The sequence below is a fragment of the Sturnira hondurensis genome, unplaced genomic scaffold, assembly GCF_014824575.4.
Source record: "Sturnira hondurensis isolate 20B ecotype Veracruz unplaced genomic scaffold, ASM1482457v3 Scaffold0007865, whole genome shotgun sequence".
NCBI classification, from domain to species: domain Eukaryota; kingdom Metazoa; phylum Chordata; class Mammalia; order Chiroptera; family Phyllostomidae; genus Sturnira; species Sturnira hondurensis.
The window spans coordinates 3227252-3465890 of NW_028080496.1; the positions used below are offsets into that span (position 1 = coordinate 3227252).

The window sequence follows — 238639 nt, forward strand, 5'->3', positions numbered from 1 at the left end:
GTAGTAATTGTGTTTGCTATTTTGCACCTTGCATTTTTCTTTTAAAGTATGAAGGAGTATTGGCTCACATCACTGAAAAGTCCATGGCATGGCTAACAACGCGGCAGGATCCTGGGCCTCAGTCAGTCATATTAGACCATTTCTTTCCCTTTTCCTCTCTTGCCTGCACTCTCCTCTGTGGTGGCTTCATTCTCAGGCTGGCTTCTGTCACTCCCAGTCCCAGCTGCATGAGGACATCCTAACAGCGTGGGAACCCCAGCAGAAAGGGCATATTCCCAGTAAAGTCTAACAAAAGTCTTAGGGGGAGCTCTCATTGGACCAGCTGGAGTCACAGGCCCATTGCTGAACCAATCACAGAGGCCAAGCTGGTGTGGCCGAGGCCACTCCTGCTTCCTAGCACTGGCCTCTTGGAACATGCCCCGGTGTGGAGAGCAGCTGCCCAAACAGTGTTTTGGTTTTTTGCTTTTGTTTTTTTGATCCTGTATTTGCCCACTTGGCATCTGTTCACCATAGGGCCAAACTAACATTTCCGGTGATGCTGCTTCTGCAGGCATGGAAAGTCTTAACTACAAACCGTCCATACAGCCACCTCCTCTATCACCCCCACACACCACTCCAATATTTCCCCTGCCCTAAATCAGCTCAGGGCCAGGAACCGGACATCTGGGGAGCAACCCTATGCCCTAAATCTTGCTGCAATTATTCAGCCCAGGAGTCTTCAGGTAAACACTCAAAAGAAAAAAAGAAAAGGAAATGGTTGGAGACAGGAAAAGACTTTACCTGCCTACAGATACAGGTGCTTAGCTGTTCTAAAAGACTTTTTTTAAGAGGAAAAAGGGTGTTATGGAAGGAGGGGACGTATTAGGCTGAGGAAGGGAGCAGCTGCTATCTAGAAGTACTGGGCCCTCCTTGCTTCCTCTTTCCTTTTATCAGCCTGAGACAGAAACTAAAAAAAAAAAAAAAAAACCACAGCCTCACTGGCTAAAAGCCATTAACAGATACATTATATATGTATATGTGATCTGTAACTACCTTAAAGCAAAGATCCTTAATTTGGCCCAATTGGAAATCCAAAATTTATCTACTAATGTATAGAACAAGAAGATAAAAAGGGTGGTGATTGGCTTTGGTGCGTCTGCAACCCAGGTTTTAAATTAACTGCAACATGTGCTAAAATGCACCAGTTGACAAAACTTTACGGACTTAATTATTACTGGAGCTCAAATTATAGCTATACCTGGGGATCCCATTAAATGTAAACACTGTGCCCCTCTAATCTTTTTTTAAAAATATCATGTACACTTTATTTATTTTTTTAAAGTTTTTATTTATTTATTTATCTTTAGCGGGGAAGGAGAGAGAAAGAAACATCAATGGATGGTTGCCTTTCGTGCGTCCCCTGCTGGTAGCTGGCCTGCAAGGAACCAGCCTGAAACCCAGGCATGTGCCCCGACTGGGAATCGAACCGCAATCCTCTAGTTCGCAGGCCCGAGCTCAATCCACTGAGCTACACCAGCCAGGGCTGTGCCCCTCTAATCTTAAGAAAGTAACTACCAAAGATGAGAAAATAGGAATGCCTCACTTTGTAGCCTTGCCTAAACTCCCCATACTGACAATACCCATGGCTGGAAAAATACCCCCCCATTGGAGCAACACAATGAGTAATATGGCATCCCAAGAACCCTGCTCTCCAGTTAAAATAGTTAAAATGGTCTAATATAAGTTAAAACAGGGCCTTCGAGGATTAAAACTTATACAAAACCTAATTAATAAAGTGGTGATTGGCCCACTGCTTTTACACTGGAAACTCCCAGGGTTGTCATAACAAAATACCACAGACTGGGTCACTGAAGCAACAGACATTGATTTTTCTTGCAGCTCTGGAGGGTGGGAAGTCCAAGATCAAGGTGCTGACTTGTGCAGCTTCTGTTAGGCCTCTTTTCCTGGCCTGTTGATGGTGGCCTTCTTGCTGGGTCCTCACATGGCCTTCCCTCTGGTAACATAAAGAAATCTCCCTCTCTCTCTCTCTCTTCTTACAATGCCACCAGTCCTATAAAATTAGGGGCCCATCTTTACAACCTCATTTAACTTGAGTTACCCTTCATAAAGGTCTTATCTCCACTACAGTCGCATTGGGAGTTGGGACTTTGGCATGCACATTTTGGGAGGACACAAACGGGTCCATAACGGGAGCCCCATGGTGGTTTACTACAACATGAATGCTTTGGTCCCATCTATCAGGGCCTCCACACCCAATATCCAACATTAAAAGTACTGGCTCATCTCTCAGGTGCGAGGACACCTTCTGAAAGCCGTACCTAACCCTCCAGCTCTGCCTATGTGGCCCTCCTGGGTGCTCCCATGATACCTGTGCTCTTTCTTCGAGCTATGTCATCATTATTAGGGTATGAGTGTCTGCCTCTTTCACAGATGTCCAACACACCGTGTGCTCCACTAGGAAGTTCTCTAGAGCCGAGCACCGCGCCTGACACTAGATAAGGACGCAAACTTGAAGGACAGTGAAGAAACGGGCAAGAAGAGGGTTTTGGTCGTGTGTAGAGCAGGCATTTCAGCTGAATGCCACCCCTCCTTGAGTTGAGAGGGTCCTACTTCATGTTGTAGGCAGTATCCTTTGAAGTCTAAGTGTTAGCCGCTTTTTTGTTTTAGATTATTCATAGCTTGAACCTTGTCTCTATCCTGCCTCCTACTTGGCCATTTTTTTTTTGGTATTAAATATCTGCTTCATTTACTCTGCTTTTGCTTTCTTTCTATAGAGTAATTTCACAAAGTGTTTTGTTTGCCAGCATTTGTTTTTTGCAAAATTTAAAACTTGGCCAGACTTCACACATAAAAAAGGAACAAATTTCGCCTTTTCCTTAAAAAGAGAAATAAATAAAGGACGGAATTTAAAAAAGGAAAGGAAGATGTGGCATCACTGGGCCAGAGTCTCGCGGGGCCGCAAGCAGCTGGAGCCGCAGCTTGGTCCTGCACAGGCCCCGGGAGGAATCTGGGTTTGCGACCCCTCTCCCGGTGAATGACAACCTACTGTTGCTCGAGTGCAGCAGTACGGGTGAGGCCGAGGCCCGCGCTACTAATGGAGTGGAGAAGCTACCGGAACCTCAGGCGGTCAGAGCCCAACAGCTCCGGGCACAGAGCCTCTCCGCCTATGGGTACCGGCAAGTGTCAAGCCCCCCTCAAACCCCGGGGTTTTCAACCTCACTGCAGTCCGCAATCCTGTTGACTGTTTGGTATGAAAAACCTTTACCAACACCAGGAATCACAACAAAAACAGAGCCCCGACTAGCACCGGAAGCCCGGCGTTTAACCATAGTCACCTGACACGACATTGCGAATTATGATTGGGCTTGAGAACACATGCTTCCTTAGTGGCGTATGGTGGCCCCGCCCCGGAAGCCCAAGGGGGAGGGGACAGGCGCCAAGGCCCGACGGTATTGGTCGGTTCCCTCAGGGCTCAGCCAATCGGAATCTGCTGACATCTGGCGCGAAGTGAGGTGGCGCGCGGTGCGCGGAATGTGGAGGCGGCGCGGGGAGTTTGGACCCCGGTTCCGCCGGCTCCGAGCCTAAGGGAGAGGTGAGTGCGGCGCGCGGACTCAGGGCCGGCCCGCCCCGGCGCAGCTCGTCTTCCCGGCCCGGCCGGAGAGGAAAGCTTCGCTGGCTCCTCCGTCGCTCGCCCCGGCTCGGCGCGCTGAGCCCTGTCATTTCACGGGCTGCCTGGGAGAGAGCAAAGAAGGTTCCCCGAAGGAAACAGGCCCGGGGCGGGGGCGCGCTGTCCCGGAGCCACCCAGGGCGTTGGGGCCGAGCCGGCCTAGAGCCATTGACCTGGGTGTCTGCTGCAGAGTAGTCACCGGCCAGGCCCAGTCCAGGGCGCTGCCCCGTCCCCATTTCCCTCCGGAGGGAAAACCAGAACTCTGCTCCGTTCAGTGGCCTTCCACAGCCGGCTGCTCTGTTTTGAGTGTCACTGTGTGCCACATGTTTGGCACTCGTGGACTGACAAGTGTAGCGGCACGAGCCCGCAGCGAAGGGACGTAGGTCAGATGTCCCGGTTCGAATCCCGGCTCTTCCACGTACCCTAGCCCTCTGACTCCACCGTTACTTGACCTAAGTGCCTCGATTTCCTTCCGATATGTAGGCGAAAATGGGTTGTTTTGGAGGGGGGCGGGGGAAGGTGGCGAGGGGTCTGGATTAAACGATTTAGTAAATGCTTCAAGGAGTACTTGACTGCAGAGTAAGGGTTCGGTTTTCTTTACTGGCGAAGTAGGTCAAACTGCCCTCCTGGCGCAGCCGAAGCACAAAGACGCTGTCCTTGCTGAAAGGGCGTTTGCTGATCGAGTGCTGGAGATGGGATTCGAACTAAGGGCTGACTCCAAAGCGTCTTCCTCCATCCACATCAGGCTGTCGTCCATTGCCCTTGGGTGTCTCAGAACGGTGGTCCCCAATGCCCAGAGATGGAGAAGGCAACTGCCCGCCCGCCCCGCCCCCCGCCCCGCCCCCGGTGCTACCAGCTTGGATGGCACCAGTGGCCCTGTCAAGGCTCAGGAGCAGTCGCAGGGGAGACTGAGCCCGGGATCAGAAATCGAAAAGGGTTTCTGTGTGGCGCAGGTCTTCTGTGTGGCGAAGAGCAAATAGAAGGAAACTGAACCCAAGTTTTGTCAGCGGGGGCCGCTGTCAGAAAGCAGCTTAGGGTCTCCTGGGAGGAGACCCTCTGGGGAGGTAGCTGGTGCCTTCGTTGTACTGAGCAGGAAACCCCGAGTTTAAAAATGGGGCAAAGGCCATGCTGTTTGATGTTTATAAAGTAAGAAATCTGCACACACCCACTTTAGGACAGCCAGCACGATCTATGGGAAGGGAAGGGAAGGAGACAGAAGGGGAGTGAGTGGGATTTTAAAATATACTTGGAATGTTTTATGCTTTAAAAGAGAGAAATAGGATAGAAGTTAATTTTTTAAGTTCGGTTGGTGGTTACATGGTTATTATTTTGCTTTTTTTCTGTATGTTTGAAGTATTTAACATTCAAAGAAATAGATCAATATAAATGTATATAGTAAATACAATATTGAGTATATATTTTAGAACCTATGTATTTTTTATTTTAATACATATGTATTCTTTATTTTTTAAATATATTTCTTTTAAGGAAAGAAAGGATAGAACAAAGAGGTCCAAAGTAATTGCAAAATACTCTTGGGAACTAAATGCTGAATGCCCCAGTGGGTCTCCATTGCCCGATAGGAATCATTGCACAAGTCTGTGGCACAAATAGTACATACAATTCCCTTTTTTACAACCTCCACCCTGATTGGAAAGTTCTACTTGTTTCAAGTTTGTCTTTTGTATTTCTTTTTTCAGGGTTTTATGTATTTATTTTTAAAGAGAGGATGAGAAACATCTATGTGTGGTTGCCTTTCGGGCGCCCTCCCCACTGGAGACCCGGCCCGCAACCCAAGCATGTGCCCTGACTGGGAATCAAACCAGTGACCCTTTGCTTCACCCTAGGCCTGCGCTCAATCCACTGAGCTACACCAGCCAGGGCTTAAATATTTCTAAATGTAGTAAGTTTAGTTGCTTTATGCTCTCATGCCTGATGTTTTCATTCTTGTTTGCCTGTGTGCTTGGCTGTTTTTACCTGTGTTTGGTACACACCGTCTTGAAAAATTGTTCGTAGGCATTATTTAAGACCTAAGGTAACTGTGTATCCCTCCAGGGATGTGCTTGCACTTGCTTCTGCCAGGTGCCTTGGAGTTAGAATCACTTTAATCTGAATTCATGGCTTGAGGGGCGTGTGTGTGTGTGTGTGTGTGTGTGTGTGTGTGTAAAATTATGCTTGTATACAAATTGGGTTGAAAAGATTCTTGGGCTTGTGGTTTCCAGGTCTGTCCCATTCAGTCCCTCAGCAATGACTAACTTTACTTGTAGACAAACCCTGGGGATGGAAGTGGGGTTTAATTTTGGTTTATCTTTTTCCAAATGATATAGTCTTCCAAAATGGGGAGGTGCCTTTAGACACGCAAGGATTGTGGTCTTGAAATATTCTCCATTTAATTTAAAAAATCAGGGCTCTTTGCCAGGGCTGGTGTAGCTCAGTGGAAATAGCACAGGCCTGTGAATCAAAGGGTCGCCGGTTCGGTTCCCAGTCAGGGCACATGCCTGGTTTCAGGCCAGGTCCCCAGTAGGGGGCGTGTGAGAGGCAGCCACACACTGATGTTTCTCTTCCACTCTTTCTCCTTCCCTTTCCCTCCCTCTTAAAAAAAAGAAATAAAATATTTTTTAAAAAAATCAGGGCTCTTTGGGGAAATGGCTAATTCTAAGTCTGGGACAAAAAGAGAACACGCCTGAGATATCTTTTCATTCAAGATAGTGAGGAAACTCTCCAAGACTACTAAGGTTATGTCAAATGGAATGATGAACCAGCCTGCAAAGGTTCCTACTGGCTTAACATGAAACAGTTTTGAGAATCAGTAAAAGCAGTAACTATATTGGATGGAACATACAAAAATATGTTCAATCCATTAGTTTATAATGATACTAAGAAAACAGTGATGGCCATTGGAGGTCGTCAGAGTATGAACTCATTATTTTGAAAGTTAACAAATAAAGGAAAGGAATTAAGACATATATCCTGTCTCCTGTGTCAGCTTACTACTGGGTCACAGTACCTTTCTCTTGATAGAAATACACAGTGGGATAAAAGTAGGTTTACAGTTACTTGTATAGAAAATAAACAGTAATACAAAGATAAACTCTATTTTGCATACTTAAAACTGTAAACCTACTTTTGCCCCACCCTGTATTTCAGCTAATGAGGAATGAAGGAATGACAATATCACCATTTGGGGATGGGGGTCAGCTTCCAGAATGGTGAAGTGAGGATCTCAGGATGTGTGCATAGAAGGTAGTTGTGTAGGAGTTCATTGTACCCTTCTGTCTACATTTTCATGTTTATTTTGGGAAAAACTTTATTAAGATGTGGTTAAGGTGGCTTAACCTGCACATTATGTTATACAATAGCTCAGCAATATCAGTTTGTTCTACAAGGGGAAAATACAGTTGGTAAAAGTCTTCTTTCAGGTTGAACTGAGTAATTATGAAGCCTGGTGTCTTGCTGGTAAACCATTGCTTCCACGGGTGGTGCTCTTTCTTCCTTGCCCCTGTGGGCAGAGAACTCAGCGATTCATTTGTTCTTTGGGTTCAGTAGGCCTCGAGTACTTTCTCCCACCTCCCTCCCTGTCCAATTTCTATTTATTCTTCGAGCCCAGGCCAGGTACCATTCTTCTGCAAGCTCTTTCCTACTAATCCTTTCCCTAATGTCTTTTGTGCTTATTTTAGCACTGGGGGAAAACCAGGTCATTTTGGTATTAAAGTGAGCCTTCAGTTGTTTAAAAATTATATATTTCAAATGTTACCGGTTGTATAGGTCAAAACAATCTATTGACTAAAAAAAAAAGCCTCATTACTTTGCACACAGTTGGGAGAGTTCTCCACGCCCTGTGTTCCCCCAGTCCCCTCAAAATATCGTGATTAATGCAAAGCAGTGACTCTTCTGATCTTTTTTTTTTTCCTATCTTTTTAGGATCATGGCTGCTGTTCCTCGAAATAATCTACAGGAGCAACTGGAACGTCATTCAGCCAGAAAACTTGACAATAAATTAAGTCTGTCAAAAACAAAACCTTCGTAAGTATTTTGGTCGTTTTGTTGTTACACAGACACTAACATACGGTGTCATACAAATGAGATATCTGCACTTTGAACCCTTTCGTTGTTTAGATGAGTAAATAAAACTGTGAGGTCAGTGATTTTCCCACTTTGCAAATTAATGGCAGAGCCCTGGCTGGTGTAGCTCAGTGGATTGAGCGCGGGCCTGTGAACCAGACGATCACGGTTCGACTCCCAGTCAAGGCACATGCCTGGGTTGCAGGACAGTTCCCGGCAGGGGACACACCAGAGGCAACCATACATTGATATTTCTCTCCCTCTCTCCTTCCCTTGCCCTCTAAAGATAAATAAATAAAATTTTTAAAAAAATTAATGGCAGAGCATGCGTTTGGGGCACCAGGTAATAAATTGTTTGGCCCATTTGCAGTTTCTGACACATAACACTTGCTCAGTAAATATTCGTTAAATGAATAAATAATGAGTCTTTGTGTAAATTCAGGCAAATGGGTATTTTAAATTTTTTAAAAGATTTTATTTATTTATCTTTAGAAGGGAAGGGAAGGAGAGAGGGAGAGAAATATCCATGTGTGGTTGCCTCTCGTGCGTCCCCTGCTGGGAACTGGCCTGCAACCCAGGCATGTGCCCTGACTGGGAATTGAACCGAGATCCTCTGGTTCGAAGGCCTGTGCTTCACCACTGAGCTTCACCAGCCTGGGCTATTTTTAATATTTTAATATAACTTTATATCCTTTCCAAAAAGAATTTACAAGGAAACTATAGCTCTCTGGTTCTGTTCTTCCCCCCAAGCTATACCCCAAACTCCTAAAGATATCTAACAATAACATATATTCCTTATTGTGCTCTTAACCAGGTTCTAGACTGGGCGCTTGACTTCAAAGTGACCATTGACCTTTATGTCACTAGATCCAGAGATGTCCAGGACTCTTGCTTCCCTCCAGATCTCAGTATAGCGAGCAGTTTTAATTTTTCCCCCGTAAAACTTTTATCAGAGTAGCAATAAGCAGCCACATTTGATTCTCTTCTGTTTTTTGCTTATGCTGCCCCTCCCTCCAGAGGTGCTGTTAATTAAGGACTCCCAGCCTGAGAAATAGAGTTCTGGGAATGGCCTGGATAATTAGCCCCTGAATAGGAAGGGTCAGAGCACACAGTATAATTTAAGTCAATTTTTACATCAGAGAGGGGAATAGAGACTTTGCTCACTGGTGCTACAATGAAGGTAACTTATGTAAATTAATAAAAATCATAGAGTTCTGTGGAGTTGGTGGGTTTCTTAAAATGCTTCTAATTCAGGTTGTCTATTTGTCCAGTGCTTTCACTTTCAAGAAGAAAATACCGTCAGCCAACAGCGTGTGTGTGACCAGTGTGTCAGTAGCAAGGACACCTGTGTTAAGTGATAAAGACGTGAATGTCACTGAGGACCTTTCCTCCATTGAAACTTCCCCCTATAATCAGCTGACAAGGATCTGCGACTTTAAAAATGCTGCCGCAGGACAGCAGACCGAGAGGATCGGTTCAAAACCATTGTTGCCAGACCCGGTGCAGGCTCCGCGGGCAGTTTTACGTACTACCCAGAGCACACCGGTTGTGAAGGAGTCCCATGACGCTACTTTCAAGAAGTTAGAATTTAGTTCTTCATCAGACTCGCTTATTACCATCAACAGTTGGGATGATATGGATGACTTTGATACTTCTGGGAATTCAAAAGCGTTTTTTACCCCGGTCAGAAATCACTTGGTGAGAGTAAGCACTGCTCAGAAATCAAGAAAGCCTAAGAAAAACGTTTTTAAAGCACAGCCTCATAAAGCTGATTTGACTCCTTCCTCCTCCGAATGCAAGCAAGTACGTTTGACTACAGAACAGGAGGCCGACTCCCAACAGTCAAGTAGCGATGTGATTTGTATCGACGATGGCCCCGATTGTGAGTTTATAAGCAAAGATACTCAGGATAGTCCCTCTATAAAGCTTCACTTGGGAGAGGAGAAAGGTAAAAATTACTGTTTTATTTTTATTTCACTGTATTGATTACATTTATTCATTCAGAGCTAGGCATGGGAACAGTAGCGAGGATGAGGTAGCTTTGTTCTCAGGATCATTAGAGGCGCTTATTGAACAGTAGGCAGGGCATACTGATGAAACGACAAATTTTATTCTGCTAATACAATTTTTAGATTAACACCAAAGCTCGTGCTGTGATTTTTATGTGTGAAGAAAATAAGCTCCGTAGAGGTTCAGATGGCCTGTTAGTGGTTTGCTGGCTTGGTGAGTGGTAGAATTGGGAAGTGAAGCTAAGCCTTTCTTTCTTTCTTTTTTTTAAGATTTTATTTCTTTATCTTTAGAGGGGAAGGGAAGGAGAGAGGGAGAGAAATATCAATGTATGGTTGCCTCTCGTGTGTCCCCTGCTGGGAACTGGCCTGCAACCCAGGCATGTGCCCTGACTGGGAATCGAACTGTGATACTCTGGTTCGCAGGCCCGTGCTTAACCCACTGAGCTATGCCAGCCAGGGTGAAGCTAAGCCTTTCTATTATAATTCCTTAATGGCTTGCTGCCACCTCGTATTACTGTATAATATGACCCGATTATGCTATTAAACATTATAAATTACATTCAAATTATGTTCTGTTTAGGTCCCGTAGTTACTAGATGTCCAGAACTGAATAGCTAAGATTAGCCATATGTGGAAGTACCTCCCTTATGAAATAGATGTAAATATGAGGCTAAACTTTTTAAGCCCCTGAATCCCATTAAGGTTACTGTAGGATGAGAGAAGACCAAAAGGTGATTCATAATGAGCAGAACTATATGGTCTAATCAAATGTGCTGCTGTTGATAAAGAGGAAATTTGGTAAAAGGTCAACTAAAGAGGGAGAATTTGACATTGTATTTTTCCTTATATTCAGGAGAGAAACACCATTTGGTAGACTGAAGTCACTAGGAAGCCTTTGTGATAAAGTGAAAGTTGTTTGTACAAACAACCGTGTTTGTACAATTATCAGATTCATTTGTCTCGCTTCACCTTTATTTAAATATGAGCCCAAAACAGCCAAAGAAACATGCTAATGCTGAGTGTGGGCTTCATCATTCACTGGAGACAGCCACCCTGAAGCAGGCCTCCGCCCCATTCGCTGGGCTGCTCCAGCCGACTCAGTCGGTTGTGAAGAGTTAAGCCACCATCACGGTGGGCGAGGAGAGGACTCTCGGGTGGTGTTACTACTGTTCAGGATGTGCCGAGGCGCTCACTTCCAGTGCCCGTGCCCTGTTCTTTGTGTCGTTCATTATTTCAGTGACCTATGTTTATCAACTGTGTGCTATAGAGAATGGTGAAAAGGAAAACAACTTGGAAGAAACTGAGTTACATTCCGTTGAGAACTCTTCGTGTGTTGAACTTGAAGAGGAGGATTACAACATAGATTTTGTTCCGCCTTCTCCAGAAGGGACGACTTCCGCCTCTTCTTCCTCTTTGAAGTGCTTTAGGTAAAACAGCTAACGAATTAATAAGCTTTATTGTTTGTTTCTGGAGTATCTGAAATAATGTAGTTATGTAATGTCATTTTTGTATAATTTCATGTTCTGCACAGTTTATATCCAAATGAAAGCTTCAGAAAGTCCCTGATGACCCATTTTACTTAACTGGTAGTATTCTAAAGCTATAAAGTTCCAGCTTTAGACTACTATCAAAATTGTAATTACATGAGACCTCCAAACAGTTTTGTGTAGTTGGTTTTAACGTGAGGGATGTATTCCTAAAAATACTATGTTTCCCAACTCCTGGACCTGAAATGACACAAAGCTAATTCCTTGTGTGGAAAGTGACTTGGTAAGTGTTTTTAATCCTACAGGATAGAATTAGCTACTGTATTTGACGTTCACTGAATTTTAGCAAACTAGGGACATGGTTGTGGTTAGTTGGTAGTGTTATGGGAAAAAACACATTGTCCACACAGCTCATCAATAGTTTAAAATACTGATAGTCTTTGTTACCTCCGTGCTCACCCCAGCCTAAATCACAGTCCGGTTGGGTGGTGGAGCATATACCATGCTATTAACCGGTATTTTGATGAGATAGATCTCTAAAGTATATCACCTTAATGAGGGGAGGAAGGCGGGAAGGAGGCAGTTGTGTGCGTAGTCTAGTTTCTCCGGTTGGTGTTTTAATAGGTGTGTTGGGATGTTTGAAGAGGCAGGAGAGGTTGGAGCGTGATGACTGTTTGATGACAGAACTAAAAACTGTGAACAGCTGCCCACTCTTCTTCTCCCTTCCGATAGAAATTCAGACAGAATTGCACAAAGCAGAAAACTCAGCAGGCGTTCATGTCGAGTCTGGGTTCTAAGTCAGCATGGTCACTTAACAGGGGAAGCAGCCGAGGCCCGGGCAGGAGCAGGGGATGGCCCGAGATGATACGATTCGTGACAAATGAACTAAGATGCAGCATAGTGCTATTTCCTGGCCTTTTTTGTGTGTTAATTTAAAAAGTGTGCATTGCACAAATAACACTAGCCACTTTAACAGTATTCTTAACTCGTAGTCTCAACATTCCAACAAACCAAACATTTTTCAAGTTTGATTTGGATTTTCTTTACATGTGTAGAATTTTTGCATTGCTATGATAAACATGCAACCATAATTTTTATTCTTATTTTCTCTGAGTATTATTTTAAAAATATTTTCCATATAGTTTTTATTTTTATTCCACTAATGGCTATATAATATTGAGTTGTTATACCATATTTCACTGTACCTAGCTCTCCAGCACTTGGAAAATGGTTATTTCTGAGGTGAAGTCTCTCTGTATATTTTCCATTTCAACCTTGTGTACGTATTTGTACATGTTATAACACAAATAGAATTTTCTAGAATTTTATGTGCAGAGTACACTTGAATTTTATTTTTCATTTTTGTTTTAAAATGCTGGTTGTGACTTCTGAATTGATTTCAGAGGTGTGATGGTCAGGTAATACATAACAGAAAAGAGAAACAAATGTGTTTTTATAGCTGGCCTTCAGAATCTTCCATCTTCTCCAAACTGCCTTTTAGCTTTATCGCTAGTTATGCCCTTTCTATAACCCGAGGCTGCGATGAGCCCAATGGGGCAACTTGGGAAACACTGCCCAAAATGTAAGGCCCTTTCTTTGTTGTAACTCCATATCATTTTATAAAGCATAGTTTTATTCATCACTGTTTGATTTGGTTAGAAGATTGCATCCTAAAATCCTGTTTTAGAAAAGTACAGTTGATTCTTGGGTATTGAGTGAATAGAATTGTCTTTTTATCTCTTCTTCATAGTCTCACTTGTCATATCTGTCCTTCAAGGTTTCTGCCAATTCCAGCCCCTTTGCAAAGCCTTCTCAGGTTCTGGAGAGGGTTATCTTTCTTTGGATTACCACAGTTCCCTCTCTTTAACGATTAGTACTGATTTTATTACTTTCAAAGTATTTGTTTTATCCAGTCAGACTGACCGTGTTTGCATACGTTAATATGTTTTTGTATGATGTATATAAGTTAACTATGTACAGATATACACGTTATACGTGCCGGTATAGGCGGAGCCTGGATAAAATGCTCCTCTTGGAACCTCAGAAGGGAGGGCCATTAACGACCACCTGCTGGAGAAATCAGAAGAGTAACTCTAGGGCAGGTCCGAGGAGGCGGGGGGGGGGGGGGGGGGGGNATCAGAAGAGTAACCCTAGGGCAGGTCGGGGGGGCGGGGGGAGGGGGCTGCGGGTGGAGCCTGGGGTTACTGAAGGGACCTTGTTGGAGGTAAAGTTGAAAAGGTCTCTTGGGCTAGAAGATGAAAGTCTTTGAGGGCCAGCTAAGAGGTTTTAGACTATAGAAGATAACAAAAACATGTTTCTCTTTTATGTTACATGTTGTGGAGAAATATCAGAGGGAAAATGATGCATTTGATGCACTCTACACTTTGATTGGTTGTGTTTGTTCTAATTGGCAGTATGTTAAAGGAGCCTGACACCTGTGACAGGAAGACGGACGATCTCAGCTCGCCCGAGGACTCATCCAAACCGGGGGAAATGCCCGCGCGGCCGTTGCCCCGAGAAACCAGCACGCACTGTGACGGTACAGCCAGTATTTCAGACCTATCACGTATTTTAATCACTTATTTTGATACAAATGAGATTGTATTTTTACCTGTGGCTGTATAGTATAAGACAGCAAAGTCATAGTTCCTTTTACCCTAACGTAGAGCCATCCTTGTTTGTTGGTTAGCCAGCATTTGCTCGAACAACTCGTAAACTTATATTCAGCCCTGGCCGGTGCGGCTCAGCTGGTTGGAGCTTCATCCCATAAACTGAAAGGCTGAGGGTTCAGTTCCCAGTTAGGGCACATGCCTAGGTTGCAGGTTTGGGCCCCAGCAAGGGGTTTGTAGGAGGGGCAAAACCATCGATGTTTCTCTCTCACATTGGTGTTTCTCTCCCTCTCTCCCTACCTACCTTCCCCCTCTCTAAAATCAATAAGCGTGTCCTCGGGTGAGGACCAAAAAATAAATAAATAAATATTTCAAAAAAATAATCGTTTCATGTTCTTGCAAAGTAAGTCATTCATTATTTCAAAAACACTACTTGTTAGAAAATTATTTCTTGTACTGAACCAAAATTTGCCTTTTATAACTCAATTCTTATAAGGTAAGTCTAAAGCTTCCAGAAGCGGTTGGGGATTTTTTGTTAAGTCTACACATTATTAGGTCTTTTAACTCCTCACAGGTAGTGGTTTTTAGACTAGTTCCTCCTAGTTCTCCTTGTGTAGAGTCTAGTATAAATGATCCAATAATGTGATAAGACTGAAAAACAACAGTCTCCTTTCTTTTTTTTTAAAGATTTTATTTATTTATCTTTAGAGGGGAAGGGAAGGAGAGAGGGAGAGAAACATCAATGTATGGTTGCTCCTTGTGCGTCCCCTGCTGGGAACTGGCCTGCAACCCTGGCATGTGCCTTAACTGGGAATCAAACCAGCGACCCTTTGTTTCACAGGCCCTCGCTCAATCCGCTGAGCTACACCAGCCAGAGCAACAATCTCCTTTCTTACTCTTCATTTCTTCTTCCCAGAGGCTCTTTCAGTCTAGAAATTTGTGTCCTGTTCTGGGAGTTTTTCTTGTGTTTCCTTTTATTCTTTTCTCTTTTACTCTTCCTAAAACTTCTATTCTTGTATACTAGGGTTCCATTAATTATCTATTTTCCAGCTCTTGCTTCTCTGCTTTTTGAGAAATTGCCTCAATTTTGTCTTTAACTCTTACATGGAATGTTTCATTTTTATCAGTCAGTTTCCCAGAGCTCCTTTTTCTCTGAATATTTCAGTAATACAGTCTACTCTGGTTTGCTGGGTGCTGTGTATATGAGGGATGGGGAGTGTTGCGCACACTTGCATGGTGGTCTCTGTGTTATTTCTGTTTGTTCCAAATTTTTGTTTACTAAGTGCCTTAACAACATTAACCAATTTAATGCTCACAATGGCCCCGTAAGGGAGCTTCTGTTGTCCCCATTTTACAGTAAGGAAACAGATGCAGGAGAGTCAAGTAATGACACGTGGTCCTGGAATTAGACAGCAGCACAGCTGGGATTCGAACCCAGCCATCCTGGGGCACTGGAGTTTACACTGACGGCCTCTGCCCTGGGACGTTTCTGCATCGCCAAGTTTGAGCTAGGACGGGGGCAAGAACAGAGTCCTACGGGATGTTGGTGGAGGCCTCCCTCTCGGCTAACATCAGTCTGTTCGTCGCCAGTTCCTGTTCAACTAGTCACAGATCTGCTTTCATGCCATAGTTCTCTCCCTTGTGCACGGGATACTGTAGTCTTGGTCATATGACCCCAGAAGTTCAAGGCCTGAGGCAGCGAGAAGGATCCGATGGGGCACTGGCTGCAGAGTGATGCCGGCCTTCAATACAACCCCGTCTCCGCCTCCCCCTGGCCGTGTGGCTGCGGCAAATGAGTTAAGCCTCTCTGGGTTTCCGTTTCTTCTGTAAAACGGGGAGAATAACATTTAACCTGCTGGGTGGTTGTCAGGATTCAAGGTGAAGTGCCTAGTGCACTGCAGGCCTCCGTGCAGGTGGCTGTTGTTGTGCCAGCCTAATCCTTTCAAAGAACGAAGTACATTGGATGGCTGGTTTATTTTCGTGAACTCTCGCTAACTCTATAATTGTTTCCTCTGCTCCTTGGAGTTCACAAAGAAGCCATTTGATAACATGTTCTAGAATTTTGCCTTGAATTAACATCAAGATCGCCAGCTTGTAGCTTTTGGCACTCAATACAATTTTTTTGAAAATTAGAACAATGTTTGCCTGTCTTCACTCTTCCATCAACTCTACTATTCACAAGAGGCCTCGTGTATCCTCGAAATCTGTTTGCAGGTTTCCCCTGTGCTCCAAAGTGTCGTCTGTCTAGACAGGGAGACTTGAGCTCCTTTCCAGTGGCTGTATCTCTCTCTGAGCCTGTGTTGGCTTTCGTTTCCTTCAGACCATTGTTCATTCTCCTCTTTGCCATCTCGAGGCCATTCTCCTTGCAGAGAAGACAGCAGGAAAGGAGGGTTCAGCGTTCCACGTTTCCCTCCCAGACCTCACGGGCCTGTGGACGTCAGTCCCCGGCAGAGCCCGCCGTCTCCGTCTCCCACACATGCTGCTCCCACACGGCTCCGCACACCGCCTAGTCTGTTCCTGTCCCTCTTCTTTCTGCCCGGGATACCCCTCCACTGACTGCGCTTGCTCGTTGCTTTCCCTGCAGCCTCCTTTTCTTCCCTGAACATTTTCTTCCCTTTATTTCTCTCATCGTGGCCTGAGAATACTCTTTCCTCTGTGGCCCACCTTCACGGCTTGTTTCCCCTGTCTGCCTTGGGCCCTAGGGGTGGTGGTGTAGGCATGGTACTGGCTTCCCTGACCGATGTGTTTCCTTTATCTGAAGCCTGTCCTCCTTTGGCATTTTATTTTTCAGTTACACGGGTTGGAGAAATAAATGAGGAGTGGGCTGGCTGGATTCAGACACCCAAACACCGTTATCAGGAACGTCTGTCTCACACCTGCCTCCTCTGTCCTGTTCGGTGTCATCCCTCCATCTCCGTCCTCCATTTCTGTTGGTCTCTGTTTTCTGCTCAGTCTTATTTCCCCAGAGGGAAGCTGTGTTTCCTTCCGTGTCAGCAGAGAGGGTCCCCAGCAGCCCGTCTGGCTCATTGGAAAGGGAGGGCCTTCTTTGCAGCCAGAGAGCTCGACCTCCTCCTCCCCGAGCTCCCTTCCATCAAGAGCCCACGGAGGGAGTGGGGCAGGGGGGCCTGCGAGAGGAAAGTCAGGGCGCTGCGCTGCGACCGCTGAAAGGAAGCCTGGGTGCCCGCAGGCCGGAACAGTGGTGGTCGGAGGGGAGTTCCCGTGTAGCCTGTTGTGATAGACTTGGTGAGATTTATACCTAAAGTGGGTAAAAAAATTGTAGTACATTGATTAGACTATTTTCCAACGACCTTGGTTACCCTTAGAGAAATATTAATAATTAACATAGCACAGCTACAAGCTCTTGTGGTTTAGAATAGAGACGATCTGATTTCAAAGTATTTCATAGGCAGTTAATAAGGACAGTGTGAGATTGTTTATAGTCGTTTTTAAACTCCTTCAGATTTTACATGCATGACTTTGAAAATGTTAAGTCTTTTTTGTTTTCCAGGAAAAATATTAACACCATAATTACTTTATAGCTAGACAGATAAGTTTACAGCAGCAGCTTATTCGAGTGATGGTCCACATCTGTAACTTAGTCGATGCCGTTCCTGACAATGAACTGGAAGCACTGGAGTGTGGGGACGACCTGCTGCAGCAGCGAGACCTGAGGTACGTTGCGTTTTCTCCGTCCAGGGTGCACCTGACTGCATGTCCATCACTCCACGTGGGAAAGGTACAGGGCAAAAGTTTTAGGCATTCTGAACAGGATAAATTGTCACCGTGTTTTACATTTATTTATTGTTTTTTTCAAATTGTTCCTTTAGCATTTGTATCCAGATTTTTTTCATTGGAAAAAAGAGGGTGTATTTTGTCACAGTTTGGGATAAAAACTAAAGCTAAGCTTCTGTGGCCTCCCGTGGTAGCCCACTCACACTCAATAGGGTGTTGTGTCTTTTCCCTTCAGAAGAAAGCTCCTAGCTGAAGCGGGTTTTAACCCAGACGACGCCAGTGTTCTCGGCTCCATGTGGCGGCGCCGGCCTGACGGTGCTGTTGGCCCTGCGGCCAGCATGGCATCTGGTTCCTCACTGTCCACCTTCCCAAAGGGCGATTTCTGCCCTGCAGGGGATTCTGATAAGGGGTTCCAGTTTCTCCCCATTTCCTCAAATTCCATTTTGTCTGGGGAGTGTTCAGCGACCACTACCCCGGGAAAGACAGGATTCTCAGCCACCAAGAAGAATCTCTTCGAAAGGCCATCATTCAGTCCCCGTTTACAGAAGTCCTTTGTGAGTAGCAACTGGGCCGAAACCCCAAGGGCAGAAAAAAGAAGCGAGAGCTGTCGTTTCCCAGGAAATGTTCTCACGAGCACTGCCCTGAAAGAGCAGAACCCACACGCTGCTTCGACAGATGACTTTGAGAGAGAAGTGCAGGCTTCCGATGGGATCGGTCATTTTGACATCGAGGACTTGGAGGACGATGATGATGAGTGGGAAAATATAATGCTTAACTTCGCAGCCAGCAAACCGTCCACAGCTGCCTATCAGCCTATTAGAGAGGGTCGGCCCGTTAAATCAGCGTTAGAAAGAACTGCTCCAGCCACGGCAAACTCGCTTCCAGCGACATTCGCTGCTCAAAATAAAAACTTCTCAGAGTCAATTCACAATTACCCTGGTAAGTTCAAAGTAAATTGAATGCTTATGTTTTGCATGAAAACGAGACTGTCCAGAATTGGAATTGTGGAAGAAAAACCGTAGCAAGTCATCACAGCCTGAAAACTACATTGTTCCTATGCAAATTTCTGCTGATAATATGAATTACAAATCACAATTTCAAAAGCAAGTTGCTCTTTTGTCTGTAGCAGCTGTAGTTTCATAAAATGTGTAATTATAACCTATTGTAGTAAGGCTCTAAAGTCATTACAATGTGCTTTGCCTTTAAATTAATGTTTTCTTTAGTCCCTAAAGCAATAAAGCTCATGAGGACCAAGTTTTTAATATTCTGGGGGATAGACAAAAGCAAAGCTGAATTTGTATGTTAAAAATGTAAGTGTATATTTTTAGAACCCTGGGTTGATGAGAACTGATCAATTTATCAAGTAGAGAAATGTTTTATGGCTTAAAATATTAAAATATAGGGCAGTCTAAGAAAGATATGAAGTCAAATTTCTTAAATCAACCAAATGATGTCTTTTGGCCTGAAATCTTTTGAATTCATTCCGCAGATAGTTCCTGTGTGCATGTTTGGCTCTAGATTCTTGTGCTAGATAAATAATAGTAGGAACTATTAGGAACTTAGAGCTCCCTCGTGGAGCTCACAGTTTGGTCAGGGAAGTTTTGGAGGAGTGACATTAGCTTCTGTAAAGGGTGCAGATAAAAGCCAAAATTAATTTTAAAACCTTACATCAACCCTACAAAACTATCACAAAGTGGTGGGTTTTTTTTTTCTCAGCTGAAACAAGTTCAGATGTGCAAAGTTCTGTAAACTACAGCCCTCCCTATTTTTGCTATTAATGACTTAATACCACAGAGGTTGTTCTTATAGTTACGCTGTTGACCTTTAAAACAGCCATTAATGGATTTATTTTTGTATCATGTTAGAATGTGTCATGCTTGACGTCCGCAATTATCTCGGAGACAGTTGAGTGTCGGGAATGGAGCGACTGCCAAAGCTGGCGTCTGAGCTCTGCTTGTTCCCCATTAACAGAAATAGGGGGGTCAGGAGAGAGGCAGATCTGGAGAAAAGCAGAGGAGGACTGTTTCAATACTTGTGGAGCTCACAGTGTGGAGAAGTCATTCGGGTAGAAACACCTTGCAGGCAGCTGGAGATGCATGTAGGACCGCAATGTAGGAGCAGGCCAGTTGGATCTGAAGAGAGAAACACAGGCCTTCTGTGCACATAGGTGATGCTTAGCACCGCAGGTCTGGGAGAATTCCACCAAGGACGTCCAACGGACCCAGCCCCGAGTTTCAAAGACTACCCAGTTTCAGGGGCAGGTGGAGGAGGTGGAACCAGGAAAGCAAATTTGTCTGAAAGGTCGGTCAAAAGAGAAGAGGAAGGAGGGAATGAGGAGCAGTGGCTTGGTGGGCCGGGCGTTGATCCGCAAAGAGACAGGTTGCTGGTTCAATTCCCGGTCAGGGCATGTGCCTGGATTGTGGGTTCGGTTCCAGTCGCGGCACGGACGAGAAGCAACCAATTGGTGTTTCTCACATCAATTTTCTTTTCCTCTTTCTCCAACCCTTCCCCTTTCTCTAGAAATAAATAAACAAAATACTTTTTAAAACAAAGACTAGTGGTAGTGCTGTAGAAAAATCAAGGAAAGACTTGAATTTGGCCTTTGGGAAGGCCAAATGCATGGGGGGATACTCGTACAGGAGGGTATTCAGGGAATGGTTACAGACGGAGTTTGCTGTGGGGAAAGGTATGTGAATGACCATGCAGGGCACAGGGTATGTGCTGAAACTGACTTGTGACATCTGGTGCTGATTTTTTCCTTACCATTGATTATTTTCTTAGACCAAGTGGTGCAAAATTTAGCATCCAGAAATCCGAAACACGAGCATTTCCGAAGTCTTGATTTTCCTCATACAAAAGAAATGATGAAGATTTTTCATAAAAAATTTGGCCTGCATAATTTTAGAACTAATCAGCTAGAGGCGATCAATGCTGCACTGCTTGGCGAAGACTGTTTTATCTTAATGCCCACTGGTATGTATTTTTAGATATGAATTGGCAGGAATCCATGGCAGATGTGAAACGAGAGCCCTTTAATAGAAATAAAAAGAACGCCGACACAGTATTTCCATCATTTATGGGCCTCTGGGCCCCAGTGCCATAGGAAGAAAGTGTATTACCTCATTGCCTCTATTCTAGTTGTTGACGTGATAACATTTGTAACCCTTTAGGATGTTCACCTCCAAGCTCTTTGTGTTGCACTGATCTAGAATTCTCTTTGGGAATTTTTCTTTTCTTTCTTTCTTCTTTTTTTTTTTTGGTAGTCTACATTAGTCTGATACGTGAGTAAAAATATAGGACTGGAATAAGACATGACCATCTCTAGCCGTGTGTTTGGTACAGTCTAGTGTTGCATAGTGGCTGAAGTCATCAGCTCTGGGGCAATGGCCGGGGCTTAAAGCACAGCCCTGCTGTTTCTTAGTGGTGCAACCCTGAGCAAGGCTCCCTGAACCCCGTGCGTGCAGTGGGGACACTCATAAAGTTCCTGCTACATGGAGTGTCATGGGCTTTAAATGCCAATCACTTCGTGTAGCTCTTTCTTGGCCTGTTTCGAAGGGGCCCAGGACTCCTCATGGTGCTCTACGCGTTTATAACAGCTGTTCGGTGATTTATAGTCAGCCCGGTCAGAATATTAAATAAGCTGTAGGAGAAGCAACTCAGGAGTTTGGGGTTTCAGTACTTCACACCTGTGGTCTTCCTCTGTCCCTCGCTCTCCTTGTTGTCACCGTAAGCAGTTAGTCATTGCCATCGTAAATAGTGTTGCCTGGGCATCTGAATTTTTTCTAACTGATTTTAAAATTTGGTGATGTTGGTTTAATAGTCATTTCATGTTTATGGCATTAACTTGTTACTCTTTGTTGGCTCCAACTTGGTGCGTCAGAACTAAAGCAGGAAGTGACCCTGGCTAGTCCAGTGGTCCTTCCATGCTCCTTCAGGGTTCCCAGGGCGTGTTTTTAACTGTCCTTTTGCACAGTTTCCACCTCTTGACAAATACACATTCCAAATAGTTTCTTTTCGACAAAAAAATCTATAAACCCCAGATCTAGAACATTTTGTCACGGTAAGGTTAAATGGCATGTGTAAGTCACATAACATACTATGTGGCCGAGCAGAAACTAGGATTCAGCTTCCTGCTCTTGCCTTGGCATTTGCACACACACATATACACCAAGTGAAATTTACTTAAACCACGCGTGTGGAAAAGATGGTATGTGTTGTTTTTTAAAAAATCGAAGTCCTAGAAAGTGCCTGGCACGCAATTCTACCCCCAGTAAGACTGATGGAGTTGGAGATGGGGACTTCGTCGTCGCAGTTACCTGTCAGCGTGTGCTGCTTCTCTTGCCATTCTGAGTTAGAGTTACAAGGAGGGAGTCTCCCTGCCCATTCGTCTCCGTCAGTGCGCACAGACACGGGGCCACCTTCCTTTTATTCGAAGGGGGGTTGGGAACATGACCTTGTTAACAGGAGTGTGGGGAGCTAGAGCGCTAGTGTTCATGCCAGAGGGTTAGCGGTGCTGAGCTTCTAGACATGTGCTCTGGGTCATCAGAGAAATGCTAGACCATGTCAGCTTTGGGTCTGTAGTTGATCACCGTTTCTCTCTTTAAAAACAAAATATATAAAATAATCATTTCAGCCCTGGCTGGTGTAGCTCAGTGGATTGAGCGCGGGCCTGCGAACCAGACGATCGCGGTTTGATTCCCAGTCAGGGCACATGCCTGGGTTGCAGGCCAGTTCCCAGCGGGGGACTCACGAGAAGCAACCATACATTGATATTTCTCTCCCTCTCTCCTTCCCTTCCCCTCTAAAGATAAATAAAATATTTTTAAAAATAAATAAAATAATCGTTTCAATCCCGGTGCCATAACTGGAGTGCCCCTTGCACCGCGTGTGGGTTTCCCAAGTCGACTTTCAAACATTGCTGCGTTTCATTTTCCTGCCCCNGTGTGTTGTTTTTAAAAAAATCGAAGTCCTAGAAAGTGCCTGGCACGCAATTCTACCCCCAGTAAGACTGATGGAGTTGGAGATGGGGGCTTCGTCGTCGCAGTTACCTGTCAGCGTGTGCTGCTTCTCTTGCCATTCTGAGTTAGAGTTACAAGGAGGGAGTCTCCCTGCCCATTCGTCTCCGTCAGTGCGCACAGACACGGGGCCACCTTCCTTTTATTCGAAGGGGGGTTGGGAACATGACCTTGTTAACAGGAGTGTGGGGAGCTAGAGCGCTAGTGTTCATGCCAGAGGGTTAGCGGTGCTGAGCTTCTAGACATGTGCTCTGGGTCATCAGAGAAATGCTAGACCATGTCAGCTTTGGGTCTGTAGTTGATCACCGTTTCACTCTTTAAAAACGAAATATTATATAAACTAATCGTTTCAGCCCTGGCTGGTGTAGCTCAGTGGATTGAGCGTGGGCCTGCGAACCAGACAATCGAGATTCGATTCCCAGTCAGGGCACATGCCTGGGTTGCAGGCCAGTTCTCATCAGGGGACTCACGAGAAGCAACCATACATTGATGTTTCTCGTCCTCTCTCCTTCCCTTCCCCTCTAAAGATAAATAAATAAAATATTTTTAAAAATAAATAAAATAATCATTTCAATCCCGGTGCCGTAACTGGAGTGCCCCTTGCACCACGTGTGGGTTTCCCAAGTCGACTTTCGAACATTTCTGCTGCATTTCATTTTCCTGCCCCGACTCCTGCTTTTGCTGTCGTGCGTCCCCATGTGAGGTGCCCTAAAAGGTCATCTCCACACATTTGAATTGCCTCAGTACGGTGTCTTGGCTCGTTCGGATACAGCAGATCGTGGGCACCACGGGGAATATCGCTCGATGTTGCTCAGTTATCTTCAGTATTGCATGTGGTACGCTGTGCAACTTCTGCCTTCGTGCTCTCACACTGGAACCTGACGGCTTTGTTCTTGTCATTTCTCTTTCAGGGGGTGGTAAGAGTCTGTGTTACCAGCTCCCCGCCTGTGTGTCTCCTGGGGTCACTATTGTCATTTCTCCCTTGAGGTCACTTATAGTCGATCAAGTCCAAAAGCTGACTTCATTGGATGTAAGTTGAAAGCAAAACACTACCGACTATAATAAAAATACTAGTAAAAACATAACGTAAAAATAATTATATTTTAATACTCTGGGCTAATTTTTCTATTTGTTTATGAATTGTAAGAATGAAGTTTGCGAGTGGCGTTAGGTTGTATCTTCAGCGCAAGCCTGAAAATTCTGCTACAGATAACCATCTGTAGTTCCATCTGATTTCACTCTAGGAGAATGTATTTTGCTGATAGAAACTTTTATTTACCAATACTAAAGGTTTTCTTTCTGTTGTTACTGCCAGGTCAGCGTAAGTTCCCCTCATCCCTGAAGGCGTGCATGCGTGCACGTGCCCACCCACATGTCCTTTTCCTCCCAGCTGAGGCTGGGAACGTGTCTGAAGGCCTCCCGCTAAATCCTGCGTGTGGTGGTCAAACACAGCTGTTCTCGGCGTGAGGAGCCACCAACGCTCAACAGACCCCTGTTTGATTTTTGTTGCAGAGAATGTCTTAGTGCGGGCAGGGTGGCCATTGCCCAGCCCTGCGTGAGGTTACAGCCCTGTCATCCGTCTTACACAGTAAAACCCCAAACATGCATTTACCTTAAAAACAGTGCAGCTCTATGGTAGGAGTGGCTCTCTGATGCTGGATTCACATTTATCTTACAAATGAGACTAGCAAAGGAAGTAAAGAGCAGAGGAAAAAAGAAAAGGTAGACAATGAGAAGAATATTTTGAATTATAGTTAGTAAGGTTTTTTTAATATGTGTTGATTGTTTCTTTATTACATTGAGATTATCTTTCCTTTGACAGATTTGACTTACAACTCGTAAAATATTTATGAAAGTTAAGGGTAAAATATAAGCTTAAGTCTGATTACTGTATACAATTGTAATTATTTACTGCTTTTATGCTTAGATTCCAGCTACATATCTGACAGGTGACAAGACTGACTCAGAAGCTACAAGTATTTACCTTCAATTATCAAAAAAAGACCCAATTATAAAACTTCTCTATGTTACTCCAGAGAAGGTTTGTATGTTATCATTATTTTCAAATACGATGTTAACTCTGTGTTGGAAAACAATTCAGTTCCCCCACCCAAGTCGGGACAAACCGAGTGTTATCCTCCTGTGTCTCTCCTTTACTGCTCACTTAGAATTCTTCGTTCCAGTCACCAAATGTGTGGAGGTTTTTCCCTTACACCGAGCAGTTCTCATGACGCCAGCCGGGTGTCCTGAATTTGCCTCAATTCTGCGACTGCCTGTGTGTCAGAGACAGTGTCAGACCCCACAGGTTAAGGGCTCTGTCCCACAACATGGTCCCCACCTCACTTCCAGTGCCAGTCACAGGTAGGTCCCCAGGTCACTGGTAACTTCTGCCGGATTTGACTACAAATCAGAAGTTCCTACGACTTCCTTCTCAGGCTTGGTTCGTTTGCCGTGGAATTTAAAGCAGCACTTACGTGCACCGGTTTAGTAAAGAACACGACAAAGGGATACAGATAGGCTGCCAGGTGAAGAGGTGCATCGGGTGAGGCCTGGGAGGGTCCTGAGCACAGGAGCTTCCGTCCCCGTGGAGTTGGGGGGTGCCCCCCTCCCCGGGTGGACGAGGTTGCCAACCTGGAAACGGAGCCCCACACTTTCGGGATTCTCTGGAGGCTTCCTCAGGCAGGCGCGATCAGTTATTAACTCCATTTCCAGCCCCTCTCCCTGTTGGGGGGTGGGGGTGGGGGTGAAGGTTCCCCACCTCCCACCATGGTCCTGACCGGCCCCCAGTAGGAGCCCGCCGGGGTCTCCTGGACACAGTCGCAGGTGCTCCAGGTGCCCTTGGCCCTCAGGAACTTCCCGGGTTCCAGGAGCTCGGTGCCCAGAGCTGGGGGTGGAAACCATTATAGTTTTTCTGTTCTCTTCTAAAAGCTGACTAGAATACATACATTTTTAAATTTTGACACATTTGTGTTTGTACAGTATAATGCAAAAAATTCCTGTATGACTTTTATCCAGAAACTCCAAATGGTAATATTTCACTATAATTGCTTTATCATTCTTTCTCTATATATTTTTCTCTTAAACATTTGAAAGTTGCAGATATGATACCTTTTTAATCCCAAATACTTAGCCATGCATTTCCTAGAAATAAGGAATTCTCTTACCTCAGTAGAATTACCCAAATCAGAAAATGGTCATTGATCCCACACTGTCACTTAGTCTGTATACCTCATTTCAGTTCCACTAGTTGTCCTAATGGTGTCTTTTATAACAAAAGAAAATGCATAATCTAGGGATTATGCAAGGCATTTAGTTGTCATGTGTCTTCAAACAATTTATCTCTATGTCTTTCATGGTTTGGGCAGTTTTGAAGAGAGAAGGCCAGTTATTTTGAGGACTGTCCCTCAGTTTGAGTTTATCTTACGTTTCCTCGTGATTCAAGTCAGCTCAGCAGGACTGTCAGAGTGGCGATAAGTTCTCCATGCAGCCCCATCGGGGGGCATCGATGTCCACTCGTTCTGCTAGGTGGTGTCTGCCGAGTTCTTCACTGTAAAATGAGTTTTTTCTCTTTTTTTAATAATGTAAATTTTTTGTGACTTTTTTCCTTTTGTAATAGGTATTTTGCTTTCTGAGACTAAATATCATATTACTCATCAGACTTTTACCTAACAGTTGCATCACCCATCACTTACTATTACAGTGAACGCCAGAGGACCTTTCTAATTTAGTTGGTATTTTGTTATAACGAAGAGCTTTTCCTTTGACCCACATGTTTATTTGTATTACTATGAAATTGTGGGTTTTTAATTTACCTAGTGAGCTCTGATCGGTTTTTGTTATGTAACTTAATGTTCTAATTGTCCCAGATTTGGCCAGTGGAAGACTTCCATCAAACTGGCCTCTGTGTCCTTTGACATGTCTTTCAAGATGTGGGGGCCAGATGTGGTCATTGATCTTGGGGTGTCACTGCTTCTAGGCCCTGCCACGGACAGAGCTACAAAAATCTACACATACATACAAATATATGTATGTGCACACACATAAATATGTGTGTGAGTGTGTACCCCCCTACCCACCCAAGTATCATGCATGCAAGGAAAATATCTGTAACACGTCCCCAGTGTAAACACGGCCTTCAGGTGTATTATGACCCAGGAAGAAGCGTTAGAACCACTGACCTGGTACATAACTGGTTGCTAACCATTCTGAAGTGTCTCTGCTATTTTCTGTTACTTCTGCTAAAGCTCCGCATAGGTTGGAATAAGAACTTTTCTCTGAAGGTTTTAATGCAGCTGGAGTGGTAGTGGAACTTAAAGACGACAGAATCCTTGGGGTGACGTGGTGTATAAATGTTGAATCCATTTCTGGTCTAGGTCTGTGCGAGCAACAGACTAATTTCTACTCTGGAGAATCTGTACGAGAGGAGGCTCTTGGCGCGGTTTGTTATCGACGAAGCACACTGTGTCAGTCAGGTAAATGCTTTTTATGTCTTGAAATAGTGATAAATATATACTACCGACTGTATGTATATTTTCAGAATAGAAGGGGAAAAAAAACACTGGGTGAGCTGTTGTGCTGTCTCACTGAGGAATAGGTGGTTCGGAGGGCAGTGAGTGGTGTTTGCTTTGTTTGTGTGGAGGGAAGATTCAAACAGTCTGAAAAGCATGTATTTTTCCTCTCCAGTGGGGACATGATTTCCGTCAAGATTACAAAAGGATGAATATGCTGCGCCAGAAGTTCCCCTCTGTTCCGGTGATGGCTCTCACTGCCACAGCTAACCCCAGGGTGCAGAAGGACATCCTCACTCAGCTGAAGATTCTCCGGCCTCAAGTGTAAGTGGTTCAAAGGCATGAACCTAAAGCCCCGGGTGGTGGTTCTCAGAAGGGCATCCGTTATAACCTTGTACGGAGCTTTACACATCCCAGCGCCCAGGTTGTGCCCGGTGCCAGTGAAGTCAGAATTTGGGGGCTGGAAGTCAGTGTGTTTTTGAAAATCCCCTAGTGATTCCAACATGCAGCAAAATTTGGAAACCAGGGCCCTGGGGCTTTGCTTCCCTCACAGAAATGAAAACTCTCTCCCGGTACCTATTTTGTAAGTAGGGGCAAAGTGCGTGCTGTCCCTGTTAGACCAGGGGTCACCCTAGTAAGAAGTTCGCTTTCATTTATCCGACTTTGACTCCCACCCATCTGAGCGTGTATATCACGACGTGAACCCGTGGCCCCGCTCTGTCCTTTCCCTGAGGCCCCAGTGACATCCAGAATGTTGGAAACAGTCCAGAAACTGTGTATAACAGCTTTTCCACTTTGTTTTCATCTCAACAGTGCAGGGCTTCTTGTTGGCACCAAATCCATAATTGTTCAATAATAAAATCTAGCCCTGGCTCGTTTGGCTCCGTGGATTGAGCACAGGCCTGTAAAGCAAAGAGTCGCCCGTTCGATTCCCAGTCAGGGCACATGCCTGGGTTGTGGGCCAGGTCCCCAGTGGGGGACACATGAGGGGCAACCACACATTGATGTTTCTCTCCCCCTCTTTCTCCTTCTCTTTCCTTCTCTCTCAAAATGAATAAATAAAATATTAAACAAAAAATAAAAACTACAGCAGAGAAATAGCCCACATATATAGGTTGTAATGGATCATTTTCTACCTCTGTGTGAGTTTGTAGACACAGGTGCATTCTTTGATAGGTTCGTTCACTCAGCACTTAATAGCTGTTGTGTACAAAGTTTAAAATATTTTTTCCTTCCAGTCTGTTAATGGTGCTTTGAGTTTGAGGAATGCCTGAAGGAATAATGACTAAAATATTGGGGTGATTTTTAAAAGCACACCCTTTTGTTCATCTGGAAGTAAAGAGAATATGCTGGCTCTATAAACACTGCAATTAGTAAAAACAGTAACAGCCTCTCTCAGGGCGTCGCCAGAAGAACTGGAAACAAGGCACGGAGGACACGGGGGGTCACCAGAGGAAGGCGGCTACAGAGAGGCCTCTGCGGATTAAAGTGGCGTCCTTGATTTGTGGTCACTCAAAAGTGTGTGTGTGTGTGTGTGTGTGTGCGATCACAAAACTGAGAATGGAGTGTTTTAATCTTCCTTGCAGAGGGTGGTTCGTATCCAATTGGGGGGGATATACTTTGGTTCTATAATGGATAAACATCACGTATATTTAAGGTGTCAGATTTTAGGTATTTTCACTAATACCTAAAATCTGACCTGCATGCTAGAAATTTGCTTCTGCAAATACTACATCGGTCTATGGAAGCTTTTTTTAAAATAGGCAATGTTTTTAGCTTTTTTCCATCAATTTATGCCAGAAGCAGTCTTCTGTTCTTTTAGATTAGAAAGATTAATTTGCCAAATACCCATAGTTAAAAGAAAATTAGGTAAGTTCGATTCACCTTTTGGATAACTTCTTGTAAGTATAGAATTTGTCCTTGTGGTGGAGTAAACGTTGCACATACGCATTTAGAAGCAGACGCCTTTCCTGTCTTTCCTAGTGGTGTGGGGAGGGGATCCGCTTGCAAAGGCAATAGATTATCCATTTCCTGAGTGTAGCATGTGGCGCCCTGTGCATAATTGGCACTAGGTAAGGATGAATAAATGAAACATATGGAGGAATTTTGGTAAATGTGGGTAAAATGTGAAAATTTGGGCAAGTCTTTAATATATTTGGCACTTCTATATTTAGGGAGGTTTAAATCCCTTAGCGGAAGTAAAAGGTTTTAACGAACACTTTTCTGGTACTATATATATATTTTTTAATCCTCTCTGTTGCACAAGCCCCTGGTTTGGGTGGAATTCGTCCGGGTGCGGTGCGCCGTGGGCCTGGAGAAGCCAGGTGTCCACAGGGTTGGAGCCCTGGCCCCCTGCTCCTCTCCTGATGCTGGTCTGTGATATTATTCTTCCTTTTGGGAGATACAAGATGGATAATAAAATAGACTTTATTCCTTTTCCTTAGCATTTTAAAATATGAACTGGGGAAATGAGACAGACATATAGATAGTTAGCATAACCATAATAAGCCCTGGCTGGTGTGGCTCAGTAGATTAAGTGCTGGCCTGTAAGCAGAAAGGTCGCCAGTTCAGTTCCCGGTCAGGGCACATGCCTGGGTTGCAGGCCAGGTCCCCAGTGGGGGGCGTGCAAGAGGCAGCCAGCCAGTTTGTCTCTCACACATCAGTGTTTCCCTCTCTTTCTCCCTCCCCCTCTCTCTAAAAACAAATAAAATCTTAAGAAAACAAAAGACAACATTAAAAAACATGCGTGTAGGAACAACTCAGAAAAGTAAAGTGAATAGATGGAATCTACTGTATGATAACAAAGCTATAAACATTTAGTTGCCATCAATAGGAAATTAACTTGGTTTTCAAAAATCCAAATACTTGCATTGTCCACAAAAATTTAACAGGCGTATTTATAGTTGTTATAAAGTTGAGCTGCCGAAACTCGTTCACTGAAACGTTTTGACTTGCATTAATGCCCCATGTTCCTGCATTTACACTAAAAAAATCACAAATAAAAGTGGGAAAACCATTAATACCTGATTTCTGTGCCCTGTTTTCCACTTGCAATCATATGCTTAGGTACCTTTTGACCCCATGGCAAAAAAATCTAATGTTCAGAACTACCAGTAACAGAAAGAAGAGAAACCTTTTTGTGAATGAAATGTTTCGCTTCACAGTGGACTCTTGAGCACGTTCTCCACGCACACGGTGTGCCAGCTGGCTGTCTTTTGGCATAATTGTTAGACACTTGGCACGGATAGGTGGGTGTCCTCAAACACGCCAACCTCATAGGCCTGGCTTGCCTCCTGCAGAGTGCCCGTAGCGGCACGCCGGAGCCACGGGTGCGATTGGAAGTCCTGAGCAGTGTCCTGTACCAGACACTGGAAGGCAAGTTTGCACCTCAGAAGTTCAGTGGGCTTCCGGTAAGGTCTGATTTCATGAAGTGCCACAATGTCGGGCCTGTCATGATGAGGTTTCTTTACCCTTCTGACAGAGGGCGCGCTCTCGAGCGTGGCTTTGGTAGCCAGTTCCTTCCAGGGTGCTGTGCTGCCTGTTGGTTTGCAGGCCGTCCGCTCTGTAGGAGCCTGGTGCAGAGAGAGACCCGTCTCCTCACCCGCTGCCCGCCAGCCCAGCCCATCCCCTTCCGCTGGGGCTCAGCAGACTAGCGGCCACACTGGTCGGAGGGCGGCGGCAGCGTGGCAGTGGCCAGGGCCACAATTCATGTATATATTTTTTAATAATTCTTAAGCATAAATTTTTATTGGAAATGTGTAACTTATGGAGATAGGACTTTCTTTAATTCGTTTATATATCTACAAATGAATTCAGTCGGCTCAAATGTCTTTTATAGATGTAAGCATTGAGAAACATTGCTCACTTAAACGTGGAGATGGGAATGGAAGGCATTTTATTGTACTAATAACACTCAATTATTTGAATTCCTTCTGACGTATATGCCAAAATTACATAATGCTCTGTCCTGAAAACTTATTTTTAATGATATTTCAGCTGAAAACTCAATTAGGCCCTCCAAATTTTGTTGAAAGCAAAGAATTATAAACCATCTGACTGGCGTAATAAGTCAGATCATCCGTTACTCACTTTTTCTGGGGAATATACCCTTTAAAAATGCATCACCAATGACTATTAAGTATTAGTGACTATTAAGTATTCTTGTTACACTTCCACAGAAAGGAACCTTGTATCCAATATATTCAGAAGATGTGGGGAATCAAAATACTTTAAGATTCAGTACACTTCTAATGTATTTTTGACATATGTTTTATTGTGACATGCTTTTAAATTACATTTCTGTCCAAACTTTGTGGCTACTGCTCAGCACTTTCAGGTAATGGGACATGACTACTGTATTACCGGATTGGGAAATCCAGTTTTTGTTGCCACAACAGTCAGCCAAATCAGACTTCTTTTCTTACATACAAAAAAGAAAATTCTGACAGTTTTTCAATTCACAGAAACTTGTCACATAGCCTTGTGACAAGTATTTCAGTTCCAAAAGCAACAAGAGCTGAGTACAAATTGATTCCATTTCCTCCCACATCACTTGAAATGACATGAGTTTGACGCCCTGGACCCCACGATAGTTTGATTTTTGGTGGCCACGTCAATACTCCCTTACTGAGATACAGCGGAGTCCAACACTTCTTTTCAAAAACAAAACCTTAAGATGGAATGGACACGCCATAAAATTCATCCATGTAAAGGTTAGTTTCGTGGGTGGGTTTCTTAATTTTTATTTATTACTTTATTTTCACAGAGCTGTGCAGCCATCCCCCAATGTAGGGGCATTTACATCTTAGCTATCCGTTATCAACTGATGGTAAGTGTCTGTGACTGGAACGTGTGGTAGTTCTAAACGTACCACTCTCCAGCCGGCCAAGTGAGATTTGTTCTATGTAATAAACGCCGAGAGCCGTCTCCTTTTCACCCCCACAAACTGTGGGAACGCTGCTTCTAGTCCGTGGCCCATCTGCTGCGCTTTAGCAGTCCATTTGCTGTGCGGAGACTTGTTTTGGTTTTAATTGGATCTGAGATCCACAACTTGATGTCCTAATATCATGTCATTTTATTATTTTTAGTAAAAGTAATTTGCCTGACTAAAGTAGTAAACATTTCAAAGTTTTCCTCAATTATGTCACAAATCAAAAACTGTTCAGATTTTCATGTCAAATGTTTTAACATACCCATTTTTTTTTTGAGATAGAACATACATACCGTACGATCGGCCTATTTGAAGTGTACGAGGCAGTGGTTTGTGGTGCGGTCAGCTGTGCAGCCGTCACAACAGTCCATTTTAGATCGTTTTCCTTGTCCTGCCAAAACACCCACAGCCAAGCCCTGGCCAGTGTAGTTCAGTGGATTGAGCGTGGGCTGCGAACCAGAGGGCCGCTGGTTCGATTCCCAGTCAGGGCACATGCCTGGGTTGCAGGCCAGGTCCCCAGTGGGGCCATGTGAGAGGCAACCACACATTGCTGTTTCTCTCCCTCTCTTTCTCCCTCCCTTCCCCTCTCTCTACAAATAAAAGTAAAATCTTAAAAAAACCCAAAACACCCATATCTGTTGGTAGTGAATCCCCCTCTTCCCTCACACTCGCTGCGGGACACAGGCAACCACTGATCTACCTTCTGTCTTTAGATGCGCCTGTTGGGCAACACCTGTTATAAATAGAATCATCGAACAGGTTGTCTTTTGTGAGTGGCTTCTTTTACTTCACATCCTGTTTTCAAAGCTTACTCTTGAATAGTATCCCATTGCTTGGCTACAGCCCATTTCATTCCTTCCCTGGTGAAATATGGGGGTCGTTGGCCTTTTGGCTGTTATGGGTAAGGCTGCTGTGGACGTTCACCCACAAGCCTTTGCGTGGCCCTTTGCTTCCATTTCTCGTGGGTCCAGGCCCAGGCGTGGAGTTGGCGGGGCGTGTGGCAACGCTGTTTTCGACCTTTCGCAGAACTGCCAGGCTGTTTCCAAAGTCGCCGCGCCATTTTGTGTTCTGCCAGCATTGCTGTTGTCTTTGTCGCTGAGACTGTTTTTATTTCGTTTTTTTAATGTATGAAGCGTTGTTTGGAAATTGAAGCGTGAGGTAAAATGTGGGAAAGGCGTTGAGGCCGTTCTTGTGAGGAGCCATTTCAGCTTCCTGTTGGGAGGGAGACCCCTGCCACCCCCAGCTTACGCCCAGATGGACTCAAATACGTTTTGAGATTATGTACGTACGTCATTGTGGTTCCTGAGCAACCCTTTCCATGCTATAATGGTATCAGGACTGCAGTCCATCCCCGTTGCTGTGGCAGTGATGGTACGTTTCAACGTAAGAAACATTCAGACATGTAGAGAATTGGGGGTGTATTTGAGTCAAACTGACAACAGTCGCTGGGAAGCAGAATCTCCGCAGACTGAGAAATGCTCAGGACAGTGGCACTTTAACACCTTATTTTATGTATTACCGTCAGAGGAGGCGGCATGGGGGTCACAAGAAGCCCGTTGGAAGTAGGTGAGGGAGGCAGGAGAAAAGTGGGGAAATCTCTGGGGCTGGATAAAAGGTAGAGCGGAGAGACACATACTTCTTCTACACTAGGGGGTACACCGCAGTTCACCATGAATGTCCACAGCGCACAGAGGTGGTGTGCAAGTGGTGTGCAGAGAGATGACAGTGGGGGGCACCGGCGGTCCCTGCTCTGAAGGGAGACTGCTCGGAGGGGTCTGGAAAAAGGAGATGATCTCCACTTCCCGGAGGTCTGTTGTCCCAGATGCAAACAAACGACAGTGTCAGGGAGGAGAGGTACCAGCCTAGGACAGGACTGCCCGCCAGGAACTCCTTCCAGTCAGTGAGTTTCAGACCGTCTTTTGGTTACTTTAGGTCTCTGAGTTTGTACGGCCGCCACGCGGGCCTCCCCGAGCTGTCAGGTGAGTCAGTGGCCCCTTTTCTTCCACGGAAGCGACGAGCTGAGAACGATCAAACAGTGCGTGGACTTATCAGTCTTTCACCTGCCGCCTTTTTTGCCCCAATCCGCCGCACCCCCTTCGGCCATTCCAAACGCTGAAAGAAGGTTCCGAGAGTTTTGCGTAAATGATACCAGAGGAGGGGGGTTTTAAAGTGTCGGCATAACTTGGAGCGGTGCGTTCTGTGGCGAAGGAAGCCACGCTGCGCAGTCAAAATCACCTTCTCTCCCAGCACCTCGCTCAGTGTGTCTGAAACCAGAGCATCCCGCTGGAGCCCGAAAGACTTCCTTCCTGATGCTATGCCCTACCCTCGATGGAAATACGTGAGACGCTTAAACACGTGAAGGCCCACCGCGGGTTCCTGGTTCTTGGATTAAAGAAAGTTCCTCCTCCACCCACAGCCGCACTATGCAGTTTTGGGGGGGTTGGTGTTCTCGGGGTTTCTACACCCGGAACAGTGCACAGCAGTGAAGTTCAGCATGGGTCACGAGCAGGGCTTGTTTGTTTTAGAAAGTGGGGGGGGGGCAGCTGTAAAGGGGAAACGGCAGGAGTAACCAGCAGGGTGTCTCGACCAGAAGAGCATTTGAAGATCAGTCTTGTAGCCAAAAAGTGCGTGTAAAAACGGAGGGTCTGCAGACTGGTCCCTTCAACACCGTCTTTGCTCCTGTGCGTTTAGAAAGCCCTTGTGACCCCCGGGGGCGTTCAGACCCGATTGTAAACTCACGCAAATGGAAGTGGTTTAAGGACTAAGCTGGAGGCAAAAGTTGGGACTCCTGGGAGTGGTATGTCGGGACTATTTAAAGACAGGAGTTGAGGAGATCAGAGATAAAGGGAATATAAACTTGTGAGAGCTAGTATGTTTTCGGTAAGGATAGCCAACCATGTGGCCTGGTGGAGAAGTCAGGGAGGATGAGATCTGAAAAAAGACCAAGCCCCTGGGGAGGGTTACTACGGCCTCCACAAGCAAGGCATTCGTTAGTCCAGAAACCAAACACATTTATGGTACAGATGGCTACAAAACCTGGACTAGCCTGGATTTAGATACAAAGAGAGAGAGCCGCGGTTGGTAGTCCCCGAACTTCCCCCTCTGGTCTCCACGCCCTGTAACAGCAGTGGCCTCACCGTCAGCCCAGGCACGGGGAGGTGTCTGTGCTCTGAGTTTAACTGGTTCTTTCTATAGAGATGGTGGGGCCTGGAGCAGTGGAGGGTCCCTCCTGGGCCAAGGACCCAGTCGTAGTTCTGTCACCTTTCGTTTCAAAAGCTTTGAGAAAACAGTTTCGGTAGAATGGTAATGGGGAAAGCAAGGATGGTGGTGCCGAGAACAAATGGAATATGTGGTTAGTCGGCAGGGAGCGTGTCTTCCGAGGAACTTGCCGCTGGAAGGAAAGAATGGAGGGGTCAGCGTTCCATCATGTGAGCTCAGGTGACGACATTCGGTTTTGCATGACCTGATAATTAGGTCTGCACTCTAAAAACACTAGCATTTAATTTTTAAGGGTGGCTAAAATTGTATTTTCTCATAACTAAATCTCATCTTTGGGACTTTTTTTAGGTTTACCATGAGCTTTAACAGGCATAATCTGAAATACTATGTGTTACCCAAAAAGCCTAAAAAGGTGGCGTACGATTGCTTGGAATGGATCAGAAAGCATCACCCATGTGAGTACAGCCATGTGATGAATTGTGTCTGGAAGATAAATGTCTTTCTAGTAGCACAATAGAATATATAAAATTGCACACTAAACGTTTCTCATTATGATAGCACCAACTTGCTATGTATAGAGCAGAATATCACCCCTCTCAGTTCTGGGCATGGTGAAATCTCATTTGGTTTGATAACAATAAACCGTAACAATGAAATGCTAAGTGCTCCCTGCCCCAGCCCTGCGGTGCAGCTGTGGCTTCAGTGTTTCTCCCCTGGCCGCCATCGCTGCGTGGCCGGGACAGGGCCTCGTTTCTGTGCGTTCTTTTAGGCGTCCCTGCCTTTAAGCTGTGTTAATTAGAGCGGGAATCTGAAATTCAATGTTTTCCACATAACTCACTTTTCAAAGGAGAGTTGTGTTATGCGTATTTGTTTAGTTTTTAAAACTTAGTGCACAAATCAGTTTGAACACATCGAACAGCGCGGAGACACACTGTGAGGAAGTCAGCAATCTCCCTCCCCAGACAGCTAGCGGGGGCAGCCCAGTGGGTGTGCAGAGCTCTGCCTCTGGTTCTGCCCCAGAGAGACGGCTTTTTCTTAATACCTTTTATTTCCTGACTTTAAAAACAACATAAACAAGCTCTGGCTCGTGTAGCTCAGTGGATTTACCATGGGCCTGCGAATCACACGATCAAGGTTCGATTCCCAGTCAGGGCACATGCCTGGGTTGCAGGCCAGTTCCCGGCAGGGGCCAGGTTCCCAGCAGGAAACTCACGAGAGGCAACCATACATTGATATTTCTCTCCTTCTCTCCTTCCCTTCTCCTCTAAAGATAAATAAAATCTTTTTAAAAAAGCAACATAAACAAAACAGTAAATATAACTCATGCTCGCCAGCGAACATTTAGAAAGCAGCCAAAGACAGACCTCACCTCAAGGCAAGTCCCTGTTACTGTTTTGGTTTATGTCCTTCCAGTAATTTTTGTATGCATTTTCCTCTTCGTTAGCATACTATATATATATTGTGTTTCTACCCTTCACCTTTTATCTCTTGAGCATTTTCCCATGTCTTTTTAAACACTTAGAAAATACTTGGTAATTGTAGTATATTTCATAATTTCCTATCCTAATTAGGCCCCTGATGTTGGTCATTAAAATTACTCTAATTCTAAAAATTTAAATAAAATTTTCGAATAAGTCCTTGTACTACTTTATTTTCTAGATGAGTCTTCTAGAGGGAAACTGAGTCAGAAGGCAGCGGCGTTGCCATGCGCCCCCCACAGGGTCTGTGTGAGAGCACCCTCCCCTGTTGGAGCCCACGGAAAGGAAGCGCAGAGTCTGTGGGGTTTGCAGGGACAGGACTGGAGGCCAGATCTCACCGTTTCCGGTGCTCACCAGTCAGTTTCTTGCTTCAATTTTTCTGCCCATGTGATCTTCCTCTGCTGTAGGAAAACCACGCAGGTCTACTAACATGTCACACATTTCAAAGAACAAAATGTGAATTGTGTTGTGACTTGTGCCCTCATTCCTTCGCAGATGACTCGGGGATAATTTACTGCCTCTCCCGGCGGGAATGCGACACGATGGCAGACACCTTGCAGAAGCATGGCCTCGCTGCTCTTGCCTATCACGCTGGGCTCAGCGATTCTGCCAGAGACGAGGTGCAGCACAAGTGGATCAACCAGGACGGCTGCCAGGTGACCTCGGTTCAGACAGACAGATGCATGAAGTGACTTTGATAGTATGTAAGCAAACTTGCCTGTGTAGCATGAAAGTTGTTTTCACCGTGAGTAGTAAGCATCAAAATAAGACTGAAATGGAAAAACATGTTTGTTTAAGACTTCTAAAATTGTTTTTTCTCTCTATCAAAAAAAATCTTTAATGGAGTTATAATTCACAGACCACAAAATTCACCCTTTCAAAGTTTTTAAGTCAGTGCCCTGACCAGTGCAGCTCAGTGGGTTGAGTGCTGACCTATGAACAGAAAGGTCAAGGGTTTGATTCCCCGGTCAGAACACATGCCTGGGTTGCGGGCCAGGTACCCAGCTGGGGGCATGTGACAGGCAACCACACGTTGATGTTTCTCTCCCCCCCGCTTCCCCTCTCTCTAAAAATAAATAAATAAAATCTTTAAAAAACACACATACACAATGAAGAGCTTGTAAAAATTTGAAAAGAGAGGCAGGAAACTTAATAGATTACCCTATGGGCTATCAAGAGACTGTTGGGTAGAAAAAAATACAGAAGACTCGATTCAAATGTTTTATTTTAAAGTGCAACTTTGGTAATAATTGTAAGAATTAAAATTGGAAACAGTGAGAAACTATTTCCACCTCTCATATTAGCAAGCTCTTACTAACTGTGGGGGACAGGGCTGTAGGAGGCAGATTCCTCCAGGGAGCCCTCCTGGAAGGCAGTGTGGCGGACTCTGCTGGGCGCCTCGGCCGTGCAGCGTGGGCAAAGAAGTGACAGCAGTGTTGTCTTGAAGAGTAAATACCCTACAGCTGGGTACTGCTAATAGCTGAAGTGCCCTGAGAGAATGACTAGGGACATCACGGTACTGCATTCCTGCCATTAGAAATGGTTTGTGAAGACTTTTTTTTAAGATATGAAAATGTTCCGATGTTAATGACGACGGGTAAAGGTGGTAAAGAATAGAACTCAGAAGTGTATAATCTCAACCATAAAGAAAGAGGATTGGATAGGAACATAGACAAGGAAAAAAGAAGCCGATTTTTTCAACCTCTAAATCTAAATATAGTATAAGTATTCTGCAATATATATGCAATATATACATATATATAAAGAACACTTTGCTAGAAAATACAGTTTTTTAAAATTGGCTTTAAAAATTTTTAATATGCAATAATTGTTTTTGTTCTCAGACCAGCTAATCCTTACAGTCAGGGTATAACAATATACTCAACTACACAGCCTTGATCTTGTTAGATTTGTGAGATAGAATAAAACTTGCTTGTTTTTCTTCACAAAGAAGTGATTGTCCTCTGAAGTTTTAGAAGCAACACAGAAATAAAGAAGGAAGTAACAACTGGACAAAGCCAGTTTTCCCAGTTATAAGAAATAGGGCTTTCAGCCCTGGCTGGTGGGGTTCAGTGGTTTGAGCACCGGCCTGCAGACCAAAGGGCCGCCTGTTCGATTCCCAGAGTACATGCCTGGGTTGTGGGCGAGGTCGGCCCCCGGTAGGGGGCGCGCTCGAGGCAACCACTCAATGATTCTCTCCCTCTTTTTCTCCTCCTCCCCTCTCTAAAAATAAATGAGATAATTAGAAAAAGAAAAAGAAAGAAACAAGGCTTTCAGAAAGAGTTGGTGGCCTGGAGTCCTGAGTCCTGTGCCCGTTTGATCCAGGGTCTCTGGGAACCCCGTGGGCCGCTCCCCGCAGCCTGTGGGCGGTGACGTCTTGCTCCATAGCCCCCGCACCGCCAGAGGCTACAGCAGACTTCCTCTTTCCAAGGAGATTTGCCATGAATGTGGATGGATGGCCGCTCCCGATCCCAGCGTTGGTGGAGGCACCCGTTTGCCGTCCACGTGCTCCAGCGCTTGCAGTTCCTCTCTCTGGTTCTCACAGTTCCCCAGGTCATGTCAGCAGCCCCAGTCTGGCAGCCAGATAGTTCAGCGGCTTTTGAAATACTGTTATTGCAGTGGCAACTTATTTGTTAAGTGCTAAAAAAAGATTTGCAGCTTTATTTGTATGATGTAATTTTGCCTGCAGGTATAATGCTTCGGTCTGGGTTAAATAGGTCCCAAATTTGCAACTGAAATGGATATTCTTAAAAATGACTTTTTACTAAAAACCGATGTATCAGGTTCCTGACGTTTAGCTATCACCGCGCTCCCGTTAAGTAATTTGTATAGGCTAAGGTCAAGGGTCTCCGGCCTTTTTTCCAAGTATAAGCCGCTCTCAGACTTTTACTCACATGAGTTACAATAAGAATTTCATGTTTTGACTTTGAAATTCGCTGACAAACAAAAGGGGCTGGTAAGTGACGAGCTGCTGCCACCAGGAGAACGGGTGGCACTGGAGCAGGTGAGAATGCCACCGTACCTGACTCATCAGACACGCTGGCAGCAGTGGCCCCTGAAAGCCGCGTGTGGGAGCAGCACCCTCGACCACCTCCACCTCAGAAACGTGAGCGGACAAACGGGACGGCACACCGAGTGATGGCGGCTGTTGGCTCTGGCTCCCGAACGTGACACCAGGTCACACAAGAACGTGCCTGCCACCCCGAGCTTTTCTTTACCTTCCTGGATCTAAAGAAAGCTGCAGATTGCCAATATGGACACCTCACGTTGGTCGTGCTAAATAACGGGACCAAGTTAAGCTATGAGGTTGTCGTAGAGAGTACATTTTAAAGCAAAATTGAAGATGAAGTGTTTAGGAGCATCTTATTAGAATGGTTCCTCAATGCATGACAAGTCTGATAGGCCCTTGCTCTCACATCAGGTTATCTGTGCCACAGTTGCGTTTGGAATGGGGATCGACAAGCCCGATGTGCGATTTGTGATCCACGCCTCCCTCCCGAAGTCCGTGGAAGGCTACTACCAGGAGTCTGGCAGAGCTGGGAGGGATGGGGAGGTGTCTCACTGCCTGCTCTTCTACACCTATTACGACGTGACCAGACTGAAGAGACTGATACTGAGTAAGTCCTCTTCAGACTCCTGACGGTGGTGATCCGCTCCTGCTACTGTGGTACTTTTGGTCCAGTTTTCCATAAATAGTCAAAGAAAAATAGGGGTGCATATAGAAATACAGAAAGTATTCATTTTTATGATGAAAGTATTACCTGTTATTATATAAAACTCAAAGGAGCCGTGCTCAGTGGCTGTGAAGCAAAGGGTCGCCGGTTCGATTCCCTGTCGGGACACATGCCTGGGTTGCAGACCAGGTCCCTGGTGGGGGCATGTGAGAGACAACCACACATTGGGGCGGGGAACAGACCTCAAAGGGTACAGACTGTATCTGACGGAAGATTTCCAAACCGTGCCATTTCCTGCCCTAAGAAGTAGCTCCAGTTATGGGTTTCCCCTCTGTTCTTCCGGACCTAGTCTCTGCACACATCCCTGCACATAACACATCTTCTAAACGTGCAGAAGGGTACCAGGGGAAAATAGCGACTCATTGTCAACATCCAGGTTAGAACCCCAAACCTCGTGTGTGTGTGTCTGTGTGTCTGTGTGTCTGTCCATCTCCCATTTCATCCTTCCGCCCCCTCTTTAGGGACAGGCAATATCCTGTGTTTGGTGTCTGCCTTTCCCAAATGCATGCATTGTACCATGCTAATGGGATTGTGTTATGTGTGCATATATTATAAACGTCTATCTGATTTCAATTAACGCTAAGATGTAATTATGACTCCAGTCACTATGCATAGCTTGACTGTATAGAGTTCCGTTGTGTGGTGGTCCCATGGTTATGTAATCCGTCCCCTTTTAGTAGATAGTTTGATTGTTTCTTATTTTTCAGTATTATCAACAGTACAAGGTTGAATATCCTTGTACAGATATCTTCGGGTATGAGTGCAATTATCTATATGGGATAAATTTCTAGAGTTAGACTTGCTGAGTCAAAGTGAATACATATTTTAGAATCTTATTATGTTATTTTGCCCATTTTACTGTTGGGTCAGGATTATTAAGTAAATATATTTCCTAAATAAATTTGCCTACTCTGAGACCACTTTTGAATGAACTTTGATAGACGTACTAAGCCCGAGAAATGGCATTAAGCAAGCACTGTGCTGAGTAATGTATCTCCCTGTTTGCTCCTAACCACCGGCTTTCGGGGTAGAGTTAGTCCCGTGGGAATGAGCTTCAGGGAGGAAGCTTGACTTGCCTCCAGGGGCGCAGGCGCAGCAGGAACAGCAGCAGCGTGGTGGGCGGGTGGCGGTGCTATTTAGGGACACAGCACCCCTTCAGCACTTACCTTGTGCTCTGTCCTAAGTGCTGTACATGTATCACTTCATTTAATCTCCACAGCAACCCGAAAGGATGCCAGCTACTGGTCCTCATTTGTAGAGGAGGGAAACGAGGTATGGAGCTGGGAAGCGGCGTGAAGCCCGGGTTGGTCAGACTCCGTGGTCCGTGACCCCAGCGCTGTGCCAAGATGGTTCTCAGCGTGTCTGAGAGTGTGTCTTAAGTCTCGTGCGTCTGTCTGTGTTTTTAAACAGAACCTATGTTAAGTTAGGTTCAAATAGTTTAATAAGTATTTAAGTCCTAAACACTCAGAGCCATTTGAAAAAAGATAGATTAGAAATGTCTTTTTACTTCATTCTTGACTAACCACACTTCTAACGAATGGAAAATATGTACATGTTCACAAACCTTGGAATCAGATTGGACACTGTCACCCTCGTTCATTTTCTGCTTCTCGGTCATTTTCTGGAGGTACTTGTTTTTGATAGAGCTGCCAGAAATTCACTGTCACAAAAAATGTCACTGAAAGGAACGTAGCCTACCGTGAACTTCCTCCAACTGGTAGCTTGTATGGTGTCAATAGTTGCCAGGCATTGCTGTTTCCTTACAATTGAAACTGCGCTGCCAGTGCCTGGTGAGTTCACCACAGCGTCCTGCACGCCCTGGCACGCGCTTTCAGGGCCCTGGCCTAACCGCTCTGACCCAGGCACTCTGGGGCGCACGGCCCACTGCCAAAGCCCCGTGCTCTGCCTTCTTTGGCCATTCAGTTCGGTGCAGCTTGTCTGATAGATACAGTCAATCTCACGCAGGTCCTCATCATTGGGAATGATGAGGGTCTGCCCAACAATCTGCACGTACACCCGTGAAACTAGTATCTCCTGGGATTAACATAAACATTCAGTTAACTATGTAGAATGATGTCCTGTTGATGTATAATGCTGTTAATAGTTTCATTTCATTTAATGTTTAAAGTTACGTGATTCTATTTTAAATATTTCTGTGACATTCTCCACTATTCTTCAACCCTAATAAGTGTGTTTTGCTGTGTTTTCTTTTCTTTTAGTGGAAAAAGATGGAAACCATCATACGAGAGAGACTCACTTCAATAATTTGTATAGTATGGTACATTACTGTGAAAATATAACAGAATGCAGGCGAATACAGCTTTTGGCTTACTTTGGTGAAGTTGGATTTAATCCTGGCTTTTGTAAGAAGCACCCAGATGTTTCTTGCGATAACTGCTGTAAAACAAAGGTAAAATAAGAAAAAAAAATATTTTTCTTTTCTTATCTTAAAAAAGTTAGATGGAAGATGGATTTGAGAATTTGTTCTCTCATCTCCTGTAGCTAGGCCTTCTCGATCAATAAACCTTTCTTTGCTAAAAAGGAAGAAAAGAAAAGTTAGACGAAAATAACAGGCCTTAAGGAATTAAACGAGGAAGACTGCTTCCTCCCCACAGTAATTTGGAATAGAAACATTTTAATACTAATTCCAAAGCGTATCTTTAGAATTAGATGCCCATAAAAAATATTCTGGGCCTACCCAACATACTATAGGGTATTATACACACATATTATAGGGTATATAACGTGTGTGACGTTATATACACACACTGATAACTATAGGGTATTTTAGAAATATCATAAATCTGTAAATATAAAAAAATCTAACATAAGCAGGTAAAGTATTTTCAATTTAACTCTATATTTAGAGAGCCTGTTCTGAAAAGAGTTGTAATAACTGGACTGNAAAGAAAAGTTAGACGAAAATAACAGGCCTTAAGGAATTAAACGAGGAAGACTGCTTCCTCCCCACAGTAATTTGGAATAGAAACATTTTAATACTAATTCCAAAGCGTATCTTTAGAATTAGACGCCCATAAAAAATATTCTGGGCCTGTCCAACATACTGACGTTATATACACACACTGATAACTATAGGGTATTTTAGAAATATCATAAATCTGTAAATATTAAAAAATCTAACATAAGCAGGTAAAGTATTTTCAATTTAACTCTATATTTAGAGAGCCTGTTCTGAAAAGAGTTGTAATAACTGGACTGCTGTGTGTGTGAATTCAGCTCAGTTAGATTACTCTATAAATTGGGTTTGTCTGCTTTAAACTATGAGAAATAATGGCAATAACTTCTGGATGAGCTTGCTGTCATCTGTCCTAAAAATAACTTTGGGAGGTTGTTAAATTGGACACTTTGTTGTGCCTATTATGGTGATTCTGTTTTAATGTCTACAGTTTACAGAACATTTTCATATTTGATATATTATGTGAAATGTCTGTGTAAGGTGCTGGGGATTCACAAACGGACGTGGTGTGGGCCAGGTCCTAGACTGGGTTGCAGGAGAGGCAGACAGACATATATGTGGTCAGCACATCTACAGGACACGCAGCGCCCTCCAGAGCAGAGGTCACCGAGTGTCTCTTGGGCGGAATCTGTGGGTTTATGGCCATCTCCACCCACCACACCCAGCACACAGGCATTGCTAACCAGGTCACTCACTGAGCACATGTTTGCTGAGCGCCTGCTCAGTGACCCTCAGCTGTTGCAGGAGTTCTGGGTACTTTACAGAACAAAATACGTAGATCCCCCGAGGGTCTAGCAGGGGGAGGCTGGTACAGACAGTATAGACGGTGAGCCCACGTTGCAGGGTAAGAGCTGGTGAAAAACAGAGCAGTGTACGGAGGCGGGACTAATGGATGGGATGCTGGACACAGGTGAGGTGGCCCAGGACAATGTTATTGTACGGATGACGGTGGAGCAAAGCCTTGAAGAAAGAGGTTAACTGAGCAACTCTCTGGCTGTGGGCATCTGGGCAGAAGCCATAGTTTGCTGCCTCCTGTTCTAAGAGACAGAGGATGCATGGAGATTACCCGGCAGTGTCGAGGGCCCCCTTGAGGTCCGTAACCGTGTTTTGAAAGTGCATACAGTGAGTGTGGTTGTGTGTGTTTCTGCAGCCAAGGATAGCCACGAAGGGGCGGGCGTGGGTGCTGGAGAGCCGCGCCTAGTGTGTCTGTCAGGCAGCCTGAGGAAGTGGCCTCTCAGGGCAGGGGGGCTGGGGGCGTATGAAAGGTAGTGTTGTAATGGTCGCCTGTGGAAACGCAGCGGGAGTTAGTGGCCGTCTGAGGATGAGGGCTGCTGGCGGTCCCGGTGGATTGTTGCAGTCAGAGTGCGGGATGGTGTGGGTTAGAAAGGTGGGAAGTGGTGGCCAGGGGGTGAAGGGTCGGGATTAGTTCCACAGAAGTAGTGGGTGTGGCCATGGGAGTGAGTCACCGTGTGCGTGGAGGGCAAGACGCTGGAGCAGAGATGGACGTGCTGACAGCCAAGGGTGGGAGGGCCCTCTGGGAACCGAGTCACCGGGCAGCAGAGCAGGAATGATGTGCGCGAGAGATGGGGAACTTTTTCCTGATGATTCCAGGTAGAGCCTCAGAATCACGACCCATTGTTCGTGAAAGACGAGAACCCTGTTAGTCTTCGGGTTGTTGAAATGTGGCGGGAGAATGGGGATTAGAAGGTGCGGAGCTGCACGTGCAGAATCGCGGGGGCGTGGCGCCACCAGTTTGCACAATGGGGACAGGTGAAAGCAGAGACCACACAATAGTGGGGGCTTAGAAAATAGGCAGTTTGGAGGCAGGCGAGGGGGAGTGAGAGAGGGGAGTGACAGGAGGTAGTAAGAAGGCTAGACTGTGGCACCAAAGACCCGACAGAGATAGGAAACTGGTAAATTTGCATGTTTGTCATCTCCTAAGTCACCAGCCAGTATGTGACAGACCGCCGTCGTAGGAGGTATGGAGGATTTTTTTCCTAACAATATTCTTACCTACAGAGGACCGTCAAGGCATTGAAAGACACGATCCCCGCCTGCGAAACGGCAGTAAAGTAGGTAAAATAGGGTGCTCATTGTTCCAGACACAGGGTTACAGTAAGAACTGAGAAAAGACTGAACGTTGGAAACTCCCTTGGTTTTTGGTTTGGAAACAGTTTATTATGACACAAATAATTAGCAAACCTAGCAATCTAGGTATCATCTTAATTATCACAGAAGGTAATCTCTTTTTATTCATAGGCTTATAAGACACGAGATGTGACTGACGATGTAAAAAGTATTGTAAGATTTGTTCAAGAACATAGTTCATCACAAGGAATGAGAAATACGAAACATGTAGGTCCTTGTGGGAGATTCACTATGAATATGCTGGTCGACATTTTCTTGGGTAAGTCATCTGTTCTACTAATTTGCCTTCAATCAGTTGAAGTTGAACATCTAAAGAATTCTTTTGTCTATTTTCTTACGGAGGTGAAGGGTTTTAGAATAAACCCCTTTATTTTGAGTAACAAGAAAATCAGTTTTTATGAATTATGCCAATTATTTTTATAGAACATACATAAGTCACTAAGATGGGTTTTCACATGCAAAAAATAAAACAAGAAAGCTTACAGTTTCACCTGAGTGAGTGGAATATAACTTGCTTGGAGAATTATCTTTTGACTGACTTTCAGTTCAAGATGGCAGCCTGAGCATTAAGTATCTGTCTCTCTCTCTTTTTTTTTTTTTTGTCTTGACATCCTGTTACAATAATAAAGGAAATAAAATGAGGAGTTAAATCCATAGCAGGCCCTGGCTGGTGCAGCTCAGTGGATTGAGCACGGGCCTGCGAACCACGCGATCGTGGTTCGATTCCCAGTCAGGGCACATGCCTGGGTTGCAGGCCAATTCCCGGCAGGGGACGCATGAGAAGCAACCATACATTGATATTTCTCTCCTTCTCTCCTTCCCTTCCCTTCTAAAGAGAAATAAATAAAATCTTTTTAAAAAATCTATAATGCCATAGAGAACCAGAAAGACACCATCCTCAGACTGAGGAAATGCATAGAAGCAGTCGACAAATCAAATGAAATTCAGTAAACCATGATAGAAAATAAATGTCGGGGAGTTAAAGCGGGGGAATGCCCATCAGCCAGGCAAAAACCTCATTATCATTAGGCTTGAAGCCTAGGAGCCCAGGGAGTGGGAGTGAAAGCAAGGAAGCCCCAAACAGGAGGAGGGCTGTTAAAACAGGCTGCACGCAGAATAACTGCATGGAATACCAGCCTGGCATTGATTCTGGATCAAAAATAAACAAACTGCCTAAGGACTAGAAAGACAGCCGGGTGAGGGGCCAGAGTCCGGAGGTGGCAGCAAGCCCATCTAAAATCTGGTCCTACCTACTTACTCAAAAGCAAGCCTGGTGGCTGGGTGTCCCCACTCAGGGGAGGAGTCTGGGGACGTAGACACAGATTTGATATAACAGCAGTTTCACCTGGTTTCCGAGGGTTAACTATAAATGGGCAACCAAGAAAAAGACCAAATAAGTGGAGTACATGACCCCGGGGACTGAGATCACTTAGAAAAGAGGCAGTAGCTTTGGAGAAAGGAAAAGGGAAACTTCACCAATGTTTTGGGGGAAAAAAGAAATGAATGAGAAAGAATTATTATTAAAAATTTTAAATGAGCCCTGGCTGGTGTGGCTCAGTGGATTGCGTGCCAGCCTGCTAACTGAAAGATCGCCAGTTCGATTCCCAGTCAGGGCACATGCCTGGGTTTCGGGCCAGGTCCCCGGTTGGGGGCGTGTGAGAGGCAACCAATCGATATTCCTCCCACACGTCCATGTTTCTCTCCCCGTCTTTCTCCTTCTCTCCTCTCTCTAAACTTAAATATATAACATCTTTAAAATAAATAAATAAATTTTAACGATCGACAAAGTAAATGTAGTGAAATGGTTGGAAGATAGAATCTAGAAACTCTTCTAAGACCTGAGCAAAGAATATGTGGAAAATATGAGAGAAAAAATGTAGAAGGTCCATTCTTAGGAGATATGAAATCTGACAAATAACATTTTTGAAATGGAAAATAGGAGGGAATTATCAAATCAATAATATAAGAAAATTTCCCAGAAGGGCAGAGAAAAAGGCTTCCGTATTAAAATGCCCACTGAGTGCCAAATCACGTGCTGTATAAGATTTGAGAATACCATACCGAGAATAAGAAATTTAGAAAGAAAGGAAACTAAGAAACAAAAATTTTATTTAAAAAAATGCCAGGACTACTAGGGAGGAAGGAGTTCCTCTATCCTGGTAGGTTTAGTAGGGAGTCTGCAAGTTAAAATGTCAAAAGACAGGTTTAATCGTGTATGTAAGGGAATTTGTAGAAAAATGTAACTCAAAGGGTCCGTTAGATTTGAGGGCCTAACCACCATCTTATGAGAAAGGGAGATGGAAGAGGACACTTCTGGGAAAATACAATTTTTTGGAAAGATAAACGGGCCTTGAGGAGAGAGGATGGGAGGGAGATAGGACTCCCTCTGCGACAATGTCTAGTTAAACCTGACAAAGAGACTGCTTTTCCGATGCAGTCAGTCTCCCTGCCTGCTCCCATGGCAGGGATTTATGACGATAGATTTGAGATTTCAGGAATTCAGGTGCCTTCTGTTCAATACTTTTTATGTCAAGTGGCATATTCTGGACCTCTCCGAGATAGTCCTGAAACCAAAACCAAACTGGTCTGAGGTTAACGTCAGCAGCTGTGGAAGCTAGAATGCAAAGAAAGTGAGTGCACACCTCAGGATACCGTCAACAGAGGGACTGACGGAGGGCTCCCGGGAGGAGAGGGCCTGGAGACCGGCTCTGCAGCTGGTCCCAGAAGCGCGTGTGTGGACTGCAACAATGGCGAGGAAAGTGGGTCCAAGCAATAGAGAGTAAGAAAAGGAAATGAAATATTTCATTGATGACAGTAAAGAACGCGAATGTTACTTCTCAACAAAAAAAAGGAGAAAGCACTTTGAAACTCGAGGGGAAAGAGAGCCAACATCAAAAGTAAAAAGAAACTGCGACATGATTTTGAGTACCTGATAAAACCTACAAAAAAACCCACATTTTTTTGGTTGCAGTAAACACCTCCTTAGGGCTGCGTGAGAGTCCTGGCGTTCCAGTGGGGACGGAAGCTCGTCCTCCGCGCTGTTGGTTAGCGGCAGCGGTTGGAGTCGAGGCAGAGACTTAAACACGGCTAGAGAGCAGGACAGGCTGTGGGTGTTAATTTTTTTTTTAATTAAATATTTTATTTATTTATTTATCTTTAGAGGGGAAGGAGAGAGGGAGAGAAACATCAATGTATGGTTGCCTTTTGTGTGTCCCCTGCTGGGAGTTGGCCTGCAGGGAACTGGCCTGCAACCCAGGCATGTGCCCTGACTGGGAATCGAACCTCGATCGTCTGGTTCGCAGGCCCGCGCTCAATCCACTGAGCTACACCAGCCAGGGCTGTGGGTGTTAATCTTGATGATATAAAAATGAACGTGCAATCAATAAAAGTCAAAGAAGGGAATGCACAGAAGGATTGGGGTGCTAATAATACACCGAGAAGGGAGGGACAGTGGTCAGAAGTTCTATCTAAACGAAGAGATGAGCTGGTATTATAGCAAAATTCAGAGCAGGGCAAAGAGAAGGGGGTGGCAAGGGTTCGGGTTGCTTGTGGAAGTAACCGCAGAGCAGAAAACAAAAGCTGATTAGAAAGCGATTGCCTAGAAAAGGGAAGTGAGACTGGGAGGGGAAAGGGTGGGACAGAGGCACGTGGCCTTCCATTGTACACCCTTCTGAGCTGCCGTCCATCCCCCCCCACCCCCATATGTTACACTAATTAAATATATAAAGCAATAGCAGGTTCATTCATTTTTTAAAAAATAGCCTAGATTGGAGTAGGAAGATGGTTTGCCTGGTTTCCCCACCGTTTCCCCTGAGTCTGCTCCTTTCTCAAGACAAAAGCAGCTTTTAAGTGCTGGGCTGCCCTGGCTGGTTTCTCGCCTTGTCGGTTGGACCTTTTTCAGGGAGAACAAAGGGTTGCAGATACGGTCATTTCTTACGAGAGTGAGACGCGCTCACTCTCCTCCGCAATGCACAGACGACCGAGAGGTCTTGTGTCTGTCTGCTCACAGTCACACGTCTGTCATACTGTGCGTCTGATTTGTGGCGTTTTTGTGTAACAGTATGTAAGCATTTTCTTAATGTTCTTATTCTAAAGTAGTTCTTAATAATTTATGTTTTACTGTGTTGATGAAATGTATTTAAGTGGTCTTGTTTTAGGATGTATTTTTCTATCAAAAATAATGGTGTATTAAATAGCCTTCCAAATATACCTTCAGCTGTATCTCTGCTTTTACCTTTCATTTAAATTCCTTTAAAAATACTAAAATATTTTCTGACGCATTCTTCAGTTTTTCATTAAGTTCTTTTATGTCTTCAAAAACATTATTTCTATTTCATCCAGCTTTCTTAGTGACCCTCAGCACGAGGGTCAGTCTCCAACTCCCAGCTCAGCATTGCCAGAGCAGTTGTCCTGATCCTGTGTGACATTTCCAGGGTACAAATCTCTCAAACAAAGTAAAACGTAAATCATTCAAAATATGTGGTCAGAAGTCATCTGGCATTTATAATAATGTAATTATTTGGAACTATTAAAATAGTGCTAAAGCTTTACGAAGTAACTGTTAATTCTGATTCTAACCAGTGTCACAAGGCTTCCTAAGTAGACTTATAATGATAAAATGGTATTTGCATGGAGGACATGAGTAATGACAGCAGCTGGATGTGAAACCGAGGACCCAGCACGGGGGTGGGGGGGTGCCCTTGGCCAGCGGGGGACGGGGAAGTGTGCGGTCTGGTGGAGTGGGGTGCCTTGGGATTGAAAATCGTAGAGGCTCCATTTGTGAGGGTAACAGAAAGGACAGACTTAAATACTCCTTGATTGTAAAAGACAGTGATTTCAATAGAGTACCCGAGATAGGATTTCTAAGACTGATTATCAAAAATTTCTTGTAACCGGAAAAATAATGCAGTTATCCTAACAGAACACAGTGATGTGAAGCTACTAAAGTTTACAAAGACTCTGTCTTTGATTTCCTTCCTCTGATACAATTTTATAAGCTATGCAACACTCTAAATGATGAACTTTGGTTGCTTTTCTAACAATGCGTGTTAGACAAAGATGAGGAAAGGTACGGAGAACCGGGGAAACTTCAGAGTTCCCAGCATTTCATGGGACCGAGTGCCCGTGCCGTGGTTTTCCTGGGGAGATCCCTCATCCTCCCCAGCAGGCCTGCCCGCGAATGGCCTTCTCTGTCTCTTCTGGCAGCGGGCGTGGCGCACCTGCAAGTCACCGCTGACCTTCTTTTACTTCTCTCCAGGGACCAAGAATGCAAAGATTCAGTCAGGGATGTTTGGAAAGGGGTCCGCGTACTCACGGCACAATGCCGAGAGGCTCTTCAAAAAGCTCATACTTGACAAGGTCCTGGATGAGGACCTGTTTATCAACGCCGTTGACCAGCCGATCGCCTATGTGATGCCCGGCAGTAAGGCCCAAACTGTACTGAACGGGCATTTAAAGGTAGGATGTTCTAAAAGTTTATTTCATTTTATCATTAAACAATGAGTGGACAAACACATATCACTGAAAATTAAGCTGTCTTTTCCAAAACTTAGGGATACTGAATGTATTTATACTCTCCTATATGAACATATTCTTTCCTATTAATTTGCTAAGAGATCTTAAAAATGAACTCAAATAATGTAATACCTATCAAAGTGAATTTAATGGGTTATCATGTCGCTGAATCATCACACGTTTACTAATTAACGCTTACCAAGAAGCAGTTCTGTACTAGGTACTGGGGATACAAAGATGGCGAATGCACAGTTCCTCTTCCCAAGGGGCTTATTATCTACGTGGCATAACAGAAATATCCCCCCAAATGCAATGATATATTAAGTAAATGTGCCACACCCACCCCTATGATCTCTCTCTCTCTCTTTCTCTCTCTCACACACAAAGGTAGACTTTATGGAAACGGAAAATTCCAGCCTTTTGAAAAAACAGAAAGCCTTAGTGACAAAGACATCTCAGAGGGAAGAGGTGGTTAAGAAATGCCTGGGAGAACTTACAGAGGTCTGCAAATCTCTGGGGAAGGTTTTTGGAGTCCATTACTTTAACATCTTTAACACCGCCACTCTGAAGAAGCTTGCAGGTAGGTGCGCGTGAGGCCTCCGTTGTGTGGTGGACACTTAATGGGCCGACAGTTAATCTTGCTAAGGTGCATAAATATATGGCTCAGTCTTTTGTAGTTTTATTTAATCGCTACATTGAAAGCTCAGAGAAACAGTTTAAACTTATTCCTGAGATAAAATAGACTCTATGAGATCTCTGTAGTACTTTGACATAAGTTTAATTTTCTGCTCTCCTCGTGCTGGATGTTAGACATGGGTAATTGCCGTCTCTGGCACCAGATGGTACTTAGTGATTCTTCTGTCCACTCGCTGCCTGCCTGTCGATGTGCAGCTGTGCTCTGTGCGCGGAGAAGCTAAGCTCCTGGTGGAAAGAGTCTTCTGCCTCTTTGAATCTGCGTCTAGCGCTCTTCTGTGTCCTCAGTCTGCACGTGCCTGCCGTCCTGAGTTGCAGCTGGAGCTTCAGGCAGCTCTGCCAGAATTCTAGTAGGAAAGTCCCTGGAAAACAAGTTGTGACAGAGGTGACTGACCAGTAGTGTCCGCTACCTTCCCTGTTCTTCCTTCGTAAATCTGACCGTCGTTACCTTCTCTCTCCTCCACTCCCACTCCCGCCACCGTAGGTCCTTAAAGTACTTCGTCAGTTCTAAGACACCATCTGTTTTATGCCACTGTTATTTCATGAACTATTAAGAAAGAAAAGATTTGGCTGGTGTGGTTCAACAGGTTGAGTGCTGGCCTGTGAGCCGACGGGTCACTGATTTGATTCCTGGTCAGGGCAAAAGCTCGGTCGGGGCTTGCTGGCCAGGTCCCCAGCCGGGGTTGTGGAAGAGGTAATGTTTCTCTCTTCCTCCCTTCCCCTCTCTGAAAATTAATAAATAAATTCTTTAAAAAGAAAACATTTTACTAAACTGTGATTTTGCTGCAGATTATTTTGACTTATTTATACTTTGCATGCATGAAAAAATGCATAAAATTAAAAGGAGTTGCCAAATTTTTCCCCTATCTCTACGTTTCTGCGATTTCCTGTATTCACATGCTAATCAGTCTTTCTGTAGGCATTTATGTGGCCGTTAAGCTCGACCTGTGAGGCCCTGGCACTGCCGTCACGCTGTGGACGTGCCGACAGTGCTAATAGCTGTGGCTGAGTTCTCACGTGCACAGGCAGCCTCAGCCGCAGCTGCCGTCCCAACGTCAGCACTTGTAAGACCCTTTGACCTCTGGGAGGTCAAGCTGTGAGTGAGAGTGTGTCTTAGAGTTGATGAAATACAGTATCTTGTTCCTAGGCTATTAGTGAGGTTTTCTCACTGATCTCTTTAACTCCAGACGTGAACATGGTATACATTTTAATCTTTCAGAACTTCTGCTGAAACTCCAACAGTTCTCCAGATAAAGTACAAAGTCTATCAAGGATTTGCATTTCCACCGCCTTTCCCACTTTATCTTCCACTGACTCCCTCCATAAACCTTCTAGTCTCTCCCAAAGGCTTGTTGCTTTTCCTCTACACACAGAGATGATGTGGAAATCACAGATTGGAAATCCATGCTTTGCGCAAGTCAAATGCGGAGGGATTATCGCTCCCTCACTCCCCATAGACAGTGCATCAGTGGCTCCTCCAGACCAGCCTCCGAGTGCGTCCCAGCCCCTCTCCTTCTCTCCACGACTGTGTCCTGATTCACTGCGTCCTCGCTTGGTTCTCAGTGGCTCCCACTGGGCTCCCAGTTTCTACTCTTTGCCTAGTAATCCATTCTCCATACAGCAGCCAGAACGATCTGTAAAGTGACAGGCTTGTCTAGCTACAAGACTGGTGTGCTATCTGCATGCAGAGGACTCAGCAGCCTAATTGTTAAAGTCAGGTTACCCGCTTCACCCTCCAGGCAGAAAGATCGGAGGAGGAGCAGGTTTAGGTTGGGGGAGTGTAGGAATTCACTTACTGTCTTTTTGGGGGTCCCCGTTCCTGGAAGTACTGCAGTACAGGGTCAATGTGTGCAGTGGATGGAGCAAGCTCCTGTTCCATCTCCAGCTCCAAAAATCCATTTAATCTAATGTCCTCAGATATGTCTTTGTTGTGAGAACAGGGCAAAGTCTAGTTAAACTCTGAGGCACAGTGCACAGGTCCCCCCTCATTTCTCCCACATCCTTTCCCCTCCCCCCGTCCTTTCCTCTCTCGCCGTGTCTGCCCTGACTTAACGCACCTCAGCTGCTGGGACTGGAGGATGGTCCCTACCCTCTGGGCCTGTCTGCTGCCTCCGTTGGCAACAGCCGCCTTGTAGAAAGTTGGCTCGTGTGCCCAGTGCTCTGCAGTTGGTTGGCACTTCGCAGACATGCTGAATGGGTGAACGACCGTGAATGCAGTGGGTTTTCTATTGGTGGTAATTTAAATTCCTGATTTTATGTTTATGCACAGAATCTTTATCTTCTGATCCTGAGGTTTTGCTTCAAATTGATGGTGTCACTGAAGACAAACTGGAAAAATATGGTGCAGAAGTGATTCCAATATTACAGAAATACTCTGAGTGGACGTTGCCAGGTTCAGTATACAGCCAAATATGTGTTTTCTAAAAGCCAGTTTTAATGTTAAGCAATGCACCTCACTAGATTGAAATTCCGGGGTTTCTGGGTTGTGCTCATTCCTCCTCCACCTTGTCACACTGATGCTCCAGTGCTCGGGGCAGCCCTCAGTGATGTGCCAGCCCCTCGTACAAGACAGTGGTGCTTAGGCCCCCTGGGGGTGCCAGCTACTGACCCCGCTAACCTCTGAGCCCAGAAGTTGCTGGTGCTCGTAGGGTAAATGCCCGAGCGAACAGGGGTGCGGGGTACAGTTCGCCGGTCTGCCCCCTCTCGCTCTGTGGTCCTTGGCAGGCCACAAATAACCTCTTTGGGCTTCAGCTTCCTTATCTGAGGAAGGAACATGTTATCTGAAAAGCATTTCTAAAGATAAAATTTAAGAGAGAAGGTTAAGCATTTTGAAAAAAAGGAACATGGAGTTGTAATGCAAGAAAATCTTCCTGTCATTAGCATTGAAAGAATCTGCCCAGCTGAGTGCGTCTTAGCAGATGTTCCCAAAGGTTACCTTAGGCCGGTCACAAAGCACTTCTGATCACGCACGTCCTCACTGAGCTGAGAAAGCACCGACTAAGGGAAAACTGAGAACAAAGATGTGGGAGCCCGGACGGGCGCAGGAGTCTTTAGGGCCGCCTCTAGCGTCCTGCCGCGGGATAAGGCACAAGCCGCAGGCCACATTCAGTGGTTTTCATTTCTGTGAGGAATCGTGGGAGGGGTCTCTTCTCGAGGCTGTTGGAACTGGTAAGCAGGCTGAGAAATGAGTGAGCCTGCATTTTCTATCCTGTCTGTGCATAATTGGTTTTTATCCATTAACAAAACGCCGAAAAGTAGGGTTTTCATCTCGGCCTCTGTGTGGTCACTATCGCACCGAACGCCTTGCTGTGACTGCACGGACAGCCGTGGCGGGAGCTTCGTGTTTGTTCAGCGTGGGAACGTGCTGGGAGGGTTTCCCCACACCAGACGGGGAAACCCCGCTCTGTGGGGATGGCGATCACTGTCCCTGGGAGGGACAGGCGCTGTGCCGAGCCCTCTGCCTCTTTTGTGTCACTCGATTCCCACAGCACCCGTTCCACAGGCGGACGTGGTGAGACCCCTTCGTCTCCCTGACGTCCCACAGCTGGGGTGACAGCACTCTTCACCCTGGCTGCAGTGCCTCCCCGGGAGAGCCAGCGTTGGGGGGACAAGGCCCTTCCTACCAGGCAGCAGGGTGGCCTGAGGTGAACCAGACCAGCCAGGAAACACTGTCCCTCATGAAACGGGGCCACTGTGGGCCTGTGAGGTGGAGACTCCGTGTTCTCTGGGTGGGGGGATGCAGACGCTTGTGGAAATTGCCAGCTTTGCCAACGTGTGCTTTCATACAGGCCCATGGCCTGCGTGGCACCTGAGGTGTTCACAACCGTTATGCACAGAGACCTGGTTGTCTTCGAAGAATGAATTATGGTGTGGAATTTTCTGACACTCATTTACTAAGTAACTGTTGTTCACAAGTGAGGTGTAGAGCATAGTTTGTGTTCTCTTATGTTGGGTCGTTTTTTCAGCATACGTAAAATGATAAATTATCTTTTATATAGCACTTTATACTTTTCCAAGGGCTTAACAGGATTAATTGCCCAAGCAGTAAGGGGTGTAGGCAGTACACAACATAGTAGGAGCGAAACCTGAGGTCTCTAGTTAAGTGAAAGAGTATCACAGATTTTTTAATGAATTCTGATCCTCTTTCTGTAAATAAATGGCCATTGAGCACTCTGGGGCTTTATGAAATTAAAAAAAGAGAAAGAAACAAAAGTTCTGTCCTTGAGGATTTGTCAAACCCGTGTGGCGAGAAGAGACACCGGGAGAGCAGGTGGGTGCCCCCCGAGCCCCCCGTGCTGCGCTTCTCCGCGTCGCAGACCTGCAGCCCCCAGCCGGCAGGGCATCCCCGGCAAACGCCTGCATTGTCTGTTTGCAGCCGAGGACACGTCCGCGAGGCTGAGCCCGCCCAGCGGCAGGGGCACTGGGAGAAATGACTCCGAGGGCTTCGATGAGGAAACACCCGTGTCTTCTCACTACTTTGCAAATAAAACCAAAAATGAAAGAAAGAGGAAAAGGGCACCAGCCTGCCAAAGGAACAAACGGAGGAAAACTGGTGATTTCAAGACAAAAGTGTAAGTTCTGCAGCATGTTCCTCAATGTGGGGTGTGAGGGAGAAAAGTCCGAAAGTATAACAGCTCTGGTGTCCTTTGAGGCATTTTTTTAAATAAGCCATTATTTTTTTTTAGGATTCTATTTATTTATCTTTAGAGAGGAAGGGAAGGTGAGAGGGAGAGAAACATCAATGTATGGTTGCCTCTCATGTGTCCCCTGCTGGGACCTGGCCCGTAACCCAGGCATGTGCCCTGACTGGGAATCGAACGGCGATCATGTGGTTCGCAGGCCCACGCTCAGTCCACTGAGCTACACCAGCCAGGGCTAAAAATAAGCCATTATTAAATGTTATCCCTGTAGTTATTGGGGTGAAGATTAAGGTTGTATCCAAAACAATCTACTCCTAAGCCAACTATCACTAAAATTTTCCAGTTTGCAAAAACTCCAATATTGACCTTAGGGAGAAAAACAATTTTTTATAATTGCTCTTCTTAAGACTTTTCCACCTAAAATACTCTAAATCATATACTAGCTGAATAAATACAGGGTCTTGTTTCCTCATTGCTGTGTGATTCTGTCAGTTCTCGCTACACAGCTTTCATTCAGGCAAAGTCTGTGGGTCTCCACCTGGACACCCCGCACGTTCCCTGTGGTCCATTCATACCTGGGCGGCCACCCCCCAGGGTCCTCGGGGCAGCAGAGGGGAGGCCACAGCAGGGAAAGCGGAAGGCCAAGGAATGCAGGCCTCTGGGTGCTACTGGGCAATGCGTCCCTCCCCACCGTGCCTGGTCCCCTGCAGGGCTTGTCCGCACACCAGAGGGGAACAAAGAACAGCCCTGGCTGGTGTAGCTCAGTGGATTGAGCGCGGGCCTGCGAACTAGAGGATTGCGGTTCGATTCCCAGTCAGGGTACATGCCTGGGTTGCAGGCCAGTTCCCAGCAGGGGACTCACAAGAGGCAAACATACATTGATATTTCTCTCCTTCCCTTCCCCTCTAAAGAGAAATAAATAAAATCTTTAAAAAAATAAAAAAAATTAACAAAAAGGGGAACAAAGATGGTATTGTCAGGTGTGGGCGATGATCCGGGCAGCATCAGCCTTCCGTCAAAACTGCAAAAACTGCACTGCAGCCCCTTTCCCGTCTTCTGCAAGGACGCCCTCCGTCCTCCCTGTGTAGATAGGGCCTGGCAGGGTTGTGACCATCCCATCAGTCTGGGCAGTGCGGACCCCATATAACTGCGTATATTGCCACAGAAATGCTTGCAGAAAAGGGAAGCAAGTCCTCAGTACGTTTCTGCAAGCTGTTGTGTTTTCTTTTGCAGTTCTTATACCTCTTTTCCTTCTGGGTAATGAAAAATTGAGGGGAGGAAGAGAGGGAAAAACACATGTTACCAAATTTCATTTTCTTGCTAATTCCATAAACAAACATCTTGTATGTGCTAATCCTCCTGCCAGGGCACAGGAATTAAAGGCATTGGTAAATGCCAGTTTAATTTTGTGGTTTTTAATGCGCAAGTGACCAGCAGATGTTCTTCAGCGGGGACATTTTATTTTCTTCGTGTATTCCTCCTCCGTTTTGGGAAATACTTATTTCCTCAGGAGCCCACACAGAGTAAGAGTCCGGCCTCTGGGGTTTATGACGAGGAGGCTGAGGCCTAGCCTCGTGCGAGGCTCGTGCCAGCTCATACCCGGCCCGGTGTCAATTTTGCAGATAGGGCTGGACACTGGCTTGTCCACTCCTTCACTAAGCACTTTCCTTTCTCCACGTTGTCCTTAAAAACAATTATTATCTTGTTTCTACTTGTTAGGACAAAGCAAACCATGTTTCAGTGCTCACTGCCAGTTGATCCCTCACTCAGTTTTCACAACTTTTGTTTATGAGTGCAGCACGGCGCCTCCTGGCCCGGAGTCCGGGCTCACGCTGGTCTCAGAGCCAGCCCCGGTTGTGACGCTGGTTTTCAGTTAGCCTGTGCGTCTGAGAGGGGACTCTCCTCTGATCCCTGCCGGCGAAGACCTGTAGTGGTGTCACTTTCTTGTACCTTTGTAACAGCCTCTTGTATCCGTGCTTCATTCTCCTCCTTTCTGCCGAGCCTCTCCGAGAGAGTCCCCGCAGTTTCCCCTCTGCTCACCTGGTTGAGAGGCTCTGCCCAGTGACAGAACAAACGTGGCTCCTTGCCAAGGACCGCAGCGCTCCACCCTACCCCCGGAACTTCCATCTTCAGAATAACACACAATGAAGGAACTGTGTCTGGGCTCTCTAAGTGGGAGCGGGACGGATGGCCGGGGGAGATGGAGGCTACCGTTGGCAGATTCATTCTATAAATCCACACAAACAGCAGGTTTTTGCTCGGGGCTTAGTTTCTCAGCAGGAAATCAGTGGAGGGAAACGCAGGGCTGCTTCTCTGTTCGTCTGGCTTGGCTTTGCCAGTTCTGTGGTAACACTGCCTTGGAGCAAAAGTTTAACAGCGTTGAAAACCATGCTTCCCCTAGCTCCACCAGAATGTCATTACCACACGTTGGTGGCCCCTGAATTCAGACATGAGAGGCCACTGGCTTGCTCTGATGATGCCATGGAACCAGTGTTGGGCACGAATTCAGCCTGGTTACAAAGCAGCAAGAAATACTCGTGTAAGAAAAGTCTTTAGAGAATGCAGCCAGCTGTTATTCTTGTAAACATGCAGCCCTGTGATTTTTTTTTTTTTTTTTTTTTTTTTTTTACTTTGGAGGAAGGAAAAAGAATAGCCATTATCTTAGGCCAGTGAGGGAAGTGAAGTTCTGGAAGGACTTTGTCATACGCTGTGGCGGGGGCTTCTTCCCTAGCTTTAAAGGCAGTGAGTAGGAGGTGCGAGCGCACAGATCTGGGAGTGTAGGCAATCCAGCAAGCTGCCGGTGACGTGGCCGTGACAGGGACGTGCCAGGCCGAGCAGCCACTCGCAGGCCCCCGGGGAACCACATCGGCAGCCGTATCCTGGCTGGGGCTGGGTGGAAAGAGGCTGGGCTCAGCCTCCTCTCTCTGGACTGTGCAAGCACAGTCATTCCAGAGTGTTTGTTGTCTGAGAACCTGGATCTTTAAAACCAGGTTCCCCAGCTCCCTTTACTCAGGGATAGATCTGGGGTGTGGATCAGGGCTGCTGTCTGGAGGGAGGGTGTGATTATCAGCTGTGAAAGGTGTGGGCGGAGAAGAGGCACACGGGTTGGCCTCAAGTCACAGAGCTCAGAAAGAATCCTCGACATCTTAGGGAGACGAATGTGTCTGAAGAACAGCGGTCCTTTCCTCCTTGACTTGTAAAAGGAACTGACCTTACCGAGGGGTCCACAGGCAGAGAGACTCGTAAGACCAAAGGGAATTGTGGGTTGTATAGCTCTTTCAGGTTGAGGGAAAAGACTGCTCATTTGAGGTTTTATTTAACATTCCAATTTTCTTTTTCACATTTTAGGGGCTCCACCACATGCAGAAAGACATCTTCTAAAACGAAATCCTCCGGCATAGTTGGGCCGAGATCAGCTGTGCACGGTTCTCAGACGGCACCAGGAGCCGGTAGAAAATTGGGGATTATGGCCCCACCAAAGCCTGTAAACAGAGCGTTCCTCCGACCTGCATATGCACTCTCGTAACAGCCAGACCTCAGTGCACAGACACCCCCGTTTCTTGTTTTTCGTCATCTGACCATCTGTGAACATAAAGTTGTTAGTTTCATTATTCCATTTGTAATTTTTACCCGTATCTATTAATATTTAAATAAATGCTTGGGGTGACGGTTCTGTTTTTGAAATAACCATTTTCTTTTGAATGAGCAAGATTCGCTGCCTCTGCGAGCCTTGTGGCTGTTGTTTCTGAGAACATCTGAAGTAGCTGCTGAATCATCTCAGCGATAGAAATTCTAAGCACGACATGGAACAGAAGTGGAGGGAAAAGACACGCATGCGACATTGTGGAAGGGTAAAACTTTCTATAGAATTGTAAGCAAAACTGGAAGACAAACAGGAAAGATGCGTGACAAAGGATTTGTATTGGCAATACACAAAGAGTATCCATAAGTCATTAACAGAAGGCAGACCAGTAAAAAAAAGGATGTGAATAGGCTCTTTTCAGAAGAAGTAAAAGTGGCCCACAATACTTGGAAGGTACTCAGTCTGCCTAGTTAAAAATGTAAAATAAAACAACGAAATACCTTTTTTTTTTTTTTTTTGCCTATAGAACTGGCAACACTGATATCCCCAAATCTGTGAACAACAAGAGAACGGCTGCTCTGGTGGTGAGAATAGATTACATGTTGGTGTAGTCCCTCCGTGTGAAGCGCCTTTCTTTTCAAGACCCTTCCTTAATAGGCTGACTTGTCAGAAAGTCTTGCCGTGGGATTTTTGGTACCCCTTTTCAGAACTACAGCAACCCCTCTTTTGGAGACATTTTGTTTGGTAGCTCTAAGTAACTCTGGTGACCTGTTTGGTTCCCCACTTCTTGACCTCAGAGGATAGAGCTGGCATGGCCCGGACTGAGGCAAAGTTATTAAGAGCAGAGTTGGCTGGGAGCCTTGTGGCCTCTGCCTGGAGTTGAGTGCTGAGGTGGGCCCTGCACCCACCCTAAGGGGCCACCCTGGGAGCAACACACCTACTGACTGCCACGTGGGCCCTTAAGCTCTGCATTTGACTGAGTTGGCTGGCTTGGCAGGAGGCTGCTGAGGCTGTGCGCTGTAACCTCCCGTGCCTTCTGGAGCTGACATTTTTCAAGAAACCATCTTTCCAGCAAGTCCTGACTCAAGTGGCCAGAAGCACCTTCTTGGAGTAAGGAGAGGAGGTGGGGGACAAAGTAGCCAAGAGTTGAGGCTGCTGGGATAATGTCCCCAGCAGGAGGTCACCTTTGCAGAGTTGGCAGTGCACAAGGGCATCTTGCAGGAGATCATACTTGCCGCCTACAATGGTCTGGCTTTGAGGGATTGGGGCAGCTTCCGCACAAAGCTGATGCTGCAGATACTGGGTCACTTTCCGGCTCTGACCTCATTCATTTATTCCTTTACTGGGGACCTCATCTGCCCAGACACTGGAGACTGCTGTCCCCTCAGGGGCGTCCGCGCTGCCTCCGGGGCTCCCAGGCAACAGGGAAGACGGATGAAGGGAGTGCGGTGGGAGCCCTACGGATGGAGTGTAGGAGCCGTGAACAGCTACCACTGTGCACGGCACTGCCACCTGTGTCTCGCCACAGCCCTGAGGACAGGGCTGACTCACTTCCACCTCCCAGCAGGAATCTGAGACCTGGAGATGTTTGAGTAGCGAGCAGGATCTAATCGCAGAGCCGAGCCCCACACCCAGCTCTTTTGAACAATCCTGGGTTCAATTCCAGGGGGCCCAGAGCAGGCACAGAAAATGCGAGTGGCCTCATTCAACTCCGCCTCCAGCCTTCCCAGAACACCCGTTCCCCCACCAAGAGCCCTGGAGAATGTGGCTGCATCCACATGGCGCTATCTCAGGAGAACAGAAGGGCGTGGAGTTGCCCTGACCAAACTGGGTACTCCCGCAGCCGCACAGAGCTAGTGACAGCAAAGCTGCTCCAGGCTGGGTCCTGGTTGGGGCCCTCCATGGGCACAGAAGTCACCACCACCTGGGAGGAGGGGAGGGGACCAGTCCACCAGGGACTTCCAGCCTAGGACAGGAAGCTTCACTGGCCCATTATCCCCATCACCCTCTGGAGGTCGCTGAAAGGACTGGAATATGACTCTTCCACTGTATATATGCACCGTCCCACCATGAAAACTCAAGAGCTGAGAGGTTCTTGCTTTTACCTCCTGGGACAGGGAACCCACCACCTCACAGGAAAAGAAGAAACGTGGAGAGCCTGCCCTATGCCAAGGGCTGTTCTAGGAAGTTTCGCAGAATTTACTCCTTTAATCCCCCCCGAACAGCCCTAGGAGGCAGGCACATGATACTAGCCTTTTTTTATGCAGAAACTAGAATTGAGAGCGGTTATGTAATTGCTGGAATCTCTACAGCTAGGAAGTGGTAGTAAGCAGGGTGGCACGCATCCTGGCCTGCCTTGAAGGGGCCCGGTTTACACGTGCTGCCCTGGTGCCATAGTTAAGACAGCACCCTTCCATTCTGGAAAGTGCTCCAGGATGGACAAGACAGTATAAGGAATCCGGGTTTCTGCTCTTTCCCTGGACAATCCAGCCTCCTCTCCCGACCCTGTTTTTCCATCCAGAGCCTCAGGGGCCATCTGCCGCCACCTGCTCAAAACTTTAGGCCCCTGGAGCAGGCTCCAAGGACAGAAGCTCCAGAATTAGCCAACACAGCTGAGCTGCAGTTTTTTTCTCCAGAAGAGGAAGCAGAGGCTGTGGTCCAGGCCCCTTTGCTCTTCCTAAGAAACCGCTGCTTCTCCTCCCACAGTGTGGAGCTGCTCGGGGGCCCACCCGGTCCTTGGGAGGTTCCCAGAGTCCCAGCCGGCCTCGACAGAGGCTTCTGGGCAGGGGGCAGTGGCCTGTGGGCCCTTTATGGAGGCCAAAGCAGAGTCTCCAAGAGGCTTCAGCAGCCACAGCCTCCATGTGGCCTCACAGACAGACTGCAGAGAGGCGGGCTGGCGGGACGTGCTCGGGGAACCAGTCCCTGCCCCCTCCCTGCCAGGGGTCAGCCCTCAGTTGCTATGAGGCAAGGATTCAATTTCTACATCTGTGCAAGGCACCACCAACGCTGCCAGGACAAGCGCCCCTGGCCTTTAGAAAGCTCCAGCTTTCTGCAGCACTCATGTTCCTGTTCTTCTCAGCCCCAGAATGGTTTTTCTCAGCCAGACCCATGTTCTCTGCTGGCCATAGAGGAAGGAAGGAGGGAACAGGTCCCTGTGCTCCTGGTCACTCCAGAGAGGACAGGACAAGGCGGTGGACAGAACCCTCAGGAGACGAGGCACCCCTTCAGGCAGGGATGCGGGCCTGAGGCTGTGTCCCTGTGGCCTCAGGTGTGGAAGATGGGGTCCCGGTGTCACTGCAGCATGACTCACCCCACAGAAGAGGTGGTGACTCGGGGGGCCCCTGGGCCTAGGCCTCCTCAGGATGCACCTTACCCCAGCTGGCTGTCCCTGTGGGCCCCGCGTGCATGCCTCGGGCATCAGTCAAGCTGTCTTGGCCCCGTGTACTCTCCCTGCCAGGAGCCTGGAGGCCCCATGATGATCAATCCCAGGTGGAGCTCACAGGTCCTTGCCTCCCACGGGGACACTGTGCAGCGGAGAACGGAGCCATGAGGCTTGGTGGTGACCTTCACTGCAGTCAGGAAGGGTCTGAAGAACCTCCTCTAACAGACTTCAAACTCTCCATCTGGAAGGAAACGCTTCTGAGAACTAGACCTATGGCTGGAGTCTTGCTCGCACCCAGCACCCTCAGGCCTCCTCCCCAGTGGGAGGCCGTGGGCCTCTCGTGACCTGAGAGGCAGTAACCCCGCTAACCTCAAGACAGAAGCGTGAGTGTCTGTGGCGGCCGTGGTTTAGCAGTTCGTGCCAGATAGAAGGCCACCCACGTGAGCCCCAGTGCAACTCGCCGCCTACACGTCTCCACGTGCATTGTGAACAGAGACCACACTCTGTCTGTCTTCAGTGAACCTGTTCCTTCCAAACGCTGAGTGACCTTTGCACGCTGTGGGGCCTCTCTGAGCCTCGACTTCTCATGGGTGCAGTAAATGCAATGCCAGGTCCCTTCCTCCCAAAGTGGTCATGGGCACCCTTTTGGTCAGATACTCCACAAACATTTGGTGGCCAGGACCTGGAGACCCAGGCACGGCTCCGGTCCTCGGTGAGGTCACAGTCGGTGAGGTCACAGTCAGTGAGGGAAACAGCCAGCACTTTAACACCCCAGGGAAGAACAGAAGCAGTATTGGGGTGTTGAGGGTGCTAAGGGAGCCCCAAGGTGAGCCCTAGTCCAGTCTGGGGGGTCACAAGAAGTGAACTTGGAACCTTGAAGGATGGGGAGGAGTTGAGAACAAGAGGAGGAGACTCCAGGCTAAAGGGAAGCGCAGAGGTAAAGGGCTGGAGGTGGGAGAGCCTGCCGAATGGGTCCTGGCTGAGTGTGGACTAGTCCTCAGGGAACACACCGAAGCAGGAGAGAAACAAGCTCTTTTTGGAGAGGGTAAGGCCGGACGCCTGCAGAGGGGCAGGAGGCTCTTATTCGCCCAGTGAGAAACATAGCAGCTTTCAGGGTAACGGGTGACAGGAGTGGACAGATCCCACTGGCCAGGGAGGGGACGTGGGGCAGGGGCAGGGCTGTCAGCATGCTTTGAAGACATCCCAGAGAGACCCACAGTGCTGGCCCTCCCGGTCAGGAGAATGCTCCGTTGCCTGAAGGGTCACTTGGGGGCCCTAGCCCCATCTCAGCCCCCAGACAGGAGGGTCTCCTGCAGTGTGTGGGGCGTGTGCGTGTGGGTGTTCTCTCCCCCCGTGCTGTCCCCGAGCATGGCAAGTAATCCCTCAAAGGACACACATCCCCCCACACACACAAGATGCTAACTGTAGTACTTTGGTTTTTACTTAAGAGCATGTGGTGAATGTGGACAACCTTGAGAGTCATCCGTGGCATGTCGTTGAGCAGGACGACACGTTACTGGCCCACTGCTGCCATGGTTCCCAGCCTGGGGCCCCGGTTCCCACAGGGGCTGCGGGGCAGGGCCGGGCACACAGTGTGCTCAGCAGTCTGCATGTCTCGTAAAAGACAGCTCTTTTTTTATCTTTTGCTTTTTTTTTTTTAAAGCAGGATACGGACATGACTAGTAAAGATTTTATTTGTAACTTTACCTGTGTGTGTGTGAGAGAGAGAGAGCAAGGTTGCTCACCAAAATAGTAAGAGTGGTGATTTTTACTTTTCTGAATGATTTGTTTTTTTACAACAAGCTCTGTATCATTTGCCATTTTTATAATCAGAATACCGCAAGGGGACATCCCCTTGACTACCTTGAGGACCCCTTTCCTTGAGAAGAAAGCAACGCTTCCCCACCTAGCCACCCTCTTCCCTCTGAGGATAGAAGGGCTCTGGGCTCGGTCACCCGCCTGGTGACAGTAGGGAGCACAGTGGGAATTCTGGCTAAAGGAGGACTGCCCAGAGCCAGGGGCAGCCAGCTTGCAAGGCCCTGACACACAGCAGAGCCCAACAACCTTGCTGGACAGTTGTTGGCCTCTTAGCCCCTCGAATAAGACTTGTACAGTCCTCAGCTTCTGTTTCCAGCTCCCTGGTCTCCACTCCCACGTAGGGAAGGTTGTGTCAGGGACCAGGATGCCTGCTGGGGGTGGAATCCAAATTCTAGTCATCCCTACCTGGGCAGAGTCTGAGGTTCCCGGCTGCAAGGGCAGAGGTCCCAGGCAGTGGTTTTACAGCTTCAGCTTGACAGGAGGGCCCGTAGAATCGGAGTCAGCGGGTCTGGGGTCCAGCGGGTGGGGCCCAAGGGTCAGCGTTTCTAACTGAGCTCCTGGGTGATGCTGCCGCTGCCTGTTTCCTCAGCCCAGGTGTCAGCCCTCCGGTAAGGTATCCTCTCTCATTCTGGGTTTCCCATGAAGGCTAAGCTGCTCCCATCTACAGTCGGATGAGTTGGAACTGTCTGAAAGGCGGTTAAGAATGAGGAATAGCCTTGTTTGGTGGGAGCCATTTGCAGGCAAGGGCCTGGTGTCAAGAGAAAGCCAAGGCTCTAAAGCCACTTCCTGCACCAAAGGGCGTCTGAAAGGGAGACCCAGCCACAGGAAGCAGAAGCAGAACCGCCGTTCCCGGCGGGCGCTCTGCTGAGAGAACTGGAGGCAAAGGAACCTTTAAATCAGCGGGAATGAGTGTAAGCTGACATTTTCCAGGACTGGCCAGCCTGTGCCGTCAAATGAGGTCACATTACCCCCAAATTTGCCTGAGAGTGGAGTTCTGTCTCCCTGCCCGGCCAGGCAAATGCCACTTTGTGATATGATCCTTTGAGGACTCCTCGACAGGGGGCCTGAGCCGCCAGTGTGTTTCAGAGGCTTTCCAGAAAAACACCATTTCTGTGTTTATTTAGAGCCTGCCCTCCACCGAGATCCAATGGGACCCAGCTGCCAAACTGGGAGCAAAGTCCCCGAACAGGCTGGGGCCAGCCTCCCCCGGCTCTGAGCTCCACCAGTTCATAAGCAGACTGTGTCCCTGGAGTCAGAGGATTGAAGTTAAAGGCCAGTGGAGTAGACTTCCTGTGTGACCTTGAGTGAGTGACTTACCTTCTCTGTGCCTCAGAGAGATCCTAATAGCACGATACTATAGAGCTGATTGGTATGAGGATTGGACGACATGACGTGCGGTCAGCAGGTGGCACGGTGCCTGGCACTCACTGGATACGAGCTGCTGCGGTTGGAGCCTAGCCCACGTGTATTTGTTTGTTGCGTACATTTGTGCAGAAGGGGACTACATAGCTCTCCCTCGGTGGGTTCAGCCGTTCTCAAATTCATTTTTTGGTAAGATCTCTCAGAAAAAGAAGCCTCCTTCAGGCCTGGCCATACCCAGCTATCCAATCATTAAGCATCTAGATTCTGGGGTTCTGGAGCTTGGCAGATGGCACCCCATAGTGTAAGAGGTCTACACCCAGACTCCTGGGGGATCAAGGTACAGACATGAGAGGGTGTATAAACCCTTAAATTCCATGGACTGATTTTGTGTGTCTATGCAGGTTTCTGGAAGAGCGGCCACGACTTTCACCAAAGAGGCCTCAGCAGGCTCCCTGGAGGGTGCCGCCGCTCCCAGACACACCGGCGCCTCTCCGAAACCAAGACGCCAGGACAGAGGAGAGCAGCTCCCATCGGCCTCTCCTTTCGTGAGATCCAGGCCTGCTCCAAAGTGAGGCAAGGACTCAATACAATAAAACGGTGAGAGCAAATCAGGAAATGTAAAGCCCCTGGCAAAAATACGATGACAATTAGCCATGACAACAAACTGTCTGCAGTCTTGTCAGGGAGATAGTGTCGTGGAACAGTGGGCAGACCTGCCCCAGCACAGGCCAAGCAGATGGGCTGCTCAGCAGGGCGGCCATGGAGGCCAAGAATCAGCTGCAGAATGGAAGGGTGGGGGGGGGTCCACGGTGTGGCTCCGGCAGAAATGGCCCAAGTTGCTGCCAATCGGGTGAGTCCGGGCTCTGTTGCTTATCGGCCACGTGAGCCCTCAGCTTCTCTTAGCCTCACCTCCTCTCCCGAGAGATGGGATTCTGTGGGTCGTGGTGGCTGCCGGGCCTGTCTTCCCCCAAGGTTGCTGTGAAGCCCGTACGTGCGGGTGGTGTGTGGAGTGTCTGCTGCCGAAGCAGCGGGGCCCGGCTTCCTGAGGGTGTGATCGGAGTTGGCTCTGTAGCCCTGCTCTCCGAGTCGCTGCCTCAAGGTCGCTTTGAATACTTCCCAGAGCATGGTAAGCGCCCCTCGGGCTGTAGCCACTGTCATGATTTACACACTCCCAGGACACACTTGGGGGCCACTGTCAACCTGTCATCAGTTGGGTTATGGGACTGAACAAAAGAAGGGCTCCCAGGGACAGGTAGGGTGGGAGAAGAGGTACAGGGGGGATTTCACAGGGATAGAAATGTCCCAGAGAGAAATTAAATTGCAGCACTATGGCAATAAGTGAGGCTTCCTTTCTCATCTCCTCACAAAAAATCCCCAGTGAACTATTTCTTGGCACCTTGTAGAGTGGATCTATTTTGAGCTCAGTGCCTCTGTCACCGAGTGCGGGTGCCATTTCCCGGCCTTTACAGGATGCGGTCCGCACCGCAACCTGTGGAGGGGCCCCTGCTAGTCGCCTCAGATGGCTGAGGCGTGGAGGGCCCTGAAATCAGTCAGAGGTGGGCCTGTTAGGGAGTTGTTTGGGGCTCCCTGATGAATGTCACCAGACTAGGACACAGCCAGAGGCGGACGATACCTAGGCCACCCCCAGCAGTGTGGCTCAATAGCCCTGAGCGTCCCGACCCAGTTCTCTCCCCACAGGGTCAGGCTGCACTGTCCAGTCACGGCCCAGCCTGTGCTGCAGCCCCTTCCTGGGGGAGATGGGGGCCTTCCCAGAAAGGCCTGCCTGGTGTACCCACTCTGCAGCTAATCCCATGGCCCCCACTTTTCTGATGCTGGTTCCCCAAGTGGACGGCCCCACTTGCCACCTGGCCCAGGGTTGTCCCCAGGCCCTCCTCGTGCTGAGAGCAGGGCTGCCGGGCGGTGGGTGAACAGGGTGAGTCAGGTATGAGGGGACGTGGGGTGACTCTTCCCGGGAAGGCTAAATTGATGGCTGCCTCCCGTCTGACGCCAGCCCCTGGTGAAGCTCAGAGTGCCCAGGGGCAGGGCTAGAGCTGCGTCCTCTCTCCAACGTGGGAGGTCCTCATGCCGTGGGCAGAGGCCTTCCTGCCCTTGGAGGGAGGCTACCCTGATACCCAGTCCCCGCCTCTGGAGTTGGCATTTCTGATTCTTCATGCCTTTCTGTTGCTGCTTTGCTGTGTGGCCTTATGCAAGTCACTTCCCCTCTCTGCGCCTCACCAGTAGAATGAATGGTCTCATTTGCCCACCCACTCCGACATTCCAAAACTGTGAAATGTTCAGAGGTATGACCTTTTACATAATCAGAACAGCATTCCTTTAATTTGACAAAAATGCAAATGGCTCTGGTGGATGACTCAGCGGTCCTCAACCCCAGGCCTGTACACCCACGTTGCTCTGGGCACGGAGGCACAGGTCCTACCCGGAACCACAAAGTCAGAGTCTCCTGGGCCTCTAGGTGGGCAGCACATGGAGATGAGTATTCGTAAGGCTGCCTAGGAGAGGAGTTCAGAATGTGGAAGGCAGAATCTCCCTAGCCCAGTGGGATTATGGGATAATAATCTCTACCCCAATACCTGACATGGTGAGTCACAGTGACAAATTGTTTGTGAAAACAATGTGCCAATAGCCCTGGCTGGGTGGCTTAGTTGACTGGAGCATCGTTCTGATACACCAAGTTTGCGGGTTTATTGCCTGGTCACGGCACATGCTAGAATCCACCCGTGAATGCGTAAATAAGTGGAAAAACAAATCAGTGTTTCTCTCGTTCCCTTCCTGTGTCTCTCTAAAATCAGTCAATAGCCCTGACTGGTGTGGCTCAATGGGTTGGGCGACAGCCCACAAACCAAAAGGTTGATGGTTTGATTCCCACTGGGGCACGCGCCTGGGTCGTCGTGGTCCAGGACCCCAGTGGGGGGGTGCGAGAAGCAACAGATTGGTGTTTTTCTCCCTCTCTTTCTCCCTCCCTTCCCCTTTCTCTAAAAATGAAATAAGTAAACTCTTTTTTAAGAAACCAACCAATAAATAAATGACATGAAAACTTAAAAAAAAAAAGAATGTGCCAGTAAACCAAGAGATGATTTCCACAGCCACGGCCTCCCGGGCTCTCCCTCCTCACAGTCCTGGCCACACTGTGTGTGCGGGCAGGGGCCCCGGGTGCAGAGTGTTTCGGGGGTGGCAGGGAAGAGGAGACCTGTAGGCCCCCGTGAGGGTGGCCTTGGGGGGCGACTCTCCTCTCCCCTCCCCCGTGTACATTCGAGGGGAAGGCAGTGTGGGTTCCGTGTTACAATGAGCAGCATGTCTGCTGGAGTCGCTAAATGAACTGAGCAAAATGGAAAGGACATGCAGGGCCCCCCTGCCGACTGCCAGGAAGGGGAAGGACCTCACACGAGGCCACAGGCCGAAAGGGATCAAAGGCAGCTTCCTCGCAACGAATGGCTTCGGGATAGAGAAAAGTTAATGAGAGTATGAAATCAGATGTAAGAAGAGACAACGAAAACAGAACATCAGAAGGTACAAAGAGACCTTGCAGAGGGGGCGACACACACTGAGGACAGGCACAGGACCATCGCACATCTGATACTGACTCACAATGCCGTGCACGCGTCTGACAAGCAAATGAATGGCACGGAGAGAAACTTGGATGAATCGCGACGAAGGCAGAGGAAAAGGACAGATACAATCAAACAGTGTGAGAGAAGATGGTCATGGAACCCAGACCTTCCAACGTAAAGGGGATTGGAGTCCCCAAAGTGGGTTCTCTAACGGTTAGAGAAACTCCCCCTGGAACGAGGGAAGAACCCAGTGTGCCGACCGAGGCCACAGAGAAGGGTCAACGTCAGGAACAGGCTGAGCCGGGCTGTTACTGAACTTGAAGATAAAGAAAACAACTCTTCAGGCTCCAGGGGGAAATACCACGTCACCAACAAGGAGAGAAAAGTCGGTCTGGCCCCAGGTTTGCCCGCAGCAACAGTCAACACCAGAAGAGAAAGGAGCTGAGTCTTCACAGTCGTGTGGAAAAGGGGAAACCCAGAATATTACACCCAGGGAGCTCGTTCCACTTTACAGACCACGTGGAAAGGGTCAGGGGAAATAGCACCACAAGCCTTTTTGAAAATAAAGTCACTGCCCTGGACGGCGTGACTGTAGCCAAAAGGTCACCGGTTGGATTGTGGGTCAGGTTGCGGGCTCGATCCCCCGTTGGCTCGTGTGCGGGAGGCGGCTGACGGGTGTCTCTCTCCCTGCACTGGTGTCTCTCTCTCACTCTGCCTTCCCCTCGATCTCAAATGAGAATAAAATAAATCCTTAAGAAAATTACTCAGCAGTGAAATCTAGCTGACCACTAAAAGGGTCAATGACTCTTTAAAGGTAAAGTCATGACTCACACAGGAGTCTTTTTTTTTTTGTCCCTTTCAAAGTCATTCCAGTTTTTCCTGATATGAACATGAGATGACTCCAAATGCAAAACTCTGGGATAAAATATGCTTTAAAAATGCAATGGAATCCATTTTACCCACCAATGTCACCCCAATAAACTCAATAAAAAAGTTTTTTTTAAAGCAATGGAATCTGATGAAATACAGGGCTAAGATGAAAAACTGGGAGGACAGAGTGGGAGTGTTCTCAACCCTGACCGGGTGAACACACTGGAATCGAAGTCAGGGCTGGGGGGGGAGGGAAGGGGTGTCTGAGGGCGGCAGTCGCGTCTTTCATCCGGAGAAGTGATGGAACCTGCCCCCAATGAAGCAATTCTTGTCCCCAGGACCCCAGGACGCTTCGTAATGGTTGTTTTTCCCCTTAACATTAGGGAAATTCATGATGAACTCATCTCTCTTGTGGAAAGCAAAACTTTATCTAAGATTCAGCAAGTTTGCAGGTTTTTCTTTCCTGTGAAACTCAAGAAAAATTAAATACTCTTGCAGTGTAGCGTAGAGCAGATGTGTGATACAATCCCGTCTCTCAAAATTATTCGGACCTACTTACCTTTCTCTCTTAGCTACAGCTCTTTATCTCGCCCCCAGAATTTCTGTGTGTGGATGACGTTCCCTGAATGTTCACGCGGTGCGGCAGGTGCTGTGCCGCATGGTCTGTGGGCCAGGGCGGCCTGGGTGCCGGGGCCACACGGAGAGCAGCACCTAAAACTCCTGTCTCAGGAAGCGGCTTTCCTAACGCGGGGCGGAGGGGCCCTGTGGCTTCCTTCTCTGTCCTTTTCTGTACCGCCTGTTTTGTTTTGTTTGAGAATGGACGTGTAGCATATTCATAAAAACAATGGCCTTTCCCTGCACACACACGCCCAGGGCCGAGGCCAGCACATTTGAAGCCTTATGAGTTATTAGCACCTTAGCGTAAGGAAGGTTTTTCGGAAGGACCCAGAGTCTCCTCAGGCCCCAACCCCGGCAGCTGAATGCTGACAAGGACCGAAGAGGGAACTCAGCGCCTCTCAGCTGGGAGAACCATCGGGCTTCCCTTCTGAGACCCCGTGGCCAGAGGCTCCTGTCCCATGAGGCAGATGCCCTTTCCAGCTGGCCCGAGACCCAGGCAGCTGGGGGCCCAGCCCGGCCTTGATAAGCATCTGGGTCGTGCCTGGCAAGGCTCTGCTTCCTGGAGGCTTGGCTCCTGATCCCCGTTTGATTCCATTACCCTTGTCCGCCTCTCCCGCCTCTTGAGCGGAGCCCTCACTCTGGCCCTTCTCTGTGTGCACCCCATTCTAGCCCCACTGACCTAAGCTTTTCTTCCCCTCACCACCTCACCTTGGCACACGCTTTTGCCTCCACCAGAATCTCCTCCCCACCCTCCTTCCTTCACCCCAGACTCCCAGGCTCCTCCTCTAGAAGCCTTCCCTGACCTCCCTCCCAACCCCCTAGGTCAGGCCCCTGCTACTGGCTGGGAGCCCCCACGGGCCAGCCTGGCTCTGCTCATCCCTGTGGCCCAGGGCCCAGCTCAGGCCTGGAAGTCACGTGGGTGCGCCTGGGCCTTGGCCTCGTACCAGTGGGGCTACCTCAGCCAAGTCCCTTGTCCTCCATGACTGTTTCCTCCTCCAAAAAATAGGAGCGTGGTGAACTCTCCCCCGTGGGGTTCTTGAAAGGAATTAAGAAGAGAATGTATATGTTTTTTCTGAAATTGTTATAAAAGAGGGAGTGAGGTATGAGCTTAAGGGAAGGAGCAATGAAAGAGGGAAATCAAGTCAGTTAGGGAAGAAAAGTGATGAAAAGTTTAATTGGAAAAAAGTCTGGATTTTCCGGGAGAGCAGATGCTCCCTCTGGAGCCCGCGGAGGCTGTGGGGGCACCAAGGGGTCAAGGCCACTGATGGTTCTGGGCGCGGCGGGGCCTCCAGCCCCCCCCCCCCCCGTGGAGACTCCCTTCTCGGCCCATCTCCTCCAGCTCAGCCCCACCCACCCCACAGGGCCTCAGGAACTGCTGTCCTACTCAGTGTCCACCAGGAGTTCCCCGCCAAGTTGTGCTATGTTCATGTAGTGACCTTGTGAGTAGAGAGCCAATACAGCTTCCGAGCACGTCCCCAGCCTCAGTGGGTTACCTGAGGTCACCCTCGCCCCTGGTGCTGTTGGGTGATTGCCAGAGCGTGTGTGAGCGAGGGCCTGGGTGTCACCCCTGTGTCTCCTGATGTGACTCCACCTCCCTCAGGAACTGGTGGCGTGAACTCTGGGGGCTGCCTGGAGAGCTGCATTTCAGTGTCCTCTCACGCGCACTCTGGTGACAGCCAGCGCTGCCCCCCCCGCCCCCGCACACCAGGCACAGCTTAAATCGAGGTTACCTTTAATGGACACCCACTCTGTACCAGGTGTGCTTCTTACCGGTGAGGGAGGTCAGTCGTCCCCATCTGACAGATGAGGAAACTGAGGCCCAAAGCAGTGGAGCAGTGAGTGGAAGCTCAAGGCCACACACCTGGAATTGACAAGCCACCTGGGCACTCCTTGCCCCAGCGCCAGGCCAGGAACAGAGCAGGGGCACTGAGTGAGGATTCCGGGGGCCTGGGCGGGGGTTCTGAGGGGCCAGAGCCCCCCCTCCCAGGCACTTGTAGCTGTCTACTCCCCCACGAAGACACCGAGCCCAGAAACCCCATCCCCCACACTTGAACGGGCAAACTGGTTCTAGTCTTTTGCTAAGCCCAGCCGCGTGGTGACCACCCTCGTCCTGCAGCCGTCCGTGTGCAGGTGTGTGTAGGAAAAATCCTTCAAGGGCCGGGCTGTGACAGGCCCCAAGACGGGACGCTGGGCCCCAGGCCAGCAGGGCCCCTCACCTGGGACTGACCCGAGCTCACACTAGAGCACTCAGTCCCCGGGGAGTCTGTGTGAGCTCAGAATCCAGTCTGAACAGGTACTGAGGCGGGGTGGCTGTTTCCTTTCCCTTCGCCAGCTCTGGCCTCCCAGCTGCCCACACAGCTTCCCGCAGGGATGCAGGGCCCTCCTCTGTGCCCACGGCGCCTTGGGTGCCCGTCCCAGCCCTGGCTCCTCCCCGTGGGAGCAGCCCCCTCACCACGAGCTCCATGAAGCACAGCTGGGTCCAGGTCACCCTTACGTTCCTGGCACCCGGCACAGGGCTGGGCACACCGTAGATGCCCCGGGTCGTGCTCCATTGCATGCCCAGCAGTGCCACACGGCACTGAGCTGGGGACAAAGCAGGGCCAGCCTGGCTGAGGCCCCAAGCAGGGCCTGTCCTCGGGGGTAACAAGAATGGGGGCTCCACCATTAGACTCCAGCTAGAGCTTCCAGCAGCAGGAGGGCCAGGACAGGAATGAAGAGATCCCACCCCTGCCCACACCCACCACACCGCCCTTCCAGAGCTTGAGGCTGCCCCGGCCCGCAGGCCACTCCAGGCGAGGCTGGAGGAGCCCCAGCCAGCTTCCCCGAAGTGCCGCGTGCATTACCCCGCATTCCTAGAGAGTTCACTTTCTCTTGCCTCCTTTGCAGGAGTTTTTAGCTAAATTCATGTCTGGTCTCCGGTGCCTAGGAGTAATGATTCTAAAAAGCAGTGATGGAATCCCCCTGGTGTCAGTCACAAGGCTTCACGTATCCCAGGTTACCTCTGCTCTTGGTGAGTTTTGCCTGCATTTGTGCACAGAGTGAGCTCATTGAACAGAGCGGCCCATGCCCAGGGCCCACTCCCTGGCCAGCGAGGAATCCCTGCTTCGAAGGCAGTGCCGGGGAGTCGGGGAGTCGGTGGGTTCCGCCGAGGAAATGCACTCAGCTCCCCTGCAAACACACCGGTCAAGGGAACACCGGGGCTCGCCACCCATGGCCATTCAGGCGCTCGGCCCTGTCACTTGACCACCAGCCTGTGTTCCCTTTGCTCCCCGTGTCCCCTGCACAAGGAAGGGCTGACAACCAGCCCATTTCAGCAGCTCCCGGCGTTCTGCTCTAGCGAGGGTCCGGGCCGGGCCACCTGTTGCTCAGTGGCCACGCCGAGAGCAGGCCTTCCTGGCTCTGCACACGTGCAGTCTGCCTGGGGAGCTTCGCGCTGCCATCCTGGAGGCAGTTCTTGGACTCCGACGTGGGTGAGGGGACCACGCAGAGAGTATCACCAGCTCCAAAGAGAACGTGAAGCACAGACACATTGCTTGATCAGGCATATTGAAATAAATTCGCAAGGCGGGGGCAACACTGGGGAGGGGGAAGTCAGTTGCATTCCACAGGACAGCTCTGAATCTGCAGTCTACAGACGAGAATGATTTAGCATCACTATCAGTTCCCCGCAATCTTCACAGTTCGTAGAATCCACTGAGATAATCCAAGCAGTGTCCTGCAGAGTCCAGATAAGACGTAGTTCTTGCGCAAATGTACGAATATTTTCCTACAGCCCTGGCCACGAGTTCTTCACCTGGCCCGGGTCACGCTCAGCTCATCCAGGAATCCTCCCTGGCTCCAGACGGAGCTGGGGGCCACCCACAGGCTCCCTCCCACCCCGGTCCCTCGAACTTCTGATCACCATTCTGTCTCCCCCACCAGCCTTACGGGATTCTTAAAGCAAGAGGTTGTGTCTGCTCCACCTCTCAGGGTGCCTGTGAGGACTCAAGAGATATATATTTTTTTAAATTTATTGATTTTAGAGAAAGAGGAAGGGAGAGAGAGAAACCTCAATTTGTTGTTCTACTTATTGACCCACTCACTGGTTGGTTCTTATTTGCGTTCTGACCAGGGGTTGAACCCGCAACCTTGGTGTATTGGGACAGCATTCTAACCAACTGAGCTACTCAGCCAGGGCTCAAGAGACATCTGTTGGATGCATTAGGGAACAAAGGGGCAATACAGGGCCCTAAAACCAGGGGGGTCATGGCGGGCCTCCATAAAGCGGCAGAACACCTGCGAGGCAGCCCTGGGCGATCAGTGGCGCCTCCTGAACGTGCGTAGGTTTCGGGCTGGAGCTCATCGGGTCCCCTCAGGAACAGGGCCTCGAGGCCCGGCAAGCTGGGGAGTGCAGGGTGAGGCCCGAGCGAGCTCTTTGTGGTTTTCCTGTTAGCCAGCAGTACATCTGAGAGCCTTTAATGTATCAGACTGACCTACGAATCTCTAAGAAGGAGAATGCAGTGTTCTGGTGATTTCCACGCTTATCTGATGGTGAGACATTTATTTTTTTAATGGAGTAAAGGTGAAGGTTCTGGAGAGTTTACATTGAGAGCCACCAATTCCGTCCAACCTGCCCGATTCCCTTTGTACAGACGTTAGTGTGGCCTGGGTCAGCATGCCGGCGCCCAGCGTCAGTGTTCTGGTGGCCTGGGACAGGTTCCTCAATGTCTGCTCAGCCACATGTCTCCGTCTGTGACAAGGAGCCGGAGAGAGACCTCGCCTCAAAGCTGCTGGGAGGATTTGGGGAGGTGCCACGGGGGGGACACTCAGCGCAGAGCCTGGTACAGCGTGTGCCCAATAAACGTTAACCGTGTCATCGGCACTCATGAAAACACGAGGTACCATTTATGGACTGCGTGCCTGTGCCTCGTCTCGCTTGACCCTCACCCCAGCCCTGAGGCCAGAGGAGGCCAGGACTCTTCAGGAGGTGAAGGCCTTGCAGCCGGCAGGTTCTTGGACTAGGCACAAGGCCCTAAGAACGAGCTAGCCAAGGCCTTGGCACGAAGTAAGGATTTGGTAAGTTAGTAAGGATTGTGGTTGTTGCTTGTTCTGCTCTCCCTCCTTCCCTTCCAGCCGGGAGTCACGCTCGGCCCCAGTCTGAGCCAAGGCCTCCCAGGTGCTCAGGCAGGGTCGGACCTAGGCCGAGCCTGCTTTTCCCCTGAGGTCCTCCTTTCTCTTCTCTTCCTCATCTTCCTCACACCCGCCCCCCTCCACGTACTCCCTCAGTTATGTGGGGGTTTGAGGATCAAGGGTCCCTCCTCTTCAGTCATCCCGGTGACAGGGCTCAGGGCTCCACTCTCAAAACGCAGAAAGGGCTTAAAATCGCGACCAACTGCGGGAGCAAGTGAAGGAAGGAGTGGGCCTGCCAGGCCACCTGAGGCTGTCCGCAGGGTAAACACAGGTTTCGCACGGAGCCCCACCCAGGCCCGACCGAAAACGCTGCCCCAGCGGAAGTCTTGCTCGACAAAGTGACTCAGCTCCGGTGCTCAGAGGCAGTTTCTGTGTTTTATAAACGGAAGGTGTTTCCATAATAGCTGGGGGGATGGGCCAGCACCAGTCTGGAAACAGAGCCATAATCTGCTCGAAAACCCCAGGTCTGAGCCCCCGCCCACAGGCAGGGCCACAAAGGCCATAAGTTCCAGGTGGGGCATCCTTCACACCCAGCTCCTGGCTTCAGCTGACACATAGCACAGCCCCCCCAAGTGACACACAGATCACCCAGGCCACTTCCTTCACTGTGGGAGGAGGTGAGTGACAGAGGCGGCCTTGGGGGCTTAGTTCTGCTCTCCCCAAGCTACTCCCAGCCTGCTGTGCCACTACAGGCCTTCCATGACCCAGGGTCCTGGGACCAAGAACCTGGGGGCCCAGCGCTGAGCCAGCGGGCGGGGCGGGGAGGAACCATGTCACAGGCAGGGAAGATGTCCTCTCCCTAGGCAATGACAGTTGCATTGGGTTCCGTGACACGGATGCAGTAAAACAGCTAAAGGTGAGACAAGGACAGCGGTGCTTAATCCTCCTGGAGGACTCAGCAGGAAGGAGGTAGGGCAGCAGCGCCCGCTCACTCGCCCCCCACTCACTCACCCCCCGCTGACCCTCGCTCTTCATTCATCCTTCCAGCCATTTAGTGGGCACTTTCTAAGGCCCCACCCGTCGGCTTCACCCAGGCTTCCTCGTCTCAGCAAATGGCACCACCACCCTCCCAGCTAACTTGACCCAAACCCAAGGAGTCAGCGTTGGTCCCAGTTTTTCCGGTCCATGAGCACTGATGCTGGTGCGCTTTACCTCCACTCCGCTTCCGACATCGGCCCACTTCCCAGCCACCGCAGCGGCCACCCTGACCCCTGGGCCTTGGCCTCTAAACCCCACGTCCAGCTCACCACGGTGACCTTGTCGCAGCATCATTCTAACTACATTTGCTGTCTTCAAGTCCCCCAGCGAGTCCTGCCAAATAGTAAAACATTTTGCAGACATGAAGCAGACCTGCTTTGGAATCAGGCCATGAAGAGAAGAGAGGAACAGAAGAAGGGCCCAGAGGCAGAACCGAGCGCCGATGGGAACTTCCTCTATGACAGAGAGTCCTCACCTGCCCGTGGGGAGGAGACTGGCTCTTACAGACGGAGCTGAGGCGGGTGGCGATCCATATGGAAAAAGTAAAATTAGATCCCCAACTACCTCCACACACGCATCTCCAGGTGGGTTCAAGGCTTACATGTGAATAGCAAAACGTTAACACATTTGAAAGAAAATCCAGGAGACCAGTTTTATGGCCTCAGAGTACGGAATGATTTTTAAAGAAAATTTTTTTGTGAATTCTAATATGCATAATGAGAAATGCACAGCCTAAGTGTGCAGCTCAGTAAAACCTCGCCATCTGAGAAGAGAATGCAAATGCAATGCCTACAACCCGCAGGAGGTTAGTTTGCAGAATAGGTTAAGAACTTCTGCAAATCAAGAAGAAAGACAAAGGGCCCAGTAGAAAAGTCAGCATATGCTGTGAACAAGTGCCTCGTTGAAGAAGAAACCTGGACAGCCAATAATCATGTCAGAAGAGGGTCTTCCTTACAGGTGTCAGAGAAATGTACATTAACAGGTCAACGCGATATTACGTGTCCCCCACAGAGAGACAAACGTGTCTTTGAAAAGCGGATGCGACCACACTTGGACCCCAGCCTTAAACACAGCAGGCGGAGGAGTAGATTGGTAAGGCCACTTGGCAATGGCAGAAGGTGGCATCTCACCAGGTTGAAGGGGAGCGTGTCCATGACCGACTCTTCCTCCCCCAGAGTCTGCAGAGGCGCTCATGTGAGTGTGGCCGCAGGGAAACCGGAAATGTCACCGATTGATGCTACAGTCGCCGTCATGCAGTGGCGATGGGCTGGCAACAAGTGGAAGTGAGTATCAGTGAGCTCGGCCAGGACCTGTGTGCCAGGCAGGACGTGGAATGGGAAGGGCCTGACTTTGGGAAAGGGGGACACAGGCTGGGCCTCAAGCACCTGGTGGGGGGGGCGGATTTATGATTTATACACAAGGAAGTGGGAGCAGTAACCACCATTCGTTTATTTGTTTTTGCCTCACTCCTTTTATGGGTGATAGAGCTAAGCTCCAAAAAGGAAGCGGCCATATTGGTGCCCGAGCTGAGGTGACCACGGGGCCTCACCTGCAACTCTGTCTCCTTTCTGTTGCCCACCCCCCAAGCCCCCTCTTCCTTGCCCCATGGCCCCTCCTCACAAAGGCCCGCACTGGTGCAGTGGCCCTGTCGGTGGCCTTCCTGCTTTTGTTCCCCTCTCTGTATGTGGTCAGAGAGGCTTTCCTAGCCCAGCGCCATGGCCACCCCACGCCCAAAGCATCCAGCAGCTTCCCACGATGCCCGAAGCAAAGCCCAAACTCCTAGCGCGCTCCCATTCAAGGGAAGAGAACAACCGTTCCTAGGCTCACGGGTTCTGTGGGCCAGGGACGTGGACAGGTCCCAGAAGGAACAGCTTGTGTCTGCCTGGGAGACTTGATAGCTGGGGGCTGGCACCCCGAAGGCTCCTTTACTCACAGGGGATAAATGATCAGCAGAGATCTTAGCCGGGCATTCACTGGCCACCACCTGTACGTGGGGCTCAGCCATGGGTCCTGGCCTTCAGCGTGGTGGATGGACTCAGAGAGAGAGAAAGAGAGACTTTTATTACTTTTCATAGTCTAGGAGTTTTATTCATCAAGGCATCCACAAAGTTCTGCTCCATTTCAAAGAGAGGGAAAGGAACACGGATTGGTTGCCTCTGACATGCCCCAGCCGGGGACCCTGCCCACAACCCACGCAGGTGCCCTGGCCGGGAATCGAGCCAGCAACCCTCTGGTTCGCAGGCGGGCACTCAACCCACTGAGCCACACCAGCCAGGGCAGTGTGCTCTGGTTTTCCTCAGACCTTCTTATTTCTCTTTGAAGTCTTCCCGGTCCTCAGGGGCTGCCCAGTGTGTCCTGCCACTTCCTACCGTGTCGTGCTACTTCCCTCCATCAGTCCCCAAAGGGACCTTGACTCAGCAGACACAGCGGGGCAGGTAAAAGGAAGTGGGGGGAAACGTCACTGTTGCTTGTCACCACGTCCGTCCATCTGGCCTAGTTCCCAGCAGGCAGGAGTCAGTCAGCCCCCCGGTGGGTGTGGACCAAAGCCACAGCTCTGCCAGTGGACTAGCAAGGTGGCTGCCAGGCCTCTGCTGCCTTCAGGACTTGGGGACGGGAGAGGTGTGGATCTGACCTCTGGCCTGACGGAACGGGGCTGTTCCTCAAAGAGAGAGCGCCCTCATCTCTTTTGCCCTTCCCCAAATTCAGGAGAAACAGATTCTCTCCCCTCCAGACTTGCCCGGGATATTTCGGTTCTGGTGACTACCGAGCCAGTAGGAGATGGGTGATTCCCACGGCTGGGCTCCCGGAGCTGGGAAGTGCTCGGGTGATGCCAGCTGCCCTCCACGGGCACCTGCTGCATGCAGGGCGCTGTGCCAAGCGTTTTATAGAATTAGTTCATCCCATGCTTATGACATATGAGCAAGGGAGGTGTTATTATCCACATTTAATGAATGAGGAAACCGAGGCTCAGCAAAGTTAAGTCACAGGTCAGCTTCCTCATTGATGGGTCAGGCATCTGAGGCCAAGTGAGAGGAGATGACCCACCCAGAGTGGGGACCGTCCTAAAACAAGGCTTGTCTCCCTGGGCTGGGCCTGGCCGCTTTGTCAGAGGGTATTTGTTCTGGACACAGGCCAGGGACTAAAGCTCAAATGGACATGTCGGGCCAGCAGCCAGGCTCCAGGCAGCAGGCCTCCCCAACATCTGCCCATTGCTGCCGCACCGACTCACGGAGCCCAGAAAGGCCAAGTTTTACAAGGTCGACCCAAGTGGCCCGGGACCTTACAGTCCGTGCTCGTTGACAGGCAGGACTGGAACAGCCTCTTCAGTTGAATGTGCAGGCTCTCTGTGTCCTGGACTAACATCCAGTGACCGGCAACGGCACCCAGGCCAGGAGCAGGGGGGGCAAGGGCTCCAGACCCTTCTCCCCCATCAACCTCGACCTCTTGGCACCTCACTGTCACATGAGGAATCCTAACCTTCTGGTCCTCAGTGGGCAGGGATGGTGCAGACACCTTCCTTTTGCCCCACCCTCAGAAATGTCTCTCCCACCAGAAAGAGCCATTGCACTCCACCTCCTGTTCGAATTCGGAGAGGTCAGCAGTGACCGCGTGGGCTGCTGCGTGGTGCTGGATGACCAGTCTGCCCTGGGTCGGGGCTAGGACGTGGTGGTGCGTGTGCTGTGTGTTTACCGAAACTGTGATCCCCCCCCCCAAAAGTGCTGCCCCAGGTGACCCCTCAGGGAGTTCCCCACAGGCGCCCCAGAGGTGAGGTGCCCCAATAACCCCATTTCTGTGAAGGCCGATTCCCTGGAGAAATTACGCGGCTGTCGAGAGGGGATTTTGTACTGGTTCGTGCCTCTCTTAGCCACTTCCTGTCCCAGATAACCGGCTCCAGCGCCGGCTCTGGGGTTTATCTCTCAGGTCACAACTGCTGCCTTGAGGCCTTCAAGTCCCCTGTCACGGAGCACAGCGCCGTCAGGCCGCCCGCTTTCCTGGCAGCGCCCCGGCTTTTCAATGCCCCCGTTACCAAAACTCACACCCCCTCACGACCCATTCTCGGCTGACACGCAAATTTAGACCTGGTTTATGTGGCTGAGGTGGCAGCCGCCCAGCCCTCCCAGGAGCGCGTTCTAAAAGCAGAAACTGAACTCTCTCTAATGATGGAATTCCAGACATTGTGGCAGGTCAGTGGGGACGCGTCCGAGAGGGTGGGGCTGGCCTGACCTTCCTCAAATCAGCCAGGCCGGTGAGTGTCCAGATCAGTTCGACCCCACCTATCACTATCTGCGGAGCCCCGAGCAGACCCTGAGAGGGAATCCACCCCACCCTGCTTCCCAAGCTTTCTGGGTGGGAGCGGAGGGCTCCCCACCCAGTGCTGAGGCCTGAGGGAAGAGCCCTGTGCTGGTCACGGGCTCTGCATTGCAGGGAATGGCTTGGGGTGCTGGGGAGTGTTTTGCAGGATCCCAGTATTTTCCTGAGAGGAGCAAGCCCCCACCTCCACCCACCGCTCCCCTCCATTGCCCAACCCCTCACCAAATGGATGCTCAGCTTCCACTTGAATGCCTCCAGAGACAGGGAGCTCAGTTGGAAGGGCTGGAGATTCCAGGCATCTTTTATTTCTTCTGTGTGTCTTTATGTAGACTCAAATTTTCCACAGTGAACTCATTCGTTCAACAAGCATTTGCAGACCACCTACTATGTGCCAGGCACTGTTGAAGCCATTGGGGGTACAGCAGTGAGCAAAGCAGACGGAAACCTTTACCCACCTAGAGCTGACATGCTATGGTGAAGCGTTAAGAGGAAAACTGAAGCGAGGCAGGGGGCCGGGGAGCGCTCTGTTTGCGCTCTGTCTGCTGGCAAAGGCGCCGTGCCAGCAGTCAGCCCTGAGATGGAAGAGTGGGCTGAGGGGCACGCGTGCTCTGGAGGGGGCGTCCGGAGAGCGGGAGCCGCCAGGGCAAAGGCCCTGAGGTAGGAGTGCGGCTGGAGAGAGAGGGGAACAATAGGGAGGCCAGGGCTCAGGTGGGGACTGTGGAAGATGGGACGGTGTCAGGGAGGTGAGAGGGTGGGGTGGACGGCGCCTGCATAAGCCTGGCATTTATGACGCAAGAAGCCACGCTGTTTCCACGGGAAAGGCCTAGAGTCCAGCAGAAGCTCCAACCCAGAACAAGAGGACACCCCAGCTCCGTCATGGGGAGCCTAGAGAAGACCACAGCGGGCACCGCTTGATGAGGTCAGCGTTTCTGGAGCTCTGACAGTGCCCAGCATGTCATGTGGAGCCAATGGGAGGGGGTAGCGTCGTTTTTACTATAAATTCTATTGATCTAGGAAAACGGAAACCAACTTACTTTGTTGGGTAAGAGGCTTAACGGAAAAGGCTGGGTTTCCTGGGGCGCAGTGGGGGCGGGGGAGGGTGTTAGTGTTCTCCGGCCTGGGTCTGAGCAAGGGTGCAGAGGTGGGCTCACTCTGGTGCCCTCCCCTCCTCCCTCGGAGCTGCGCCTCCTGGGGCTCTCCCCTGTCTCCCGCAGGCAGGGGAGTCCCCGGCCATTGCGTGGGTCCAGGCATTTGGCTATGTGACCCTCAGTGTGAGTCAGCCCCAGCAGCCTGGCCTGCCCAGGCATTCAGACCCCTGAGGGCCAAACCCCCACCCTGGGGTGCCCATTCAGGAGGCCAGCTCCCGGAGGACTGCACTGGGTCCTCATTTTCCTCGCCAAACTGCCGGTCGCCCAGGAAGCGTCTGCCGCTCAGGTGCACTCCGTGAGATGGCAGCTAAGCTTGGGCCGAGGGCTTCGGTTTTAGGCCTCCCTGACTGCCTTGTCTCTCCTGGAATTAGCTGGGGCTGTAATCGGGAACAAGGACAAGCCGAGACAAGGAATGAACCAACAGGCAGCAACAGGAGAGCGGGTGGGAGAGGACGGGAGGGGGGGTTTGGAAAGAGGGCGGTGCAAGGCCACGGCCCCACAGGCCGGGACCACGCAGGGACATTCAGAACTCAGCCCTCCACCCGCGCTCACAGAAGTCATTGTTCCAGTCATGGACACAGATCATTATCTCCTAGGTGGTGTCTTTGGCATGTGTGTGTTTGTTCGCCGTGATAGTGGGAGAGCTGGGCAGGGCCACGGGGCCAGGCTTGGCACACTTTCACCCGGGACTCAGGGAAAGACTTCCCGGGGAGTCCAGGCCCCAACGGGGACCTCACCCCCCACACCTGCTTTTCGCCCGCTGCCTTAGGCCCCAACTCACCTGCGCAGCCCAGCCCAGCAGGGCATAGCCACAGTGAGCAGTTGCGGCCAGGACCCGATGGCAAACAGAACAGGAAGTTCCCTGCCCCAGCCACCAGCCCTTCCAGCGGTCACTGGGGTCAGCTGGACAGGCACAGGTTCAAGTTCCGACTGTACCACTTCCTGTACATGTGACCGTGGACAAGTTCTTTAACCCCACTGAGACGGAATGTCCTCACGTGTACAGCGGGGTGTGCTTTGGAGGGTTCTCGGGAGGACTGCAGAAGACCCTGAAGACGAAGCAGCTAGCATGGCTCCGCCCCACAGCAAGTTCCCCGTAAATGTGACCATTGCGATTATTTTCTTTATCATTACTGTCGGCATGGCCACCGGACAACCTCCTGTTGACACGCGATTTCACTGCCCGAGTGTGCGTTTGTGTTGGCGAGTGTGTTGGCACCAGGCAGCCCTTTTTAATTGCTGCTGGCGAACAAGAAAAGAGCAGAGGCGGATTTAATGCGCAAATGATGCGTTGAAGCCAGGAGAAGGCCAAGTGATGTAACAGTCCACTGTGCAAACAGAGTGTGGCAGTGGCTGAGGGAGGGGAAAGTCGTGGGAGAACCCAGTCGCCCCAGCCCATGGCAGCACCCACAGGCACGCCACGCTCAGAAGGGGGCCTGCTCTCTGCTCAGCCCCACGTCTCCGCAGGCGGCGGTTGGGTCTCAGCCAAACGGCATTGTCCTTCCCCTGGGGCCAGCGTTTGGCGAATTGTGTTGGGTTCATATTTATTGTGTAAATTTCTCTAGCTTGTATTGCTAAGTAAAAAGACAAGGTGTACTATGCTACCTTGTGACACAAAAGGGGGGTACTATAACAATAGAGAGATGTATGCGGGTATAGGGTGCTTTTTATTTTTTTTTAATTTATTTATCTTTAGAGGGGAGGGGAAGGAGAGAAATATCAATGTATGGTTGCTTCTCGTGCGTCCCCTGCTGGGGACTGGCCTGCAACCCAGGCATGTGCCCCGACTGGGAATCGAACCGCGATCCTGTGGTTCGCAGGCCCGCGCTCAATCCACTGAGCTACACCAGCCAGGGCGCTTTTTCTTTTTTTGCAGAGAGCACTGGAAAGATCCATCAGATCGAGTAAAAATTGGGACTCAGGTGTGGAGGGGACTGCACAGAAGGAGCAAGGTAGGAGCGGGGTTGCTTTGTGTGTACTTTGTCTACACAGTTTTGACCTTTGGATCGTGTTGGGTGGTGGCTGGTTGCATGAGCGCTAGAGGCGGAATGTGTACCTAACACAAGAGAGACCACGTGCCGCAGTCACTGTGGGGGAAGCTGCGGGGGTCCCTTTCCCTGAAGGGGAACGAACCGGGCTCAGGTCGGAGACCCGCTGCCAGACACAAAGAGGCGTGTTGCTTCCCAGGAGATCATCTTTCTAGAATGTTATCTGGAAAGTGTTTCCTCTCCCTGAAAATGAGAAGGTCGGGAAGGCCAGCCCAGCCCAGACTCTGTGAGAAGAAACTTCGCCAACACAAGGACGCGGCCAGCCCTGGGGGACGAGACATACAGCCAGCGGGGCCCGCATGGCCAGACCGCCAGGCAGCCCTCGGAAAACGTTGCCTGCCAGTGTGTCTGGAATGGGTTCTAGAGAGAACCTCCAGCCCCAAGCAGGCATCAGGGGGTAGGGGTGGCCCCACCTACACCCCTCATCCTGGCTCACCTGGCCCCAGCCGGCTGCCCACATATTCCGCATGTCACCAGGTGAACGGGTTGGGAAACGCTCCCTCAGAAGTCTAGGTGCTGACCCCCGGCCTTAGAAGCAAGAGGTCAAAAGAGCAGCCCGCTTGCAAAATAGGTACAAGGTGCCTCATGCGCCCCACCAAAGGCTGCTCTGGGCACACACTGCGGTGCGGGAGGCTGGCAGCTCCCCTCGCCAGATGTGAACCAGCGCAGAGCCACCCGCCTCATGACGTCTAAGGGAACACGTGGCCGCTTCAGCCCTAGTTCTCCCTCTTCTAGGGGCAGAAAGCTTTCCGTTCTCTCTCCACGGGTTGGATCTTCTTCCAAGTTCCCAGCCAGCGCTCTAGGCCTCAGTTTCTTAATCCATACAATGGGGATAGCAGTAGTGCCTGCCTCCGTGTTGTTAGGAGCCATAGACGAGTATAAGGTGCTCAGCCCAGTGCCTGCGATGGGATGAGCGAGTCAGCTCTCGGAGAGTTTGAACTGTGAACTCAAAGCATCCCTTAGTGCCAACTTCCCTGCGAAAGATGCCCACATAGGTGGGCTTTAGGGAGAAGCCTTGGACAGTGGGACCCCAGGCTTGGCCGGCCAACTCTCAGCCTGAGGAGGCTCCAGCTTGCCAGGGCCCTGTGTGGCACCCCGTCCTTCCCAGGATGGGACCCCATCCTTCCCGGGCCCACTCAGGAGCTCACAGACTCACTCACTGTGTTGTGAGAGTCACACTGGTTCCCCAAACCGGTCCCCCGCCCAGCAGGTAACTTAGGAGGGTCACTAATGGCGACTCCTGCGTTGGGCTGTTGGGGAGCTTCCACTGTCACCCCCTACATGTCTCCTCCCCACGGTAGTCCGAGGGGCCTCTTAAAAGGATAAATTAGAGAAATTCTCCCAAACGGTCCACTGCTCTGAGAATTTAATTCAGCATCCGGACCAGCCTGCCGCACGCTCCACGACCTCCCTGTCGCCTACTCGTCACTCCTCACCCTTCACCCTCCCCGCCCCTCACGCTCCCCAAGTGCATGAGCTCACATACCAGGCGTGTCCTCCTGGTTTCCTGTGCCCTGGGAGCCCGCTCTTCCCACCTCAGACCTGCACACCTTTGCCTCTTTCTGGAGCCCCTGCTCAGATATCGCCTCCTCCCAGAGGCCTTCCTTGACCTTCCCAGGAACTTCCACATCACCCTCTTATGATTTTTTTCCCCTGAGTACTTACGACGGCCTGAACTTCTCTTACACGCTGGCCAGTCTGCGTCTGTGGCCACAACTGGAACACCGAAGGAGGCCGTGCACCCCCCAGGTACTCAGTCAGTGTCTGCGAGCGAGTGAGTGAAATGCCCGGTGTACTGTCAGCCCTCCACACAGAACTTAGCCCCAACACGAGCCCTCTCCTTGCTCCCGAGCCTCTCGGGGGGCTCTCGGGGACCCCGGGGAGGTCTCCTGCAGCTCAGAAGCACTCCTCCCGTCAGGGAGCGGCCGCCACAGGCCTCTCACCTGGCATGTCTGGCATCCTCTGTGCCCGGCGCAGCCCCTTGGGCATGGGTGGCCCGCTCCCCAGGTACAGGTTCCAGGCGCCGCTAAGGGATGGCTCCGCCCCCCCCAAGTACTGACTGACTCTCCCCCACCCCCACCCCCACCCCCGCAATATCTGTCTTAGGGATTAAAGTGAGTGGAGGAGCCTGTAGTTTCCAGAATCATTTGTTCCTCTACTGGCAGCCAGCAGCACATTTGTTATTTTATTTTCCTGAGCCCCCTCGCTACGGGCCCAGACACACTGGTCTGATAGCATCTTCCAGTGGAAAAACTCCCCGGCGCCGCCCCGCGCCTCGGGTAGACTTGCCGCCCTCACGGCGGAGGCCTGGCCCGAGCTGCAGCGCGTCCCCTGCTTTCTCCCGCAGCCCTGGGGCCCGGTCCCTCTCTCCTGTTCGCCTGTGGAGTCCCGCGGCCGTCTCCCCAGTTGCACCTCCTCTCTCTGGCACAGTCCAGAAATGGGCCACCGCACACTCGCAGATTTTCAAAATAATGTCTTTCAGGGGCTACCACTTTGAACAAATACGTTTTAAAACCGCCTTTTTTTTTAGTGTGACCGACACAGCGCATTTAAAGTATACAGCTTGGTCTGTGTCACCGTGCGTTTCCACCCGTGAGACCAGCACCGCTGTCTAGATAATGAGCATACCCATCGCTCCCCAAAGACTCCCCCCTCCCCCGCCCCCAGTCCCCCCTCCCCGGCAGCCACACGTTCAACTCGAAGCTGTCTCACCCACTTCCCCGCCCTGGAAACAGAGCGCAATCGCCTCGATTGTCCCTCTCCTTGGCTCGGCACGGTCCGTAACCCCGCTGAAAGCCATGTCCTCAGATGTCGTGGAGAGACGTAAGACTGCTTGCCCTGAACACTAAATGGCCTCATTGTTGCATTGCCGTGCCCGGCGGTTTGGGGTTTGGGAGTCTCTCCCTCGCTGCCAGCTGTCTCCGCGCAGAGTTCCCAGCAGACCGTCCCGGGGCTCCGCGGGTGGCACACCAGCCGCCTCCACACCGCCGTCATTTCTCTTCCTCGCTGTGGAAGTGGTTCTCAGCTGGGGGCGATCGGCAGCCCGGGGGACATCTGGCAATGTCTAGCGACATTTTTGGTTGTCATAACGGGGGTGGGGAGTGTCACTGGCACCCACCTAACTGGTGTTTAGAGGCTGGGGATGTTCCTAAACACTCCAAGTATCGGACAGCCCCATGAAAACCAGGGATCCAGCCCAGGATGTCGGTGTGCTGAGGCTGAGAAACCCCTTCCCGATGCCAGGACTAATTGGAAAAGTCAACAAGAATTCATGATTGTCTGTTACTTCTCCGGATCAAGAGGGAGAAGGAAAGACAGAGGCGTGTTGGAGCTGCAAGACCACGTTGTAGGACACAGGTTTGGGGAGGTCCTGGCCATCCACCTCAGGCACCTCCTCCCCGTCCCACCAGATGCAGCCGCTGGCTTCCGAGGACCAGCTGTGAGCAACTCAGCTCGAGGCAGCAGGGCCCAGCGCTCAGTAGGTGCTCAATGAACGTCTGCCAGCTTAGATTGCAGCCAACACACCCATTCAGTACCCGGTGGCAGGTAGCGCTGGCTCGACATTGAAGGCAAGGCAGAAGGCACAGAAGGGGGCCCCTACCCCGACCGGTCATTCGGCCGACCCACCCCAATGACTGGGAACATAACAAGGGCTGGCCGTGCTGGGATCCCGTCCCAGCGGGACTAGCCATTTCACCACCACATCACTCCTGGCTCCTCCCCACCACCCACAGACACCCCGCTTGCCTGTCGTATAAAGGAGATTTTCCCCAAAATGGTTTAGCCAGACCTGGCAGGGCCCTGCCCCGCGTTGGGATAGGAGGAGCCTGGCTGTTGCCCAGCAGTGTTCGGGAGCGACCCAGGTGTGGCTGGAGCTGCATGGTGAAGTACGGACATGCTTTATTCTGTTTGTGTGACTTTAAGGCTTTGTTAGTTGATGGAAAGCGTGACTGGAGACATACCTGTAAAACGCGGGGAAGCAAAAAAGAGAACAGAGGACTTGCAAATCCCACCCTTTTAGAGAAGACAATTCAACTCTGTTGTGTGGACTTCTATGTGCGTATGAATGTGGTGTACACATTTTGATGAAAGCCAGGTGTGGGTTTTGCTGCCGGAGGCTTTGTTTGAGGAGCCTGAGAGTGGAGAGGAGGTTCTAAAAGAAGGGGACCCCCCCAAGAGCACCCCACAGGGACACTGGAAGTGCCTGTGATGAGGGTGACCGGGTGGGTTTAACTGGGTGCTGGCTCTGCGGAGCCTCCCGGGTTACCCCCGAGTCCCGGGGCAGAGACCTAGCTAGCTAACTCCTCTCTCCGGGACTCACAGCCCCTTCCTCCCTTACGCCTCGCTCCTCCCCACAGGGTGACACCCTTCCTGTTGCCAGGCTTCTGTCACCTGGTGCCCCACCTATTGAGGGCCGTGTAAAACTGGTCAGTTGTGACCCAGAGGTCGACAGGGCTCCAGCAGCGGTTTAACTCCCTCGGGCCTTGAGGCCTCTTGAGGCCCCTCGTGCGGATGTGGATATCCGTTGGGAGCGACGCAGCGGACAACACCTGCCCACAGGCCTTGTGCCAGTGAGAAAAAGGACCAGGTCGGCTAGCCGTCACCGACCGGACTCTCCCGAGGGGGGACCCCCCCCAGAGAGGTCTCAAGGAGAGTGGCTTTCACATACTTCTCAGCCACAGAGCTGCAGTAAAATACAACTGCGTGTGAAACCCTAAAACAGGACTGGGACGAAGGTGGAGAAGCTCTGGGTGAAGCAGACAGGTGCTCACTTGCTCAGCCCTCTGCTCCCAGTGATGCACCTCTGAGCAACACAGTGTCAAGGTTTCCGCATTCTGCCCAGGGCCAGATTGGAGGGCCGGGCCTGCAGAAACTGGGGAGTTCTCCCCCCAGTGCCTCCTCCTGCTCCGCCTCATACCCACCAAGGCTCCCCTGGGACCCGCTTCCAGGATGGGCGGGGCACCTAGAGGCGGCCAGCATTGCGCTCTGGCTGTCTGGACCTTTCTTCTGGGTCACAGGATAAGTGGGAAGAGACTCCAAGGCTAGACGGGGCCAGCCCTGTCCCAGTTTCCCCTCAGTGGGTTCTCTTGCTCACACACTGAGGAAGAACCGTGACTCACTTCCTGCCTCCCTGGGTCTTACGGCAGAAGTATTGTTCTCCCCGTGGGGGCTGCACCGGTGGGGCTACCCCTGGGGGGCCCCCACGAGTCAACCTCTTGTTGGAGAACGTTCCCGCTCCCAGACTTGTCTCCCAGCTCAGCTCTCAGGCCCCTGTTCTCCCCCAAGTTTCTGGTGTCTGCGGTATGTGTAAGTAAGGGTGTCCAAATGGTACGCCGAGGATTATCTCCATTTTAGAGGGGTAAATAGAGGCTCAGATAATATTAAGCTATGCGTCTAAGGCGGCATAAAGTGGCGCGGCAGGGATTTGAACCCAGGTTTGCCGGTTGACTTGTCACATAGTGAGTCCCCAGGAGTATCCCCTCACACCTGCCTTCATTTCATCCTGTGTAGAACATCGAGTGACACAGGAAAGGTGCCTAAAGGAAAATAAATGGATGACACCCACGTCTTGGGGCTTGGGGTGAGGAAGGAATGAGTTCCCTGGGAAGAGCTTAGAGCAGCACTGGCTCCTAGTAAGCAGTCGGCTGCCTTCGTTTTTGTCACTATCCCGGAGCCTGTGTTGAGAAGGCCACAGGCTAATACAGTGCAGCCAGGTTATCTCCCAGTGAACAGGAAGGGATGGGCAGGGACCGCTCTGCGACCTTCGAATAACCTAGCCCCGGGAGCTCTTGGCCACATTTCCTCTCGTGTCTTTCACAGCTCAGGCTGGGGCATCCTCGCCAAGTAGCACAGACGTTTTCTAGGGCAGGGACCCAGGGAGGGAGCCGAGCTGGTTGGCATGTTGCAAGTACTGGGATCCAGGCTCTGCTGAAGCCCCACGCATGTCTTCCGGGCTCTGAGGCCTGCTAGTTTGAGATCTGGGGCAAATTATTTAAACTTCAGACGCCTCAGTTTCTTTATCTGGAAAATGGGATTAACATCATCTTGAAAGGATTATGTGGATTAAATAATGTACATAAGAAGGAGATAATGTAAAGTGACTGGTCTGCTGCCGTCCGTCAGTTAAATGCAAAGGCGGAGGCTTCTTCTATTTATCCACCTGTCTGCATAGATACACACGCAAATGAGATCTTGGCCCCTCCGACCGTAGGTCTCCAGGTTTGCCCGCTGCTGTGAAGTTCGATCACAGGTGGGGTGCCCCAGATCAGTTATCCACAGCCCTAACCCAGTCGCGCCCAAACCACGGTTTAGGAGTGGGAAGTCGGAGAGAGGACGGAAGTCGTGCCCCAGGATCCAGCCGAGACTGGGCTCCGAGCGGCTCCTCCAGCTCTTCCCAACTCAGGCCGACGGTTACGAGTTCGGGTCCCCGCGCCTCCCGCCGGGGGAGCTCGCGGAGGGAAGAGCCGAGCCCGGGGCGCGGGCAGTGGGGCCTGGGGGACGCGCCCGCGAGGGCTTTGAGATCGCCGGCCCGGCTTCCTGCTGGCCCGGAGCAGGAGCGGCGGGAGCCCCGGAAGGCCATAGGGCCGCGGCTGGGGGCCCTGCGCTCCTCCAACGCGGGCCGGGACGGCATGGGCGGCGCGGCGGCGGCGGCGGCGGGGCGGCGGGACGGAGACGGCGGCCGGGAGCGCGGAGGTGGCGCCGCGCGGGGGAGGGGCGCGGCGGCGGAGGAGGAGGAGCCCGGGCCGCCGCGGCTGACAGCGGCCGGAGTAAACAAGCCGCGCCGCCGCGGCCCGGCCGCTGCCCCCGCCCGCGCCGGAGCCCGAACCCAGGCGGATCCCTGCCCTGGTACCGGGCCGGGCCGAGGCTGCGCCGCCGCGCCGCCCGCCTCCGCGCGGTGACGCTGCTGCCGGGCGCGGGGAGCGCGCGGAGCTCAGGCCCCGCCGCCGGGCTCTCTGCTCGGCCGAGGGGGGCCCGAGCCGCCGCGGCGCTCGCCTGGAAAAGTTTCCCCGCCTGGGCTCCCCAAGGTAAGAGGCGAGGGCGCGTGGCCTGGGGAGCGGGACTTGGGCCCCGGGGAGCCGCCGGACTGGGCCCTCTGCCGGGGGAACCCACCTGAGCGCGCGCCCGCGTCGGCCCCGGCCCTGCCCGCGCCGGTACTTTTCCGCTGGGGACCGGGCGAGCCCTCTGACCTCAGGAAGCGCCGCGGGGCCCCGCAGAGGGCGGGATGGGGAGAGAATTCCAGAGGCATGGGCGCTCCCGCCCCCCCGCCGTCCCCCGAGGGTCGCCGCTGGCTCGCCTCCTCCGCGTCTGGGGAGGGAGGACCTGCAGTTGTAGGGGGCGCGCGGGGTGGTTCCCAGCGGGGGCCTCAGCCTCGCCCGCACACCTGGGCGGTCAGAGACTCAGGTGCGGAACCGGCGGCGATGGGAGGCCGGCTCAGGTAGGTGCTGGGACCGTCTTCCAGGGAGGCCTGGCGGAGGCCCCCGCTGCTCGCGCCGGGTGGCTGGAGTGAGGGGCGGCCTGCTCGCCACACGGGTCTGACAGCAGTCCGTCAGATGAAAACCTGCTTTCTCTCCGTCCCCTGCTTCCTTGACCCTGGGGTGGGGGGGCCAGACCTTCTTTCTCCGGAGAGTGCTGGGGTCTCTGTGGCTTGGGCAGTGCGATAGAAGTGGGCGATGGGGCCTAGTGAGGGCTGGCCAGCTGCCCCGGCCAGGTGTGTACAGGGCACAGCAGAGTAGTCAAGCCTGAGCCTACTCGACCACAGTGGCCCCAGCGTTACTATTTACTATAACCGGGCTTCCATATAAGATTTGATTTCTTTCTCTTTTTTTAAGCATTCTGTGGCTTAAAAAAAAAAGAAAACTTTGAAAACCTCTGGTTAGCAGTTTTCACCACCAAGGAAACTGAGGCTCAGAGAGGAAGTGACTTGTCTAAGATCACTCAGCAGATGTGAGTGGAGTGGGGACTAGAGGTCACAATTTCAGGAGAGCCTGTGAGTGTCTGTAACTGGACCTGGCTTGGTAGGAGAGACCGGAAGGGGAGACCGGATCGGGTTTCCCAGCCAGCCCTGGTCACGCCAGACCCCAGGGCCTGGGAAGCAGCAGCCAGACCTCGGGGTAGGTTTGGTGTGGGTGCCTTGGAAAGGCGGTCTGTGTCCGGAGCTTCCTGGGGCTGGTAAAAGGGAGGACACAGCCATGAGGTGCGCCCACAGCCCTCTCTGGCCACAGCTGGGAGCTGAGTCCCATGTGAGAGGGCATCACGGAAGGCTGGAAATACAGCAAGAACCGGGACTCAGAGGGTGAGTCAGAGTCTGGGATGGGGGTGGGGAGAAGCCCATTCATTCATTGTTCTCAGCATCTGCTCTTTGGGGAAACGGGGGTCCTCGCTCCCTCCAGGCTGCTGAGGCAGGGCTGTCTGGGGGAACATCTCGGCTTTGGGGAAGCCATGTCCTCCCCGCCACAGCTGGGAAGGCAGGCACAGCGAGCACGCCCTTGCTCGGGGGATTGTTCGGTGGTGCCTGAAGCCTGCTTTCTTTCCGGGTGCTGCAAGGTAATTAAATAGTTGGTTAATCACCTTTAACGCCAAGCAGCTGCCGCTCCACCCACAGCCAGCCGGAACCCGGGCCAGACCCAGAGGAACCGAGTCTTAGTTTGGTGGTTCTGTCAGGCGCACAGCCCTGTGGTCGGTGAGGGGGTGACTTTGCATGACATCTGGACCCGAGGCAGCTATCATGGTGGCAAGGAGGGGAGAAGAGGCCTCTCTCCCATCTGTCCCTGCCCCCGCGGCCCCAATATCTTCTGTTAACTGAGGAGCTTTGGGTTCCTTCACCCCCTAAGGCCAGAGGTCTGGCTGCCCAGCTTTCTGGAACTTGGCCGCCCAAGGCATCCTGGGGCTATGGCTTCCCGGCCTGCCCCCAGGAGCCCTGTGGACTCTGCCCCTCAGGGGTGAGGAGCTCTGCCTGTGGATGCCTCCTGCTGTCAGCTGTCAGGTTATTTTGGTGTAAACTGAAAATACTCCAGGAACAGTGTGTTGAGTCCCCCGGCCTGAACGGCAGGGCTGCAGCCAGAGCAGAAGTGCCGCTGGGGAGGCTGGTGGTGCCTGCGGGCAGCCCCAGAGAAGTGAAGGGTTCCTGGGGTGAGCCTCGGGAGGGGGCGTGGGGGCACCCTGGGCACTGTGAGCAGCCCCTGGCACTGGCATGGGGTAGCCTCTGCAGCCCAGCCAGGGTCTCCCTCGGCGTGTCCCCCCCCCACCCCAGGAGCTTGGCTTCTGGCTAGCTAGGGGCACTTTGTGGGGACAGTTATGTGGCCCCTGGTAGAGAGGTCCTGCAGTGTGTTTGCTGAAGGAGGAAAAACAACACGAGGGCTATTGATTCAGCCTCACCTTGGCGCTCCTGGCTCAGCAGCCAGTGTTTGCCCTGGCTTCCCCACTCGCTGGCATTACGCAAGGCTGGTGGGCGTGCAGGGAGCAGGGGGGTGGCTGGGGGAGCTGCTGGGGGCCTCCCGGCCTGGCCAGAGAGGGCCGGGCGGCCCCAGCGTTCCCCAGGAAACTGAAAAAGAACCTGGGCCCCTGACTCTGGTGGTGGCCAAGGGTCTGGGCCATAGAGGGAGGGGAGGCCAACGCGATCCCTGGGCTGAGCCCCCAAAGCCCCCACCCCAGCTAGGGTCACCCCGTTTTTCTTCCCAGGGGCTGTGTGCTACTGCAGATGACTCTGGGGGTAGGTCAGCTTTGCTGAACCAGGAAAACCCTCGTGAGCCGCGTAGAGGCCGCCTACTAAGGAACTTTAAAAACCCAACATTTTATTCCTTTATCAAACATGCCTGGTAATTTGGAAAACACACAATGGCACAAAGAAGCAAATAAAAGCACTCGTAGTTCTCACCATCTTGAGAGAATCATCGTCAGCATTTTAGTGTGTGTCCGTCCAGATCTTGTTTTGCGGTTATGTAGAAACATACGTGTATAAATAGTGTTTGGAAAACAAAACTGGTTTTTGTTTTTGTAACAAAAACCCATCCTTTCACTCTGATTCTGGTGAGCGTTTATTCAGTGAGTCAAGCCTTGATGTCTACTTTTTAAAGATTTTACTTATTCATTTTTAGAGAGAGGGGGAAGGGAGGGGGAAGGAGAGGGAGAGAAGCCTTGATGTGTGAGAGGTACATCGATCGGTTGCCTCTCACACGTCATCTGGGCACCTGGCCTGCATCCCAGGCATGTGCCCTGACTGGGAATGGACCGGTGACCCTTTGGTTCACAGGCTGGCACTCAGTCCACCGAGCCACACCAGCCGGGGCATGCCTTGATATTCTTCGCCCCATCTTCTTGTGTCGGGAGAGGCTTGGGAGCTGCGTGTGTGGAAGGGTCCCCCTGCCCATCTATCCAGCTGACCTTGGGGGGCTGGGCTTTCAGCCCTCTCCTCCAGAGCCCCTTTCTGGCCTATCCGCAGGCACGCATGGGTGGGAAGGCAGCTTTAGCTCGTGACTGAGGGACTGACTCTTCTCTCCGCCTTTTCCTCCCTTGCCCCTCCCAGAGCCGGCGGCCCTCATCCTCCCGCCACAGCCCGGCCCGCCTCAGCCCCATGCCCCCGCCAGTCAGCCCCGGGCCGCAGGCAGTGTGTTGGCACGTGGGAGCCGAGGCCCTGTGACCAGGCCAAGGAGACGCGGGCTCCTCGGTCCCAGCCCCCTCTCCCCCCGATGGAGCTGAGGCCCTGGTTGCTATGGGTGGTAGCAGCAGCAGTGCCCTTGGTCCTGCTGGTGGCCAGTGCCCATGGCCAGCAGGTCTTCACCAACACCTGGGCCGTGCACATCTCCGGAGGCCCGGCTGTGGCTGACCGCCTGGCACGCAAGCATGGCTTCCTCAACCACGGCCAGGTAGGTTCTCTTGCTGCCTGCTGGCCTGGGGCTGGCGCATAACTTGGGGAGGGCGGAGGTTCTGGCACTGGGAACAGGAGCTGTCGGGCTTGTGTCCTCCGGGGCATGTTCTGGGCGGCCAGGGGGTGTGCGCAGTGGCCAGGCCTGTCCTGGGGCTTTTCTGTGGGTTGCTCAGAGGACCAGTGGGACCCCGGAAGGGACAGCCCCCCTCGGTTCCCTGCACCTTCCTGCTACGTCCTGGGGGGGAGCAGGTGCCCACCAGCCCCTGCCATTGTGTGCCTCCCTGCCACCTTGGTCCCCCACCTCCCTGGGGACTGACAGATGGAAAGCCCAGCGTAGCCCTCCTGCTCTGTTACAGATCTTCGGTGACTATTACCACTTCTGGCATCGAGCTGTGACAAAGCGGTCCCTGTCACCTCACCGCCTGCGGCACAGCCAGCTACAGAGAGAGCCTCAGGTGAGTGAGCCCCGGCCCCTCCTGCTCCACCCTTCCCTTCCGGCTCTCAGGAGCGCTGCCCTCCCCCTCTCCCTCCGCCACCCACACCGTCTCGCCCCACCCCCAGGTCCGGTGGCTGCAGCAACAGGTGGCAAAGCGACGGACCAAACGGGACGTGTACCAGGAGCCCACAGACCCCAAGTTTCCCCAGCAGTGGTACCTGGTACGCCGCCTCCTGGGTCCCTGGGTGGTCCTGCTCAGGTCCATCCACTGAGGGGCCCTGTAGGTGGGTGAGGCCGACTTTGAGGCCTCCTCTCGGTCTGCCTGTCCGCGTCTGCGGAGCAGTCACCCCCTAGCCCGGTCTGCTAAGCCTGGGGCAGGGGAGGGGTGCCCGCCCAGAGTTCTCGACACTCCCACGGAGCCCGGAACGCCCGTGGCAGCATGTCAGGAGCAGTGGCGGGCGGAGAAGGAGGCTTGGGGAAGGTGAAGGGATTCTTCCAGGAACCCTAACCTCATACAGCCAAACCCCCTCTCCTGAGTGCCGGGGTGACGGGGGTGGGTGTCTTGCAGTCTGGTGCCGCCCAGCGGGACCTGAATGTGAAGGAGGCCTGGGCCCAGGGCTACACGGGACGCGGCATTGTGGTCTCCATCCTGGACGACGGGATCGAGAAGAACCACCCAGACTTGGCAGGCAATTATGTGAGCAGGCGTGGTGGGCGGCAGGGGTCCCCGGTGAGGACGTCTAGGGGTGGTCCTCTTCCACCAGCACAACTAGGCTGCCCCTGACGATAACCATGTCCCTTCCAGGATCCTGGGGCCAGTTTCGATGTCAATGACCAGGACCCTGACCCACAGCCTCGGTACACACAGATGAATGACAACAGGTCAGAAGCCACAGCCCCTGGCCCCCGCCTCCCTCCAGCTCTTCCCCCGAGGAAGCAGGGCTAAGCCTGGGTGCCGATTCGTGCTGCCTGCGAGGCCAATGTCTGTGCTGCGGTCCTGGCTCCGCTGGGGGCTCTGAGGGAAGGCTCGGCCAGAGCCAAGGGGGCCACACACCGAGTGGAACGTGTGGGAGGGGACGCGTAGGACGCAGGTCACGGGTGAAGGGAATTCGTCCCCCTCCACTCATGTGCTCTCGGCTCTGCAGGCACGGTACCCGGTGTGCAGGGGAAGTGGCCGCGGTGGCCAACAACGGCGTCTGTGGCGTGGGTGTGGCCTACAATGCCCGTATTGGAGGTGGGTATGCGCCTGGGCTGCTGTCTTCGGGAGGGCTCTTTGGGTGGGGTTTTGGTCTGCCCCCTTCTCATACGCCCAGGGCCCGCCACTTTCCCACTCAGCGTGCTTCTGACACACAGGCTGTTCCGCAGAAGGTTCTCAGTGACTTGGAGAGCCGAACCAGCAGCGCTGGTGGCCCTGGGCCGGGGGTGGGCGCGTGTTTCTTAGCGAGAGCCTCTCTCCACCCTCACCACCCATCCCGAGTCCTTGTATGCCAGGCCCTGAGCACCACGCTGCTTGGGGAGCCCGGAGACGTGTTTTGTCTAGAACGTGCGGTTGAGCCCAGCAGTGCCCTGCCCCCTCCCCGCGTCTTGCCTGTGGGAGGAACAGGCAGGCTGGGGAGGTAGGGCTCTGGGTTTCCCAGAGAGCACTGGCCCCTCTCCCCGCCTGCGCATCCTCTGGGTGCCGGGCCAGAGGGTGCCCCTGGCAGCTGGACCCGTGCGGCACCCTTCACCCTGCCCCCCTCCGTGGCCAGGGGTGCGCATGCTGGACGGCGAGGTGACGGACGCGGTAGAGGCACGCTCCTTGGGCCTGAACCCCGACCACATCCACATCTACAGCGCCAGCTGGGGCCCCGAGGACGACGGCAAGACCGTGGACGGGCCAGCCCGCCTCGCCGAGGAGGCCTTCTTCCGGGGGGTCAGCCAGGTGAGGCGGGAGGCCAGGCTGGCCTGTGTGGGCAGACCGGCCGGGCACTCTCTTCTCCGTGGCTTTCTTCCTTGTGTTTTCTGTTCCTGTTATTTACTCTTGTGTTTAATTTTAACTTTACACAAAGTGTGTTCATTAAAATGGTAAGGGGCTAGATGGGTAGAGAAAGAGAAAAGTAAATCGAAGTCGCCCATAATTCCGCCCTCTGGAGTCACCACTCTGACCATCCCCGTGGTGGTCCCAGTCTGGTTTTTCGTGCCTGGGCAGACTTCTGTCGTGTGGGCCTGACCCACCGGGCGCCGGAGGGCGGACAGAGGGTCTGCGAGAGCAAGGCCGAGCCCTCCCAGTTTGCCGTGGTGTCTCTTCCCGTCAGGCCTCCCCCAAGTCCTGTTCTCGAGTGACCCCAGCCCGCTCTGTCCACAGGGCCGCGGGGGGCTGGGCTCCATCTTTGTCTGGGCCTCGGGGAACGGGGGCCGGGAGCACGACAGCTGCAACTGCGACGGCTACACCAACAGCATCTACACGCTGTCCATCAGCAGCGCCACGCAGCTCGGCAACGTGCCCTGGTACAGCGAGGCCTGCTCCTCCACGCTGGCCACGACCTACAGCAGCGGCAACCAGAACGAGAAGCAGATTGTGAGTCCTACCCCGGGTGGGGGCCGGGGGATGGGCTCGCCTGCTGGCTCCGCGCAGCCCCATCTGCGTCCCACATGCACGTGGCCGGGTGATGGGGGCTCCAGCAGCATCGTGGGGTGGGAGCTGGGGGGCGTGGGGTGGTCTGTGGGGCCCCCGGGAAGGGTAGACCCTCCCTAAAAACAGACGTCACTCTTAACGACATCCAACCTCCAGCACAGTTTCTCTTGTTCCTTGGGAACTGAGGCCCAGAAAGGGCCAGACACTGGCCTGTCCCCGGCGAGGCAGCCCTGGGACCTGGTGTCCCGGCCATGGTCCGCCGCCCCACCTGTGGTGCTCAGGGCCTGCAGGGCAGGCCTGTAGGGCCTCTTGGGTCCCCTGCGCTCACCCCAGGCTCCACACCATGTCCTCCCTGCAGGTGACCACGGACTTGCGGCAGAAGTGCACCGAATCTCACACGGGCACCTCCGCCTCCGCCCCCCTGGCAGCTGGCATCATCGCTCTCACCCTGGAGGCCAAGTAAGGGGGGGAGCGCAGGGCCGGCCCTGCCCCCACCAGCGCCCTCTGCAGGGCAGCCGTGGGTCTCCAGGTTCTCTGCGGAGAGACTGAGCCCTGGCTCTCCCTCCCTCCTTCACAGTAAGAACCTCACCTGGCGGGACATGCAGCACCTGGTGGTGCAGACCTCAAAGCCAGCACACCTCAATGCTAACGACTGGTCCACCAATGGTGTGGGCCGGAAAGGTGAGGGCTGGGCGGCCCCGAGGGCTGGGCGGCCCCGTGGGCTGGGTCGGGGCCGGCGGGGAGCTCTCTGTGCTGACCCCGCCTCCCTTGCCCGCAGTGAGCCATTCCTATGGCTATGGGTTGTTGGATGCGGGCGCCATGGTGGCCCTGGCCCAGAACTGGACTACAGTGCCCCCCCAGCGGAAATGCGTGGTTGACATCCTCACTGAGCCCAGGTGAGTGCCGGATCCTGGCTGGGAGGAGCGGGTGGGACCGAACAGTGGCAGCGGGCGTTCTCGGGTCCCCGCGGGCCAGGCTCACAGCCTGACGTGGCGCTGTCTGCACAGGGACATCGGGAAGCGGCTGGAGGTGCGGAAGACGGTGACCGCCTGCCTCGGGGAGGCCAGCCACATCATGCGGCTGGAGCACGTTCAGGCGCGCCTCACCCTGTCCTACAATCGCCGTGGCGACCTGGCCATCCACCTGGTCAGCCCCATGGGCACCCGCTCCACTCTGCTGGCCGCCAGGTGCCTGCCCGGTCCCCTGCGCAGCCCGCCCTCTCCCCTGAGCGTGCGTGCGTGCGTGCGTGCGTGCGTGCGTTTGTTCCTGCACCCATTCGGCCCTGACGGTCGCCGGACGCCCTCAGCGGGGCACCATGGGCACTTCCCCAGGGACGGTTTCGTGCTGTGGGGCTGCCCCGTGTTGCAGGAATCCCCTCACGTGCCACGTCTGTGTGCCTTCCGTGCGCAGTGCCCTTGCATGTTTCCAGAATCTTCAGGTTAAGAATATCTAGCCTAGGAGGAATCAGAGCCAGCAGGCACTTCCAGCCCAGCGTGGGCTTGGTGCCCCCTGGCTCGCGCCCCCTGAGGCCTCAGACAGCTGTGTGCTCCCTGCTCCCTCAGGCCGCACGACTACTCTGCGGATGGGTTCAATGACTGGGCTTTCATGACGACCCATTCCTGGGATGAGGACCCCTCTGGCGAGTGGGTCCTGGAGATCGAAAACACCAGCGAAGCCAACAACTACGGTATGGGGGGCGCGTGAGGGCCGGGGTGGGCGGGGAGAGCCGGTGGGGTCTGGATGCCGGGTCCCAGCGCCGCTCACTCTGCCCCCTCCTCAATCTGGAACAGGGACACTGACCAAGTTCGCCCTCGTGCTGTACGGCACGGCCCCCGAGGGGCTGCCCACCCCTCCCGAGAGCAGCGGCTGCAAGACCCTCACATCCAGCCAGGCCTGTGTGGGTCAGTACCTGGTGCCGTTGGGCTGTGGGGCCAGAGGCAGGGTGGGGGAGGAACGAGGGTGCTTGCCCCAAGGCCGTGCTCTAGGAGGAAAGGGGCCTGAAGCCTCTGGGGTGACCTGGTTCTGGGGCCAGGGGCTCTTGGGGACTGTGGTGACTGGTCCTGGGGCTCCGCGGCCTGCGCGGGGGCAGCATGGCCGACACCTGCCTTCTCTCCCACGCGGACAGTGTGCGAGGAAGGCTTCTCCCTGCACGAGAAGAGCTGCGTCCAGCACTGCCCACCAGGCTTCGCTCCCCAAGTCCTCAACACACACTACAGCACGGAGAACGACGTGGAGACCATCCGTGCCAGCGTCTGTGCCCCCTGCCACTTCTCGTGCGCCACGTGCCGGGGGCCAGCCCCCACCGACTGCCTCACCTGCCCCGGCCACACCTTCCTGGACCCTGTGGAGCAGAAGTGCTCCCGGCAAGGCCAGGCCAGCCGAGAGTCACCGGAGCTGCTGCTGCCCCCGACCGGGCCGCCTCCGGAGGTGGAGGTGGAGCCGCGGCCACGGGCCGGGCTGCTGCCCTCACACCTGCCCGAGGTGGTGGCCGGGCTCAGCTGCGCCTTCATCGTCCTGGTCTTCATCACTGTCTTCCTGGTCCTGCAGCTGCGCTCGGGCTTCAGCTTCCGAGGGGTGAAGGTGTACACCATGGACCGCGGCCTCATCTCCTACAAGGGGCTGCCCCCCGAGGCCTGGCAGGAGTGCCCCTCAGACTCGGAGGAGGACGAGGGCCGGGGCGAGAGGACCACCTTTATCAGAGACCAGAGCATCCTCTGACGAGTGCCCCCCGCTGCCCCTCCGAGCCCGTCTCCCCCTTGGGCACTTTTTAACTCACCAAAGTATTTTTGTATCTTGGGACTGGGTTTGGACCCCAGCTAGGAGGCAAGAGGGGCAGAGATGGCTTCCCACCCTACCCTTGGGCCTCCTGGCTGCCTGGGGTGGGGCCCCAGGACCAGCCAGGGGGGCGGGCGAGGGCCTCCCCCCACCCCCAGCGCGCCCTCTGTGAGGAAAGGAGTGAACCCGTGGGACAGCTCTGCACGGTTGTCCGGGCCTCAGCCAGAGTTCCCTGCGGAGGAAAGAGGGGGAGCCCTTCTCTCTCGGGATTCCTGACCCGGTTGCAGCTCTGGCTTCTACCCCGTCCCTCTAAAGCAATAATGGTCCCCATCCAGGCAGCAGGGAGGCTGACCAAGGGGCAGGTGAGGGAGGAGGCCACCTTCAAGGGCTTGAGCATCCCCCGACGGCGCGCCCACCTCCGAGGCGCCTCAGGCAGAAGCAGTGGTGGAAGGAAGGGACCAAGGCGAGGCAGGTGCTTCCAGGGTGTGTGCGTGTCTCTCTGCTCACCACAGCTGGCGGCCCGCGGAGCGCGGCTGGCCCCGCCCAGCCCCACGCTGGCGTCCTGACCACCCCCCCCTCCCGCCGGGGCCCAAGGCCCTGTTTTCTGAGCCCGGGGCTGCCTGGGCTGCTGGCACTCACGGCCTCGGAGCCCCCGGGTGGGTGGTGGGGAGGGACCGTGGCCCCGCCGGCCGCTCCCGACTCCCACCCGATGCTGCTTTCCCCTGTGGGGATCTCAGGGGCTGTTTGAGGATATATTTTCACTCTGTGATTATTTCACTTTAGATGCTGATTTTTTTTTTTTGTATTTTTAATGGGGGTAGCAGCCGGACCACCCACCTCCCCACACCTACTTTCCACCCTGTTGTGCCCCCGGCTGCCCTGGCCCCGGGGGGGGGTGGGGGCCACCGCACGTTGCGGGGGAGCGAGGTGCAGCTGAGCCCCAAGTCCCCAGGAGGCTGTCCAGGGGCGCCCTCGGAAAGGGAGATGCGGCGGCAGGGGCGGCTGTTGCCCTCGTTCCAGATGGGGCTTGTTGCGCCAAGGGCTCGTGGGTCGCTGGTTCTCCAAGTGCCAGGGGCGGGCGGGCGGGCAGTGGCACCGCGCCCCCTCCATCACTGTGCCCTGGAGGAGAAAGCACTGGCCTGGCCTGCCCCCTCCAAGTTCCGCTCTTCTGACGTGCCTTTCGCACCCCTCCCAGTAGGACAATCAGCCCCCTTCTGTTTGGGAGCCCTCTTCTTCCTCTCCCCGGGCCCCTCCTGGCACCCAGCCACCCGCCCAGGGGTGCCCCCTCCCGCCCCCTTGTGGCCAGCCCGGCTGGTTTTGTAAGATACTGGGTTGGTGCACAGCAATTTTTTTTTTCCTTGTAATTTAAACAGGCCCAGCATTGTTGGTTCTATTTAATGGACACGAGATAATGTTAGAGGTTTTAAAGTGATTAAACGTGCTGACTATGCAAACCAGACCTGTTCTCCGGTGTGGTGGTACCGTTCTTCCCAGGTCCTTGGGGCAGCACCCCGTGGGGCGGGGAGGGGGGCGGCAGGGCGGGGGGGGGGCGAGATGCCCCGTGTGACGTCTGCGTGCCTTGAGAGGGGGCGGAGCCAGGACTGCAGAGTCTGTCTGCTTCGGGGTCCCCTTCAAGGGTGTCCAACCTGCAGCCTGAAGGCTGCACGTGGCGTAGGATTGTTATGAATGCAGCCCAACACAAAATCGTGAATTTACTTAAAACCTTTTTTTGGGGGTGGGGTTCATCAGTTTCCATTAGTGTTTGTGTATTTAATGTGTGGCTGAAGGCAACTCTCCTCCCATTGTGGCCCAGAGACACCAAAAGGTTGGACCCCACTGCTTTAGGGAGCAGATGGGGAGGAGCCCCAGGGGGTGGGACAAGCTGAACACCTCCACCCCCATAGACCTGGTCTACAGCAGGGTGGACAGTAACAGCCTGTGTCCTGGTTGCTCAGGGTCTCCCTGGGCTGAAGGAAGTGTCTGGTCGCCTGGTGCAGGGCTGAGGCCTATGGTGGGGCCAGGCAGGCCAGGGTGCTCTCGCCAGGGAGAGCCCGAGCCGCAGCTGGGCAGCTACCTCTCCACTCCCCAACCCCACCCCTCAGGTCTCCGTGGGACAGAATCCCCGGCCTGAGGTAGGCAGGAATGGTTGGCCCGCCAGGACCAGGCCTCTCACAGGTAGCTGCGCTTGGAAGTTTTACTTCAAGGGAGCCTGGCATTGGAGTGCTCCTTGGAGAGCCCCTGGGGTGCTCACTTTCACTCTTCTGGGGTCACTGGGCTGCTGCTAGGACTGCCTGCCTGCCTGCTGCTGGACCCCCAGGGTCAGAGGCCTAGCGCCAGCTGCAGCCTGTCCCTGCGCTCCCCCCTGCACAAGGCAACCTGGGGCCGTCCCCGTCCCCACCCCAGGCCCTGGGGAGTGCTGGCCCAGGCTGCCCTCTGCAGGGCCATTCTTCCCCGGCCCCTCCTCCCTTCCGTTTCCGTGGTTGTGTAGCTGGGGCTGGGCAGGGGGGGCCGGCAGGCATGGGGGCTACCGCCCGCCCCTTCCCCTCAGCGGCCCGCCCCAGGGCCTGAGCTAACTGAAACCGCGGGAGGAGGAAGCACCGAATCAGGAACTGGCCACTCTGGCTGGGCCTAAGTCAGTCCCCTGCTGGCCCCTGGAGCAGCTGCCGGAGCGGTGAGCCCGAACTCCTGCCCAAGACCCGGGAGGCAGCGGGCAGTGGGTGGTGGCAGGAGAGCAGGGGCCGGGTCCCCACAGGTTCCCGGTAGACACAGAACAGGCCTGGGCAGGGGTGGCCGCAGGAGCAGGGCCCAGGCTGGCGCACCCCTGGGACGGGTACTGAGGGGAAGGGAGGAGACTCTCAGCGGTTCTGTTCCAGGACTGGGAGGGGTCCCCTGGCGCCAGGCCTTGGCCTGAGACACAGGAAACAGTCAGTCCCGGGCGAGGTGGTGGTTGGCACCTGTGGCTGCAGTTCTGCTCGATGAGCCCCCAGCCCCCACCAGTCTGCAGCTTCTCCTGGTCCTCAGCCCGCAGCCTCCTTGCCCTGCGCCTCCGTCTGCAGCAGCAGCAGCAGCAGCAGCTGCCTCCCCCACCTGTGGCCCCTTCTTACTCTGTCCGCAGGACAGCGCCATGGGCTTCTCTTCGGAGCTGTGCAGCCCCCAGGGCCACGGGGCAGTGCAGCAAATGCAGGAGGCCGAGCTCCGGCTGCTGGAGGGCATGAGGAAGTGGATGGCCCAGCGGGTCAAGAGTGACCGGGAGTACGCGGGGCTGCTGCACCACATGTCACTGCAGGACTGCTCGGCCCAGAGCCGGGGCGGCCTCAACAGCCCCATCAGCCAGGTGGGGTTCGGTGGGGCCCTAGGCCTCCTCACCCCCTTCCCACCTTCACCGCGAGAATTCCTGGAGGTTCCAGGGATATCTGTCTGCCCCTTCCATTCCCCAAGATGTCCTGGGGAGGGTTAGCGATTGGGCAGGCCCGGCCCCCCGGAGGCCCCCNAGCCCCCAGGGCCACGGGGCAGTGCAGCAAATGCAGGAGGCCGAGCTCCGGCTGCTGGAGGGCATGAGGAAGTGGATGGCCCAGCGGGTCAAGAGTGACCGGGAGTACGCGGGGCTGCTGCACCACATGTCACTGCAGGACTGCTCGGCCCAGAGCCGGGGCGGCCTCAACAGCCCCATCAGCCAGGTGGGGTTCGGTGGGGCCCTAGGCCTCCTCACCCCCTTCCCACCTTCACCTCGAGAATTCCTGGAGGTTCCAGGGATATCTGTCTGCCCCTTCCATTCCCGAAGATGCCCTGGGGAGGGTTAGCGATTGGGCAGGCCCGGCCCCCCGGAGGCCCCCTCGCTCTGTCTCACCCGTCCCGTCCCGTGCTGCAGTCCTGGGCAGAGATCACCAGCCAGACGGAGGGCCTGAGCCGGTTGCTGAGGCAGCATGCAGAAGATCTGAACTCCGGGCCCCTCAGCAAGCTGAGCCTGCTCATCGGGGTGCGGCAGCAGCTGCGCAAGACCTATGGCGAGCAGTGGCAGCAGCTGCAGCAGGAGCTAACCAAGGTGGGTGGGCGTCCGGGGGCTTCGCCTGGCCACGTCTGCCTACATTTCGCGCTGAAAGGGCTGGTTTTGTACAAGAGCCCCTGGATTCACAGGAAAGTGGAAGTCCTGACCACAGGCCCGTTCCCGGCAGCTTCCTTTCGTACCTGCTTGGGCTGGCGCACAGCAGGACCTCCCTGTGCCTTTTCTGTCACCCTACTGTGTGCCTAGGCACCCTACTGTGGGCATCAGGATGAGTGGTCTGGCCGTTGCCTGGGGAGCACAGACCTAGGACTCACCGCCCGCAGGGTGCCAGCTGGCTCCGGGAGCTGAGACAGAGGAACGAGGGGCGGTCTGCCTGCCCTTGGCCTAGGTGGGCTTTTCCCAGGGTCCCAGAGAAACCACAAGGCCGCAGCGTGGCCCTGACACAGAGGCTGGACCTCGGGCCCGGCTGCGTTTGAATCCCACCCAGCTCCTCAGTTTGGAGCCCGTGGGGTTGGAGGAGCTATTAATCTGGGTGCTCCCAGCCTTCTCCGTCAGCAGTTTGCAACTGGCGCGCCGCAGGAACTTTTGAATGTTCAGTCCGGGGCAGTGATCTCTTTTCCCTTAGACTGTCAGAGAAAAAAACGGCAACAGCCAGCACGACAGTCGCTGTGGGTGTGAGTACCCTGTCCTGAACCATAAGCATATAGGTCCTATAACAGAGTTACATCTGATTGGTCACATCGCATAATAAGACTGCATCTGATTGGTTAGTTCTTGCTACCACAAATTTTTACCTACAAGTATAGGCAACTGATTTTTTAAAAAAGAGCCCTGGAGCAAAAAGGGTAGGTAATTATTTTATTTATTTATTTAGTAAATCAGTCAAAACTACATATTTTTGTTTTGTTGGGGTTTTATTTTTTGGTCTGATCATCCAAAAATATTTTTTGGTGTACTGCAGGACTTTAATAATTAGTGCCAAGAGATGAAAAAGGTTGAACATTGTTCTAATTGAACGTGCTGGTGGCCCTCTTGCAAAACCTGGCCTTGCCGCGGACCTACAGCGGCCCCTGGTGGCCAGTGTGGATCCACTCCTCTCGCTCCCCAGAACGTCGACTCGGCACCGGGTGGGCCCGTCGTTACGGGGGCTTTAACTGGTACACAGCCACACACGTCTGTTCTCAAGTTACCTGCGGCAACTACGGAGCTACAATGGCAGGGCTGAGTAGTTGCCACGGAGACCGCATTGCCAACATGCCTAGCACGTTCACCAGTTGGCCTTTGAAGGAAAAAGCTCATCCGGCCTCTACATTTGGCTCAGTTACAGATGGGGAGACTGACGTTCAGAATAGAGGGACGCAGCCGGCCCACAAGTATCCCAGTACCTACACAGGGGGGCGGGGCTTGGGATGAGAGCGCCAGTCTTGGCTGTCCATGGTTCCTGCCGCCAGGAACGTCACTCACAGAGCTCAGTGAGGGACGAAGATGTGGCGTCCTTGTGAAAGATTCCGTGAGCATTTCAAGGTGGCATCGACAGAGCATTAAACCAAACGCGGGGGGGTGGGGGGGGGCTTCTAAGTGCGGGGCTCTGCGCGTCTGCAGCGGGGCCCCGCCTGCCACCAGACACCACCCTGGGCCTCGGAGGGGCCGTCGCAGCCTCCCCCAGGCCCCAAGGGCTTGTCCTGAGTCCAGCTTCTCTGACCCCAGAGGTCTGCAGGCCCTCCCTGGAGGGTGGGCTTGGACGTGCTGTCCTGGGGACCTGCTGACCCGCACCGCCTGTCCTCTCTCCCCAGACCCACAGCCAGGACATCGAGAAGATGAAGAACCAGTACCGAGCCCTGGCACGGGACAGCGCCCAGGCCAGACGCAAATACCAGGAGTCCAGCAAAGGTGCGTGCCTTCCCTCTGACCTGCCCGCAGGTGCCCGGGGCGTGGGGGCTGCCCGGGCCTCTGTGCCGTCTGTCACTCACCCTGCTCCTCTGATCCCGGCAGACAAGGACCGCGACAGGGCCAAGGATAAGTACGTGCGCAGCCTGTGGAAGCTCTTCGCTCACCATAACCGCTACGTGCTGGGTGTGCGGGCCGCCCAGCTGCACCACCAGCACCACCACCAGCTCATGCTGCCCGGCCTGCTCCAGTCACTGCAGGACCTGCACCAGGAGATGGCGCGCATCCTGTGAGCCCGCGGCCCCGCCCCCCTCACCCTGCCACCCTGCCCCCCTGCCCAGAAAAGTCAGTCTTGTAAAAGTGGTGGTCGTGGAATCCCAGGAGAACAGGCCCTGGGCCCGGGATTGGCACCACTCCATTTACAGCGGAATTACATTATTCCCGGGCCCCTTATTGCAGGGCTTCCTTGTATGTATTGAGCACCGTTCTAGGCGCTAGGATACCGCAGAGAAAAAAACACAGATAAAAATATGTCTTCTAAGATCGTTAGTATCAGGGGAGGACGTCAGTAAGTAAAATTAAAAAAGTAAAATGCTGGACGCGATGAGTGCTATGGGGCAAATGAAAACAGGAAAGGGGGGTGAGGGGGCAGGCTTAGACAGAGCAGTCTGAAAAAGCCTCAGAGTGCGGGACCGAAGCAGGGGATGTTGGGAAAAAGCGGGACCGGCAGGGCAAAGGCCCTGAGGTGAGAGAATGCTGGAAATCAGGCAAAAGCGAGGAGGCCGGTGTAGCCCGAGCTGAGTCAGAGAAGGGCCGAGTCAGCCGTGAGGCTGGAGGGGGAGCTGCAGGCCCTTGTGAGGACTTCGGCCATGTTGAGACTAGAGACTAGACCTCTGGGGACAAGGACAAGGGCAGGGAGAACCGGACAGGAGGACCAGAGGCTACTTTAACACTCGAGACCACACACAGCCCGTAGCCACTCGGACCCACGGAGGAGAGAGGTGGTCAGGTTCTGGATGGATTTTGAAAGCGGAGCCCGTGGGTTTCTGTGTGGCTTGGACGTGGGGCACGAAGTAGCAGAACAGTGGAGGCTGACTCCAAGGACAGGGCCCAGGGCACTGGGAAGATGCCGTAGGAGCTGTTAGCGAATGCGGAGAAGGCTCTGGGAGAGACGGGCTCAGGAACTAGGAAGGGGAATTCGTTTTTCAACACGTGGTGTCCAGCCAGATGTTCCGAGGGTGTGGATCGATACTCGCAACTGGGGATCTGGGGAGGAGCTGGGCCTCGGGGGCGTGAAGGTGGGGGGTTACAGCACAGCGACGCTCATGCCGGCGCGCCAGGACAGCTGCCCGGGGCAGACAGGTGTGCAGCGCACGTTTAACCAGCATTCCCTGTGCAGCCCACACCACGCACGTCCCTCTCTCACCATGCGACTCCCAGCAGCCCCGAGACATGTAGCAGGAAGTGAAGACCGGGGGCCGGTCAGTAATTTGCCGGTGGTACATGACGAAGCGGAGCTCCGCCCCACGGCCGACTCCCAGCCCAGAGTCAGGGGCCCCCCAGCTCCCCAGCCTGGTGCAGGCCTGAGGCCCTGCTGACTTGGGGTCCCGTCTGTGGGTAGGAAGGAGATTCTGCAGGAATACCTGGAGATTAGCAGCCTGGTGCAGGACGAGGTGGTGGCCCTTCACCAGGAGATGGCCGCAGCCGTTGCCCGCATCCAGCCGGATGCCGAGTACCAGGGCTTCCTACGACAGTATGGGTAAGCCCCCGCCTTGCCCCTGCCCGGCACCAGGGCTGCTGGGCTGTTCCCTGATGGGGCACGGTCTCCCCGCCCGCACGCAGGTCCACACCTGATATCCCGCCCTGTGTCACATTTGATGAGTCGCTGCTTGAGGACGGCGAAGCCCTGGAGCCCGGGGAGCTGCAGTTGAACGAGCTGACAGTGGAGAGCGTGCAGCACACGTGGGTGCCCGGACGGGTGGGTGCTGGGGATCTGCAAGGTGCATCTGAGAGGCCGGCTTTACCGATGTCCTTCCTTCTGGCACAGGCTCACCTCAGTGACAGATGAGCTGGCTGGGGCCACCCAGGCGGTGTTAAGCCGGCAGGAAGTGGTCACTCAACTGCAGAGGGAGATCCGGAAGGAGGAGCAGGGCATCCATCCCCGCCAGCGGTGAGTGGGTCCCACCTAGAGCAGCAGCCTCCCACCTGCTCTCCCTGCTGCTGGCTACCAGCTGCAGGCTGAGCCCTCTCTCCCACCCGCAGGGTTTACCTCCTGGGTAAGAGGCAGGTGTTGCAGGAGGAGCTGCAGGGGCTGCAGGTGGCGCTGTGCAACCAGGCCAAGCTGCAGGCCCAGCAGGACCTGCTGCAGGACAAGCTGGAGAAGCTGGGCCCTGGCGAGCCCCCGCCGGTGCCCCTCCTGCAGGACGACCGCCACTCCACCTCGTCCTCGGTGAGCGCCCCACCGCCCACCGCGGCCGCCCTGCAGGCCGGCCCAGGCCGCGCTCCTCATTTTCGCCCTCCGCCTCCCAAGCCTGGCCACCCGCTGACGTCTGTCCCTGGCCTCAGGAGCATGAGCGGGAAGGGGGAAGGACGCCCACCCTGGAGATCCTTAAGAGCCACATCTCAGGAATCTTTCGCCCCAAGTTCTCGGTGAGTGGAGCCCAGCCAGGCCTACACCTCCACTTCTTCTCCCAGTGGTGGTGGGCCAGGGCGGGGGGGGGGGGGGGGGGGGTGCTGCTCAGAAACGTCCCCCTTAGGCCCCTCCCACCATGGGGTCCGGGTTAGTCACTGGGTTGCCCTAGTAGAGAGAAGGCTCTGCCCAGGCTGCTTTTATTGGGTGTCCAGGTGCAGACACCCCCAGAGCCTGCCCCCCCACCGCAGCCACCACACCTGCAGAGGGACCTGCAGCCTTGGTTGCCCCCCACGCATGGCTCTTCCTGCGCTGGGAGTGGTTGGGAGGCTGTGGCCTGGGGTAAAAGGCAAAAGATTGGTTTGGGCCCAGCCAAGCCCCGGCTGCCCATCCCTGCTCTGCCCGGAGCGAGCCTGCTCCAGGGGCCTGTGAGGGCTCTGCCCGCCTCTCCAGCGGTTTGGGAGGACAGAAGGCCACAAGAGGCAGAAACGCCCCTGACCTCGAGCTGGCCGAGTGACCACCCCCGAGGAGCGGGCCGAGTGACCCGCCCTCGCTCCCCCCCCAGCTCCCCCCCCTGGTGCAGCTCGTCCCCGAGGTGCAGAAGCCCCTGCAGGAGCAGCTGTGGTACCACGGGGCCATCCCGAGGACGGAGGTGGCCGAGCTGCTGACGCAATGCGGGGACTTCCTGGTGCGGGAGAGCCAGGGCAAGCAGGAGTGCGTGCTGTCGGTGCTGTGGGACGGCCAGCCCCGGCACTTCATCATCCAGTCCTCGGACGTGAGTGGGCCCAGGCCCCAGCCCTGCTGCCCCCGGGGAACGGCCTCCCCAGGGTAGCAGAGACCACTGCGTTCCAGTGATAGAAATGGCTGACACCTTCAGGGCGGCTTCCCCTCCTCAGGCAGGGAGCAGGCACTGGGGCGCCATCAGGCTGGGCCCTTCTGCAGGCCCTTTCTCCCTGCTGCTCCGCGCCCCCTCCCAGGGCCCCGGGCCCCTCGCCTGGCTGTGGAGGCTGCTCACCCCAGGTTGCCCCTGCCCTGCAGAACCTGTACCGACTGGAAGGCGACGGCTTCCCCACCATTCCCTTGCTCATCGACCACCTGCTGCGTTCCCAGCAGCCCCTCACCAAGAAGAGCGGCGTTGTCCTGAGCAGGGCTGTGCCCAAGGTGAGCCTGGGCCCTGCTGCCCACTCCACCCTCCATGGGCCTTGGGGAGCATGGGTTCAGGCCCACAGAGTCAGGGCAGGAGGAGGTTCCCAGGTCCCTGGTCTACACACAGGGTCAGCCACCTGCTAGATTTGGAACGTCAAGGCCATTCCCATTCTGCAGGCTGGCGCTCACCCACTTAGGTCCCCGCCTGGTTCCCAGAGTCAACCGATTATGATCTTGATATGCTCCAACCCCCATTTAACAGACTAACTGAGCTACCCAGAAACGAAAGTTGTAGCCTTGAGGATTTTCAGTCCTTCGCGGGGCCTGCATGCCTCCTGACCTCCCGCCCCTCCCTCCCCCAGGACAAGTGGGCGCTGAACCACGAGGACCTGGTGCTGGGCGAGCAGATTGGGCGGGTGAGTTGAGTGCCCTGCTGGCCTCCCGGCTGTCTGCGGTCCCCCTCACCCAGCTCCGCTTCCAGCCCACCACCCAGCCACAACAGCACCCACCACAGAGGGCCCCTCGGCCTCCCTGCCTCAGTCCGAGTCCAGCCCGCCCCTGACTCCCCTCCTGGCCAGCACCACACACCGCCCTCCGGGAGCCAGGGAACAGTCCACTGCTGGCACCCTCCACCAGCCCTGGCCCGGGCGCTGCCTCCCCAGGGGCCCCGTGTGCAACAGGAGCCTCCCTGTGTCCACGGGAGTCGGAACGCACCTGCTTAGGAAAGAATTCAGTTTCCTACACGTGACAAGGCTTTTCCAACCCAAGGGAAAGTGGCTTTTGGATTTTCCATGTCACGTCTCTTACTGACCGTGGCAAGTCAGAGGGGACATCCCCTGCCTCTCCCGTGTGCTCACGCGGGTCCCCAAACGGGGGGAAACTAGGAAACTAGGGAGCCGGGGTGGGGCGCTGAGTGAAGGACGGGTGGGGACAAGGAGGACTGTCCCTCGACACGGGAGCACTGTGGTCCAGGGAAGGGCGTAGACACCTACGACGGTTTCAGGGGAACTTCGGCGAAGTGTTCAGCGGGCGCCTGCGAGTGGACAACACTCCGGTGGCGGTGAAATCCTGCCGAGAGACGCTCCCGCCCGACCTCAAGGCCAAGTTTCTGCAGGAGGCGCGGTAGGTGAAGGAATAGTGGTCGCCTTCACCATCCGTACAGGGCGTTCCCCTGTGCGTGGGGCGATGCAGAGGGCCACGTCCGTGGTGTCACGTCATCCTCACAGGCCACGCCCCCCAGGGCAGGGGGCTGGAGGCTCAGTGACCCGCCAGAGGTCACACCCATTCAGGCCTCTGGGCCTTCGAGTGCCAGCTTGTCTATTCTGGTGCCCTTTTCCCTGTCCGGCCCCGGGGCTGGGGAGGGATGCCCCAGTCCCCACGGTGTGAACCTAAGCAGCAGTGCCCTCCAGGATCCTGAAGCAGTACAGCCACCCCAACATCGTGCGTCTCATCGGCGTCTGCACCCAGAAGCAGCCCATCTACATCGTCATGGAGCTCGTGCAGGGTGAGCCCGGGGGGCTGCACTGCAGGGGTGGGGACTTCAGTCCTGCTTGGTGAGCGCCCCCTGCAGGAGGCTCAAACAGGCCCCCCCCCCCTGCACCCATCCCCAGGGGGCGACTTCCTGACCTTCCTTCGGACGGAGGGAGCCCGCCTGCGGGTGAAGACTCTGCTGCAGATGGTGGGGGACGCGGCCGCGGGCATGGAGTACCTGGAGAGCAAGGGCTGCATCCACCGGTGAGCAAGGAGCTCTGGCCTCAGGCCGCCAGCCCCCCGACCCCGGCCAGGCTCAGGCCGTGCTATCACCCAGCGCCCCTCAGCAGCCGGCCCAGTGCGAGTGCTGGGCTTAGCCTCTGCCCACACACCATGGGTCCTGGGGGAGGAAGCAGCTTTCGTCCAGCATGCCCTGCTCAGGCAGGTGACAGATGCTGCGTGGACGGTGGCTGAGTGAGCCCCTCTCCTGCCTGCTTTCCCCAGGGACCTGGCTGCCCGGAACTGCCTGGTGACAGAGAAGAATGTCCTGAAGATCAGTGACTTTGGGATGTCCCGGGAGGAAGAGGACGGAATCTACGCTGCCTCGGGGGGCCTCAGACAAGTCCCCGTGAAGTGGACCGCACCCGAGGCTCTTAACTACGGTAAGCTAACGACGCCAGGCCTCCCGTGCCAACCTGGGCCGACCTGGGCCTTGTGGATGCCGTTGGCCCTCTGACGCCTCCGCGCCTCCCTGCAGGCCGCTATTCCTCCGAGAGTGACGTGTGGAGCTTTGGCATCTTGCTCTGGGAGACCTTCAGCCTGGGAGCCTCGCCCTACCCCAACCTCAGCAATCAGCAGACTCGGGAGTTCGTAGAAACAGGTAAGGCAGCTGCGCTGCGTGGCAGCAGGCTCAGAGCCAGGCTGCTGTCCCCGTGCTGCCGGGGGACTCTTCCAGGTCCCCTCACCTTCCCATCTTCCCACTTGGGGCCGAATAAGAGCAGTCAGTCCTGTAGAGGTCACCGGGGAAACACCTGATGTGGTCCAGGCTACCCATTACTTCGTTTGCTCCTCCCAACAGGGGAGGTGGGGATTAATATGTCCCTTTTACAGAAGGGAAGACTGAGGCTTGCAGAAGCCATGCGGCTAGTGCGCGGTGGGATGGTGGTTCGGGCCTCTGTGCGCTTGGGGCTCCTGGAGCACTGCTTCAGTGCAGTTTCCACCGTCCATTGCTCATGGTTTTCCCCCAGGGCCGGGAGGGGCCTCCCCGACCCCCTCCTCATGCAGGGCTGCTGTGCCCTTCCTCACAGGGGGCCGCTTGCCCTGCCCAGAGCTGTGCCCCGACGCCGTGTTCAGGCTCATGGAGCAGTGCTGGGCCTACGAGCCTGGGCAGCGGCCCAGCTTCGGCACCATCTACCAGGAGCTGCAGAGCATCCGAAAGCGGCATCGGTGAGGCTGGGCCCGCTTCCCCAGCCAGCAGCCTCTGCCGGCGCGACTGCTCCTCCACCCCAGCTCCAGCTCACCATACAGGGCGGGTGCCTCTTCCCGGCTCTGGACTCTGGCCGCCAGGCCTCCGGTGGGGATGCGGCTCCACGTCTGCTGAGCGGCCACGCTCCCGCCCAGGCCTCCTCTCCCAGGCAGAATGAATAAACCACGTGTGCCCGTCCAGTGCTCTCGGCATGTGCGCTCCTCAGGAGGGCAGGTCTCAGGAAAAATAGGGCGTCCGTCCTGCATCCGTGAGGGATGGGTTCCCAGGGCAGAACGGACGTGGTTCAAGGGGCCCGTGGGGGTGTCAGCGTGACATGTGAGTTGGGAAGCCCAGACAGAGATGAAGGCTGGCCCTTGAGGCCTGAACATCACGCGCTTATAAATGTGAGAGAGTAGCTGACACTGTGGGTGGGCACAGCAGTCCCGTGAGATTCAGAAGAGAGGGGAGAGTCCAGACAAGCTAGAGCTTCCCTCAGAGGAGGCCGCAGTGTCTGAAGAGGAGGAAACCGCTTCTGGGGGTGGTGCGGTTACCTCTCACGGGAGCTCACCGAGAGTGGTGATCGGGGCAGCAGCACAGGGAGCTGAGACCCTGGAAACCGGTAACGTTGTCTGAGACGTTCCCAGCAGCGACAGCGAAGGTCCCAGCAGCGACAGCGAAGGTCCCGAAGAGGGGAAGGACGAACAAACTGGAAAGCAGAGACAGGAAAGAGGATAGCCCCCGAGAAAAAAGCGGGACCCGGAGGCAAAGCGGCCGTCCCTCAAGAAAGTTTAGGAAATAGTTGGCATCTGCGTTCGAAGATATAAAAGCCCTACAGTTCTTCGTGAACAAGAGGAAACAAGTGAGTGTGCGGCTGAATGGAAATACCTAGGAGGCAAATCACGTATCCCTATTGGAAGGGGTGAAAAGCAGAACTTCTGCCTCTGGGCGGGGTGCCGTAGGTCCCTGCAGGCCTCCACTCTCCTTGCAGTGAGGAGGAGGGAGCCATGTGACAGTTTTCGCTCTTAGAGAGAAAGGAGCGTGTTGGAAGGGGTAAGAACCAGAGGATCTAAAGTTTCAAGGAGGAACTTGAAGCTTGGAACTGTCCCAGACGGGGAGACTACCGAGGGAAGGAGAAAGGAACCAGCTCTGTCCTATGCACGGGGCACAAGAGGAACTTCCCAAATGCCAAACTGGTTTTTCTCATGGGACATCTGAGTTCCGGGAACGGGCCAGGCAGGGAAGGCTTGTGGGGTTTGGGGAGGTGGGGCTAAAACAAGCAAATAACTGGCCTCCCCCCCACAAGATATTGGCCAGGTCTTGAACCTGTGTGGATGGGGGGACCGCAGAGCTAACCCTAAAATCTCTGAAGAGCAGAATTGCCGGGGCTAAGAGAGACAGAGACCAGCCAGGCTGTCAACCCCAAATCCAAGGGGCCCCTCCAAAGGGACAGGGACAAGCCGGAGGAGGCCTGAAACTTACCAGAACGATGACTGTCCCAACTTGACCGAGTACGTTGTTATATCGGGGTGACTGGCTCCTGTGGGTTGGGGGTGGGGCTGGAGGTGAGCAATAACACAGTCTGAAGTCCTTACTCTGTTTTTTTTTTTTTACACCCCACGTGCAACACGGAAACAAAAATGATAAACCCTGCAAAAGGAAGAAAAATTGGGCCAACACACAAGAGAAAAAATAAACAGTAGAAGCAAAACCATGGATGGTCCAGATATTGGAGTTGGCAGGCAAGGATTTCAAAACCACTAAAGGTTCATATGTTCAATGCAAAAAAAAAAAAAAGATGGACAGAATAGATGCAAATATGCAGAATTGCAACAGGGCTGGGATCCTCTTTACAAGACTCAAAGGAGCAGGTAGAGCTGGAGGAATGCCGCCTCTGAAATGACAGGCTCACTGGCCAGGTTTCATAACGTGTCACGGAACTGAAGGGCGAAGTCGCCATTATAGAGCTTGGGAGCACTGGAAGACAGGATTAGCGAACTTGAAGGTAGAGCAGACAGAAGGGATCTCAACGGAAGTACAGAGAGAGAAGGAAGAATGGGGCTGGGGGGCGGGGGCAAAGAAACAGCCTAAGATACACGCGGGACTCCGCTCCATGAGTGATTACGTTCCAGAAGGAGAGAGAGAAGTGAGGACCAGAATAAATTGCAAAGGACTCAAACATGTATACAGCAATAAGGAAGGACACCCACCCCACCCCCCATACATACACCAACCCTGATGACCCTCAAAGACACGTTAAGAAGTCAGATATGAAGGAGCGCATACTTCTGATCCCATTTCAGGGAGTTCACAAACAGGCAGAACTAAGCCGTAGGGAAGCGGGAACAGTGGTCACACTGAGGGGTTCCGATGGCACGGGGTGTGTGAGTGAAGGGGGGCAGCGCCCCGCAGGATTCCTGCTGCCGTGCGGGTCTCCGTGGGCCACGTGGGCGAGGCTCAGGCAGGCTGGCCTGGGTCTTGACAGTCCTGAAAGGATGCCCTCCAGTTAATCACTCATGGAGCAGGGGACTAGCAGCTTCCTGTGGAGCCTCTCAGGCTGGTGGGAGACTTCCCTGGGCTGTTTCTCACCCCTCTTCCTGGCCTCTGTGGAGTGTGGGGCTTTTCATCCAGCCAACCCTACAGAGCCGCCCGGGCCATACACGTGCTGGGCTGTCATTTGCAGGTGGCTCTTCACCCCCCTGCCTCCACTCATCCTGTTATCTGGTCCCTTCCATTCTGGGTCGTCCTCTCGGACTAGTTTTGCAAGAAGCTGACCCCATGCCGGTCTGAGCAGTCAGCTGTCTGGACCCCTTGGGCTTGTCGTCTCCTTACTGGCTGAGTCTGTGAAAGTGGGACAGGCCTGCCTAGCAGCTGCACAGTGAGCCACCGCAGTGCACTTCGTGACCGCTTGACCCAGGGGAGACTTTCTGGGTGATGAGAGTGTCCTGTGTTCGGTCTGAGTGGTGATTAGACTTGTGTGTACATCTATTGAAATTTACCAAGCTGTGCTTAAGACTTGCACCACATACTATAAGTTATATCTCTATTTTTAAAGAGTTTATATATTTACTTTTAGGGAGAGGGGAAGGAGGGGAAAAAGAGAGGGAGAGAAGCATCGATCGGTTGCTTCTCACACTCTCCCCAACTGGGGAACTGGCCTGCAACCCAGGCATGTGCCCTGACTGGGAATTGAACCACCGACCTCTCAGTTCGTAGGACGATGCCCAACCTAGTGAGCCACACCAGTCAGGGCTGTATCTCAATTTTTTTAAAAAAAGGACTAGGAGAGACCAAACAAGAGCTCTGGAACACTGAGATCGTGATTGCCACAATGAACAATTCAGTAGAAGGGTTGGGAGATTTACCTCCCAGAACGCAGGCAAAAGAGCTATTCCAGCTCTGCTGCCTTAGTGACAGGCATTCCAGTGGGTAAATAAACCTAGAAAAACGTTCCCGATGGTGATCCAAGAAGTGGGAGTTCAAACGACGAGGTGCCATTTTAAATCTGGTTAATCAAGAAGAACATTGTTTAAGTAATAGTCAACAGTTTGCCATTGGGCCGTGGTATGTGGACCATCACCGGCCATGTCAGTCCTTATTTTTTGCCGCGCTACTGGGAATTTGTCCTAAGGTAATTTAGAAAGAAGGCAAACGTAGACTTAGTGGAGATACTCATCACAGGATGGTTTATTATACTTCAAAATTACAAAAACCCAGAGGCCCAATCAAAGGAGAATCGCCAAGGCAATTACGTGCTGCTGCCTCAATCTCCTCGGTTGGCAAGCGGGGAAGGGATGGTGATGAAGGCGCCGCACCGGCAGGGGGCAGCACCTCCCTGCCTGAGAAGAGCTGCGTGGAACTAAGGATCCCTAGAGCAGAGCGGGGCAGGGCAGGCGGGGGAAGTGTGCTACGGGGGAGGGATGTTTCCACTACTGTGGTTTTGACTGTGTGCTTACGCTAGTAAGGTTCAGACCAAATAAAGTCTCGCTCCCCTACTCCCAGGCCCGCAGCGCGCCCTGGCTGGGTGGACTGCGGCTGCGCGTTGCGGGCCGGGTCCCAGGAGCGGAGCGCGCCCGAGAGGCGAGAGGCGAGAGGCTGAGCACGAGCCGGGCGGGGCTGCGTGGGATCGAGTAGCAGGCGGGGCCGGGGTGGTGCGGCTGTCCCCGCCCCGCACGCTGCTCCGCCGGCCGCCAGAGGAGGGGACGGCGCGGGCGGGCGGGAGCGTTGGAGCGCGCCGGCGGCCCTGGCCCCGCGGGAGCGCGGCTGCGACGCGCGGAGCCGGGACGACGGGTAGGCGGATTGCCGCCTTCCTTGCGTCGCTGCTTCGTGCAGGCTGTCGCCCCCGGGGATGTGAGGGGCACCGCGAGGCCGGCGGGGCCCGGAGCAGCGCCAGGCGAGTCTCAGACGGTAACGCGCCGGGCATGGGGGAGGGCTCAGCTATCCCGCTGCGGCCCGCTTGGGCAGCAGGAGCCAGTGCAGGAGCGTGCGTCAGGGTCCAAAGCGGCCGGTGCTCCCGCACCGCACTGGGTAGTTGTCAGGGTCCTGGGACCTGCGGAGGAGGGGCTTTCCAGCGGGCGGGCAGCCGAGGACCTGGCGCAGGTACTTGCCTCTCGTGGTATCCCCCCAGCTCCACCCACTTTGGCCTGGAACCAACCTCCAAGGGCTAAAAATATTGCCTGGAGGCTTCTGAGCGCAATCAGATTGTACTAAGTAGGGCACAAGGCACGGGCGACAGAGCTTTTGGGACCCGGGCCAGAGGGAGACTCAGAGCTGCGTCTCCCCTCACGCTGGCTTGCAGCTAGCGGCCTCCCTCCGTGGAGCACGCAAGGAGGGGCCTGCGGGGGCGAGGGGGGGGCGGGGCGGGCAGCGTCCAAAGTTGCCCCACCACGGAGCAGTTCTGCCAGACCTCTCGTTACCCAGGGGATCTTCAGCATCAATCACTCCTGGCTCCCCAGGGGGTCTCCTAATTACTGTGTAAGCAGAGGCTGAAAGTTACCCACTGGGGAATCTGAACTTGGTACCAAGGAGAAGGCAGAGGACTCAGTCTATGTTAGAAACCTAAGCTGCTGCTTTTCAAATTCATTCTGGATTTCCTAATGAGAGAAAAGCTGTGCCAGGCACGGCTTCTGCCCAGTACCAGTCTGGACCTTCGGGGCAGGGAGAAAGTTTTTCCTGTCTGTCTCTTTGGGCTTTGGTTATACTTATTCCATCAAAACAGATAGCAGTTTATTCCTCTGAAACTAGAACCACGTGGTCAAGGAGCCTGGGCACCCGCCTGGGCACCGCCTGGGCACCCTCGAATCTTTCTTATCGATAAACTCTTTGGGGAGCTGGTTGTAATCAGGAAGTTGTGTGGTGACCTCTGGAGCCAGACCTGGGAGGTTTGTTCTATCCTATCCTGCTTTTTGTAGCTTCAGCCTGAGGAGAGCTGCCCTGCGTGAAGCGGCACAGCCACAGGTGTGTGACTTGTGCTTTCTGTGTCTCGGCCGAGAGAGAGGGCCCAGGTGGGGCCAGGACCCACAAGCCAGTGTTGAGATTTGATGGTTCGAAGCTCGCTTTTTGGGGGAGTCGCACACACAGGTTCCTTGGGAACAGCCCTCAGGAACTCTTGGGGGCCTTTGGTGGAAAGGTCGCCAGAAGGGTTTCGGCTCGTGGAGCTCCACGCGGTGTCCCTCCTGCCAGGTGTCTGCGGAGGCCAGCATGAAGCTGAAAAAGCAGGTGACCGTGTGTGGGGCAGCTGTCTTCTGCGTGGCTGTCTTCTCGCTCTACCTCATGCTGGACCGAGTGCAGCACGACCCTGCCCGGCACCAGAGCGGCGGGAACTTCCCCCGGGTGAGTCACGCCTGGCGTCTGAGGCCATGGAGGTACATGTCGTGTGGGCTCAGGTCAGCGTCCAGGCTGGAGAGCCCCGTCTGTCAGCCTCGTAGGCAAGGAAAGGAAGAAGGGAGGGAGGACAGTGAGGCTCCGCCGCTCTGTCTTGGGATTTCTTTTTTTTAAGATTTTATTTATTTATTTTTAGAGGGGAAGGAGCGAGGGAGAGAAACATCAGTGTATGGTTGCCTTTTGTGCGTCCTCTGCTGGTAGTTAGCCTGCAAGGAACTGGCCTGACTGAGAATCGAACCACGATCGCCTGGTTCACAGGCCCGAGCTCAATCCATTGAACTACGCCAGCCAGGGCTGTCTTGGGAATTCTTGGTAGACATTGCTAATGGATTGCAGCATTTGCTCCCATCGAGCCGGGACACAGTCCTTGTCAGCCCAGGGGTCCACACGGGCCCGTGCGGTGGTTGGGAATAGGCCTGTGAGGTGGAGCCTTTGCTGCCCTGGAGCTGGAGGGTGAGGCACTTCCAAGGGGACTGAGGTCCTCTGTGGCGATTCACACCTCTTCTTCCCTTATCTGACCAGAGCCATCGCCGTAGGCTCATGGCCCTGCCTTCGTTGGGGAGCGTGGGGTCAGTAGGCAGGCCTGGGGTCCTGGGCCCCAGGTGGAGGTGGTCCAGAAGGTGTAAGGAGCTGTGGGTGACTGCGTTCTGGTTTTCCGGCAGAGCCAAATTTCCGTGCTGCAGAATCGCATTCAGCAGCTGGAGCAGCTGTTGGAGGAGAACCACGAGATCATCAGCCACATCAAGGAGTCGGTGCTGGAGCTGACCGCCAACGCCGAGGGCCCGCCCGCCCTGCTGCCCTACTACACGGCCAATGGCTCCTGGGTGGTGCCGCCGGAGCCCCGGCCCAGCTTCTTCTCCGTCTCCCCGCAAGACTGCCAGTTTGCTCTGGGGGGCCGGGTCCAGAAGGCAGAGCTGCAGGTAAGAGCCCCAGCGGGCAGGCGCCCTGGGCGGCCACAGAGGCCTCGCTGAGCCGGCGTTCCGCTCGGCAGATGCTGACTGTGTCAGAGGAGCTGCCTTTCGACAATGTGGACGGCGGGGTGTGGAAGCAAGGCTTCGACATCTCCTACGGCCCACACGACTGGGACGCTGAGGACCTGCAGGTGTTCGTGGTGCCTCACTCGCACAACGACCCAGGTGAGGGCCAGCCGCCCCCCCACACACCCCCGGAGCTGGGCTGCAGGGTGGGCTCTCCGATGGCAAGGGTCAGGGAGGGGCCGTCGAAGCAGAGGCGGCGTCCTCAGGGGATACTGCGTTGTCCCCCAGGCTGGATCAAGACCTTTGACAAGTACTACTCGGAGCAGACCCAGCACATCCTCAACAGCATGGTGTCGAAGCTGCAGGAGGACCCCCGGCGGCGCTTCCTCTGGGCTGAAGTCTCCTTCTTTGCCAAGTGGTGGGACAACATCAATGCCCAGAAGAGAGCAGCGGTCCGGAGGCCAGTGCCTGGCGAGAGGCGGGGGAGGGCCATCCTCTGGGCCTGGGGCTCGCCCAAAGCCTTGGTTGCAGCTGTGGCTGGAGAGGCCAGGGGAAGCAGGCAGGGATGACGCTGAGCGGTGGAGGAGCCGCGAACGAGGAGGCAGGAACTGGTTCGAGGGTCACTTGATTTAGGGGAAAGCAAAGTTCCGTGAGCACGGAGAAGGGAAAGCGTGGGGCCAGGCCCCTGGGCGCGCAGATGGTGTCTGCCTGTAAGCAGGGCCGGGACTGGCAGGAAAGGAAGGCACACGGCTGTGCCCGTGGTCGCAGGTTTAGGTGAGCTGGCTCAGGGAGGCCATTGTGTACAGGCCCGGCATCTCCTGCTTGGCACGCGTGGACAGATGTCCCCACCCCACGCTGAGTGTGCGTCCTTCACTGCAGGCTGGTGGGAAACGGGCAGCTGGAGATTGTGACCGGAGGCTGGGTGATGCCTGATGAGGCCAACTCCCACTACTTTGCACTGATTGATCAGCTCATAGAGGGACACCAGTGGCTGGAGAAAAACCTCGGTGAGGCCAGGAAAGAGAATCTGCCCCCGGAGCTGGGCCCCCGAGGACAGCAGGGGGCTTTAAGGTGCAGGGGTGGGTGGGGGATGGTTCTCTAGCATGCTGATTACCCCATCAAGGGCCCCAGTGTGATGGCAGGATGAGGGGAGCTGGGACCCCGGCACCGGGAGGCCAGGGGCTGAGGTGTTCGGGGCCTCTGGCTCCCGTGGCCCCGCCCAGGTGCAGCCCCGCGCTCCGGCTGGGCGGTGGACCCCTTCGGGCACAGCCCCACCATGGCTTACCTGCTGCGCCGGGCCAACCTGACCAGCATGCTGATTCAGAGGGTGCACTATGCCATCAAGAAGCACTTTGCCGCCACCCACAGCCTGGAGTTCATGTGGAGGCAGAGCTGGGGTGAGGCCAGGCAGGGTGGAGGGGTGGCGATGGTCGTACTCCCTGGGGGAGGCAGGGGTCCCGAAGCAGGCCCACAGGCACTGGGCGGGAGGGGATCAAATCGACCTCTTGCCTCTTTGGGACCTGCTGTTCAGCCCCAGGGTCTGGGCGTGCCATCCCCTGGGGGAGCTGCGTGCTCTGGAGCCCCCTCTGTGTCCTGACCCTCGGCCTGTTTGTCTTCTGCATCCTTAAGTCCATGTCGAACCCCGCCTTGGTTGGGGCTGCCTGTAGCTAGAGCAGACCCCCGTCCCGCTGGCGTGCCTATGCCCGGCTCCCGACGCGGTCGGCCGCGGCTGACTGCCCGCTGTGTCTTCCTCAGACTCGGACGCCACCACAGACATTTTCTGCCACATGATGCCCTTCTACAGCTACGACGTGCCCCATACCTGTGGCCCGGACCCCAAGATCTGCTGCCAGTTTGACTTCAAACGCCTGCCCGGCGGGCGCATCAACTGCCCTTGGAAGGTGCCTCCCCGAGCCATCACGGAGGCCAACGTGGCCGAGAGGTACTTGCCGCCAACCCCGGGCTCGGGCAGGCAGTGGGCTCGGGCGGTGCGTCGGGCCCGCAGCTCCCTGACGAGCCTCCCTGGAAAACAAGTGGCTTGAAGAACCGCCTTTCTCAGAATGGTTGTACTTCCCACGTGATCGTGTGTCCCTGGGTCCCAGCAAGCTGTCAGAGATGCTTGGCTGACTCAGAGGTGAATGATTCTCATATTGGGTACAGTCCCGCCCAGCCGTCGGCCTCATAGGCCGTCTCTGAGCTCAGCAGGCACCTTGCCTTGGCTCGGCGTTGGCCAGGATCCCCTGTGTTCTGAGAACCTCATTCAAGTGCACCTTCGGTCCTGCCCAGTCGCCTCTGGCCTCTGAGAAAGCAGGCTCGTTCCCTTTGAGAGACTCATCAGGGACCCCTAAAATGTCCCTGTCTCTGAAGTCAGCCCCCCGGGAAAGAGCAAACCCAGAGTGATGGAAAACCGTGACTGAGCCCGAATCGGGCTGGCCTAAGACCGAACAGCCGGTCGAACTGGTTTTCACGTTGCCATACTCCGATTACCGTGGGGGCCCAGAGATGAAACATGGGACTGGAGGGAAAGAAAGTGGTCTTTTGTTTCCAGAATCCAGAAATCTAAGTGCTGCTCCCAAATAAGCACCTAGGGCTGCGGAGGCAGGGTTTTTCTTTTTTCTTTTTAAAGATTTGTTTATTTTTAGAGTGGGGGGAAGGGAGGGAGAAAGAGAGAGAGATACGTCAGTGTGTGGTTGCCTTTCACGTGTCCCCCACCAGGGACTTGGCCTGCAACCCAGGCACGTGCTCTGACTGGGAATCGAACCGTCAACCCTTTGGTTCGCAGGCTGGTGCTCAGTCCACTGAGCCACACCAGCCACGGCAGGATTTTTCTTAAAGCAGCCACTGTGAGCCGCAGAGGCCAGCCTGGGTGTGCAGTGAGCAAGTCCTGAGAGGAACTTCGTTTCCTCCTCTGAAAGACTCCCTGGGCTGATAAGTTAGGGGGAAATGGTATTGGAGGCGTCCTCTCCCAAAAACAAAACAGGAGAGCAGAAGCTGACCGGCATGGTGAAATAGCTTAGTGGCTGGTTGACCTGTGACCCCCACGACAGGCTGCTCCCTACTTAGGTTGATGTAAAAAGAAAAAAGGGCTTTGGTAACATGCTACTGGGCCCTGTTGGTGTGCTGATTTGGATGAAAAAGAAAGTAAGCGTTTATCTCTAGTTCTTCCAGGCGCTACTCCACGTGTTCTGGCAAATATTAATGCGTGCAGTGTATTTTAACTTGTGGCATTAGGATGGTGGGTGCTGATGTTGCCTCACTTTATAGGAACTGAGGCCCAGAGGGGTCAAGTCACTCACTGAAGGTCACTCAGCTCATGCACTCAGAGCTGGTGTGGGCCCGGTGGGTCTGGCTCCAGAGCCCAGGCCCCTTACCCCAGGGCTGCCTCACTGACTGGTGGACAGGATGAAGCTGGATCGCAAACGATCTCAACATTTTGGGGGCATAGGTTGGATCTCACCACCCACGGTTTGTTAGGTAGAGATGTAAGTTTCCACTCTTAGCTTCAGAAAACAGAATAGAAAGGTCAGGATGAGGAGAAGAGACCTCAAGAGCCTCATGCCTGGAGAACACAGCCATTGACCTTAGCACTGTGGGTGACCGAGGGGGTTGCCAGCTGCACCCGTGTGAGCGCACGCCGCTGCCATGGGGGCGCCAGGCCAGAACGGGGTGCGGTTTTGTCTTCCCTGCCCCCCGTATGAATTGTATCCATTACTGGGTTCCTGTGCAGAGGAGCGTGGGCACATCTTTTACGTCTGAAGGGGAACCATGGGGAAGGAGGACTGATCTGTTCCGTGTGGGGTCAGGGAGTGGGAGCCACGTGCTCAGGCCAGTGCGGGAAGAGCTCTCTGCTTGTGGGGACTGCCCGGAGAACGCTGGCCCACGGGACGATGCGCCTGCAGGCGAGTGACGCCTGGTGGGGCCTCTGCGGAGGGGCCTCTCAGGCTGGCTCCACTCAGGATCCCGCAATGCTGACACGCACACTGGGTGCTTGCATCCGCAGGGCAGCCCTGCTCCTGGACCAGTACCGCAAGAAGTCCCGGCTCTTCCGGAGCAACGTCCTGCTGGTGCCCCTGGGCGACGACTTCCGCTACGACAAGCCGCAGGAGTGGGACGCCCAGTTCTTCAACTACCAGCGGCTCTTCGACTTCCTCAACAGCAAGCCTGACTTCCACGTGCAGGTGCGAGGGGCCCCGCCCCGCGCAGCTCCACGCACACTGCTCCTGGCTTCCAACCGGAGCTCATTCCTGACCCTCGGCAGGGCTTCCGTTTTCTCTCCGCGTTCCTTCCCGGGCCCCAGCTGGTGCGTGAGGCCCAGGGGGTGGGAAGGACAGGACTGCGCACACAGGACCCTGGCTGCAACAGCTGGGCCACAATTCCCAGGAGGCGCTGGCACTGATGGGAATGGGTTTTGGGGGTCCCCACAGGCCCAGTTTGGCACCCTCTCCGACTACTTCGATGCGCTGTACAAGAGGACGGGGGTGGAGCCAGGGGCCCAGCCCCCGGGGTTTCCTGTGCTGAGTGGAGATTTCTTCTCCTACGCGGACCGGGAGGACCATTACTGGACAGGCTATTACACCTCCCGGCCATTCTACAAGAGCTTGGACCGCGTCCTGGAAGCCCACCTGCGGTGAGACCCCCGGCAGGGGCATGCACGGTGGGAAGCGGAGGGTGGGGCCCTGGAGTTGTGTGCGCAGGCGCTGACTTGTCTCTCCGGGCAGCGGGGCGGAGATTCTGTACAGCCTGGCTGTCGCTCACGCCCGCCGCTCCGGACTGGCCAGCCAGTACCCGCTCTCAAACTTGGCCCTTCTGACGGAAGCCCGGCGCACCCTGGGGCTCTTCCAGCACCACGACGCCATCACTGGCACTGCCAAGGAGGCTGTCGTGGCAGACTATGGTGTCAGGTGCGGTCCCTGGCCTCTCCCGGTGGGCTCCACGCCCCTCCCCTTCTCCCCAGAGAAAGGACGTGCTGGGTGGTCGTCAGGCAGGCCTCCTGGAGCCTCGTCTCACTGGCAAAGTATCTGAGGTCGCCTCCTCCGCGGTCCCCCTTCTGTCCCCCCAGACTGCTGCGCTCCCTTGTCAACCTGAAGCAGGTCATCATTAATGCAGCTCATTATCTGGTGCTGGGTGACAAGGAGACCTACCACTTCGACCCTGCGGCACCCTTCCTTCAAATGGTGAGCCCCCTCCTGGGTCTGCTTGGAGGACCCTCTGGTGTGTGCAGCCCCATCCCAGGAGCTGGGGTATGGGGGTGTTTCTCTTTCTCATCATGTCCTGGGGTGAAGATGTGTGCCCGGTGCAGCTAGTGGTCCCCATCCAGGACAGCCGGTGGGGGCCGGGGGCAGGCGGCCGGAGTCAGGCCGAGCCTCCTGATGGCTCTGCCCTCCCCACCCACTGAATTCCAGGATGACAGCCGCTTAAATCACGACGCCCTGCCAGAGCACACGGTGGTCCAGCTGGACGCCTCACCCAGGTGAGTGGAAGCAGGCCAGGCACAGAGGCAGAGCCCCTCCTGGCCCCTCCCCCAATCCCTGCTCCGCCCCCCCTAGTTCTGCACCTGCCAGCCAGGAGCAGTAGCCGCCTGGGCGAGCTCACCTCTCCCCCATAGGTACGTGGTGCTCTTCAACCCGCTGGAGCAGGAGCGGCTCAGCGTGGCGTCCCTGCTGGTCAGCTCACCCCACGTGCGTGTATTTTCAGAGGAGGGTCAGCCCCTGGCCGTGCAGGTCAGCGCCCACTGGGGCTCCGCCACTGACATGGTCCCCGATGTCTACCAGGTGAGCCAGGGGGCTCTGCAGGGGGGCCTCTGTCCTTCAGCACCATCCTCCCACCCTCCTGCTTACTCACCCCACCGGGTCGGGGGACAGGAGTCCTGGGGACAGGCATTGTCAGGGGACGGTTTCTTTTGGGATTTGAGTCTGCTTGAAGGGAGAATGGCTTGGCCCGGTAATGATGACAGTCCAAATGCTGCCCCACCGTTCACTTGTTCCTTCAGCCTTTATTGAAGGTTCAGCATGGGGTTCCCACTCCCTAGTTGTTTCGTAGGAGACTCGTGACAGTCTGATGAGGGGCCAGTTCTGTAACCTCCACTTTCAGAGGCAGGACAGAGGCACCGGTGGATGCGGGGACTTGGTCAGGCCCCATGCGCAGAATCCCGGGCCTGGCTCTGCCTCTGAGGCCCAAGCCGTGGCCCCCACTCCCTCGCTGCCCTGTGCCAGCAGGTGTCGGTGCCCGTCCGCCTGCCAGCGCTGGGCCTCGGCGTGCTGCAGCTGCAGCTGGGCCTGGACGGGCACCGCACCCTGCCCTCCTCCACGCGCATCTACCTGCACGGCCGGCGGCTGGCTGTCAGCAGGCACGAGGCATTCCCTCTACGCATCATTGATTCCGGCACCGGTGACTTTGCCATCAGCAACCGCTACATGAAGGTCTGGTTCTCGGGCCTTAGCGGGCTCCTCAAGGTAAGGCCCCAGGGCGGGGGCGGGGGCCAGAGGAGGGGGTGCGTGCCGCAGGCCCGTGAGCATGCCGCCACCCGAATGACGGCAAACCTGGGATAGGGCTCCGGGACTTTGGGGGGCCTCGGGGGAGCGGGCTTGGCTCCGTGGGAAAGTTCGTCCGAGCCCTCCTGGGGGCAGGCCTGACACGCCGCTGTGGGGCCAGGGGTCAGGGCTGTGTGTTTTGGCAGAGCATCCGAAGGGTGGACGAGGATCAGGAGCAGCGCCTGGACATGGAGTTCCTTGTCTACGGCACTCGCGCATCCAAAGACAAGAGTGGAGCCTACCTCTTCCTGCCTGACGGCGAGGCCCAGGTACCCTGCAGACACCGTGGAACTCTGGCGGGCCTGGGCCCTCGCTGACGGGGTGCCAGGAGACCTGAGGCAGTGAGCGGGGCTCGGGCCTTCCGCCAGGCTGGGCCCTGCTGCTGGGGGCCCTGCCAGGGCTTCCTGTGGGAAGTTTGGTGGGGGCGGGGGCAAGAGCGCCACCGGGGACCCTGGGCCCAACTTGGCTGGGGGTCGGGGGCCAGAGCCTGCACAGAACCACTGCTCCCCTGCCTGGTCCCGGCTGGCCCCCACCTGCTTTGCTCTGTGCTGTGGGTTCAGCTGCCGCCTGCTCTTTCCCCAGCCCTACGTCCCCAAGGACCCCCCCGTGCTGCGTGTCACGGAAGGCCCCTTCTTCTCTGAGGTGGTGGCATATTATGAACACGTGCACCAGGTGGTCCGGCTGTACAACCTGCCAGGTGCGCCGTGCAGATGAGGAAGGTCAGGGAGGAGGGGTGGCCCCCCGGGCTGTGACATGCTCTCCCTTCTGCCCGTTCTCTGTTCGTGCATCTGTTCCTGAGAAATGACCGTGGAGGCAGGGAGGGGGCTTAATTAATTCTCCTGTGGGAAAGGCTGTCCAGGAAGAAGTGCTGGGAAGGGCCCGGGGCGGGTGGGCACAGCCCGTGCAGCTCCGCCTCTCACGCCGGGCGCACTCTCTCGCCCTCCCGCCTTCCCCGTGCACAGGAGTGGAGGGGCTTTCTCTGGATGTGTCGTCCCTGGTGGACATCCGGGACTACGTCAACAAGGAGCTGGCCCTGCGTATCCTCACAGACATCGGCAGCCAGGGCACCTTCTTCACAGACCTCAACGGCTTTCAGGTGATTCCGAGAGCCGTGCCCTGGAGACCCCAGGGAACCGAACTGGGACGCTGTTTGCTTTCATCACAGGCACCAGGGTGTGTGTGGGGGGAGCAGGGGTCTGCCCTGATGGAGAAGGGGGAATCAGGCCAGAGTGGTCAGGGACTCCTTCCGACTGGGGCCCCCCTGGGAGGGGTCTGACCCAGCTGCTTCTGACCCGCTGGCCCCGCCCCACAGGTACAGCCCCGGCGGTACCTGAAGAAGCTGCCCCTGCAGGCCAACTTCTACCCCATGCCAGTCATGGCCTACATCCAGGACGCTCAGAACCGCCTCACGCTGCACACAGCCCAGGCCCTGGGCGTCTCCAGCCTCCGCGATGGTGAGTGGGGAAGAGGACGGGAAGAGGAAGCACGTCCTGCCACAGGGCCTCCCCTTTCGTTCCTTCCTTCTTTCCTTCCTTCCTTCCTTCCTTCCTTCCATCCATCCATCCATCCAGTCAGCCTCACCTCCACTCGGGAAGCAGGAGGCATTAACAGCTGTCAGTCACAGCTGCTAGAGGCGGGCGAGCACCGCCGTCAGCCTCTGCCCTGGTGGAGGTGTCCAGGGGGTGGGTGCCCTGTTAGATCCCCTCAAGAGGCAGCCATATGGCAAATGGCGATTCTCCATGCATTGCCCACAATGGTGTGCAGCACCCTCCTGGCCCAGATTGGGAGGGGGATTGTTGAAAAAGTGCGTCGATGCTGTATTGAAATAAATAGCAGAGGAGAAAATGACAGCACGGTCTTCCTACTCATGGTCATCAAAAGAGAGAATGACATTCTTAAGATTCAGAACAAGGACACTCAGAGCACTGCCCTGGGCTGGTCGGCTGGGCGAGCCCGGGCGTCTCCGCGCCCTCAGGGTGAAGGGAACAGCTTGCACTTGGCAGCCACAGAGGCCTTCAGGTCCCCCTTCGAGATGGGCTCTGGTGCAGGGCTGAGCGGAGCGTGCCCTCCGGGTTATGTGGGGCGCTGGTGAGCGAGGGGCTGGGAACAGTGGGGCTCTGCTGCCCTCACCTCTCGCCCCCAACTCGGCGGGGTCAGCGACTGCAGAACTTCCCCGGAGTCCGTGCCCTCGATCCCTATCGGAGCCGTGTCCCGCTTGGTTCTCTCTGCCCTTCCGGGAAACCGCGTGCTGAGGAATGGTGTCCTGTGTGCCAGGAGGCCGCTTAGGAACTTCCGTGTGTCTTTCTGTGATTGCTCAGGGTTGAAACTGAGGAGCTGCCGAAACAGGAACCAGGGCCAGGGCAGTGGGAAGGCGGGTAGGGCCAGCTGTGTGGGCTCCGCTGGGGGCTCTTTAAAAAAACAAAAAACAGCTGCTGGGAAAACTCATCCCGACATACACCAGCTTTGCAGTGCACCCTGTCCCCTAGTATATTTTAAAAGAAAGCCAAGGTGATCACCCCCGTCTCTCTCCCCCAGGGCACCCCCAAAGGACACCTCATTTGAGCCTCGGCCTGACTGGCCATCTGGCTGTCCTCTCCACAGCCCTCCTGACTGACTGGACGGGCAGAGCAGGGCGGAGAGCGCGCGTTCTCCTCAGGCTCTGCTCAGCCCGAGAAAACCTGCCCCTTCAGGGCCTCGGCAGCAGCTGCTGGGAGCTGGTGCTGGCGGTTTTGTGTTTGCTTGTTTGGTTTGTTTATGCAGCCGGTCAGGCTGGTCTCCTGCCTGGGCATCTGGCCGGGCCTGGCTGTGAGTCACGGAGCCAAGACAGTGACCTGCCAGGGCGGCCTGCCTGCTTCCGTCTATAGGTTCCTGGGCTGTGTTTTCTCCTGAGTGACTGAGCTTCCAGCCACCCACAGGGCTTTCCCCCCAGGGCCTGGGGTCAGGCAGAGGCCACTGTCTGCTTGGGCTGGGGACTCACAGGCCACTTCCGCAGGCCAGCTGGAGGTGATCTTGGACCGGCGGCTAATGCAGGACGACAACCGAGGCCTGGGCCAAGGGCTCAAGGACAACAAGAGGACCTGCAACCGCTTCCGCCTCCTGTTGGAGCGGCGTACCCTGGGCAGCGAGGTAACTTCGGGGCCTGCCTCGCAGGGTGGGCAGCTCTGGGGTGCCCAGCTGGAGCTGGGCAGGGAGGCAAGAGTAGAGCTCGGTGTCCTGGGAGCGAGACTGATGCTGTGCACTCCGCCTCCTCCCAGCCCGGCACCTCCCTCCCCACCGCAGCTGTTTCCTCCTGCCCTCTTCTTCATCTGCCACGCCCACCCCTCCGCCCCCCCCATTGCACACCAGCCCCGTTCATCGAGTGGCTTTCTCTGCCCCCAGCAGCCTGGCTGTTTCTCCAGGGTGGCAGCTGTTGTTTAGGGACTGGGTCTTCCACAAGAGCAGGAGCAGTAACCAAGAGGGGAGGGCCGGCAGTGGGTGGGGAACTAGTGCTAGCAGGTCATGATGGGGGGCGGGGCCCTCGGCGAACCCCTGCCCCTCCGCCTCCCGGCTCTGTGCTCTCACGTGTCTGAGACACCGACTCTGCTCCCCAGGAGTTTATTGGTGGGTATGGGTGGGCGGTAAGTCAGGTGTGTAGAAATACTAGCTACTAAATGGGTGTGCCTACTGGTCATGAGGAGCCAGAGAGTGTTGTGGGCCAAGGGAATCAAGGGTAGCTTCCTGGAGGAGGTGCTGTCCAGGTGAGGCTGTGATGAAGGGGGTTCTGATCTCATTCTTTGATGAATGGGGAATAGCAGGGCATTCCCTCAGGCTAGAGCTTCCAGTGCGCCTATTTAAGTGAACTGGAGCTAAATTCAAAAACCGATGCGTTCTTCATTTATACTCACAGCATGTCAAGTGCTCCAGGGCCATGCGTGGTCGTAGCTACCGTATCAGTGCAGATGGAGCATGTTTCCGTCATTGCGGGAAGTTTGTGGCAGCCCTGGGCTGGCTCGGGGTCGGTGGGGGCAGACTGCGGCAGCCCTCGTATGCCTGGCTTAGAGTCTGCACTCCATCCCACAGGCCAGTGAAGGACCTTGGGCAGGAGGGACATTGTCAGGACTCTGCCCTAAGCGTGTCACTCCAACAGCAGCGGGGAGGGTGGGTCTGGGGGAAGAAAGACAGTTCGAAGGCCACTCAAGCAGGACAGGTTGGTGGCTTGCCCCTGAGCCATGGGAGGTGTGGGGCAGGGGCGGTGGGAGGGGTGTGGATGTGAGGACACTGCAGAAGTGGCCCTGAAGACAGGCCAGAGGGAAGCGAGATTCTGGGCAAGTGGAGGGAAGGCAGGAGTAGGGACAGAAATCCAGAACTTGGGAAAGTGGCCGTCTCAGAGGGAAGTGAGTGTGTGACGTCCAGGTCGGCCGTCCAGGTAGTCTCAGTCGGCACAGCCGTGGGGACCGCTGGGCCCGAGAGTCAGGGCTGGGGCTGGGGCGTGGAGGCTCACTTGTGGCCTCCTCCATCAGAGGCCCGTCCGCACGGGAAGCACGTCTGCCTGCCTGCCTGCCTGCCGCCCTCCCCGTGCTGGGAATCTCTCCACGTGACGGGGGGTGTTGCTGACGGGAGGGTGTTGTTCACAGTAGTGTCATTGAAAAGGGAAAAAAAAAAACCAGCGTAGAGGAGAGGTGGCCGAGGGAAGAAGCCCTTTCTAAGTGGTGTGTGACAGGAAGTGGCCGCGCTGGACGGTCCCGGAGCCAGGCTCGCCTGTGTCCAGCCCCAGCAGGGAAGCTCCCCCCAGAGGAACTGACCCCTCACTCACATCTTGGGCCAATCTTGCAGGTCCCCGACGGCCACTCCTCCAGCTACCCGTCCCTCCTCAGCCACCTGACCTCCGTGTACCTGAATGCCCCGGCGCTTGCCTTGCCAGTAGCCCAGAGGCAGCCCGCAGCCCCCAGCCTGCGCTCATTTCACCCTCTGGCTGCCTCCCTGCCCTGTGACTTCCACCTGCTCAACCTGCGCACGCTCCAGGCTGAGGTGAGCGCCCCGCTGGGCCCCCGCACCTCCAGGACCGGATGCTGGCCTGTCCTCACCCTGACTCCTCCCTGTCCCTGTACCGCCACTGGGCAGAGGGGCTGCTGCACCTGCGAGCCCTGGGCAGCACCCCCCCACACACACACACTCACACACCGCCTCCGTGCTGCCTGTCATCCAGGACGATGCTGTGCCCTCGGCAGAAGCCGCGCTCATCTTACACCGCAAAGGCTTTGACTGTGGCCTCGAGGCCAAGAACCTGGGCTTCAACTGCACCACAAGCCAAGGCAAGGTGAGCAGGGCGCAGGTGTGGGAAGAGCCCCTGATGAGAGCAGGTAGGGAAGTGGGGCGACTGGGAAGGGCGGGCCTGAGACAGGTTGGGGAGACTGCAGTGGGGTCAGGCTGCGGTCAGAGGGCAGGGGTCACTCTGGGCCCTTGCGGAGAGAAAGGGGAAGCTGCTGACACTCGTGTTCAAAGCTGTTGAGGGTTGGCGGGCAAGTTCTCCGTGAGGCGCGTAGCTGGCCCTCTCTTCCATGAGTAGGGACGCCCATCAAAGTAGAAGTCACAGAAATAAAAAACCAAAAGCCGTCAAGCTCATTCGTGGGCTAAGCCGGCACTGATAAAAAGCCCCCAGATGCTCAGAAGTGAACCGAGACTCAGGCCCTCTGCTCAGATGACTCCCAGCCCAGTACCGTGGCTGACCCTCGGTCCAAGGGCAGGCTCTGGGCTTGGGCCCATGCCGGCGAGCCTGAGGCTGGGTGCAGACTTGCATGTGTGACGGGCACCTGGCTGCCGAGCAGGGCTGCAGCAGGTTGCCTGGAGGAGGAGCTGCCCCACTGGCCTGCCAGCCCCCAGCACAGCCCTGCCCCCGCTCCTCCGCACAGGTGGCCCTGGGGAGTCTCTTCCACGGCCTGGACGTGGGCTTCCTGCAGCCGATGTCCTTGACTTTATTGTACCCGCTGGCCTCGCCTTCCAACAGCACCGACATCTACGTGGAGCCCATGGAAATCGCCACCTTCCGCCTCCGCCTGGGCTAGGGCTTCCTGTGGCCTGGAGAGCAAGTTCATCCACAGAGACTGCCTCTGACCCAAGGTCGGGTGGGACAAGCCGAGCGGGGTGTCTCCCACCCCGATCTACCTCTCAGAACTCCGACAGACTGGGCTCGGCCCTCATTTCCTGGTTGTGGCTGCTTCTGGGTTTGGGGGCAACCCGCGGCCCAGTGTTGGGTAGCCAGGGCCAACGCTGGCGAGATCAGGGAGACCTGGCCCTCAGTCAGAGCGGGCAGGGCCAGCCTCGGCTTGGGGTGCAAGTGGCCGCCCCGTTGGGCACAGACCCAAGCACCCATCCTTCCCCCAGAGTGGGATGGTGGAGAAGCAGGAGGGGTAGGGGAGGCTGAGGGGGTATGGCCCGGCCTCAGGGTTGGCAGGCGATAGAGGATCCCGTGGTTGTGTAGGGACTCCCTGTCCCAACGTGGCAGGCAGGGGAGGGATGGGGGCCCAGAGCTGGTAGCGGGTGGAGGAGGCATCACGGCCTTGTGTGACCCGCCCTGGCCAGGCGCTGTAGTGTGGTGGAAGGAGTCACTAGACACTGTCATGGCCAGAGGTCGCAGGACACTTCAGGTGCAAATCCCCCGACTCGGACTGGGCCCTTGGTCTGTATGTTGATTTGTGGGTAGGTGGTGGGGCTGTGGGGAGTCCTCCACCCCACTGATGCCTCTTCAGTTCCTGTACTCTGCACCCCACTGTCCCCCAGAGCTCCTGCCGATCATGGGGTGTGTGATCGGCCAGGCTTCCTTTCCCGGGAGAGAAAGCGAAGCCTTCAGGACCTCCCGTGCGCGGGGACCTGAGAGGGCTTTTTGGCACCCCCTGGGCTGCTTTATTTCAGCTCCAATTCACAAGAGAAAACTTCATGATAGCCTCTACAGATGTTCAAACGGCATTTGGCAAAATTCACAACCTAGCCCTTCTTAAAAGTTTAAGATTAGAAAGACCCATGTTAATCTAGATCAAGGTCTCTATCAGAAACCCACAGTTAACGGCATTTTAAAGAGAAACTCCACAGGCGTCCCCATGGGAGTCAGAAACCGGCCAAGGCCCAGCTAGTGTTTAGGAAAGTCCGGCCCTGCCAACCCCCTCGGGGAGGCAGATGAGGGTGATGAAGGAGAGTTACAATTGTCATTATGTGTGGACGACAGACGGGCCAGCCGGTAAGATCAACTGAACACCCAGTATTCTGTGAGCTGACCCAGCTGACACATAGCAGCTTCCTGTGTAGACTCTGGCTCTCTCCTAACGGCCTGTAAATTCATCGTATGCCAGAGAGATTGGATATTTTTTGCAGCTCAACAAGTTCTAAAGTTCATTTGGAAGAGTAAATGTGTGCGAATACTAATTGTGAGTACTGATGAATCCGTCGGGGGTGGCTGTGCCGCGGTGCGTGGCAGGCACTTGGCCGGTGGGACTTCCCAAAGGCTGCTTAAGTGACTGGGATGAGTTCAGGGCGTGTGTCCTGGGGGGACAAGTGGGACAGGCCCTGCACAGGCCCAGCTGGGAATTCAGGGTAAAAGCAGTGTTTACAGGGGGAAAAATGGATTATTTAATAAGTAGTACTTTATCTACAAAAGTTAGATCTTTGCCTCAGAGTTTCCACAAGACTTTGTTCCAGAGGGAAAAATATCAAGAAGTTAAACTACAAAATTACTGCAGAGAATATAGGGTATTTAAAAAAATTTTTTTTAAAGATTTTATTTATTTATTTTTAGAAAAGAAGGAAAGGAGAGAGAAGGAGAGAAATATCAGTGTGTGGTTGCCTCTTGTGCTGGGAACTGGCTTGCAACCCAGGCATGTGCCCTGACTGGGAATCGAACCGTGATCGTGTGGTTCACAGGCCTGCACTCAATCCACTGAGCTACACCAGCCAGGGCAAATACAGAGTCTTTTTGTACCTCTGGTGTGGGAAAGTCTGTTATAAATGACATGAAACCTAAAAGGCTTTTATATAATAAGGGAAAAGATAGGTTTTTACCACAAACACATTCAGAGTTTCTGCATGATGGAAAACACCAAGGTTAAAACGCCAAGGACAGATGGGGGAGAACATGCAGCATTTCCAAAACTGGTGAGTGCGATTACTTCAGGAGAAAAGCTCGCTCAACAGCTACATAAAGCTGCAAGAGTGACCCTGTGGAGTTCTTCCCAAAATGAGGTCATCGGTGTGGAGGGCAGTCTGTGGAGCGGAGTTCCAGTGACCGGAGACTGACGCGACAGGAACGAGGACTGAAACCTTATTGCAGTGCGTAGGGGGAAAGGCGGGTTCCTGGGCACGGCCTGTTGGACCAGTCTCTGAGAGGAGGGGCCAAGGAATCAGCATTTTAACCAGCTCCCAGGTGATCCTTTTGCACACCAAACTGGGAAATGGGCCTACGGCTTTAAGGCAAGCCGCAACCCTTGACCGTGGCGCGCTGGCACCGAGGCCTCACAGTTCTGACTGTTAACAATCGGAACTGGATAGAATCCTGTACCTGCGCTTCTCCGTCCACCCAGAACCGTCCCGTTTGGATGAGTAAGGGAGAGCTGTATGGCGAGGCAGACCCCAGACAGAGCTCTGGTTTGGCGTGTGTAGCGGGTGAGTGTAACCTCGAATATCTGTGCAGGGGAAGTGACATCTGTACCCTGAAACTGACCTGCTTACCACACTGTCACTGTGGGTAGCAATGACACTCTGGCACTTACAGAAGGGAAAATCAGTCTGGGAATGAGGCTGACCATCAGAATCAAGATCTCCAAACATCTTTGGTTTTCCCTAACAAAAATGTGGACGAAGAACAAGCACTTCCAAGGGGCAGTTCTCAGAGTTTGATTTGTCTTAATTCTCTTAGGACAAACCAGGTCCTTCCTAACAAACCTCAGTTTAAGAGTCAATGAGAAATCAATTCAGTTGCCAGGACCAAGTGGGCCTGCAGAGAGCTTCCACCCACTTTGACTCCTGACTTTTGACCTCCCGAGTTGAGAATAAACCTGAACTGGAAGTGAACTCTAGGTAATTAGGTAGTCTACGCACTGCTAGGTTGTGGAGGCCTTCTGGGCATTTGGAATGTGACAGGAATGAAGATTTAAGACACGGCATTGAGTGTAAAAGCCTCGAGAAGTCCTAGAAATGGGTGTTCCCTGCTGGAATGCCTAAGAATGCCGCATGAAGTATTTAAAATGTAAAAGCATTCTAATTCTAGGCCAGAAGCAAAACTTTGGGTTCCCCGCTCAGTCAAAGTGAGCCTCTGTGTACACTGTGAGGTGCCCTATTATCACAGACTTGATGGAGTGATGTGCTAACGTTCATTTAGTGGTGTTGGTTCTAGTTTGGTCGTATAGCGTTTCTGTGTCTAAATACTAAGGTGTTTAGGGGTGATAGGGCATCAGGTCAGCAAGTTAATCTCAGGCGGTTCAGGGGGAAAACTTAACGAATCCTCTACTTCCAACTTATCTGTAAGCTTCTGATGGTTTAAAAAAATTGAATTAAAAAAAAAATACCTTCTCTATTGGCTCAGATCAAACAGGTTGCCTAAGAAGGCCTTAGACTCATAGTCTAAATGCACTGGCCCTTTCGGGCCTGATCTTCATGTCCATCCAGGGGTTAGAGTGACATCAGCGGTGGTCACTCTTCTCTGGTTGCAGGGCCTAGCAGTGAGCGCGGCAGAGCAGGATAGGGGTTCTGGTCCTCATTCCGTCACTATCCCACCCATTTAACCATGAATGAGCCTTCTCACCGCTCCAAGCTGTCTCTGAAGAAACAGAGTAAGCCCTGCCCTGCCCCGCCCATTGGGTTATTATAAAGAACACTGCATAATGTGAGGTTTGTNAAAAAAATAAATACCTTCTCTATTGGCTCAGATCAAACAGGTTGCCTAAGAAGGCCTTAGACTCATAGTCTAAATGCACTGGCCCTTTCGGGCCTGATCTTCATGTCCATCCAGGGGTTAGAGTGACATCAGCGGTGGTCACTCTTGTCTGGTTGCAGGGCCTAGCAGTGAGCGCAGCAGAGCAGGATAGGGGTTCTGGTCCTCATTCCGTCACTATCCCACCCATTTAACCATGAATGAGCCTTCTCACCGCTCCAAGCTGTCTCTGAAGAAGCAGAGTAAGCCCTGCCCTGCCCCGCCCATTGGGTTATTATAAAGAACACTGCATAATGTGAGGTTTGTACAACGTCAAGTACCTTGTTACTCTCTTCATTCTGAGGGTACAGAAGGGGTTTACGTGCGTTAAATTGTCCTGAAACTTAAATTTTAAACCACTTAAAAACTGCAGATTGATTTTAAGACTTTGGCAAATAAATACTGTTTTAAAAATCCTGTAACCGCCCCCCCCAAAAAAAAACTAATTAAAAAAACAAACCCAAATTCTCTGCAAAGTACCCGGCCTGCCCTTAACAGGGTTACACTGGATTTTTGAACGTTGTTTATTTATCTGGGGCTGTCCTGAAACTCGTTTCCTTTTAAAGTCTTATTTTTTGTGGCCCTTCGTATTTTTTTTTCCTGAAACTGCACTGGGCCTTCTTTGAATGAAAAACCATCACGGTCCGGAATGAAGCGGCTCCGACTTAACAATTTACTCATCCCTAAGGGGTACCCTCTGCAAGGGGACTAATAATCCTCATTGGTTCAGCAGGCACCAAACACCGGTGAATCCCCCAATCGGAGGGCACCCCCCCGGCCCCTCCCCCAGGCTCCGCCCACCGCCGGGCTTCGGGGAAGGGTCACTTCCTGAGCCACCCGGAAGTCCCTGTGGCTTAGCAACCAAAGAATCGTACAAAGTGACGCTTCCACCCCGGCTGTGCGGGGCACGCGGTATTCCACTGAGCCTACCACGCAGCTGCTAGGGTCTCTCCCGTGCTCAGCAGGGACTTCAAACGGGCCGGTGGCATTCCTTCCCAATTCATCTGCCACCCAGTCCAACTTTTTTAATGGGGACGACCCCCATTTTTTGAGCACCAGTGTCAGGCTCCTTCAGGCGCGGCATGTCAAGTAACCCTGAGAATTACACAGCCTTGGTCATTGATAAGGAAGCCAGGCTCGGAGCAGGTATCCCACCTACCAGCTCCCCACTCGAGTCTGGAGAAGGAGCAGCAACCTAAAGCTTTATGCAAAATGCTTTATTTTCCATAATGACTATAAACACTTGTGACTATAAACACATAATGACTATAAGCCCAAGTACCTGAGGGACCAGCGACCTCACCTTGCAAAATGGCAAACAGACTCAAGGCCCGAGGGGCAGTGACGGCGTTAGAAGAGGATGGGGAGATGTCTGACTTCCACAATCCAGGCTCAGTTTAGTAGTCGGCTGGAGATGTTCCGAATGTGAAAAGGCAAGTGTTTTAGGTCGCCGGGCTGAGCGAACTGTGGAGGGAGCTCGAGAGGTGCCAAAAGGCTAGCGTATGACTCCACTCTGGCTTGGACAAGGCTGGCGTCTCTGCCACGCTGGCCAAGCACTGCTCAGAGTGCCAACCCCCGCTCCGTAAACAGCTGCTTCAGAGCCTCTTCCAGCGGCTGGTTTGTTCCCTGAAGGCCCTTCACCACCTGCGCTGCCCACTCAAAGTATTCCTGCACTCGATGCTCAGACCACCCTGCGTGTGAATGGACAGAAAACTGCTCACACAACGTGCGGGGCAGCACTGGATCCTGCCAACTTCCTGGGGGGTCTGGTGCAGGGCCAGGAGATGACTTCTTGATGGCATGATTTGTCCTGACAACTTCCCTTTGGCCCCGCTATAGTATTGTATTTATGCCCTATGAAAGCAGGTCAGAGAGATCTAGTAGAATTAGTTTGGAGAATTAACCAAAAAGCCAGCCTTCCCCCCCCTGCCCCCCCCCCCGCCCCAGGGGAACTGACCAACCTGGACCTCCAGAAGGTGGACCCTCCCCTGTCCNGGCGTCTCTGCCACGCTGGCCAAGCACTGCTCAGAGTGCCAACCCCCGCTCCGTAAACAGCTGCTTCAGAGCCTCTTCCAGCGGCTGGTTTGTTCCCTGAAGGCCCTTCACCACCTGCGCTGCCCACTCAAAGTATTCCTGCACTCGATGCTCAGACCACCCTGCGTGTGAATGGACAGAAAACTGCTCACACAACGTTCGGGGCAGCACTGGACCCTGCCAACTTCCTGGGGGGTCTGGTGCAGGGCCAGGAGATGACTTCTTGATGGCATGATTTGTCCTGACAACTTCCCTTTGGCCCTGCTATAGTATTGTATTTATGCCCTATGAAAGCAGATCAGAGAGATCTAGTAGAATTAGTTTGGAGAATTAACCCAAAAGCCAGCCTTCCCCCCCCCGCCCCAGAGGAACTGACCAACCTGGGCCTCCAGAAGGTGGACTCTCCCCTTTCCCTCAGAGCAGGTTGGGGAGTCCTACCCTCGGGGGTGCAGCGATTCAGGTCCCTCAGATTGTACAGCTTGTCCGCCAGCTTCACCAGTTTAGCCCCTGGGCTGCTGTGGGGAGCATGCTCCACTTGCAGCCTCTTTCTCTCCATCTTGGGCAGAGTCTTGTCATCTGTCACCTCTTCCACCAGTCGCCGCACCTGTGCCCCAAAGTGCATCTCCACCTCATCCAGGGTGGTGTCTGTGTCCTCCACCGTGTCATGGAGCAGGGCGGCCTGGGGACAGGTTTCCACTCAGCCCTGTGACGCCAGGCAAGGGGTGCCCAGAGATGAATGGGGCCCCGGATCCCCAACCCAGGCTCCTGTCAGAGGAGGAGGAAAGTTACCTGTAACACCACAATGTCAGTGATTCCCGCCTCATGGGTCAGGATCCGAGCCACACCTGGCAGGGCAAAGCAGGAAGTCAGACCCAAGGCGAGTCCCAGGCACCCGTGTTGAGGGTTTTGTAGAGCCACTAACTGGGTGACCTTGGGCAAGTCTTTACTTCTGGGTGTCAAGCGTCCACAGGTAACAGTCATGCCCACCGCCCCGGATTGTGCGAGGCTTAAACACCCAAAGAGACGGGCACGAAGCTGCGTGCAGAGTAGGTGCTCAAGGAGGTGCACGCCCCCCGCCCCGACACCATTGCGGTTGCTCCCCGGGCTCCGTGCCGACCGATAGGGTGATTGATGTAGGGGGTCCCTTCGGGATCCTTTCGTCGCTGCCCACGGTGCTTCCGAGCTGCGAAATCTGCAGCCTCCAGCAACTGAGCCGCCTCGGAGCCCATCGCCTTGCGGCGGGAGACCGCGCTCTTGAGAGCTCTGTGGGCACAGGCCGAGCACCACAGCGCCCCCTGGCGCCTGGGAGGCCCCGGGGATTGTGGATTGAGGTTCAGATGGCAGTTTGAAGGAGGAAGACAGAAAAGAAATAAAACAGTGGCCTCACAGTGTGTTGAGCACCGGGCAGGAAGGTACAGGTGACTGTTACCGAGGCGGAAGGACAATGCACCTAACCTTAAGGACAGAGCTAGCCAGCTTCTCCAAGGAGGGACTTCTCTCCCCATAAAAATCTGCAACCAGTCAATGCTCTGAAAATTCTCCAAGTGCTTGAAAAATAATTCTCCCTGCAGGGAGGGGCCTGGTTGTCAAGGGCAACCACCCTTGGGCCTGACCTTCTGGGAACGAGAGCCTATTCAGGGAGCTCTGCTATATAGCTTCAGATTTAGCCTCCCAAGCATCAGCGATGTTTCTCCAGGAATCGACGTCTTTGCTCTCAGGGGCTGGGGCAAATTTTGTGTTTCTTTTCTGACAACCCCAGGATGCCATAGGGTTCCTGCTTTAGCTCCCCAGCACTGACTGTGCACTGTAGGGTGAAGTCTTTCCCTGTGACATGGGATCAGCTAGTTGCTAAGTAAACCCCAGACAGGTAGCTTCAGTGCTTCGGCTGGCAGCTGGGGCAGATGAGGACTCATAGGGGAAGTCAATGAGAGGACTTGCCCTTGGTTTTCAGCTCGTCCTGGTGGTTGCCACGGTGCAGAAGTTAGAGAGGGAAATTCCCAGCGCTTGGACTGAGGCCTCTGGAGCTTGAAATGCAACCACGGGAATTCTCAGTGAGGGATGCGGGGGTACCTAGAACCAGGGCAGAGGTGGTGGTAACCTCTCATGGGCTTCCAGAGGGGGTTCCCCATGGGGCGGCTGCTGCTCTTCAGCTGGATGCCCAGCTACCTCTCTCGCAGGTACAGCAGTCTCCTCCATAACCCCCTTCCCCTTTCAGGTCCCCTACTCTCTCAGCAAAACCTGGGCTCTTCTGGAAAGCTGGTTGGGAGGAAGGGAGCCTGCCCTTCTATACTAGCCGATCCCTTTCACTCTTCCAAAGGTGCGGAGTAGGGTGTGGACAGTCCATTCGCGCCTGTCTCCAGGCCCCTTGCCTCTCCTTTCAGTATTGACTCAGCACCCTCGCTTGTACCAAACTACTTAGGATGCTGTGAGGCTGGCTGGCCATCACTACCCTGGTTTCTTCTGTCCTCAGCTCTCTAATCCTCCGGAGGAAGCCTCCTACTGCCACCTGCAGGCTGCAGGGGGCTCCTGATGCGCCGGGGCTAAGTTTGAGGCCCGCACCAGCTCAACCTGTCTGCTCTTCAGCCTCAGCCCATCCTCAGGTGGAGAACTCCAGCCCCGAAGCCCTGGGAACACTGCCAGGGAGTTCCAGGGTCGGGGCTCTGTTCCTAAATTCCGGGGTGGGAGACTAGTGGAGAGACAGACTTCAAACAGAAAATCAAGCCAATACGTGATTACAAACAGTCCGGTGAAGGAAAAGTTCAGGGGGCTGTGAAAGCGGGTAACAGTAAGGCACGCATGTGTTTTGGGGGCAAGGGTCAAGACTGATAGGATTTGGTACTTTGTGCATTACACACATTATTATCGGGGTTTGCAACCCTGACTCTTTCCATGGATGGTGTAAGCTTACCTGTGGGCCCCCTGAATTTGTTTTTCCGGGAAGGGGGCGTGAGCCTTCTCTGGACTCTCTTGGGCTCTGTTACCCACAGACTGCACTAGCGGGGCCAGCATTCTGATACTGCTCCCTCTCCCACAGAGACCCGGCCCGCTCCCAGCCTTGGGCTTCTTGCAGAGTGCTGTTCGCGGCCTTGGTGATGGTAGACCTCCTGCACTTCGGCCGCGGTAGGGGCCTCGGCCGCCGCGGGTCTTCGGCCACGCGCCCCCTGCAGGTCTCGTTGGGAACAGACCAGGCGCGCCTGGGGCTTCTCTACGCCTGCGGACTCGGCTGAGCGCCCCGCCCCTCCCTGACGTGCGCACGCTTTGACCCCGCCCCTTCTCAGCCACCGCCCCTGACGCAAGCCTGGGGCGGGGCGGGGCGGGGCGGCGGACGGCGGATTCCGGAGCTTGGACTCAGCCCGCCTCGGAGATTTCGCCGGCTCGCGCTCCGGACGCCCCCTCTGCGATGACTGTGAGTGGTTCAGGGACCGCCCCCCAACCCCAGCCCACCATCCCCGGGGTGCGTACCTACCTCCACACCCCCTGCACCATCACCACTTCGCACCTGCTCTGACCATCCCCAGCCTCCTCCTTCAGCCCTGGCCCAACATGAGGGTCATCTCGGAACCCCAGCTCCCAGCTCTGCCCTGAGCCCATCTCCGCGTTTCCACCGCTTCCCTCCATAGGCCACCTCAGTGGAGCAGCTGCGGAAGGATGGCAACGAGCTGTTCAAATGCGGGGACTACGAGGGCGCCCTGACGGCCTACACCCAGGCCTTGGGGTTGGGCGCCACGGCCGAGGACCAGGCCATCCTGCACCGGAACCTGGCCGCCTGCCACCTCAAGCTGGTGAGGGAGCCCCCTGCCCCTGCCCTGCGGGCTCTGGTTTGCCCATCTCGCCACTGAGGGGCCCCTGGCAGGACATTCACCTTTTCAGGCCACACACATCTGTGGGATGTCTTGGGCCCTCCGGTGGTTTCGAATCACCAGGTGATTCTGGAGACCAGTCCTGCCGCCCAGTTAGTGCCCTGAAAAGGAGCTGAATAGTCAGCCAGGCTCCTGTTTTCCCTTTTACAGGAAGATTACAACAAAGCAGAAGCCGAAGCTTCCAAAGGTAGGGAATGTGCCCGGTGTGGAGCTGTGGGGCTTCTGTGGTGGGCAAGGACTCTGGGGCCACTGCACCATCACATTCTCCTTCCACCCTGAAACACGCCTGCCTTCTTTCCCACTTCCTCGGGCATTTCCTTTTCTGCAGCTGCCCTCACCTTTTCCGAGGCCGAAGTGCTGAGCCCCACATCCGTCCCCCCACCTTCCTCTGGCCCTCAAGATCTTTCCCTCCTGCTCTTGCCTGGAGACGGCGGCCGCATGGGCGCTGACAGAGCTCCCGTTTATGCTCAGCCATTGAAAAGGACGGTGGGGATGTCAAAGCACTTTACCGGCGGAGCCAAGCCCTGGAGAAGCTGGGCCGCCTCGACCAGGCCGTCCTTGACCTGCAGAGATGCGTGAGCCTGGAGCCCAAGAACAAAGTTTTCCAGGAGGCCCTGCGCAGCATCGGTGGCCAGATTCAGGAGAAGGTATGGGTGTGGCTGAGAGAGAGCGTGGCCTTCACTGGTGGCACCTCTGCCACCAGTAAAGGATCCACACTTGTTAATGGATCTGGGTCAGAGGGGTAAACACAGGTCTGCAGAGAGGAGGTACCAGTGGCACACGAGCTTACAGAATGATGCTCCCTGTGCCAGTGGGGAGTGAGAGCAAACAGAAATAACAGTGAGATGCTGTTTTTTCAGTGGCGGTCTGTTTGGAAGTTTGTCCACTTTGCTGGAAGCAGGAAGGCAGACCCTTGAGCAGTGAGGTTGGGGGGCATGGGCCAACTCCTGGCTGCCAGAGGTCTAAGTTGGTACAGCTAACTGGGAGAGCATTTCAGCATAGCTCTGAATGTTGTAAATGAGCGTACCCTGTGATCTGGGATGTTTCCCTGTCTCCCTAGAGAAGTCTTGCCCATGGTCACGAGCAGGCATGTGTGTTTCTGACAGCTGTTTATCCCAGTGAAGAACTGGAGCTTGCCTAAATGCCCAGCCTTGGGGGAATGGCTGAGGACCTGGGCGGTGTCCTTACTACAGGCTCCTGTGCTGTGGTTACGGCGGAGAGTGGGTAGACCCGCATACATAGATGTGGACAGCTGGTGCTTGTTAAGTGAAACACAAAATGTACAGTAAGATGTGTAGTGTGATGGCATTTACATTAAATGCTTGCCTCATATACACACCCCAAGAGAACACCACATTTTTTTTTTTGCATGCACTTGGGAATGTAAATGTGAAGGAAAATAACTTAAAAGGTAGATGTCAAAATGATAACAGTGTGACCCCTGGGGAAGGGAATCAATTTAGGAGGAAAGAGTCTAAACACCATCACAAACTATAACCGAAGTTGAATGAACCAGATAATTTGATGTTAAAATGCTGACACCGTGGAAGCAAGTACTACGATGGCAAACACCTCACTGTGAGGTTGAGGCCTGGGAAGGCAGACTGGGTCCCTCTCCCTGCCAGCGCTGTTCGATTAGCAGGGTCTGCCAAGGGCCCTGTTCGGGAAGGATGAGGGAGCCGGTCACCTGGGCCTGGCAGCAGAATGTGCTGAGATTGATTAGTCATGTCTGCTATGGATGCAAGAGGGGAGGGGGTGTAGCACAGGTAAGGCCTGTGCCACCATCCACGCCCGGGCCCACAGTGAGGGGGAGGGCCTGGGATGACCATGATCATTCAGATTATTTTTGAATACGCTACCCGAGGGGAGTGTTGGCAGCTATCTCCTGACCTGCTGACCTGCCCCCTTGCAGGAAGTGTCAGCACTGCCACAACATAGATGACACCAGTGGGAGCGGGTAGCTCTTGGCTAACAGGATGCCTGCCCTTCTGAATGGCAGCAAGTACTGCCTTCAGCACGGGCACCGCCCCTGCTGCCCAAGCGGGAAGTCGCTCAGAGAGGAAAATAGCCACAGGGAGTTTGGGAGAAGCTGCCAGGCGAGTCTCTTCCTGCCCACGGTAGCTTGGTGCAGGTCCTGAACCCAGACATGCTCGCCGTGCCTCCCCAAGGCAGCAGCCAGGCCCTGGGAGCAGCCAGAGAGGACGGGGCAAGGGCGTTGTCTCTGGCCAGAATGGGGATTTGTTCCATGCTTCGTTGGCTTGTCATAGGTACGGTACATGTCTTCGACGGATGCCAAGGTAGAACAGATGTTCCAGATCCTGTTGGACCCAGAGGAGAAAGGCACTGAGAAAAAGCAGAAGGTGAGGGCCCAGGCAGAGTGAGAGCTGAGCTGGGGTGGAGCCGCCCGTCTGTGCAGTGCCTGGCCGGTGTGCTGGCCCCAGCCCCAGAGGCCCCTGTGGGCCTGGTCTGCTGCATGTAGCTGCTGAGGCCGTGCACCTGGAGTCACAGGGCCTGGGCAGGAGCTCAGGGCCGAGGGTCTGAGTGGGAGCCAGGCAGAGGAAACCAGTGCTCACGGGGCACCTGCCGGCCAGGCCACCTGCCAGGCGCTGGGTGTCCAAAGGTGACTGAGACACTGACCCTGCCCCTCAGGCTGCTAGGGACTCAGGACCCCACGTACTGTAACCGTCAGCCCTGAGAGCAGGCTATTGCCCTGCATACAAAGAAGGACACTAATGCTCAGTCGGGCCACAGCTCAGGGCCTCCGCCTGCCCAGCCCTGAGTGGTGGGGGTGCCCACGTTATCCTCTGCTTCCTTTGACACAGGCTTCTCAGAACCTGGTGGTGCTGGCCCGGGAGGAGGCTGGAGCCGAGAAGATCTTCCGGAACAACGGGGTCCAGCTGTTGCAGCGCCTGCTGGACACAGGCGAGACTGACCTGATGCTGGCGGCACTGCGCACGCTGGTTGGCATCTGCTCTGAGCACCAGTCCCGGGTAGGTGGACTGGAGGGTCTAGGTACTGCTGCAGTCCGTCCATCCGTCCGTACTTCCGTGCATCCACCTCTCTTCTTACTCCAGAAAGAACCCGAGGCAGAATAGTAACAGGGGAGGAAAAATTAAAGTGGCTCAGAAAAGGCCCATGTGATTTGTGATGAACTGGAGTCAGGAAGTGGCAAAGCCACCCGCTGCCACCGAGCACTTGCTTCAGAGGGTGGCTTCCAAGCGTGACCCTCCACAGCTGCTCACAGAGAGGCCTCATCACCGACTCCCTGTCCGAGTGCTCACGGCGAGCTTGCCACAGAGAACAGGGCACCCGTCCTTCCCTGGCAGTCCTGGTGGCATCTCGATGTGGCCAGTTGTGTCACCCGCAGCATCTGTGCCATCAGGACAGTGACGTGACCAGACATGAAGGGCTTGGCACCGTGATGACCCTCAGCAGGGACGGTGGTGTCCGGATACGTTAGCTGGAGCAGCCCCGCCCCAGCCACTCTGGGGAAATCTGTGCCCATGCAAACCTGAGCTGGCTGGGGCCCGGGGGACAGGGACTTGACCGTGGCCGCTCTCAGAGGAGCCCACCCAGAGGCTCTGTCCCCCTGTTGCCCTCCCAGACAGTGGCGACCCTGAGCGTGCTGGGAACTCGGCGGCTGGTCTCCGTCCTGGGCGTGGAAAGCCAGGCCGTGTCGCTGGCGGCCTGTCACCTGCTGCAGGTGATGTTTGATGCCCTCAAGGAAGGGGTCAAGAAAGGCTTCCGAGGCCAGGAAGGCGCCCTCGTCGTGGGTGAGTGGGAGCAGGCCTGGGGGCCCTGGGTGGTGACCTCAGGTGACGTCGGGAGGGGCTGAGCCAGCCAGTCCTTTTGGGCTAGGCTTGCCGGGGCCAGGTTTTCAGGAATACAGTTTGGTGACGGGATTTTACTCCAGATTCTGAGCTGCAGGGGAAGCTGTAGCCCAGCCCAGAGCTCAGGGTGCAGGTGCCCCTCCCTGTGTCTCTCCCGCCTCTCGGGGAAGTTCAAAGGTCAGGCAGGGCTGGGTCACTGTGGAACCTGCCGATGTCTTCCTGTTGCCAGATCCCTCCCGGGAGCTGAAGGTCCTCATCAGTAACCTCTTGGAGCTGCTGACGCAGGTGGGGGTCTCGGGCCAAGGCCGAGACAACGCCCTGACCCTCCTGATTAAAGTGGTGCCCCGGAAATCTTTTAAGGACCCCAACAACAGCCTCACCCTCTGGGTCATTGACCAAGGTAGGGAACAGTATGTTAGAAACAGAAGGAGACAGAGTGGCTGTGTTGCGTTCTGTGTGGGTGGCCAGGCCCACTCAGTACCAGCTGTCTGTCTGCACTGAGGTGCAGCCCGCAGCCCTGCTGGCCCTCATGGCAGTCCGAGTCAGACCCTCCCCCACCGCCCCTGGTGGGGATGTGTGCACCTGCCTGCACATGGAGCTGGCCTGAGAGCGGGTTACTGGGATGCTGGGGCCGCTTTCCGTGCCCGGAGGTGTTCAGTGAGCGAGCATCGCTTCTGTGCTCAGGGGGGAAAAAGAGTGACGTGTAATGTCGGAATTCGCCCTGCTCTTTTCCCCTAAAGGGTCACTGAGAGCCTGGCGAAAGTCCCTGTGTGAGCGCACCTACTGGGTGCTCACCTTCCTGTGTCGCCTCAGTCATCCCGTGTGCTGTGGGTGTTACTTTCCCCCCAGTTTTGCTCACACCAGGAACCTCAAAGCCCCAGAGCATCTGCCCTCCGTTGGCCACACTCTGAGCCGGCCCTCCCCGCCACTCTTTATGCCCTGTGGCCGCCCGGCATGGGCCTGCTTTCCTACGGGCGCCCGGAAGCCTCTGCCCTCGGCCCGTCGGGGCTGGGCTTGTTCTGCTTCTAAATGGGCCACCATTGCAGGTTTGAAGAAGATCCTGGAGGTGGGGGGCTCTCTGCAGGGCTCTCCTGGGGAGCTCGCGGTGACAGCAAACAGCCGCATGAGCGCCTCCACCCTGCTCAGCAAGCTCTTCGACGACCTCAAGTGTGATGCCGAGAGGGAGAACTTCCACCGGCTCTGTGAGAACTACATCAGGCAAGCGGGTCGGCCCGTCCGCGCGCCAGCTCCCTGGGGCGGGGCGGGCGGGGCGGCAGCCTCGGGGAGGACTCCTCATCCACAGCGACCCCCAGCGGCCCTCGTTCTCGATCCACTGTGATGCCACGCGCAGCCCAGGCCCTGTACTGGGCACGTGCTGTGTCTCCTTGGTCACAGCAGTGCGGCATGACAGTCCTGCTGTTACAGAGGTCACAGTTGGGAGAAGGTGGTGACAGATTATGACAGGATCAGGGCAGTGTCTGACTTTACAGAGTGCAGAAAGGGGAGTACGGGGTGGGGAGTTGCCCAGGAGGCTGGAAGGGGAGCCCAGAGAAGGGGCATGGGTGCTGCTGTCCGGGGAAACGGCCTCGTCTTCCCCTCGGTCACTTTCCCTGCCATCCCTGCCCAGGGAGTGCACATGCCTGGCCAGTGGGAGGGACACAGAGTCCCTCTATGCTGGCCTCGCTGTGACAGCTGTGCCCCTGTGCCCCTCAGGAGCTGGTTTGAGGGCCACGGGCTGGCCGGGAAGCTGCGGGCCATCCAGACGGTGTCCTGCCTCCTGCAGGGCCCGTGCGATGCCGGCAACCGGGCCCTGGAGCTGAGTGGCGTCATGGAGAGCGTGATCGCCCTGTGTGCCTCGGAGCGGGAGGAGGAGCAGCTGGTGGCCGTGGAGGCGCTGATCCACGCGGCCGGCAAGGCCAAGCGGGCCTCCTTCATCACAGCCAACGGTGTCTCGCTGCTGAAGGACCTGTACAAGCGCAGCGAGAAGGACAGCATCCGCATCCGGGCACTGGTGGTGAGCTGGGCGCACGGGCCGGTGGGCAGGGCTCCCAGGCCGGCTGGTGTCTGCCCCGCACAGGCTAGGAAAGACCATGGGGTGTGCAGGGCAGGGCCAGGCCAGGGGGAGGGGCCCTGTGCGGAGAGCACAGCTAGGTATGCAGGCCGCACACACTGCCTCTTGCAGGCGCTGGGAGGGGCTCCAGGAGGAGGCGATGAGTTTGGAGGACACAGTGGGCCAGGCTGGTCAGAAGGGCCACGTGGAGAGGCAGGGCCTGCAGGCGGCTCTGGGAGCTGGGGCTTTGGGGCTGCCTGGCCTGCCTGAACCTACTGCCGCCATGCACCCTGGGGACACTGGTCCCCCCGGGCACTTGGTTCTGTGCTGCTTCATCCTGCAAGGATCTTGACCTTGGCTGAGGCACTTGTCTTGTTTGTCCTATACACGTTCTAGCTCCACCTGTAAAGAGTCTTTGTTTGCTGTTTGACATGGAAAAAAACAGCAAATCCCAGGACAGATCGGGCGGGGTTGGGGCCCAGGACGGGAGAGTGGCCCGTGAGCCAGTCTCTAACTAGGTCCTGTGTCGTGTGGCCACCCCAGTGCTGCGTTTTGCTGCCAGATGTTCCAGAAAGTGGCCTGGAAGAGTGCCAGGGAGGGGCCCACACCCGGTGCACAGGGCCCAGCTCTGCCTCATCCCCATTGGCCACAGCAGGTCCTTGCTGCTTCTTCCAGGGACTCTGTAAACTGGGCTCGGCTGGTGGGACCGACTTCAGCATGAAGCAGTTTGCCGAGGGCTCTACTCTCAAGCTGGCCAAGCAGTGTCGAAAGTGAGTCACTGGCGCTGCTCCGGTTCCCTGCCTCTCGGTTTGGTCTCATGGGAGTAGGGTCCGAGGGAGGGAGGGGCCTCCTCACTGCCCTGCCCTCCTGCAGGCAGACCCTGTGACTGGCTTCCCTGTTTGCATCAGATTGAACCCCTGGCGTTCGCCCCTTGGCCCCAGCCTGCCCCTCTCGCCCCCATCTGAGGGCCGCCCGCTACCCCATTTGTCCCCAGGTGGCTGTGCAATGACCAGATCGATGCAGGCACGCGGCGCTGGGCAGTGGAGGGCCTGGCCTACCTCACCTTCGACGCTGACGTGAAGGAGGAGTTTGTGGAGGACGAGGCCGCCCTGAAGGCTCTGTTTCAGCTCAGCCAGGTATCTCCACGGCCGTGCAGCCAGGCCGCAGCGACGAGGGAGGGCTGGTGGCCTGAGTGGCCACACTGTGTGGCGTGGGCACATTGGCCCACAGCAGCAGTGATGGAAAGGATGACCACTCTGGAGGAGTCCGGGGCTCAGGCGTGTGAGCTCCTAAAGCCTGGGGCCAGCCTGGGGGCTGGGGGAGTTCCCAGGCTCATCCGGTGCTCAAGTGGTCCAGCCAAGGGCAGCACTGGGGTCCGGGCCTGGGTCCCACCGATTTCAGGGCCGCTCTGCCTGCCCTCTGCTCCCGCAGTCGGAGGAGAGGGCGGTGCTCTTTGCTGTGGCCTCGGTGCTGGTGAACTGCACCAACAGCTACGACTACGAGGAGCCCGACCCCAAGATGGTGGAGCTGGCCAAGTACGCCAAGCAGCACGTTCCCGAGCAGCACCCCAAGGTATGTGAGGGGCCAGGGCTCTTGCGTCGTTGGGTCTGTTGATCTGGGGCGTCCACAGCAGGCAGGTCTTTCATTTGAATGCGTTTCCCTGCCTTTGTGTCCCCACACACTGATTATCGTGCTGCGTGAGCATCCCCTTCCCCTGTCAGTGAGCCCAGCTGCCTCCGTCCCCAGGACAAGCCGAGTTTCGTGCGGGCCCGAGTCAGGAAGCTGCTGGCCGCGGGTGCCGTGTCGGCCATGACGTGCATGGTGAAGACCGAGAGCCCCGTGCTGACAAACTCCTGCAGAGAGCTGCTGTCCAGGTGAGCCTGCGTCACACTGAGGGGGCAGGTCCTGGTGCAGGGGGCCTGGTGGGGTGAGGGCCACGGCGTGGCTGCCTTCCTTTCCTGAGCCCTGGAGGGGACTGGCTGCCAGCTGCAGCCCCAGGCCCACCCACCATCACTGCCTTCTTCCCGCAGGGTCTTCTTGGCGTTAGTGGAAGAGGTGGAGGACCGCGGCACTGTGGTTGCTCAGGGAGGGGGCAAGGTGAGCCTGTTCGCAGGCTTTTTCCTGGGCTCTGAAGCACACCTCACTGGCTGTCATGCTGGCAGTTGGCGTGGGTGTGGAACAGAAAAGCATCATTCGCGACCAGGAAAGCTGTCTTCCTGCTGTCTGATTGATGGTGACCAGGGCAGGCTCCTGTTCGGGTCCTGCCTTCTCCTCTTTTCCCCGTGTCTCTGCCCTCCAAAGCCCGGAGTCCCACACAGCCGGCATCTGGCCCTTAAATGAGGGGCCAGAAAGTGTTTGGGCAGCTTAACGGGAGAGCTCGGAGAAGGGAGCAGGGTCTGAGCGCCTGATCTGCAGGCTGGGGGGGAGAGGAGGCTGGTGAGGGTGGTACAGTCAGGGCCTGCCCCTCCTGGGCACACCTCATTCACCGAAGGGCCTGTCCCTGCAGGCCCTGCTCCCACTGGCTTTGGAAGGCACCGACGTGGGGCAGACAAAGGCAGCCCAGGCCCTGGCCAAACTCACCATCACTTCCAACCCAGAGATGACGTTTCCCGGTGAGCGGGTGCGTGTTGTGGCTCCCTGCCCCACCCTGGCCTCCTCCACCCCCTTACTCGGTCCTGGGGCCTCTCACCGGGGCTCTGGCTCCTTCTTGGGACCCTCAGGAAGGGGCGGGTTTGCCAAGCCCCTGGGTGGGGAGGGCAGCCACCTATGAAGTAGGTAGGGGCCGGGGCACATAGCCCTGACGGGTGGGGTGCGTGTTGCAGATCTATGAGGTGGTCCGGCCCCTGGTCTCCCTGCTGCACCTCAACTGCTCAGGCCTCCAGAACTTCGAGGCGCTCATGGCTCTGACGAACCTGGCGGGGGTCAGTGAGAGGCTCCGGTAAGGTACCGGGGCATCAGGGGTTAGATTCTTTCCCGTGAGTAACACAGTGGAAAGCACTCTTCGCTCGTTGTCCTGTTCGAGACCCCTCTGCATCACACAGCTGAAGGGACAGTCCCATGAGGACAAGGCCCTCGGCCACAGCAGTGCAGGCTCTGAGTCAGCCTGCCAGGGTTCGGATCCTGGCCTCTCTGGTTACCAGCATGTGACCTCAAGCAAGTTAATTAATCATGCCATGCCTCAGTTTCCCCCTCTGTGAAGTGGATTTGTGATGAGGAGAATTAAATGAGAAAATACACGTAAAAGCGCTTAGTATGAAGGTGCCCAGCTACCAGTGATGTGCCCAGTCAGTATGTATTAGCGGTTATTACTGATCGTGACCGTGGCGGCGGGGTGTAGTCCGCAGCCTTGGCCGCCTCTGCTGCAGAACAGTGGCAATAATCACACCTGCGCCTTCTGGGCTGGGGGCGGGCGGGGGGCGTGAAGGCAGATGGTGTGCCGGCTGGGTCAGATAAGAGCTCAGATGGTAGGTTTAGTATCGCAGTTACACCGCCCTCGTCTTCTGACCCCTCCCTCAGAGTGTTTCCCATGGTCCCACGTCACCTCTTGGGCCCGGCTGGAAGGCAGGAAACCAGTGCTGTTCACCCCTGAACAGCAGGGTGCAGGCGGGTCTGTGGACATCGCCCAGGGTCGGACTGTGTGGGGACCGGTGGTGGCGGCTCTAACGCTGCTCCCCCCACCGGCTCCGCAGGCAGAAGATCCTGAAGGAGAAGGCCGTGCCCATGATCGAGGGCTACATGTTCGAGGACCACGAGATGATCCGCCGGGCAGCCACAGAGTGCATGTGTAACTTGGCCATGAGCAAGGAGGTGAGGGCTGGTCCGGGCCATCGTGTGGGCTGGCATGCTGGTGGGCCTCGCCGAGGCTGACGCGGGCCCTGCCGTCCGGCCACAGGTGCAGGACCTCTTCGAAGCTGAGGGCAATGACCGGCTGAAGCTGCTGGTGCTGTACAGCGGGGAGGACGATGAGCTGCTGCGGCGGGCGGCGGCCGGTGGCCTGGCCACGCTCACCTCCATGCGGCCCTCTCTGTGCAGCCGCATCCCCCAAGTGGTCAGTGCCTCTTCTCTGGGGGGGAGGGGTGGTGGGCCAGGACCCCCCCAGCCCGGTAGCCATGGGTGGGGCATTTCCAGGGCAGGTCGGTGTAGCCCCTGCCAGGGTCCAGCCCGCAGCTGTGTGGTCACACTGCCCCGTTTCCTGCAGACCACACACTGGCTAGAGATCCTGCAGGCTCTGCTGCTCAGCCCNTGCTGCGGCGGGCGGCGGCCGGTGGCCTGGCCACGCTCACCTCCATGCGGCCCTCTCTGTGCAGCCGCATCCCCCAAGTGGTCAGTGCCTCTTCTCTGTGGGGGAGGGGGGGAGGGCCAGGACCCCCCCCAGCCCGGTAGCCATGGGTGGGGCATTTCCAGGGCAGGTCGGTGTGGCCCCTGCCAGGGTCCAGCCCGCAGCTGTGTGGTCACACCGCCCCGTTTCCTGCAGACCACACACTGGCTAGAGATCCTGCAGGCTCTGCTGCTCAGCCCCAACCAGGAGCTGCAGCACCGGGGCGCCGTGGTGGTGCTGAACATGGTGGAGGCCTCGAGAGAGACTGCCAGCACCCTGATGGAGAGCGAGGCGCTGGAGATCCTGTCGGTGCTGGCCAAGGGCAAGGAGGGCCCTGTCAAGAGGGCGGCCGTGAGCTGCCTGGGGAAAGCGGTGGAACATGGGCTCATCAAGCCCAACCAGGATGGGGAGTGAGGGGCTGTCTCATGCACTCTGCGAGTCACAGCACGGGAACAAGGACACGCAGCCTTACGGGGGGAGGGATGGGGCTGCCACACGCCGGCCTCGCCTCCCCAGCTGCACTTTGATGTTGTGTGTCCCTGGTCAGGACCACGCTCACCACAGCCCAGCACTACCAGCGCTGTCTGCAGCCTCACACAGCAGGGCTTTTCCTGTAGTGCTATATGGACGGCTGCAAAGGGTTAGGCCCTCCTCACTCAGCCCCAGGCAGGGTAAAGGCTCCTGGAGCAGCCTCACCAGCAGGGGAAGGGCACATCCAGCGGCTTCACCAGCAGTGAGCGAGCGTCACCCAAGCCTGCTAGCAGGACCGTCCCTGACCCTCTAATAAAAGTGTGTGGAACTGATTTGTGCCCTGTCCTTGGCCTGGAGGAAGGCTGGCTGTGGGTCGGCCCCTGGAACAGGAGCTGGGGGCCCTCGCGCAGTGGTGCCACCTCTAGTAAGGAATCCCATAGGTTCCCCATCCCAGGCACTTGAGTCGCTGCTCAGTCCCTTTGGAGGCTCAGGGGTTAAACCTAGAAAGTTAATAAACGAACGGGTTTAGGGTGCAGACTGCTAGGTGCTGACCCTTCAGTATTTTGTATTGAGAGTTTCAGTGACCACTCCCAGTGCTGCCAGTCGGGTGGGTGTGTCACTGGCTCCTCTCTTCATTACCTGAGCCGCGTGGGAGCCAAGCTTGAGGTGGCCCCGCCTCCCGCTTCTGCTGGGAGGCGGGCCAAGCCAGCCTCAGCAGCTCATTGGCTCAGAGAGGTGGATGACAGATTCCGAGCCAATAGAAGGGAGGGCTGCCGAGGCTGCTTCCGGTGGGGCAGCGGTGGTGGCTGCTCGCCTCCGCTTTGCCTCGACTCTCCAGGGAGTGTTATCCCACGTGCGTCTCATCCGCACGTGGATGTGGCCCCGCGCGGGCGGGAGCCCTCTGGTCCACCCCTGCCGTGGATCCATGCCCGCCGGAAGTTAGTACACTGAGCACCCGGAGCCGCGTGGCACGGGGTCCGCCTCGGCTCCGGCTCCACAGAACCTGGACTGGATCGGCCGCTGCGGACCGCTGGTACGGTGGTGAGCCTCGCCCTGCATTCAGCTGCCCCAGTGACATAGCCGCCACCCTCGTGGGTGATTGGCCCGGGGCGGCTGCGGCAGCCATTGGGTGCCTCACCCCGAGGCGCAGGTCTTCCGACCGACTTTTCTCCCTCCCTTACTTCCATCTTTCTAAAACTGAAGAAACTGAATTGAGCGCTGAAGTGAATTAGCTAAGGACCCAAGGTCCTGCTAGGTGCAGAAGCAAAGGGGAACCTTGGAGGTGGGGACAGCGGGTTGCCGTCTCCCTGGGGTTCCGCCCTCTGCCCCGAGTGGTGTGATTGTGTAACGGTTACTTTCTCTGTCAAGTTGTAGTTCCCAACATTACATGGGATGATGTGCCCACTTTGTGGGGCGCTGAGCTTTCCTTGGTCAAAAAGGAATACAGGCACATTGCCCCACCTGAGACAGTTCCAAATTCTCCTAAATCTGGTAGGACTTTAGCCCAGGCTTCCGCTCAGCGAACGCTGTGGAAGGCTAGCGCCGGGCTCTCTGGTTAAGAGACGGACTTCCCCGTCTTACAGGCGAGGCCGCTGCGGTGGCGGCTGGCGGCCGGCAGAGGGCGCTGCGAGGGCATGGCCGAGGAGCGCCGCGGGTCCTGGTTCGGCTTCGGTTTCTGCGGCTTCGGGCAGGCGCTGGGCTCGGGCCGCGGGCAGCAGGTGCACAGCCCCGAGCCGCTACGCGCTCCGGGCGTGGACGCAGATACAGACGTCTGCCGGGTGAGCGCCAGCTGGAGCTACACCGCGTTCTTGAGCCGTGAGTGCCTAGGTCCGATCCCTTCCGGCCCCGCCCCCACTTGTCCCCGCCTCCTGCTCAGCGGGCTCCGGGCTCCCGCAGGTGCAGGCCAGGTGCAGTTGTCCGGCTCTGCCCGTGGCGCGGCGGAGGACTGCCGAGACGCGTGGGCCTCAGAGACGCTCCTCGTGGTGCTGCGCGACGGGCGGGGACCTGGGCCTGGGGCTGAGCTGCAGGCCTGGGCGCCGGGCTCGGCGCTGTGCGGGGAGCCCCTCTGGGCGCAGACCGTGGTGCCGGAGGCCCAGGGGGAAGACGGAGCGGGCGACGGTACCGGGGCCGGGCGGCTGCCCCTGCTGCCTGGCGCCTGCGCCTACGTGAGCCCACTGCCGCCCTTCTACCGGCCTCTGGCTCCGGAGCTGCGGGCGCGTCGGCTGGAGCTCGGCACCGAGCACGTGTTGCTGCTGGACGAGGCTGGCCAGGTGTACTCCTGGGGCGGGGGCAGGTGAGTGTGACCGCGGGAGGAGGGACAGGGACACCCCCCGATGTGACTGGAGCTGACCAGGGGTTCCCTTGCTCAGGCATGGACAGCTGGGCCACGGGACTCTGGAGGCAGAGCCGGAGCCTCGGCTCTTGGAGGCGCTGCAGGGGCTGCGGGTGGCTGAGGTGGCCGCCGGTGGCTGGCACTCCGTGTGTGTGAGCGGTGAGTGGCTGGTGTTTCTGCAAAGAAGCTCGGGTCTCGGAGACTCCAAACCTTCCTCCTCTTCCAGCTCTGGGGGTGGGAGTGGGGCAGAGCCCCGCCTCCTTTCAAGCCCTCCCCACACCAGTCATTTGGGACCCCTGACAGTGGCTGGTACTGAGCCCCTCTGCCACCACCGTCGGCCACTCACACTTGGACTGGCCCTGTTCTGGTCTCACTACCTGTCTCGGGCTGCAGCTGTGTTTCCGAACACCTGCTGAGCAAGAATGGAGGGCTGAGGGGCAGCCAGGCGAAAGAGAGTGGAGGAAACGGCCATCGGTGTCTAGGTGGCCATGATGTGCAGCCCACAGTGGACACTCGTGCCCACAGGGAGCGTGAAGGTGGCGAGTGTGCGTCCTGCTGGTGGGGAACCTGGGACCAGAGTGGGGAGAGTCGCTTTGCATAGTGCGCTTGGCAGAGGCGGCCCAGGTGCCTCTGAGGCCAGGGCTCTGAGCCGATGACTCTGGAGGATCTGCACCTGGGCCTCTGGCTGCTGCTTCCGCTCTGGGGAAACTGCTGCCTCCTCAGCTCATTGAATGCGCCGCGCCTGTGCCCGTGACCAACAGGCTCAGTCAAGAACGACTGGGTATTTGGAGAATAGAGGGGACTCTGGAAACAGTCCAGCAGCGAGCCCCGACTCAGGGTCCAGGAGGAATTTGAGGGCTTCAGTTTGGTGTCATGGTGGAGCCCAGGTGCTCCAAACCCCACTCCACGTTCAGATAGATGCCCTGCCCGTTGCGAGCTTGGGCGTGCTCTGTGCCTCGTTTCCTCTCGCACGGGCGGGAGCGCTGTGTGCGGTGGTTTCGGGTGAGCGGTGCTCGAGACACCGGCGCAGTTGGAAACACTCGCTGATGATCAGCTGCTGCCATTAGTGAGTTCTCGGCGGCGCGGCCGCTGCTCCAACCCCAGATTTGTGCAGTGGAGGCGAGGTCGCTGCGGGCTTCGGGAAGAGGCTTCCACGGGACTCTTGGCAGCAGGGAGGCTGCAGAAGCGGGCTCAGGGGATTTTAGTGGGGACCACAGGAGGACTTCCAGGGACACACTTCTGAAGTGTGTGCATGTGTGTGGTGGGAGGGGGAGGGGGCAACTGAGCAACAAAGGGAAAAAGAGAGGAAGGTCCAGCAAGAGACGTCCTTTAGAAACAAAGGTGACCCAGAGGCACCTTAGGGGGGAGGGAGCCTGTTGGGACAAGGATGCTGCTGGGTGCCCAGGGAGGCACTGTGTCCCCACGGTGCGGACTTGCACAGGGCTGGCCTCAGTTCCCCAGGATGCTGGGGTGTAGGGCAGTTTGGAGACATGCCCCTTAGGAGGCAGCGGGGGTCTCAGTCTGTTCAATGGGCTTCCTTTATGTCCCTTTCAGAGACTGGAGACATTTATACCTGGGGTTGGAATGAGTCAGGGCAGCTGGCTCTGCCCACCAGAAGCCTGGCGGAGGACAGAGAGACAGTCACCAGGGGAAGTGAGTCTCAACTGTGGACATTCACACTTTTCTGTCATTCTTGACTCTTGGCCATGGGTTGGCTTCTGAGCTTACAGTGCTTAGAAGGGACATGTGACATCCTTAAGACCCCAGGACATACCACAGGAGCCCCTTCTGGGAGGGAGTGGGCTGATGCCCACACACCTGTCCACCCCAGCACTTCCTGGGCACGGAGGGTTGGGAGCACCTACTCGGGAGCTAGAGAGCGTTGTGCTTCATAGGGCCCTTGGGTTAGTCAGTGTGCGCAGTTTAGGGAGTGTTGGCCGTCGTCATTGTCATCACTCTTACTGCTTCTCTGAAGCCACAGGACTGAGTGAACGTGGTCCTGAAGTGACGGGCACAGCCGGGCCTGAGGGTGGAGCCCCCGCCCCCTTCATAGCAGTGCAGCCCTTCCCAGCGTTACTGGACCTCCCCCTGGGCTCGGACGCGGTCAAGGCCAGCTGTGGGTCCCGGCACACAGCCGTGGTGACGAGTGAGTGGGGCCGGGTGGGCTGGGCCAGGAGGGAGCAGGAGGCCGGTCTGCCCACTCTAGCTGGCGGCTACAGAAAAGGGCGTGGTTCCCCAGAACGCTGCTGTTGTAGGTGTGTTGGACCTATGCTGAGTAGCTGCCTCACTCAGAACAGATTCCCAACCTCCCTGTGAGTGTGACAGGGGTCCTGAGGCCCCAAAGGGTCTTTCTGGAGGTGGACTCGTGTGGGCCAGCCTCTGCCCAGGCACCCACGGGTCCCAGCAGGCCTCCTCCAACAGCAGGGCCTGTCCCATCAGGCTGCTAAGACCCCTGAACTCAGTAGCTGTGAGGTGCAGGTGGAAATGGGGAGGTGCCCTTCTCCAGTCTGGATCTACTACCACCCCAGATATGGTTGGACAGTTGTCAAAAAGAGAGAGGCTGATGTGCTCTGCCAAGCAAACCTCACAGCTTGCAGTGTGCTGGCCCTGGCTATGGCCGGCCAAGCTAGGCAGCCACCTTGTGGGACAGCTGTGGTGACAGTCCCTTCTGTCCTCTTGGTTGCAGGAGCCGGGGAGCTGTATACCTGGGGCTGGGGTAAGTCAGGGCTTCGCTTCGGGGATGCCAAAACCCAGGGGAGGGAAGCCTGGGAGTGGAGGGCAGGTGACGGGGCCCTTGCTGACACGTGGGAGGACCAGGACTGGAGAGCTGTGTTTTTCCCCTTCTCAACAACAAATATAGGCACACTGAGGTCCCCTCTGCCTTTCTGAAAAGTGGTTTGTCTGAAGGGAATCTTTGTTCAGCATTTACGAAACACCTTTTGGTCTGGCACTGGGTAGAGAAAAAGATAAAAGGAAAATCCCAGCCATGAGGTCTGGGCTTAGGAGTGAGGAGTCTGAGGCTGCCACTGCGGGCAGCCCCGCAGGCTTGCCTGCCCCAGAGGCTGGTCTCCTGAGCTCCCAGCAGACCCTGCTGAGTGGTGGCTTAGGCCCAGCCCAGGGGCTGGTTTTCCTGCCCAGAGGGGAGAGGCGCCAGGGTCCAGGGGCATGATGGCTGAGGGTCTGGTCTCACTGTAGGTAAATATGGACAGCTGGGCCATGGGGACACGACCAGCTGGGACCGGCCCTGCCGGGTGGAATACTTTATAGATAAGCAACTCCAGGCAATGGCTGTGAGCTGTGGGCCCTGGAACACCTATGTGTATGCAGTGCAGAGAGAGAAGAGCTGATGTCTACGGACAGAGGCATGAAATGAGTGTGTGTGCAGTACAAGTGCATAAAGGTAACGCCTGTGAAACTCTCACCATTGCCAGCCTGCCCAAAGGCCCTGCGTGGGCCCCTCCCTGTCACAGCGTTTCTTCTAGTCTATCCCTCCCTCCCTCCCAATTTTGGGTTTGTTTTTTTTAAAGATTTTCTTTTTAGAGAGGGGAAGGGAAGGAGAATGGGAGAAACATCGATTGGTTGCCTCTCCGCGACCCCTATTGGAGAACCTGGCCTGCAGACCAGACAGGGACCCTGACCAGAAGTCGAGCTTTCAGTTCCCAGGCCAGCACTCAGTCCACCCAGCCCACCCGCCAGAGCAGGTTTTGTCTCCCCCCAGAGCTTCTACAGGGCCCCTAATGTCACATCACCGCGCCACCTCTCCTGGGGGTCACTTCCTAAATTATACAACTGTCTCGCCAGCGTACTGTACACCTGTTAACGAATGACTTTCAATGTCAAATGGAAATGTTTTTTAAATGTATATTTTTAAAAAATTATTAAAAACTCTATTACTTTTATTTTAAAATAAAGTTTCACCCTATAAAAACCTAGTGCTATTTATGACAAATACCAATGAAACCACAAGTTTCCTTACATAATCAGGCCTTTTTTCCCTCTCAAAACCCTTTTTATCCCATGAAGAGGTGATCATTTATTTACACATGCACAATATAAAAAGAAATTCACACTCCCAAGCAGAAATTTTTCTGTTACAGACAAAAGCAAAACCTTATTGGGGAAAATTTGAAGACAACACACTTTACAGTTTTTTCATGTAAGTACATTTTAATTTATTCTTAACAATATATTTATATTTAAAAGACAGGACATGTACACAGGGCTGAACAGCAGGGCTCGCACGTGCAGACGAGCCGCCGGGCGGCCGGGAACGTGTAGTGCTGGAGGCAGCGCAGGCGCAGCTGGAGCCAAGAGCAGCGCCTCTGGGAGGATCGTAGTGACCGCGGGGCAGCTACAGGGGGAATGCCCCCTGACAGACATGTGCAAAGTTCTAGGTCTCCCCAACAGCTTCCGAGCCTGCCTGCCAGCCGCAGGGGGCGGCCACACACAGGCACAGTGGGCCCGGGTGATGGCGGGCATGGTGGGGTGTTGGACACAGAAAACTGAGGAACTAGAGTTCAGACAAGAGTGTGCATTCACACCGTGTAAAGTGACTGTACACAGTTGACAAAGGAACCACCCACCTCCCGTCACCCTCTGGCAGTAGGTCAGGCCATCACAACTCCCAACACACGGACACTGTCACCAGGAGGAAGGCTGCCCTGTGTGCTGCGGACAGGCCACTAGGTGAAGGCAGAGCCGTCCTCGCTGCGGCACTGCTGAGCGTCCCTAAACCAAACGGGTGTCCGGAAGTCATCGTCTTCCCACCCGATAGTGATCTAGGGTAGCGACGTGTGCTGTCGATTGTGCTTCAGCCAGAGCAGTGATGGGGGGATGGGAACGTTAGGTCCATGAGCTGAATCTCTACTTTCTGATGTGAGCCTACTTCTAACGTGTGTCTTGAGCCAAAACATAGTGTCTAAGGACCGCTAAGCCTAGCATGCACTTGGGCCTGTAGGAAAGGCAGGGCCGGGGCAATGGCACCTACCCAGGGTCCCAAGCACACCTGAAGTGAAAAAATGAAAGTCGCCCCTGCACAGTTAGGTCCAGTCTAGGCACAGGAGCCACAGCTGGCAGACTGACTGGGGCTTCTTAGGACTGCAGGTTGGTTGAATTGAGGATTCGAGAAGTAGCGTCAGATCTGGAGGCCTTTGAAAGTTCTCGCTGTTGAAAAACAAACAGTCAGTGGCACTGTCCCCTCCCACGCACGCCCCGCCCTGGTAAGCGTGCGGTGTCAGCACGCGGCCTCCTGAGAGCTGCTGCTCTGATGCAGAGCCCGGCACAGGCTGTGTCAGAACAGAGGGCGAGGCACACTGGGCGCCTTCCGGTTAGGCATGGGCGAAGCGTGTGCACACAGGCCTTCAAGCCCTCTCCGAGGCCAGGCCGCTCCGCTGAGCCCGCCGGGGAGAAGCCCCACAGGTGACACAGCAGGTGACACGGCGGGAGTCGTCAGGCGGGGCACAGGCAACAAGCCCTGGTCTTTGAGCCCTTTGCACACGACAGGCCAGACCACTCATCTACCAGTCCCTGGGGCTGAGGGCCCTGTACCTGCTGGTGAGGTGAGCTCATGCCGGAGCACGTGGCACAGAGGGCGGGAGACAGGGCGGATGAGCACGAGGACAGGTGTTAGCAGAGGTTAGTCACTGGCTTCAGTGCAGCCTGGTGGGGCCTGCCACCCACAGCCACCAAAACCACACGAGCCTCCTCAGGCACCACCACGGAGGCAAGCAGACAACATTTAAGCTCCAGGTGGATGGAATGGGGCTTGACTGAGCAAGCCAAAACAAAAAACCAAACCCTGGACCCTCAGCACAGCCATCAGTCAGCCAAAGCGACAAGCACACACTGCCACAGCTGGAGCCACACCAGTCGGACGATGTGAGAAAGTGCCGCACTATGAAGCCAACGCTGGTGCTCACAGTGCCCACAGCTGGGGACAACCTCCCTGTGGCGAGGAGAGCTGGCACCCTAGCCTATGCCTGAGTCCCCAGGGGGTGGCGGCTCACCTCTCACCAGGACGATACTGGGGGAGAGAGCGCCCAGTAGGTAAAGAGCACAGCAGTCAGGTGTCGGTGAGTGTGGAGCAGGACACTGGGAGCTGAGGAGCATTCTAGAAAAGGGACTTTCTTCCTCAACCTCAGATATACTTCGGCGGCTCAAGCGGCAGAAACAGGCAAAGACGAGGAGCGCGGGCTCCGAGAGGGCAGGAGGCGGCGTCCAGCCCCAAGGGTTAGTGAGGCACGCGCTCCGGGGGAACCGTCACACAAGCCCAGAACCTCATGAGAAGCAGCACACAGCTGGGGCCCCTCCCTGGGGACGGGCCACTCTGCTTTCCAGCACCGGGGAGGCCTTTGCTGTCATGGCCAGGGATCGTGAAAGTTTTCTGTTTTGAGTTATTGCAAAATAATACAAAGACTCTGCCTGACTCTACTAGGGCTGAGAATCCAATTCAAGTCTGAACACGTTTTCTTGCTAATCAGCAGCTGAGTACATTGGAGCTCCAGCCAGACATTCACTACTTACGCAGTCTGGCTGGAGCTCCTGCCTCCTCCGTGAGAGGGACAGTGCGGCCGAAGACCATGGGTTAGTGTAACTAGTCCTGTGTCCGGGGGGAAGGAAGCCAGCAGATGAGAGATGGGTTTGGGAAAGGGGACATGAGACATGCAGGGGTTGCCACACAGACCTGAAGCCCGGCAGTGGAGCTGTCAGAGGGGGACGGATCCTTCTAAGAACAGAGAATTGAGACAATTACCAAGAACTGCACCAAGAGAGCACAGGGCAGCGATGAGACGGCTCGCCTCCTGCGGCCAGGGACTGGTATTGCTCCCGCAGGAGGGTCCGGCTTCATGTCTAGGGCTGCGGTCAGCTGCCCTCCTCCACATGCCCCTGGACCCACCCCACCCGCGCCAAGGTCAAGGCAGGAAAGGGATTCTCAGCCCCGAAAACACTGCTAAGAGCCTGGGCGCCCCCGGGGAAGACACCCACTGCCCCAACTGTGTGCTCCCCAGAGACTGGCAGATGTCAGAAAAGGTCAATTACCGCAAACTCAGAATAGGTGCTGGCAACAGAGTTAATGCTGAAGTTGCGCTGGAGGGGGGCCGAGCTGGGGTACCCACCGCTCAGCAAGCTGCCGTTGAGCTCCACGTTCTCCTTGTCGGCTCCATGGAGGGCGGCACGGGTTTTTTTTTTCCCTGAATAGGTGGAAGTGAGGACGGGCTGCAGAGAAAGGATGGATCGGCGTGTTATAATGACCACACACAGTGACACCATCTTATCATTCATGTGTTTCTAATCCCATGTAGCACGTCTGATGTGAAAAGAAAATACCACTTAATTCTTTAAAGAATACCCATCTTGATTATCGTCTGCAAATACTTGAAAAACTGAACACATTTAGCGCAGACTGCCCACCAGTCTCCTCATGTGAGCCCCCGCCTGTCTGCTGACCCAGCGGCAGGGCCGGAGCCCAGGGCAAGGCCCTGCTCAGCAGCAGCTGCAGCCCTGGCTTTGGCCGGAGCCGAGGGGCCAGCCCCTCTCTTCCGCTGCCCAGTCCCATCCCAGGCCTTCCCCATGACACTATGGGGCTTGGCGTGACCATTTCATCTTTCTGGTGTTGCATTTTTTAGATGAACCAGCTTCTGTCATCTCCTAGCGTCTCAGTGGTAACTGAACCCAGGGGTCTCAAGAAACCGGAAGAAGCAGGGGCAGGGCCCTGGATAAAGAGGCTGGGGCGGTGCTGTGGACGAGCCTGTGCGCAGAGCTTGCTGACCTTGCTGCCAGAAGGTGGAAGTCGAGACACCGGGGAGTGGTAGACTGTGCCCCCAAAGGCAGGTCGGATGGTGCTGTTGGCCGTGGCATTGGACATGATGGTGGTGTTCAGCTGAGGAGGAGAACAGATCACTCTCTGAGGAAACACACCCAGCAGACTGGCCCTGCACACCAAAAAATGGTGTGGAGAGCAACTGACGGAAGACGCGTTTACGTGAAGAGCTGTGAGGAGACCATCAGAAGGGCCCAAAGCCTATTTACGTCCAGCACACGGAGCTACAGAACGGCCCTACCATCCTGCCTCTAGCGCTGGAGATTCACCCAGCCCAGGAGCCGCCACCGCTCTCCCAGGAGGCACAAACACACGGCTGCACAGAAAGACGTATGTACACACACGTGTACAGCAGCTCCGTCTGTCACAGCCCCACGCCAGAGCCAAGCCACAATAATATTACTGGGCAAATGGATAGGCAAACCATGACGTCATACAATGCAACACTGCTCAGTAACAAAGTAGTGACTACCGATACATGGAACAACATACATGAACCACTCAAGAATTGTGCTACGTGAAAAAAGCCATACTGTATGAGCCTATGTATATAAAATGTTAGAAACTGCCAATTACTCAACAGTGACAGCGAGACCACACTTGCCAGGAGCTGGGGGAGGGGCACTGTGGCTGTGGGTGGCTCAGGGTCTGCACCGTGGTGGCAGCGTTAAGGTGCACATGTGTGAAATGTGTTCAGTTGCCCTTTACGTATTTACTAGGTGTCAGTAAACTGTAAACATTTTTTTAGATTAAAAACTCCAGGTGGATTAAAAACCTTACATGGGGTGGCAAGACTATTCGAATGTAAGACAGAGACTAGGAACTCCAACACAGGAAGAATATCCGTGAGGCTTCAGGCCACAGATGGACCACCTACAAAGTACAGGAAGGACACGCCAGGAAGAAAGCAGACTGGAAGCACTTTCCCCGTGTTAAAGTGAGGAGCTTCCTGTCCATCATCAAAGCACCGTGAAGAGTAAGAAGACGGCCCGCACCAGACACCCAGGCTGTTGGGCAAGCACCCAGAACGTTAGGAATTCCTGTAAACCTTGTAAGAAGGACGCAGACGCTCGCTTCACTAGTGACTAGAGAAACGCAAACTGAAACCATGAGACGCTACTCGGACCCAGTGGAGGAGCAGAGGTGCAGGCGCGTGAAGTGCCGCACACCAGGCACCGCCCCTGGAAGCGCAGATTGGCGTCTTAGGTGTGGCTGCGGGCCAGGCTCCCACCGGGCGCACGTGAGGCTACCGTGAGGCTCCCGAGAGATGTGTCTCTCACACATCAGTGTTTCTGTTCCTTTCTCCCTCCCTCCCCCTCTCTGAAAACAAACAAATACATTTTTTTTTAAGAAATTGACCTGGCTGGCGTAGCTCAGTGGATTGAGCCCGGGCCTGCAAACCAGAGGATTGCGGTTCAATTCCCAGTCAGGGCACGTGCCTGGGTTGCAGGCAGGTTCCCTGCAGGCCAACTCCCAGCAGGGGACGCACAAAAGGCAACCATACATTGATGTATCTCTCCTTCTCTCCTTCCCCTCTAAAGATAAATAAATAAAAATAAAATCTTTTTAAAAAAAAAGAAAAATTGAATCCATAAACTTAAAAAAAAAACCAAGAAAACAAATATTCTCAGTGGTTCTCTTGCATTATGGTACAGATGATTTTTAAATGTTTCCCGTGTTATAAAGTGTAAGTAGAGGAAGAAGGAAAATAATGCTCATTTTCACATGGATTCAACTGAAAGTCTAGAAACCCCCTGGCCCACCTCTGCAAGGTGGAAGAGGAGAGCCAACCGTGAGCCTGGCCCCCACCAGCCCCCTCAGCAGAGGCCCCCGGAGCCTCTAGCTCACCTTGCGCACCTTCCCCGGTGTGGAGGGCAGCAGCCCTCGCCGCTTGCTGGGTGTTCGGGGAGTGCTGCCGTACAGCATCTCCGCCTCCGTCTGCTTCTTGTTCTTCAGTTGCTGTAAGAGGCAGAGGCGGTGCTGGTGCTGACTCAGCCAGGAAGGGAGCAGATGGGGGGTGGGGGTGGGGCAGAAACCTGGCGCCAAGTCCACACCATGGGCATCCGTGGAGTCTGGGCCACCCACAGGACCACCCTTCCCTCCTCCCAAACTGGGCCCACTCACCCTTTCCTGCTTGGCGCGCTCTTTCTCTAAGCGGTACATCTCCCACTGTTCGGCCACGTACTCCATGAATTTCTGTCCATTCACCACAAACGCCTTTGCATGCTCCTGTTCCCACATTTCAATCTGGGCCTTCAGTTCCTCTTCCAGCTGAGACCAGACACAAGAACATGCTACTTACCTCACAACTTGGTGTGAAGCCCAAAGGGGCACACACCTGGGTTTCAGGCCAGGTCCCCAGCATGGGGAGCGCTAGAGGCAACCACACACTGATGTTTCTCTCCCTCTTTCTCCTTCCCTTCCCCTCTCTCTAAAAATAATCTTTAAAAAAAGTTTCTGGCTGTTAGTTCAATGCTATTATTAACATAGAGAATAGTACTGGCCCTGGCCAGGTGGGTCAACAAGTTGGAGAATTGTCCCATACACCAAAAGGCTGCAGGTTCGATCCCTAGTCAGGGCACAACCTAACGTTGTAGGTTCAGTCCCCAGTCTGGGCATGTACGGGAGGCAACCAATGGATGTTTCTGAAATCAACACATTCTCAAGTGGGGATTAAGAAAAACCAGAGAGAAAAACACTTAAACCCACAGAACCTGCTGAAGAACTTGCCTTGTGTTTTTGGATGAATGGTGCCCCCCCACCTTCCCAACCGCCCGTTTACATGTTGAGGTCCCAACCTCCATTCTCAGGAAGTGACTGGACACAGAGGCAGTTCAGTTAAAACGAGGCCAACAGGGTGGATCCCACAGCAGCAGGACAGTGGGAGCTTTGTGAGAAGAGAAAACGTAGCCACAGACACACAGAGGGAAGGCCACCCACACGCCTCGGAAGCGACCAGCGCTGCCCAGACCTCCAGCTGCCTTCCAGCTGCCAGAATTCGGAGACAGGGGTGTCTGCGGTTCAGGCCGTCCCGTCTGGGGCACGTCGTTTTGGCTGCCCTAGAAAACTAATGCACCTTGACATTCAGCTGCTTATGCTGGGAAGGCCCAGTATTCTTTATCATCCTCGTCTAACGAGGATGAGAGTTTGGAAGAGAAGATAGTTTGGGGCAAATGACCCCACGCAAACACACAAAAGTGAAGTATTTACTAGCTGGGCACCAAAACTCTGTACAGCAGTATTACCTTAGGGAGTGCTTTTTGGAGCCTGGCTCTTTGCTTTTCCTCTTTTAGAAGATTTCCCCCACGGTTTGTGAATCGACTCGGATCTGACGCTTTTCTCTGTGAAAATACACTTTAATCAGACTGGACCCGGGGGCAGGCCCTCAGACCAGTCACTCTGCCAGGACTGCACCCCCATGGAGACTCGGAGCTCTGCGGCCCCACCCCCTCTCAGCGGGCACAGGGAGGGGTCCTAGGCAGGGGCGTTGGGTGGAGCACATCTGCCGGAGCACAGGGAAAGGAGCGTTCCCTCTGTGGCCTGCAAAGGAAGCCGGGTTCCGATGTTCAACACATGCCTGACTGGTGTGGCTCAGTGCATTGAGCGCAGACTGCAAACCAAAGGGTCACTGGTTCGATTCCCAGTCAGGGCACATGCCTGGGTTGTGGGCCAGGTCCCCAGTAGAGGGTGCCTGAGAGGCAGCCCCACCCTGATGTTTCTCTCCCTCTTTCTCATTCCCTTCTCCTCTAAAGATACGTAAGTAAATAACTAAAATCTTTAAAAAAAATTAATACACAGTGTCACTGGTTCGTTCCCTTCCTTGGTTTGCAAGTCAGAAGATTTGAAATGCCACCTACAGGAGATGAGCAATGTGGAGGGACGGGGGGAAGGCCTGCGCTCAGAGTCTGGTCGGCTCCCCTACTTGCCCACTCACTCCTGCCTGTTGGGACAACGTAGTTGAAATGTGCAAGGTAGGTTAGAAGTCATAGGTCATCTGGTTTTCATTGAATGAACCCTCTCAAAATGGAGAAGTGAGAACACATAGTATGTTAGGCTTCTTTTTAACTTCTCTTTCCCCTTTAATTATTGACACTACTGCAGATGTCCCCTCCCAACCCTCTCCCCCGCTCCGGTCCTCCCGCACTGTGGCCTGTGTCCGTGGTCCTGCGTGTGTTCTCTGGCTGGTCCCTTCCCCTTCTTTCACCTAGTCCCCGCCCCCTCCCCCCTGACAGCTGTCAGTCTGCTCCATGAAACCACATCTCTTCTGTTTACCTTATGTTTTTTGTTGTTCTATCACGTATATAGTACATGGCAACAGTAATATGTGCCTATAATTTATAATAAATCAGGTGTATACACTTAAAATTAGGGGCAGATAGTCAGAAAAATACAAAACAGATCATGACAATCTGGGGGCAACCTTGTAAAGAAATTCCATTCCCCTCCCAGCACAACTGGCTGGTAAGGGCCCGTGAACAATAACCGGTGGCGATTCTCAACAAGGGTCACTTATTTGGCTCCTCAGTGACATTTGCTCCTCCTCGCTCTCAGGCAGGAGTGAGGAGTGACGGAGGATGCGCCAGCTGCTGTTAAACAGCTGTAAGGTCTCAGACGGTTCGCTCCACCTCTGAGTCCTAGTTTCCAACCTGTAAAGTGGAGGAACCGAACCCGGGACTCCCTGAAGGACCCCCTCAGGCTGTAACAGGGCCAGCCTGAGGCTGGGACTGAGTGGCCGCAATTCTGTGTCTGCAACGCCTCTCCCAGCCCCGGGCTCTACAATGCTCTGGGGGAACCTGCCTGCGCTGTGTGGACCAGAGGAAAAGGAAGTCATTAACAAAGGTGGCACGACACCAGGCACATTAAGAAAACAGCAAAAGCTGGCATGGTGGAAAATGTTAGTTGCCCGGCCCGACACCCACCCTTCTCTCCTTCCTCACGCAGAAGCTCAAGTTCTGCGGCAGCGATGCCCCCAGCGCTGCCCGTGGCCGGTGTGGCACAGGAGCAGAGATGCCGGGGTGACAGCCTGGGAAGGGCCTTGGGGAGCTGCAGGGACAGGGCCCTCTGTGTCCCTTCCTCCACCACGCTGCCTGCAATGCTATGGAGGGAGCTCTCAGGCCACCCTGGCCCTGCGGATCAGGCCCACCCTTGCGAGGTGGGGGAGCCGTGAGCTGGACAAGTCTGGGACCCCGCAGACTGTGGAGCGGCCACACCTGCCCTGCACTGCCTTTGTGCCAGAAACACCTCTCTCATCTAAGCCATTTGTTTGGGGTTTCTCTCTACACGTTCCTGTCCATAAGCCTCACAAACACAGACGGGTCAGCAGTAATTGGAGACTCACTGATGAAGACAGGGTGTCAGAAACCCAGTAAGGAGCAGAGGACACTGGACTCGGACTCTGCACAGGACCTGCTTTCCTAACGCTTCGTGGTCCCCTCAGGGAAACAGGAAAAGGTGGGCCGTACCTCAAAGTCTAAGAAGAGCCTCCAGCTCTCCTCCCACTTCCGCACCCCTTCGAACAGCTCCTTGTGCAGCTCGTAGTAGCTTTTCAGCCGCACGACCTCAGCGTCATGGAGCTGCAGCAGGGTCTCCGTGTAGTCGTCTGCAAGACACAAGCCCAGCGTGTTTCAGAAACTCCTCTACTGTTTCGCCCCTTCCCTTACAGCCCCAACCCGTCCTCCCCTGAAATGGAGAGCGACCACTCTGCACTGCTAAGAGTGGCACACGAGTGAGTGTGCACGCACAGGTGCGGGGGGGCAGGGGTCAGAGCTGGGCTCGCCAGCATCAGCCCAGAGGGCTGGGGAAGACAGGCCCAGGGGGTGGCCTAAGGTTCTCAAACTCTGGTCCTCTCTCGCCTCGTCTTAGGTTTCTTTCATATTCCCCCTTCCCACCCTGCCCGGCAGAGGGCTGAGTCACAGAAAACACCCAAACTTGGGATTTAGCAGACAGCCTCATCTTTACATTCAGTTCAGGTCAGACTAGAATTCTGTGGGGTCTGGGGTTACACTCCATGGGTTCGAAGGTGAACCCTGCCCTTTTTCTGCTGTTCCTTTGGCTCAAGGTGGATGGATGCACCTCTGCGCTCATCTCCTGACATGGAGACGTAGATAATACTGCTAAGAGTTTGACACTGCACCTGGCAGAGAGGGAGTAAGCACCTGAGAAACTTGAGCTTCACAACCACAGGTTACAGCGATACACTGCTTCAGAAATCAATACCCCTTAGTTCCCAGCAGCATTTGCAAATGCCCATTTACACAGGAACAACAATGTAGGCCGAGTGGCTTAAGACGATAGTTACACCCTAATTGGTGTGGCTCAGTGGACTGAGCACCGGCCTGCAAACCAAAGGGTAGCGAGTTCAATTCCCAGTCAGGGCATGTGAGAGGCAACCACACATTGATCTTTCTCTCTCTCCCTTTCTCCCTTTCTTACTCTGTCTAAAAATAAATAAAATGTTTTTTTAAAAAGTAGTTATATCTGTCAGCCAAGGAAGGGCTTCCTGGTGAAAGTCTGCGCTTTTTGCACAAGTGAGAGCCACGTGAAGACCACCACTTCCGCACTAACCATCGCAGTAAACAGTGAAAGCTCGTCGCTGCTCCTGGCTGTAGAAGCACTGGTCCCAGTACTTCGCCAGCTCCACTCGTATCGCCTCAATCACTGTCTTCATGTTTTGCTTTTTCAGTTCTTCCAAGCGATCCACTTCTGACTGCAGCTGAAAACACAGCATCTGTTAAAGGTGTCTGTTATATTTTACATTCCCAGGGCTTTGCAAAAGCGCCCCCCCCCTTAAAAGATTTTACTTCTTTTTAGAGAGGGACAGCGGGTAGGAGGGGAGTACCACTGATGTATGAAAAATACATTGATCAATTGCCTCTTATATGCCCCCTACTGGGCACCTGGCTCGAAACCCAGGCATCTGCCCTGACTGGGAATTGAACCTGTAACCTTTCTGTTTTCAAGTCCAGCACTCAATCCACTGAACCATACTAGCCAGGGCAAAATTTTCCCTTTTTAACAAAATTACAACACAAAACCACAGAGGCAAGTCAACACTCTATAACAATGCTATCATAGGAGGCAGAAAGCTAAGAAGCAAACACAAAAAAGAAGAGACGAGGTGCTCGCTTTCAAATAGGCTCGAGGAAGAAATTGGTGAAGACATGACAGCAGACACAAAAATGCCCATAGAGACTGCTGACCCAGCACCCTTTGGGTTTCCTACCGCTTTCTTGACCTTGGCCTTCGACCCAGTCATGACCATGGCCAGAGGCTCTCTCTCCTCTGCTGGTATCTGCAACCTGTCCCAGAGCTCCTGGATCTGAGCACGCAGCCCCTCACACACTGCTTCATTCTGTGACTTTTGCATTTCCAGCTGCAGCAAGGAAAGACGCGGTTACGGCAAAGGCAGTGGCACAGAGGCTCACCCTCGGCCTCCCCTCAGGAGATCCGCGGACCGCCGCACAGGGCAAGCACTTTCCCAAGACGGCGCCAAGGTGTTTTCGTGACTGCTGAGCACACAGTCAGGCTGCCACTGTGCTGATCTCAGACCCCAGGAGTCACAATTCAAATTCCGAATTAAAGGTTTTTTTCAATTCAACTATTTCACCAATAATCTCAGTTTCATATTCTTAAAGCTACACATAAATTAAGTTTATTGTTTAAAAAAACAAGGTGTTTATCTTATAATACTATCGTCATCCTCCCTCACTCTCTTAACCTATCAGTCCACCGGCTCCTCTGTAAGACTACAGGGGGAAAAGGTCACTTCTCTCCAATTGCTAGACCCTGTGGAGACGGGGTCCCAGGTCACATTCTGAGTAGACATCACCTGCTGTAGCAACTTCTGCAGTGTTGCGATATTCTCCAAAGATAAACAAAAGGCATCTTCATCTTCACACACCACATCTCTTTCGAAGCTTGTGTCTGGGGTGTGGTCCAATTCTTCCATACACAGTATGATCTGTCTCCTCAGGTTGACAAACTCCTCGCGCCGAGATGCCTATAAAACAAAATGGCTGTAGGGTCCGCCCCGGGAAGCCAGACCGACCTTTGGAAGCAGAGGCAGGCAGCACACCTTCGTCTCCCTCAGAGCGGCCACGTGCTGCCTGAACTGGCTCAGCTCCTCCATGCTGGGAACCGAGTCACCGTCGATGTCGTAGTGCGGCATGCAGAGGACTTCACACAGCTCTTGATCTTGTTCTTGAAGCAGCTTCAGTTCACGTTTTCTCTCCTTTTTCTGTTTCCGCATGAGTTCCACCTGAGTCCGCAAGTCCTTTTCCAGCTGCAAGATGGTTGGCTCTCCTTCCTCCTGTGTGAGGCCACAGGGGATGCACCGTTGTTACAGGGTCCCCAGGCTTCCTCAAAGGAAGAGTAAGGTGACAAGAGAAAACTAAAAGGACAGACTTTTAGTTAAAATTTGCAAATAAGCCAGCTCCTGCACAACAGCACAGGGCACAGAGAGGGCCCCTGGGGAGGTCTCTGCTCAGGAACGGCAGCAGGGCCCTGCTGCAGGCGGCCGGTGGATGGAGCCCCGAACTAACGCTCACTCCAGTAGTCCTAAGAATGTCCCCTAACCAGTACAGCCAGTACGGCACTCCTTGTACTATCTCTGACTGACAAACGGGATGTGACTGATCCTGTAAACTGGACTCAGCACTGGGGAACTCAGAACCATCATGTACTTAAGAGAGGTACACCAGTGCATGCCTACCTCCTCACCCCCTTGCACAGTGAATGTTAGGGGGAAAAAAGACTAAAGGAACTGTCCACAATCAATGACTCGGACAGCACAGTCTGCCCGACTGCCCTTGGCCATCACAGATGAGTTATCCTTGACCCTGTAAAGGCCGTCTCACCTCCTGGGCTGACTCCATGTAGAGAACAGGCCATGAGTTCTTCCTGAGACAGGGAGAGGGACCTGAGAACTTACGGGGACCACAGAAGCTGTCACAACCTGTCCTGTCCCTGCACGTACAACTGTTTCCATCTCCCTCACAAGCTCCCCAGATGTCATGATTTTTATGAGCCCAGCATCGTTACTACTGGTTCTAACCAGGGATGTTTGGGGCCCCGTCTGTTCCTGCTGGTGTCCTGCTTGCTGGTGTCCTCATTCCAGCCCGACCCGTGACGGGGCACAGCACGGCAGCCGGTCGGTGCTTCGCACCTGGCTGTGCTCTCCTGGCGCCCAAGCTTTGGAGACATTTCTTCTCAAGTAGCAACTCTGGCTGGCTCACTGGGGTGTAGCTTTTGGATAACAAGCAGCCCACAAAGGCAGGATTTGGGGTAACCTTCCCTTGTATCACTAGTCATGTTAGCTTCCTAAGTAGCTCTTTTCATTTCCTTTCAAAGAGAAAAATGGCACAGTATCATCTATGCCTAACTTCCCTCAGAGTTAAAAAAGCGTTTTTGTGCCCCGCAGACTGACAGCTGGAGGAAGTGTGTTCCGGATTACAGCGCCGCAGTGCCCACCGGCTGCCCCGCCGCTTGGCAGGGCAGCTCTTCACATCAGTAGGGAAGACCGCTGGGACCAGAGGACCAGGCCTCACGGCCCCCCCGCTTCTCACGCCCAGCAGCACCCCAACACAGACACCTTCTGCCGCAGCCCCAAGGCACAGGTCCTCCCTGACCTCAGACCCAGCACCCTCCTGTGTACCTGAAATGGCTCGACACATAGCTCCCTGCACAGGGTGGCCAGCTCCTTCTGACAGTTGGCTATGCTTTTGATGAGCCTTTCCTTCAGACTCTCCTCTTCAGCGATCATCATGTCCAGGAGGTCCTACGGCAGAGAAGTCAGCCCCACAGAAGTTTGGGGCGGGTGAGGGGAAAAAAACCAAACCCACAAATAACACCAAACCCTAATACTGTCCAGTCTGTAAGTACGGACCCAGCAGTTGGGAAGAGCCTGTGCTGCCTGGGCAGTACTCTGACACGCCGCCTCAGATGGGCGCAAGCGCTGCCTGCATCCCACTGCCGGGGCGCCAGCGCCGTCCTCACCTTGATGTGCTTCTTCACAACCTCGGTTCTCTGTAGACGCTGGTCCTCGGGAATCCCAATGACTTCCCATATCTCCCGAAGGTTCATCAGGGCTTTCTGCAGACACAGAACGGACTCCTCCGCGAGCACCTCACTGGGGGCAGGAGAGAAAGCCCCTGCATGAGCCCCTGCCTCCCACGCACTGCGCCAGGTATGTGTCGGAACCAAGTTAACTGTTAGAACGTATGATCTTGGCTATTCTGACCCATTCCAATGAGTGTACCTACTGGTTTCTGGGAGCAAAGCAAGGGAATTACTAAAATGTTTGCTGGGAAAATCTTACAGAGGAGTCTGTTTTACTGTAAAAAGCAGGACACCTTCAGCAGGACAGTAGAAAACTAACATGGGATTTAGAAAAATAAACGATCCAGAGCAGGCCTACAGTTGCTCACAGGACTGGGAGAGGTCATGTCACCTTCTCCTTACTAATACTGTAGAAAGAACCGAAATCACCACAAAAGGGTAAATGACTGAGGCCCTTGTAGACACTGCGGCTACTTCACCTGTTCTTCACCCTCCCCAGTTAAGTCGCCCTCTTCCCTGGAGTAAAACCTCTGCAGGGAGAGCTAACCAACCAATCTCCATTTATAAAGCAGAACCTGTTTCTTTCCAACTAGGGAACTTTATGGAGCAATATGTATGTTTACTCCTCACATATGCCCCAATTCACCTGATAAGGCAAGATTTCCTTGAAACCAAGGATGCCCACGTAAGCATTTTCCAGAGGGGTGGAATGTATTTAGAGCTAAATCATTCAGATACCAACCTACGGAGAATATACTGATTCCACGCCCGCCCCCATGGGAATCCACAGGAGTAAACGTTCTGTCTGGAGACAGATAGATCCCTTTTTGCAGACATTCCAACACAGCTTCAGGCCTTCCCAGTCCAGAACGCCCTTTCTGCAAAGCTGGAATGTAGCCCATTACAAAAAGTTGCCTTAAAAACGGGAGGGTTGTAATTCCAAGTAGGAGCCCCTTGTAATTCTCCTATCCTTCGAGTAAAAAACAGAACAGCCAAAGGGGAGAGGATGGAGGTTTGTACAGGACCCCACAGCTACACGGGGAGGAGCAGGGGTGGGAGTGGGCAAGACTCCTTCCTTGTCAGAGGTGCCACACGTGAGGAAAGGGGAAACCGAGGCCTGGGGTGCAAGCAGGTCAGATAGGGGGCCAAGCAGCCCCGGTCACTGTGCACACACCGGCCGCCGCCGCCGCCGCCGCCGCCAGCACGGTGCAGCGGACAAGTCGGAGTGCGCTGGGGCTCGGGCCCTTTAAGACCCGGGGGCCCTCCCAGGCCCCTTCGTGGGAAGACAGAGAAAAGACTGGGGGGGGGACCCCCACCTACGCCAGGAGTCCCACCGGCAGTGTCCCTGCTACTGAGGGAGTAGGGACGCGGGAAGAGCACGGTGCGGCGCCGTCAGCCGTGTCCCGAAGAGCAAGAGGATGAGTGCGCGCGTAGGAGGAGTCGCTGGGAACCAGCCCTAGGAAGACCGGCCCCCACCCGGCCCCGCAGCAGCCGCTGTGCTGGGAGCGGCGGAGGCCTTGGAGCCGCGCCAGCGCCCGAGTCCCACTCGGAGGGGCTGTGTCACTCTCAACACAGAACTGCCTTGTGTACTTTTCACTCTACAGGTGAGAAAACGCACATCCAACACCTTGCCCCCTGTCACAAGGCTAGTAAGCGACAGCGCGACGAAACCCGGCCGCGATTCAAGTCGGGCACTCCCCCCAGCACAGTTAACACCGTTAACTGAGCGGTTAACACGACCGAGAAAAAACTCCTTAAACGAAGTCGCGTAACTTGGAAGGAAACCAAGTTCGCTCTCTCCAGTTCCACCAAATTTTAAAACTGCAACCCAGTTGCATGGGAGACAACGATAAAGACAAACGAGACACGCGGACCCTAAGACTCAGGACTCGGGGAGCAGCACCCGACACGCAGTGCGCCTGCGCGGCCCACGGGACCCCCTGAGGACCCGGCCCGCCTCCCCGCCCGGCCGCCCGCGCTCCGCCCCGGCCTCAGGCGCTGGGGGGACCCGAGGTCGCGGGGAAGCTGCGCGTCCCGCCTGGCCTCCGACCCGTGCGGCCGCTCACCGCCGCCTGCCCTGCCCGGTCGCGCCCGGGGCTCACTCGGGCGCCGGCTGAGGTGACACCTAGCCTCCGGCCCTGGGGATCGCCTCTCGAAGCCACAATCGGCCCCGCACCCGGGACGCGCGTCGCTCCCTCCCGCACCCCTCAACTCCCCGGCAGCCAGCACCTTCTCCTCATGGCGACCGCTCCCAGGGACCGGACGTCGAAGTCCAGGACCTACGCCACACGGGACCGAGCGAGGTAACCGACGGCCAGCACAGGACAGCTCGCCGGGATTGCCGCCGCCTGAGCCGTTAGGTGGCCACGGGATTTCAAACCAAGCCGGGAGGAAGAGCGGCCCAGCGATTGGCTTCCAGTCCCGTCGCTCTCGCGAGCCCACCCTCGCCCCTCCCCCAGGGCGTGGGCAAGGGCGCAGCCTAGTCGCAGCTGCGACTCCGGGTGGAGCTGCCACTGCTCAAGCGCATGCGCCGAGCCACGTCCAGGTGCCACAGTCGGTCCTCGCGGCGGCAGACGTCACTCTCCCGCCCCGCCGCGTCCCGGAGTGATTTGGATCCCAAGCCGAGGAGGGGCAAAGAGCGCAGTAAGCCGGGCCTTTAGGTCGCGGTTTTCTTTAAAATTCCTCATGTTTATATAAAATGTTTAGGAACATTTTAAAACTCAAAAATGACAGTAGTTTTGTACCTCTTGCTGAGCACATGCTATATTCCGAATGATTATAAATCAGGTTTATTTCAGTGATAATAGCCTAATAGGTTGCATAATAGCCTGGCATGTTGATATCTCATAACCCAACTATTTTGCTATTGATGGACATAAATGTCCTCAGACATAAATCTTTGCATCGTGCAGTTTTGTAGGCTGATTGCTACAAGTTTAACTACTGAGTGCTCCCTTTCCAGAGAAGTCTATTAACTTGCCCTCCTCACCAAGGAAGCCAGCAGAGTACGGGGCAGTCACCCTTAGCAGCTCTACCACTGTCCTTTTAAACCTCTTTGCTAGTTTTGTGATGCAGTACCTTGGCCAGAGTTTTACTGTTAACACCTGTGCAGAGCCAGGTTAGATGGGCATGGCTTTGACCCGTGATGTCCTCCCGGACAGCTCCCTCGGTTGCAGCGCCAGAGCTAGGAGATGGTTTGCTGCAGGCCATGGGGCCACGCCTGCACGGACTACCTTGGCAGCCAAGAAAGGCAGAGAACACAGGAGTGCTACCAGGTGTAGCTAATTGTGGGAGGGGTCAGAAACGGGGTAACAGAGGAGGTTCCAGGGATTTAAACAAAAAGGTGGGCCACCCAGTGGGACAGAGACAATGCAGGATCTGGAGGGTCCATGCAGGGGAAAAAGGAGGTGAAAGGACACTCGTGTGCCATGAGGAGGTACCACGTGGTTTGGGATTAAGAACTGGAGATTGTGAACATAGGACACAGCTGATGGTGCTGATGGTGCTGATGGTGATGCAGGCCTGCCCAGGCGAGGACAGGCTACTGGGAAGACTTGGGAGAAGTGAGCTGCCGACTTTCTATTTTTTTCCTTCTGGCCAGCCCTTCTGGCTGGCGTGCCGAGACTGGCCTGACCCAGCAAAGGGTGAGGGCAGGGCTCTGTGTCTGTGGGAGTATCTGTGTTTCTAAAGGGAGTGAGATTTAACAGCAAAATTCCACTATTAGTCTAAGCCTATATAACGTTTAGTTAAATAATTCCTTTCCTCTTTAACAAACTCTGGCATTGAGAGCCACGATTCCTATGGGTGGCAGGCAAAGAACCATAGAACAAGACCCCCCCTCCGGGGGCCTGGGGGTGCTGTTTTCTGTAAGCTTCTTAGGCAGAACGTGGCACTTCCTTCTTTGACTCACACTTGCTGGATTACGCCTGAAACCGCACAGTTTCCCCGTGGGTACTGGCCAACCATTACACCCGGAAATTCTCTCCTTTGCCTTTTCCATGAAGGAAAAGTAAAGAATGCTTGCTTGCTTCTCGTTCACGCCCAAACAGTGCTTTCCATATCCTTTAGCTTGTCAGCAGGGTGCCACACATTCGCCCACTCATGCGGCAGCCCACGGGCACTACTGGTAATCGTGTGGCACTCTTTGTTGGTTAACTTGAGAGGTTTTCAAAAATATGGGACTGCAGACCCATTCCCAGGGCCAGCACAGTTAGGGTGCAGAGCAAGAAAAGACAACCTTGCTATCACGTCCTTTCTGCTGCAGCCCAGAAGCTACATCAAGTCACAGAATGACGGCAGGGGCGCTGTGAGCATGTGCTCAGCGTGTGAAACACTGCATGATGTGTGTGGGAGCGCCAAACCCTTTCACGGGGACATCCTGTAACGCTGCGGCAGGTGTTGCAGACTGTGGGCGCCACACACTGTGACTATGTGTTCACTCGGCCCCAGTGAGTACCAGAGCTGGACACGGCACTGTCCACATTCTCGCTAGGTCCTTGAGGTGTGACTCTTTCTTGGCGGATACGACCTCATCATCCTTGTGTGCAAAGAACACTTTTGATGATCTAGTACCAAAGGTTTGGATCTTTCTTTCCACGAGCGGCTGCACCATGGGCTGGGGAACAGGTAGGAGGCAGAGCTCCCAGGGCAGTCTTGCAAAACAATGGGCAGAGGCCCAGGTGAATGTGGGGGATAAAAAGAAAAAAGTCTGGGGTGCAGGATGCAATTCCTTACAGAGACAAAACATGGTGGATGATGTTAAGAGAATACAGGCAGAGGCACAGACGTAAGGATTTCAGGTGGGGCCAGGAGGGTCAGGTTGGGAGCTTATTCCAGACGTGGCCTTTGCGGTGCCCGTGGAGTGCCAGGTGGGAGCACCGGTGTGGGGCTCAGCACTGAGCCAGCGGCTTGAGGCCTGGAAGGGGATGGCAACGAAGAATAGAGAGAGGGGAGATGCCGCACCAGCGACAACAGGGGGGTGCCCAGGAGACTGTGGGAGGACAAACAAATGGTCATGGACACAAGTACCAGAATTTCAAGAAGGAAAGGCTGCTCGTCAGTGAGATCATGTGAGAAGAGGCTCACGGATGGGGTTTAGAGCACGAATGGGAAAAGGTGCACGGAGAGGGGGGCTACCCTGGTGACCCTACCGGCGCACCGCCTGCCGATGCCTGAACACGCTCTAACACGACAGTCCTTCATTCTGTACCAAGAAACCAAATGCTGAAAATTAAAGTGCCCCCTTAGGTTGAAACAACAACAAACATGTTTTACGGTTAATGGGTCGGAACTTTAGAACTGGAGGGGCGCCGACTGGCCGTCTGCAAAACCGGCCTCCAGGTGTATGGAAACGCCAGCACTGGCACGTTTCCGGGAAGAGCCGGAGCGGGCCTGGGGTGACAGGAGTCCAGCCTGCAGAGCACGTGACATCCCATGTGGACAAAAATGGGGGACACTACATGTCAAAGTAGAGGCTTTATTTACAGTGATACCCAAAGGAGATTTACCAGGAGACCCTCCTCCTCCATAGCTTATCAGCATGCCCTGTACGTCACAGGCCAGAAACAGAAACACCTTCGGGGCAGGAGCTGAGCCTTCTCCTCTGACTCAGTCCATAAAACCCAAGAAAGTTCCGTGATCCCCAGCTGGCGCTTAGCAGCGTGCTTGGGGGACACTGTTTGCAGCGCAGCGGGCAGCAAGTCCAGGAACAGCTTCAGGCCTTCACCTCACTCATGGCCTCCATGAGGCGGGCACTATTGGTGACTGCTGTCGTCAGAAAAATGAACCTGTACCCTGAGGAGCCAAAAGCACCAGCACCCGTGAGTGCGAGCAGGTCAGAGGCCCCCGGCAGTGGCAGCAGGAACCCCTCCACCTCCACAGCCCAGACTAGGCCGGAGCACCCGGGCACGGACACAGATGCGGTGCTGCCACGCCAGTGGTACCCAGACAGCAGCCGAGAGGCCTCCCTGAGCGCTGCCCTTTGTCCCCAAGAGGCCACCCAAGGAAGCCAGTTGTCACTGTCCGGTTCTCTTACCTTTCTCTCTGCCCAAGAACCGCAGGGCTGAGATCTCAGAGAAAGTGCAGCCACCCAGGAACACCACCAGGATGAGGCGCAGGGACTCGCTGGAGGCCTTGTCTTCCTTGGTCACGTCTGCGGAGGGGGGCCTGGACTCAGCTTTTGCTGGCACCCTAGCCCCGCCCACCTTGCCCGGCCCCGCCCTCCGGCCACGCACCTGTGAAGGCCAGCTCGCTGCAGTTCAGCAGCCGCAGCACCTCGTCCAGGCCCTGCCAGCTCCGCCGCTCCAGCACCTGGGAAGGCACAGTCCCCGCTTTCAGATTAAGACAGGGCCGGGTGTAGGGAAGGCAGCTGTCCGCTGCCCAACCGGCACCGTCCCTGCTAGTCACTGCGCAGTCACAACCTGCGACAGGCTGAGGACTGGAGAGAGCAGAGGGCGGAACACGCAGGGGAGCAAGGGGCACTGGCTCTCACCTGCTCAATGACGCGGCAGCTGAGGGGCACATAAGCGCCACTGAACACGTAGGCCATGTCACGCGGCACCTTCAGGTCATACTCGCCATCTACACGTGGGATCTGGAAGGCAAAGGGGACACCGTGAGGCAAGTGACAGCCCAGTCTGCAATCATTTACAGGGTCGGAGCAAAGTGGCAGGTCCCTAAGAGCAGTTCTTACTTCAACTAAAGGGAGAAGCAGCCGTGACTTGCAAAGAAAAGACTCCGCAAAGGTTCCAGCTCCCCGTCAGCACCGGCCGGCTCTCCTGACTGAGTTCCCACGCTCCCTGGAGGGAGGGGTGCCCTCTGCAGGCCCCTCGGGGACATGGGGCGCATCTGTCACTAGGGCAGCACTTAGCCTGTTCTCTGGCTTGTCAGGCACTTGTTCCAGGTTTCTTAACTGCATGAATCTGCGTGTCTTGCCTCATTAGTAAATGAAGCTCATGTTATCATGCTACCAAAGACAGCATCTTGGTATAAACAAAACAACAGAAGGGTTGCAGTGCATCCGAAGCCCCCCTCCAGGACGGCACTCCAGCCTCCCCCGTCCGTCCCTGCCGCATGTACCAGATTCAGCTTCTTGCTGATGGCACGGAAATTGCTCCTCTTGGCCAGAGAGCTGAAGGCGTCGGTGATCTTCCCTGGGGAAGAAGCCTGTGCTGGGTTTCACCCAAGTCTGTGGGCCCACGGCACTGCCACGGGCCACGCCACTCGGGAAGTGACAGGCCCACCTCTCCTCCAACAGCAGGGCCTGTCCCACATCTCAGCGACCCACCCACAGATGCCTGGGACAGAGCAGGACACTCAGCACCGCCCCCCCCACCAACCTGTGCCCGTCTTCCTCCTCCTGTGGGGGCCAGCTCCCTACAAAACTCGGCCTACAGGGTGATCCCGGTTTACTGGTCACATGTACGGGCCGTGGGGTCAAACCGACCCAGGGTTCCCATGAGACTGAGTAATGGAGGGGTCTTAGATGAGCCTCTAACCTTTTACAGTTTCCTCCTCCATAAAATCAGACCACACTCGCCTTCATGAGGGGCTGTATTTAAAGGGCTCTGCATTCTCCGGGGGTCAGTGAATGGCAGCAGCTCCCGCTGGCAGGGGCAGCCGTGGTGGCAGTTACAGCAGAAACCACATTCTCCTTCCCCGCCTTCCCTCCACCCCTGGCTCTCTGCCAGCAGAGGAGAGGGGCGGGGCTTTTCAGTGCCCCCTGCTCACCAGCAGCCTTGTCTGTCACCAGTTTGCTCACTCTGCTCTCCACAGCTGTCAGGGTGTCCCCAGGGGCCTGCTCGGTGAGGAGTCCTGCTCGCCGCAGATTGGAGAAGGTCAGCAGGTGCTCGGGGCCGTAGCTCTGCAGGAGACGCAGTCAGTCTCTACTGGGCGCCCACCTGGGGTCTAGCCCTGCTTGGTCACCCAGAGGGGATGGTGGGGGCGCTAGATGGTCTGTGCCTTGAGGAGCTCATGCTTGCTTGCATGAAACGTTTTCTTATCAGAGAGAGCCAAACGTCAAACTCAGAAGAAAAGCAATGTGAACTGTTAACGACCAGAGAAAGCTACTGATAGAAGGATGGTGGGGTGGTCTTGCTGATGAGATGAGGCCTGAGAGAAAGACCTGGCAAGGAGGCAGTTATCGGTGCCCCCCAACGAGCTAGAGTGAGGGGCAGTTAGGGGCACGAACTTAGCACCTGCTCTAACAGCCAAACTGTTGCGTCTCAGCACTGGCCGCCCTTGGTGAGAACCAGGGAGACAGGGCAAACCTGGCAGGGGGCGGGGTCTCCCTACTGGAAGGTGACCATCCCGAGAACCACCCAGAGGGAGGCAGGACAGGCACAGGGACAGGAGAGGGGCCGTGTCTTTTGCCTCGTTCAGAAATGTTCAATGCCCCCCTCCACCCAGTTCTCCTGGCCGTACCTGTAGATACTGAGTTTTCAGGGATCGATAATCTTTGGGGATCAAACCTGAGGGGGAGGAGGACAAGACAGGTTTGTGAGCCAGCTGAGGTGTCCCAGAACCTACAAGCAAACCAAGCAGCCAGCCGGCCTCCTCCCCACGAGAAAACCCTAACCAGGAGGCAGGATTCAGTAAATGGTGTCGCCTTTGCACCCTGCACTTGATTCTAAACTGACCCTTCACTTGAAGCTGGCTCATTGGATGAGAAAGCCCGCACTGGCGAGGCAGGGGGGCGCCCTGAAGCCCTGGGTGCTGAGGCACCCCAGCTGAGTGCTGATCCTAGCGGGGGATGGGGAAGTGTAGAAGCAGGAGGGGGCAGGGCTTCCCTGCGTCTCTCCGAGGCTGAGGGCCAGAGCTGCTGGGCACGTCTCATGCTGCTGGGAACAGGGAGGAGTCACCTGGCTCCAAGGCCAGTCTCGATGCGGCCCCCCACTGAGGTAAGAAGAAATGGGCCTCCAACCACAACAAGGAGATTTACAATACTTGGACCCCTGCTCTGGGCAGAGAGCACCCTGAAACAATATGCTCAGTATTCTCTTGCTGCTGGACGCCTTCAGCAGCAAGAACTAGTTGCCCTCACAGGCTGGAGAACCCAGGCGTTTGGAAACGCTCACGAGCTGGCTGGCGGGCACTTTTCCCCAGGCCGCATCTCTCCCAGAAGCTGGTGGAAGGCGGCAGAGCAGCTGGGGCAAGGAGGAGGTGAGCCCCTCTCTGAGCCTGTGCAGTCCCCAGGTGCGACAGCCCTCGTCAGGGGCTGGGGGCCAGACCTCGTCCTTGTTAGGGCGAGGACACTAACCGACCCTTCGGCCTGAAGACGTTTCGCTCCAAACAACAACTGCCTCAGTTTTATAGAGAGACCCCCGGAGCTGCAGGGAAGTGTCCTGTCTGCCAGCATGTCTGCTGCCCCTCCCTCTGGCACAGCCTGGTCCCGGGCTCACCGTTCTCGGTGATGGACAGAAGGCACATGAGGCGAAGGCTTTCTATAGGTGACACCTACACAGGGAGAGAGAGCCAAGGAAAGTTCAAGTTTGTAGCACACATCCTCCCCTTCCTTCCATGGCAGGGGCGGGGGTGCTGGCCCACCTGCCGGTCGATGTGCTCCTCAATGTAGCTGGTGCTCTCGCGGATGCCGAAGCCTTCTAACAGCGCTGTGGGTAATCAGAGGGCCGCCTGTTACCAGGGAGCAGTGCGGCAGCCACCATGTATGCTAATGGGCGGCTCTCTCCCCATCTTCTCCCCGATCCTGGGTTAAGGGGCCCCCAGACTTCTAACAGGAGCCAGCACTCCCCACAGCTGGTGTCAGCTGGACATCGCCAGAGAGCATCTTTTGGGGGCGGAGGGAATGGGAGCCGACGGGAGCCAGGGCAGAGGTGAGCGCGGCCAGGCCCAGCCAGGAGTCACCGTGCTCAGTCTTGATAAGCTCCTGGAAGTCCTGCTTGGTTTTCTTCTTCATGATGGACTCACAGGCTCCGATATCTGCAGAGAGGATGAAAAGCCAGCTCACGCGTTCCTGGTCCCAGAAGGATATTCCTTCATTGTCCAGAAGAGTGAAGGCCTCAAGGCAAAACGCAGAAGTGCTTCTCGCTCTGGACTGGAGCAGAGCAGTGCCCGCCACACTCCCCGGGGTCTCCTCCCCGGACTGGGCGGCCTCTGCCCCCTCCCCTCACCCCTCCCAGCCCCTCCCAGCCGAAACCTACGCAGACTCAGCAGGCGGTGCTCCTGTTTCAGTCCCTTCAGCTCCTGGGACACGAAGTTCTTCATCTGCTTGATGTCCATGCCTCTCCGGCGCTGTGGGGAAGTCCCCCTAAGGTCACCTGTCCCGCCCTTGGACAAGAGCACCCACTGCCCGCCCCCGGTTCCCACTGATCCAAGAGACACGTGGGGGACCCTGTGGCGGGTCAGAGTGGTAGCGGGGGACAGCAGCCTCAGGGAGGAGGCCACCAAGGAACCAGAGCAGCGGGCCGGGCTCGGAGCCTCACGTCATACTGGGCCTGCAGGTTGCGGGCCTTCTGGCTCAGGAAGCCGAAGACGTTGGAGAAGTGCTCATTTCGGATCTCACTGAACACCTGCGAGGGGAGCAGGACAGCCAGAGCTCAGCGCACAGAGCCCTGCCTCGCTCCCTCCCGCCCGCCGCGGTGACAGAGCAGCAGCGCAGGCAGCGTGCTCAGCGGCTCCAGCAACAGTGAGAGGAGGGCCCAGCTGGCAGCAAACATCCGGGGTGGAACCTGCTTTGGGCCGGGGGATGAGCTCTTGACCGGCAGGGACCCTATGTCCTATGCACTTGGCCTCCCCTGCAGGGCCGGTGCCCTGGCCACTCGGGAGCAGAGCCCCTGGGGACCCACCGCGAGCACCCATGCCCTCACCTTGTCCTCAGCGTTGAGCAGCACCTTCAGGCTCTTGTCAGAGGATGTGATTTCCGGGCCGAAGTCGACACTTCCTTGAAGAGCGGAGGGGACAGCCGTGAGTTTCTGTGAGGAGGCCCCCCTCCTTCCCTCCCCAGAACTGCCATCACAGGCCTCCAGGGGATCCAAAGCCAGCAGCGTGCCCAGAGCCCGGGTCGCTGCTGGCAGCCATGTCCCACGCAGGCGGCCCGGGAGCTGAGGACCTGCCCTGGCTCACTGAGGCGCCACGTACCACACTTGATGCGGAAGGTGTCGTCCACCAGGCCCTCATACACCACCTGGGAGCAGAGCGCTGTCACAAAGTCCACATCTGAAACCAAGACCCGCGCCGTGAGAGTCCCCCTGGCGCCGCCTGCCACTCGGTTTGCTCAGTGTCGGCTCAAGAGCTGTTCCCAGGCCCGAGCGCCCGGCACTGGGGCCCGTCTGAGCCTCGGCTCGGCCTGCACCCGCACAGCCTCCAGGCCCAGGGACACAGGCGGGCTGAGTGTCGCTCACCTCTGTCCAGGAGGAAGATGTGTCCAATTTCTGGCCTGCGGCCCTTGGCTTCACCGTCCTCCTCCTCTTCTAGTTTCCTCCACAGTTCGTATGACATCTGCCAGGGATCAAGATTTGCTTTTTTCCCCCAAATTTTTCATTTTCTTTTAATCTAACATTTTTACTTTGAGATGTTTATAGGTGCACATGCAGTTGTGAGAAATATGGAACATTCTTAACCTTCTGCCCCAGGTCCTCCTGCAGCCCCTTCACATGGGAGCAAATTTTTTAAAAGATTTTATTTATTTCTTTTTAAAGATAGGGAAGGGAAAGGACAAAGAGAGGGAGCAAAACATCAATGTGCAAGAGAGACATCAATCAGCTGCTCCTGGCTCACACTCCAACCAGGGACCAGGCCTGCAACCCAGGCATGTGCCCTGACCGGGAATCAAACTGGCGACCCTGTGCTTTGCAGGATGACGTCCAACTAAGTGAACCATTCCAGTCAGGGTGGGAATTTAACTGTCAACAGGAGGAAGATGTGTCCAATTCTTATTAACTGTCAACAACCTCCTTTGTTCCAAACCCCTCTCTCCCTGCCTGTCCCCATCCCCAAGATACAGAGGTCCAAGAGTCCTGGCTCTGGCCTTCCTGTTAGCCGCCCAAGTTCTGCTCTGAGGAACGGCTCTGCAACAGTGAAAGCAAAGGAAAGAACGGACCTCCTGCCGCAGATGCCCCGGACAACCCGTGGTGGGGCGGGAACGGGGACGCGGGGGGGCCTGCCAGCGCTCACCTTGGCGCATCTCCCGATGCCGTAGCAGTTGGGGAAGGGGCCGTAGAGAGTGCTGAGAAGGTGCAAGGCCTGTGCCACTGTGTTGATCCAGCGCTGGTCTCCTTCCTGCAGGGATCACAGGGGCCACAGACATGGAGGCCAACCCGACAGACCTACCGGGGAAGTACCGGCCCTGGGGCCCTGGGGCCAGAGGCAGGCTGTGGGGACGCTCGAGGGAGTTTACTCTGACTGTCCCCAAAGGAAGTCCCATGCCTGCTAATCAGTGGCATTCAATCTCCCCATCACTGTCACACACAACAGATTGTGAGAGTTGGGTGAAGGTACATCAGTGTTTCCAGCCCACTGGACCCCTGAGTGTCCCCACCCACCGACGACGCCAAGACCCAAGGGCCCACCGTGTACCAGGAAGTAGTCCCTGAAAAACTCGGGCAGCTCCATGCTCAGCAGATCCACGTCAAGAGGCAGCAAAGAGAAGGCCCATTCATCGCAGCTCACATCTGTGGGCACAGGGCGCCTCAGCCCCCCTGCAGAAGGCAGGGGCACCAGCCAGCGTGCGAAGGCACCGAACGCATGCACACCCCAGGCTGCGCTGCGCACGGCTGCTCGAGGACGAGCAAGTCACAGCCTGAGCCCCGAAGGAGCCCAGAGTCCAGTAACCAATGAGACACAGGCACGACAGCCTGTGATATGATGCGACCAGGGGGCTGTTTTCCTTAGGGTCCCAGCCAGAAACACAAGGAAACAGGCAGCCACAGTGGAACAGGCACTGACTGAAAGGCGCCCATGGGCAGGCACTAGGCTGGGCACTGGGGACACAGCGGGAGAGAACGGACCTGCCCTTAATCTCCTGGGCAGAGTCTTACATCTGGTGGGAGACGTGCAGCAGACAGGCTGGGCCCCAGAAACGAGAGCAGCAACCCTTGCACACCAGCCTTGCAGGGTCTAAGCTCAAACCGGGGTGCAGGAAAGAACCCTCCGGAAGTGACATTTAGGCTGACTGTAGGTAAGATTGGGGTGGGAGAAAGCGTAGGGTAGGGACCATTCCAGCCACTGCAGGACGTGCTGCAGGGAGGGCGGCGACCAGGTTGGAACACCCCGGGGAGGGAGGGCACAGCTCCTCCTGAGGGAGTCTTGGAGGGAAGGGCAGAGCAGCTGGTGACTTCCCAGGGCAAGCCTGTGCATCCCCTCCCACTGTCCCCCTTCTGGGCCAACTGGGATGCAACAGGAGCAGGAGGGGACAGGGAAGGACAGTTGTCCCTTCTGCCTCTGCTGCCCCCCATCCTCACCTCCGAAGATCCCTTCCTCCTCCAGCACCATCTCGCAGGCATAGAACTGCGGGAGGAAGGAGGCCGATGAGCAAATGCTGCTCCCTGCCCTTGCCGCCCTCTGCGTCCGGTCCCCGTGAGGACAGCAGCCGCTGCAGCCGCTGGAGGACCCCGATGTTTAGGTAGAGAAACCACTGGAGTCAGGAGCCTAATGCTGTGTTTCCCTGTCCCCCAGTCCCCCATTTCGTGTACGTATTGAGTCTGCTCCGCAGGCAGGGATGGGGAGGGCAGGGCAGCTACAGATGCAGAGAGAGGGCGCTCTGGTTGGGCTGTACCCGTGGGACCCCTGAAAGCACTGAGGGGTCTGGAGACTCAGCCTCAGGGGTCAGCGGCACACGCGCTGCATTTAAAGTGGGTGGCCCCTCCAGGAGAAGAGAGCCCAGGACCGGGCCCAGGGGACCGCGAGAGCCAGGCGGCGGCGAGGAGCTCTGAGGGGGCGGGGGGAGGTGAACACTGCGTGCTATTTCACTGTCACGAAGAAGAGTCGTCCTCATCCCTCACGCACTTGCGTCAGCATGACTGAAACCCACAGGCCTGCTTTTAAGGCTAACGAATGGAATTCCAGAGCCCAGTTTGAAAACGGCCATTTATTAACAGCGGGCACCTCAGGGCAGGACAGAGACCCCTCCTCCCTGATTCCTTGTACAACGTTAGATGGAAAAACTCATATAAACATCAGGTTTGCCTTTCTGTAATACAGCGGTTTGTATTCAAAACTGTTACCGCCTTATTCTCATCATGGTTTAAACAAATCTGTCCTTGGAAAAGTTTAATTAGAAAAGAAAGGGTTTTGTAAGACGCCAAAAACGAGAAATTATGCCCCAGCTCCTTGGGTGACATTCAGGAGTAACCTGTAATTGCAACCAATTATCCTATTTGGGGACATCTTGCCCTGGTGGAAGCCACACTCGACATGTTTGTTCCTGAACAGGACCCCGGGTGGTGACACCCTGCTGCAACCTGCAAACCACGCTCAAAACCAGACCACCGGCTCTCTCCTCTTACTTCTTTTACACAAGGAAAAAAGCAATAGACACCTATGACTCCACTCAATTTCTAGACAGACACGGAAAGTTGTCCTGTTTAAATTAAAAGACATAAGTACCGTCATCAACCCCATTTTACAGATGAGAAAACCAAGACACAGCAGTCACCCAAGAACCACACTTCAGCTTCGGAACTTTTAGGCTCCTTTCGTCCCGGAAGAAACCCCTGTCCCTCCAGCTGTGACTTCTACCCGATCTAGCTGTGGATCTAGCTGTGGCCGGCACTACCAGGTGCAGCCTTCCAGGCAGACCCGGGCGGGGCGCGCACCTGCACGTCCCTCCTCCAGTAGGCGGGGCTGCGCACGCACCTCCGACACACCTCGCTGATGAGGGGCAGAGGAATGGAGACACGGAGCTGCTAGGGCAGATCGTGAGCACTGCTCTCACGGAGGGAAAGCTGGGAGGGACCTAGCCCGGCTCTGCAGCCTCACTGTGCGGCACACAAGCTGGGTTGCAGTCACATGGTCTCTGCGGTGCCTGCCCGTGCAAGGAAAAGCCGGGCACGGGAAGGCCACAGCTCGGCATACTTCTTACGGAAGGGCTGCAGCGAGAGAGCCATGGAAAAGCCCTGTCATGGGCCGCTCCTGCGCGGGAGTCGGTGCCAGCTCTGGGGGTCAGTCTTCTTCTGTGGTTTGCTTGGGGGCCACCTCACTCAGCCCCCAGCCCATATTTGGGGCAGTCAGGTGACAGGCCCTCTGCTAAGCAGTCGGGTCTACGTTAGTAAGACAGTGACGGGTGCTTGCTCAATCCATATAACTTGCTTTGGGGGAGATGGAGCTGTCGCCCCCTCCTCCCTTCCTGGTTCTGAATCCTGTGCTCCCTCAGCCCCTCCCACCAGGATCCGCTCACCTTCTGAGGGCTGAAGATCACTTTGTACTTTCGGGTCCGGCCGGCCAGCTTGTCAGCATTGACGAGGCCTATGGACAGGGAATGCGACGTGGAGGCCGTGGGCTGTGCGTCAGAGGAGGAGTAGGGAGGCAGGCGCCCCCGCCCCGCCCATGGCCCGCATACTCACTGGCAATGTAGCGCACGTTCTTGATGCGGGGTCTGACCAGGAAGCACAGTCTGGGGGAGGGAAGGGGCGACACTGAGGGAGGAAAAGCAACTGAAACTGACACAACGCCCGCTCCTCTCAACAGGCCCACAGGTCTCAGTCTCGCCACACCTGGGCCACTCGAGGCGACAGGGACACTGCACTTGGTGGCAACGGGGTCACTATCTGGCCCTACGGGGTACCCAGGAGTTCCTATTCTCAGATAACTTATAATCTATCAGGCAAAACAGGACACACACAATGTATAAAGTATGAAACAAGTGTTAAAAACCATACAAGAAGGTATATAACATATTTTCCAAACTGGAGTTCAATAACACATTCTCCAGGTACCCAGGAGAATTTCTCCTCGGAGGGAGGTTGTACATTACTCAGGATGGAGAAATATTAAAAAGAAAAACAAAAACCAGACAGCAGGCAGTGCATGACTGTACCAAGAGAATGGGACCGATACCCAACACCCCGTAAACCCAGAGGGGGGCCCCCAGAGGAGGCGGGGCAGCCTCTGAAGGCGGGGTACTGTTTACAGGAGCAGCCGGGACGGGAGGGCACCTCGGGCGGGGTGGGTGTAGTGGCCAAGAGGGCGAAGGCGCATGCGCAGAGCTGGGAAGCACATGCCAGCCCGTGGCAAGCAGAGGCCTGGCCGAATGGCAGCGTGAGGCCACACTGGAGACTCCCTTGGCTTCTGCGATGAGCAATTTAGACTTTACTCAGATATAAAGGGAAGACTTGCAGGTTCTTGAGAAGAGTGCAGTGACCATATTTTGGAAAGTGTCATCTGGTTAGAGACGGCAGACTGGGTTAGAGAGAGAAGAGGGCAAGGGAGGGGGGCTGCAGAAGGGGAGACCCATGAAGGGGCCGAGTGGAACCTAGGGTGCAGCTGGGACAGAGCAGGGCGGGAACCATATCACAAACATTCCAGGGCCAGACCTCAGCCAGGGACAAGCATGCAGGGACAGCCTCCGGCTTTGAGCCAAGCCAGGCTCCCCCAGGCACTCACTGTTCACTGGAGCTCAGGGCTGGCCTGTTCTCCACCTTGTACAGCTTGTCTACTTCGTGTTGCTGTGGAGAGAACCCAACAAGACAAGGGACATGGGGCCCTTGGAAACCCACAGTCTGATGCAAACACAGGGGACTGGCCTGCTATTTATGCTGACTCGAGAAATCCAACTGTCCCCCTGACAAGCAAGCACTGAACCTTCCTCAAAAACCAAAAATAAAAAACTTCAAAATGTGGACAACAGCAGCGACCCCCACTCTCAGGGCACCCAATCTCGCTACCCTCTGTGTACCCTGTGAGGGTGGTCACTTCTCAGTAAATTGTGCTGTTTGTCAAAAGGAAACTGCTTAACGAGCAGGGCGTGGCCTGAGCCCACCTGTAAGAAAGGGCGGGTACCTTCAGGATGGAGACGTTGGCGATGCGATCCAAAGGGCTCATGAGGTCTGCCTCGATGAACAGGTCCTTTCTCCCTGGAAGCTGAAGGAGACACAGCATTCTGGGCCCATTCCCAGGTCACACCAGCTCCCTTGCTGAGAGCCCGTGCGGCCGCATGGTGAACAGAAGCACGGTCTCTGGGTGGGAAGGGCGGAGATGCCCTCTACCCCAGCCCTTATTTGCTGCTGATGTCGTGTCCAAGGGGACATTTCTCTATATGGTCACCTGTTTTGTCTTCTTGTTTTGTGTGCCAGCAGGAAAATATCTCCCCTTCTTTCTGAGGTTAGCCTTTTGTCACTCAGCCCTCCAACCTACCCTGTGACCCTGTCCTTTGTCACCGCCCCTCTTCACCACTGTGCCTCCCAATAGTCCTGGTCCTGCTGGACAAAGGCCAAACAAAACCAAACCCCACCTGGCATTCTGCACCCCCTTGAACTGCCAAATCTCTTTTTAAGGAGCTTTTTTCTTCTAAGTACAAAACCACTCCCCCACCCCAGATCTCTGTCCCCTGATTCCAGCATCACCACTCCTAACGTGGCTGTCACCTGGCTGGGGGAAGGAGAGGGCACACTGAGTGGCAAGGGGAAGGAACATGGCGCAGGTGTCCTCTCAGTGAGGCCTTGACGAGTGGGGCAGGTGCTGGCGGTGACACGGCAGGAGGGCAACCCAGCAAAGGCCAGGGAAAGAGCAGGTGGAACCGAAAGAGCAAAGCAAGCAGTTCAGTGTGGCTGATGCACAGGCATGTGCAGGGCCGCAGTTCACAGCCCTGATGTAAGGGAGTCTCGAAAACAGTTGCTAAGAACTGGGCCCGAAGGGCCGGCCCCAAATGCCGGGCGGGAGACTTCACAGTTGGCCGTCTACGGAACAGGAAGTTCTTGTGCACTGGAGCCTCCTGTCCCGTGAGCTGGGTCTGGGAACTGTGGGGGAAACGGGCTGGAGACGGGGGTCACTAGAGGCAAGGAGCCCAGTTGTGGGGTTCATGTGACAGTCCAAGCAGCTCAGGCGTGTGGCAGTGAGCGAGGCCCTGAGTCAGGCTGGTTGGCGGTGTGGACAAAATAGGTTACTTAAGAGACACGTGGAAAGTATAACCGTTTTTTGAATGACTGAAAGAAATGAATCGTCTTAACAGTGCTTGCATCTAGGTGCTTGTTTTCTTTTTTCCATTTTTTAAATTTATTTTTCAAAGGTGCTTGTTTTCTTTGTACTTTCCTTTACCTTGTACATGTCCCATACTGTGTGACCATTACTTTATAACACTATTTTAAAAAGTCAGGTGGAAGGAAATATCCAAAGGACTCAGTAACTGGTTAAGTCAAGATGAGGGGGGAAGGAGAGTCAAAGCCAATTCTGAGGGTTCGCGGCTGAACGGCAATGCCCACTGACAAGAAGTGAGTTTGAAGAGAATGTCATCACACTGGGACCCACTTGGCCACACTGAGTCACCCTTGTGGGGAAGGGCGACTGTCCGCACCTACACTGCATTGACAAGTTCCTCTCGTTGGTCCCTTTTACTCTCTTTCCTGTGGCTCTCACCTGGGCCAGTGGCTTTAACTAGCACCTCTTCAGTTCCTCCCATCTGTTGAGTGAATTTCCTGTGCAAATCAGGGCACAGAAAAGTGAAATAAAATCTGGCCCTAGATCCCCTGAGGTTCTCCCAAGTCCTCACCTCCATCCTGGCAGCGGCTCTCCAGCTCCATCTGCTGGACAGTACAAGAAGTAGCTCCTACCAGCTCTTAACTTCACCCTATTCAAACCCAAATTAAGGAGCTTTCCCCACCCAACCCATTCCTCTTTCTAATTCTTTCGTTCATTTCCATTCAGTGTCCATGCAACAAATATTTATTAAGTACATGCTATGTGCCTGACTCTCACAAGGTATACAGTGTTAAACAAAACAGACAAGTTCCATCCTCAGGGATCTTACAAGCTAATGTCTGCACACATGGACATTAAACAAACTATGTATGTAAAAATTATACTTGCAATTATATTAGCAGCATTACTTTCCTATTAACTCCAGTTTAAATCTCAAACTCAACTTTCCTTCTCCCTCAACCTTTACAACCAATCAACAAGTCTTTGAATCTTTCACGGTGACTTAAAAAGGCCATTATTGCCCTCCATTCCCAGTGTCGCTAGTTTTGGATGGGCCTTTACTACCTCTGTCTGGTCTATGGTCTCCAAATTGCCCTTCTGCTTGCCCATTTACCCGCCTGCACTGGCAGCTATGAGAACCACCTTCAAGTACAGCTTCGCGCTACAAATGGGGCGGGGTGGGGGGATCCTTCAGTGGCTGCCTACTGTGTGATCACAGTCTTCCCTGTAAAAGCCTCATCCTTCCCCGGTTCCTCCCAAATTTGCTCCTCCCGATCTATTTCCGGGGAAACTGGTCTCCTAACTGCAAAAAAATATATGCTTATTCTTTACATTCCGGCTCATTGAAACTCCTAGCTCACTCCAGTTAGAAATGACTTCGTGTTCTGAACGCTTCAGGCACCCTACCTATCACTCAGCACGCGATACGCTGGGTGTGGCCATTCGTGTGTCCTGCGGCTCCTCCCGGAGTGTGGGCTCCCTAGGAGCAAAGATGTCTTAACTAGCTCTCCCTCCCAGTGATGCCTGGCACCAGTGCTGTGTCCCTTGCCTCTATGGGGAAAAGCTGGTTTCCATGAACTCTCTGGCCAGGTCCCACGTTTTCCTCCCTCGGGGTTTCATTTCGGGCCTGCCCCAGAAGCTCCAAGGACAACACCAAAGGCCAAGAACAAGATCAAGGGGACTCAGCAAGCTAGAATCACACGTGCAGCAAAGGCCCCAGGCGCGGCAGGCACTGACCTGCTCCAGCAGGTAGATGAGCTGGTCTCGGGCCAGCCTCTTGAGCATGGAGAAGTCAGGCAGCTCCGGGGCGTCCGGCCGATGTGGGAAAGCCATGGCCACGGGGTGTCAGAGGGGGGTCGCCCTCCGCTCTCCCAGGGTCGGGAGAAGCCCAGGATAAGCGCAGGATGGCTCTCCTTTAGGCCTGGGCAGACTTGGAAACAGCCCCCGAAGGGGCCCTCACCCTTCAGCTGCGCTTGAGGAAAGAATGGCCACCTCCCGCCGAGACAGTGGCTGCCTCAGTAACCCTCGTCTCACGCCTCCCCACTGCCGGTCAGCGGAATTCCGGTCTTCGCTGCTGCAGGGAGAACCCCGCCTACCGACTGACAGGAGAGGCTTCCGGTACTTCCGGAAGTCCTCTTTTCTCGGGCGGAGCTTGGTGGATCAGATATGGACGGTGTCTTGGAAGGGACATTTCAAAACTGGAGTCAACGCCTCAAAGGTCCCGTCTCATTTCTGGCCAGAGAGGTGAGCTCCTATGATAAAACTAGTGCGTAAGGGCACCCTCGATTCACCTAGCTCATTCAAGAGAGGGTTGGGCACTTGCTCGATTTCAGAACTTCGTACAATGGGTGAAACGCATAGGAGACTTAACAGCACTGATCATGGGGCTCTCGACTGTCAGTCAAAGTTAGTCTCTTAGGGGCGTGCTAGCTAGCAGCTCTCTGGCTTCTGAGCTGCAAGGGAAACTCAAGACCTGGGGAGTGGGCTAAGGGTGGGGGGCAGCGGAAGAGGAGAACGCGTTAGGATCCAGTGGGAGCTAAAAGTCCTGCCGCCTGAGACCTTTGGATACCAGAGTTTTGACTTATTAACGTCCTTCATGGGAAAATGGATTGATAAACTATGGCGTATTCATAAAAACAAATGCATAAATGAAAGAAGCCAGAACGAGGGTGGCATTTGTGTGATGTCGCTTACATAAGGTTCCAGGACAGGACAAACTAATCTGTTGAAAAAATTTCAAAAAAGTGCTTGACTTTGGCATAACTGGGAAGAGAAATTAGGTAATTTTCAGGGATGATGGTAATTATACCTACCTATTTAGAGAGTGGAAAAAACTTATAGAGTCAAAGGAATAGATCCTGCTGACGATAACCTGAACTCAGTAATCAATCAGAACAGCACATCCTCATCTCCTGCACCGGTCAGTAGGAAGGACAGGGCATCCGTCACCCTCTGCCAAAACTTTGATCTGATCAAGCCTCAAGACTAGCAATCAGGTCATAGGAAAGGTAGAGGGTAGTGAGAACATGTCAGAGGACACCCAAAGGATGAAATCAAAATGCAGGAAATTATATGAGATAAACAACCTGTCAAGCGGTGAGGGGAATAAAACAGAAGGGGAAACCACATCAGAATAAGAGACTTCTGGAAAACATCAACAGAATGCACTGGTGCCTGGATCCTGTTCCAAATAAACCATAAAAGCCATTTGTGAAGCAATTAGAGTACTATCATGATTTCAGCTGAAATTAAGGAATTACTAAAACTGAAGTTTTATGCACTGGCATATAGATCTATGTTAAATAGGAGTCCTTAGTTCTTTGAGATGTAGACTGAAGGATGTACAGATGAAACATGTCTGGAATTTATTTATTTTAAGCCGGCGGTAAATGTGCAGCAAGTGCAGGGTAATGAGATTGGCCACTTGTTCAATGTTACAGCCGGGTGGTGGGTGCACAGGGGTTCATTCCCTTACAATATTCTCCCTACTTTTTTGTATTTGAAAAATTCTGTAAGCTCAAACCAAAAACTACTGTTGTGCTCACGCTGGGCTTCCAGGTCATCTAGCAGTGGATACTGAGCTTTCCTCCCCCATCCTCCCTCCATCAGACTGAATCTCGGCTGCAGAAAGGCTGAGGCTGCCGGGGACAGACGAGACAGTCACTGTAGAAAACAGGGACTTAAACCTCTTTTGTTGTCGTTCACCAGCCCCTTGAGCTTGGCCCCAGGTTTCTCTGAGATGTCCATTCTATGCACAGCTCCTTTTCTCCAGGTCCAGCAGAATCCTGCCATTTGGACACTGTGCCTGGGCCCCTGTAGATTAGAGTCCAAGACACACGGATGGGAAGGAGCTCAGACCTTGCTGACCGCTACCTGCACGGGGGGGGGGGGGGGGGGGGGGGCCGGNCAAGGGTGGAAGGTGGGGCTTTCTGCCGCCCTGGGCTGGCTGTTTGGTGTCAGGTCCCCCACCCATTTCCTCACCCCTATGAAAATCCATGCTGGGAGCTGGGGCTGCGGCAACACAGACAGGTCTCCTGCCCCCATGGGGTCCACATTCTATTGGGTGAGTAATCACAAATACAGTGGTAATGTTTTCCTAATATTGGGGAAAATTAAACAGGGTGTGGTGATCGTGAGAACATGGAGATGCTTTAGATCTGGTCATTGGGAAAACCAACGAAAGTAACATTGGACCTGAGTCCTGAATGACAAGGAGCCAGCCATGTGAGATACCTGTGGACGAAGAACCAGGAAGAGCAAAAGCCTCAGACTGACCTGTGCAAGAACAGGAAGACTGAAGCTGAGTGAACTGCAGCCGAGGACGAGGTAAAGGAAATACCTATCCCAGTTTGTAACAGCGAAAATTTCCCACGGCCCGCTGGGGACTAGGCCGGACAAACAGCATCTCGCACCTCTCAAACGACGAAAAGGCTCTAACAGAAAATGACCCTATTCTTTTAAAATCGTCACATTGATACGCTTTTGCTACAAACTACAAGACCAGCGAGAACCAGGGCTTTGTCTGCCCAATGCTGCATTCCCAACATCTGGATTTCCTGTGACTGGCAGGTGATAAGGCCATTGACACTGAACAAATGCTCTGGTTAGCAGTGAGCAACGATATAGTAACGGCTGCTGATGACATTTGAAAGAGGAAGCTTTCACAAACAGACCATCAATAACAGGTTTGGAATATCACTGTTTTTGTTAAGCATCCTGTATATGTTTAAGCTCCGAATAACCAGTTTTTGCTGTAAATTTTTACTCCTTTTGTTAAAATGAGACATGGTTAAGAATTGTCACTGGGTTCCTGCTGCTCACACGTCTCATTCCAGCTCTACCACAATCACGTTGTTATAAAAGTGTCTCTAATTCTAAAGGCCTTGAATGAAGGATCAGACCTGGCTTCAATGCCCGGGTTGCTACTCAGGAGCAGTCATGTGGCCCTAGGCACATCCACATTCCTTTGAGATGGTGCCGTTAGTTAAAAGGGGCCTGTTATCTGTTCTTGCCTCCATCATAACACTCTTGCCAAGATGGGAAAAACCGAAGACATACTTTCTAAGTTTTTGAAAGGGATTGGAGATGATGAGGGCCCCAAAGCCTTTGCCTGCATTGCATTAAAAAAAAATCAAACCCCAAGCCCTGGCTGGTGTAGCTCAGTGGATTGAGCGCGGGCCTGCAAACCAGAGGATCGAGGTTCAATTCCCAGTCAGGGCACATGCTTCGGTTGCCGGCCAGTTCCCGGCAGGGGACACATGATACATTGTGTGTCCTCAGCAGAGGCAACCATATATTGGTATTTCTCTCCCTCTCTTCTTCCCTTCCCTTCTAAAGATAAATAAACAAAATCTTTAAAAAGAAATCAAACCCCACACACAATCTTTTATAACCTTAGCAACTAAAAAAAATTCATGTCCCTTTTACCTGTCAGATTCCCACACTGAGCAGTGACCTACAGAATGCTCTGTGGGGGATCCCTCTGGCTCGTCTCCCTGCCAACACCTCTTTCTTCCCTCACCAGGTTTCACAGGTAAATCCTCCCACCCCACAGAACCAACGAACACGCTGCTACGTTTCAGTTTATTTTGCACATAATGAAAACAGCCAATTGACTAAGCAGTTTCAGAACTGTTAGTGTTCATTAACCAAGAAATAAACAAAGTCGGAAAGCCAACATCTCAATTCCTCCAAAACATATTTTGCAGGTACAACAGAAATCCCTAACACATGCGATGTGTCCTGGTTTTGAAACACAGAGAGCCTAAGCAAGATGGGTGAGTACTGAATGTCCATGTGGGTCAGACCAGGGGAGCCAAGCTCCAGGAAGCTGGGCTGGACCCGGCCGGGCATGCACGCTGCCCCCATATACACCTGCCCTGTGAAGTCCACTGCCTCTCGTCAGTTGGAAATCCAAGCAACTCTTTCCTCCATTTCCAGACTCATCGCTTCCTCTTACTTCAAAGTGGCTGATTCACACACAGGAATCCAGGCAGCACAGATGCGCCAGCCCAGCTGGGTTTGACGCAGCATCTCCACAAGTCGGGCTCCAGCTCAGATTCTATACAGGAAGTTTCCATTGCTGTCAAAGAACTCGCGCCCCCGCTGCACTGCTTTGCTGCTGAAGTTCCGGCCGCCCTGCTCTCCTGCCTTCAGCTTCTCCAGCCTGATCGCACTGGGCAACCCAGCCCTGTCGGTCCCCCTGGCGCCCTCACAGTCCGTGGTGGGACACTTCTGTGGCTCTCTCCGATGACGTCCACCTGCAGCCACAGAAGCCAAGCTCCCCTCCTCCAGGCTCTGGATCCCATTATTCCTTCTCTTCAGCCTCCTCAGTGGGTCTGTGCTGTGAGTATTCGGTTCTGTCACCTTTAGCGCTGTGCTAGGACCCTGGCCTTGGCATGAAGCTTCGCCTCCCGACACAGAGTGGCCCGTGGGAAGCAGTTTCCAGGTGTCCCTAGGGCCCGGAAGCTGGCGGAGCGAGTGGGCAAGTCCCGCTTTCTTAAGGACTTTTTGATCCTGCTTCAGTTTCTGCTCCAATGTGGGAACAAACTTGCTCTTTAAAACCCTTCTGATCACATCGGTGCTAACATCAAAGCCTTCCGCCAACCTGGGGACTGACCAGGACTCTGCAAATTCTTTATGTAAGTACCTATAGGAAAACAAGGCAGTTTTTGAAATTGTCAAGTCTTCTGTCAGAATGGCTGACTGATAATACCAGTGATAAATACCAGAGAAGAGGAGCTGATAACGTAGGCTGTGCTCCACTCCTGCGTGCCAACAGCAACAACACCCAGCCACCGTTAGACCACTTTATTTCCCATCCACTGACCACCTCCCACCACACAGCAGCCCCCGTTAATCCCGGTCACTGTGTGGAGTCTGTCCTTCCCTTTAAAGAACACACAATCCAGGGGCCAAGACAGGTATGTTGACGTACAACACTGTGATGGGTCTCACAGCACAAGACACTGTGACAGCACCCACAGCAGAGACCCAAGAACAGGCTGTCACGGCACGTGCAGTGTGGCCCAGGAGCTGCTCTGAGAAGTCGATGTCAGCACTGGTCTGAAAGGACGCAAAGGAGTTAGAAAGCGGGCAGAGGGGGAGAGGAAGAAGAGATCAAAAACACGGATGGCGGAGCGAGCATGTAAAATACAAAGAACACCATCTTCGTGGGGAATAACTCATCTGACAGCGAGGGCGGGGGCAGGATCTCGCCACGCTGAGGAGTCTGGAGTTGATCCCAAAGCAACTTTGGGATCTTTCCACCTCTAGTCTAAGGGGTGGACTGCCACGAGCAAACTTCATTCTGAAGCTCAATCCAGTGGCAGTCCTTCAGTGGCAAGACTAGAGGTGGAAAGATCAGGCAAGAGGCTGTCAGAATAATCCAGACAGTGAGTTCATAATCCATGAACTGAGGTGGTGGCAGTGAGAGCAGAGGAGGCAAGAGACCTGAAAAATATATTTAGGAGGGCCAAGAGATAGAACTTGGTAAGTCGGGAAGGAGGCTGAGATTCAGGATTTTAGCTTGGGTGACTTGTGGGATCATTCAGGGGTTTAGCAAAATCAGGAACAGGATTAACTGTCCAGACGAGTGAGTGGTGAATTCTATTTTGTACACGTTGAGTTGGAGGAGCCTGTGTGACATCCAAACAGAGGCGTCTAGGGCACAGCTGGAGGTCAGAAGAAAACACGGACTGAAGATGATGGCTCTGGAAGTCGTGAGCCAACAGCAAAGGTGGTTGAAGCCATGTGGGTGGCTGGTATTAGGCAGGGAAATATGCAGAGTGAGATAAAATGACTGAGAACACAACTCTAATAGAAGCAAGTGGTACCTGGGTGAAGGGAGAAGAGAATTTCACAAAAGCCGACTACAAGGTCAAACGCTGCAGCAACGGCAGGGAGGCTGAAGCCCAGGGCTTCCGTCACGCCTGGATTTGCTTCACAGACAAGACAAAAAACAACGGCAGGCAGCCTGCTCGGAATGAAATACAGGGAAAACTTCGGCTGACAGACTTGGGTCCATGAGGAGGTGGGTAGGGCTGCAACCTGGAGCGCACAGAGGATGAGCCCCCGACAAGCTCCCTCTGCAGTGCAGAGAGAATAGGGTTGAGGTGGGGGAAGCCGGAAGGAAGATAAAGCAGCTCTGAGGCGTGCCCACCCAATGGCCTGTTTTCCTTTGAGTAAAAGGACATTTACAGGCCCGAAAGGGGATGCAACAGGTAGGAAGATTTGAAAAGCTTTTCTGCCAGGCAAGAGAGGAAGCCAAAGGCGAGAGGAGGAGCTATGGGCCCACACAGTCCTCCGGATCAGCTCCACGGAATCTTTAGGTCTCGATCCCCCGAGTCGTTCTGACGAAAACTGAACACAGCACACAGCCCACGGGCGGCTATTTAGGGACACGTATCACAATGCAAACCCACCTGCCTGAGGACCCTGCAGCCCCACTCTGGGGATGCGTGAAACCACTGCACCCGGCAGACCCGGCGCACGAACGGTTACTCACTAGTGATCCTCAACCTTTCATCTCATGGACACATAAACTCATTACTAAAATCCTGGGGCATACCAAAACTAAATTTTATTTTTTTTGCCAACCTGACCAAAAAAGGGCATATTTTGATTCATTCACACAGGATGGCTATTTTTGTGTTGGCTGCTGTCACTTTTTTATTTGCTAATCCAAGGGAAAAGAGGTCAGTGCCCTGGGTGCACAGTCAGGTATTGCGACACAAGCAGGTGAAAATCGTTGCACTAGAGCACCGTCTGCCACAGCAAAGCAGTGGGAACAGCCCAAGTGCCCATTAGAAAAGGCTGGTTAACTACACTATGATTGCTATAAAAAACAACGAGCTCTCTCTTCTTCTTTTCTTAAAATATAATTTATTTATCTTTAGAGGGGAAGGGAAGGAGAGAGGGAGAGAAATATCAATGTGTGGTTGCCTCTCCTGCGTGCCCTGCTGGGAACTGGCCTGCAACCCAGGCATGTGCCCTGACTGGGAATCGAACCGCAATCCTTCGTTCGCAGGCCCGTGCTCAATCCACTGAGCTGAGTCAGCCAGGGTAGAGCTTTCTCTTCTGAAGCAGAAAGATATTAAGTGAAAAAAACAGATAGTATGTATTTATAGAACCCTACTGTTTGTGTTGAAGATGGAAATAAAAACTACACTCATAATTGCTTTATTTGCACAAAGAAACCTAGGGAAAAAGCCAAAAAAAAAAAAAAAACCCCTAGTAAAAATGGCACGCACAGGAAACTGGCTGGGATTAACACTTCCCAGTGTGAACACCATATTATTCTGTTCTAATTGTGAACCATATGCAATATAATCTATTCAAAACAACAAACCTTAAAGTTTGAGGAAGGATCCCTTTAAGATTTCCTACCCTATAGGATTCTTTCCTCAGTAAAATGGGCGTAACCGTGAAAGCTCCCATTCCTTGTTCTTAGATTAAGAACGTCCTGATTTACTAGCTAGCGTTTAAACGTTGTGAGGTCTGCAATTGACTATTTTAAAATTTCAGCAAAACGAACCAACTGTGTCACAATGTTAAAAAATTTTAAATCAAGACAATGGGTTTACAGCAGTTCATTATTACTTTACCGTTAGAAATCGTAAATGAGCCCTGGCCCAGTGGCTCAATTGGTGAGAGCGTGCCCCGCCCCCCCGCCCCGCCCCGCCCCGCCCCGCCCCGGGTGTGGTCTGGTCAGGGCACAAAAAAAGCGACCAATGAATGCATAAAAAGTGGGACAACAAGCTGATGTTCCTTGTTCTCCCTTCTTCCCTCGCTCTAAAAAAAAGAAAGAAAGAAAAAGTAATAAGTAAGAAAAAAGAAATCTGAGCTCCGCCTGGTGTGGCTCAGTGGACTGAGTGCCCACCCCTTAACTGAAAGATCGAGGTTCCGTTCCCAGTCAGGGCACATTCCTGGGATGCCGGCCAGTAGGGGCCCAGCAAGAGGGAACGCAGCACTGATGTTATCTCTAGTACTCCGATGTTTCTCTCCTTTCTCACTCCCTTCCCCCTTCTCTAAATGAAATCTTTAAAAAAAAGAAACCTGAAATGATAATAAAAGAAAGTAGAAAACCCACACGATCTGGCCCAGTGTCCTTCCCTCCCCAACGCAGCAGATCCGGACACCAGGGGGGTCTTACCGGATCTGTTCCATGGCTTCCCTCGTCAGAGTCCTGGGTGGGGCACCTGGCGCCTCCATTTGCCTCCGAATTTGCTGGAACCGAATAGCTTTTTTCTGTCGTTTCAGGGCGCTGGAGAAGAGAACCAATGGCAGGAGCCATGCTTTGTGGAAGCAAGCTGGGTGGGTGAAGAGTCTCGGGCTATATCACGGAGGGCTAGCCCTCCTCTTTGTTCACCGCCCCAGAAAGCGTGCACCTAGAACTTGGGCCAGCCGAACTCTCTAAACGGGTGATGAAATACGTCACTGGTGAGGGGACCCGTGGTCCCAAAGGAGCTGAATACCTGCCCCTGCGTCTCTGATCAGAATAAGAAACAAGGGCCGCTGCAAATGCAACGGCTGAAAGCCCGGCGCCAAGGAGACGCGGCCTGGATCGCCGGGGAGGGAGGCCCTCCTTCAGGCTGAGGGCCCGGAAAGGAGCTGGTACCTCTCCACCTCCTGCAGCTCCCGCTCCTCCGGTTCCCAGTCGGAATCGGGGTCCGGCTCGCGGCCGATAGAACCTGGGCCTGCCAGCCCTCGGGTCGCGAAACCACAGGGAGCGACGACAGCGCGGACACGCCCGGCGAACAAGAGGCCCAAGGTACCCGCCATGTTGACAAAACTGCCCGCAGACCGAAATGCGGGAGCAGAAAAGCCAGACGGCGGAACCGGAAGTGGAAGGGCTGGAGGGAAGTGGAGGGGGGCAGGCGGGCCCCCTCCTCCCCGTCCTTCCAGCTTCCGGCGGAAGGTGGGCTCTTGGCTTAGCGAGCACCGCAGCCCACCCTTCCCTGTAGTAAAAATGGGTAGGGTTTTGCTGACAAGCGCTAGTCTGAATGAGGTGGAGGACGATCCTGCAAAACGGCATAAACTTTAATAAAAAGCCAGGTTCGACTGCCGAGAGCCAACCCTTCCTCACAACGGCAGCCCAGGCCGGCCAGTCTCCCTCACGGCGGAAGGACGTCCCCCAAGGCGGTCTTCTGAGGGCGACAGCCCCGTGCCTTGGGCACTCGGCCCCTCTCGGTAAACAAGCTGGGTCTCGGTCGCAGCTATTCAACCCCAGCACCGTGAAAACAGACATAGGCAGACAACCTGCACATACACGAGTGTGAGGTGGCCCGAGAGCCAACCATCCCCTGGAGTCACGGTGCCCTGGGTCCCATCTCTGGGCCAGGACTGGAAGGGTGCCTCCCTCCCCCGCCCCGGGGGCAGGCCAGTGAAACCACAAAGGAGGCTTAGCCTGGTGGAAGCAGGAGCAGTCCCCAGGCAGGTCCAGAACCAGGTGTGTCACATCCCTGGGTGGAGCCTTGTCCTGCCCCAACATTGTCTGACAGTGTCCAGGTGAACCCGGGGGAGTCTCGAGACGCAGCCGTCTGCTCCTAGCACACTCCCGCTCCTGGCGCGCTACCGCTATCGGGATGTGCAGATACACTTGGCCAGGGTTTCAGGCCAACGTTGTGGACACAGTCCAAGTGAGGGGACGTAGGTCAAGAAGGGAGGGCCTCTGCCACGTGTGGCAACGGGAAGCCTGTTCCCGCGCAGGTGCGACGAGAACTGCCTGAGCTACGAAGGCTTTCGCAGGAACTGCAACCGGTGTAAGACGGACTTCACGCAGTTGGGGCCCTCGTGCGTCGCCAGCCACACCTGCAGCAACGGTGAGTCCAGCTGCGTGAGGGGTGCGCCGCATCTGGTCAAAAGGGAGAGGGAAAGAAAATTCGAGGAAGGTGTTTTCAACTGGGGCTGCCCCTCCTGGTGCAGACCATCCCCCATCCCGGGTCCCCTCTAGCCTTCCTCCCTTCCTGTGAGGCCGCTCGCGTTGACACATCCCAGGCACAACCCAGCTGCAGCAGGTCAGTTCGTTGAGTGGCTTTTAAAAATAAGTTTGGCCCTGGCTGATGTGGCTCACTGGATTGGGCGCCAGCCTGCAAACCAAAGGGCCGCCAGTTCGATTCTCAGTCAGGTCACCTGCCTGGGTTGTGGGCTGGGTTCCCGGTATGGAGTGCAGGAGAGGCAACCACACATTGATGTTTCTCTTTCTCTCTCCCTTTCCCTCTCTCTAAATATAAATAAATAAAATATTTTAAAAAATCAATCAAATTAAATGCATGCTGGTTTGTACATATTTGGCACTAGGCATATTTCTCAGGCATTAACCATTCCCTGTGCGGTAGGTGTCCTGTGTCTTGTGCTGTGAGTGCAGAGTTACTGGGGTTTCTGTGCTACCTGTGCAGAAGCCAGGCAGGGAGTCAGTTCTACGCAGGAGCTGCTCCTTTCCTTAGGTGCCACTGGACACTGGGGTGATGGGGAAGGGCCAAGCCCACTTTTAGAAAGCATGGGCTCTAAAATCAGGCTGCTTCCGTCACTCAGCCTGTGACCTTGGATAGGTTTCCTCCTTGTGCCTCTGTCACATGGTGGGGTGGGGCAGTTGGAAGAAAACTCTCTGAAGTTCTTCCCACTTTGGGGTCGGAGATCCTCTGAGCAAGGACTCAGAAGAAACCGTTAGTTAACTTCCTTGTCGCTTTCACTTAAGGGCCTGTGTGTTCCGATTTTCGATTTTAGCCGTGTAGGAGAGGGGCTCAATCAGGCCCTGCCCCGCCTGACGGAACTCGTACTCACCAACCACCGCCTTGTGGAGCTGGTAAGTGGATTGAACTGGGCAAAAGTGGATCTAGAGGGAGGAGCTAAAGGTTACGCATTCCTGCAGGCAATCTGTTAATTCCAGAAGATTATCTATCTCATCGTCCTTTTTCTTTGTCTTTTTCTCAGTTCATTCAGACAGGGGCCTTCCTCAGTTGCAGGTGCTTTCCCACTCTGTAGGTTGCCTTTTGACTCTCAAAATAGTCCTCAAGGGTGTCTTGAGGAGTATTTCCTAATCTCGGTGTAGTCCAGTTTATTATCTTTGTTGCTATTGTTGTTTCTAGTGCTTTTAATGCTCTGTCAAGCGCCCCCTACCCCAGGGTCGTGAAGAAACTCTTGTGTCGTCCTGTAGAATTGCAGTGCCATTGGGGCAGCCCCCGGCCCTAGCGGCTGCTGAGGGCGGCGCGTCAGAGCTGCCAGCCGCCGGCCAGCTTTCAGCTTGTACCACAGAGAAGCAGGGAAGGGTGGCAACTGTCAGTGCTTTTGTTATATGAATGTTGAAATGACCATATTTTGGAAAATAAGTTAAATAACATTAAAATTAATTTCATTTGGTTTTTCTATTTTAATGTTGTTATTAGGAAATGTGAAATTATGTATGTGACGGATGTTAAATTTTATTGGATCAGTCTGTTCTAGAACCTCGTGTTTTGCTCTTCGCATTTAGATCAACAATCCACAATGCTCAGATTTGGTTTTCCTGTGAGATAAGGGGTAAATTTCGTTTTTCCTACTTGGATCTGAATATTTCGACCTATTTCTTTTTATGCTTTTTAAATTTCTTCTCCATACATGGAGGTTTTAACAAAAGTGAGCCTGCACTGTGTATTGTTTTGTAACCAAAATTTTCCACTGAAATACCGGATGTTTAGGTCCCTCTTACATAACTTGACTTAGGGTTGTTTTTTCCTTACCTCCCTTCACTAGTTATCTGACTGCTCCATTCCCGGTGGGCTAGGTTTGCAACTCCTCAGATTCCCAGCGGGGTGCTGGGCTCCAGAGCAAGAAAGCACTGGCCTGTCTGAGGCCCCGCCCTTTCGAAATGACGGGAGGGATTCAGCCCAGAGTGCACGCTCGCAGGGAATATGGGGCGTGCCAGGGGCTGCTCGCGTGTTTCTGGGCCTTGCGACGGCGTTTAAAGCGTTTGCAATGAGGAAGGCTGAGTGTGTCCTCTCGGTTCCTGAAAGGGGCGGTAAATCTCGCGTGATCGTGGACTGGACTGTCTCCCTGGAGTTTCGTCAGTTTTAGTTTTTGTGTCCTCAGGTTATCGTCTTTGACATATACAGAGTTTAAATTGTTAGTGCCTTCCTGGGGAGCTGAACCACGTTATCATCATGTTGTGACCCTCTTCGTGTCGTGTGAGGAGTGTTGTGTGTCGCTGTTGTGTCTGCCATCGTGCACCGAAACCAGTTTCCTGTCCGTTCGTACTGGGTGATCAGTCCTTCCCCATCCGAAATAGACCCCAGTGTTCATTTCCTTTCTGTTTCAGGTTTGTCTCCTGAGAACAGCACATGATAGGGTATTTTAAAGTGCGACCGGAAACCTGTCTCTGAAATAATCACCCTGTTTGGTGTTGACGTGACAGGCGTGTCTGTGTTTGTCCTTTTTCTGGAACTCGTCCTGCTCGTTTGTTGTTTTTTTCCTCTCCCTTGTTTCTCCCTCACACTCTTTTGGGCTCTCTCTTTTTGTTCCTTCCATTTTTTTCCTTAATAGTTTAGAAATACATTACTAACTAGTCTCTATTCTTAGCACTCTAGGGAGGAAAACATACGTATTTACCAAAGCTTAAAGTTAACTGATACCTTTCCCCTCCTAGCAGTACAGGGTCCTTACACGTTTCAAACCCCCACCCAACTTATTATGTATTTCTTATATTTTTTAAAAACCCACCTAGACATCATCACTGTTGAAATAGAAACTGATGTGGCCAAGGTGTTCTGTGTACGAAGTTCAAGTCTATGTACCAGTTCACTGGGTAGAAATGTGTCAGGTCCAGGAGCAGAAAGAAAGTAAAAGACAGAGATTTCAGAGTGTGGAACGGGGCACGGCGCCTGCGTTCTCACCTGCGGCTGTCGTCCTGCAGGGCGATCTGGACCCTTTGGCATCTCTCAGGTCACTGACTTACCTAAGGTACGGGGCTCGCTTGTGATGGAGACTTGGAAGCCCTTCGACATAACACCCTTCCAGCCTTGACCTTAGAGCCCCCAGTTCGTAGAAAGTACCTTTGACTTTGCTGTACACCTACCCCCGAAACTAATACAAATAACATCGAATATAAAATTATAATGGGGGAGAGTAAATTTTTAAAAATATTTTATTTATTTATTTATTTTTAGAGAGAGGGGATGGTAAGGAGAAAGAGTGGGAGAGAAACATCAGTGCGTGGCTGCCCCTCATGTGTCCCCCGCTGAGGACCTGGCCTGCAACCCAGGCATGCGCCCTGACCAGGAATCGAACCGGCGACCCTTTGCTTCGCAGGCCCGCACTCAATCCACTGAGCCACACCAGCCAGGGCAGGAGCAATTTTTTTTTTAATTAAAAAATTTTATTTTAAAACTCATACATGAATATTAATTTTTATACCACAACAAAGTCACCTTTTAAAAACAAATATTGAAAATATCTTTTTTAGCCCAGTGCTTAAGTAACATTGGGGACACTTGTACCACAAGTGTTGGTGTACAAGTGTACCACACTTGTACCACCACTTGTACCACACTTGTCCCCAATGTTATGTAAGTTGTTAGGACATTGAAATTAAATGTGAAGGAAAGGACTTTTCTTTGATTTACGGACTCATTAGATTTTATTAAAAGGGACGTCCTGAATGTTATGCTGCGAACACGGTTGGCACAACAGTATTTCTTTTCTCGCAGTCTCTGAGAAATCCTGTAACAAATAGGAAGCATCACAGACTGTATGTAATTTATGAAGTTCCACAAGTCAGAGCACGGATTCCAGCAGGTGAAACTAAAAGTGTTATTTTGTTGATTGTAAGTCATATTGATCTGTGTGAGTTTTTTTTTTAAGATTTTATTTATTTATCTTTAGAAGAGAAGGGAAGGAGAGAGGGGGAGAAACCTCAAAGTATGGTCACCTCTCGTGAGTCCCCTGCCAGGAACTGACCTGCAACCCAGGCATGTGCCCTGACTGGGAGTCAAACCGTTATCATCTGGTTCGCAGGCCCGTGCTCAATCCACTGAGCTACACCAGCCAGGGCTGTGTGGGTTTTTAAAAAGATTTTATTTATTTGTTCTTAGAGAGGGGGAGGGGAGAGAGAAAAAGAGGGAGAGCAACATCAGTGTGAGAGAGAAACACGGACTGGTTGCCTCCTGCACGTGCCCTGACCGGGAATCGAGCCTGTGACCTTCCATTTTGCGGGGCAACACCCATCCCACTGAGCCACACTGGCCAGGGCTGATTCATGTTTTTGATACTTGATACTTGTTGACTCATTTTTTTAAATTGCCTAATGAGTTTTACTACTGGTTTGGAATAAAAACGTGGGACATAAAATGCCGCGGTCCAGCCGCAGGGTCCAGGGGTCCTGAAAGGTGGGGAAGGCGTCAGCGATGGGTAACAGACGACAACACACCTCAAAGGACAGTGAAGCTCTGTTCCGTTTATTGTAAGTACAAGCAGGTTTTTATAGTTTCATTTTTGGTAGTGATTAATTAATATTTGCAGGTGCATAGCATGATCAGTTAAGCAGAAAAAATCAATACAAAGGTAACCAGGACAAGTACAAAAGTTCCCATAGTCTCAGTTATGTTAAACAAAAGTTGTTTTGACCAGGAGAACCATTAATCAGACTATTTGAAATAGCTCTGTGTACCAAGTTTGAATGTCTTATTGTTTATAAAAGGTCTTAGAATTTGACATGGGGCAAAAGGTACGCTAGACTGAGCAGAGGTTAGGAAATTCATTATAAGCCTTTGTGATGTCTAACTTAGCTATCTATCTTTCTGTCTAAAATGTTTATTTATGTACTATGGACTCTAACTCCTTGGTAGTCATTTCTACGTGCTTAGTTTGTAGTAGCTAACCAGCTTCTTCTGTTTCTTTGCCTGTCTAATTCTGATTGATATATATTCTTATTCAAGGTAAAGGAGGGGCTGTTATTCCAACAACTTTTAGACATTCAGGGGCTGTTTCATTAGAAGGGGATTTTTCCATCCTTTCAGGCAGTTCCGTGGGGAATACTAATGTTTTTTCCTGAACTGTCCCTTCCTCTTGGGTGATTTTCACAGGAATAAGTAAGTACAGTGCAATGCCTATATTCAGTAGAAAGAGTAAAATAATTAAAATAAAACAGCCAATTGTTAACCCATTTTGGATGCCATGTTCTCTTCCGTGGAGACGAATTCCTTGAACTCGAGTCCTCCGTGCCCAGACCTTGTCAGACAACATGGTTGGAAGAGGACGTGGCACTAAAATGTCAGATTTTCCTCACAGCAGAGCCTCTGGCAGGGCCCTGACTTAAACCTGTCGTGGGTGGTGTTGGGCACCCCAGGGGTGGCACCAGCTCAGAGCCCTGGTGAGCACTGGCGACAACACTGTGCCCGCTGGGGAACGTAATGCTGTCCATTTGGGGGCATTTAGAATCATTACAATGATTCCCCTTAGTTGGGATTTTTTGTTTTTGTTTTAAAGCTACTTAGTGCTTTGGGAGCCGCTCCTGGAAACAAGGAGAGGGTTTTTCTTCAGGGAGCTTCGCCAGAGAAGGCGAGGCCACAGTCTCCTCTGAGCTTGGAGTTGGCTTTTTTGGTATTTTTACTGGCCCCAAATATGCCAGAAGCGTTTCCTTCCCTGTTTTCTGAGGGATGCGTCCAAATGCACATGGTGTTCCTTCCGACTTGTGTTAACTCTGTGCGCGGTGTCGCTGTAGGAGCGTCAGGAAGCAGAGAAATGTTCAAGGGCGAGAGCGGTGCACGGCCTGCAAAGGTACCGCCAGGAGAAGCAACACGTAGGATACGGACGACCGACTCGCTCTGTTCCCCCTTCAGAGACGCTCTGTCTGGCAATGTGCCTCCTACAAAAGCAACGAAACTCCTGTCACTGATCCCACATTAAATTTGCGTGATGTGAGTCCCTGACCCTCAGCGGTCCCTGTGTCACATGAGGTTTCGACCTGGTTAGAGGAGCAAACGTTTCAGTATTCAGTCTAAACATCCTGTTATGCACGCCCTGCTTTGTGAAGGAGACAGTTGCTTGTATCAGTTTGTTAACAAAGATAAGATACTACACTGGTTGAATTTTACTTTCAAAGGCTTTTTGAAAGTAGAAGAGAAGCAGATTCCATCAGTCTGGGTTTGACAGTTACGTCCTTCCCTCCCCTCCCAAGGTTCAATTCAGGTGCCAGTTTGCCGACAGACAAAAAGAAAGGTGGCCCGTTCCCGGGGATGTGGAAGCGATCAAGGTGATAATGGTGCGTTAGAACTCGGGCTCAAGAGCACTGCTGAGGGTGTCAGACGCACAGATACATAATCTGAACACCGCCGATGTCCCCCACCGTTAGAATCCAGCTACATTTGTGTGTAAGGAGAAACGAACCTGAAGCTGTTACTTGACCAGGCTTCGACTTGAGCCGGGGAAGTGGAGGCAGCTCTGGTCTCCCTCGTTTCCCCAGGACGTGTGCTTCTGAACAGTCGGTACCTTTGGACACTGTGCCGATGTTTGCCATAGTTTTTGCTTCAAGAGATAGACTGTCTCAAAGATCCTGCTTGATAATTGTACAATGTTGCCTGCTAAATTTTCCAGTAACATAATCCCAGTAGGTAACTCAGTTTGCTGGCATTTTAGGACATATGAAATGACGATTTTTTTTTCTCCTATCAGAGGGTCTGCATTTCTTTATCAGTTTTGGAAATGTAATGATTTGGTTTTCTGCTTGACTCCACACTGGCAAAAGGCAGCCTCGCACACTTGAATGGAAAGAGGCCCGTGTGAGCACAGGTCTGGGTGGCAGATTGGGGGGCTGGCAGACAAGCAAGCACGCATGCGCCGAGCTGGGTGATGGATGCTGTGAATGAGTTGGGGTCTTGACTTCTCTACAACACCTGTGCGATCTTTTCCTTTGGGAACCGACCGTCCCTTAGTGTACCTGCCAGAGCCTGATGGTCGCTGGGCCATGAACATCTAGAGGGCTGAGGCTGCTGTTGGGCTTCTGTGCCTTGCGTGAGGCTTGGCACACAGGAGCCTCATGGAACGGGCACCCATGTGCTGAGTGCGCATTCCCTGACACCGACGTGACTCTGGCTTTGTGTTTTCCTCCAGGCCCCACTAATGATGGCGAAGAGGAGATGGAGGAGGACACAGTCACAAATGGGTCCTGAGCAGCGAGGCCTGGGTATCCACAGGCCGTGCAGCATCGGCCGGGGACAAGCCTTGCATTTCGAATGTGGAACAGTAGCCTCGTTTGTGTCGGCAGAGAGTTCCCGAGCATTGTTGAAATGCTGCAAGCTGCTGCTGGTCATTTTTTAATACACAATTGGAAATTCGGATGCCTGTTTTCTACAAAGAGTAACAATAAAGGACTCTCGCTGTGCTGCCAAGTTGCATGTCTTTGGTGTGGGGAGGTGTGTGGGTGCCTTTAAGTTGGAAATGCAGGAGGGTGTCATCTCTAACTAGGCTCCCTGGTCCTCGAGAAAACACTTATAGATCAGGGTGTCAGACTCACTGTTCCCGTGGGCGACATCAGCCTCGCGGTTGGCTTCAAAGGGCCGAAATAACTTTTAGACTGTAGAAATGTAACTACTCCTTAACTGTTAAGGAATTGAAATCACATTCCACCCTTAGAAGGCAGCTGCGAGGCTGATGTGGCCCCTGGTGAAAATGAGTTTCACACCCCTGGTTTAGATCTTTGAATCCTTAGTAAAACTCAGGAGTGTGTGTGTTGGCAGTGATTGATTGCGAGAACCTGCCATCTCTGGAGCGTTTTCTTCTGTGTAAAGAATAGCAAACTTCAGTCCAGGCAGCCGGGCTTTAGGGCTTTGCCAGAACCAGCATCCTTTGGAGGTTTTTATTTCATAAACATCATGCAAATGCATTACTGATTTGAAGAACTGGAGGGGGACACAGCTTTCACTTGTCAGCTGAGGGAATGCAGAGTGGCACGTGCCAATGTTCAGGACGTCACGGGGGAGTCATTGTCGTCCCCATGGGCCCGCCAGGGTAAGTGTCCTCACAAATCCACACTTTGTCACAATTCTCACCCTGTCAGGGCCCATTGACGCTCCTCTAAAAACGGTGGTGGGGGTGAGGGCCTCCACCCCAGAACTTGGGTTTTAGTTGGCAACCACTGTTTGCTCACACAGCCGGCTCTGCTTTTCCCACGGGTCTGTGGACCAGCTGGTTAACTGGGCAAAGGTGCAAGAGGGAAGGAACCTTAGAGGCTCCTTAGGCCTGCACTATTGATGCAATTACTTCCGCCTACTCGCCATTGGCCAGAGCGAGACACCTGACCGCATCCCCAGTCAAAGGCTGGGGAAATACACTCCTCCCACCTGGAGGCTGTTGTAAAGTGATGAACTGGGGCAAGTCATTTTTTTTTAATTTTATTTTTAAAGATGATTTATTTTGAGAGGAAGAGAGGGAGAAAAACATCAATGTGTGGTTGCCTCTTGCACGCCCCCTACTGGGGGCCAACCAGGCATGTCCCCTGACTGGGGAACGGAACTGGCAACCCTTTGGTTCACAGACTGGTGCTCAAACCACGGAGCAACACCAGCCAGTCTTAACATGGTCAATCAGTGATGGAATTCTGGATACTATCTTTGACCTGTTTCGGCAAATAACACCTGAGCAGCTATAGTGAGCAATTGTTTGCTGAAATAACTGTGGTTTTTGGCAAGCTAGGGGAGAACATGCCCTGATTGGAGGGACAAAGGTTAGAAAGAAGGGGACCACAGAACAACAATATGCGAGGGATTGAAAGGGGAGACCATCATTCTTGCATTCTAATAACTCCAAATCTATGAAATCCAAGTTGAATAAGCCTGTCATACTGTGTGCATATGCACGTGTACACAGATGCATCATACTACAGTTCACAGTACAGTGGAACCTTGGTTCTATTATCACCCAAGAGACACGTGACTGATCACACAGACATTTTTTCCGTGAACGACCTTGTTGAGAACGAAATTGTTCAAAATGAGAGACAGTGGCCTTGATCGGTGTGGCTCAGTGGGTTGGGCATTGTCCTGTGGACCAAAAAGCTCAGCCATTTAATTCCAGGTCAGGGCGCATGCTTTGATTGCGAGCCAGGTACCCACTAGGGGGCATGCAAGAGAACAGAAACATCAAAAACATTGATGTATTTCTTACTCCCTCCCTCCCCATCGCTCAAAAATTAAATAAAATAGGGGGGGGGGGCGCAGGAGAGAGGCTGTCATACTAAAAATAAAAAGGTGGGAGACATTTGAGAATCAGGGTTTGACTATATTTAAAGCTGCTCCCAGACCAAGTATTACAACTGTAAGCCCAAGAAATCATTCAGTTTTAGCACAGATGCCAGAAATAAATGAAAACCCACCTTAAAGCAATAAGCGATGGCACACCTTTTACAAGTGAAAAGAAAACATCGAGAAGTAGGCGTTAGCCCTGGCCGAATAGCTCAGCTAGGTAGAGTTTTGTCCTGATATACCAAGGTTCTGGGTTCGATCCCCAATCAGGGCACACCTGATAGTTCAACCAACGAGTGCATAGACAATGAATTGCTAGTTCTTTCAAATCAATAAATAACAAATTTTTAAAGAGGTGTAAACAAATTCAACATAATAAATGTGAAGATCTAATTGCTTTATTAAGTGAGTTGCCCTGACTCACTTTGTAGCTCAGTGGATTGAGCACAGGCTTATGAAGCAAAGGGTCACCAGTTCGATTCCCAGTCAGGGCACATGCCTGCGTTGCAGGCCAGGTCCCCGGTGGGGGACACATGAGAGGCAGCCACACGTCGATGTTTCTCGCCCACTCTTTCTCCTTTCCTTCCCCTCTCTCTAAAAATAAATAAAATATTTTTTAAAAGTGAGTCATGAATCAGGCAGTATCTTATCTAGCAACTAGAAGGGCTCTCAGAGGGGTTGTAAACAAAAGTGGAAGGTTTTTAGAGGAGGAAAGGTGGGGCAATGGAGCTACTGAAAAAGGAAAGGGGAGTATTTGAGATCGAGCTCCCCTGGTATATGTTGCCAGCTTGGCTCAAATTTAAAATAAAAAAGAAAGGGTTATTAGATGGGGGAGCGTCTTTGCCGGGAAGGAATGGCGAGAGTTTTCATCATGCAGATTGATTGCCTCTTCTTCCTGGGATGGGGATGCAACGTGTGACAGATATTTTACTGGTGCCTGACCAGAAAGTTCCAGACTAGTTACCTATGTTTCTGGGAGAGATTGAGACAGCAATTAGGTCAGGTATTAAAACTAGGTTTGGTATCATGGGAGCCTATGGTTTTCCCTTTACCAATTTCTGTCAGCTTTTGAGACTGCTAGGTATGTTCACTTCAAAACCTCCCCCCCCCAAAAAAAACCCCTCCAAGTCAAATTACAAATAGGGTAGGATAAGGTAGGCCTCATGGCAGGTGGAAATGGGTGGAGGGCATTGCAGGTAGCGGCAAGAGCACTAATAACCACGAGTGTTTTGTAGTGAAATTGAGTGTTAGAACCATTGCTATAATTCATCTCAAGAGGTTTTGATGCTGTAAGGGAGGAGAAACATGAGGATCAACGGGACTTTATTAGACTAAAAGGTAACACCGGCAGCAGGAGTAGGCTGCCCTGCTTGGGTACTAAAGTAAATATTTGCTAAGTCAACGAGTAGGTCAGCGATGCGTCTCAGGACTCAACTGGCTCCCTGGCCCCGCCCACTTCCCTGTGATTGGTCAAATCGCCGAGGCCACGCCCTCAAGTACGTATACGTGGGGGCGGGCCGGAGGCTGACGGGGCGGAACCAGGAAGAGCACCCGCGGCCGTGGAGCTGGACTAGGAGCTGCTTGCTGCGCGCCCACCTCTCGAGATGGATGGGCTGCGTTTCTTGCACGTCACTGGTGAGTTGCCGCAGGCCGCGGGGAAACGAGGTGGCGCCGCTATGTACGGTGCGTCTTCCTCCGCCCGGCCTGGCCCGGGCCCGGCTCGGGCCCGGCTCGGGCCCGGCTCGGGCCCAGGCCTGGGGAGGCCTTAGCCCTTCTGGAGTCGCATTTTCCTGGGCGGCGCCGTCCGGCTTTTTATTTACTTTTTGGGAAGCAAGCTCTGGGGCTACGGTTTCTGGGATCGCTGGGCCTTTGGCATTTGTCTCCAGCCCTCATTGCCCAGCCTGCCCATAATAGTATTTTTTTAGCTTCTTGCGAACGGTTTTCTTTTTTTTTTCCTAGTGGGCTCCCTGCTGACCACCTACAGCTGGTACATTGTTTTCAGCTGCATCCTTTCGTACCTGATTTTTCAGAAGCTCCCTCCCCCCCCACCCCCAATCGCGAGCCTTGAGGCAGAGGCAGCTGGACCGAGCCGGCTACTGTGGGTTAGTGACTGATTGCAAATCCGGGCTGTTAGGAGTAAGAAGTATGGGAAGGAAACCTTTGTGCGCGTCTGAAATCGATTTTGGTGAACGTGCAACAGATTCTCTCACGTCAGAGATTAATTGAGGGGGGAAACCTGCCTAACGGTGCGTGTCTTGTTGGAGGGTTTTTCATTTATAGGATGGGTTAAATTGAAAACTTCACTCATGGGTCTGCCTGCTAACTCTGAGCTGTGTTTCAGACGTTTGTAAGTGAGGAGAAACAGAGGTTTAGTTCTTCATATTCATTGTACTTTGATTTATTACAACTCACTCATCAGACCTGAGTTCAAATTATACTTGGCTATTTAAAAATCATTCTCTTTGAGCCCTGGCTGGTGTGGCTCAGTGGCTTGAGCCCCTGCCTGTGGATCAAAGAGTCACCAAGTCAATTCCCAGTCAGGGCACATGCCTGGATTACAGGCCAGGTCCACAGTGGGGAGTGCCTGAGAGGCAACCATGCATTGATGTTTCTCTCCCTCTCTGAGGACATCTCAAAGAAATGTTAAGTGCTTTGAGAATAGCAGCATAATTAAATACCAATGGTGCTCATCTGAGTCACCATGGTTACAGAGTTTGGGGTGGAAAGTGTGTGTAGTGACAAAATATTCATTCCAACGTGCCTCTCTCCACTCTTCCGAAACCCTGTGGTCCTGCCATTCTCAGTCTTTTTGATTGTGGGCTACGTGCATGTCCACCAACAAAGTTCAGAATACAATTGTAAATCTTGCGTAAGATGCAGGATTTCATGAAGTGGCAGGTGGTGGTGATGGGATGGCACGTCAAAGAGGATCGTTTTTTTAGTAAGCACTACAGAACATAACTGCAGCGAGAGGTGGTGCGTTGTTCTATCCAAGTTTGAGAACAAGATAGAGTAAAATCCATCAAGTGTAGTTTTTTTAAGAATGGGCCAACAGAAATGGCACTGAAACTCACATTTCTGTAAAATGGAAGTGTAGCTTTGTTTTTTAAAGATTTATTTTTAGAGAGGGGAGAAGGGAGGGGGAAACAAACATCTGTGTGTGGTTGCCTCTCAAACGCCCCCTAATGGGGAACTGGTCAACAACCCAGGCAGGTTCCCTGACTGGTAATCAAGCCAGTAACCCTTTGGCTCTCAGGCCAGCACTCAATCCACTGAGCCACACCAACCCGGGGTGGTTTTCTTTTGAAAGTTTCAGTCAGCTCTACCACCACCGCGCACACACCCACACATACCTGCATTATTTCGACGATGACATTTTGGCCCCATTTGTTTCTCTACTACCTGAAGGGAGTGTCGATCACCTGTAGTTCAGGAGGTACTGATGTGAACATATAAATTATAATTTTTCCTTGAAAAATTGCAGTCAAACACTGCAGTTCTCAAATGTCTTGGTTTTTGCTTCTCGGCCTGACAACCCTCTTCATGCCGACACCAGTATGATCAGCCAGTCACCTGTGATATTCAGTTTTCACACAGGTCTCTTCTCAAACAGCCTTCTGGAACAAATTGAGTTGGAACCTCGGTTTCATTTTTTCCCCCAGTAGAAATAATGTCAATTGAAGTAACTTGTTCCAGACCCCTAAATGATTCCATTTCAATCTTTCTTACATACAGTACATGTCTAATGTACTGTTTAGTCTGTAAGACATGTTAAAAACAAAGAGGACATGAAATGTAAAGGAACATTTAAACAGGAAAATGAAATGTCCAGTAAAACATGAACATCTATATACACCAGAACTTACCTTTAATGCTGAAAGCGATTGGTGACTGAATACGGGGAGGCGGGATGGAGGAGTGTTATTGTTTGGAAGGGGAGTCATCCTCTTCCATGAAAAGCATCAGGTAGCCTCCCCCAGACTTCCTGAATTGGAGCTGCTGAGGGAGAGGTTTCCACTGCTAAGAACTCTGGCTGTGTACAGTCTGCCCTGTAAGCGGCCAAATTATATGTGGAAGGGTAGGCTTCTTCATGTAGAACCATGTTTTTGCACCATCTGCTGTCTGTGTTTTAATATGTTTCTAATGAGTCTATAGACTCAAAATTTTCCATTTTATACAAATGCTTTTTAGCACTCAATTTTTTTCTTCCATTCATGGCAGAACCTGATGATGCTGTGAAACGACCAGAGGCCTCAGCAGCTGCTCGCCTGAAAATGCAGAAAGAACGCAATGCACAGGCGGAAAAGCATAAGGAGACACTCAGGCATGAGGGGCTTCATGTAGGTGGCCCTAACGGTGTGCGGCTGAGTGAGCAAAGCCGTGTGCACACACTGGGGTGGGGCCTGGGACCAGCTCGTCTGCAGCACCATCTCCAGTAGAACTGGTGAGCTGACCCCGGGAGTTTCTTGTTGGGGCAGATACTCCTGGTTCCCTCACAGCAGCGCCTCACGTAACGGAGGTCTGTGTGCGTGTGCACATGCCACGCCATCAGACGTTTGGGGACATCCATAGAAGTGGGATGGGGAGAAACCAAGGGTCATTTGGAAATGACCTGCGCTGTTCACACGCCACCCCTGGAAGTGTAGACTCTTTTTCAACCCAGATATTTACTTCTGGGCTCCTCTGTCCCCTCACAGGAAACCCCTAAGGCAAGCAGCAGAGCTGGTCCCTGTCTCTGTCTTGTGTGCTCCTCCCACTTCCCTTTTGTTGTTTCTGTGTGGTCATCCAGCCTGCAAACCACACTTGACCCCTTCTCATCACACTGTTCCAGCAGCCTTTTTCCTGGGTCACTTCCTTGCTTGTCTTCTGCTAACCCAAAATGCACGTTTTCTTTGATCCTTGGTCTCTGTGTGCTGCTGGAGGTCACACAGACCTCTGTGAGGAAGGGCCGGGGGCAGAGGCCTTGCTCTCTCTTCCAGGATGCTCATTTACTGGGACATCTGGTCGACCTACCAGGGCTGCTCTTTCTTTCTTCTAATACTACCTCCCTTCTACTCTCCTTCATTTTCCCCCTCTCAAATCATCACCTTTTGGTGTGCCCTCAAACCCCATCAACACAGGGCAGCAGTCTTCATGGCACACAAATCACCCCAGACCCCACACATGAGTGTAGAGCTGTCTTTTCAACACCCACAGCACTGGGCTCAGGCTCATCATTCTCTGCTTTCTCTCACGCTGCACCATCCTCTCAAGAAACTACCAGTGTTGACTTTTGCTCTCTAATTGGGAGGGTGCTTCTCTTTCCTTCTCCTCCCAAATTATTGCTGCCACGCCCACTCTGCTACTGTAGACACAACAGCCTGGCATGGGCAGCAGGTTGTGCTGGGCCTAGAAGAAGGGCACGACCCTCAAAACCCAGACTGTCACAGAGCACCGGGCTGCTCAGTGAAAAGGCCAGTCACCTCAAACCCTTTGCTGATAAACTAAGGGGCTCAGGCCTGGGGACATGACATTGTAACTCAAGACACTACATTGTGGCTACATGTAGGGGTCTTGTTTGCCTACACACCACCCCACAGATGCTGACTTCAGCTTGAGTGTTCCCTAACTTCTTTTCCACTTTCAGGGTGTGGCCACAGCTCCTGTTATTCCAAGAGACCTACCCTGGATTCCACAAGTCACCACACAGTGGAGGAAAAGTGACTAATCTGGTAACTTGTCACCCCACGTCACCATGGCACAGACCAGGGGCAGTGTGTTCACATTCAGAGCAAACTGCATACAAATACGCACCTGTGTTTGAGGGAAATTACTCCCTCTGAGGTCACAGCCCTTCGTCTGGGGGAAGAGGTGGAGCCTGCTCCTGGCGGCCTGGATGGAGAGGCCCCACAGCTGGTGGAAGAGGCCAAGAAACCTTGCCACTGTCCACTTGGGCACTAAGCAAGAGGAACCCTTCAGCCTCCCCACTTTGATTGACTTAATGCACACTTTTTCCACACGGACCAAAAAGCCCAGGGGACATCACCTTTATATCTGTTCTTAACCTCCAGCTGCATCTTTATGATTTGAAGTCAGCATTGCCTATTGCCCACAGTGGGCAGCAGGTCACTTCATCACTTACCACTGACTTGGTCTTTACACCAGGTAAGCTGGGCACTAGGATAATGAAAGAAACCGAAAGTAACAGTCCTTTCAGATGTTCTAAGTCCTTATTGACAAGGACAGGCTCTGACAGGTGGCACTGAATGATGCCTTCCTTGTAATCAGCGAGCCCACACCAGCAAAGATTACCGAGGCTGGCAAGGTGATGGGGTGGGGTTTTTTTTTCCCTGTATGTTTATTTTCATGTACAGAAAACTTTGTGAAATAAAAACTTTTAAACTGCAAAAAAGCACTTTCAATTCAGCTCCCGGCTCTTCATTGTTTCCGAAGTGTCACATTTCACAGTTACACTTCTGTTCCCAGCTTGTTGTGACTGACCTGCACCGACCCCAGTTAGTGGCTACCATCTACTGACAAGCAGTCAAGCTGATTGACAGCCACCACCAAGACCAGAGATGGCCTGTCCCGTCTCAGGCACACTGTGTAATCCTCCACAGCCTGGGACACCAAGGTCCAATCATTGTAAACCACTTCAGGGCACACACATCACAGCAGAGCAGGCCCCCTGCAGCCTAGACACACAGTGGGCTAGAAGCAGTGCTTCCCCGTGTGGGGAGGAAGTAGGATTCGGGCTTGTATAGAGTGGGGTCTAAGTGAGCCCCAGCCCTAGAGGTGAACACAGGGAAGCCCAGGGCACCAACATACCTCCACCCTTGGCTTCCAGCCCAGATCACCGCATACACACCGACATCCTGTGCTGATCAGCCACTGGCTTGTCTCCTGGGCCACCCTGTCAGATCTGGGGCACTTCACCCCTGGACCCTCACACTGAGGCCTGTTTCAATCCAGGAGGTCAGTAGGGATGAAAGTAAGGCAGACAGGTGAGGCTGTTTGCAGGGTTCCAGGAAGGGTCTTCAGCTCCAGAAGACACGATGGGATCCACTCTCACCAACCTGTGGGCAGCTCCATCATGACACCTGTTGGGACACAGGGGCCTCAGCGCCTCCCATGCCAGCCATAGGCCGAATGTTCCACTCACAATCCCATCACTCTCAGAAATGCTCCCACACACCAACCTGCACACTCAGGATGGTGCAGGAAAGGGAGCTGCCTGCACAGCAGGGAGTTGGAGGGTGAGTCCCTGGACACAAGGAAGAGCACAAAGCAGCCTGAGGCAAAGAGCAGGCTTGGCCTGGCCCCACCCACCACAAAAGCATGGGCCCCACTCCCACATTTCCATGCCAGTGGCTGGAAGCCAACTGGGTATTAAATGTCCTCTCACCAGGAACATCACAACACGAGGAGGCCCATGCGGAAGCCAGAGCTTCCAATGCAGGGACTCGGGGAGACTTCAGCATCAGGAGTCTTACACGGCACTCAGTTCCCCTCACACCAGGCACTCACTTTTTCTAACTTGTGTTTTCATTAAGAAAACCCCCAAGGGGAACTTTGAGGTGCATGTTGTTGGCCAAGACCCAGTGGACCCAGACCAACCACTGGCAACAGCACAGATGGTGCAACACATAACCCATCACCTCTGAGATGGGACTAGGGCCTCCCTCACACCAGTGAGCCCACCCACTCATCAGAAACTGCAGTGGTGGCCTGAGACACATCCCCCACTCAGCCTTAGGGACCTGGGTGACAACCCAGTGGCCACCAGCATCCCAGAGGGCTGGGCAGTGGAGCTCTTTCCAAAGAGGCTCCCACCACAGGCCACGGAAGAGCAACCATTACTGCAGGCTTGACACCAAACTGGTCAGGAAGAGCCCCACGTGGAGAGAGCAGCACTGGACAGAGATGGCAGCAAGGGGAGCCAGGGCTAGAGCACGTGTGGTCAGGACTCAGAGACCAGTGCACCCCTCTTGAGCATGCACTGGGACACAGGACAATGCTCTTCACTCAGCATCTGTACACACCACCAGACAGAGGGGGTCCCAAACCCCAGTCCCAGGGAGGCAGAGCCAGGCAATTAAGGTCTTGCAAGGAAGAGAGGAACAGGATTCCCAGTGAATCCTTTCCTCAAGGTGGAACATGTGGAACCATCTGTAGGTGACACTCTCCAGGCACATCGTCCTTGGTCTGAAGGCCTCTGCCCCTAGTGTCTTTACAATGCGACACCCATTGTTGTCTTGCACAGCACAGNACTGCAGTGGTGGCCTGAGACACCCCCTACTCAGCCTTAGGGACCTGGGTGACAACCCAGTGGCCACCAGCATCCCAGAGGGCTGGGCAGTGGAGCTCTTTCCGAAGAGGCTCCCACCACAGGCCACGGAAGAGCAACCATTACTGCAGGCTTGACACCAAACTGGTCAGGAAGAGCCTGTGTGGAGAGAGCAGCACTGGACAGAGATGGCAGCAAGGGGAGCCAGGGCTAGAGCACGTGTGGTCAGGACTCAGAGACCAGTGCACCCCTCTTGAGCATGCACTGGGACACAGGACAATGCTCTTCACTCAGCATCTGTACACACCACCAGACAAAGGGGGTCCCAAACCCCAGTCCCAGGGAGGCAGAGCCAGGCAATTAACGTCTTGCAAGGAAGAGAGGAACAGGATTCCCAGTGAATCCTTTCCTCAAGGTGGAACATGTGGAACAATCTGTAGGTGATGCTCTCCAGGCACATCGTCCTTGGTCTGAAGGCCTCTGCTCCTAGTGTCTTTACAATGCGACACCCATTGTTGTCTTGCACAGCACAGAAGGGCTAAGTTAGCGGGGTCCCAGCCTCTCCTTCCCACACAGCAGTTCTGGGCAGGGCACAGCAAGCAGGTTCAAGGGCAGACTCAACAGCACAGAAGGGCCCAGTCAGTGGAGTCCCACCCTCTCCTTCCCACGCAGCAGTCCTGGGCAGGACCACAATCACCACCTTCAGGCACAGGAGCCTGAGAGCACCAGGATGACATGGGACTATCCTCCAGCAGAGCCTGTCTGTAGCCGGAGCAGAGCTATGCGTCTGGTGATGGTCAAACCTGGAGGCCTGTTCATAGAGCAGACATTCTCAGCCACCCACTGTGGGGGTGACCACTAATCTGGTGATACAAACCACTCATTTCTGACTAAATAAAAAACCTTGCCTGTTGGCGGGGCTGAGTCACAGTCCACGCGGCCATCCTGGAACCATGGCCCGGTCACTGATCCTCTCTACCACCCCATGGCCTTAGCCTCAGAACTGCCAGGGCCATCTGGTCGACCCCATGAATGGGGCACTAGAACAGGCAGGGGCAGTCCCTTCAAGTCTCCAGATGGAAGCAAACTCCCCCGAGGTGCCCCGATGATGGAATGCTTGTGAGGTTCCGTCCCACCTCAGAGCTCCCCCCGCATGGCCTCAGCCCCCACCTCTGCAGTGAGCTGGGTCCCACTGAGGAGCACTTTTGGTGAGAGCCACCTTCTGATCTCCCAAAGCCACAGGAACAGGACGATCCTGCTAGTGCCCCACAGTCTCCTTGAGCTCTGCCCAGTTATAGCACCTCAGACAACCAACGCAAATGTCCGATGGATGGATCCGATGGCGAGGCCACACCACGGCGTCAGAGCACGTCTCTGACCTGACAGATGAGCACAGGCCCCGCCAGGGGAAGAGCGAGCAGAGTGTCTGGTCTTGCCCGGGCTGGGCCAGTCTGAGGAGTGCGAGAGGGCCACATGAGAGCAGCCGGGAGGGGTTGCATGAGTCTCGCAGCCCCTTTCACGTAAAAGTCTAGCTTACAACGCTCAGAAAAGGACCTCCTGACACAAAACACCAAGACCATCGATGTGGGGTCACCGAAGGCCTGAGACCATAACGAGGTCCTGGGGTGGACAAGAGCTGGCACAGCGGCCCTGATGGTGAGAGCTTCGGGAGAAGGGCCTTCTTTCTTTGGAACAGGAATTAAGCAGAGAATCGCCTTCTCATGCCCTGAAACAAACCTCTCTACCACCCGTGACTCCCACTACCACCCCCCCATCAGGAGGGAGCCCTGGAAAAATTTAGAAAAGTCCAACCTGGTGAGCGCCTCCCCCTGCCTGTCTGCAGCCCAGTCCATCTCGCCTGCCCATGGGCCAGTTCTCACCTCCAGAGCGGAGGCCTCCCCTGTCCCAGTGGGAAGCACTCTCTTCTCCCATTTCTGTGGACCCCCAGTGGGTTCCCCTGGTGGAAGGGCACTGTTTTTGCTGGCCAACTGGCCCCAACACGTTACCCAGAAATTGCAGCACACCACAACCCCCCCCAAACCCCGCAGATACAATCTCTGGAGGACAGATGAAGCTACCGGGGTGAGCCTGAAAGCACTGCTGACCTCCTCAAACTCTCCCCAGGCAGTGCAACCAAATTCCATCCCTTACCCACTAACCGAGTTCCTTCCTACCAGGAATGAACCAGAGAACACTGCCCTATCAGGTACCAAAACCTTTCTACCACCCGTGGCTCTGACTGGTGAGCAGCTGCCCCTGAGTGTCTGCAGCTGGGCTCATCTTGCCTCCTCCAGGCCAGTTCTCACCTCCAGAGCCGTCCCTCCTGTGTGTCCAGTGGGAAGCACTCTCTTCTCCCGCTTTCCTTGGAGCCCCAGTGGGCTCTGGTGGTGAAAAGGCACCGGCTGTTTGCTGGTCAACCGGCCCCAACACGTTAGCCAGAAGTTGCAGCACACCGCAAGCCCCCAAAACCCTGCAGATACAATCTCCAGAGAACACATGAGACGCAGACCCCTGGATGCTGCCAGGGTGAGCCCGAAAGTGTTGCTCACCTCCTGGAACTCTGGCCTGGGCACAGCAGCCAAATTTCATCCCTTACCCACTACCGTGTTTCTTTGGACCAGGTACTAACCAAAGAGCACCACCTTCCCAGGCACCAAAACCTCTCTACCACCCTTGGCTCCCACTGCCCACCCCCATCAGGAGGGAGCCCCGGAAGATTTTAGAAAAGCTCAACCCAGTGAGCGGCTCCCCCTGCCTGCCTGCAGCTGAGCCCGTCTCGCCTGACCCCGGGCCAGTTCTCACCTCCAGAGCAGAAGCCTCTCGCATCCCGGTGGGAAGCACTCTCTTCTCCCGTTTTCCGTGGAGCCCCAGTGGGCTCTGGTGGTGGAAGGGCACTGGCTGTTTGCTGGTCAACGGCCCCCCAACACGTTAGCCAGAAGTTGCAGCACACCAAAAGCCCCCGAAACCATGCAGATACAACCTCCAGAGAACTGAAGTGCAGGCCCCTGGACACTACCGGGATGAGCTCGAAAGCATCACCGACCTCCTAGAACTCTCGCCCAGGCACTACAGCCAAATTCCATCCCTTACCCACTACCGGGATCCACTGGACTGAGGAAGTGAAATCCAAATAACACATCTCACACCAGGGACCCAAACCTCTCTACCAGCCATTGCTCCAACTCACAAATCAGATGCTCGGGGGAGAGCCCCCCAAATTTAGAGAAAGATCTAAGGAGTGGGTCCTCACCTTTCCGCAGCCCAGCCTGTCTCAGCCCAGGGCCGTTTCTCACCTCCGGATCCAGGCTCCTCGGGCGTCTGGGTGGGAGGCACTCTCTTCTCCTGTGGAGCCTCAGTGGGGTCCCACGAGCAGAGGGGCACCATATGTTTGCTGGTCAACCAGTCCTGGCGCACCCCCACACCTAAGCCAGAAGTAGTGTCAGCAGTGGCCCCACTACATCCCCCCATTAACCTGCAGATACGATCTCCGGAGAACAGACTAAGCGTGGACCCCCTGGGTGCTACTAGGGTGAGCATGAAAGCATTGCCGGGCTCCTGGAACTCTGGCCCGGGCGCTGCAGCCAAATTCCATCCCTTACCCACTACCGTGATCCATTGGACTGAGGAAGTGAAATCCGAACACACCTTACACCAGGCCCTAAACCTCTACCAGCAGTTGCTCCAACTCACAAACCTGATGGCTGGGGAGAGCCCAAAAAATTAAGAGAAAAATCTAAGGAGCATGTCCTCACCTTTCTGTGGCCCAGCCCAGGGCCCTTTCCTGCTTCCAGATCCAGGTTCCTCGGCTGTCTGGGTGGGGAGAACTCTCTTCTCCCATTTCTCATGGATCCCCAGTGGGGTCCCGCAGTGGAAGGGCACTGGCTGTTTGCTGGTCAACTGGCCCCAACACGTTAGCCAGCAGTTGCAGCACACCATAACCTCCCCCCAAAACAGCAGATGCAATCTCTGAACAGAAGCTACCAGGGGTGAGCCTGAAAGCACTGCCGACCTCCCTGGAACTCATGCCCAGGCAGTGTGACCAAATTCCATCCCTTACCTACTACACCGTGGCTCCTCCTTCCTACCAGGAATTAACCAGAGAACACCGCCCTACCAGGCACCAAAACCTTTCTACCACCCGTGGCTCCGACTGAGGAGCGGGCTCCCCGTCCCTGTTTGCAGCGGGGCTCATTTCGCCTCCTCTGGGCCAGTTCTCACCTCCAGAGTGAAAGCCTCCCGTTTCTCCGGTGGGAAGCACTCTCTTCTCCCGTTTTCCGTGGAGCCCCAGTGGGCTCTGGCGGTGGAAGGGCACTGGCTGTTTGCTGGTCAACGGGCCCCCAACACGTTAGCCAGAAGTTGCAGCACACCACAAGCCCCCAAAACCCTGCAGATAGGATCTCCAGAGAACAGATGAAGCGTGGACACCTAGATACTACCAGGGTGAGCCTGAAAGCGCTGCCGACTTTCTGGAACTCTCACCCGGGGAACTGTGACCAAATTCAATCCCTTGCCCACTACCGTGTTCCAATGGATTGAGGAAGTGAAATCCGAAAAACACACCTCACACCAGGAACTTAAACCTGTCTACCAGCCATTGCTCCAATTCACAAACCTGATGGTTAGCAGAGAAGAGCCCTGAAAATTGAAAGATCTAAGGAGCGGGTCCTCACCCTTCCGCAGCCCAGCCTGTCTCAGCCCAGGGCCGTTTCCCACCTCCGGATTCAGATCCAGGCTCCTCGGGCCCATGGGTGGGAGGCACTCTCTTCTCCCGTTTCCTGTGGAGGCTCCGTGTGGTCCCACGAGCAGAGGGGGCACCATCTGTTTGCTGGTCAACCAGTCCTGGTGCACCCCCACTCCTAAGCCAGAAGGGTCAGCAGTGGCCACACTACGTCCCCCCATTAACCTGCAGATACGATCTCTGGAGAACAAATGAAGCACCGGCCCCTGGGTGCTACCGGAATGAGCCTGAAAGCGTCACCGGGCTCCTGGAACTCTGGCCGGGGCACTGCAGCCAAATTCCATCCCTTTACCAACTACCGTATTTCTTCGGACCAGGAATTAACCAAAGAGCACCGCCTTCCCAGGCACCAAAACCTCTCTACCACCCTTGGTTCCCATCGCCCTCCACATCAGGAGGGAGCCCCGGAAGATTTTAGAAAAGCTCAACCCGGTGAGCGGCTCCCCCTGCCTGCCTGCAGCCGAGCCCGTCTCGCCTGACCCCGGGCCAGTTCTCACCTCCAGAGCGGAAGCCTCTCGCATCCCGGTGGGAAGCACTCTCTTCTCCCGTTTTCCGTGGAGCCCCAGTGGGCTCTGGTGGTGAAAGGGCACTGGCTGTTTGCTGGTCAACGGGCCCCAAAACGTTAGCCAGAAGTTACAGCACACCGAGAGCCCCCAAAACCCTGCAGATAGGATCTCCGGGAGAACAGATGAAGCACGGGCCCCTGGGCGCTACCGGGGTGAGCCTGAAAGCGTCGCCGAACTCCTGGAACTCTGGCCCAGGCACTTCGACCAAATTCCATCCCTTACCCACTTACCGTGTTTATTCCTACCAGGAATTAACCAGAGCACTGCCTTCCCAGGCACGGAAACCTCTACCACCTGTGGCTCCGACTGAGGAGCGGCTCCCCGTCCCTGTTTGCAGCCGGGCTCATCTCGCCTCCTCCGGGCCAGTTCTCACCTCCAGAGCCGTCTCCGGTGTCTCCAGTGGGAAGCACTCTCTTCTCCCGCTTTCCGTGGAGCCCCAGTGGGCTCTGGTGGTGAAAAGGCACCGGCTGTTTGCTGGTCAACCGGCCCCAACACTTTAGCCAGAAGTTGCAGCACACCGCAAGCCCCCAAAACCCTGCAGATACAATCTCCAGAGAACAGATGAAGTGTGGACACCTGGATACTACCGGGGTGAGCCTGAAAGCACTGCCGACCTCCTGGAACTCACCCTCGGGCATGGAGATCAATTCTCTTCCCTTAAGGATTTCCCCGGAGCTCGGGAGGAAGGGAACAATATAAAAGCGGCCACCAGGTGGCTCCTGCAAACCGGCTCCAGGGCAGCGGGAGCTTTGGCCGCTGGCTAGGGCGCACCGCCGTCCTCCCCGCTTCCCCTACGCCCTGCCTCGTCTCGCTCACCTCAGAGCTCGTCCTTGCAGGGTTCCGAGCCCGCGCAGGGCGTCTGGCACGGCCCCGGGCATCCACCTCGGAGCTAAACACCAGCATGGCGCGACCCTGGCTGCAGCGGGGGCACTTGTAAATACGTTTTTGGGGGCGGCTGCGGGGATGGGGACAGACTCCCCACGCGATTTCCCCGGCGGCCGACACAGACGAGTAAACTGCCCGGGACGCGGGCACAGGTTTCCCAGGGGCGCACGAACGGTTCTCGGGCTCCCGGGAGAACTTATCAGCATACAGGTGTGGACTGTAAAACGGAAACCATGCAAGTCCCCAAAGGACAGCAACGGACGGAGGAGTCGTTTTTATTCCACAATAGCAACCGAGCGTAACTGGATACCAGACCCTAATAGTGTTTTTTGTTTTGTTTATTTTCTCCCCAGGTTTTGGGTGTGTTGCCTTTCGGGAGATAACAGCAGGCCTTCTCTCCGCACCTCTGAGATCACCAGACCCAGCCGGATCAGATGTGCCCCGAAGACTTATGCAGGCGCAGAAAACCAACCAAGGAACCACCAACCGGGACAGGTGGTCAGATGTGCGCAGACCACGTCCTTGTGGACAGTTTTCAGAAGCCAGGGGTGCCTGGTGATTGGCGCTTGTCAGGGCACCTAGATGTCACCCCATCTGACCCTGCTAACCCCGATTTCCTCCATGCTTTCCTTCACCTTTTCTATTTCTACCTTAGCTGATTTAGTTCCAAGACTGTCCAATTAAGGCTCCCAGATTAAAAGTAGTGAATGTGTCTAGTTTCTCCTCTTAAAAGTAGCATTGATATTTTTACTGGATTCATTCTTATCTCTCAAAAGTAATTTTGTATCAGCATTTTTATACTAGGAATGTTTATGTGTAGGGACAAAAATTGACAAATGAAACACATAAGAGTGAAACATTTCTGCTTGGCCGAAAACCAACACCAAGCTAAGCAACAAACTGGCAAAGAATATTTGCAAACCAATACAAAGAAGACGAGAGACTTCCGCCAAGATGGACGCGTAGGTGGAAACACTATGCCTCCTCTCACAACCAAGTTTAAAGTCAACAAAGTTTCAGTAACAAAAACACATCCAAAACACAGAAAATTGAACTATACCGAAGTCCGACAACAAGGAATCCTTTACCCAGACTGTTAAGAGGGGCAGAGCCAGCAGTGGAGTAGGGTCAGGCAGGAAAGATCTCCCAACCCAGGTGCGCAAGCAGCCGTGGGTGAATCCCAGGTCTGGGGTAGCAACAGGCGGACCCAGTGAGGGCGTAAGGCAGCAGGCTGACCGCAGTCATGCATTCGCGTGCAGATAAACCACCAAAAAGCGAGCACTGAGACAGACCTCACAAGGCCCAGCCGTGGGAAGCAGCAGAGGGGACCGCCATTGCCCCTCTCTGACCCCACCCCCACATACAACGTCACAACTTAACGATGACTTGCCCCGCCCTGCTGAACACCTAGGGCTCCGCTCCTCACACGTAACAGGTGCGAATAGACCAAAACATTATAGCTCAAGGACAACTCAAAGCCCCAGAGCCAATAATTCTAAGTGACCAAAAATAGCCAATCTATCAGATGCACAATTCAAAACACTGGTGATCAGGATGCTCACAGAACTGGTGGATTTTAGTCACAAATTAGAGGAGCAAATGAAGGCTAAACTAATTGAAATGAAGGGAAATGTACAGGAAACCAATAGTGATGGAAAGGAAACTGGGACTCAAATCAAGGGAGTGGACCAGAAGGAAGGAAAAAATGATCAAATAGAAAATATGAAGAAACAAGAATTCAAAAAAATGAGGAGAGGCTTAGGAACCTACAGGACATCTTTAAACGCTCCAACCTCCGATTTATAGGGGTACCAAAGGGGAAGAGGAACAGCCACAAGTGGAACACTTATTTGAACAAAAAATAAAGGAGAACTTCCCCAGTCTGGCAAAGGAAATAGACTTCCAGGACGTCCAGGAAGCTCAGAGAGTGCCAAAGAAGTTGGACCCAAGAAGGAACACACCAAGGCACATCATAATTACATTAGCCAAGATTAAAATGAAGGAGAGAATCCTAGAAGCAGCAAGAGATAAGGGGACAGTCACCTACAAAGGAGTTCCCATCAGACTGTCAGCAAATTTCTCAAAATATAACTTACAGGCAAGAAGGGGCTGGAAAGAAGTATTCCAAGTCACAAAAGGCAAGGACCTACATCCAAGATTACTCTATCCAGCAAAACTTTCATTTAGAATGGAAGAGCAGATAAAGTGCTTCTTGGATAAGATCAAATTCAAGGAGTTCATCATCACCAAGCCCTTATTATATGAAATGTTAAAGGGACTTATCTAAGAAAAAGAAGCTCAAATGAACAGTGAAAGGACAGCAAACTCACAGTTATGAACAACCACACCTAAAACGAAAGCAAACTAAGAGAACAGCTAGATCAGGAGTGGAACCATAGAAATGAAGAACACATGGAGGGTTAGCAACAGGGGGGTGGGAGGAGGAGAAGGAGGGAGAAGATACAGAGAATAAGTAGCATAGATGGTAGGTAGAAAATAGACAGGGAAGGGCAAGAATAGTATGGAAAATATAGAATCTAAAGAAATTGAGATATGTGGACATAAACTAAAGGGGGGAATGGTGGGGGAGGGGTGTGCAGGGTGGAGGGGAATGAAGAAAATAGCATAGATGGTAGGTAGAAAATAGATAGGGGGGAGGGCAAGAATAGTGGGGGAAATATAGAATCCAAAGAACTTGAGACACGTGGTTATAAACTAAGGGGGGAGAATGGTGGGGGAGGGAGGGTGCGGGTGGAGGGGAATGAAGGGGGGAAATTAGAACAACTGTAATGGCATAATCAATAAAATATATTTAAAAAATACAAAGAAGACTTATAAGTCAATAGAAAAATGTGCTAAGACTGCAAATAGTAAATGTTACAGAAAAGAAAGTTTACATGGGTTCTAAACCCTAGAAAAGATGTTCAGCCTCATCTATATAAAAGGGACACCATACAATATCATCCTTCCCCCAGCCCCTGCTTTGGCCTATAAAGATGGCAAATGTAAAAAAAAAACCTTAATAACGTGGACAACAATATGGGGAACCATACACTCTCAAATATCAAACATTGTTGATGGGAGTGTAAGTACAGACGCTACAGAAAGCAACTTGGATACAGCAGAGTCTGAAAGGCACACACCCTTTACCTCACCAGCTGCCCTTCCAGAAACACAAAAGGTGTGTGAAAGAATATTTGTGGATGCATAACGCAAAAGCTGGCTTTCCTATCACTAAATATTCAGAAATGAAATCTATTTTGCAATGGCATACCTGTTCCCTTCTCATTTAACCAAATGGAGCATTTATTGAAAAATGTGATGACCCCCAGGAAACAGAGAGAAGAAAGCACATTCAAAGAGTTTGGCACACTTTCCTCTCACTGACCAACGGGCGTTGTGTCTGGCAGCAGCTGAACACCAGGGAAGTTGGATCTTAAGGCCACTTCATGTTAATAAAAGCGTGTTATGGTTGAGACTTCCATTCCATTTGCTAGGTGGGAGGGCACACTTTCACAATGACCTCTGAGTTCAGGTGAGGGTGGGGACTGGGCTTTTTCTTTTTCTGTTTTTAAGCAACTTAAAAAACTTCTTATTTATTGATTTTTAGAATGAGAGAGGATGAGAAAGAGAGAAAGAAACATCGGTTTGTTGCTCCGCCCATCCATTCATTCATTGGTGGCTTCTTGCGTGTACCTGGACTGGGGAATTGAACCTGCAATCCTGGCACATCAGGATGATGCTCCAGCCAACTGAGCTACACCCATCCAGGGGGGGATGGGGTCTTTTGGGGGGCGGGGCATAAGCAAGGCAAACATCGTATGCAGACACCCTTGCCACTGACACTTCACATGAGCGCAAACAGATTAAAGTAACGTTTTGAAGAGAATTGCAAAGAAAACATGTGAACCCCAAACTTCTGCCCCGAGGGCCTTAGCCTCCCCAGTGTGAACTCTGCAGCTGTGATCCTGGGCAGATGCAAGCGGACAAAACATTCTCGGTTAGCATCCGTGACGGTATGCGATCAGTTTACACCAGCTGATGTTTTTCATCTGTTGGGGAAGTGGACCCATTTCCCACCTCAGAGCAGGGATCCATGGCTCGTAAACCTACCTGGGTGTCAGAATCACCTGGAGTGCTTGTTAAACCTCCAAACCCCAGCCCCACCTCCCCCAGTTTCTCGTTCAGCTTCAAGATTCTAGCAGACCGTTTTTAGTTCAAGTCCTCTCATCTAAGAGTGTTACCAGCTAGTTAATCAAAAATCCAGGATCATGATGTCCTCCTTGAAAATGCTGGTAAAGGCGGTTATTAGAAATAGGTTATTATTAACCAGAAAATAAAATATCTGATCATTACTCTCTTTGGGTCCGAGACCTCGATGTAACAGGAATAGCTAAACACCACAAGAGGGCGCCATTGTCCCAAAGTTCTAGCACTTGGAGCTCTGTGTTGGATTTAATACTACAATAGTCTAAGAAAATGCTTTTAAAAAGGATTATTTTGTTTATATGTTTAAGGATTTAATAAAATGGCACAAGGCCCTAAGATTATGGACGCTCAAGAATGAGGTGCTGGCCCCCGACCCAGGCGCGCAGGCAGACGAGAACCAGCTGGGGTGCGGGGCAGACCGCGGGCACATATTCGCGCACAGTGAGACAGACCACGCAGGCCCCAGGGTGTGAGGGCTGACTGCAGTGGCACACTCTCGTGCAGTGGGACGAAACGCGTGGGCCCGGTGACGGCCATGGCAGCAGGCGGCGGACAGGACGCCATAGTCCCTCTTAGACCCCGCCCCCACATACAGCGTCACAACCCAGCGACTTAGTTGCCCTGCAATACCAGTGAGAGCCATTGTCCCTCTTTGACCCCGCCCCCACATACAACGTCACAACCCAGCGACTTAGTTGCCCTGTTCCAGTGAACACTTTAGGGCAACTGATCCTGCTATGGAACAGGCACAAACAACCTGAAAGATGGCGCAAGAAGAACTCAAAGGCCCAGAGCCAGTAACTCTAAGCGACCGAGAAATTGCCAGCCTCTCAGAAGCACAATTCAAGACACTATTTATCAGGATGCTCACAGAACTGGTAGATTATAGTCACAAATTAGAGGAACAAAGTCACAAATTAGAGGAACATATGAAGGCTAAACTAATTGAAATGAAGGGAGATGCACAGGAAACCAATAGTGATGGAAAGGAAACTGGGACTCAAATCAATGGAATGGACCAGAAGGAAGAACAAAACATCCCACCAGAAAGGAATGAAGAAATGAGAATTCAAAAAAATGAGGAGAGGCTTAGGAACCTCCAGGACATCTTTAAACGTTCCAACATCCGAATTATAGGGGTACCAGAAGGGGGAAAGAAACAGCCACGAGTGGAAAACGTATTTGAACAAATAATAAAGGAGAACTTCCCCAGTCTGGCAAAGGAAATAGACTTCCAGGAAATCCAGGAAGCTCAGAGAGTGCCAAAGAAGTTGGACCCAAGAAGGAACACACCAAGGCACATCATAATTACATTAGCCAAGACCAAAATGAAGGAGAGAATCCTAGAAGCATCAAGGGATAAGGGGACAGTCACCTACAAAGGAGTACCCATCAGACTGTCAGCGGATTTCTCAAAAGAGACCTTACAGGCAAGAAGGGGCTGGAAAGAAGTATTCCAAGTCATGAAATCCAAAGACCTACAGCCAAGATTGCTTTATCCAGCAAAACTTTCATTTAGAATGGAAGGACAGATAAAGTGCTTCTCAGATAAGGTCAAGTTCAAGGAGTTCATCATCACCAAGCCCTTATTATATGAAATGCTAAAGGGACTTATATAAGAAAAAGAAGATGAAAAATATGAACAGTGAAAGGACAGCAAACACACAGTTATTAACAACCACACCTAAAACAAAAGCAAACCAAGAGGACAGCTAGATCAGGAGTGGAACCATAGAAATGAAGAACACATGGAGGGTTAGAAACAGGGGAGTGGGAGGAGGAGAAGGGGGGAGAAGGCACAGAAAATAGCATAGATGGTAGGTAGAAAATAGGTAGTGGGGAGGGTGAGAATAGTGGGGGAAATATAGAATCCAAAGAACTTGAGACACGTGGTTATAAACTAAGGGGGGGAGAATGGTGGGGGAGGGAGGGTGCGGGTGGAGGGGAATGAAGGGGGGGAATAGAACAACTGTAATGGTATAATCAATAAAATATATTTTAAAAAAAGAATGAGGTGCTGGGAGGAGCAAGTATAAAACAAACGGAGAAACCAATAGTCTGGCTATTATTTGAGGGCTTCGACTTGTGGGAAATTGCTACTTTTCTTGGAGAGTTAGTTACAATCACATAATAAAAAATCAGATGGATATTCTACATTACTCACTGGAAAATTTTGTTCACATCTTTCCTTTCAACCAACCTCCTTGGGCCACACCTGGCCATTTGCAGGGGCCTGACTGCGAGGATAGTGTCACCTGTAATTATTCATCTGCAGCCTAAAATTCCAGCTCCCTAATGGGCGTGCAAGGCCCCCCTCCTGTCCTGCCTCCCCCAGAGATTCCCCATGGACATATTCTGCCTCTGACTTCCACATTTTCAGTAGTATCCCTTCCTGCCTACCTAGGACGCAGCCTGCTCCCTTCCAGAACCTTCCAGCCCCGCTCAATCCCCATGCCCATCGGGACCTGCCCAAGCCCACCTCAGCCATCCTTACTGGACCCTCCTCCCTCCTCACTCATTTATGTTCGTCAGGGGGTCACCAGACACCCTAACTTTGCCGAGTTAACCCTGATTCCATGAACTACATCCTGCTGTCCCCATGCGTCATCAGAATGTTCTAGAAATCTCACAGCTTTGCGACAGGCACTAAATCACCCCCACAAAGATTAGCATGAAAATGTGCCGACAGCATCTCAGCCACTAGAGACACAGCCCCCCACCCCACCCCATGCCCACCCCATAAGGCCACTGAGGCTGGGTGCGCCTGCGGGGGCTAATGCAGCTGGTGGGACTTGGCGCTGGGCACTGAGGCAGGGGGCCCAGGGAGCTTGGAGAACCCCCCGACTCCCAGGCCAAACCCCAATCAGTGCATTAGAGTCCCTGGGGCCCTAACCGGGACGTGGACCTCTCAGGGGACACTCACACATGGCCGAGGGCTTTGAGGGAGGCCACGTATGAAGAGACCCCCACAGGAGTAGAGTGGATGAGACCCCCACCCCGGCCCTGAGCTTCGTGAACTTCAGTTTCCCTGGCTGTGAAATGGGGAGAATCACAGCACCTCCCATGATGGGCCTTCGCGAGCCCCCGCCTCTCCCCCTGTGTTGGGTCTGGGTGGCAGGGACCCACAGTGGCCACCAGTGGCGACCTTCCCGTGTCTGTGGAAGCATCACTGCAGAAACAGCTGCTTTCCTGTACAACGAGGGTTCCGAGGGTTAAGTGGGGAGGTCGCCCCCGCACTGCAGTTTTAGCGGGGTGCCTCTCACCTGCACCGCACAAGTGCCCAATGACTCAGCTCTTGGAGCCAGCGGCCATCAGCCAGCTCAGCGCCCACCGGGCCCCACCTTGCCCCCGCCCCACCCCGGCCCGGACCCCAGGACTCACCTGCACGCACAGGGAGCGCCGCTTCTGAAAAGCTGCAGCCCGGGCTGGGGCCTACGCGGCGGCGTCCATTCGGGCCTCACCCCCGCCCTGCAGCACCCGGAGACCAGCGATGCTCTCTCTGGAAAGTTCTGGAATCAGGGAGCCAGGTCAGGCGGGCCTCTGAGGGTCCCTCCGTCCGCCTCCCCCCCAACACACACCTCTCTCCTTCTTAGGGGGCCGAGGGAGAGGGTAGGTATTGTTCTACGAGTCCCTCCCACTGGGTCCCGTTTCCCCTCCAGGGCCCAGTAATGCCGACAGGGAACAGAGGCATCTCCAGCTCCTGCCAAGGGTATGGCAGGTGGCCCCCCTCTCACTCCAACAGCCCCCTTTCCCGCAGGGATTGAGATGAGCCCCTACCCCACCCCCCAATTCCTAGGCTAGATGGAAAGTGGGGGGTTAGGGGACCCTGGGGTCTGGTGCTGAGGCCTGCAGGGCCTCCATGGGGAAGGGGGAAAAGGCCAGACAGGCTCTGGGGAGCTGCCCAGGCCAAGGTCTCTGCCTCAGGGTCTCAGGGCAGCTAAGGAAGACAGCCATCCTCCCTGAGGGCCCTCAGGGGCCTGTTGTGACTGGCCTTAGATGAGGCTGGCAACCACAGTCCCCATGGATTCCCCCACCTTGGGGCCACCATGGTGAGGGCCAGCTCACTTCGCTGAGGTTCTGCTGACTGCTCCGTGTTTCCTAAAGGGTGCTGGCAGTGCCTCCCCCCCTGTAGGGTGCTCCAAGCTGGGGTGTGTCCCCCATGGTTAGAGACAGAGTCATAGCCTGAAGCTCAGGGTGCTGGGTCCCAGCCGCTCCTGCTCTTAGAGACAGGGACACCTTGGGAATGGGCCCGTGCTCGGCAAGGGGTCCCCGGGCACCACGGGCAAGCACCCCAACCTGTGCGAGGCTGGCTTCTCCGAGCAGCAGGCGTCCCCCAACCCGGCGCTCAGCTCCCACCCGGCAGCCACTCCGGTTTCCCGAGGGACAGAGGAGGCTCAGGAAGGCCAGCCATCCTGCGCCCTGAGTCTCCCGGACCTTCAAGGGCGTCCGGGTCAGCCCTTTGCAAACTTCCACTGAAAAACCTTTTTCCTTAAACCACATCAGGCCTGGACATTCGTTCAATCAGCGGAACCTTGAGAAGGGCAAGCGAGAGTGGGTGGGGTGCCCCAGGGACTGCCCACCCTATTCTGAGACCCCCCCAGTGCAGGCCCCGAGTTCCGAGGAACAGAGCGGAATCCTCTGATTTGGTGCTGTGTATGGACGGCCTGTTCTCCGAGGGCACCCAGCGGAGAGGTGGACTGGGCTGCAGACCCAGGAAGAGGACAATGGGGCCGTGGGACCAGTGGGCACAAGGGATGGTGGCCTATGTGTGAAGTCTCTTGCTGGGCCTGCCCCTCACTGCTAACCCTGGCCACTAACCCTGGCCCAAGGGACAAGCTCAGTCCACTCTGAGGGTGCTGTGGGGACTGGGGGGGCCACACAGAGAGGCTCATAAATGCTGACCTATTTTCTCAGGTCTTTCTCTGGTCAGGAGAGGCCATCATGGTGGGCTTTGTGGCATCCCTGTGACTAAAACATCCGCCCTTCAAACCTAAAGGCGTATTTAAAGGAACAGATGTCTTAACCATTAGGAGCAGGCAGGGTCCCTTTGAAGCGGGCATATAGATGCTCTTGGAGGGCCCTGCTGGGCCCCTGGGCTCAGGCAGGGAGGGGGCCAGGCCAGCTGAGGGTGCTGTGTGAGAAGGGGAAGGCCTGCCCATTCCCCCCACCCACCCCATGCAGGCCCTGGTTGGCCAGCAGAAACTTCACGTAATCCAGAAATGGTCTCCAGTTGCTCCTCAGAAAGTCCTGTTGCTCACTGACTCTTTCCTTCCTGACCCCTGACCCTCCTGCACCCCAGGCCTGTGCTCCTGCATTAGGTCCCCGAGCTTGGCAGGAGCCCAGCCTCCCAGGCCTGCGTCTGGCCTGGGCACAGCTGTGGGGCGCCTCTGTCAGCTCCCCCATCTGTCAGGGCCTCTCAGCCGGCCATGTTTCTCATTCTCTGACACTCAGGCTGAGGCAGGAGGGGCAGCTAGGGGGGTGCTGCCACGGGCTCCCAGGTGGCCTCGGGGGACAGGGCCTGGTCTGCCTGCTTTGGGAGAGCTCCTGCCAGGGTGCCCAGAGCCCCCGCCCGGGGGGGTGGGGGTGGGCAGGGAGTAGTCAGCAGGGTGGGGGCTGAAAGGAGCCTTCTCTAGCATGGATGTGACCTTGACTGTGGCCTTGAAAGGTCCGTAAAGGATCCCTCTGCAGAGATGGGCCTGCTCAGGATTCCTTTCAGCAACGGAGGATGACAGTCATTCGCTCACAGCCTGGGAGGGGGGCAGGCCCGGGTCTCAGCGTTTTGACCTGGCTCTTTCCTGAGTGTCATTTCTGCCCCCCCAGCCCCCCACTGCTGCCCAGCTCTCACACAAGGCCCCTCCCCCTCAGTGCAGAATATCTGTACAGAAGATGGTGATCTACACGCATGGCATGCACGGCATGATGCTTGAATTATTTCATGGCTATTCAGGTCGAATTCTTTTTCTTTCCTTCAAATGTGTTTCTTAAGATTTTATTTATTTATCTTTAGAGAGGAAGGGAAGGAGA

At 53.8% G+C, this 238639-nt stretch overlaps 10 protein-coding genes and 3 long non-coding RNA genes across 29 annotated transcripts; 8 read left to right on the top strand and 5 right to left on the bottom strand.

Annotated features, from left to right (window-relative positions):
- The first annotated feature begins 3488 nt into the window (after positions 1–3488).
- Positions 3489–60506, top strand: BLM (BLM RecQ like helicase). 2 transcript variants are annotated; one of them, XM_037053566.1, is made up of 22 exons: positions 3489–3592; positions 7589–7690; positions 9001–9677; positions 11006–11165; positions 13640–13764; positions 17374–17506; positions 17802–18505; positions 20348–20539; positions 23493–23611; positions 24509–24622; positions 26955–27053; positions 27265–27413; positions 35587–35693; positions 37212–37372; positions 40138–40333; positions 42670–42860; positions 45687–45834; positions 50833–51032; positions 51477–51669; positions 54052–54174; positions 56158–56353; positions 59771–60506. In XM_037053566.1, the coding sequence occupies exons 2-22, from the start codon at positions 7593–7595 to the stop codon at positions 59946–59948; spliced, it is 4263 nt and encodes a 1420-aa protein (XP_036909461.1). In that variant the 5' UTR covers positions 3489–3592; positions 7589–7592; the 3' UTR covers positions 59949–60506. The 2 variants fall into 2 exon arrangements, with proteins under 2 accessions (XP_036909461.1, XP_036909462.1); XM_037053567.1 differs by lacking the exons at positions 54052–54174; positions 56158–56353; positions 59771–60506 and having other exon boundaries at positions 51481–51597.
- Positions 60507–82873: 22367 nt separating this feature from the next.
- LOC118991952 (uncharacterized) lies at positions 82874–87021 on the top strand. 2 transcript variants are annotated; one of them, XR_005067508.1, is made up of 3 exons: positions 82874–83001; positions 85107–85182; positions 86937–87021. It is a non-coding gene; the product is annotated as an uncharacterized LOC118991952 (long non-coding RNA). The 2 variants fall into 2 exon arrangements; XR_005067509.1 differs by lacking the exon at positions 86937–87021 and adding an exon at positions 85418–85526.
- Positions 87022–92023: 5002 nt separating this feature from the next.
- On the top strand, positions 92024–103426 carry FURIN (furin, paired basic amino acid cleaving enzyme). The gene is made up of 16 exons (XM_037053575.1): positions 92024–92303; positions 95801–96140; positions 96499–96597; positions 96704–96799; positions 97147–97275; positions 97384–97460; positions 97724–97812; positions 98327–98499; positions 98923–99135; positions 99551–99651; positions 99770–99873; positions 99971–100088; positions 100200–100379; positions 100755–100879; positions 100983–101093; positions 101318–103426. The coding sequence occupies exons 2-16, from the start codon at positions 95964–95966 to the stop codon at positions 101908–101910; spliced, it is 2385 nt and encodes a 794-aa protein (XP_036909470.1). The 5' UTR covers positions 92024–92303; positions 95801–95963; the 3' UTR covers positions 101911–103426.
- An 876-nt stretch (positions 103427–104302) lies between these two features.
- Positions 104303–114656, top strand: FES (FES proto-oncogene, tyrosine kinase). Of its 2 annotated transcripts, XM_037053574.1 has the most exons (20): positions 104303–104638; positions 105083–105145; positions 105489–105644; positions 105836–106009; positions 107764–107860; positions 107963–108146; positions 109479–109616; positions 109700–109819; positions 109905–110027; positions 110120–110306; positions 110423–110506; positions 111052–111261; positions 111525–111647; positions 111995–112048; positions 112636–112754; positions 113042–113136; positions 113243–113366; positions 113607–113764; positions 113860–113982; positions 114410–114656. In XM_037053574.1, the coding sequence occupies exons 2-20, from the start codon at positions 105092–105094 to the stop codon at positions 114550–114552; spliced, it is 2466 nt and encodes an 821-aa protein (XP_036909469.1). In that variant the 5' UTR covers positions 104303–104638; positions 105083–105091; the 3' UTR covers positions 114553–114656. The 2 variants fall into 2 exon arrangements, with proteins under 2 accessions (XP_036909469.1, XP_036909468.1); XM_037053573.1 differs by lacking the exon at positions 105489–105644 and having other exon boundaries at positions 105083–105301.
- Positions 114657–118774: 4118 nt separating this feature from the next.
- MAN2A2 (mannosidase alpha class 2A member 2) lies at positions 118775–135349 on the top strand. 2 transcript variants are annotated; one of them, XM_037053569.1, is made up of 24 exons: positions 118775–118971; positions 119976–120021; positions 120247–120396; positions 121110–121367; positions 121439–121583; positions 121713–121884; positions 122304–122431; positions 122648–122821; positions 123180–123366; positions 125425–125602; positions 125849–126051; positions 126143–126325; positions 126484–126598; positions 126827–126894; positions 127030–127195; positions 127640–127876; positions 128101–128223; positions 128537–128651; positions 128917–129050; positions 129267–129408; positions 130947–131080; positions 132767–132961; positions 133140–133250; positions 133843–135349. In XM_037053569.1, the coding sequence occupies exons 3-24, from the start codon at positions 120265–120267 to the stop codon at positions 133993–133995; spliced, it is 3453 nt and encodes a 1150-aa protein (XP_036909464.1). In that variant the 5' UTR covers positions 118775–118971; positions 119976–120021; positions 120247–120264; the 3' UTR covers positions 133996–135349. The 2 variants fall into 2 exon arrangements, with proteins under 2 accessions (XP_036909464.1, XP_036909463.1); XM_037053568.1 differs by lacking the exon at positions 119976–120021.
- Positions 135350–139889: 4540 nt separating this feature from the next.
- Positions 139890–141347, bottom strand: HDDC3 (HD domain containing 3). Its single transcript, XM_037053591.1, has 4 exons — positions 141040–141347; positions 140712–140767; positions 140361–140601; positions 139890–140044 (listed from the first exon to the last, which is right to left on the bottom strand). The coding sequence occupies exons 1-4, from the start codon at positions 141149–141151 to the stop codon at positions 139914–139916; spliced, it is 540 nt and encodes a 179-aa protein (XP_036909486.1). The 5' UTR covers positions 141152–141347; the 3' UTR covers positions 139890–139913.
- A 1872-nt stretch (positions 141348–143219) lies between these two features.
- On the top strand, positions 143220–154671 carry UNC45A (unc-45 myosin chaperone A). 2 transcript variants are annotated; one of them, XM_037053571.1, is made up of 20 exons: positions 143220–143328; positions 143543–143704; positions 143933–143969; positions 144254–144429; positions 146050–146142; positions 146605–146772; positions 147387–147555; positions 147842–148012; positions 148659–148830; positions 149326–149626; positions 150338–150432; positions 150657–150798; positions 151094–151234; positions 151409–151536; positions 151693–151759; positions 152169–152282; positions 152485–152600; positions 153352–153469; positions 153555–153710; positions 154137–154671. In XM_037053571.1, the coding sequence occupies exons 1-20, from the start codon at positions 143323–143325 to the stop codon at positions 154392–154394; spliced, it is 2790 nt and encodes a 929-aa protein (XP_036909466.1). In that variant the 5' UTR covers positions 143220–143322; the 3' UTR covers positions 154395–154671. The 2 variants fall into 2 exon arrangements, with proteins under 2 accessions (XP_036909466.1, XP_036909465.1); XM_037053570.1 differs by having other exon boundaries at positions 143222–143376.
- Positions 154672–155254: 583 nt separating this feature from the next.
- RCCD1 (RCC1 domain containing 1) lies at positions 155255–160176 on the top strand. Of its 7 annotated transcripts, XM_037053583.1 has the most exons (8): positions 155521–155942; positions 156035–156266; positions 156348–156744; positions 156821–156942; positions 158338–158436; positions 158759–158929; positions 159470–159499; positions 159979–160176. In XM_037053583.1, exons 1-8 carry the CDS (start codon positions 155844–155846, stop codon positions 160128–160130), a joined length of 1302 nt encoding a protein of 433 aa, XP_036909478.1. In that variant the 5' UTR covers positions 155521–155843; the 3' UTR covers positions 160131–160176. The 7 variants fall into 7 exon arrangements, with proteins under 7 accessions (XP_036909482.1, XP_036909480.1, XP_036909478.1 ...); XM_037053587.1 differs by lacking the exon at positions 155521–155942 and adding an exon at positions 155255–155492 and having other exon boundaries at positions 156035–156744; XM_037053585.1 differs by lacking the exon at positions 155521–155942 and adding an exon at positions 155255–155484 and having other exon boundaries at positions 156035–156744.
- Positions 160177–160909: 733 nt separating this feature from the next.
- PRC1 (protein regulator of cytokinesis 1) lies at positions 160910–177113 on the bottom strand. 4 transcript variants are annotated; one of them, XM_037053576.1, is made up of 15 exons: positions 176888–177113; positions 174596–174728; positions 174255–174377; positions 172677–172910; positions 172431–172601; positions 171825–171974; positions 171167–171314; positions 170065–170201; positions 167848–167943; positions 166727–166873; positions 166451–166561; positions 164552–164662; positions 163822–163998; positions 163466–163507; positions 160910–161946 (listed from the first exon to the last, which is right to left on the bottom strand). In XM_037053576.1, exons 1-15 carry the CDS (start codon positions 176896–176898, stop codon positions 161875–161877), a joined length of 1863 nt encoding a protein of 620 aa, XP_036909471.1. In that variant the 5' UTR covers positions 176899–177113; the 3' UTR covers positions 160910–161874. The 4 variants fall into 4 exon arrangements, with proteins under 4 accessions (XP_036909471.1, XP_036909474.1, XP_036909472.1 ...); XM_037053579.1 differs by having other exon boundaries at positions 163899–163998; positions 176888–177110; XM_037053577.1 differs by lacking the exon at positions 163466–163507 and having other exon boundaries at positions 176888–177111.
- Positions 177114–180120: 3007 nt separating this feature from the next.
- VPS33B (VPS33B late endosome and lysosome associated) lies at positions 180121–194851 on the bottom strand. Of its 2 annotated transcripts, none has more exons than XM_037053581.1 (23): positions 194480–194851; positions 191609–191689; positions 191213–191274; positions 190174–190223; positions 190008–190075; positions 188074–188119; positions 187190–187284; positions 186788–186892; positions 186016–186112; positions 185753–185830; positions 185482–185555; positions 185098–185184; positions 184816–184906; positions 184520–184594; positions 184202–184266; positions 184057–184111; positions 183086–183126; positions 182387–182525; positions 181736–181809; positions 181149–181250; positions 180892–180967; positions 180693–180809; positions 180121–180451 (listed from the first exon to the last, which is right to left on the bottom strand). In XM_037053581.1, the coding sequence occupies exons 1-23, from the start codon at positions 194573–194575 to the stop codon at positions 180372–180374; spliced, it is 1854 nt and encodes a 617-aa protein (XP_036909476.1). In that variant the 5' UTR covers positions 194576–194851; the 3' UTR covers positions 180121–180371. The 2 variants fall into 2 exon arrangements, with proteins under 2 accessions (XP_036909476.1, XP_036909475.1); XM_037053580.1 differs by having other exon boundaries at positions 182387–182519; positions 183080–183126; positions 194480–194850.
- Positions 194852–198306: 3455 nt separating this feature from the next.
- Positions 198307–203571, bottom strand: LOC118991950 (neugrin-like). Its single transcript, XM_037053590.1, has 3 exons — positions 203361–203571; positions 202896–203006; positions 198307–199391 (listed from the first exon to the last, which is right to left on the bottom strand). Exons 1-3 carry the CDS (start codon positions 203522–203524, stop codon positions 198797–198799), a joined length of 870 nt encoding a protein of 289 aa, XP_036909485.1. The 5' UTR covers positions 203525–203571; the 3' UTR covers positions 198307–198796.
- A 46-nt stretch (positions 203572–203617) lies between these two features.
- LOC118991953 (uncharacterized) lies at positions 203618–208591 on the top strand. 2 transcript variants are annotated; one of them, XR_005067510.1, is made up of 5 exons: positions 203618–204191; positions 204452–204564; positions 205469–205547; positions 207630–207764; positions 208423–208591. It is a non-coding gene; the product is annotated as an uncharacterized LOC118991953 (long non-coding RNA). The 2 variants fall into 2 exon arrangements; XR_005067511.1 differs by lacking the exon at positions 204452–204564.
- Positions 208592–227094: 18503 nt separating this feature from the next.
- On the bottom strand, positions 227095–228454 carry LOC118991954 (uncharacterized). The gene is made up of 3 exons (XR_005067512.1): positions 228338–228454; positions 227807–227967; positions 227095–227311 (listed from the first exon to the last, which is right to left on the bottom strand). It is a non-coding gene; the product is annotated as an uncharacterized LOC118991954 (long non-coding RNA).
- Between the last annotated feature and the right edge of the window lie 10185 nt (positions 228455–238639).

Bases quoted from the DNA above. Each gene is read 5' to 3' on its own strand.
- FURIN (XM_037053575.1), top strand. From the start codon at position 95,964: ATGGAGCTGAGGCCCTGGTTGCTATGGGTGGTAGCAGCAGCAGTGCCC. The intron at 96,598-96,703 runs GTGAGTGAGCCC...CCCCACCCCCAG, and splicing joins AGCTACAGAGAGAGCCTCAG to GTCCGGTGGCTGCAGCAACA. The intron at 100,089-100,199 runs GTGAGTGCCGGA...CTGTCTGCACAG, and splicing joins GACATCCTCACTGAGCCCAG to GGACATCGGGAAGCGGCTGG.
- FES (XM_037053573.1), top strand. From the start codon at position 105,092: ATGGGCTTCTCTTCGGAGCTGTGCAGCCCCCAGGGCCACGGGGCAGTG. The intron at 110,028-110,119 runs GTGAGTGGGTCC...TCCCACCCGCAG, and splicing joins GGCATCCATCCCCGCCAGCG to GGTTTACCTCCTGGGTAAGA. The intron at 113,137-113,242 runs GTGAGCCCGGGG...ACCCATCCCCAG, and splicing joins CGTCATGGAGCTCGTGCAGG to GGGGCGACTTCCTGACCTTC.
- MAN2A2 (XM_037053569.1), top strand. From the start codon at position 120,265: ATGAAGCTGAAAAAGCAGGTGACCGTGTGTGGGGCAGCTGTCTTCTGC. The intron at 129,051-129,266 runs GTGATTCCGAGA...CCCGCCCCACAG, and splicing joins CAGACCTCAACGGCTTTCAG to GTACAGCCCCGGCGGTACCT. The intron at 129,409-130,946 runs GTGAGTGGGGAA...CCACTTCCGCAG, and splicing joins CGTCTCCAGCCTCCGCGATG to GCCAGCTGGAGGTGATCTTG.
- BLM (XM_037053566.1), top strand. From the start codon at position 7,593: ATGGCTGCTGTTCCTCGAAATAATCTACAGGAGCAACTGGAACGTCAT. The intron at 27,414-35,586 runs GTAAGTGGTTCA...GACTTTTTTTAG, and splicing joins AAGATTCTCCGGCCTCAAGT to GTTTACCATGAGCTTTAACA. The intron at 35,694-37,211 runs GTGAGTACAGCC...ATTCCTTCGCAG, and splicing joins GATCAGAAAGCATCACCCAT to ATGACTCGGGGATAATTTAC.
- HDDC3 (XM_037053591.1), bottom strand. From the start codon at position 141,151: ATGGGCTCCGAGGCGGCTCAGTTGCTGGAGGCTGCAGATTTCGCAGCT. The intron at 140,768-141,039 runs GTCGGCACGGAG...TTGCCCTGCCAG, and splicing joins CTACATCAATCACCCTATCG to GTGTGGCTCGGATCCTGACC. The intron at 140,602-140,711 runs GTAACTTTCCTC...ACCTGTCCCCAG, and splicing joins CTGACATTGTGGTGTTACAG to GCCGCCCTGCTCCATGACAC.
- LOC118991950 (XM_037053590.1), bottom strand. From the start codon at position 203,524: ATGGCGGGTACCTTGGGCCTCTTGTTCGCCGGGCGTGTCCGCGCTGTC. The intron at 203,007-203,360 runs GTACCAGCTCCT...TCTCTTCTCCAG, and splicing joins GAGCTGCAGGAGGTGGAGAG to CGCCCTGAAACGACAGAAAA. The intron at 199,392-202,895 runs GTAAGACCCCCC...GTTTTCCTATAG, and splicing joins GAAGCCATGGAACAGATCCG to GTACTTACATAAAGAATTTG.
- RCCD1 (XM_037053582.1), top strand. From the start codon at position 155,844: ATGATGTGCCCACTTTGTGGGGCGCTGAGCTTTCCTTGGTCAAAAAGG. The intron at 155,943-156,034 runs GTAGGACTTTAG...CCCGTCTTACAG, and splicing joins TCCAAATTCTCCTAAATCTG to GCGAGGCCGCTGCGGTGGCG. The intron at 156,745-156,820 runs GTGAGTGTGACC...TCCCTTGCTCAG, and splicing joins TACTCCTGGGGCGGGGGCAG to GCATGGACAGCTGGGCCACG.
- VPS33B (XM_037053581.1), bottom strand. From the start codon at position 194,575: ATGGCTTTCCCACATCGGCCGGACGCCCCGGAGCTGCCTGACTTCTCC. The intron at 186,113-186,787 runs GTGAGCGCTGGC...GATCCCTGGCAG, and splicing joins GCATCGGGAGATGCGCCAAG to ATGTCATACGAACTGTGGAG. The intron at 180,968-181,148 runs GTGAGAGCCAGT...GTGCCTTCCCAG, and splicing joins GCTGCCGCGTCATTGAGCAG to GTGCTGGAGCGGCGGAGCTG.
- UNC45A (XM_037053570.1), top strand. From the start codon at position 143,323: ATGACTGTGAGTGGTTCAGGGACCGCCCCCCAACCCCAGCCCACCATC. The intron at 143,970-144,253 runs GTAGGGAATGTG...GTTTATGCTCAG, and splicing joins AGAAGCCGAAGCTTCCAAAG to CCATTGAAAAGGACGGTGGG. The intron at 146,773-147,386 runs GTAGGTGGACTG...TTGCCCTCCCAG, and splicing joins GCTCTGAGCACCAGTCCCGG to ACAGTGGCGACCCTGAGCGT.
- PRC1 (XM_037053576.1), bottom strand. The intron at 163,999-164,551 runs GTCAGCAAGCTC...CTTTCTCTGCAG, and splicing joins TTCCACCTTCTGGCAGCAAG to CCCGTCCTCACTTCCACCTA. The intron at 163,508-163,821 runs GTAATTGACCTT...CTCTGTTCTTAG, and splicing joins GCACCTATTCTGAGTTTGCG to AAGGATCCGTCCCCCTCTGA.